The sequence below is a fragment of the Ammospiza nelsoni genome, chromosome 10 (genome assembly GCF_027579445.1).
Source record: "Ammospiza nelsoni isolate bAmmNel1 chromosome 10, bAmmNel1.pri, whole genome shotgun sequence".
NCBI lineage: Eukaryota > Metazoa > Chordata > Aves > Passeriformes > Passerellidae > Ammospiza > Ammospiza nelsoni.
The window spans coordinates 19,504,516-19,756,022 of NC_080642.1; the positions used below are offsets into that span (position 1 = coordinate 19,504,516).

Below are 251,507 nucleotides of genomic sequence, written 5' to 3' on the forward strand. Positions count from 1 at the left end.
TCCCAAAGGCAGGGGACATCTCACCAGGGACAGCTGGGTACTGCAAGAAGCTTGTGAGCCCTTGGAACCCAGGCCACTGCCAACACACACTCACCAACACAAGCTTCAGCAGCCAAGGCTGGCATTTTTCAACACCAAAAACAACTTACCTGAATAGAGGGAAAAACAAACCAATCAAACAATCCTCAACAGCCCCAGGACTTCACAATAAAAGCACAAGTAGGTTACATTTAATTTGTGGCAATTTCTTGTGTGGTGCAATAAGAAAGCAATCACTCTAGAGGAACAGACTGGGACTGGAGCAGCTGTAAGGATCAAACACATCAATCCCAAGCAGAAGGAATCTATTAAGATGTCAGTTTGTCCAGATGAAATAATACCAATCTGTGCATTAGAACAATAAATGGAAGAGCTATTGGAAATGCTGCTATAAAACCAAATAAATTTAACAAATATATTTGCCTTCACATGTATAAAGGCTACTAAAATGAAGTTCTTAGTACAAATTGCTTTTATTATATCTCATGCCTTGTAAAAGATCAGTTTTTTTTTTTCTTAAGGGACACAAATCTCTTATACTTTAGTAGCTACAACCTCACTGCTTCTCACAAATAAAGCAGTTATAAAGTACATTGATTTAAAAAATGGACTGTTGCTTCTACAGTGAAATTAAAACACCAAAATCAAGTCTGTAGATATCAATTATCCCAGTAAAACTTGTTGAATGCTTATAAAGACCATGATAACCTCAAAGATAATCCCCCAATCAAATACAAGAGATTTGCTTTGGTTTTGTCACTAACAAACCAGAGCAGCTGAGAACAGAACAGAACCAGACTGGCACAGTTTAATGAGCTCCTAAAGATCAACACCTACCTCAGCAAAATTTAGGATTAGTAATTAATTGACCTGTCAGGCCATTCTCTAAAAGAAAATGGCAAATTTCTTTTTTAAAAAGTGAGAAATGTATGTCAGGGACCAGCACAGTGATTTGTAAAATCAATCCAAAAGCACCTCCTCAAACAAACTTACACAGACACTGAAAAGCACAATGAGGGATGAAGAGAAAATAACCTTCAGACTCACAGATTAAAATCATCACACATGAAGAGCCACAAGACATATCACACACATGTGAGGAGCTGAAAGGAACTAATTCAGGCATCACTCCCATGCAGGAGAATGCAACAGCCTCTTGAGGGTTCCCTAGGGAAAGGCTGAGTTTCGAGTGCAACTGGAGCTTGGGTCAAAATGCTTTTACTCCACTGACATTCTCTGCCTTCCAGCCCTAGCAAGGCTCTCTGCTCAGTGTCCTGTGCTGTCTCTCTGGCTGTCTCTCAGCTCCTGGAAAAATTCCCTGATAAAAGTCCAGACAGTTGCCATTTTTCCCCTCTTGAAATGGCTCAAGTTCTTCCTGTATTATGTTGCCAACTCCACAATGAGCCCAAGACAAGTACATAACACACAAAGCTTTCTGCCTCCTTGTTGCCTGCCCACCTCTAACCCTTACGAGCAGAACTCATCCAACAGACACAGCTGACAGAACAGGGCAAGTTCTCCCCACTGCCACTCACTGTGCTGTTTCCTACCTCTCTTGCTTGTTCTAAGGGACTGGGCAGCCCACCTGAGCAGAGATTGCTTTTCCCAGCATTCTGCACACAGCCTGGACAACAGCCCTTTCAGAAAACAGAATTAAACCTAACAGCGAACACACACGTTGGAACACTTCCCATATTCACATAGAGAATGCAGAATTATCTGCCAAGATCCCAGATACAGAACACCCCTATCTCTGTGCCCATAAGCCAGAGAAGCCATGAAATGCAGTGGCCAGAGAGCCCAGAGCTCAGCCAGGCTGCCCTTACCTGGGATCATGGCACTCGCACACTGGAGCTGGGTCCCGGTTGCTCAGGGGTAAATAATTAAAGAACTCCCGGAGGTTCAGCAGAGCATCGATGTCATTCTCAAAGGCTCTGTGTGCAACTCCTGCACAGACACAGCACAGCAGGTATGGAAATCATTGTGCAAGCCTTCCTTTCCAAACAGATATCAATAAAGATAGAAACAAGCAACAGCAGGACTCTTTAAACTTGAGCTGTTAACAATCAGGAGTCTTAAGCCACCAAATCTGACCAGCTAAAAATATCTAGAAAACATGTGCTGTGTCAAACTTCCTCCAGAACAGGTCTGCATTGTTGACCTCATATGTCAAATAATGTGCAGTGGTTTATCAGCTGGCACAGCCCTACCTGGACTCCAGCCTTCTGGAACTCTGACTGGGTTACTGTGCTTGGGTTACACCCAAGTGTTGGACTACAAGTGCTTTTTATAAAAGGGCTGGATCTGGGCAGCATCTGTGTGTGTGGTTTTGGTTCAACATCAGCTCAGTTCACACAGAATTTGAGAACCTACAGTCATTTGAGCCTTGAGAAGATTCATGACCCACAGACGTTTTCACAGAGGGGAAAAGAGGGAAGAAGTGCTTCAGCTCACACTGCCACTTGGTTTGTAGTTAAGCAGTTCAATCAATCACATTAGTGAGCAAACAAGGGACTGCTGAGAATCTTTCAACCCATGCAAATGTCTGGACAACAAACAAAAAAATCCCCACCCCAGGCTGACTTCACTAAGCCCTACTCCCTGACAGTATTCCCACTTCTAGCATCTTTTGTGGGTTTGCTACTTTCTCTTCCAAACCCCAGAACTCTCCCTTCTTTGTGTTGTGTTACTAAACAGGAGCTGCAGGAAAGCAGATGCAGAGTCAGACCCTGTGCTTAGGCAGAGCTTTGTCCCTTAGACTCATCTGGATTGGCCCACAGGCTGTTTAGCCACAACTACTCTCATTTACTCTGAGCACAATTAGCATGTTCAGTAAAGCCCCCAGCTCTCACCAGACACTGCAGTGTGTGTCTTTGCACCCCCAAGCTGCTCCTGGGTGACATCTTCATTGGTGACAGACTTCACCACGTCAGGCCCAGTGATGAATAGGTAGGATGTGTCCTGGGGTAGGGGAAAAGCAGGAACAGTGAATGCCAGTGCCAAGCTGCAAAAGCACCCAAGGAACAGCCACAGCCTCTAGAGACGTCCCTTAAAATAAGAAGAGGGACAAATTTCTTTAAAAGGCTGCATTGCTTTTAAAATCCACTGAAAATGCAATTGTCCACAAGTTACCTGGGAAAGTTTTTCTCAACTTTTCATGCAAAATAAAAATCCAAAGCAGGAGATCATATTGGAAAATACCCATTCCCATATGGTCACTTAGTGTGTGATCAATGTCACCAGCAGCAGCTCAGGACAAACCCTTACCTTCACCATGAATGTGAAATCAGTTAAGGCAGGAGAATACACAGCTCCACCAGCACAAGGACCCATGATGAGGGAGATTTGGGGAACGACACCAGAACACAAAACATTTCTCTGAAAATGGGAAAAAAAACCCAGCTGGTTTTACCAAAGTGTATCTTTAAATCTGTGCCCAGATTCTGCAAGAATTCACCATCACAAACAGGACTGCTTTATCTACTGGCAGACAAATATCTGGAGAGAATCTCTTGATGCAAATTGAACCAAAATGAGTTTCTTATTTCTGTTCCCATACAGCTGATTCCCTTTGCCATGCAATGACTGCAAAGGAGATAGCATGAGCCACCTCAGCAGATGCTGCCAGGGAAAAACCTGCACTGAGCCTGCAGTGGGAAGGAGTGGATGTCCCTGATATTTGAATGTGTATGTACTGTGCTCAGAGGTAGAAGCAAGCTTACTGACCAGGTGAGGGAGGATTTTTTAAAATCAGGTTTCTGCACTGGCTTGAATTTTACACAAAGGTGAATGGCTGCCATCCAGCATGGACGGTGTGTTGTTCAAAAATCCACCTACACTGCTTGGTGCTCCAGTGGGTGACAACGACTTCTGTAACTGTTCCTCCCAGACTGCACCCCAAAACCTGGCAGCATCTGACTGACCTGACATCCCACCTGCTTTCCTACTGAAAGGACAGTGTTCTGTGCATGCAAATTCATGAAAAGTATTTCAGCAGCATATAAAAGAATGTCATTTCTGTGAAAAAATGAGCAGAAGTGCACCTTTGGGAAAAAGTCTAGGACACAAAACTTTCAGCAGAGCAATCAACACTGGACATCCCCATTCTCACAACACACTGGATCACAGAGCTTTACAGAGCTCAGCATGACCCTTGGGTACATTTGCCAAAAGCTAAGAAAAGAACCAAGGTCTGAGTCTTATTATCTTTTATCCTTTGGCTGTAACAGAACAATAACCTTAACATCTACTTACAAACACCCACTTGCATGTTGTGCCCACCTTTGAGGATGCCAAAGTGCCTGGCCATGCAGCAGCCTACTCACCAAAAATATGTCTGCATAGCCTGCCAAGGACTCCACTCCCTCCTGGATCCGGGCTCCTCCAGAGTCATTCAGCCCAATCACGGGGGCTCCAACCATGGCAGCTTGATCCATGATCTAGTGATAAACACAAACTCCTCAGTATTGACCCAGCTAAGCTGAACCCCAAAGAATATCTGCCTTCCCAGCTGGGCATCTCCACACTCAGCACTGGATCTGGATAATGCAGTGTGAGTGACATGGTCACAGGAGAGGGGCTGTGCAGCTGAGGGCTGCCCCTGTTCATAAGGGGCCTCAATTGCACCTCAACATCCCCTCAGTTGTGTCTCATCTGCTCCTCAAAGTTTGTTGCAGTAGTGGCTGTGGAATCTCTCTAAGCTGTATATTCTAATGCTTGATTACCCTTTTTAGAACTTCTTTGGGAGGACTGAATTACATCTTTCCTCCAGAAATTTAAACATTACATTGGTCTTGATACACAGCAGTGAGGGAGAGCAATTAGCTATTCTTGGCCTTTACTTTTGGGAACATTCAAGTACCTCAAATCTCTCTTCAGTCTTCATATTCCTCTTCATGTTTCCAGGCTAAGCACCATCAATTCAGTCCCACATCCTGTTTTCTAGGGCTCTGATCATTTTGGTTACTTGCCTCAAGATCATACACAATACTATAACAGAGCCTTGAGTAGGAGGACTGAATTCTTTACATTCCTTGCACAAAATATTCCTGATTATTGAATTCCAGTAAAATGTCTGCCATTTTCATAACACTACAGCACTGGCACATTATGTTAAGACCTGTTTTTAACATCAAGATCTGCTTTAGCTCCTAAATAATTGTTGTAAAACATCAGTTAATCCCCATTTTGAATTTTGAAGTTGCTTTTCCCTGTCCTTTCAATCATTGTAATAAAATTATTTCAGACAATCTTTAACTTAAGTGATTTACAAATCCAGTCCCATCTTTCAGAGTGCTTGTAGCATCAGCCTTGAATTTTATATTGCCTAGAAACAGAGAAAGTGTTGACACTTGGTGCCACTCAAGTCAGTGGGCAGGAGACCCAAAACTCCAACCCAAACAGGAGCTGGTGGTAACTATTTCTGTGCAGTCCTAGAATTCCCTGACATGTTCTGCTGTTTTCCAGGGACCTGGATATGGATTTTGTTTCCCAAGGCTCTTCCAAGTTCTTCCTAAAGCACTGACAAAGACTGACCCCCAAAGCAACTCATTCCCCTAGAGCCTTCCAGCTTTGGGGCTCACCAAGAACAGCACCAACCAGGAAGGCCCCACATTTTTTCTAGTTTTGTGATCAGACCCTGCTGCTTTAGAAAGAAGAGATCAAAGAAAACCCACCAGAAACCATCCCATCACTTCAGTGCCATTCCATCCCTCCCCAGTACGGACACCACAAAGCTCCAGTGTGAAAGGGTAATTCAAGTCCTTCCTAATATCAAGACCAGGTAAAACCAAATAGTTGTTATCTAGTTTTCTAATTTTATACCCACACACTCCTGAGGAGTCTATGGCAAAGAGTAGTTATTTCCACAGCATAAAAGGCATTGTGCCTTTCCACAGCAAAATCTTGTTTCTGATTCCACGGCAAGAAAATTCAGGAAGATTTCCCAGTACACAGCACTCAACACTCATCCATGAAAGAGTTCTTGTCTCCCTAGTCCTGGGATTCAAAAACCCTTCTCACAAGACAGACAGACAAACAGGAATAAATAGCCACAAGTGTTTGATAAGAGAAACTCTCAGGGTCAAGGTGACCTCAGAGTTGTAAAACTGATTATCTTCAGGCTGTTTACTTGTTACATTTGCTTTCTTTTTAAATATTACACACTTTCACAGCACACTGTTTAGAGGAAAAAGTTTCTCCGAATTCATTCCTCTTTTCTCCAGTGGACAATGAGTAGTTAATTGATATTTGTACTTGGCAAGTCTCTCACCCTTTGCAGTAAAGTAGAAGACATAACTTAATGTAACAAAGTGTGCATTACCTGGAAAAGCTCACCCACACTCAGAAAGTTTCCAGAGGCACCAGTCTCAGGCATGGCACATGTCAGAGCACACTAAAGTCAGTCACCAAACATTTTCTCCAAAGTCATTATCACAACAGACTGAAAAAAGAATGCTGACAAATTTTTTGGTTTTTTTCTGTGCCATATTACCTTGCAGATCTTCTGGGCATGAGCTCCAGACAAACTGCCTCCAAATACAGTAAAATCCTGAAAATAAAGCAAACTTTCAGATTAGGGAAAGAATAATTTCAGTAAAATGCTGTCAATTATTTCTAGTAAACAACATAATCCTACAGTGCTCTATATTTGCTATGCTGCTTCAAAACAACTGACTCCCTCAGTGCAACCTGCAGATGGTCCCAGCTCAATACAAGCATCCTTCACAAGGAGGAAATACAAACCTGCACACACGTGACCATTCCAGACCCATGAGTTATGTCCAAGGGGTGCTGTAGGGACTGTGTCAGCCAAAATGCCTAAGCAGAAAAATCTCTAACAGGCCCTGGGACTGATCCAGAAGAAAAAGAGGATATTGACACCTCCTGGCAGAAACAGAGCCCTTCTCTGTTGCATTCCACCAAGTCTCACTCCCAAAGAAGCCCCAAAAACTGTGTGGACAGAGACAGCATGGCCATGACTGACATTTGAACCAAAAAGGTTCAGCATCTCAGGAGGCAGCTCCATTTGGAGGGAAAAAAGGTCATTAGATATAAAAAGGGAGGGGTGTATCATGAAGGGGCACTCTTAAATTCTACTAATACAAAAACTGCCCCCTACTTGCGTTCTAAAATGAAGGTTTGTGTTTGGCTCCTCTCCACATGCTCAGGCCCATGTACCAGTGACTCTCCTTGGAAGGAGCACACATCCCAGACAAAACAGGCAGAGTCTCTGCCTTGCTCCAAGGTAACACAGCTACAGCCACTTTGGCCATGACAGCAAATGAACAAAGGCTACTTTGTGGCCCAGAACAGAGCAGCACTTACTAATGATGTCAAAGAAAGCCTTTCACAGTGAGTGACCAAGATAAGTCTCCACCTAAGATGTTTCCTCTGAAGTACTTTTATTTTAATATAAAAAATATATTTTAACATAAAAAGTATATTTTATCTATTTATATGCTATCACAAGCTTTTTTGCTTCTTGTCTGAGGGTGCCCTGCTTCCTCCCACAGGTACATTGCTACAAGGCCATGCTGAACTATTGTGAACTTGTCCTTTGAAGTAAGTTCCCACTACTTAAAAACAAGAAAAACCTTACCTGACTGAAAACATAAGCTAGTCTGCCATTAATCCTTCCACGGCCAGTCACCACACTGTCACCAGGGTACTGCATGAAAAACAGACAAATTCATTGAAAATGCAACAAATGATGTCTACTAAAACTTCCACAAACTCCTACTAAGACAAAGCAAAGACTGATTTCCTGGGAGGTCTCATCTTCCATGTCTGCAGTGGGGGCTCCACAAAGATTTTCCCCAGCTGTAAAAATGAAAACTAGAGGTAATATCACATTTTCATTATGTATTAAAGATCATGGAACTTAGCAGGTTCCCTTCAAATTTAGAATATCTGAAATTAAGACAAATCATGCCCTCAGAGACAGGACAGGATGTACCTTTTATCAGGACTAGCTGATGGTTTTGAAAGAATGGATATACTGCACAAACCTCTGAGGTGTTGATACAGGATGAAAAACAATCCTGGACAGATCCAAAAATATAATTACAGTCACCTCAAATACTTGAACTTGACCTGTCCCATTTTTCACACTGTAAATAAGGGAAGAAAGAACTGGCCAAGGAAATGGAGCCTGTGAGTCTTAAAATGTGCTTCATCTTTCTAATAAAAAAAATATATCGAAGTCTTCCAAGACAACAGTAGGAAAGGAACTTTGCTGGCTTGTCAGTAAAAAAGGGAATTTCAAGCACTGAAGTGCTTTTTGTTGTTTGGTATTAAAATTAAAAAAAAAAAAAAAAAAGAAGGAAAAAGGCAAGTGTGTGCTGCAGGGACACTCTAAGGAGCACTCATGCCCAGGTGATCTGCTGTCAGGAAGGTCACCCTTGCCTGGTGCCTTTTCTCAGGCTCACACACAGCACTGCTCTCAGCCCCTGGCACACAGAACAGCAGCACACACCTGGACTTCAGCCACTGCCACGTGAAGGTGACTCCCAAAATCCCCAGCAGCCCACAAGCAGCCTGGATGTGAGCACAAGTCCTACCCTACCCTCAGAAAGTTCCAGGGACTCTGAGAAATTCAATGCTAAACTAATATTCCAGCTCAGTGGCCACAGTTAAGTCATCTGTTGTGAAACTGTGCTCTGTAAACACAATCTGCAGCTCTCACTGAAGGGTGAATTCTGAAGCACAAGGAAAAAATTAACCCTCTTGTCACACCCAGGACTCTGCTGCCCCTCCTATTTTCAGAAATAGCAATTTGTTATCAACAGTGTGAGATGCAGCATGGAGTAACTCAATGAGAGGCAACTCTGGCAGTTGAGTTTGCTGGGGAACAAAGTAAAAACAACAGAGGAGAAAAGATGTTTGCTCTGCTATCCCCTGAGAGGGGAGGAGGTCTAACACAACATCCTTCCCAGCACCAAGTGTCATCAGCCTCCCGTGTGACCCAACAAACAAATCCTTCACCTTTGGCACTCCCAGCACCTCTGCTGGAACCCTGCTGTCCCCTCCCTCATCCACAGCTTGAAGGACTGAAACCCAAGGAAGTGGTTTAAGAGCTGCACAAACAGAAGTTGTAATTACTGTGTGCAGCACAGGGCACACACAGAGAGCTCCTCACCCTACACCAACAACCCACAGCAAGCAGCCTTTGGCTGCAGGAAGATTCCCAGTGAACAGGCACATCAGCACCAGGCACTGACACCCAGCAGCTCACTGGTGCCTTCTACCAGAGCACAGCAGAACACTTTTCCCAGGTAGAACATTATCAGGCATCAACATCATGAGAGACTTTGAGGGGCACAGATTTTCCCTGTGTGTGTGGAACTCCCTGTACCACGCTGGTTTAGGATACATGGCCACATAGCCAGAAAGTGCCTCAGCAAGCAGGGTGCAAATGGCTAACAGAGCACTACAAATGCTGGGACTCCCAAACTTTCAGATCAGATTGTAAAAGCCTCAAGGATTTTATGACTACTGTTTGGCAGGCATAAATATAGATCTGAGTTGTTTCAGCCAAGAACTCTAATCCTACCTGTAGGGAAACAGAAATATCTACCTTGATTTTCCCCTCATATCTGATCTGATTGACGAAATTGCACCAACAAAGCTCTGCAGCCTCCTCTACTGTTTAAAATGCAAATCGAAGACAATTCCCAGGAAGGTATTTGAACCAAACAAGTGACCTTATAAAAAAGGTATCAAGTTTAGACAACAGAACACTCTGTAAGGTATTAAATGGAAACTAAGAGTAATGAGAGCAAATTTACAAAACAAAATTATACATAAAGAGAAAACAAATAGTAAAAATCATACGTGAACAGAAGAGCCCATTTTCAACCAGTGGGCTGGCTGCACAGCAGAGGACACTGAAACAAGAGTTATATGAAATAAAACTACCTTATTCTTGCTAGAGTCCATCCCAAAGTCAGTACATCTGTGTTCCACAAACATGTCATATTCATCAAAACTGTCAGGGTCCAACAGCAGCAGAATTCGTTCCCTTGCTGTCAGCTTTCCCTGAAACAGAGCAAGCAACAATTAACAGCGCCACCAGGTGATTCTGGCTGTTGGCTGACCCCCAGCAGATGCATTTTCATCAGGCAAAACCTCACCTGATCTGTTACACAGGGTCCATTAAGCAACTGCAGGCCCCCAAAGCTGCAAATAGCCTGTGCAGTGATTATCCTCCTCAAAAACAAACCTAATGCAAGCCAGACTCTGAAAAGAAGGCTGACTGTTGGAGCAGCACTACCACAGGAGAAAGGAAACAATCTCAGAGACTTTCAACAGGCTATAAATGCATCACAGCTATTTTTGCCTACACATTTAAATGCTGCTATTGAGACCTTTTTTCTATTCTTAACCAGGGAACCCTTCCACAGCTAGACCAGTCCTCCCCAACAGCTCAGGGTTCAATTCATTGTGCTCAAATATTATTTGATTGCAGTAAATAAGAGGGAAGAGGAAGTGTGACAGCCTGCAGGGATCTTCTGACAAAATCCTTCTGGTTTTTTTCCAGCTGGACACTGTTACAGGCAAAAGTAATGGTGAAATGCCAAGAACAGAATCAATTGACCAGATATACATGTCCTTTGCTCACTGTTATGTAGTAAAAAATGACTGCAAAGTTCTTTATGTCTTAACCTACCAAACAAATCTGTTCTTTCCAACCATGGTCACCATCTGTCTGCAAAGGGCAGGGCACCTGGGTTGTCTCCTTTAGGGGATGACATGACCCTGCATCAACATGACACTGTAACACAACTCAGCTTTTACAAACCATCTGACCAGCAGGCCAAAAAGCTCATGAAAAGCAGGAAATGCAGGAAGGCCTAATGTAAGCCAAAGTATTAGTTTATATAAAACATAAGCTGCTTGAGGCCCTAGACATGCAGAAGCGCTTGTATATTTGTGTGTCAGTGTCTTGAATGTAACTCAGCAAGACTGAACTCTCTTCACATGTTGTATTACTGGAGAGGGACACTGCTGACAGGCAGAGTGATCGCTGAGGGAACCTTCATGGGAATCGCCATTCCCACCTCCTTGATGCCTACAAACCACCTTGCACCACGCTGAAAAGGTCTCCCAGCAAGAGGCGATAAGGAGAAACAGGAAATCTCTGCTGTCACTCCCATCAGCACTGCCCACATTCTGAACGACAGAGGCAGGAGACTAAAAACCCACCTGTTGTCATCCCTCACACCTGTCTTTTCATCCGCTTTATTTCCACTCTTCTAACTCTTTGCTGTCAGCTCAGAGATCAGATTAAATTTCCAACAGTGGTGTAAAGATGAAGCTGTTGCTCAGAAGTGTTAAGCAACCTAGAACTGACTTACCATTAACAGGCAGAAGTTGCAACTTCTGTCTACCCTATCTCTCATACATATTGCAGCCAACCAATAACCACTCTGAGGTAAAGGAATTAGTAAAGCAATTGTTCTTTTTTCTACCCAGAGTAACAGGCAATGCAGTCTTAAGCGCTGCTTGAGGAAACCTTCCCGCAAAGGGGTGTCTGCAGTACCACGCGAAGCCGCGAGTCCCCAGGGCGGAACGGAGTCCCGCCGTGCGCGGCCTGCCCTCCCCGGCCAGCGTGCGCCCGGCGGCTGCGGGACAGGGCTCTGTCCCCTGCGGCCACCTGTGCTGGGCTCACCCGCTTGTGCTGGGCGTCGATGCGGGCCTGGCCGCCGCCGAGCAGCGCGGCTCGGCGCTTCTCCTCGATGCGCTGGGGCACGGGGGGCGGCCGGTTCCCCGAGGCGGCGCGGCCCCGGCACAAGCCCAGCGCCCGCCGCAGCACCCGCACAGCCGCCATGTCCGCGCGTGCGCGCCCGGCCCGCCCCGGCCCCGGCCCCGCTCCCGCTCCGCCGCCCGGGTGTCCCAACTACGGCAGGGGCGGTGCGGGCACACGGCTTCGGGAAGCTCCGGGAGGCCCGGGCAGGGCCGCTGCAGCACCGGGCCCGGCGCAGGCCGCTGAACGAGCCCAGCCCTCCGCCGCTAGATTGTTCAGCGCTGTTGTCTGTGCGCAGAGACAGCGGGAAAATGCATCAGCTCTTCCCCCTTTCCTGCGTGGCGGAGAGATTTGTGGCGCTTCAGAAGCGGGGAAGGCAAGCAGGGGTGTCAGCTCGCAAGATTAGCTGTCCTCTCTTTGTTTCAAATGCCAGAAAGTATTTCTTAGGAAAACGGTCCCTGTGACACCCCGGCACCGATTCCGTGCCGCCTCCTATGAAGAGGCACTGGGCTCTTTTCCCGGCACGCTTTCGGACGGATGAGGCGAATCGAGACCCCTTAAGAAGGGAGTGGGCCGGGATGTGCGGGGAATACGCAGCGCACACAGCGAGTGCCCGAGCTGCAGTGTATCCGCAATCCAGAGATCTGATGTCATCGCCTCCCAGGCAGTTCTCCAGTGTGCAGGCGCAGCCATCTGTGCAGCAGATCATTTGTTACCCCCGTAGGCCACCTCCGACACCGACCACCAACAAACCCCCGGCAGTTCCAAGTAGGGCGAGGTGAGCATTGCCTCAGTGTGCACATACCACACATGAAATGCACGAGCGTGGCCCTGTAGATACCACAAGTCTGGGGAATCTCCAAGAATGGAAATTCTTGGATTACATAGCATGTACAAGCTGCTGTACGATAATTCATTTTGAAAGGGCTCTCAGGCTCCAGTCCAGCGTCCTACTCAGAACAGACTCAGCACTGAATTCATACCATTTTGTCAGCTGGATCTTAAAAGTCTGCAAGGACAGAGGCTGGCACACCTTTCTCAGTCTGAGTTCCAGTGCCTGACTGGCTCCATAGGGAACTGATTCCCCCCAGTCCACTCTACTCAGTAGCAACCTGCCTTTTTTCACTTTAGGACAGCTGTCTCTTGTCCCCTGCCTGTGCACTTCAGCCAGGAGGAGTTAGTGAGGTGACAGCCACAGGCTCTCCTGTACCAGAAAGCAGCTGCTAGGGATGTCCCCAGTGTCCACTCCAGGCTAACAAAGATAAAGCCCAGCTCCTCAGCCTCTCCTCCTGGGACAAGTGCTCCACCCTTACCATCATGCTGCCCCTGCTCACCATGATGTGCTAACCTAGACACAGCTGTACAGCAAGAGGTCCTGTCAGAAACCTCGCCCAGGGTCAGACACCTGACATCCACAGCTCTTCGCTCATCACAGAACCTCACTTTGTCACCAGAAGGCACTGGGGTTGGTGACATGATTTATTCCTGGTTAATCTATGCTGGCTATTCCCAATCACCTTCTCCATGTGACCACGAAAGGCAGCCAAGAACACTTGTGCCATGGCTTTCCCCCCAGCCCACAATGAAGGGGATCATCTGACAGTCGCAGGCTTTTTGCAGATGGGAGTAACCCCAGGCTTTCCCAGCCCTCAGGGATCCCCCTGATCTCCATGACCTTTCAAAGATAACGGTGGCATCACTGCAACATCTGCCAGCTCTCTCCACCCACTTGGGTCATCCTGTCTGGTTCCCCAGAATGTGTCAAACTGGCTCAAACACCCCCACTACTGGAGCCCCCTCCTTGAGCCCTGCCTGCAGGCACAAAGGCCTGGGGAGATCTTGGCAGTGAAGATCAGGACAAGAAAGGCACCAAGCAGCTCAGCCCACACACTGCTGAGCAGGAGGCTGTTTCAGCCCCCAGCCAGAGTAGTGGCAGGATGCCAGCTGCATTCCTGACCTATCTGTGAGATAGCTGCTCCTTGACTGCAGCCAAACAGGCATTGCACTCTCCCCACTCAGGAAGTTTCTCCTGGTCACAAAACAGCTCAGGCAGAAATCAGACCACAGATATTTGAAGCAAAAGTCTCCACTATCTCCCTCAGGTGGGTTCAGCATCACTCAGGCTGCCCGCAATAGCCTCCTAATTAAAAACACACTCAAAAGAGCAACTCTGCAACTTCAGAAATTAAAATAACTACTATTCAGAACATGGGTCACATGCAAAAGAGGTTGGGAATCTGCATTCTGGGAACAAAGGTTTCAAAAAGGCCCCATCCTGGAGGACAAGGGCATGGCAAGGGGAGACAGCAGAGGCAAAAAGGCATTCTTTGGGTAGTTGAAGTTCTGCCCAATAGAAGAGCAGAAGGGAAGACAGAATTGTCAAGAATTGCAGGTTACATGTTAAAAAACAGGGTGGAGAGGCAAAAAATCCTTTTAGGAGCAACTTGCTGGAAGTGTGAAAACTAGTAAATTCTTTTTCAAATGCCTGAGAAGAAGGAAGCACGCCAGAGATTCTGGCAGTAAAACAAGCCAAGATTAAAAAGATTGTTCAGACTATCCAACAGAAATAATAATAATTATTTTTGGTTTGTTTTATCTGAATCCAGTGCAAAGGAACTTGAGAAGATTTCTGAGCTAAAAAGCCTGGGTCTTTCCAGGGTTTTTACTTGAATGTTTACTGGGTACACTGAAGGTCCCGTTTCACCCCCAAAGAGTAGAAGATTAAGTTCTAGAACAAATCCTTCAGGATCAAACTGTTTTCACCTCAGTGTTACAAGGTTCTTCAGAGATAACTTGCTCAAATTTAAAGTTTCTTGCTAAAATCTCCTATGGCAGGTGGCTAGTGCAATGTCCGTTTTTAAGACAGGCACTAAGGGACCTAAGAAAACTTTAAACCTGTAAATCCAATATGAATTATGAAGCAAAATGCCAAAAAGTCCACCAACCCAATCCACAAAACCCAGTATTAGCAAATACATAACCAGGACATACTGGGGAGCAGTTGGCAGAGATTTTGTATAGAGATTCCTGCCTGCACATCTAGTGGCTTTATTTAGTGAAGTCAAACGTGTAAAATGCAGATCCTGTTCATATAAAAACTCAGATTTCCAGAGGCCTTTGAGAATGTCCCTGATTAGGAGCTCTTGAAACTAAGTTGTCATTAGATTAAAGGAATTTACCTCACAGAGATCAGAGACAAATGTAAATCAAGTGGATATTAAGATGCACTGGGGAAAACCAAACCCCAAGAATACATGTCTGATCACAAAAGGAACAAGTTCACAATACCCCTGCAAAAGCATCAGCTCCATTTTCAATAGTGGCCAAAGAGTCAAAAGGTCCTGGACACACGAATGGAGAAGAAATCTACCTGGGAATACAAAATGAAAGGAGCTGCTATCTCTCTGTAGGCCCCCAAGACACAAATTGCTGGAAGAGTGTGCTAGGAAAGTATCACTGTATGCTTACGGTATTATTACTGTTCCCTTCATATTTGTTACTGCCTGCTTTTGGAAGCAGGATACCAGACTAGTTCTGACAGTCATTTGTACAGTTCAATACTGTTAGAACTGTCAAGCTAGAGATTGTCACAAGGATGCATCAGAAACTGAAAATTCTCCAGGCACTTTCTCAGTAAGTCCCCACAATGAAAATCAGTGAAAGAGAAGCAAGAATTTTGAGGCCAAATCCAGTTACAAGAGGACTTTAAAGCATGAGAAAACAGTCTCCTGATATTCACATTTTCCATATTCAGTCAAATAGTAATTTGTGCTTGGTTTTGGTAAACAGTAGAGGGGAATAAAACCCACTTCCATTATCAATTTGTATTGCTGTAGGGAACCAGCCAAGGCCAAAGTCAGCTGATGTGTTTAAATCAGAGGGGTAACTCAGGTGTGTAAGAGGCACATTCTTGTATGTAGGGGAGGATAATCCCTAAACCCAAATTAAACTGGAGCACATGCAGAGTTGAACCAGTATTTATGCATTAGCAGTTTGGCTCAGAATCAGCTCAACTATTTAGTGCTAATCCCAGATCATCTCCATTTGCTCTGGGCTGTTCCAAAGTGAGAGTCCTGTTCTGACAAAACTCCTGCACTCCTGCAAGCACAGGTTTAGAGCAGACTCACAACCCACATCAGAGATGAGCTGGGCACTCAGCAAAGGAGCAGATCTCCAAAACTGGATTTATAGATACTAAGGCCAGAAGTGACTGTTGTGATTACATCAGACATGCTGTACCATGTGAGATTGTCTCAGCAAGATATCCTATGAATTACATATTTTAATCAACTATCAAGTACTTGTATCACATTGTTAAAAGGAGAACTTCATACTGTTTGTTTGATACAGTGAAATAATCAGTCTGTACTGGTTTCTCAAAAAAGTCAGAACACCTCAGAGTGAAGATGAAGTGTGTGTCAGGGGGTCACTACAAAGGACCTATTGAAAGATGTAGTTGTGGTCTTACACTTTCAGAAGAAGGAAATACACCACAGGAATTAAGCATCTCTCTGTCATCAGGCACAACACTTCTCACTACAGGACACCAGAAATGCTCTGCTCAAAAAAGAGGTGCACAGAGGACATATGGATCTAAGAAGTCACCTTTAGGAAGTCACAGTAACACTAATTTGTCCAGATTGGGAACAAGGCAGTTAAGGAAACAAGCAAAGCCAGTGTTTTCAGCAGCTCTTCTGTCCCACTTACAGGTAGGCCCCAAAAGAGAAGGGCCAGAATATCCCTGCTTAAGTCATAACAGTAAAACAAACCACTGAGCTAATTTGATTTGTTTTGTTTTTGAGAGAGGGGCTCCCTGGGTGAGTTTCTGTAGCACTTCCCAACCTCACAGCTCAGAGGGCAGCAGGGAAGAGCACGATGCTCCTGGAATTAAAAGTGAACAGCCAGCTCAATTATGCCAATTAATTTATGCAAATGCAGAACTTGCCCACGTGCCCCTCCCAAAGCTGAGCTGGCAAACAGGTGTAAGAGCCACAGCACGAGTAGAGTGGCACTGCACTGGACTGGCAGAGGGCACAGGATCCTCCTGGCACATGGAAACCAACAAGAACCCCCAGCCTAAACTAGCAACAGCTGCCTTTGGATTTACAACTCTGTATCCAGAGAAGAACTTTAATTTCTCTGTTTAGCAACATCAGAAAAACATGAACAGCTTCAGTGAGGAGGTGGACTGCTGTGAGCTCTATCAATGCCCTCCTTGTGTGCTTCTGACATCCATATTGGGAATGTGTGTTGTGACACTTTTGAGAGGTAAGCTAAACAGATTTTTTTTCATTAGCTGCAATATAAAGTTCACTCACATGGTTCATGTAAGTACAACTATAAGGCAAAAAGAACTGAAAAGGGGATTTGAGCTCACCTTCTGTGAACTTCAAAGTTGCACAGATGTATCTCTTAACTTCTGCTTATACAATTTAATAACAAGAGGAGGAATTTGATTACCAAAGATCTAATATGATATGCAAAATGCACATACTTGATGCTGATTCAAATAGAACAATTATTAGGCCAGACATGCTCACACAGCTGGAGAAAAGCTATTGCAGCTACACCCACTAGCCTGGTTCAAACTGGGGAAGGGCTGGGAGAACTGAAAGAGAAAGCTGTGCTGAACAATAAATGCTGGAGGAGATGCCCTACAAATTCATCCTATGAAAATTCCCTTCAAATATATGCCCCAAATGAAGTAAATGAATTGTGGGGGATTGGCTTGTGGAGAACAATAAGCAACCCCCTTAACAATAGTGACATAGTGGGTGGGGTTTGTACTGAGATCCCAAGGACCTTAAAATTGTTGGGGAATTTTCCTTCTCAGGGCCTTGGGAATCCAAACCACAAACAGATTCCTGATTATTTGCTGGGTGTTTCTGAAAGCAGTAGATAGTTTAAAAATATCAAAGAACACCAAACAAACAAAACCCCACACACAGTTACAAAGAACTGGTGGGTCTAACAGCACTGCTATAAAACTGTACAACATTGAAAATTCCAATGTCCAACAACAGATAAGAAATGTTCTGGCTTAGAACAAGGAATTCCTCCTACCAGTAAAGACACAAATTGTACTGCACTATTCCAGGTCTCAAGAATGATAATGGAGATGCCTTTTTTGTTTTGTTTCATTCCCTCAAAAAAAAAAAAAAAAAAAAAAAAAGCTGCTTGCAAAAAACAGACCCAAATAAAAAAGCAGAAATTGGCTTTATCATATGTGGAGGTGAACTTGAATGAAAGGGCCATTGCGACCACTCCTACAATCAATAAAAAAGGGGGTCCCTGGTGTTGTGGGTGTGAACCTCTCAAAACAAAACCAGCAATTCTCAGAGAGGGATGTTGGTAAGAGATTAGTAAGCAACTGGAATATGTTTCTGAAAAGTGTGGCCACTCTGGAATAACATAAAAGAATACTTCTGAACACTGAGGAGAAATTTGTTATAGTGGTGAAGTCTATGGTTTGTTCATGAATATAAAAGGGAGGCAAAACCAATGGAGTGGGAGTACCAGCATGCTCTGCTTTACCAGGATTCCAAAGGCATGGCATGGTTGGACACCCCCTGCAATATTTGGGAGTTACAAAACTAAAAGGGCAATCCTATAAGACAAATTCAAGGCAAATGAAAAAGGCACAAAGAAGGGAATTGGTGGAGCTTGTACTGCAGGAGCAGTCTCTGCAGCTGTGTTGGGATAGTAACAGGGGTGAGCAGGTAGCCAGGGGTCACTTTAGAAAGGGCCACAGGCTCTGCAGGGCTGTGACAGCCATCCCAAACTCCTCTGACTGCTTTCTGGCAAAAGTCAGTCTGTGTCTCTTAGAGGCTGTGGGGGGCATGCTTCATGTTCCTTTCTTCTGCAGTTACTGTGATTACCTGTTTGTTCTGTTAATTCATTAATAGCATCAGCCAGAAAACACTGTGTTGCTGGAACTGTTACAATCCCTGTGGTCCTAGCCTGCCTTTCCTCATGGTACTCCAAATGCAGTGACACAGAAGGAAGCCTACATCAAGTCAAACAAGCGAGCAATTAGAAACAAGCTTGCTATTGGCAGCCTGCTGAGGGAAAAACCAAACTCCCTAACAAAACTACAACCAAACTCCACCATTTTATTCACATCCACGTTTTCAGAGGCAGTGTATTTGCTGTATTTTTTTCCTACTCAGTTGATACCTTTCCCTTAAAGATGTAGGGCTGCAGTTATCAGACACTTTAGGATGCACCACTTCCACAGCAGAAGGAACTTAACACAGGGAGCTGCTTGAACACCTCATGTTCTCTATTAGGCATTTACAAAGGACTGCTCACTGAGATCTAAATGTTTATTCTGTTCAAGTAGGGAAGAAACAAAAGCTATCACCCAAGGACCTGGGCCATTAACACAGGTATCTGTGTCTGCAGAGTTAATAGGCACTATTCTAACCTAATTTCAACAAGGAGTCTCATTTTTCCCAAACACAGAGCATTGATAGGAACTGGAAAATGAAATAACATTCCTATTCCACCCTTGTTTTCCAGTGAAAGGAGATTTACTCAATGGTTTATTGAGAGTTTCAGTGCTTGTTCAAAGTTAAGCACCTACCAGTGGCCAGGGAGGGAGACTGGTCCCACAAGGCTGTTAGCATGAGGGATGGAGCAGCAAAGGTGGCCAGTGCAGGGAAAGGGGAGCCAGGGAGGTAAGAGCAAGGCAGGCAGGGCAGGGGAGCAGCTACAAGGAGGAGTGCCATGGTACCTGGGTGAGGAGAGCAGAGCAGGGCCAGCCCCTGAGGAGCAGCCATGTGCAGCAAGGAGCAGCTCCAAGGGCAAAGCAGGCAGCCAGCAGGGCAGACACAGAGTCAGGGAGCAGCAAAAGGGCAGCTCTCAGGCCGCAAAGGAGCTCCTAAGGCACAGCAGAGAAGGCTCAAGAGGAACTTTTCCCCACCTGGCTGTTTCTCAGCACCTGATGGGGTCACAGAGGTGCAGCACATCAGGGCTGAGCCAAGCCCTGGGGCAGGAGGCTGCAGAGCTGGGGGGGCACTCAGCCCCTCACAGTTACTGTCACCACCCCACTTGCCACAGTGGTCACAAACAGCTGAGGCCCCCACGCACCCTCCTGAGACAGCAGGACTCCTGCTGCAGGATGGTGATGCTGACAGACTGCAACAAATGACCAACAGAGGTAGGAAAAATGTATCTGCTGCTTGGGCTGCACTGTTAGAAATGAACTCAAGGGTCTGCATAGAAAAAAAGTGAAATTCAGCAGATCAGCCAGCAATGATGGGGCATAGAAAAGCACTATGGCCTTCCTCTGGTCTAAAAGTTATGACCTAGTCAGTTTTGCTACTCTTGCAGTTTCATATTCTATTATTACCATAATTTTCAAGAGTAATAATTCCTTGTAGTTCTAGAGAGTTTATATTCTCTGTCTTGCCAGAATTGCAATTGTTCTTAGGTAGAATCCAGAGCTACTCATTTAGCTCCATCAGTGAGAGACAGAATAGTGCAGGTTAATGCTGTGGATGGGGATGTTGAGGTTGGAACCCTACTGCTGAATCCCAGGCTGTGGATGATACCCAAAGGAGTGTATCCCAGAAATTAGACAAGACTGGTAAAACTCTGGGTGTTGGGTGGCAAGTTAAGTTCCTTGCCTAAGAGCCAGAGCAGCATGAGAGGGAGCTGGGAGGGGTTGGGAGTGCTCAGGACAAAGTGTGTTCAGAGTTTGGCAGAGGATGTGATTCAGGGAGGTGTGTATGAGGATGTGGACATGGTGGGAATTTTCTGGATGTTATTTCAGTCTGTTGGCTTGGTTCAGCACTGAAGGTGTTCCTGGCAGTAATCTGAAGAGGGAATTGGGCATTTTACAAGCAATGTAACAGCAGGCTGAGGGTGAGAATGAAGATGCTGTGCCTTGGAGTGGAGTCAGGTTGGGGATTCACTGTCTGCAAGGAGTTACAGTCCAGAGATGGCTACTGAGTGTTTGCTGGGCATTGCAATCTGTGTGGTAACATGGAGATGCACCCACACGGGCTGTACCTGGGCTGTGTGGGAACAGTGCCAAGTGGGGAATGAGCTGCTTGGTGAGGACCACAAGTGCTAAATGAGTATTTGGAGTCAAGACCCAAATTCCCGTATTTTGTGTGTACACTCATTTTGTGTTGGGCTGGAAAGAGTGGGGGGATTCATGAAGTAAACAAGGAACTAAAAGATAGAGGTGGAACTCCTTGATTAGTTTTACATGGGCAACTCTAAGCGAACACAGAGGGCACTGTGGGAAAAAGGAGAAGCTCTGTCAGGCAGTTCCCCAAAACACCAAACACAGAAGGAGGGAGAGGGCTGCCCGATGGTGCTGGCAGTGTAGCAACACAGGATCTGGAAGTCTGTGGAATGGCCTTGGTGTTTACGCACGAAAACAAAACAAGTTCCCTCCATAAAAGTCCGGCCTGTGCCTATATCTTGGTCATACCTGCCCTCAGCCTGTGCATCCACTGCTGTATTATACGTGGGGTCTCCAGCAGGAACGTTTGTGAATGACTTCTGCCCACAGAGCCGCGTGTGGGAGGCTGGCGATGTCCTGAGGGGTTTGTGCTCTCCGCAGCTCCCGCGCCACCTCTCCCCAGAGCTGCCAGGCCCCGCAGGTCCCGGCCTCGCTCCGTGCGGGCGGAGGGCCCGGTGCGTCAGCCGGGAGCCCGAGCTATTGACAGGCCTGGCCGCAGGTTCCAGCACGGCCTGAGGGCAGAGGCGGGGCCACTTCCTCGGCCCGAGCGGAGGCGCTCGCCATGACAGGGGCGGGACGCGGCGTCCGCGCCCGGCCGCCGTGAGGGGGAAACGGAGACACGGCGGGGCGGGGGCGCTGGCGCGTGAGGCGGCGCGCGCGGCCGGGGCTCCGTGCCGAGCCCCGAGAGCTCGCGGGGCCCATGGCGGGCGCTGAGGCGGCGCGCGCCCCTCCCGCCCTCCTGCGCGCGGCCCCCGCTGCCGGCTCGAGCGCCGCTAGAGGGCGCCGGCGCCCCCCCGCCCCGCTGCGGGCGCGCATGCGCGGCGCGGGCGGCGGCGATGGCCCCGCAGTGACGGCCGGATCTAACGGCGCCACCGCGGAGCGCGCGCGGCCCGCCCGGCCCTGCCCGCGCGCCCACCGGCCCCGCGCAGGAGGCGGCGCCGCCGCCGCGGTGATGCGGCCGCGGTGAACCCCGGGTGCCTCCGCCGCCCTCCCGCCGCATCGGGCAGCGCGGCCCCGCCGCCGCCCCGCGCCCGTTCGCGGATCCTGCCTGCGGCCGCCGCCATGCCGGGCCGCCGCTGAGGGAGGCGCCGACAGCAGCAGGGGCCCCGCGGCGGGGCGGGTATGGCCCGCAGGGACCTGCAGTAGCGCCGCCGCCGCTGCCGCCCGGGCCGAGCCGCCGCTCGGAGCGAGGCCTCCCCCGCGGGAGGCGGAGGAGGAGCCGGCGCGGCCCCCTCTGGCAGGGCCGCCGCGGCCTCCGCGCTGCCGCCGCCGCTGCCGCGCGGCTCCAGGTGGCCCCGGACCAAGGTGACACCCGGCCGGCCCCCGCCCCGGGGCCACCTGCCCCCGCGGCCCGCGCAGACCTTCTTCGCACCGCGCAGCCGGCGGCGAGCGAGCGGCGGCGATGAACCCGGTGAATGCCACTGCTCTCTACGTGTCCGCGAGCCGCCTGGTGCTCAACTACGACCCGGCGGACCCCCAGTCCTTTTCCGAGATTAACAAGCTCCTGCCCTACTTCAGGCAGTCCCTCTCCTGCTGCGTGTGCGGTGAGGATCTTTCTTTTGTTCCTGCACAATGAGCCTCCCCGGGGCTCCCGCACGGCCCTGGGCCCGCACCGGGGCTGCCTCGGCCTCGCCCGGCCCGCTCCGGGGCAGCTCCCGGCAAAGTTTGCCGGGCCCGGAGGGGCCGGTGCCGCGGCCGCCGGGGGGGCGGCTCGCAGCTCGGGAGCGGCGGAGTGGGAACTGGCCGGGCTGAACCCGCCCCCGGCGCGGGGCAGCCGCGGGCAGGGCCGGTCACAAGGGCAGGGAGGCGGCAGGGGCTGTGGCTCGGCGGCCGCGCACGCTGCCAAGGCGGTGGCGGCGCGCAGAGAGTGTTTGCCTCGAAATGCAGCGCTTTATTATGGTCACCGCTTCACCGAGGGTACGGCGGTTGTCAGTGGTTGTTGGAATACCCCGAGTAGTGGAGTTAATCGCTTTAAAAAAGCGATGACTAAGAGCGAGTGTGGTAAAAGATACCCCAAACGAAATGCAGACCGTAGAGGCAGGGGAAGAGGAACTTTGTAATTTTTCCCCCCACTCCTTGAAATGTAAACAATAAGTAATTCCGACTGAAAGCCAGGAAACAATAATTGATTTTGGATTTTTGTGCCTAGTAGATAAATGTTCTGTAACGATAATTACCATAAAAAACGAACAGGCTGGAAGTCTGCTGGGTTTTTCCCACTCCTGTCCCCCAGAAAAGAGCGTTCTGTGTGCCGTGGGCAAAGGCAGTGTCCGGAATTTCGGTGTTACAGGCTGGGGAATACTGGGAAGGAATTGCATTCTGCTGTGTTTACGGAGTGGGGGCATGTGTCCGTTCCTGGGAGGAAGCTCTGGAATAAACTGTTAGATTTCCTTGAACTTCCCTTTGAAGCCTTGGTCAGTGTCGGGAGGGGGCTCTGACCTGTTAGACCTCTTGGTTGTTAAATTTTTTGAAATCTCCTTTTTTTCCTCTGGTAGTTTTAAGTCCTGCCCTGTTTGTGTTTGTATTTTCCTGCCAGAGTGGTTTTATGTTCGCTGTGTTTGTCGATACCGATGTGTGTGTTACACTGGATTTGAATTGAATTACTGGGGTTTAGAAAGTTAAATATTTTATTTATTTTCAGATCAGGATTTAACTGTTGAGACGGCTAAAGTAGCGTTAGATGCTTCCTATCCTCTCGCTATTGGCTCCTCCCACTTAAAGTCTTTGAAAATAGAGATCTGTTTGCACTGGGAAGGAGGGAGCCCGTTCCCAGGATCTCTGCATCGTCATTTCCTGAAGTAATTTGTCTTAAGGATTTTTCCTCCTGGAATCCCGATGCTAGTGTTGATGCATCTCTGCTTTTTATTTCTTATCACCTTAGGCCCGATTGATTCCAACCCCATTTGTGCTTTCTTCCTATAAATTCCTCCTGCTTTTGGTCACTCACCAGACTGCTTTTGCCAAAAAATATGCAAATATCGTTCTGATTTTATTTACTAAGATATTTGCATTGCTGTGCTCTCTCCACTTTAAGCCTGGTCTTCTGAAATACGGTCTTTGTTCTCCTTGCCTTGCCTTCTTCCCTTCTTGGCCTTTTGCAATCTTAGTTTTACACTCTGTGCTGTTGAAATTGTCTATCTTTAATTTGTCCCTGCCCAAATTCCTGAGCTTTTTCCCCCCTTCTTCAGCTTTTTTTGCTTGGTTTTTCTGCCACTCTCAGTTTTGTAGAGCAAATCAGGCTTTTAGTTTGTTTTTTTCTATTTCCTTGTGCCTCCATGGATATTCCTATTTAAAAACTACCTCTTGATGGTTCTGCTTTCTCTCTTGACTCTTTATTTTCTTTGGATATTTGGGTTATTCCTTTGGTCTATATTTTTTTTCCTACTGTGGCTAGCTTTCAGATAACTGTAGCTGCTGTTTATTTGAAATGTTTTGCTTACAGCTGATTAACCAGTCTTATCTGTGCCTCCTGGACTCCTGTTTGTGGTGTGTCAGTATCCAGGGCCCTCAGTAAATTCCACACTCTCTGTGGAGCCATGCAGTAAAACAGAGTTACTCAGGTGTCTGTCTAGGGCCTGAGGTGGCCATGGGGGAGTGGGCCTGCCCCACACAGAACTGCTCACTCTGCTGTTCCCAGTGTCACCAATCTGCAGTTCAGACTGGTAAAGGCCAGTCCATCTTTTTCTCATTTGCTTTTGTGTTCCTTTTCTCTTAGTGCTAAGAGCTGTTGCACCTCTGATACCTGCTGAATATTTAAGGTCATGAAACCTTGTACAACTATCAGCCATTTAGCTTTGGTGTTTTAAAAGGTAAAAGTCTAATTACTGAAGTAAAGGCTACATTGAGAGATCCTGACAGTGAGCACTGTGACCACTCTGCCAGAATCCCAGAATATTCTGAGGTGGAAGGGACCCACAAGGGCCATGGCATGTTAGTGAATGGCCCATGGAGGGGCTGAGCACAGAACCTTGGTGTTCTCAGCACCCTGCTCTGACCAGCTGAGCTAACTGGGCACTGTGGGTTTGGGTTGGCTTTTTTGTGTTAATGCCTGAAAGCTTTTCTCATGCTCCCTTCTTGCTGCCCTGTTTGTCTGTTCAGACCATGAGACCCAAACACCTGGCTCTGGGTCCATGGACATGGAACTGGGAGTGTCTGGTACTTTGCTTGCACGGATCTTTGTAAAGTGCTGAGTGCTTTGTTGGAGAACTGCTGCAGGAAGTATCAGCAGTGGTGAAAGTCTCAAGTGCTGGACTTCTAGGAATTCCCTTGGGAAGTTACTCCACAAATTAGTGCTCCTTATGTCATCAGTTTTTTTCTCAGTGTGTAATCTCTCTTGAGTGCATTCTGTAATGCTTTGTTATGCTGTAGGTGTTAATTCCATGGTCCAGATTGTCCCTTTAATTTTAGGGAGCTGTTTTTAGGAGAAATGAGTGCTAGCTACATAAATCAGCTAACATTGCTGGGCTTCCACTGAGCTCCCAAAGCACGAGGCATAAGCCAGCTCATTTCCTTGTGATCCCATAGTCTTTTACACCAGGGGGTGGCAGAAGTTTTTGGACCCACATAATTATGAAGTTCTAATTAAAGCTCTGATTTCAGATTCAGATTGGCACACATGGAGTTGCAGCAGTAGAAAGCCAAAATGTAAATACAGTATGTCAGTGCAAGTCAGCTGAATCAGTTCTGGGTGGATTCAAGGTCTCCCTCTTGCCTCATGATGGGTGATAAGGGCTCAGTTCTATAGCTGGGACAGCTGTGTGTGCATTTCTAGGATTTCAGTGTGATCATGTGACAGTTTCCTGGACAGTGCTGTAGGTAATACATCACTCTTTTATAGGGATGTATAAGACAATATTTCCTAGAGCTTTTAAAACTTGAAAATAACTGCTCCCAAGTGTGCATTAGGCAGAAGGGCTGTGCCTTGTGTGTTTTGAGGATGTGAAATACAAGTTTCAACCTCTAGAATAAAATTATTATTATAAAATTGCATGATAACACACATTCAGTTTAAAAATAGTGTAGTAGAATTTATGCAACAAACTTCTATGTTTTAAAGGTGCTATCCATTGCATAAACACCTTAGCAGTGCCATTCTCTGGTTCAGATACCATTCAGGTAACTGCAAATCATTGGTCTTTTCAGCATTAAGAGCCCTCTCTGAAATGCTTGTAAGAGATAGGATTGCCAGTCAGATCAGCTTAGCTTATTATCCATAGCAAACTTCATTATGGAATCTCTGAAAGGTATTTCAAAGGTATGTGAAAGATGGGTATTGCTGTTTGAGAGAGCTCTTGGAAGCTGGCAGGGCTGCAGGACAACGTTTTATGCTTGGCCAGGACCCCATCTGGTGCTGGGAAATACAGGATGAGAATACAGTTCTTGTCTTAAACATCCTGTAATCCCAGTAAGGGGATGTGAGACAACATGTGGCTTTAGGGAGATTAGGGGGAGGAACAAAGAAACCCACGGCAGCACAGACTGGTACCTCACAGAGCCCATCCGGTGTTCTGGGGCAGCCCTTGATGATTTTAGCCAGGGGTTGAAGGCTCAGTGCTGCAGCAGCATTGTGGAAGCAACTCCCAAGCATGGGCAGTGGCATGAATTGCCTAAAAAGTAAAATAAAAACTGTTAACTTTTGTTTTTCTATATAAAGGTTAATGTAAGGATGTTATTTCCCTCCTGCTCTTGTGTAAAAGCAATAGCCTGTTTTGAGAGTTTTATACTGCCAAAGTTGAATGGAGTGTACAATATAAATACGTATTATAATCAATTATACTTGGCACTAGATCTGCAATGTCTCCATAGTCGGTGAGATACAGTTGTGTAAAATTTTCCACTTTGTGCCATTCTGTCCATGTGAAGGCTTCTCTTCCTCTCCTCTCTCTGAGGTGATTCTCCTTTGCTTCTGCAGTTCCTGTGTCCCCCAGTGCCCTTCCCTGGACAGCAGCTCTTGGGCTGTGGTTCCTGGTTCCAGGTCCCAGGCAGAGCTCTGGGCTGGGGGCTGCACTCTGTCCTGGGAAATGGTGGGAACTGGGCCTGGACACTTGCACTGAACTTCCCTCAAAGGGGAGATACTTGAGCGACACCTAAACAGATGGAAACTTCCTGGAAAATTCAGTTTCCTGTCACAGACATGAAATAAGGGAGATGAAACAAATTCCCATTCTAATAAATCTTAATTATATGGATGATACTGGAGTTTCCATTTGGGATGTGAGCCATGGCTAAGTTGAGCTTGGATAACAGAGTGTTAGAGTGAAAAAACCACGAGTTTTTAAAGTTTTGTGATGGAAAAGTTTAGCTTAGGACTTCTTCCTTGTCCATTCTTCCAAGGTTGAGGATAGTGAAGGCTGATTGATGATCTGTGCTACCAGATCAGAGCTGCCTTTTATGTTTGAAAATTGGTCTGTCTCTGTGGGGTTTTTTAGGTATTTTCTCCATTGACATTTTCTTCTTTCCTCTGTTTTCAGTTATGAGAAATACTGTAAACAAAAGTACTGGTAGTTTTTAAAAGTACACGATTTTCCCCTTAAAAATGGTCATGAATGGTTGCCAAAGCACTTCTGAATTTGTGGAGAAAACACCTTTTGCTGCAGGTATTCTGTTTGTGCTTGGTCTATAATTGTCTATAAAATGTCCAGTCACACATCTCTGTATACACCAGGTTTTACTCAAGAACGTGTTGGGTGATTTCCTCTTAAAATCTCCCTACTCAACTTCGTTTCCCTTTCCTGTTTTCAAACCCTGTGTGTGACTCCTGGGAGAACTGCTTTGTCAAGGATGTCTGCATTGTACTGCAGAAGTTTTGATAACAGAAAGTTCTGCCAGTAGAATTTAAATTGGTTTCTAAACTAAAAATACTCCTCTGCCTTAGAGGAAAATTGAGTAGGAAGAGAAGTGGCTGTGGTCCCCTCAGCTGGGTGACAGTGACTTCAAAGAGAGTTGCAGGCTGTCTTTGCTGGGATTGGAGAGGAGCTGGGAGGTGATGGATGGCTTTGGTGGTGCCTGAGGATATTGATTGAAGCGATTGTGTTCCCGAGTGTTTAGAGAGGAGTTAATGTGTTGCCAGGAGGCGTCTGTATTGGGATGGCTGAGCTCTGCCATCCCGGGCAGCAGCACTCCAGCACCTTCCTCTGCCTCTGTTTGCTTTGCTCCCCAAGATTTACAGTCATGCCTCTCAGTACGGACTGAGCATTCCTGGATGTTGTGTTGGAGCTTTAGTAAGGGCAGGAAACATTCCCTGGGGCTGGGCAGTGGCTTGGGAAGTGATGGCAGTACAGCCTGTGCTGAGCTCGGTGCCCTGCAGAGAGCACAGGTTTCCCACTCTCCTGGAGGCCCTGCAGTGATGAATTCGGTGTTGGGGTCCTCTGGAGGCCCTGCAGTGCTGGAATTCGGTGTTGGGGTCCTCTGGAGGCCCTGCAGTGCTGGAATTCGGTGTTGGGGTCTCCTGGAGGCCCTGCAGTGCTGGAATTCGGTGTTGGGGTCCTCTGGAGGCCCTGCAGTGATGGAATTCGGTGTTGGGGTCCTCTGGAGGCCCTGCAGTGCTGGAATTCAGTGTTGGGGTCCTCTGGAGGCCCTGCAGTGCTGGAATTCGGTGTTGGGGTCCTCTGGAGGCCCTGCAGTGCTGGAATTCGGTGTTGGGGTCCTCTGGAGGCCCTGCAGTGCTGGAATTCGGTGTTGGGGTCTGCTGAGCCTGCCCACGGCTCCCTCTGCACTGTGCCTTGCACAGCACTTCACTCCGAGATTCTCATGTTCCAGCATTTCTGCTTGGTGTAGAAAAATTGTTTACATTGCTTTTTGATTGCTTGGGGAATGTGATGAACTTGATCTATAACTTCCAAAGGAAGTTCTAACTCTTATGAGTGTTTCTGCAGCTTAGTAACATGTTATTATCTTATACCCATAGGAGAAATGGTAACTTTGCTATTTGAAACTTCTCAAAATACAGCAATCTTGACTTTTGGAAAACATCATTATGTGAAAATTTTACACTGTGTGGTGAAAAAGATGAATTTATCCATGTTCTTAAAGCCTCAAAGTTTGAGCTTTATCACCTAGTTTGCTAAAAATACATTTAGAATTTTTCCAGATATTTTGTAAACACAAGGACTTTCAAACAGAACTATAACTTTGACATAGGATTTAGTAAAAATGTTCTGTTGTGTCTTATGTGGGGGGTGAACTCAAAGAACAAGGCAGTCGGTCCCTTCTGCAGTTATAATGCAATTTGTTGGAGTTTTTTCCCTTGAACTTTAGCTAAATAGATTGACTGTATCTCCAGATAGGAAGAAAAATAGCCTGTCCTCTGATCATGGTTAATTTGGGCTCCCAGGGTGTTCAGGCAAAAACAGTGCAGTTTTTATTTTGTCAGAGAGTTATACAAACATTGATTCATTATTCACAACTGTCCTTATATGAGGGTAATAATGTCTTAACAATTTTTTCATAGTTGTGTGTTCATGGAGGATGTGCAGAAATACTCAGTAGCCAGCAAAATGTTTTCTCTGAAAAAATTTTGAAATAAGTATTTTTAGTTGACTGGGTGTGGGGGGGGGGGTCGGTTTAGTGGGTTTTTTTGTGTCCTCCACATTTCCATTACACCTAGCAAGGAATTTATAAGTGTTTGTGGATGTCTTGGTCAAATTCTGGTGGTGTGGTTGGGGTGATCTAAGGGCAAGGTGGTGTTTGCAGGAAGAAATCATTTCTCATAGTTCACAGGGAAACTCTCATTGTTTCTCAGAGTTCTGTGCTGGGAATCTTGGGGAACATTTTTGTTTCTACTTTTTGGCTGAGTTGTACAATTTCTTTGTACAGAACCTTGTGTCAAAGCCCATGAAAGGATCACACATCTGTAGTGCTGTTGTGAACTGCCCTTAGCTCTGTTCCATGTTCTGTAGCTGTGGGTTCAGAGCTGTGCCCCTGGAATATTGCAGAGATGTGGTTGTGTCTCAGAGCACGTTTTGGGAATTGCTTTGGGAATGCTGTGCAGGGGGTGGGACACTGGGGACAGGGCATCCCGCAGGTTTCACTGAGAGGAGCTGCCCAGTGTTTTACTGTCTGGGACAGCTGCTAGGGCAGGGGTGGGACAGACATCAGTCTGGGGACTCTGGCTCCTGACTTTGGTGCAGTTTTGGTGAAATGCATCAAATCCAACATGGTCCAGCCCGTCCTCAGTGTAGGTCTGGAAGTGAGACTTAGCCCTGTTAGGGCTGGGGATGTGTGAGACCTTTCTCTGCTGTCATGTCCATGCAGTAATCTCTGTGAGTCAGAATGTGTTCAGTTTTCTTGTTTTCTAGGAAGTACCCACATCTCCCACCCCTCTAAAACAGATCCCACACATTTGTTGTATTCCTCTGCAGATGGCTGACAGACCTTTTTGCTGCTCATCATATGCCTGCCTGTCTGTCGTCAGATAGTTTTGCAAATAGAGCTTTTAGGGGGTTTATCCAACTCGGGAAACGCTGCTTTTGTGAGGGGATTTTCTGTTGTGTTTTGCTTTAAAGCCTCGTTGAGCTGCTGCTCATTCTTCAGTGGGCTCCAGCTGATCGTTTCTTGGGTGAGAGGATGCTGTGTGCAGTGGCAGGGAGCAGTTCAGGCTTTTCCTTCCCATGGTGCTGCAGCTGCAGGAGAGGGGTGGCTGAGACAAACCCCTGAGCAGTGGTGTCACACTCTGAGATCCAGCTCCTGTCCTGCAGGAGCTCCTGAAGCTTGGACGAGTTGTTGGAGCTTTCTGGCTGTTAATTGTTTTAATAGAAACAATCAGATGATGTTTAATCCCAAAGTGAAGAGGCTGACAGTACAGCAGTGCAGCTGTCAGAGCTCCAGCTGTGGATTTGGGGTCCCTGGCATGCACAAGTCTGTGTGTGAAACCTCAGCTGGGAAGAGCTTCCCGTTCCTCAGAGCTTGGGAGAGGCTCAGCATTTCTGTTTCTGTGGCCGTGGTTTATAAACAAGGTGGTGCTGCCTGTGCTGTTTGATGGGCACAGGTTGGTGGGTGAGCTGCCCTCTCCTCCTGTGTGCCATGGCTGCCCAGTGCTGGCTGAGCACCAGAGCGCTTCTGGTGATCAACCCCAGGGATAAATTTGTATTTGTAAAAACAATTTGACTTAAGTTTTTCTATTTTACTTCATGAAATTAAGATTTAATAATTAAATAATTCTTAAGACTTTGGGTTGTTGGAAAAGCCAAGATAATTTTCAGTGATTAATGTTCCAGTAGCATTTCCAAGGACCCTAAATTAGATATTTGTGTTTAGCCCTTTCCTGCCTTTGCTGAGGGTAGGTGAGAATAGCCTTTCTTCCCAGTGAATTTCATCCATTAGGAGCATATTTGCTGGGTACAGACACCTAACAATTGTTTTGATTCCCAATTCTTCTCCTCCCTTTGGTCTCAGAGACACAATTTGCAGATGCTTCCCCTTGTCCCTGCAGCTGTGAAATGCTCATTAAGCACCGCAGCAGGAAGTATTCAGTGTGGTTCAAGTGACCTCCCTCCACCTCCCAGGACAGCCTTTCCAGATCAGCTGGGGTGTTTGGTAAATAATATATTAAAAGTTTTTCCTCTGTACATGCTCCTCATTAATTGTAAGTGCTGATCTTAAGGAATGTATGTAGTCAACCTTTCTGAAATCAGCATAGTTAAGAGCTGATGTGGAAGGAAAGTCTCGTTTTGGAGGCTTTATAAGAACACAATTTTGCTTTTGGTGTATTGATAAACCCCTTAGGACAGCACCAGGCTACACAGGGCTGTGGAACTGTAGGTCTGCAGTGAGTAATTGGGGGGGGGGGTCTAATGCAGGTGAGTGGCTGCACAATAAAATGAAAATCTACATTTAGCTTAGAGAAGTACCAAATTATAAGCATGAAAAAATATTAACTTCAGGGCCCTTCTCCTTATCATGGAGATACAAATTTTAAAATTTCTAGAGAAGGGCAGCACTGATGGCCACCAGGCAAAAGTGAGATCTTGGCCTTGCCAAACCTCGAGGTTCCAAAAAGGCTCAGCTGCTGTTTGTGGGACAGTGCTGCTGACTTAGTGCCCCTCCCTGAGTATTAAAAGTAATGAAACTTAATTTTATGGGAAATTAGCATCTCATGGTTGACATTTGTTTTTAAACTTGTCAGTATTAAGACTGAAGAGAGTGATAGTGCCACAGAATCCATACAAGAGAGAAACTTTGAAGAATGAATATTCAATGAGATAGTTGAAACAGAAAATATTCCCACAGCTCAGGCAATTCCTAATGTCTCTCCAGTGTAGGTTGCCTGGCATTTACTGGGAGTAGAACTTGCTCTGTTCTTCCTGGCAGTGAGAGCATGTGAAGTGTTTTGTCTTGTCAGTCCGTCTGGTTTTTCCCTCAGAGCCTCCAGAAATTTAAATTTTCCTATATCTTCTTTTAGCATTTGTACTTATTCAGGAGTTTCAGCCAAATTTATTTTGGGAGAAATAAAACACACTGTTGGTGATGCCTTTTTTGAAAATCTAATTAAAAGTTAAGGTGGTATCTTGTTATTTGGTGCCATCTCTGAAATATTTTAGTTCTGCAAAGCATAACTCAGCCTTATTGTCCTAAGGAGCCAAGAGAGGCTACTGGTGGATGAGGAGTGCACCCAGTTGCTTTGTGTCTTTAATTAATTGGGAATTAATTAATGCTGGTGGCTTTTGCCCTGGGAGCACTGTAGTTCTAAGACTCTGAAGTGTCTGCACTGGCCAGGGCACAGCTCCTGCTGTCCTGTTGGACTCAGGATCCAGGGGGGCTGGACCATTGTTGTGGAACTCTGCTGAAGGACAGAACCTCTTTGAGGAGCTGGTGGGATTTCAAGTTTTGGTTTTGTTCTCTTCAGGGAACTTTTCTCCTGAAATCAAGTTCCATCTTAGGAGCACAATGGCCACCTCTGCCTGTGTTGTTTATGTGTCATGTCAAGGGAACTTGGGAAAAAACCCAATAATTCCCCCTGCAGGTTGGACTGTGTGACTTCATGTTCCATCTGTTGGCTTTAAACCCTCCCAGCTTGATGTGATGAGTGTTTTGTCTTCTCCTGGTGGGGTCTTGTCACACTGTCACACAGGGCAGGGCTCATTCTGTGCCAGCTTGCTGAACAACTGGATTCCTCTCCATTTATTAAAAATCACTGTGCAATGCCAACCTGAGCACTGACTCTTGGGATTTGTTGCTCAAAACCCAGTTTACATCCAGCCACACCTACTGAATGATGGCTCAGGTGAAGGACTGGGAGCAGCCCCTTCCCAAAGGGGGATCAGGGAATGCAGGGAAAAGGGATCAGAGAAGTGAGCAATGAGAGAAAATATCTTTGATATTTTGGGGTTTTTATCCCAGTCTGATTTGATACATGCAGTTTGCTTCCTCTTCCCAAGTTGTTTAATTTTATTCACTTGTTGCAGCAGATTGTTTTCACTTTGGAAAAGCTGGGTGGGAATTCCCTGATGGCTGTAACTCATCCAGCAGAGGCTCCTTATGAGAGAAAGGTCTGATCAGAGCTGAGAATGTGCTGCTGGGAGGGGAGGGAGCCCTGTTGCTGGGGATGACTACAGTTACTCTGCAATTTAATTTAGGAGATGGAATATCTTTCTGGCCTAGAGCTGCCTGGAAATAGCAAAGCAACACTGTCACTTTCTGGATATAGGAGCCAGTTGGATTGTTTCTATACAGAATTTAGTTTCACTTGTTCTTTCATATTTTATCCTTAGGTAATATTTGAGTTGTTCTTAAGGAAAACCAAAACCATTCTTCCAGGTTTTTACAGTTTTGGGGATCTGCAGACAAAATCTTCCAGACTGTCAGTGCTGGGGGTCTGAAACTTTCTGGGCTGTCAGGGATGTGTGGGTTCCTTTAGTAGCTGATTTTTATTAGTTTTTTATTTTAAACAGTAAAATATGAAAAAAATAGTTTATTCTTATAGTTTCACTAAATGTTAAATGAAAAATAACACAAAGTCTGCGTGTCTTCTTCCCTTTAGGGGTGGATATTTCATAATTTTTACATTCCTTTCAGGGTTTTCCCTCTCTCTGCTCTGTTCCATTTGTTTTTACTAATTCCATTAAAATCTTTGCAGTAAGTTATCATGGGAGTTTATTATTTCACTTTTGGTAAATTTATAGAAATCTTGTATGTTCTGTAAATTTCTGTGGACAAAGCTGAAGGGGAGAAGGCAATCAGTAGTGTTGTAGTTGAGAATGTTTCTAAAGGCTGCAGCACACAACAAATTGTGGTGTGAAGGTTTTCTTCTAATTTTATCTAGTGTTTTAAAACCAGGTTGGCAGCCGTGAGAATTTGTACAGGCAGTTGTTTGGATGGGATGTTTTTCAACTTTTTGAGTAACTTTTTTGATAGTATAAAAAATTCATCCAATAATGTCTCAGAAACCTGCCTTAAGTCCATTGTAATCTTCCTTTTCCTTTTTCTCGCAGGAAATTTGCTACAAGACCCTATTGCTCCTACCAACTCCAATTGTCAGCATTATGTCTGCAAAACGTGTAAAGGCAAGAAGATGATGATGAAACCCTCGTGTAGCTGGTGCAAGGACTACGAGCAGTTTGAGGAGAACAAGCAGCTGAGCATCCTGGTGAACTGCTACAAGAAGCTGTGCGAGTACATCACGCAGACGCCGCTGGCCCGGGACATCATCCAGGCCGTGGATTGCTCTGCAGACCTGCTGGCTCTGCTCAAGGATGGGGCACCGCTCCACGAGGACGCCGAGAAGTCCTCGGACGCAGCCCTGGCTCTGTGTCTGACGCACTCCCCGGTCCCTTCCACCTCGGAGCTGGCGACGGACGCGCCCGGGGGGTTCACGGCGCTGCCCGAGAGCACCCCCGGCCTGGACCTGCGGGGCTCTGTCATCAACGGGCTGCCCCCCTGCAACGGGCTGGCCGTGGAGAAGCTGGGCGTGAGCATCCCCTCTCCCGAGCACGCCAGCGCCATCGACGTGTGCGGCACCGGCGATTACATCAAAACCGAGGACATCCCCGGCGGCCTGCAGCCCGTGTGTGACACCGTGGCCACCAGCGACCTGTGCCCCGCGGGCATCGACATCTGCGGCTTCAGCGAGGACATCAAGCCGGGCGGGTCGCTGCTGCTCAGCGTCGAGGAGGTGCTGCGCAGCCTGGAGACCGTGTCCAGCGGCGAGGTGTGCGACTCCAACCTGCAGCCCGCCTTGGAGGCCAACGTGGCCAACGGCCCCTTCCTGCAGCTCTCCCCCCCTCCCCTCAGCCATAACATTTTCATGGCCACGGATGCTTCTCCTCACGGGCTGTCCTGCACGGCAGCCACGCCCAAGGTGGTGAAGCTGAACAGGAAGCGCTCTCGCTCCGAAAGCGACAGCGAGAAGGTTCAGCCCCTGCCCATCTCCAGCATCATCTGCGGCCCGACGCTGGGAGCGTCGGCTCCCGTGACGGTCAAACAGGAAAATAAAATGTCTTTGCAGCCTATTGCGACTGTACCTAATGGAGGAACTACTCCCAAAATCAGTAAAACTGTGCTCCTGTCTAACAAAAGCGTGAAAAAGAACTTAGAACATGCCCCTAAGAAATCCCACCCGAAAGCCAAACCGGGGGTGCTGAAAACAAAAGACAAGGCAAAGGAGAAAGTTCCCAGCAGTAACGTTATGCCAGGAAGCCCAACGAAAACTGTGTATAAAAAGCCACAAGAAAAGAAAGGGTGTAAATGTGGTCGTGCCACCCAAAATCCAAGTGTTCTTACATGCCGTGGCCAACGCTGCCCTTGCTACTCTAACCGCAAAGCCTGCCTTGACTGCATATGCCGTGGCTGCCAAAACTCCTACATGGCTAACGGGGAGAAGAAGCTGGAGGCCTTTGCAGTGCCAGAAAAGGCCTTGGAGCAGACTCGGCTTACTTTGGGCATTAATGTGACAAGCATTGCCGTGCGCAATGCCAGCACAAGCACCAGTGTAATCAATGTGACAGGGTCACCAGTAACGACGTTTATAGCTGCCAGTACACACGATGAGAAAAGTTTGGATGAAGCTATAGACATGAGATATGACTGTTAAACCTTTCTTTCTTTTCCCTGCCATCCGTAGGGGAACTGCTACAGGTTTAAGGCAGCTATGGTTCTGTTTAACTTGCTGGAGCTCCTGCGTTTAGATCACTTGTATCAAGTGTTTTTCATTGCTATGTTCTGTGTATTAGTGTCTGGGAAATAGTTGCAGATAATGGAGGAGTTACCCTAAAACTGTTTTTAGTTCTTACAGCACCTCATAGTTTGAGATGGATTGCTGATGTAAATGATTTTATCACAAGATCTTTTGACAAGGAATATATTGACCTCATTGTACTTGCTCATGCTTTGTGCTCAGTCAAAGCTTCGGCTTCAATGTAGCATCTAGATAGTGCATCTCAACTGTGCTAGGTGATGGTGTAGAGAAATAATTATTTGATGGGTTACAGTCACCATGAGCAGGAAATGACCTGACATTCCTGTGGGAAAGGCAGCACGAGCTGGGGGATACACTCTGGAAAGGGTAGGTAGTGGTGATTGTGAGAATTGGTTGTGCCCTCCACTGAACAGCATACAGTTAAAATAGATTAATAAATATACTGAGCTGGCAGGCCAAAAGGCATCTCAGGCTGCAGGCAAGGCTCAGGAGGGTCACGTGGGTGCAAAGGTTGAGCTCCAGCCTGGATACCCTGTCCTAGTAATGGCATCATCATCCTTGGGGTTTGTCTTCCTGACACTTCACAGGTCACCTCCCTGCTCAGTTGCCCCTCTGTGCCAGCCCCCTGTGTGTGACAAGTCACTGAGGGGCTGGGCTGGGGCAGAACATCACTGGTAGCCTTCAAAGGCTCGAGTTCTGTTAGCACCATCCTCTCCCTTTCCCAAGTTCCTGCTGTTTTACTGCTGTTGCTTCTGGGGAAGAGAAGGGGTTTTGTGGGTTACAGGAAGTCCTTGGCTGATTTTCCCCCCTCTGGTGCTGATCAGTGCCAGGGCTCCAGGGAGATGCTGCAGCACTTTTCACCACTGGGGGGGTTGTTTGATCAGGTTTGTAACAGAGCCGGGACCCCTCCCACGGAGGGGAGTTCCCTGCTGACAGGCACCTCCCAGCCAGGGCACAGGATCGAGGGCTATCAAGGTCAAATTTTTGGGGTGTTTGCTAAACAGAATAAGCTATCTATAACTCACTCCACCCTGAACCTATCTCACTTTTTGCTAAAATGTTGAAAGCAGCTTTGGAAGGTCATTGCTTTTCAACCTGGGCCAAAAGGCTCGAAAATAGAAAAATAACACAAAGTTGTTGAGCTTATCTGGAAAAGTGTTACAGTGAAAGAATTCCTCTTAGGAATTCAGCTTTGTGCAAAAATGGTTGATTTCAGCTCAATCCCTAAATACAAGTGCAGGCACAAGATTCAGTTGTGCCTTCAGGGCTTCATTGGAAGCCTAAAATGTTGAGATTGCTTTGTGAAAGTAGAAATTCTCCTCTTGGAATGATAGAGCACAACCCAAACATGGGCTGACTTGAACACAAACATTACTGTCTGATACAAAGGCCATTCCTGTTTCAGCAGCATGTTAAATGATGTGTGGATTTTTTAGTTCCTTTCCTGCTTCCATCTCCCCTTTTCCTTAGGCACAGCCCCCGCGGTGCTTTCCGGCCCGGCGCTGGGTGTGCTTTGATTTGGCACAAAGCACGTACAATGACGGTTCCTCACCGAGAAATGAGCAAAACCCGTTGGACACAAATGGCACCTCCTTTTGTTTTGTAGTGTACCATGGTGTCATTTTCTGTGAATGTGGTCAGAGCTTTTTGTTGGTTTTGGTTTGTTTCTCCCCCCGTCTTTTTTGTGGGGTGGGCAGGGTGGGGGGTTAAAGCCATAGGAAGAAAAATGTGATGTACGTGTCCAGTCTGTACTTTTTTGTTTTTGTTTTGCAAGAAGAGTTGAAAAATATTTTTGATAATGAGTAAATGGTGGAAAATGCTTCTTAGTATTCTTGTCTTTATTTGCCAACCCAAGTACCTAAGATCTGTGTTTTTTAGCCCTCATGAGATTTAACGATGTCCTATTAAAATGTATTTAGTTAAACTTGTATGTGATTTTTGTGTTGACCCAGAGGGATCCTACCAGTCTCTAATTTGGTGGTTTGATCGTGACCTACTAATGTAAATCTGTTTATTAGTCCACTACATGTAAGCGAAGCAGCGACCCGGAGTCTGGGAGTGGCTGCACAGCACGGGTTGTGTCGGAATGCTTTTGCAGAGCTGTTCAGAGTTTTGCTGAGATTGTTGATGGTACATTTTTAGGACTTTCATGAAATTAAATACAAAGTACCTTTGCTCCAGAAATGTGGGAGTATTTGGAATCTTTACTATCTCACTGCTGCATTCAATGTGGGTACCAAAAGTTGGAGAACTTAGGTCAAGAGTGGTTCGGAGCGCCGACAGGAGAGCCCTGATGGTTAATGTAAAACTGCAAATGGTAGATTCAGGTTGTTTCTAAAAACATTTCCTTTTATGCTGCCACATTCTTGAAATGTATATTAAAATTCAAATTGATTTAATAAATGTTAGTTTTCTAATTCTATTTGGCAACTGCTGAAGGCATCAGTGTGGCATATGTTGAACTCACTGTCTAAATACTACTTAGTGCGCTGATGATTAATTCTCTAATTGTTTAAATTAGGGTTGGCTTGGTTTGGTTTCCTTGCCCTCCTGGCTAGTTGTTTGTGAGCTGAGCAGTGGAAAGGATTGTCTTGGTGCTGACAGGAATTCCAGCAGCTCCAGTTGGGAAAGCATTCCTTCCACAGCAGTTTGCTGGTTTGGGGCCTTCCTGCCTTGGCTTGGGCAGAGAGCAGGGTGAGAAGCAGGAGCCCAGGAGGGACTTGTCCCTGCTGCCCATCCCCAGGAGCTGCCCATCCCCAGGAGCTGGAGAGTCACTGGTGGGTGCAGCTCAGTGATTATTTGAGCTCCAGCCTGGCCCCAGCTGGGCTGCCCAGAATTCCTGGTGTTCCTCCTGCAAGGCTCTGGATCTGGGGAGCTGCTCTCAGCATTAGCACAGAGGGAGCTGCTTGGGCATTTCTATTAGAGGAAGTGTGTGATATTCCAGTTTTCTTCCCATCCCCTTGAAGGCAGGGATTAACTGCCAAACTTTATTAACACCCTGTAATTTGTGAAGCAGAGTCAAAAAGAAAAAGCAGGTTTTGGTCACGTGTAGTGGTACAAAATCCAGTGCTTCTGACCATCCAGATGTGAACATAGTTCTGAACAAGGAGGAGAAGCCCTCTGTGCTTCCCTGTGGAGGGGAAAGGCTCTTCCCAGGTATCACACATGTTTAAAAACATTCAGACACACGAGTCAATGTGGCCATTGGTGATAGGGCTTAGAGGGCAGGGTGGAGCTCTCAAAGGTTGGATTTGGTGATCATGGGGGTCTTTTCCAATCTAGCAATCCTACAATAAACCAGGGGCTGGGATTAAATCCCAGAGGAGGAGGGACAGAGACACAAAACATTACCCACTGGATGTGTTACCTTGTGGCTCTCCCAGCAGGAGCTGTTCTCCCTCCCTGCCTTGTCTGAGCACACTGCAGAGCCAGGGGCACTGGGGCACAGCAGCCTCTCCCTGCAGATGTTCTTCCCTTGCATGGGAGCTGAAGACATTCCCAGGGAACAGCTGCCCTTGGTGCCTTCAGCACAGCCTGGGACTGCCCCTGCCAGCCCCAGCATTTGGTGGTGTCAGAAGAACCTGTAGAGTTACAGAGAATAAACCTGAAAATCCTGTTTGCCAAGGCAGGTACTTCTGGCACAGCAGGGAGGTGCTCCCTCTGTGAAACTCCCAGAGCTCCAAGGAACAGATCCCACAGCTGTGGCACAGGGATGGTGCAGAGGTTCTGCTGTGACCCAGCACAGAAGCAACTTTTTACTGCATGCAAGAAGCACCCCCTCCCCAGACAATTCTTATTTAAATTCTATGCAAACCAGTTAGAAAAGGATTTTTGATTGCTAAATTGGAGAACTGAATGGATACAAACAAGCACCTTTGTAAGGATCATTCCAAGTGTGTGGCACAGCTGAAGAAATCCCCTCTGAAAGGTAGGTGATGCTTCCAGTACTACCAAGAATATCACAGGCAGATCTTTGGTCTTAACTATTTAAATTTGATATTGAAGTACTTTTGATACCCTAAAGAAACTCACCCAAAGGTGGCTGTTCTATAGACACATTTAGGCACCCCTTGGTGAAGCAATACAAGAGCAACACACTGCCCAAACTCTGCTTGAGCTTTTGCATATAGGTAAATTAGAAAAGGCATTATTAGTTTTCCCTTTCCTTATATTTCTTCTTCTATTTTTTTTCTTGTTCATTCCACTTGCAAGAGATCCAGGAGATATCTTTTTTTTTTTTTTTAGGACAGGTTGAAATGAGAGAATTGGATGTTTTGATAAGTCAGCACAGGGACAGTGCTCCACATTTAGGACACAGATGTGAGTGAGGTAAGTGGTTAGATTGCTTTATCCCAGTATTTTTGAGAAGAAAGCCTGGAATTTTGGCTTTGGAAAGCATTTGCTTGCAGGTACCTGGGTGGTGTGAACTCACCACAGCAGGGAAGGAGGGTTTGGCACAGCAGCTGGAGATGAAGTGAGCAGTTGCACTCTACCCCACCACCAAGACAGGTTTTCCTTTTTAAATTCAAAAGTCTTTTATTTGCCAAAAAAGAAGAAAATATAAAGTAAAAATACAAAGATCAAACCATGCCACCACAAAATGTATCCAAATCTACTTTTACAAAGTATGAGAACATTTATTATTATTAAATATTCAGTTTCTAACCCCCTCACCCAGTGATACAGTGAGAAGATGAGCACACAGGGGGAAGCTGTTTATGTTTTTCTTACAGTAGCTCGTGCTCGTCACTGAGGTTCAGTTTTGTTTGCATAGAGCTAAGATACTGCTCTAGAGACTCCAAATCCATACTGTTACAGTGACAGTTCAGTGAACTTAGCATTGGTCTTTCAGGACTATTTTGTTTTAGAAACTAAGCCCAGTACCTTGGTTAGAGTGTCTTGAGTCAGCTTCATTAAATCCTTGGTTCAGGAGAGCAGGAAGGCTTTGGAATCCCTCTTTTGCTGCCCATGTCTGTTCTGCAGCACTTGCCCCTCAGAGGCAGGAGGGGAGCTGGAGCAGTGCCCAGGGTTCACTGCCAAAAACTGGGATGCAGCAAGTACTACTGAGCAAAAATGCAACTGGTACCATTCCAGCAGTACTACTGAGCCATACTCCCATCAGTACTGCAGAGAGAAAATATTTATGGTACAATACAACACCAAACAGTTGTATTACTGTTTGTGATATAACAGTAAAAAACAAGGGATTTGTAAGAACACAGGGCTTCATTTTGCTAGACAAAAGCAGACTAGAGAGAACAAATAAGCACAATCATATTTTTATCATGCAAAGCTGAATTTTACTCACTTTTCTGACTACTTTTTCCATTAAAAGCCTTCAGTGTGAGCAGGATGTGCACTGAACAGTGCAGGATGAGTCCTTCCTAGGATGCAGCATCTGAAGTGGCACTGACATGGAGACAGAGCCAGAGCCAAGGGACTCCTGCAAATCTTTTGGGCAGGGACTCTGGGGCTGCTTCACTGCAGCTGAGCAGCTCTGCTGGCTGGACACAAGCACCCTTGACTATCTCAGAAAAAAGCAAAGAAGGACAGGAGTTCCCAAATTTACCTCACTTAAATCCTGCAGTGTTACAAACCTTCCATCCAGAGCAGCTGGGGACAGGGCTGTGTCACAGGTGGGGTGTAGAACACCTCCTCTGTTAATGCAGGTGTGCCTGTTGAATTGTGGTTATTTTCAAGTACTTTAGGGACAGAGAATGGATTTCCATTCCTGGAATATTACTGCAGATTTTGCACTGCCACCACAGTAGCAGTGGCTTCTGCAGCTTGTCTTTCTATTCACATAGAATGCAAAATATTTGCTGTAAATTGGGGTGTTTTTTTGGATTATCTTGTGTTGACCTCCCAGAAAGCATGGATTGGGTCTGGATTCACTGGATGTCTATCTGTAGGAGAGAGGGGCTGTGTTTGGGCTCAGCAGAGCAGCTCTCAGCTTCCTGTCTCCATTTACTGAACCAAACCTTGGGAAGGCAGCTGGTGAGTTTTACCAGACTCTGAGTTCTCACTTCTGCAAAGAAAGGCACCAGTTCAGGCTGGTGTGGTGTGAGGTGGGAGCCTGAATTCAGGGATGGGTTGAAATAAAGGCCCAGCAGTGGTGGGTGACTGAGGCTTTCCAGAACTGGCAAGAGAGCCATTGCAGTACTGCTGCTGCTGGAGCACCATGAGGGTTCCATTTCAGCCTAGAATGGGGTCAGGTTCTTCTTGTTCCTTCTGAGGAATCTTAGTCCTTGGAGACATGTAAAGGGACATCAAACTGAAAGGGCCCTCTGGAGCATGGCAGTAAGGAAAGGTTCTTCTCAGGAAAACATGGCTGGAGCTGGTTCCAAGCAGCAGCTGTGGGACCTCCATCCTGAGTCCATTCCTGCAGTCAGTTCCTTAGGGGTTCTGCATCTGGGCATTTGTGGAATCACCCCTGGGAAGGTTTTCCCTTCAAGGTTATGGCAGTGATGGAGATGGGATCCAGGCACGCTGTGTGCTTGCTGCATTCCAGGGGCTTGTCCTGGTTTGGGCAGGGTGCTCTCTCCTGCATCTGTAACTATGGGATGCAGGTCACCTGTTCAGGCAGGGCCTTTGCTAACAATGTGGGCATCCAGAAGTTTCCCAAATACCAATCCAGGATCCTGGGAGGTGTGTATGCATCTGCTCAGTTCAGCTGAAACCTTTCTCTCTTTGATAGTGGGAGAGTTCTGTCCCCGGGGAGGCAGCAGCAGCTCCCCCTGGGCAGGGGCAGCCAGGCCTGGGCTCCAGAGGCTCTTGGAAAAGCCCAGAGTGCGCTGGAGTGAGTGATCAGCCCGTTCCTCACATGGATGCTGACCCCTGCAGGTACCGCAGGGATGCACGAGTGGGGACACAGAGCCCTGCAGTGCCCGGGCTGCTCTGCCCCAGGAGGGCAGCAGGAGCCTGCTGGGAACAGGGGCAGGCAGCTCCCAGGAATGCTGGCAGGAGGCACAGGAGATACAGGGCACACCCAGCAACCCAGCATTGGAGACTGGGCACAGCTGGGAGGGCTCAGACCTGTCCCAGCTGAGAAGGTAAAGCCCAGAACTGCTTGTACATATATGAGGACTAAAATGAAGAATTTGTTCTAATCACCTCTGTTCTGAACCACAGTTCCTGCTGGCCAGGAGGGACAGCTGCAGCAGCAGAGATACCACTTGTGATTCTAAGGGGAAAGTTGGTTTAATTTTGCATTTAAAGCAAGAATTCATTAGTTACAGCATTTCCTCCCTGAGCCTGGGAGAAAAATTAATTTTGGCAATAATACAGACTAATTCCTTTACTAGTTAAAAGAAGGGGTTGTTTTCTTTCTTCATTATCTCAGCTAAGTCTCTTGGCTACATGTTGAAGAAGGCTACAGGAGAGGAGAGCACAGGAATGGACGGAACTGGTGCACACCAGGCACAGCAGCTGAACAGCAGAGAGCTGTATTTGCTGTAAATACGCTGCAGAACACTTCCACAAGTAGAAATCCACACAGACAAAGCTCTGGCCAGAGGCAGATCAGCACAGGAGGGGACACAGGGCTAGAACAGGTAACTCTGTCTCAAATTCCAGGAGAAGATGATGTGGTGCAGTGCTGAAACTGCTCACAGATCCACAGCAGTGAAACAGCCCAGGGGAAGAGCTGGGGACAAAGCACAAAGGGGCTTCACTCTCCCCATGTACAGGCACATTCCCTTTGCTTCCAGGACAGGAAGGAAAAAAAGAACTTCACAGTCACCTGTGTTTTCAAAGATTTCTAGACACACATTTAAGTTAATCTGGCAGCTCTTTTGTCACTCCTGTATAAAGCCAAGGGGACAGAGTGGCACAAGACAGAACTGTGAAACAACCACTGCAGATGTTGCATGCAGCTGTTACAGGCAGTCATTAGATGCTGGCATTTATTGCACATCTGGGGACAAAACAGAATTTATATAGAAATGAAACAAGGTGCAATCACCATTTTCAGGAGTGTGCACAATAACACATTGTAAAAAGCCTTTTCATAGAAATTACCTTATGCAATTACACAGGAAGACAAAAAGGGGTCTCAAGTTTCAGTGTACAAAATAAAGCACATTGTTCCAATGACAGATTTAAGGAAAACCCCCAAGTGCCTTGGGACTGAATGCTATCCAGTTTGAAAGACATGGGCTGTCTTCCACTTCTCTAAGCTCAGAGATCTGAGATAATTAGCTTGTCTGACTTTTCTCCAGTTTCAGGGGGTGGTAAGACTTCATCTGTGTCATAGTCATCTTCACATGATCTGCAAAGACAAAAGGTGTGTCTTTAAAAGCTGTATTTCGGTTTTCAGGGCTGTTATTTCAGTGGCTACTAAGTCAGCTGGCTAAAAGGCAGGGGCATGTGAGAGGTGAACCTTGAGGAGATTCCTGAGGCATGGGGAACAGGGTGGGAGTCACCAGTGCTGACAGCAGCCATGGATCTGTGCTCCCATCCAGCCTCATCTCACTGGTGCTCAGCACTAGAAAATCTGAATCCAGCTTCAGTAAGAACTATCAGGAACTCCCAGAGCCCCAATATTCAGTGTAGAAATAAATTCATCCAGCCACAGCTCCAGAGGAGCCTTGGCTCAGAAACACCTGGTTCAAAGCATCTTCTGCCTGAGGTGGGTTTTGACAGACACAGAACAATTGTGGCCACACTTTGATGTTCCTCTCTCCCTCAGCTGACAGTTTGATATCCAGGATTGAGCATTTATGGTCCAAGGAGGTTTGGTGGGAATTCCCAGCTCCAGCTGCACTATCCAGGCTGGCTGGATCCCGTGCCCTGCAGCACAGGCTCTGGCTCTGGGGCTCTCAGCCCATTCCTAATCCAAAGAAATGATGTTTTTAGGATGTTTCCCTTCAGTCACAGCATACTATAGGTTAGTTTTGCAGGGCTCCCAAGAAATGAAAGTTCTTCCTGTTGTTCTAAAGCAAAGTTGCTCACAAAGGAAGTGCTGGAGCAGGTGCTCCAATGGCCAGGACAGGAATGGCTCTCACTTTCAGTGGTAAACTGGGCTGCAAAAAGGTGAACTCCTTTGATAGCCCAGCATGGCTGTGCCAGGAAGGAACTGTCCACCCCTTCCTGTGGTGTTTTTCCCTTGGCTGACCCATGTGCAGGCACAGCAAACCCTGGGGAGGCTGTCAGGGTCTGTCCTGCTGTAGGCAGGATGCTCCCTGTGTGCAGGGAGACCAGGCCAGACCCTCCTGGAGAACACTGTCCTCTCTTCCATAAGGAAAGCACCTGCTCACTAATTCTGCCACCTTCTGGATTCCTGCACAAGTGGGAGAAGGGAAACAATGGTCTGGTGTGGATCCTGCACCAAACCTTCTGACCATGTGTGCAAGGTTGCCAAACTATGTGCAATTTGCACCCTTCATGCCTCAGTGGTGCCTGTGGGGGCTGTGTTGCCCTGCTTCTCCCATCAGGAATGGATTGGGAATGTTTGCAGGTGCCTCAGCTTCTCTAATCTCTCCTTGCTTTAAAGGCTGCAGCTGAGGAAAACTTTGTATTTCCATTTGAATGCTGTTGTCAGGATGTTCCTTTTGTATCTCCTTTTCCTCCAATTCTACCACCTTCTGTTAGCCTTGTCCTTTTCTCTCCTACAAATGGAACATGACTTCTTCCCTGCACTGCACAGGCACCAGGGGAATGTGCAGCTGGAGCTCCACTATAATATTTTTCTTCAGGTGTCTTTTGCTTCTGCACTAACCCTCTCATGTCTGCTTCCAAAGGGACTTCCCACTGTCCTTTATTCCTACACTTTTCCACTGCACTGGTTTGCTCCTTAAGGCTCAACAGTGCCTGCCTTTCCCATCCTGGAATAAATGCTTTCCACCTTTATTTTGAACAAGATTAGCACTAAAGGCAGTCAATCCTTGCTCTCCTCCCAGGCCAGTTTCAGAACTTCAGTTCCATAAACACAAATATGGCCTTGTGTAGGTTCAATACCCATTCCTTAAGACTCAACTGTGGCAACTCTAGGTTGTTCAGAGGAGGGAAATTACTCCAGGGAATGTTTTGCCCTTCCTTCTGGCAAATACACATTTTGGCTCTGGGTGGTTCCACAATGCCCTTGTTGCCCCTTTCCCTTCCTCACACTGCTGGGCTCTGGGAGTGGAGCAGCTGAGCCACCAGACACTGGAGAACACGTGTCTAAGCTGCCTAAACCAACATCCTCTGATCCTCTGCCTCTGTCCCTCCTCTCCACTCTGAGCAGGATGCTCTGCATTGTGCTCTGCCTCCCTGTAGCTCAGGGGACATTTTCCCACCACAGCTGATAAAAGATGCTCTCCCTCCTTCTTTTCCTTCCCTTGTAGAAAGGTCTCTTTCCCTGAAGGCAATGATGGTTTCCATGTCCATCAGCTGCCTGAGGCTGGCTTCTGGGACAAGAACCAAGCAGTGCTACCCTGCCCTGCAGGGAGGGCTTGGCTTGCTGCAAACCAAGGTTTGTGTCTGCATCAAAGGCTTGTGCTGGCCAGAGCCAGCTGTTGGTGCTGCCTCCAGAGAGCAGTGGGAGCATCCATTGCCCAGGGACAGCCTCTGTATGTGGAATCCCACACAGGTCAGAGAGCAGAGCCTGGCTCAGAAGAGCTCAGACCAGCTGAGGCTTCCAGTGAAACATGATGCTTTATTGCTGTCTTGAGCATGACAAGACCTTCCTCTTATTTTTGGTGACAGCAGCTCTCAATGGAGTCCAGTATCCTGGAAGTATCTGTGGATGCTGGGAGTATGCACTGCCTTGATGAGATTGCCACTCTGGTAGCAGGGCTCTCTCCTGGGCATGCCTCAGCCAGCTTTAGACTGACTGTTCCCTTCCAGAGGAGCAGGGACAGGGCTAATCACAGACGTGGGACACACATTAATGCATCTGTGATTGCTGAATGATGGTTGTTTTCAAATGTATTCATAAGACAAAGACCATAATTCATGTTCTGCTAGCTAGCTTAGCCAGAAATCTTCCAGTCTCTCCCAGAGCTCACCAGGAATTGTCTTGGTTCTCTCCCCACTCCCTGTTTCTGTCATCCTCAAAACACAGCAGAAATAATGTATGTGCAAAAACTCAATGGCTCTTTCTGGCAAATTTGTCTGGGCATCCAGCTCTTTGTTTTTCTTTTTCCTTTCTTTTTTCCTTCGTGGTCTGTTGCTATGCTCCACAAATGAGATCTAATCCTGCTGCCATGACTACAGAGCTTTTCAGGGGCTCTTAAAAGCTGGCAGCTAGGTTGCTGACATGCTCTTTGCAGGAAGACACAGAGCTGCTTCAGACCAATGTCAAAAATCTGACATCACCTGTCACTCTTCCCCTGGTTTTAGTGACTTTGGGAATTCATGGTCCTGCATGAAGCTTTAACAGCAGCCTCCTGTTTCTTTTCTGTGCTGAGGACACAGGTGCTGCAAAGCAGCTGCAGGGAATGCAGCAATTTCATCTTCCATCCTGCCCTACCTCATCTTCCATTGTGAAGGCCCACAGAAAGGCCAGGCAGCTCAGAGGGGCTGAGGAACAGCCTGTTGCTGTTTGGATGCACAGGCAAAGAGGGGAACAGCTCAATAGCTTTGCAAATCTCTGTGCCTAATTAGTAGGTGCTACTGTTATACCAAGCAATTTCCAGTGTGGGAAGTTCTGAAAATGAGGCAATCTTCTCAATACTCTACTGGCTCTATAAATGCTGCTTAAGACTGGATGCAATCCTGAATCATGCAGGATTTATACAGGGGAAGCATTCTTTGTCTGGTTGAAAAATGAAGATGTTAACACAGACACAAATCTAAAGAAAGATTAGACTGAGTCTCCATTTATCTGCAGGGAACCCTTGCCCACAGAGAAGTTCTGGAACAAATGCTCTCCCTAAATTCACTGGCTAAAGATAGCTGGTGTGTCTGTCCAGAATCTTACAGAAGGCTGAAAACTGAGTGTAGATATTGAAGAAACCAAATGCTTGAAATAAAAAAAGTCTCAACAAACTTAGTAAATGAATGAAAATATTGAAGAATAACTTACAAAGAGCACAGACTAATAGACAAAGTAGGACTAAAGAAAGTCTCTGCTAAGTATAATAAATGTAACAGAGCTCCAGCTTCTAATCTGTGACAGTGTGACATGGTCAATACATGGCCAAGACTAGCAAAAATCATTTGATCTCTATTTTTGAAAGGTGACCAAAAGAAATAGGCTTTGCCTTTTTCCCCCCTTCACGGCTGTGTGCAGCTGATCCAAGTGGCTGCCCCCCAACACCACTGCCCTGCTGCTGCAGGAGCAGCTGTCCTGGGCCCCATGAGCTCCAGAGTCCAGTCCCAATGTTCATCCCCGTGCTCCACTCCCCATGCCCCCAGCAGAGCCCAGCTGGAGGCAGCCCTGTGTGCCCAGGGCAGTGCCAGGCCCGTGCTCACCCCTCCTGGAGCTGCTCATTCCCAGACTCCTCGGCCACCAGGATCTCGTACTCCTCAGCCGCGTACCTGTCCCAGTCTGAGGGCTCGGGGCTGTCGCTGTCCATGTCCTAAAGAGAGCACACAGTCAGCATCTGGGCTAGGAAGGAGTGGATGGACGCAGCCAGGCAAAAATTGCCTTAACTGACAAAGTCACAACCATCTCGGAGTGTTTTAACATCTGCACATAAAGGACTATGAAAAAATACCTCTCTGGGTCTGTAAAGCTCAGCATGTGACCTGAGGTGCCAACAAACTGCATCTGCTCCACTTCAGAAATGCAGCCACCACATGCTTGCTGTGCTCTAGCTCAGTTTGTGCTCTCCATACAGGATGGAAGAACTCGGTGGTTCCAAATCTGTCCATCAAAGGTTCATTGTAACTGAGCTTTTGAGGGACTCTTGGCTAAGTTAGGGCAAGTTTTAGAGAAGATTACAGGATCACCTCTATAAATACCTGGTCCTCTGCCATTTACTACAGGATGGGGATAGCAAGTTATCTCCTGGTCCCACTTGATTGCTTTTATGACGATCCAGATTAAGCAAACAAACAAACAAAGTGGTTCTGTTTTGGATGTATTAAGCCTTGAATCATGGAACAACAAAGTTTCTATTGCAGATTATGTGGCAACAACTGTGAGGAAACCAAAGCTGGTTTTGGCCTCCCCTCCACTTTTCTGTGCTTTGAGCAGATAAGAGGCTTCTAGGAGACAATCGATGAGCTGTACTTGTGAAAAAATGTTCTTTTATTCAGTTGGATTTTCCCTACATCCAGGAGCACTCCAAAGATGAGTGTGAAATTTCCTTATTTAGAAATAAAGGTGATTTATACCTTTTGCACTGCAAAGGGATCCCTCTGTTCATTGTCCAGATATTTCTCTAAATTGAAGAAGGTGTTGAAGAACACATGAGCCATTCTGCACCTCTTCAGGTCTCGCAAGGTTACTCTTCCTACAGAAAAACCCCACATGGTTGTTACTGAGTTCTTACAAAGGTTTTAATTGTGACACCAGTAGGCTTCAAAAGCACAAAATTCCTTCCCAAGTCAGTCAAGGATTTTAACATTAATGAACACACCCATGTATTCAATAAGTTTAAATCTTACATACATATGGAGGCCTTTGACATCCATGTGAAATATGAAGGCATGTGAATGGGGATGGTTCAATTTTACAGTGCAGGCTGTCAGCACATCCCACAGCTGGAGCACACAAGAATTGTTGCTTCAGTCCCAGGCAGTTAATTCACAAGCTCTCTTGTTTTAGTGTTTCAGCCCTCCTGATGCACAACATCATGGCCCAATGTGCAGTAACTTCTGCCTGTAGATGGGTTTCACATTGGCTTTACCTTCTCAACCCCCCACAAATGAAAGGAGTGAAAGCTCTGCCTAAACAGGACTCACCTTCCCTCTCTGGCTTGACCAGGTCCAGCATCTGGCACAGCAGGTCCTGGAAGGGCAGAGGCTCTATGCCCATCACCTCCATGCGCTCACACTGCTCCTCATAGAAGAACTCCAGCTCGTACATGGACAGCACCCCGTCCCCATCCAGGTCCATGCAGCGGAACCAGTACTCGATGCTGGGGACACAGCAGGGACACTGCTCACTGCCCTGGGACACCCACACAGCACAGACTACTGCACATTCTCCCTACCCACCCCCAAGGCTCTGCTGCCACAGCCTGCCATAAACCCAGGGATGACAAGACCTGTTGGGAAAGGTCAGGGCCCAGGCCAGCACTCCAAGCACCTCCTGTTAGTCTCCCTGTGAGCAGCACAGCCACACTCATTACCTGCCTCACCTGTACCCAGTGTTCACTGTGCTGCAGCCCAAGGGGGGCTCAGGGAGTCCCTGTCTGACCCACCAGCAAGAGCTGGCAAATAGAGCCAGCTCTGAGCCCAGGACACTGCAGGGACCCTGCTGAGGGACAAGGCAGCTGTGGCATGCACTCATTTGCTCCTTTATACACAAGGCAGAGCTCTCAGACAGCTGCACTCTGTATCCCTCCTCCCCTCTGGAGGGTTCAAGCCTGCAGTTCTGGATTCTTCTTCTCTTGTTATGTGTAAGATCCCTTATGCTAACACTCACATGCACATCTGGATCACCCCTGCACAACAGTCTCCTCCTGGCTGTACAAACCAGGCCACAGGCAGCTTTTACAAAGTGCCACAGTGAAGTTTCCCCACAAACCCTACTTACACACCCACTCCACCTGTGAAGGGATGTGCCCAACTGCTGCCAGCACCTCAGGAGTGTGTGCTCAGAGCCAGTGCCTCATGGCATGAGGTGATCAAAGGCACTGATAACTACCAATACATTAAAAATTATGAGAAAACTCTGCTTTTACACAAGTTTTCCTCAAGAAAGGCAAATGATTTGACCAACCATCACTGGTAAGATCTTTTCTTCCTAACAACTTCCAGACCCCAAGCTGCTCTCTCTTTTAGAAAGTGGTAGGTCACAGAAGTTTCCTTATTTGCTCATCTCAATGATTTTACTAAGACACAGAAATCAGTCTCACCTTGTAGCACTCCTCTTGTCTTCCTCTGAAATCAGGAGCCACACAAAATCTGCATAACTCATGCGCCCTTCCTTTTGAACTTCAGTGCCTCTAGAAGACATAGCAGAAAAAGAATAATTAAAAATCACCATGCCCCTAAACACTCAAGATATCATCAAAGATATTTTTCAAATCACTAGTGAGAGAAAATGGGGCACTGTCACCTATTTAGCCTGTACTCCCTGCACCCTGCAGCACCAGGTACAGCATTTGCTGCCTTTTATCACAGCAGAGCTGGAGCTCATCTGCCACATCCCCTCCCACACCACATCCCTTTTCACAGACTTCAAAGCAGTGCTCTCCAGCTATCCCTGTGCCATGTCTTCCAGCTATGCCCAGTCATCCCATCCGATGGGATTTTTATTTTGTTTTCTTAAGTTACCCAGAAGTCTCTCACTCCATGTTCAGGTAGCTCCAGCTGGAGCGGGAGTGAAACCTGGAATGGTTTCTGTTGGAAACCATTCTGTATTTCTCAGACTGACAGAAACTGCCTTCCCTTCTTCCCCCAAGCAGTGTGCTACTCCTTACCTCACCACAGCACCACTGAATATCCTCTCAATGATCCTGTTTGACAAAGCTGGAAACAAGGAAAACATGAAGGAAATGAAGCTACAGCTCACAGCAATAACTACAATCAGTTGTTCATGCTGAATCCACACAAAGCCTCTTCCCATTGTTAAAAGGGGCTCCACCTTCACCCACCCAGCCCTGTGATCAACACTCCTGAGTCCTGTGACTGCCACACTCCCCCAGAATCCCCAAGGCCTCCCCATAAATGCCTGCACTTGGAACTCATGGGTCTTTTAGCCCTTTGTGGATTTGTATTCCATTAATTTATCTATGGCCCTTGAACCTCCAAAAACAAATATAACTTTGGGAAAGGAAGTTCTGTGCTGAACTGCAGAGATACTCTGCAGAGTCCATCTGCAACTGAGATCCCCCAAGCTTCACTGGACTCTGGATTCCTCTCATGCTTAAGTGGATTGCACTTCAATGATCTCTGAGGTTCACACGGGCTCATCCTTCTTGTCCCTACTTCCAAGTTCCTGCAAAGCTCTCAGTAAATAATAAACAAGTTTCAGGACATTATTTTAGCCTGTCCTCCTGGCAGTGACCCACACAGGAACAGAAGCTCCATCTGTAGCTACTCATGCAGAAAATTGTGTCCCCTGCAGTTCTCTGTGTCTAAGCTTGTACAACTCCTCTAAAGCAACATTTATTTAAAGAGATGGCCACATTAAAACTTTTTCTGAGGCACCAAATTGATCAAATTAAAGGCAGGCTTTAGTCTTCAGTAGGAACATTGTGTTTTCAGCAATGCCCTCATCACATCTGCAGGCAGCATACCTTGATCACTGTACCTAGCCAGGTCCTTCTGGCTGATGTAAAGGTCATGGTCAGTATCCAGCTCCCAGAATTTGCAGTATATGACATAAAAGTGCTCGTAGGAGAAGTAATCTGTGATCTGATTTATGTCATCCTCTTCTTCCAAGAGAGCAAGAGTCTGAAAGGGTACAAACAAACACAGTGGGAAGTTAAAGCTGGGTGAAGAGGCAGCTCAGCAGCTGAAGTGCTGCAGTTTCTCAGGAAGCTGGGTGAGCACAGCCCTGAGAGCTAACCCCAAGTGCAGCCTTTCCCCAAGAGATGTGGTTGCTGTATTCCTTAGCAGGCCCTTACAGAGCACCTGGCTGGCCATCCTGCTTAACACAACATCTCTGCCACTCCTGTCAACAACTTTTGCTCTTTTTCAGCCTAGTGAAGAGAAACAGGAACACAAACTGCTGTGTCAGCTGGGATCCATGGTCTGGGAGACAATCCTAACCTGCACCAGAGACTCTTAGAGCCACTTCCAGCAGCAAGTCCACAGTCTTCCACAGGACCTGAGGTATTCTTTACTCATCAGACATGCCTGTCTGCCTCCTGAAGGGCAAAATCAAGTCTTGTTCCAGACTCACACCTGCACTGGGACAGGAGGGATGGACCCCAAACTAATCCCACTGACTTCCCTGTGCTGTTGCAGGAATCATTCTGGTTTAACTGGGAGGCTCAGACAGATTTCCAACATAACATCTGTTGACATGTCTTACTAGAAAACATTTAGTGCTAACATCCATGCTTCATTCCCACTTTACACCTCCCTGTTCTTCCCAGAAACAAGAGGGCATTTGCACATTTCCCAGTGCCACCTCCCTACTTTTCTTCTTGGTGCTGAGGCCAGGAGACACCAGAAGCCTTCTTGTCTAATAAATCATGGCTCCAGTGAGCTCCTGCCCTCCAGCCTCTCCCAAGGGAACAGGCAAAACAGCCTGAGCTATCCCAGGGTGTGCTGGGGTGTCCCCAAGCAGGCAGGCCCAGTGGCCCTGCTACCCACAACCAGAAAAACAGATGCTGTGTTATGTGTTGGCACTGGTATTTCAACACCAACTTCCAGGCACCTCCACATCCAAGGAATCCAACTGGATCCAAACAAAACTCTCACATGCTGCTATCCACCAGGTTCAGTGTTCTGGCAGGGATAACAGGATGGCATTGCCAGACCTGCACTACTCTGACTGCTGACACCCAAGTCTGAACACCTTTGATCCATCACTCACTGGCCTCTCCAGACTGTGTCTGTCTGTCTCTCTCTCTTTGCAGATGACAATCACTGGGGAACTTTTGCCATAACCATTTTTTCTTCTGTAGATCACACCCAAAGATGCCATTTATACCTGCAGCAAGGAGTTGAACTTCCCTGCTGCAGGAGATGAAAGGCAGAGTAGATATGAAAGGAGAAAAATTGAGAGAATGTTTAAAGGGAGAAAAGGAGTGAATAAAGATGCAGGATAATCTGGGAAGATTATTTTTAACAGAGGTTGGGAAGGAACAGGGATCCTAGGGCCTGGACTGGCATGAGCCAATTCAAGAGAGTTCATTTTTCCATTAGCTGGTGGGGTCAACTAGGGGAGATGATGTCTGAAAGAAGAAAGAATGTGAATTCATACTTGAGGAGTTTGAGGAAGACAGCACACTACACCTGGAAGGGCAAACAGGACACAGGAGGGAAATCTCACTGGTTTAGCCAGTCCTTCACCTTCAGCTCAAGACTTTCTGGCTCTTCAGGCTGGGCTGGACATGAGAAGCCTGAGACAGTCTTAACCTGGTGCTCTTTGGGCAAAATACACAGAGGACAGAGAACCAAATCCTGACATAAGGACACACTGCAGGCACTGGAACAAGAACTAAGCTCCATTCATTATCCTGTGGAGATCAGCTCCTGAGGTGCCTCATCCTGCAATTGCAGAGATATTCCTGAGCAGCTGTCAGTGGGCTGAGGGCTGCCTAGGAGGCAGGAAATTGGCTCTCCTACCCTTGGCACTCCTGCAGCTCTTCTTGGCTGCTTGTGAGTCACTTCACATGGATGCAATGCCATGTCCTGCTTCCCCTCCTGCTGCCTGGACCAGGAGCCAGGCTGCTGCTCCATGTGGCCTCAGAGCAGGAAAACAGTCACACCCTGACCCTCTCTCAGCACCCTGGGGCCACTCCTGTCCCTGCTCGTCTCACCTCAACTCGGGCACAGCTCCTCCAGTATCCCCAGCAGACTCCTGGCCCTGAGCACCTGGCTCATCCCACTGCAGCCCAGGAGCAGCTCCCTCAGCACCCAGGCACAGAACAGGGGATGCTGCTGCAGCCTGGCTCCTGCTCTCACACACACCCACGTACCTGCAGGAAGTTGCTTTTCCTCAGCTCTGTCAGAGTGATCTTCCCCGACCAGGAGCGATTGACTGTGTAGAATATCCTCTGGATAACCTGCAACGAATGAACACTGCTCTTGAAATCAGCTCCTGAAACACAGCACTCTGGGAATTTAAATGCTTGGTTTATTCACTCATCTTAAGGAGACCTCTGTTTGAAAACTGTTGTGGGATCTTTTCTGTAGATACTACTATCCTTAAGTGACTACACAGTCTGAAAGTAACACTTGCTTCTTAAACAGTATTATCCCTTTTATCCCTTTCCAGTGTGGAAATATTTCCACTGCTCTAAATTCACCTCTTTGGGCATGCAGATGTATTATTAATGTCAGGAGAACAAAAAAAAAAAAAAAAAAAAAAAAAAAAGAGACTTCTGATTCTTCTGGTTCCTGCAGAGGAAACAAGACATGTAAATGAAAGAGAAGGTGAATGTTTGACCCATTGTAACTATAACAATATAATAATGCCTTATGTTCCAGTGCCTCTGCTGAAAGTAAGTACAAAAGGTTCTGTTTGCAATTATTTTGGGCAGGTGTTAAACTTGTTTGGCTCCTTTCCAGATCTGTCTCTGGTGAAAGTGAGCAAAAATCATGGGGAAGAGGCACAGAACTCTCAGAAGCCAAAAGCAAACAGCTCCCAGTGTGAGACTGAGCTCACTCCCAAGCTCCTCAAAAAAGCAAACAGCCCTTCCCAGTCTGCTCCGTGTCAGCTGTCAAGTAACATCACAGGGTGGGGAAACACAAAGGTTTATTCTTGTATGTGCTTGGTCACACATAACAGGGCAAACAACAACAAATAAATATTACTGGCATGAGAAAGGAGAATAGAATTAATTGGCCTATCAGCACTGAAATCTTGTTGACCAAACCTACTACAAACCTTTGAAGTGTCTAACATCTAAGCACATCACCCCAGAGTTTTGGTAACCTTCAGCGCACACTATTCCAACACAAAAATTAACTTTACACAACAATGTGGACATTAGAGGGATCAATGCAGCTAGCAGATTAAATGGGATGGATTTCTCTTTTAGCCAGAACTAATTTCAAGTGGGCAACCACTACTGAAGGGCCATCTTTGGACTCAGTCAAGTGCTAGTTCTTAGTCCAGAACAGATGCAGAACCAAGTATGAGACTGCTCCCAGCAGTCTGCTTTGGGGTGCACAGTGAGAGAGCAACTGATGATGGCACACACAACTCTGAGAGCACCAAGAATGATGTGAGGATTCAAATGTACCCTGAAGAGACAGAATTGATCAATTCAACTTAGCTGAACACAACACCTTTGGTAACACTGCAGGCTCTTCATTCCTCCAGGCTCAGAGGTGGATATCCTTTTAAAGTTGGGTGTCATTTTAACTAAAAACAGACCAAAAAACAGATCTATCCTAACTGTGGCAATCACTGAGCAATGTTCTGTGGCCTGTGTAGCACAATATGTCAGATTAGGTAATCACAGTGATCCTTTCTGGTCTTAAGCAAAATGTTTGTTTCTTCTTTCATGCCTCTGGTAGCCACTGCCATTCCAGTCTCCATTTCTCAACTTTGTTTGGCTTTTGCTTCCAGCTTCACAAGAGCTCAGAGACTGGAGTGGTGTCACCTCTCACATCACCCATTATCACACCTGACAAATTTGTAGCAACTCTTAAAAATACAGGGTGTTCACACCATTCCAAGGACTCCAAAATAGCAATCCTAAGAATCAGAAACAGGACCCCATACCAGTAATTCTTCTTTTCTTCTGCCTGCAGGGTAGTAAAAGACAACAAGCTATTCCCATTTGTGACACATAAAAACTGTTTGTCTACCAGACCACATTGATAAAGATGTTCCATCTGCTCCCTCCTCACCCATCTGTAAAAAAAAGCCATTCAGAGGCAAAATGGGATCTCTTTTCATGTCTCTTACCATGTCCAGTCACTCAGTGAAGGCTTTATTATTCAAATAATGGCCCAGTTTCCATGGACAGTACACAGTATATATCTCACTATAAAATCTCAGTATTTATCCTTTTCTTTTCCAGGTTGTAAACCCCAAGCTGTCAAAAAAAGCATTTGGGAAACATCCTAGATCATGACCCAGCCTGAGATGATGTGCAGCATGAAAACCACACTTGTCCCTTAGGCCATAACTGGCTTCATTTTTCTTAGCTCAGTACACAACCATAGATCCATAGAACATCTTGAGTTGGAAGAGGGCACAAGGATCATGGAGTCAAATTCTTAATTAGCCTTTGGAAAGAGGAGCCTCTTTCTACTGCCCCATTACCCTCATGTAATTAATAGACCTCCAGGCCAAAGCCATTCACAGATGAGTTCCAGACTCTTCCCCAGTCTTCCCACACAAGAACAAAAACAATTGTAGACAAAACAGGAACCTTTATTAATCCCTGTGGCCATTGTCCCCTTACACATTTGCACTGATGCTACTGTAAAAGCTGAAGCACTTTTCCACAAGCTTTAACCTTTAAACTGTTTTTAGGACACAGCTTTCCAAGGGCAGCATGCACTGCTAACTCTGAGCCTGGTTTGAATATTCAGGTAGAAGTCACACTAAAGCTTTACAACAAATCCCACAGGGTATTCTGTGATGCTCTGCATCATCTTCACCTTCAGGAGTTGTCTCTGTTGAAACAAACACAACTGCTTTAGTAATACAGTGGCCAATAAAACAGATATGATACAGATGAAATTCCAGCCCATTGTGTCCAAAAGGCCCTTTAAATGGTTCTGAGGTGGCAGTAAGAACTGAAATGTGCATTCACATCTTACCCATCCTAGACTGTGAGGTCACTCTCCAGGAGATCTCAGCCAGGTGATGCTGTACCCAGCAATGAACACAAAGCCATGTGTCCTCATGGCCCTGGTCTGTAACACAAACATGAACTGTGACTCTTGTGTGGCAGCAAACCCAGCACTCTGTCGGTGTAAGGAGGTATAAGGCACTCTACCTTGCAGCAATAAAAATGATCCAAGTGGTCTCAAAATCCAAGGACAAAGCTATTTCCTTCATTGCCTGCTGGTGGAAATTCTGGATTTTGTAGCACTAAAGAGGGATGTTCCAAACTGTCTGTGGAAGGAGAGGTGAGCAATAGGAACTGCTGCTACCAGGGAGCCACTGCTGCAGAGCCCTGAGTGCTGCCCCTCCAGATGGGCACAGCCTGCCCAGCAGCCTCCTGCCTCCCCAGGGCTGGCCCTGCTCCAGCCCAGGGAGATTCTGCTGTCAGCACAGACCCCCAGAGCAGCTGTCAGGTGTGCTGCTCCACAGCCCTCTCCTCAGCTCCAGGCACCACCAGTCCCTGCTGCCTTTGGAGCAAGCCTGGAATCCACCTGTGTCCCAGCACTGCTAGGAGGATGCCCAAAGGCTCTGAGTGCAGCAGGAAAGCACAGCACACATACAGGCAGGATCAAGAAGCACTCAGAAGCTTCATGTACTCATCAAAGTCTGGCTCTGTGACTGCTTTGGTGACACAGCACCAGACCCAGGCACCAGGGAAGTGCTGCAAAACGAGAGAGGAAGGAAAAGGTTCTGCCTTGAGCAGCAGCCTGCACTTCAGTTAACTGGAAGTGGAAGCTCAGCTTCACACAGCTGGTCCCAGCCACATTGTGCAGTGCCCTGGGTGAGTCCAGAAAGGGCAGCAAGGGTGATCATGTGAGGGATTACCCTACAAAGACATTTGTTTCTTGTCTGAAGAATACAGGAACAGTGTAGAGGAACCCATAAAGGCAGATGCAGAGAATTGCCTTTGTCAGCAGCCAGGGCAACCACACATGGCATTGACCCATGGATACTGCAGTCAGAAACCAACCCTAGGTGCGACCTTAAACCTTTCAGTCTCACCCTTAGGTGTGACCTTAAACCTTTCAGTCTCACCCTTAGGTGTGACCTTAAACCTTTCAGTCTCACCCTTCCATGCACTTGAAACACCAAATACCAGGGTGCATTGTGCCACAGGCACTTCCCACACTCACCCATTAACGTGCCTCCATAATTCCCTGGCCATTCCCGTACCTGTTCTGGCTTAATATTTATGTTGTCTTGCTCCACAGGGACTAAACATATTGATTATACCCTGCTGTTCACTGTCATGTTCAAGTGCATCTACAACATTTAGAATGGATTCTCATTACACATTTTCATTAGTGTGACAGTTCAGGGTTTGCCCTGAAGAAGTGTCTTTGTGCCATCTGCTCCTTACAGGAAAGGAACAAGCACGTGTGTGCCAGGAGCCTCCCAGCTGCCATGTGTGGTGCAGCCCCAAGCAGGCCCTGGCAAGCAAACAGGAGAAACTTGAAGCCCTGAGCCCTGTTGGATAGAGCTCCCACCAGGTCTGTCATTATTTGCATCTGTTACTGCTGCAGAGAGAAAACTTCCCAACATTTATACCTTTTATCCAGATTCACCAACACCAGTCAAGCTCAAGGCTTAAAAAAGGTACAAACATACTTAGGTAAAGTGCCAGTCTTAGTGCTGACTGCAGAGCTGGAACAAAGCTACTGAACAAACCCCAGCCACAAAAGCTTGGGGACAGAGAGCCTGCACAGGCATCCTGGCAAAAGAAAGGTTGGACAGCAGATCCCTGGAGGCAAATGGTGCTTTGCACTGAGGAACAGTCATGGATTCTCCAAGCCTCAGTGACAGAACCCTTCAAACAGGCAGCCTTCCATGTCTCAGCAGCCCAGCACTATTCAGGGTGACTTAGCAGCTCCCAAAGACCAAAGGACTTTTTTTCCCATTCATCAGGACAAAAAAGATGTTTTCATAGATTTGCTTAAGACCAGAAAGAACCATTATTAACCTTTAGAATAACCCTTGGCACACACAAGCAGATTATTTTTCTTTTGGAAGCAGTAGTTAAAGTACCTCATGGTGAGTAATATTAAAAACACCTATATTTTTAAATGACTGAAGGATTTGCTGGTAGGAAGAGTGACAGACCCCAAAGGGAGGCAGAGGCAGCCCAGGGGATCAGGGAAGCAGCCTACCGTGGTGATATACCGGGAATGGAACTCCGGAGCGTCCTTCAGGAACGTGAGGCCAGGATGAGTTTCTACCACATCCTGCAAGGTAAGAGAAAATGAAATGAAATAGATTTTCTTCTCCTTTAAATGCTTAGAAGTTACTGGGTTTACAAACCAATACTTTTGCTTACTCTCGAAACTATTTGCAGCATTAACAGTAAAACTGAAATCTTTTTATCTACCAAGAGAACCTTCTATTACAGTAATAGAATGCATTTGCTGGCAATACGCACCTGGTGGGCCAGTTTGATTTACTTAAGGACAGAAAAACAAAGGAAGAGAGTTAGTGAGTAGATGAAAACTCATTTTCATTGAATGAGACAATAATCAATTAGTTGACCACGCAACTATCTCCTCTCCAAGATTTTTGTTTTCCTCCATTCATTGAAGATATTAACATTTGTTAGAACTAGGTGTCAGAAATAAACATTCCTTGAGAAAGTCTCCTATGTCAAAATTAAGCTGCGTGAGCCTCAGAGTGCTTACAGATATGATCAGTATTTTTCCAAAATTCACTTGGACTACCTGTGGAGATGCCTCTTTCTCAAGACCAGCTTTTTGTAAGTCAAACACTGGCTCACAATGCCAAATCTGCATGATCAAATCCATGGAGAAACTGCTCAGATCCTGCATGAATCAGTTCAGATCCTGCATGAATCAATGCCTGTGTAATTTCTCCATGTCTGACTCCTCTACCCTTTAAAGGTGTTCCAAGTTCTGCTGTGCCTGTTCCATGGTGCCCTCAGGGATGTGATATACCCAGTTTTTGGGCAGTATAACAGGATGTCTCACATGGTGGCGTAAATCAGGGTAATTTTGCTGATGTCTGGCTGACTGACAGGACTGTGCATGCCTTGGATTGCACCAGGAGCTAAAGAGCAGAGCTGCAATCCACCAGGAAAGGCAGTGTGCCCAGTGGAGAAGAGATGAAGAGCAACATGAGAAAATGTACCCATTACAGCCCCAGTTCTGTCTGAGACAGAAACAGCCAGCACAGACACAAAATCTTTCCCCAGCAGCATCTCCACAGAGGTTTTACCCAGAGGGCAGCACTGTGTGAGAAATCTAGGGATGCGTGGAAAAGATCAGAAAAAGTGCAACTGCTGATCAGAGGAGCAGATAAATGTGATTTAGAGACACTATAGAGAAGCCCTATCCAGAGTCTGCATAAATGGTCACAAATAATTAAAACAACTATACTTTGTTAAAGTTAATTAAAGGGAAAGAAAGACATAAAATGAGGATGTGCAGATTTAGCCTGAATATGAGGGGAAAAAAAGCAGTGACATTTGTGCACTTGCAGGTTTAGAGGCATGTACAGAACAATTGGAACTGCAAAAATTTTTCCAAGATCTCCATGTGATACTGTATCTGGTAGTCTGGCTAGACAAATTTAATTACAACTGTCTTGCCAAGCAACTTTTACAAAACTTTTCCAATAAGCTTTTATGTTGTACTTGACTATCAACAGCAACAAGCATTTTTCCCAATATCCACATAGAGAAATGGGACAAATTCCAGCCTGGTTACAAGGCACTGATAAATATGAATCCTGACAAGAAACCAGTCCTCAATGCCTTCAGCAGCATCTGCAGCTGGTTTGGCACTTAAGCACTTCAAAAGCTCATTTCTATTTCACTCCAAGATGAACCCCACCCAGGTGCTGTTCAAACCAAGGGTCTGCTCGTCCCTGGTAAACATTTATTGCCATGGGAACAAAGAAGGTGCCAAGTGAACGCAGCAGAGCTGGGGCAGTACCTGCAGCAGCGGGATGAAATCCTCCTGTTGTAGGCAGTCACAGCCAGGCTTTGCCAGGAGGGAAGTGAACCTGGAGGCATCATCGTGGCAGCTCCGCAGGATTCTGTGGGAGAGGGGAGGAGTTACACGAGCCCTTCGCACCTCCCAGGAGCCCCGGGAGGGTCACAAGGGCCTTGGAGCACAATACACCTGTGCTGGAATCACTCAATGCTGACCTCACACTGCCAGCACTTCCTTCAAGGTCTTTCAGCTGCACCAGGGCACCCAGCAGGGATTTTTTCCCAGGTTAACACTGCTGTGGTAAAGCAGCTTTTTTACTAAGCACCCGTGGAATCAGAGTAACCTGACTCTTGCCAATGCTGCAGGCTCACTCCAAGTGAACAGCACCAGCCCAGTGGGATGCCACAGGATGTGCTCTCCAATGTAACCCTTCACTAAACTGCAGTATTTGGGGAGATTGCCAAACTACAGGGATTGAACATTCACCCAGAAAAATCACTTCTTAGAAGGAAAAAGGGCATCCCCTGTTAATTATGGCCCATCTGGAGCTGTGCACCAAAGCCACAGAGAACAGCCTAATGAAGGCATTAGTAGGACTGAGCATTTGGAGAAGGGTGTAAACTCAGTCCCCTCTGGCTGACAGTGTGCATCTGACACACCAGCTCTTGTCTCTGTCTTCTTCTCACACAAAATACTGCACTGGCCAAAGGTGTCACAGTTATGAGATTAACCCCAGAGAAACTCATAAAGAGATGAACTCCATGCCATTTACCAAACACTGGTAACAGAACACAACATTTGAATATATTAAACACTATGTCGTTCACATAGTATCAGGGAAACTCAGAAAACTACATTGTTTTCTTCATTAACTCTGAAAATATAAATGCACTGTAATTATTTACTGTGAGTGATTATTCACCACTCTCCTCTCCTGAAAGTGCATGAACATAGTACTGAAGTGGCTGTAGTTCTCCAGCAGAGATCAAACTAACTTGTTTTCTGCTAATTCTGGCCTCATCATTCTAGGAAAGGCAGACTTTACAAAAAAAGGGCTCCTTTAAATAAGCAAAAAAAGATTTAGCAATCCTTTTGGCTGCACATTCCTATCATGGAAACTGTCAATCAACAGATATATTCTAAATCAGCTGCAGAAAGAGTTGTTAATCACAGAATCACAGAAATTCTAGGTTGGAAGAGACCTTTAAGATCATCGAGTCCAACCCATGTTCTAACACCTCAACTAGATCATGGCACCAAGTGCCACATCCAGTCTTTTTTTAAACTCTTCGAGGGATGGTGACTCTACCACCTCCCTGGGTACATGATTCCAGTATTTGACCACTCTTTCTGTAAAATACTTCCTCCTTAATTCTAGCCTGTATCTCCCTTGGCACAGCTTGAGACTGTGTCCTCTTGCTCTGTCTGTTGTTGCCCGGAGAAAGAGACCGACCCCCAGCTCACCACAGCCACCCTTCAGGAAGCTGAAGAGAGTGATAAGGTCACCCCTGAGTCTCCTTTTCTCCAGGCTAAACAACCCCAGCTCCCTCAGTCATTCTTCATATGGCTTGTGCTCCAAGCCCCTCACCAGCCTCGTTGCTCTCCTTTGGACACGCTCAAGCATCTCAACGTCCCTCCTAAAGTGAGGGGCCCAGAACTGGACGCAATACTCCAGGTGAGGCCTCACCAGTGCTGAGTACAGGGGAAGAATGACCTCCCTGCTCCTGCTGGCCACACTGTTCCTGATACTGGCCAGGATGCCATTGGCCTTATGGCCACCTGGGCACACTGCTGGCTCATGTTCAGCCGACTGTCAGCCAGCACCCCCAGGTCCCTTTCCACCTGAGCACTGTCCAGCCACACCGTCCCCGGCTTATATCGGTGCAGGGGGTTATTGTGGCCAAAGTGCAGGACTCGGCACTTGGACTTACTGAACTTCATCAGCCTAAAAAAATCTGGCCCATAAAGATGAATCCAAAAGCCCTGTTTTAGCCACAAACAAAAAGATCTGACATTCAGAAGTGTTTTATATTGAGAAATTCCTATAGACTTGACAAGCAGTGAGCATGTGGCATCTTGAAAAGTCAGTCATATACTAAGAAAATTGAAAATAGGCTTCAGCAACTAAAGAGACATGGTTTAAAGTTACACCTGTGCTCACATGGCTGCAGTCAAACTTTACCAGAAATCCTACATTTATTCTGTTTTTCAGCTTTCCAGCAAAGATTTTATAACTGTCAGAGGGGAAGAGGAGGGGATAAAAAATAATCTTTCTAAAAGAGCAATTAAGTGAGAAAAGCATACAAAGCTTGGCTTGGAAATGGGAGAGTTAAGAAGATACAGAAGAGGGACATGACCACAGTCTGCAAATATCTGAAGGATGTGAAAATCAGAGAAGTGAAAATGTGGTATCATACATTAGGGATTAATTAGAAGTAATTGGAGGAACCTAAGGAAGGAAAATATATTGTCTGTGTCAAGACAAACTTAGAGACCATAGTCACCCCTAACATTTTTGTAATTTTGCCAGGGTAACTAGAAGCTGTTTTGACAACATCATCACAGGAAATACTTCGGGAATTCAGGGTTAAAGGCTACATCAAGAATCTGAAGAGCAACCATTAAGTAAAAAATTAGAATTCTCTCTGGAGAGGAGATGGAGATGCTGTTCAGGTGTTTCACAGAGCACACTAAAGCCTGAATTGCCCTGGAGGGAAAAAGATTAGGCAAGAAAACAAGTCTGCTCCATGTCAGAGCTGACTCCAAGCACAATGCATCCACCCAGAGCTCTCCATTTTCACAGTGTGGACTGTCAACCTCCACAGATGAATTCAATAGCTTGCTTGGGAAGGTAGTAACTATTAAAGCTCCCAGAGTACCCAGTTATATGATGATGCTTATTTCCACATTCCTCTCTCTGTCCTGTAACACTATCACATACCTCCTTCCCCAGTTCCCAAATGGCATTTGCTTAGTGCACCAGTCTACAGCAATAAGGCTGGGCACAAATATACCCCAAATGCACAACTACCAGCTACATCAGGATAGCTGACATTTCTGGGGAGCTTGTAAATATATTTTATACACTAACTAACTCAAAACATCTTACTATCTATAAAATTACTTCCAAGTTTGTGAATGTCACATGGAAACAAGTGTTCAGAGGGTCTGGTGTGGGGGGGAAATCTCAAGCTGATGGAGATTTTTAAGTCACTTAAAGAAGAGGAAAATTGTATGAAAAGTCTGGTAGAGAAGAAGGAAAAAAAATGTATTTGTATGGCAGGCAGATGTCTTCTTCCAGAAAGAGTTTTGCATTTGCTGTACTCACTTTCTCCACATGGACACAAAGGAGTGCACAGAGACACATCCTGTCCTCTCTCCCCCAGATGCATAGAACAGAGGTGCTTTCCAGTAGAGTGGGCAGCCACAGATCTGCAAGGAAAAACCAGGGCAAGGAGGAATACAAGAGCAGTCCCAAAAGGAACCTTTCACCAGATTCACCACTGAGACTTTACACAAGGGAAATAAAGTGGCAATGGCTTTCTGACTCACCTGTGTGCCATTTACTGTGTGCCAAGGTTGAGAATTCACACATCACTTTCTACTTGGTCATGTGCCCTTTCAAGTGGCTGAGAAACACTCCTCCCAGGCTAGGAAAAGGATCTGGACGACTCAAGCTCTGAACTGTTTAGCACAGTTCCTGGGGGTGGAATGGAGAGACCGGCACCTCCTTCCAGAAGGACACTAACAGCAGCTACATCCCCCACCCACCCTAAAACAGGAGGGTCTATTCTCCTACGGGATAACCTGTCACAGGCAGCAAGGGAACCTCAAGTCTAATTACAGACAATGAGTAAATGCCTAAAGGTGAAGTAAATCCCACCCTGCAATTCTCAGTGCAGTGCCTTCCACCCAGCACAGTCCATTATTTCCAACACTGCAAGATCTCAGCAGGGGAGCACAAAAATGAAAGCACACATGGGAAGGATTTATTCCAGCCAAAGGACTCCCTGAGGAGCACTTTTGAACCAGCCTCTGCAGAAGCTGCTGGCTCTCAATGGCAGCCCATGAAAGCTTGGAGAGAGCATCTTTGCTCTGTTTACAGTGCCAGAGACTCAGTCAGGGCAAGCTGATCATCCAGGATGTGTCTGATAAATGCTGGTTTTAGATCAGCAGCGCTGTGAACTGCAGCTGAGGGAGAGGGAAAGAGTGTGCTCCCACACAAGTGCTGTGTCCTGAAGGCAGAACTCAGCACCAGCTGCACCACTGGATGTGCACAGCTCAGGGGCTGGGGGCTCACTGGACATTTCCCCCTTCCACATCCAGGAGCTGGAAGTTGAAAGCTTCTTCCTCACACAACACTGCAATAGCACCTACAGCTCATGCTAGCTGAGCAGGACAGCTACAAAAAGCCACAAAACAGGCAGCTGATACCACCTGAAACCACAGAAGAAGACAAGTTACTGCCTCTGAGTTTCTCAATCTTCTGGGCACAAATATGAAGGAATAGAGAAACAAAAATGCAATTTGTAGTTGCTAAGAAATCTTAGAGAACTGCTTCATAAATGAAAGCAAGAACAAACATATCTGATGTGACAATCAGCAAACTGAGCTCATTTTTGTTTACTAGTATCTAAATCTAAACAAAAACTTCAGATCAAAAGGAAACTGGTTCTTTTTCCCCCTACAACAGCTGTGAGATAGACTGAAACTACAACAAAGTCTCTCTCCCAAAATTAAAAACCTAAAGAATAGATTCACTGAATCATTAGGGTTGGAAAAAACCTCCAAGACCATCAGTGGTTACCTTAGCAATTTTCCCCATTTCACAGATGTTTGCTTTCCCATCTTCAAACTCTGCAAAGGCCTCTTCAATCCTGGCAATGATTTCCTCATGGTTAGTGCAGACACTGGGGAGTCCTTTAGGGAAGTAGAAACGTGGAATGTTTATGGGCACAGGGGTACTGCTGCTGGCTTTATTCACAGGCAGAGGAGTGCAAGTGCTAACCACAGGCTGCAGGGGGGCTGGAGATGGAGTTCCTGCCTTCTTCTCTTGTTTACTTTGAACCTGAAAATACAGTGAATAACAAACACATTTTAACATCATGGTACACGGAGCAGGAAAAAACAGTTTGTGCTCCCAGTGATTAGGAGAAAATTCAAGCCCACCAACAATTAAATTATGGCACAGGGATAAAAATGCATCTTAAATAGACAATGACAATTTTCTGTATTATTAACCAGTGTGCATATAGGATGTCACACCTGCTTTTATGCTATTTCTGAGCATTTTACATATGTAGCTGTGGCTCATGATTTCCTATTGAGTCACTGTACAACTCAGTGATACCAGAAAGGACAAAGCTATTTCCTCTCATGCTGGACTTGGTCTTGTCATTCTGCCCCATGAACAACAAACTATCTGCTCTTCAGTATTTCCCCTCTGAACCAGAGCACCCACCCACACAAACAGCTTGCCTAAAGTATGAGCAAAGCTACATTCAAACAAGGACATTTTCTATCCATTGGGAGCATAATTAGCTTTGTCAAAGCACTCACTACATCAGAGATAAATTAAGAAAATATTTTCAAGGCTTCCTTCCCAACTTCAGCAAGCCTTTTATTTTGTGCCCAACTTAAACAGTCCCAGACCTGATTTTGTGAAAGGTACTAAGCACTGGTAAATCAATTTTTCCATCAGGAACTAGGAGCAGCCAGCAGAGTGCCATTAAGCATTCACATGATGTCTTTTCCTCACTCTTTTCCTATCTGTAACAAACATATGGCTGATATGGTGATCCCCACTGGATCCCCTCCCCAGTCAATCTCCAGTTCTAGCTCTACATCACAGGCAGCATTTGTATGTAAGTACACAATGAGACCCTAAAAATTCCCTAAACCAAGGAATTTTTCAGACATGGGAGGAAACATTTTTTAAACTCTGACAAGCAACTACAGTATAAGCTGCAAAATCAGTTGCTGGAATGTGGAAGGATGAGGAATTCCCTGCCCCCCCAGGGAGACACTCCTTCTTGGGAAAAGGCAACAGGCTTTCCCACTGCACAATGGTTCCAATACAAGAGTTTTATTAATATAACAACATATGTGATAAGGAGCAGAAAGCAACAGTCAAGTAAATACAGCTGTGACTTTCAGTTTGTTTATTCTAACTGTTTCAAAACAAAATGGTTTCAGGATAAAGCAGCCAAGCCTGAGTCCACTAAATGCAGAAGAATGTATACGATGAAGTGGCTTTACTTCATTATTTTCTTGAAACTTGGAGCTTTTTTCTTCACACAAACTGAATCTCCCAACTAGCCACATATTTGCTTGCAATGAGGTAAAGAAGTGAGAACTGTAAAAGCTTCTTTAAGCACTACTTTTACCTGCAGTTTATAATAATTTATAACCCATTCATCAGAGACCCATGGAAGAAGAGAGAGAAGGATTTTCCTCTTCTTCACTGCTCTGCTTCATGGCTCTTTCTTTAAATGGGAAACCTCTTTCTTCTCCCAAATGCTGCTCCATTTCAGGAGCAGGAACACTGGCACACACATCCCACCAGCCAGAATAAACTTTTGTCCTTAACTGCTCTGCATAGAACACATTAACCTGGAGCTTGGGGTTCTTCAGTTGTCCTCTACTCTGTCTTGCTACACAGGAAAAGCTGGAGATGATTTTCAGCCTTCAATATTTCTATTAACACCAGCATTCAGAGTTTGAACAACTCTTAACCTTTGGAGAGCCAGCCTGATCACCAGCCCCTGCTCTCCCTCCTGTCCTCCTCAGACAGTGCACATCTTTGTGTCTGCTCCTGAGCGATGCTGGAGCTCAGGGGGGCCAGGGAGTTCCTGGGGCTCATGAGGGCTGGGGATGGTGAGCATCAGCCCTGGCCACTCTGTCCCACAGCAGGACAATGCAGGGGATCTGAGGTGGTGGCAGAGGGGAAGCTGGGCAGAGCTGGACACTCACTTTGGGGGCACAGTTCACTCTTTAAATAAAACACAACTCCTCTCCCAGCTTCCTCCTGCCCTTTCCTCAGCAGAGCACCAAGAGCAAAGCCCAGACCCAGTGAATGTGTGTGGGGAGGGAGCACCAGGCCCCAGCTCAGGGGTCACACAAACCCCCACTTCTGCTTCTGCCATCTGCTCTCACCCTGCCCTGCCCGGGGTTCTCCAGCCAGGAGCCAGCTCTGCTCAGGAGTTTTCCCTTGCTGGATCCCAGCAGAGGGGAAGTCCCTGCCGGTCTCTCACAGCACCATATTCATACAAACAATGCAAAGCTGGAACAGACATAGAGGTGCCAACTGCAGCCACTTGACTTCTATAATAGGACTTCACATCAGTTTGCTGGAGGCCACTTCTCACAAACAGGTTTATTGCTCCCTAATCTCCTCAGGATATGCAGGCACTCCCGGCTGCCAGCACTGGGAGGACCAAGAGAAATGACTCAAACTTCATAAAAAGTTCCACAAACCAAGATGTTCTTTCAAAGGACGCTGACTCTTCACTGTAACAATGCATCTCCTTCCTTTATAGTACAAGGGAATGATAAAATTGTATTTTTGTTTTCTTGGAAGGTGAAGAGAAGTCCCCAAGTAGAGCACAAGAGCACTGGGCCATTTTCCTCCCCTTCTGCATTTCACACATCCCAACATGGCACACAGTCTGGGCTGCCCATGCTGGAACACAACTCACCCCCTCTGCCCTGGTTCCACCTCCCAAAAGCCCCAGCAACTCCTCTGCCAGGCACTCCCAGAGCCAGCAGTGCTTGGTACCAGCTCACACAGGTCAGGACCACAGAGGATGCATTGGTTTCCTGATCCACACCCACCACACAAGGCAGAAGGTCAGACTCCTATAGGGAAACCCGGGGAATTCGGCTGGCCTTGGAAGGAGGGAGCCAGTTCAGACCTTCCCTGTAACTCTGACTCACTCACTCCTGCTCAGCCCAAGCCAAACTAGGAGCAAGCACTGCTCAGGGAGAGCTGCTTTTCACATTCTGCCTTCGGAATAGAAATACAGTTTCTGAACTTTGTCTTCTTCCTTCTCATCTAAGAAATGAGCTGTTAATGACACAGAGAGAAAAAAACCAAGCAGCAACTAGTCCTTGAAGATTTTGTTCCCTAAAACAACCTTACAAATTAATACTCTGGCATGGGTATAACCAGATGCAAACCACTATGGGGACAAGAAGAAGTTAATTACAACTTTTTGTGAAAAAAATTTAAGAAAGTGGTATGATGGGAAATTCTGTGGAAATTCCTTGGAAATAAACAGTTTCTTATTACAAAAAATTAGCCTTAAATGCTGCTTGCCTAGCAGAACACACTTCAACAGGGATGTGCATTTTCAGAGAGGACAACTAAGAAAGGAAATGACAAACACTCTAATAAACCTTTTGGCTTTGTTACAATAATTAACAGATAAACTTTTTTTCTTTCTGTGCTCAAGAGAAAGGTGAGATTAAAGGCCATTTTTAAATACCACTCTGTAGCATTCTGTAATTTACCCTAACTAAAATCTGTCTATCCGCTGTATCACTTTTTGCCAGCCACACAATTTATTTACAGACAGACAAAAATAGTGACATCTGTGTTATAAATAAACCAGACAGAACTACAGCCTCATTGTAGCTACACAAACAAAGCACAGACTAAACCTCTACCATCCCAGCCTGTCTCCCAGGGATGTGCCAGTCCCAGCAGAAAACTCCATGGAAGGAAGCAGTATCACACCAAGTGCTCAAATTCTTTCTGCTCCTTCCTCCTTGTCCCAGGCTCCAACAGGGTCCTAGATAATATATTCACCAGTTTCTTGCTTTATTTCCAAATGGGATAGTGTAATCCTCTTTTCTAGGGTACAGTGACTCAGCCTGGCTTCTCGCAGTCCACAATGCTGACTTCATGTCTCCTTTCATTTTTCATAGTTCCTGCCTTCCTCAAGTCTGATGGTACCTGGACACAAGCCATCCTCAAAGCTCATCAGCTCTCCAGAACTGCTTTGCATCTCTTGCCCAAAACTTTCTCTTCCTTTCCCTCCCCAAAGCCCTTTCCCATCAAGGAACCTTCCTGCTGCCTCTTTCTTACCTATTTCCAAGGACAGCAAGAACGAAGGCTCCAAACATCACAGAGCTATGAGAAAATGTATTTCTGGAGAGAATATTTTCTTCTAGGAAACAAACTCACCAGCAGAAACAAAATCCAATCACAGCAAAACAAAAATTAAAACAAACTCTACCTAAGCAACTCAGAAACCCAAAAGGATTTAGGTGGGAGTAGACACAGTGCTAATTGTAAGGGTGGATCAAGTTCCTCATGGCCTTACCCAGTGGAACTTTGCAGAGGCATCACACACCTCCACTGCCCAGTGCGCCCAGAGATCTTGGACATGGCCCTCAGGAGCAGCTCAGGCTGAGAACCCCCTGGCTGAGCAAGAACAGGGCTGGTGGAGGGGACAGGGCTGAGCACGAGCTTGCAGCGAGGGCTGATTACAGATAAGGCCAGTGATGTCCTGGACTGCCCTAGGAGTAAGGCCAGAAAGTTTTTATCTCTGTCTGACACTAGCAAGGCTGCATCTGTGCTCCTGGGACTAGTTTTGGGCCTTCACTTCAAACAAGTGAGGTAAGAGACCAGCCAGAGATGTGAAGGAGGGAAATCAGAAAGCTGTGATCAGGATCAGGCAGCAGGAGACACTGAGGGTTGGCCTGGCTACCTGGGGAAGGGAAGCCAAGGGCTGGGCTAAACACAGCCTGCAGCTCTTGGAAATGAGTTACAGTGGCAATGGAACCCAACTGCAGCTTGGGGGGGTTAGGCTGCAGGACACTGAGGGAAGTACAGCCCGTGAGAGGTCACCAAGAGGGGCTGGGCAAATCCCTATCCTTGGGGAAAGCCAGTGCTGACGTGACCCAGGGTTAGAAATAGTATTCCTACAAGTGAGATGCTGGATTAGAGACCTCCCTTCCTCCCAACACTGCTATGGGAGGCTCTCTGATCCTTCCATAAATAGTTCTGCAAAGGATAAGCACAAGAACTGAAATTTCCAGCTCTTGAGATAGAAGTTAACCAGCACCCTTTCCCTCCTTCCTGGCCAACATCTGAGTGTCCCACAAAGCAAAGAGGTGTTCATTGACCTCTCTTGCTCCCTTATCACCACCTTATCACCTTTCCACCTGCCAGCACTTTTGTTTTCTTCCTCGACCCAATTACCTCTACTCTCAGCTCATCCCAAACCCCAGTATAGAGCCCCACAAGGCACAAAATTTAACTACACCTCACTGCTGCCACTTGGGAGAGCCCCCATCCCTGCCCTCCACCTCCAGAGCTCCACTGTCCCTCTGGGAACCCATCTCACCCATGTGGAAAGGCAGCAAACAGATCTGGCTTTGTGCGGGATGACACCAAACTGTGTTATTAATTAAGGCAGCTCACAGAGAGACCTGTGGGGCCCAGGACAAGAGGAGGGTGACACACGGTGGGGAGGCAGCAAGAAAAGAAGAAAAAGACCGTATTTTTTGAACACTGCAGCATTTCACTTGCCTCGAACCGGCAGCCCCAACGCATTCAGCACAGAAATTGTTCCTGTTTCTGACCGGGCAGAGGGCTCGTGGACCAAAGGCTCGTCCATTTTCCCAGCTGTTCTACCCGGAGCTCTCATCCCTCCCTGCAAACCCTACCCGGTTATATCCTCAGTGATCAGGCCATGGAGAGGGAATTGAGCTGCGCTGGGGTTCCTGACAGCCTCTCCCAAGCGCTCGGCCCCGCCCAAGCCATTACTGCACATTATTACCTCATGCAATTCTCCCCCGGGGAGTGAAAAACACACGTTCCACAGATTAACCTCCGAGATGTACTTTAACCTGTCAGCAGCGCGCATGAAAACATGTGCCACAATGTGTTTTGGAGCATTTTAATGCTGTTTCTTAGGAAACAGCTGCACTGCTCCCGATTTCAACTTTTTAACGTCCTCACTGGGTCACTCATTACTTAAATATAGATAAAGCTCAGGATGGGCCAATTTCAGCAAATTGTGAACCCTCTAAATCTGGAGTGACTACAGGTCCATTTGGTGTCCTAGCACATGCAATCTTTTGTCAGTTGTTCCAGGGAGCGAGTGCAGCAGCTGGGATTTACCAGAAACACAGCTGTGATACAGTTTCCACTTCCTTGGCTACACCTCTGTGATCTTCAGGGTTTTTTCCAGACTAAATGATTCTATTTTCTCCTTCAGCCACAGCCCAGGGAGGGTAGGAAACAGCACAAAGAAGCACCTTGGGATAGTAAAATCATAAAAACCAAAGCCAGGTAGGCTGGTCTGCAGAGATGTGCACAGTTACAGCAGATAGCAGAACCTCGTGGTTCTTCCAACATGCAAAAACAAACATTCAGAGCAACCACACAAAAAATCCCACAGAAATACTTAAGTCTTACAATACTTCTCTCCATTATTAAATCACTGCCCTTGCTGTTAATTTCCCCCCTTGTTTACAAAGACATTTTAACTCTGCAATCTAAGCCTGGAAGGTTTATTTTTAAACCTGCTGGTATCTAGCTGCAAATAACTTTCTGCAAATAGACACGCCTTGAGGGGACACAGATTGATTCTGTGATCCAATAAAAAAACACAAAAAAAAAAAAAAGATAAAGAAATGCCAAGTGTCCAAACCTGGGCCTGCTGGAAGGCCTTGAGGCGCCTCTTGAAGCGAGATGGAAGCACAAAGTCACAGCCCTTGGCAAGGAAAGCTAGCTCCCCTCCCAGATCTGGGTCCCTCCGCAGAGAACTCTCCTTGATCATCATCCTGGGCAGCTCCTAAGCAGATGTTGACCTTTCCAGCAGGGCCACGGGCACTCTGGAGGAGACCACGTCAAGAGCAGCACGTTGCTTTCTTGGGTTTGATTTTTTACAGGCAAGAAATGACAAATGGCTTCAACATATTATGTCTTCTCTCTCTTCACAAGGATAACATCTAGCAATTTTATCTCACTCCTGAAGCCAGAGTTGCCTACTTGAACCAATATTCAAAGTGTCTTTCAGTACCACCAAGATCTTCTGCCTTCTTGTAATACTTTAATTGAGAAACATGATCTACAAGTGAATCTATTTCCCTGCTGGCTACATGACAGACAATCTGTCCTTGGCTTGTAATAGGCCAGGGGTGACATGAGAAAGGAAGCACCCACCACCACTACCACGAGCTCTAAAATTAGATGCCCTGCAGAAGTGGCTAAATATACCCTCTTCCCCAACAGTTCTACTTGTGTGCTCCAGTGCTGAGACCTGAGGGGCACCTCTGGGTCAGTCAGGCTCAGCTAGAGTTAAAGCAGGCCAGCCAAGGGCCCTGCCTGTGGGATGGCAGTGGTTTGAGGTCTCTCCTGCTGAGGTGATGAAGCACAGGAGCAGCATTCGTTCCCATTCTCAACTGAAAGCTGTAATTTTCAAAAAACATCATTTTTTCCTTCTTGCTGGAAAAAGCAAATCATCTAGTTCCTTTATTGCCAAGCAAGCACACAAGGATGATCTTGGATAATAAGTTCAGTCATTCCCAAGCAGCCCTTAAGAAAACAGTTTCCTAAAGACATCAAAATGCATCATTCTTGTTATTCACTTTCCCCATAGCTCTCATGAGGCCAAGGCAAAGCAATTCTCAGAGGACAATAGTCTACTTTTTCTCTGCACAACCTGGAGCAAGAAGACTTCAAATCCTTGCTCTAACTTGGTCTAGGCTTGTTAGAAGTGTGTTCTCCTTCTCTTATCATAAGAAAGGTGCTGAACAAGGGCCTAAATCCAATTCTTCCCACACAAAAGAGTCCCATGGAGTGCTTCCCCCACCTGACTGTAAAACATGAGCTGCTCTGCCAGGACACTGTCTAAGTTCAGTAGCACAGAAAAACAGCCAATTTCAAGCTAGTAGGGCTTGCTCTCATCAAGGTATTGCATTTGAAATGCACAGATCTCAGTGAGGCTCACAACAGAAAGCTTTTATTGGACATGTGCCTCTGATGTCTTTTCCTGGGCTCCTGTAGTTAACATGAAGTCCAAATGAATACAAAGCCTAAGAGTGACACAGAGGATGGGGATGAAAAAATAACCTCCAGAAAGGAAAGGGCAGGCAGGAATATTTGAAGAGGAACTGCCACCAAATAAAGGATACACAGATCCATATGCAACACATTTGGAACAAATGTTAGTTTTTCTTACTCTGACAATTTTTTTCTAAAGATTAAGGCAACACCTAAAGAGCCCATGAGGCTGCACTGCACTGGGAGTGCTGCAGATCTCATGCAGCAGCATGTCAGGAGGTGATTTATTGTAAGTCATCTGTGGCAAGTGATGAATTAGCTCATGTTCTGCTTACAGCCTGCAGAGGAAATGAAGCCCAAGGAACCTCTGTGACCTCCAGCTGCATCCAGACCAGCCACAGAGACCTTTACAGATACATGCATTAAAGAGACACACTGATCTGCAGCCACTAGCTCCTCCTTTAAAAAACCAGCACAGACAAATACTTTTCATGCTCAAATTACCAAATCACAAAGGATCTCAGAAGTTTGGGAGGTTTTCACTGCTAACCTGAAAAAAAGCAAGGAATCCAGAGGCAAGGCTCATTGTGCCTGTATTTCAATGTTTTGGAATAGGTTTCTAACATGCTACTTCCTATCCTCAAAACACACAAGGTGGGTATAAATAAAGATATAAATATACAGTACTATGAGAAATCAACAGTAAGAGAATCTTAACAGCTTCAAAGTCAACTGGACAAAACCCACAGCAAAAAGTGTGGTCTCAACAGCCAGACCAAGTGCACAAACCCAGCAATCCCTCCTTGCTGTAGGTGACCCAGGTTAAAGGTGAGAGATGCCAGACTGCCTGCTAGCTGCCTTTCATTCTGAGATACTTTAGATTCACTTAGATTTGTTTTTATTTCAGTAACTGTTACCCACAGAAAAAAAAAGCCCATAGTTATTCACTGTTTGTGTTGAGAAGTAATGAATAATTGATGTTTGAAAGGAGTGCACAGTGTGTGTATAGCTTAAGTGACAGATATTATCAATATCTGACCAAAACAATTTTTAACATCTATAAGATGAAAGTTGATTTTGCAGAGAGTTTTACATTACATTTTAGGCACCCTTTGAGAATATAGAATTATTTCAGAACAAAGTTAAAGTTACTGTGACATTATAGAAGCCATTTTTTACAATTAATCACCCCATACAAGATCCTTGAAAAGAAAATCATTACATTTGCAAAACAAAGAAGGGCACAAAATTATGAAGGGGCAGAATTACAAGTTGCAAGGTCAACCTTGGCTTTCCACAATTCAGAAACAGTTAACTCCACTCAGAGCCTTCTTAGGGCCCCCTGATTTAAGCACACAACACAGACATTTTGATACAAAAAAGCCAAGTGTGTGGCCTTGAGATGGTGTTTCAGGGCACAGGGAGTTAAGAACCTTCTGAGAGTCCCAGAAACACCCACCCCCATCAGTCATCCAGGAGAGGCAGGATTAAACAGACACGACCTAGAGCCCACCCAGGGGAAATGTGGGAACAGCTCTGGACACTTCACTCAAGGCTCTACCACCTGAGATACAGCATGGTTATAAAGGTGGTCTCATCAACCCACAACCCCTCTGCTCCCAGATCCAAGTCCCTGGCCAGAAATGGTTGGATCACCCATGTGACATCAGCCTGAGCTATTCCACTCACTAAGATGGCAGAAAATAAGTTTTAACTTACATACAAGCACCAACGTCAGTAAAGAGAAGTTTTCAGAACAATACAACAGGAACTAGAGGCATGGAGGAGAGAGAAATGGGAAGCAGAACTGCTCTTTCTGGCTCACTACAACACAAGTAATCCTTTTGAGGAGATACACAACAGTGGAGGGACAAAAACCAAGAGTTTCTTTGTATCAAAGCCTGGCCTTGACCTCTGCTCCCAAAATTATTCATAAACTTTATTCAACAGCTCTTAAAATACAACACATGAGCAGAACATGCAGGAGAGCCCTGCACCACTCACTTGAGTCTGAAAACAGAAGGACCACGTTGCTGACAGACTTTTCTAGGGTTCTTTCACTAGAGCACCACCCCAAGCATTAGCTGAATTTACTTTGTCAAATCAGCCAACCTGTACAGGTGGCAGACCAAGGACAGAAGTTACAGTCAAAAACATCCACCACTGACTTCTCCAAGGACTTTGCCTATGACATCTTACTCAAAGGCAGCAGTCTTTACCTTCCAACACACCCCAACATTCAGCATTTCTGCAGGTCAGCCCAGAGCATCCCCACAGCCCCATCTCCACCTTCTTCATTGCCCACTGGTTCCAGTTCCCCCCAGTTCCCTCAAACCTGCTGGTCAATCCAGCCCTCCTCACTACAGACAAAAATACAGATAATACCAGGGGACTGACTGACCTCTAAAAGGCAACTGCACTGCTCTCACTGAACGACTTTTTTCAAAGCCAACATACTAAAAAATCAGCTTAAGAAAGGCACAGAGAACAGGAAATCCCAAAACAAATAGTTCAGAGGTTTAGAGATAAGCAATGGAAAACTGGATCTCAGAATGGGAAATGTTGGACAGTCTGAAAGTATGCAATGCTTCCTGGCCTGCCCAAAAGAAGCGTGATGCCCTTACTCTGTGCTCTGCAAAACTGATGCACTTCTTGAGTATTCATTTCCTAGCTTCTAAATATTTGGGTTTTGAAGATGAAGAGGCAAGTAATCCTTTTGTTCTCTGTGGAGGATCATAACTGGGTTTATGATAAAGAGGAAGTCTGTTGCTGATATAAATTAGCACAGATTTAACAGATAGGCCAGCTGAGCCAGGAACAGCCTGCACTGAAGGATTCTCCCTCTCCTTTTTCATTGCTTAGCATTTGAGGGATATTAAATCTGTCACAACCTTCACAAACAAAAGGTGTGCTGTGCTGTCATCAGTCTGAGAGCTCTGAGGTTTCTGCATGTGTGCCCAGCTATTTGATAACTGTTTTATGAGCCTTAAGAAAATACAACAAATGCTTTGCATAACTGAGGCACACATGCAATATCAAGTGAGAATCAACATGCAGCTTCAATTACATCCAGAGTGATCCAGGAATAGGGATGTGTTCCCCAGATGCTACACCTAGCAAGGGACACATCTGTGCCACAAATAACAGCAAACCTCATGGCAAGTGCAGAGCCAGCAGCCCAGTGCCTTGTGCCCACTGCTGAGGGGACCAGCTCTGCTCCCCAAAACACCTCTTCTCTCCCAGGGTCTGGTTCTGGGCACCTGCACAAGGCAGGAGCTGTGTGACTGCACAGAGGAGCCCATGTGCATAGAAGGCAGGCTGGGAGCAAACTAACACACAGCTAGGTGGGATCAGGGGAGCACAACCTGCCAAGGCACCATACTGAGGAGCCACTTGGCAGCATAAATGCATCCCATTGTCAAGCATTACATAAAATCTGCCACAAAGCCAGTGTCACACTTCATCAAACACATTTTTGTTTGAACTCATGAGTCAGAAAATTTTGTAAAATAATGTACAAGGCAAGATTACAAGGGATTACTTTAGAGATTTTGGAGCTGTTTAATTCTACACTCTCTGAGGAAAAAGATTCTTCCCCTTGCTGGAAATATCAGAATTCCATTATCTGTAAGCAAAGTTTCCCAGAGCAACAACAGAAACTCTTGGAGATTCTGGTCTAAAAGGATTTCAGTGCCATCATGTAGGGTAAGACACGACCCATGCACTCTTTTCCAGACCTGCAACAAATTTTGGGCTAAAGTGGCCAGTTCTGAAAACATGCACATTTAGCTCCAACTAAAGAAGAAGCTGTGAAAGTTCATTTACAACCTGGGCACTTTTTCAGTGCCATGTGGAAGGGGGAAATTGAAGTCCTCTCTAGAGTTACTGCCTACTTGGAAGTATGGCAACGAGTTTTCTTGAGATTTGGCAATTGTTACCAAACAAAAAGCATCGAGTGCTCACCAGACAGCCCTGGCTTCCCTCCAAAGCAGGCTCCCACCAAGACTCTTTTTTCTGGGAAAGCCTGCTCCTCACCTGAGATACAAGCAATGCAGACTCCACATGATTCCATGCACTGGGGACAGGGAAAGCAAAACTAAATCCTCTGAGATTCTGGCCTTTCTCCCATGGAGGACTGGTCTCTTTAGGAACCAGTGATGAGGAGGACAAGAAAGGCTGCTCAGAGATGGGAAAGGGTGAGGTGGAAGAATCAGTTCTCACTGAACTGCTGAGAGGCAGTCCAATACTTGGTCCCAGAAGTAAAGTAATTATTTATGCTTATTAAAGTAATTATTACTACACCCTATTAAAAGGGACCCATTTAAACCACAAGCAAACAGTCTACACAAGCACCTGCAGGAAAGGATCAAGCTCAAAGGTGAAACTCCAGGTCAGGACCTATTTTATTTTCTCATGGGTTTCAGTTTCCTTTTTTTGTTTGTGTTTAAATAAAGGCTACATTTCTGCCAGGTTGAACACATTATTCCACACTGCAGCATTCAAAGCAAATGCATCACTTAGATATAATTCCCCACACTCCCCCACATTTTCCCATGTTTGTTTTCCTCACTATGCCATCAAAAGTTTTGTTCTCTTACCTTTATTACTTCTGGGGCCTGCTGAATGGAAGCTGGAACAGAGTCTCTGGAGGCAGCCCCAGCATGGCTTTTTTGCCCTGAAAGCAGGGACTGTGAAGGAGTTGCTAAAGTTTCCTGGAGAATTTGCATCACTTCCCTCTCCTTAGACAAACTTCCCTTGCCAGTCTGGAATTCCACCAGCTCCTGGGCAAAGTCCTCAATGCTTCCCAGGATACGCAGTAGAAGGGCTTTGTCATCCTCTTCCATTTTATGACCATTGGTTTCCATGATTTTTGACAGAGAAGAAGGGGGATCAGCAGGTTTACTTTTGGGCTCCAGAGGCAGAGGTGGAGCCTGCCTACCCTGCCTGCCAGACACCTGCAGTGAGGCAGGCTTGCCCTCCTTCCGACAGGGTTCCCTCAGAGTATTCTGCATTTTCTGGGAAAAGTTCTCCAAGTCCAGCAGCAGTTTGTCTATCTCCTCCTTGTCCACCCTGCTGCATGTCTGGGCTCCTTTGGGGACAGCAGCTTGGGCACCACCCAGCACAGGCTCTGACACTGGTTTTAAAGGAGCAGTTTGCCCGGGAGCATCTCCCGCCCTGGCCCGCTGTGCTTCAGCATCAGCGGCAGGGTCTGAAGCAGCAGCTCGCTGGTAGCTGTGCTCCAGGCCCTGCCAGCCCCCCTTCTGCTCTGCCTTCCTCTGTGTCCCTGCTGTTCTGTCCCCATCACACTCCTCCTCGATGTACAGTGCCTCGGTGGCAGCTGTGCCATCGCAGGGGCTCGGGGCTGGTGGCTGAGGTAGAGCATCTTTCACAGCTCTGCTCTCTGCAGGGACAGCGGGCAGGGAGCTGGAGCTGAAGCTCACAGAACCTGTCTGCATGGACTGGGAGGTGCTTGTCACCTCACCCTGACCTGGCAGAGCGAGAGGAACTGCACTTGAGGATGGCAGCTGAATGATATCTTCATACCTGGGTGGCTGCTCATCACCAAACACTGGGGGAAAGGGAGTTTGCTGCAAGCCATGGAAACAGTTCATCAGCTCTGCCCAGTCACTGGCTTCCCTCTGCCCCGCTGTCCTCAGCTCAAAGGGCAGCTTCTTCAGGTAGGAGGAAAATCTTGTCATCAGATTCATGTATATCCTCTCTGAGTTAGCCAGGGGATCATTGCTGCTCCCTCCACCAACAACATCTGCAGATTTCTTCTTGATGCAGTGCTTGATTATGTCTGTGCACTTTTTCAGATCCTCTGAGCACTTGAGCAGGATGTCCAGGCACACCTTAATATCCCCACCAGAAGAACCATCTAGCTTGTGCTTTTCTAAAATCTGGGTAATGATGTTTTCTTCTGGGAAGGAATGAGGGCAGAAGGGAACCACAGGACTCATGGTGACTTCTGGAGCATCGCTGCTCTCCTGCCATTTCTCCACAGGTGAGGGGCTCTGCAAAAAGCCACATGGAGGGCAGTTCTCATCATTGTTGAAGTGCCCATAAATCAAGTCAAAATCAAAGGATCGTCTGCTGAAAGATTCTGACCGAACTTTCCTTCCCTTTCTGTAGGCCACATGACTGGAAGAGTTTTTGAGCTTTTCAAAGGAGAATTCCTTTATTTTACCACTGGCAAGGTTTATTGCCTCACCAGTAATGTCTTTTAAACTGCTGGAAGCTTGCACTGAAAAACCTTTCTTGATTCTTGGATTATTTGGGAGGATTTGGTGATAGTCCTCATTTCCAGCCAAGGCAAGACCATTTTCAGGAACAGGAATTTTATGGTCCAGGTTGGCATCCTGGACACTGAGCCCTGCAGAGACACTGTGGTGAGCTACCATGCAGGTGAGTCCCTGTCTGAGGAGCTGGCAGGAGCCTGTGCAGTAGTGCACAGTGTGCTGGGAGTGCTGCTCCACCAGCACACTGCTGTAGCAGTTTACTGAGGTCACCATCAGCCTGTAGCTCGCTGCCATAGCACACACCACGCTGGGAAGTGAGGCTGCAAAACTCACCATGAACTTCACAGGGAAAAGCTCACTTTTCACAGCCACACCAGATTGGATGAAAACATTCAAATGTCAATTGGAAACATACAAACTGTGGGAGGAGCTACTGCCTTGGAAAGCCCTGGAGAAGTCTGGAGTGGTTTCAGCAGTGTTACAACAACTAGTGCAACTTGCACATGGTTTAGCTTAAGGCACCTCGATGCTCACATTCCATGCTCAGCAGAGGTGCAGCACGAGCTGCTCCATTTCCAATGGTCCAGGGAGCTTCTCCAGCAGAGGCCATAAAATCCAGTCAGTTTTAAGGCAGAAGTGACAAGTCAGCAATTTCTGTTTGACCCTTTTTCTCTCTTTTTGGGTGGGTCAGTAAAAGGTCAATAATCCAGTAGCATGTGCAGAGAAAAAATCCACAGTGTACTTGGGAGATTCCTCTCTCACACTGGTGACACAGGTCCCTGCAACAGAAATAAAGGTGACGGTCATTATGATTGCCATGTACTGTGCAGCCTTGTCTACTACCAAACATCTGGCACCAGACAGAACAACCAGCACACAGGCCTGCACAGAACAGAGTAGGCTGATAGTCTTCTTTCACTCAGATCTACCATATAAGAGCAGTGCTGAGGAGCTGGCCTATATTTATACACAGGCTGTCTGTGTGCTGCCATTTTAACAGCTCTATTTTAGCCACTCATTAATTTTTTTCAGACTTGCTTTTTTTCCTCTCCAGACCAAGCAAAACATTACCTTTAATTCTAATGGAGCAAAACATTTTGATCCTATTGTGAATTTCTGCCTTTTGTTTTCCAAGGCTCTAAAGATAAGGCAAAGGGCAGTAGAGAAAAGCACTTCCAGGATTTCCAAGCTCTCTGGATTATAAAAAGCTGCAAAAAGCCTGCAGCAAAGTAGCTGAATGCCTCTAAGAATGCAGTTTTTAGTAAAGGCCACATTGGCTTCCATTAGCCTTTCATCAAGGTCTCTGGGACCCTAGCAATATATTTTAAGGAGGAATAACTGTTGCTCTTACAACCCATAAATAGCAGCATATTTCATGCAGTAAGTCCACTGCTGTAGACATTGAGGATAGTAACATTTGTATAAAGGTTAAGCCTGTGAAAACTAGGAATTGAGTGTTTTACACTTGTCACAGTCATTTCCAGCTGCATTTCCTATCATCATGGTCAGAAGTGCACCATAAAAAAGCTCAAAAGCTATTTAACTTTGTTATGAAAAAAAGCAAATCTCAGATTTGAGGGTCTTGAATTTTAGACATTGCCTCATCTTTCTTTAATACGTGAACAATCAAATGAAAACACCCCAGTGAAATTCTGAGCACCCTCTATTCCCGTACAAACAGAAATCTATTTAATAAAACATTATTATATCACCCAGCTAAATCACTCCACAGCACAGGTTTATTTTGGTTTCTTCAAAGGCAAATATCCAGCACTGCAAAAGGCCAGGCCTGCTCCTGATGAAAGCACTGCCCTCCCCACAGTTCCATCCCATAGCTTAGCTCAAAGCCTGGACAAACACAGCCCACACAAGCCAAGTCCCCTAAGAGTCTGCTGCTGTTGTAATTACCCACTGGGGAGAGCACAAGTCTAAATATTCACATTTTACACATTTTAAAGCCTTCATTTAAAATTGAGAAGCACCGATTCAGGAGTGTTCAATGGAATTTGTGATGTGCCACATCTGCTCACTGCAGTTATGTGGAATGGCACAGGTAAAGAACCCTTCCCACTTGGTTCTTTGGATTATATAAGGCATTGAAAACATTGCATTCAGGACAAAGAGCCGACTGCCATGCTGGGCTCTGTAACAGGCTGCCACCTGCCCATCCCAGCTGCAGGCCAAGCAGCTCCTCCTGTCCCAGCCTGCCCCCTCCACACCCACTGGCACCGCCCCAAAGCCCCTCAGGCACAGGAGGGCCCTCCCGAGGGATGGGCAGAGGTATGAGGTGTGCCCCTTGCCAGGGAACAGCAGTGGTACAAAGTGTGCCCCTTGCCAGGGAACAGCAGTGCTGCCAGCTGTGCCCCTTCCCCAGGGAACAGCAGTGCTGCCAGCTGTGCCCCTTCCCCAGGGAACAGCAGTGGTACCAGCTGTGCCCCTTCCCCAGGGAACAGCACTGGTACCAGCTGTGCCCCTTGCCAGGGATGAGCCACGGTACCAGGTGTGCCCAGGCACTGCAGTGAGTCAAGGTGCTGCTGCAGAAAGGACATGCACAGAACCCTTTTCACACCCTGAGGTGCTCACAGCATCACTCACAAAGCCAGGGCACAACACTTCACACCCTGCACTCCTGTCAGGCTTCACTGCCTCCTGTGCTGAACCCTGTGCTGAATCACAGCCACAGTTTAACAAGGGCTGTGGGCTCCCCAATGCCTTCATGGGCTCTGTCAGGAAACCCGTGCTAGGCCTCCAAAAAGTCCACTGATCCATGGACTCCCTTCAACACATCAGGGTAAGAGGTCTGCTGCTTTTCCTTTTCTCAGCCTCCCTCAACTTCAGACAAGCCTTGTGGCATTTCCTGAAATGACTGCTATATAATATTTTGAGAAAGGAGAGGCCTTCAGGACAGCAAGTTTGATGAAGAATTAATATTGCTTCTCAAAAAGCACAGGACATCCCAAGGGCTCCTTCCTCCCTCTGTGTCACACACAGCAAGGACAGACTGGTCTTTTAGCAGCAAAGAACAGTTTGGGTTTATACCTAATTTGGGCAATAATTACATCTTGATTAAGTTATTTCTTAATTAGAGTAATAATGGATTACTCACTGTCTCCTCCCCTGTCACTCCAGGGTAGTTTCCTCCCACCACTGACTAAGCTGGTTTCTCTAATTCTTTAAGCCACCTTCAAGCAATGAAGTTTTTATGTCTGTAAGGTTATTCCTCCAAGGAAAAGGTCTCCTAGATTACCAACATAAATGGACTCTTTTTTTTTTTTGCTCAACCTTGTATTGCCAGCTGTGCCCAATAACAATTTTAGGTGTTTATGCAAGGATTGCTGCAGTCTCTAATTCCTTTCCAGTTTGCCTGTATTCCTCTGGTACTATCACACACCAACACAATGCAAACATAAATCTGCCAGGCCAACACAAGGATTGCTGCCTCCTGCCTCTGCTGTCAGCACCTTTTACTGCTGCATCTGAGGAGGAAGTAATCAAACAATCAATACAAAACCCCAATATCCTCTTTCCTACCAAACTAACTAACGCAGTTTCAGTAATTATTTACTAATTGCTTTATTATCACTGTCTGCAGAAACATGCTCAGCTTATTCAAGGGCTGGAGCAGCACAAATCCTTACAGATAGAGAGCAGAAATTTCTCTCCTTCCCTACTGCCTTGCCCAAGGTAGGACATGCTCAGCTTGCAGCTTTACTTGAATGTGATCCCCTGAACATGATCCAGCATGCAAACCCAGGCAGGACAAAGCCTGAGAGAGGAGTATCCCTGTTCTCAGATCTGGGAACACAGCCTCAAGCTGAGCTTCAGTTGTGACTAAAACCTACTATTTATAAGCAGAATGAAAAGCCCAAAAGCATCAAGAAACTTTCCTACTTGGCTCTTTCCAGACTGCAACTTCATTCCAATTTGACTCTAGAGCAGCTCCCAGCTCAGAACCACTGCAGAAATTCTGTAACTAGGATTGCTGCCATGAAACCAGCCCAGCCCTGGGGACACAGGACTGGCTCCACAACACAAACTGTGAATGAATAGTGCTTCTTGTGTGACTGCAGAATAATGCTCTATGTCTGTCCTATCTCTGCAAGATGACATGAATTACTTTCCAAAGGAAAAAATTATTGCAGATACTAATTATATAAAAGGTTATTCCACAAGACACACAAGAAATTCTATTCATGCAAAGATTATGCAGAAGTTAAAGAATTCAACAATGACAAGCTGTTCAGATTGGGATTGTCAGCCTGCACTTGCAAACTGAAGTCTAGAAAGCTACAGGACAGGGCTCTAATGCCTCTCAAAGTCTCTAACTCACCAAAACCCTTATCTGCAGCACTGGCAACAGGAGCTAGAAGCCACCATAACACAGTATTGATTCAGCCAGCCTTCCTGCACCAGGACATGGACTGAGCATCACTGTGGAAATGCTTGTTTCCAGTGGAAGGTGTGGTAGGACCAACCCTCCAGTTTGGTATTCTTGCAAAAGAAAACAAAGACAGAACAACTGCTTTTTCATTTGGACAGTCACCAGTACAGCCTCAGGTATATCACCATGCCTGTGTAATCAGGTGTCAGGTCTTACCCCCTTAGAAGGGCTTGTACCAAAAAGCAGCATTTAACTGTATCCTCTTATTTAGAAATGATTGGGTTTTGTTTAGAACTTACTGAGCAAAGCAGATTTGGGAGCAAGCTATATGGACTATAGAAGAAAAAAAGCAGACAAACAACGAAGTAATGTTTCTTTCCAAGAAATTTTTGTAACAAATCCAGTTCTGATGAATTAAGTGGAAATTTTACAACCAGACACTTAATAAATTATTTTGGATCACAAAGGAACTGATTAACAACTCACCATCACTTGCATAACTTTTTGCTTCTCAAAAAAGAACAGGGAATTAAAATGAGTAACTTTGCTTGCTATGCTGAAGAAGTTCAGAAGAAAAAAAATGTGAGTTGTTCCTTTGTCCTGTATTTCTTATATATTTACTGTTTATAATATTTTGATGTGCTTAGTGGCAACAGAACTATTTTGTATGTAGGACTTGGGTGGGAAGCGCAGTTTTTCAGCCCTCAGGACCAGCAGAAATTTGATGCACATGCACACATTTCAGGGACAGGAAAAGAAACCACTCACCACTGCACCTGCACAGTTTGGGGATTACAGGGGCTTACACCACTGACACTGGCCCTGCAACCTGAACCTTTAGAATCTTTATTTCTGAAAGGTTTTAGCTCCAAGCTATTTCATGTTTTAGAAACTGCAACAAACTGTGATGGCTACAAATCCCAGCTTGCCTCATAACTCTGGTTAGAGGACCTGACCTACTCAAATAAGCACTTCTATTTGAACCAGAGGACCCTTCCTCACATTCTCACAAGTGCTTCAGTATTTAATTATACACATTCTAGAAAAAAGGTCATCATTTCCCATTGAAGTATGTTCAACATCAGGTTCCACAAACAGCTATCCCACTTTCTTACGCTAATTAAAAGAGCTTTCAGGAAGACAAATTTCCTTGCCTACAAGTACTAACACAGTACAATCAAATCACCTCTTAGCATTTTCCAGGAGTGCCAGAGAGTCTGAGAGATATCCTCAGTCATTGCTATAAATCTTTGTCTGAGTTCTGTCTGTAACTTGCCACTGTTCTCACCAAACCATGGCAGAGGTGGGATTCATCTCACCTACACAGCCATGAAGTGTTTGGTGCTGTCTGTCTGTATGCATTGCAGATAGGGAGGCACCTCAAAAACAAAGATCACCCCACTGAGTTTAACAATCTAGTTTTGAGATGAGTTGCATTAGATGAATCCCATCCTTCAGGATTACACAAGAACACAGGAAAAACTACTTCTGTCTCCAACAGAGGTTAAATGGCAATGCTCAAGGGGCAGTATTAGACATACTGTATTTCCTAGGAGTATTCTCCTGGCCTCCAACTCTCCCAGTTCATGAGAACTCTGAAGCTGGATGTGGTCTGTGTGTCCTTACTAACCTTTGAAGGATTTCTCTCCTATTTCTTCCATGAGCACCCCTGAATTCAACAAAAATTTTTTGCATCTTGAGCACCTTTTGACAAGACTTGCTACCATGCACCACCCCTTTCCACCCTGTCACTCACCAGCTTCAGTATGCCAAGATCTTTTACTGAGACACTGCACAAACACTACATCTCCAAGCACACTGTCCACAGCATTCCCAAATTTACAGAACTCCATGTCACCCCTCTGCCTTCTCTTTCCCTTCTCTCTGCTTACTCAGTTCTCCCAGTGCAGAAGCCACTTTGCACCTCTAAGCATTCCCACTGCCCCTCTCATGAGCTTTTCTGGTTCAGTTACACACTTTAGGACACAGGAACCCAGAGTGGACAGAGCATTCAGGAAAGATGAGAACCACAGGCAGAAATTAATTTCTGAGCTGCCTTTCAAAAAATCAGCATTATCCCTCTATAGTGTTTTCCCCTTTCCAGCCTCACTGCTTTCAGATAATGTATTCCCAAGTGTCTGCTCTCATAACCACCTGGGTTAGCTCACTGTCCTTCTTCCTACTTGTCTTCCAAGAGGAAATAAAGATACTATTGTCCTTTGTAAAATGCTCAGAGATCTACTGAGAGAACACTCTATTCAAGAGGAAGGTGCTCACTTTTAGAGATCAATATTTTCATGTAGCCTCAGAAAAAAAGGTTCAGAGATGGGCAGCAATAACGGCCCAGTGGTCTTGAACAGCTGTTCTGTGAGGAATGATGGAGCAGGACCAGGGACTTCAGGCTGGAAGAGAGGTGACTTCAGAGAAATAGAAATCTCCAAAGTCATGAATAGCATGGAAAGGGCAGAGAGGGTCTGACTGCTCACCCACTCCTCAGCACAAGAACCAGCTGGTCAGTGCCCCAGGGTAAAAGCAGGGTAAAACAAGCACACACATGCAGCAAACCTGGGAAATGTCTCCTCAAAGGATGCCACGGACCCAGAAAGGTTCTGGGGAGCCAAGGGCCAGGGTTTTATACCTCCTCTGTTAAAAGCCATCACCTTTTTCATGGGTGCCACTTGACACCCTTTAATTGTTGCTATGCTGAGGTGGTAAAATAAACAAGCATATAGCCATGGCTGCAGATTTCTGTCCTAATCCCTCCTCTTATCCTTCCTACTTCCAAACATGCATTTTTCAGGCTAAGTTCCAGTTTATTTGGTTACTCTTTTTACAAAAGCTCTTCAGTCATGTGTTTTTCTGTAATATTAACTACAACTCTTTGGAGAGGGGAGAATGTCTGTCCCTAACTTTGGGAGAGTATGTTATTCATTACACAAAAACACTATGGATTTACACCATGGCATGCTGGTTTGCTCCCTCTTCTTCTCCTAGAGATGTCATTTCTACTTGACTTTTTTTTTTGTTTTTGACTGCTGCTGAGCGAGTTTCACAGAGCCTTATCTGCATTACTTAAAAGATCTCTTTCTTGAATGGCACAGATTCTCATGAGCTCATCACTGCACAGGCACAAGGAGTTGTTTATCCCTTGTGCACATTAGTTTATATCTGCTGGTATCAAGTACCTCCAACCAAGTACTGTGAGAACCTTCTGCAGCTGCAGCCAGCTTTTGTTTCTGCTACCCCACTTCTGTGATTTTCAGCAGACACTGTCACTTCATTACTCAGCCTCTCTTCCAGGCCATTTATAACTTGGTTCAACAACACAAGCCTTACCATGGATCCCCCAGGAGTGAAGGGTGATCACTCTTCCCTAGAAAAGCTGACAGTCCCTCCTAGGCTTTAACCAGGTATTCATTACTGAGAAAGCCACACTGCTGCTCCATGGCAGTTCATTTCCTTTAAGGAGCATTAACAAAGTCCTTTGTTAATCTCCCTCTGAAACCCCAGACACAGCAGATTATTTGCTTGTTTGTCTCTCATGCCTTCTTGTCCAAGAGCTCCAGACCATCAAACTTTACCAGCTGTATGTGGACTCCAGCATTCCTGCACTGACCCATGGAGGTCACTGCAATGGGAACACTTATCAAGGCAGGCTTCCAAGCAGACATGTCCTTGAGCCTCACTGTCCGTGGCAGGACCATTAACACTGCTCTGCAGTCACTGTGCATTCTGAGAAGTCAGTTTTTACTCTGAGAAATCTGTTTTGCTAGATTTATCCTAAAGAAAAATAATCCCCCCACACTAAGTTAAATACAACCTCGCCACATTTACAGCAGCAATGTAAGGCAAGCCCACCACTCAAAAATACCTGAGCTAGTATCAATAATAATAGTATTTACTGATTTTTAAAAATATACCTGGCAGTAGACCATAATCTATTGTTTTAAAATACTGACTTGCAGTCAGTGAATGCAGTATTACTCAGTGTAACTCCTCCAGGTTAAGTGACAGGGTTATCTAATAGTCCAGGGCCTCCATCCCCTACACAAACAACAGCACAGAGTCCCTGAACACACCAGAAGCTGCAGGGGAGCCCCAGTGCACAGGCTGTGCACAGCTTGTGCTGGGGGTGTCAGCTGGGAAGGAGAGGAGTTAACAGCACCAGCAAAGATGTCACCCTTTTCAGCTTTTCTGAAATACCTTTCTTCAACTTTCCGTTTGCACGGTGTTGGAACTGAAAGTGACCAGACAGGAATTTGTGCCCCATGAGACTGGTTTCCAGTTAGATGAGACAGCAAGAGAGTAAAAGCTCACACGGTTTTTCCACGTAACGCCAGCCCGTTACACAGAAATACTCTGCCAACTAATTCTTGTTCCAGCCCCATGTCTGTGTAGAGCCACCAACTTAGCAGGACCCAAATGCACTAACAAACATGCTGAAGTTTAGCAAGGCACAAAAAAAAGAAAAATTAAAGCCTGAGCTCTGACACACTGACAGAAAATAAGGTGACCAACCAGTAACACACTGGAGGTGAACAAGCTTCAAAAGCACATAATTAGCAAGGCTCAGGGCAGAGGTCAGAAAGCCTGCTTGATTAAGTAATGTGTCTCCTGGTGCTTATAACCGTATATGGAAAGAGATAATTTCATATTAGCAAGATAAATTTACTGTCCCTGGAATGTTAATTCAGTATTAAGAGTATCTATTAACTTTACACAAATTGAAGTGATTTTATTTAAGTGTTAAAATAACAAAGGAAGATTCATGTCCAAGACAGCATTCCCTTGGTCATTAACTTCTGCTGACTCTGAGGTTACAATTTACAGATTCCCTGAAACCATTTTTGGAAACTTACTTGGAAGTTAAATTTCTCCTGTAGCAGAGTAGCCATCTGCTAATCGTCTGCAGAATAAATACACTTTTAATTTAATAACAAGTAAAACAAAACAATTGCTTTCATTTATTGCTCATCTATTCAGAGCTCATGCATTTCTCATTGCTTGACATATCCATCTTCTTCAGGTCTTACATATATCACATTGGAATCACTTCAACCCTCAGGCATTCAAAATTTTGGGTAAAATTCTCTTTGTCTGAGGTGATGGCCCATTTCTGCAGGGCAGCCTCAGTTCCCAGCTGGAGTACTGCTGTAGCTATTCCATGGGTCAGGAATAAGCACAGTGACACAGAAAAGCTGCAGCTCTGCTGCATTCCCCCCCTCTCCTGCGAGGCACAGCCCCAGGAGCTGCCATTCCCAGCAGCCATCCCTTGCACAAGCCCGTTCCTGCCGGCCTCCATCTCACACTGGGAACAGCAGCAGCTGTCGAAATGCAACAAATTACACCAAAAGGTGCAGCGTGTCCTGGCATTCAGCAAGTCTGGCACTGCTACAGATCCGTGTGCCTTCGATGAGCCACCCCAGAGGCACAGAGCACTGTGCTCAAAGCAATGCACAGTTTAAGGGATTATAACTTTTCTGTAGCCCATCCTGTACCAATGAAAACTAAAGGTGTTTTAGCCTGACATCCCAGTAAGAGTGAGGAAATAATTTCTCCTGTGTCTTTATTAACCCAGGGAGATTTACAAAACAACAATGAAGCAAAGAGAATTTCCATTAACTTCTCTCTTTGTCCTGTGTACTTAAATAGAAGCAGATTAAAAAGAAAAGCAATACAAACAGAAAAAAAAAAAAAACAAACTGAAAACCAGATAAATGCAAAGGTTACCTCACTTTAAGTGGACAGCCGTGTTCGCATTTGTGAAGCTGCATAATCATTAAAATGAAGTAATTTTTAACTAGCTTGTGTTTTATATGTATGACCTCAGGTACTGCCTCCTGCACCCTACCCACACACTATTCTGCAGTCAGAATTATTTATTTCTCCATCAGCAGAGTATTTGCATGCTAATCAAACAGTGATTAATTGTTAACATGGTTAATTACCAACATATTTTTCAATAATATTTTTCAGTATTATCCTCATTTTACTCTGCAAAGAGAATACATCTGTTTCTGGTGCTCAAGCCCTGATTTTCCAAAGTATGTGACATTGGGGAGCGTTTCACGTGGCCAAAGCAAAGCACCTGCTTAGTCACAACTGCCCTGGCAGTTCTAGCTCAGAAATCCCACTAACTAGACCCAGGGACATAAGCAGCAGAGGAAATACAGCAGTGAATTCTGCTGGAAGAATCTTGTTCCATAACACACATGAAAACAGGTCTCTATGACAGCACTCAGCAAGGTTAATTATGGATGAGAAAACTCCCCTCCTCCCATAGCTCTACTTTGCTGTCCCATTTCTGACAGAATTGGAGCACAGGATCTAAGCTCTAACTAAACCTTCAGGAGAAATCCTGGTCTTAGGGAAAGAAGAACATGCAGTCACTTAAATCAAATCAGTATTGGAAAACATTTACACAATGAGGGCAAAGCAGGCTGTGTCCTACACCAGGACATGCCAAGTTCCGAGTTACTTCAAGGCAGGTTTTCTGTGTAATTCAAGGGCAGAGAAGTCCTCTATGAGAACAGTCCTTGCTAAAAACAAAAAACCACCAGCCAACACTCACCCCACCCATCAAAAAAAGGGAAAACAAATTCCACCATGCAGCATCATATTTATGCCTCCAGGGCTGGCAGCAATGAGTGTCAGACTGCAGAGCTCCACCACAGAGTTTTGTGAACTGCCTGAGCCACATTATTCATCACCTGCTCCACAGGTTGCAGCTGAAGGAAATGAAATAGATGCTTTACCAGAAAATCTCTGCAGTGTTTGGCAGTCACATATCAGTCAGCTGTAATTTGAGGAGCTTTGCCCACAGCTACCTTTAACATTACACCTCTGTGTAAATTACAACTACAAAATAATATGATGCGACAGTGGTTGCAAAGGTCTAGGTAATGGAAACGGGCCGTGTGCCAGCAGGGAACTTTGACTTTCCTCCTTCATTTTCAGGCAAATATAAATCAGCTGCAACTGATACATAGTATTACCCCTTTCAGATATATAAATAGTGGGAAAAAACCCAAACAACCCACCACTGTCTCATGCTTCAGTTTTTCAGAATCCAGCAGACATTAAACACATAATTTTACATAACAAAGTCTAACAGTACTGACAATCTCCTCAAAGTTCTCACTAAAATAACCTCCCCCTACACAACCTGAGAGAGCAGACCTGCCAAGCTTGAGAGATTGACAAGAAAAAAAACAAGAGAGAAGGTGACTTAAAGAAATGGTTATTCAATTTTTGGAAGAGTTATTTCCTGAAGCAGGCATCACGTCATGAGCTAAAGCCATGAGACCACCACCAAGAAAAAAGTGCCCTGCCTTGCAGGCAGCACTTCAGCAGCAAACAGCCTGGGGGACCACCTGCCTCTGAATCCCTCCCCAGCACACATTTCTGCAAAGATGGGAGCATAAAGCAGCACACCTCCCAGGGTTTCCCTCTTCAGCAGGAAAAAGAGAGTTAATATAATTAGTCCCAGGCTTAAAAATATTTACATTACTTGAGACCAACGCAGTCTGATGACCAGCAGAGAGAACTACTCCGGCAGGAACACCTCCTTCATAAATCATTCCACTCGTTATTCAAACTCAGTTTCACAAGTTTATGCCCAACCTAATCTCGAATTCATCTGCCCGTGAACCAAGAAGTCTGGTAGCCAAAGCCGTTCCCTTTCTCGCTCATGAATAAATACATCGGGGAAAAAAAACCTGAATCCTCCTTTCACGACCACGTATTCATTCACAGCGGCAGTGAAGTTAATGGAAGGTCCAACTACCCAGGGTACCGGGGCAAGTGGTCACAGAAAAACAACAGCCTGAGGACTCCTCACCGGAGTTAACCTCCGGCTCTCAACAGCCAACACCTCCGGGCTGGGGACACGCTGTGCTCAGAAGCTGCTACGCCGAAGCCTCTGGGGACAACTCTCCGGGGACAGCGCACACCCCCGACCCGGGACACCACGGAGCCCCGGAGCTTCAATGCGTGAGGGGCGAGCATCGCCTCCCGCGAATGCCCGGCACTGCCGGCCCCCACCGCCCTCAGCACACCCCGCCCGACCCTCCGGGACCGAGCCAGCGCCCACCGCGGGACCCCCGCGCCGGCTCCTCATCCACAGACACAGCCCGGGCCCCCGCCGCCGGGCCCCGCGGGACCGACCCACTGCCCCAGACACGGCGAGCCCCAGCCCCGGGCCCCGCCGCCCTCCTGCCCGCACGTACCCGCCGGGGCAGCGCCCCGTCCCGTCCCATGGCCAGCGCCGCTCCCGCCGCCGGGCGCGCTCCGCCGCCCGCCCCGGCCGCCCCTTCCGCACGGCCGGGCCCGCCCAGCGCCGCGGGCCGGGGGGGCGGGGGGCGGAGGCGGGTCCCGCCTCAGAGAGCCCCCGGGCCGCCTCACGGCCCGTCCGCGCCTCGGCCCCGCCTGCCGCTCTCCAGTCACCGCGGACGGCGGGTTTTGTTTTTCCCTCAGGAACGCCACCAACGCCCTTATAGAATCACGGTATCGGCAAGGTTGGAAGAGATCTCCAAGATCATCCAGTCCGACCATGCACTGCCACTGTAACCCCTAAACCACATCAGCCAGCGCCACATCCAGACGCCTCTTGTACACCTCCACGGACCACGACTCCATCACCAACTGGCAACCTAGTCCAATGCCTGGCCGCTCAAACAGTGAAAATTCTCTTCTAGTAGCTAATCTGAATCTCCCTTGTCTTGCCTTAGGGCCATTTCCTCCTGTCGTCTCACGGCAGGCACGGCAGAGAGTGGCCCCACCTCACTCACTACAGCCTCCTGTCAGCGACTTGTGCAGAGCGATGAGTTCCCCCCTGAGCCTTCTCAAAGCTAAACAAACCCAGCTCCCTCAGGTGTTCCTCATGGGCCATGTTTTCTAGACCCTTCCCGAGCCATGTTGCCCTTCTCTGGATATGCTACAGCTCCCCAATATCCCTTTACAGGTGAAGGGCCCAGAACTGAATGCAGTGCAGCCTCACCAATGCTGAGTACAGGGGAGGAATGACTTCCCTGGTCCTACTGGCTACAGTGCTCTTGATACAGGTCAGGATGCCACCGGCCTTCTTGGCCACACTGCTGGCTCATATCCAGCCACCAAGAGTCCCTCCCTGCCAAGCAGCTCTCAAGCCACCCCTGTCCCAGCCTGGAGCTGCAGGAGGTTGCTGTGATGATCCCAAGTGCAGGATGTGGCACTTGACCTTACTGAACCTCATGCTGCTGTCCTCAGCCCTTTGATCTAGTCTGTCCAGGTCTCTCTGCAGAGCCTTTCTGCCCTTGAGCAACACTCTCAAGCAGACTGGTGTCATCTGCAAATTTACTGAGGGTTGCTTCGTCTCTTTCTCCAGGCAGTTTCCAGCCCTTATTGGCTGGAGACCATCAGTAGTGCCCTCCAGCAAAGCAGCATCCTCAGGCAAAAGGTACAAATTAGGAGGGAAAGAGCCCTGTTGGTGCAGCTGGAGCAGGGAGGCAGCTGTGTTGCTGCACTGCAGATCATGTTGCAATCACCAGACATGATCTAGGGAAGGAGATGCCCAAAGACAGCTGGGCACAGCTGCAGGTAAGCCATGTGATATTCAGGCCAGCCTTTTCCTAAGGGAGCTTTAGTCTTGTCTGGTTGCAGCAGCCCCTCCCTTCAGCTGCACACACACACCAATGTGCCACCGCACGTGCTCTCACTGCTTACAGCAGCAGCTCAAAATCTCAGCTGGAACACATCAGATTTGTCTTTTGCACTCCAGTGTATTTCCCCCTCTTTCACAAACACTGTCTCCCAGCACTTCTCCTTGTACCTCCCTTCTCAGCCATGCTGTCACTCCCCAAAAGTCAGACAGATACCTCCTTTTTGTTGTTCCTCTTCATTTTAGTAATATGGAAATCATGCTAGAAACCTGTTAGTATACTCTAAAAACACAAGGAAGCATTTGACAGAAAAGTCTTCAAAAGCTCTTCTCATTCCATTCTCAGAGATGAGGGAAGCAACTCTTGTCATCCACAGCCCCTTCAGATGCCTTTTATTCTTCATTTCTCTGCAGAGAAAAACTGCTTTCATGGTACTAAACTACCATAGCCAGCTCAGGAAAAAAACCCATTATTTATTGCTCAGTGCAGGCAGGCAAGACCCAAAAGGGCAACCCAAGCAATCTACTGACCTGAGCTTGCTTGTTGGGACTTTTCCCTCCTTGGCCCCACAGTTCCCTGGTCATTCATGCAGGACAGGATGTGCACTCAGTCCTCTGCTGCAGGACTGGACATTCAGGCATGAGACACATGCACAGGCTACTGGGGCAAGAGACTATGACTGCAAAACCCAATCCAAGGCCAAACATGGGTCATTCATGCACTGGAAGAGATCTGTGCTTCAGTCACATAGGTTTTGAAACAGTCTTGAAGGACTGAACAAAATTACAATAACATAGTTAAGCATTAACTTGCTGCCACTTACCCCGTAAACAGCGGCATGGCTCATTCCTTTTGTGCTCTGGAAAGGTCAGAGCAGCTTTGCTCAGTGAACACTGAGTTTAGTTACGGATATTGAGATGCATCATGAGTTGTGTACAAGTACTAAAATACTGTGACATAAAAGAAGCCAAACTTTATAGACTCTGTTGTGCACCAGTTCACTTGGGATAAGTGGCACATAGAGTATAAGAAATGAGTCTGAGCCAACAAATTCAAGAAATACAATTAGAGTATCAGCTCACCTTGCCTGTTGGGGATGAATTTGGGTGGGCAGGCATCTCAGGAATCCCCTTGAGATGGTGTACCCTGGGTAAGGTGGTGTCTTCCAGAGAGTCCTGGACCTTTCCTGTCTCTCACCCCCTTCCTTTCAGGAAGTCTGAGAGATGGCAGAGAGATTATTGCTCTCCCCCAGAGAGTTGGAAAGCTTTCCCAGGAGAGGTGCTGGACCAGTGAGCTCTTGCACTACTCCAGGTAGGTCTAAGCAAAGTTAGTGAAAGAGACAAGGTCACCCGAAGTGTGCTTCTCCCTTGGAGACTTGTGGGGTTTGGAAACCAGAGGAATTTTCCCCTTCACTTCAGCTGGGCTTGGACAAGCCCCAAAGTACACAGTGTAATGCAACACTGTGAAATTATGAAACGTAGGAGACAACACTCATATTTTCTTAGTATCAAAAGAGAGGCCATTATGTAATGGTTGCTACCATGGGGGAACAGGAATGTCTACTTGGTTCCATGATTACAGAGGAAGCAGTAGCAAGTTAATGCTTAACTATGTCCCTGCAATTTGGTTCAATCCCAAGACTTTAAAAACCTTCAAAGAAGTCTTGAAGTGGAAAGTCTGGAGCGGTTTTACTGCGTGACAATACAAGGCCACCCTACAATCCAATCCACTGCCCTTCCAAAGCAGGAAATGAGTGCTCTCCCCGGAGTCAGTCCGTGAGGAAAGGGGGAGATAGCCGATTTCTCAGCCTCCCTCATACACCCTTGCCCTGGTGATGTCCCTGTCTCTTCCTGTCCCGGTGTGCTACAAAGTTACAGAAGCCAGGGCTTTGGTTATGCTAAAACCACGCCTGCTTGAGGCTGAACTGGCCCGACTCGGTATTTTATCAGCTCAAACTCCAGGTGGAAGCGTGCACAGTCACTGCTGGTGCTGCTCCACCACCATTTAGTGGTCTGTGAGCCACGCGTGCGGAATAAGTACAGCTTGTGCTGCTCCCCACTGGGCTGGCCGAGGAGGTGCGGGCAGTGCTCGGCGGATGCTGTGGTGCCGGGGGAGACGCACAGCTCTCCTTGTGCAGCCCTCCCCGTGCAGCCCTCCTTGTGCAGCCCTCCTTGTGCAGCTCTCCCCGTGCAGCCCCTCCTGCGCAGCCCGGGTACCCCGCAGGGACTCCTGCCCCGCTGTACAGCCCACTCTGGGACTGTGACAATTCTTCCTGGTCATCACTGTGCCGTGGTGCTCATAGCTGTGCCAGTGTCACTGCCCAGTGAAGGTCCCACTGGCCAGCTCAGTCACTAAGGTTGGAAAAGACCTCCTGAGATGATGGAGTTCAAGCTGTGGCCGATCGCCGCCTTGACAAGCAGAGAGGGCACTGAGTGCCACGTGCAGTCTTTCCGTAAACACCTCCAGGGATGGGGACTTCACCGCCTGCCTGGGTAGCCCATTTTCCAGTGTCTAATCACCGTTTACATGAAGGAATTCCTCCTGATGTCCAACCTAAACCTCTCCTGGTGCAGCTAGAGGCCATGTACCCCTGTCCTGTCCCTTGTTCCCTGAGAGCAGAGCTCGATGTCCCCCCGGACGCATCCTCCTGTCACAGGGAGCTGTGGAGAGCAGGAAGGGCCCCCCTGAGCCTCCTTTTCTCCAGGCTGAGCCCCCCCAGCTCCTCCTCTCAGACAGGCGATCCTTTCCCAGCTCCGCTCCCTACTCTGAGAACACCTGCAGGGACAGTGACTCCACCACCTCCCCCGGCAGCGCCCATTCCAATGCCTGGCCACCCTTTCTGTGAAGAACGGGCAAGGCTGGAAGGCATCATCGGACGTCACCGGGTCCGATCTCCCTGCTCGGTGGGGCGGGAGGGGACCACCGGGTCCCGCAGAGCGGGGCTCTCAGCAGCCCGCGGGCAGCAGCCATTAAAGGGTCGGCCCAGCTCCCCCCGGCCCGTTGTGTCCCCGCGACCCCCGGGCTGCGCCCCACACACGGCGCAGGCGCGCAGTGACGCACAGGAGCGCGGGAGGTGACGCAAGGCGCGCGCGGCGGTGACGCAGAAGTCGCGCGCGGCGCCCGCTCAGTGCAGCGGTTGGCGATGAAGGTGGCGGTGGCCGGGTGCTGCCACGGCGCCCTGGACAAGATGTACGAGACGCTGGAGCTGCTGCAGCGGCGCCACAACGTGTGGCCAGACCTGCTGCTCTGCTGCGGCGACTTCCAGGCCGTGCGCAACGAGGCGGACCTGCGGTGCATGGCCGTGCCCGCCAAGTACCGGCACATGCAGACCTTCTACCGGTGAGCGCCGCCGGCCCGGCCCCGGCCCCGGCCCCCGACCCGCGCGGGCTTGGCCGAGTCCAGCAGCTGCCGTGTCTCCGCAGGTACTACTCGGGCGAGAAGAAAGCCCCGGTGCTCACCGTGTTCATCGGCGGCAACCACGAGGCTTCCAACCACCTGCAGGAGCTGCCCTACGGCGGGTGGGTCGCGCCCAACATCTACTACTTGGGTAAGGCCCCTCCGCTCCGGTCCCGCTCCCCGGTGGTTTCTCCCGCAGCCCCTGCCCTGCCCGGCCCGTCCGTGACCGCCCTCCTGTGTCCCGCAGGTTACGCGGGCGTGGTGCGGTTCCGCGGCGTGAGGATCGGCGGCATCTCGGGCATCTTCAAGTGTCACGACTACCGGAAAGGTACCAGGACAGAGGGGAGGGGAGAGCCGGGGCCGCGGCGTGGTGTGAGGGTCTGGCTGTGCTCAGCCCCGAAACGTCTCTTAGCCTGGAAACCGCCCTCGGTTCAATACACGGGTTTTTCTGGAGTTGGTAGATGAATTTTTAGCCGCCCGGTGACCACAGCGGGAAGCAAGGCACCTTTGGAGCGTTGTTGGAACAGTGTTGATTTTTCCATGGCAGCGTCCTTTCACTGTTTGATTTTCCTTGACTGAAACAGGCAGTTTATAACTGTGACATTATATAAGTGTATTGTCCTGCCCTGAGGTTTAGGGCCAGTACATCTGGTTCCTCCTAGCTATGTGGGTGGGTATTCAAGAGTTTTTCCTGGGAAGGGTGTCACAGATGATTCCCCATGGCAGTGAGTAGAAGATAGTTTATTCTTTCTGATCTCAGCACTTAAAAGAGTGGTCCTTGTGGTTACTCTACTGTGCTGTCTTTACTAGCAAACAGCTTCAGAGAAACTTTGCAGGTGGCTCTCAAGCTACAAAGCACTGAACCAGTTTTCTAGAACACTTGATTCTGTCTAATGCTTGCCAACACCAATTCAATTTGCGGTTATCAAGGGGGCACTTTATATGCCTGAATATTGCATGAGAGAGATGAGATGAGGCAATAACTGGAAGAGCAATTTTTCTGTTAATTCTGTAGGGTATGTAGGAGCTATGCTAGGCATTCATGTGTTCTGTCCCAAGGCAAAGTTGGACACTCATCCCTTATGACAGGGTAGATGTTGGTGCTTCCGGAGCCTGTGGTGCCTGTGGACAGTGACTGGGATGTTTAGGCTGCTGCTGAACCTGTTAAGCTGTAGTTTCGTGGTGGGTGGCAGCACTCTGAACAATCATGAATAATCACAGCCTTGTATTATTGGGTTACTCTAGGTGCCTGTGTGAACCCCAAAAGCTGCTATGTAGGAGGGAACTAGAGATTCAGGCAACTCTTCTTGTTTCCAACATTTCAGGCCACTTTGAGTGCCCACCATACAACCAGCAGACCATCAGAAGTGCTTACCATGTGAGGAATATTGAAGTCTTCAAACTCAAACAGGTCAGTGAAAAGCCTCTTTTTTTTAAAACAAGGGTAATTTTCATTAATTTGGAAGTAGAAAGTTAAAGGTACTCTGTTCATGTATGCTGAATATTGAACATGCTTTAACAGGTTGATCTGAGGGGTGTGTCCTTTGAGGAGGACTATTATGCTTAGCCATTATCCCTTTTAAATAAAGCTTTAAAAATTTCATGGGGAAGAACATGCCTTTGATTGTGGGCAGAGGACTTGCTCTCTATCTGTGATTTCCTCTGAGTGCCTGACTTATGGTGATGGTATGAACTCTTTTATAAGGCAGTATAAAGCACAGATGGCTGCCTCATGTAATCTAAACTCCTTTGTCAGTATGTTGTATTTCTGCCATGTGCTTTTTGGCCTGGCAGCTGAAGCGTCCCATCGATATATTCATGTCACATGACTGGCCAAGGAGCATCTATCACTATGGAAACAAGAAACAGCTCCTCAAAATGAAATCCTTCTTCCGGCAAGAAGTGGAGAGCAACACTTTGGGGAGCCCTGCTGCTTCAGAGCTTCTGCAGCACCTGAAACCCACCTACTGGTTCTCAGCACATCTCCACGTTAAATTTGCAGCTTTCATGCAACACGAGGTAAATAAAGGGGGACAGAAAATGAATATATGTGTCCCAAGCACATTTTAGAATTCTCATGCAGGTAATCATGTTCAGAAAAGCAGTTCAGTAGTTTTAGTTCTTAAAACTCAGTTAAAACCATGAAAGATTAAGTGATGTTGGGATTACTGTTTTATGTTAATTAAAAGGGTGTAAATTACTCTTAATCTCCCTTAAGAACGGCATGAAATAGCTCTTGTTCTTGAAACTTGTTAATTTAACTGTACAGAAAAGCACTCTCCTGCTCTGTAGGGGAAGCAGATAACTTCACAATAGGTGAGAAAAAGGAGCCATTTCAAAAAAGCTGGTAATGGAGTGATTGAAGAGAGAGGTTACCTGAGGGGTGGGGGATCCCTGTAGTACTGCTTTGCAGATCTGGTAGCCCAGGTTTAAGTCAAAAACCAGCCTGTAGTTGAAACAGCTATTACTGAAGTGCTGCCTGTGCTGTACCTATTTGCAAGTTATTTATCTGTAAAAATGTAACTCCAGACCTTGTAGGATCAACAAGTCTGTTTCCAATGAAGTTACAGTTTTTCTTTTTGTACCAAGGCTGAATGTGCTCGGCTGAAATTAGTGCTGAAATGTAGCTCTTGCTTTATCTTCCTATTATCTGCATCCTGCTTCCTGCTAGACTCCCAGTGAAATCTGTCATTCTCTTTGTCCCTGCTAATTTTCTATTTCAGAAAGTATTTTTCTGTAGAAATTATACCTTGAAACCTGTCTATACAACTTGTTTAGAATGGTCAAATTTCACATAAGTGCTAATGATTGTGTTAACACTGTTTGCTTCCTAGACAAATTCCAAAGAAGAGCTACCAAAAGCAACCAAGTTTCTGGCTCTGGATAAATGCTTGCCACACAGAGACTTCCTGCAGGTGATGAACGTTTGTAGAAGGATTTCACTTTATATTTCATTTGTTTGAACTGCAAGTGCTGTTCTTAGGTATAATATGAAGAATAGTGCTAATAAGTTCAGGAATTTAAAATAAACTAGGAATGCTGGGTGTATGGAATGGTCTTTGTAGGATTTTGTCCTGATCTAAGCAGACCATGTTGTGTAGGTGCAGTGTTTCCTTAACTCTACAATTTCCATCCAGCTTAGAACAAGTACCTGACTCCAGTGGATGAGTCTAAAATAGTTTGCTGTGAGAGTGAGCTGCTGACAGTGTGCTTTTCAAATGCACTCAAGTGCTTTACTAGTCTTAGAGTAGCTTTTTTTCCCTGTCCTTAGGATGTGTGATGGGATCCATTTGCCCTAGTAAATACCTTTGAAAGTGGAAGAGGGTATGAGGATGGGTTCTATCTGTGCAAAGGGACATGGATGCTAGTCCAGACTTCAAATCCTAGAACAAAACTGATCTGGATTAGTACTACCTCCAGCAGCATGGACGGTTTAACTACTTTGTGGAGTATTTAAAGTTAATATCTGACTAGAGCTTTGGTTAACCCACATGGTTTAATTTGGGTTAATGTCACTGAAGACAAAGTGATCGTAAAAAAGCTTAAAAATATTTCCTCTTAATTCATAGCTGTGCTAAGAGTGCTGTTCATACAGTAGCATGACTGTTCTTGTTTGTATCCACTTAGAAGTGTCTTGGTTTGAAAAAGAAATGTCCGCCAAAGGCGGGAATCTCCCTTGGAATAGAAAATATGGCTCTAAATTATTACAGCTTTTAAATTATGGGGCTTTCAGGCGAAGATACAAGAAAAGGAATAACAGTTCTTTACTGAAAAAAAAAAAAGATATATATATATATATAAATAAAAGGTGCTGCAGGCACTTTCCCTTCGGTGCAGTTCCAGTCGCAGCCAGCAGGGGCGCTGGTGGCTCCCGGCAGGGCAGGGGCGATGATTCCCCCACGCCTGCAGGGGGCGCTGTGGCGCGGGTCGGTGCCGCTCTGCCCGTGCGTGATGGCGGAGAGAGGGAAAAGGCACTGGGCTCCTGAAGGCAGCTGGAGATGCTCCCTCCGGAGAGGGGGAGGAGGTCAGGGCCCTGGGGTTTCCCTGAGGCACCTGAGTAGATGGTGAGGGTCCTTCCCAGGAGGTTGGATGTTAACAAGGTGCCAGTCCCACGGCAGCTCTGACAAGCAGAGGCTCACCCACAGTAAGGGTAAGGAGAGCCAGTGAAGGACAAAACTCTGCAGTGGCAGTGAATTCTCCCTGCAGCAGCAGTCTGACACCAAGATCACAACTTTCACCCCAACTCTCACCTCTGATCTCTGAGAGTGAATGAGGGCCAACCCCAGCCCCTTACGCCCCAAAATCTGGCAGCATCTCTGCCTTTCCCAAGAGGAAACCCCCCAGCTAAGAGATATAGCAAACTGCATCCTCTCAATTGTCCTAGTCCCATCTTTTTTCTCTGTTGTTCCAGTCTCTTAGGCAACAATGGGAGAAAAATTCCCTAAGAGAAACTAAATTTAAAAAAAGGGAAAAAATCCTATCCTCTAACAGAAGGCAGCATGAATTTAGAAACAGGCAAATTCTATTTCTAAGTTGCATCACTGTCCAGTTGCTGGCAGTAAGGGAGGGAGTGTGTTCTGCTTTTTAATTGCTGTAAGCTGAAATCTAGAAATGCTTTTTTTGCTGTTACTGATTGGCCTTTGTTAGCCCTTCATGGGGGGCTGGCTTGAGAGGACTTGTTTGGTTGAGACCACTAGCTCAGTATACTTTAAACTTCATTAAAACTCTGTACAATGAAAGTAACATTTGAAACTTTAATCAGATTTTGGTGTCAAGAGAAATAACTCACTACATCTGTTTTCTGTGTGTTTGTAAGTAGATAATAGATGTGGAGCATGATCCCAATGCAGGCGACTCACTGGAGTACGATGCAGAGTGGATTGCAATCCTCAAGGCCACCAACAGTCTTGTTAATGTGACCCAGAACTCCTGGAATATGCCTGAAAATAATGGCCTCCATGCCAAGTAAGTTGTCTGCAAAATAGAAATGTTAGTTTGTTTTTCTGGACTTCAAGTAAAGGTGTATTTGAGTTGTTCCTGTTCTGCAGCCTGTAATGCCTGTAGGACTTGCTAGATGCCTTGGAAAGAAAAGGGGATGTAAAAAGATGTAGTCTAAAGCATACAGCTTCTTTACTGTTCTACCTGGGCAGTTAGTTTTATTTTGCAAACTTAGATATCAGCATTTGAGGGATGGAAACTATACCATGAGGCTGAAAATCAGGCTGGGTTATGGGCATGGGTTGACATAGAAACCCTTCTCCCCACCAGGGATCAGTGTATTCAGTACTGACCAAAAGAAAATGAAAATGGTCCTGAAAAAGCACTTGGGAAATAAAGTGCCTGTTGTAAGATGTATTTATAATCCATCTGTGAAGGTTGCACTCTCTGGGGGTCACAGGCAGTACCTTTTGACTTGCTTCACTTATTTAAACTTTATGCACTTGTTTAGGTGGGATTACAGTGTGACAGAAGAAGCCATTAAAGAGGTGCTAGAAGAGCTGAACCATGACCTCAAAATTCCTTGCAACTTCACATTGACAGCTGCTTGTTATGATCCCAGCAAGCCCCAAAAGAACATGGAGCCAGTTCATACCATCAATCCACAGACCACTGAGTTCTGTGCCCAGTTTGGCCTCACTGACATCAATGACAGGATCCAGCAGGCTAAAGAAGAGAGCTCAGGACGAGGTGAATGTGAGGAAGAGGAGGAAGAGGAGATGGACAGTACTGGGTCAGCAGAGGAACCCAGTGAATACAATACAGATAATTCTGGCCTCTCATCCTTTAACCCAGATGAAATAATGCTGGATGAAGAAGGTGGTGATGAAGACTTGAGTACATGTTCTGTAGATCCCTCCCCTGACCACCCTCCTGAGTTCTCCACGAGCTTCTCTGACATCCGGGTCATGCCCGACTCCATGGCGGTGTCGTCCGACGATGCCACGGACTCCAACAACGAGGAGCTGGAGAGGTCTGGGGGGAGCAGGCAGGGGGAGGAAAGGAGCCCCACTGAGAGGGCCTTAAAGCGCATTGGTGCTGATGAGAACGGCAACAGCGGCGTTAAAAAAATCAAGAGAAGGAACCAAGCCATCTATGCTGCAGAGGATGAAGATAAAACTGATTAACGGGGTGTGTAACTAAGTTCTCTCCCAGCCTTTCTGTGGGAAGGTGGTGAGAGTTGTACTGGACTACATGTGCTTTTAATGTTACATGATCTCAGTCATGTTACTTTCCTCAGCTCAGAGGCTGGGTGTACTTCTCACAGGGAAGGTGACTTACACAGAATAGTCAAAGAAAGAAGCTGAGACTTTTCCAACAAAGTACTTTGTCAAAGGATGTAAAGTTTGTATATCCTTGATTTTGTTTCAGTTCTTGGTGTATGGTGTAGTCTGACTTACAAGACTGAATGATTTTATTTTACTGTTTTTATCTTGTTTTATACTGAACTATTAATACAAAGTAGCATACGCAATAACCCTGTGAACGAAATTGGAAATAGAATTCCCATGATAACAAAACAGCAACAGAAGAATGAAGATTTTTGTTTCTGGTGATAGTCATGCCACAGAAAAACTTTGTGGTCATAAACAAAACAATACGTATTGTCCAGGATTGGCTTTTAATTACAGTTCTGATAGCAAACCAAGTCTCTTGATTTGGAGGATGACGGTTTTATGGGGACCATGAAAGGGTGCATCTCTGTTCTTAAAAACTCTCTTTTGCTCTGTTTCCTAAAACTTGAGAACAATGTCTTAAAATGAAAGCACTTAGGAAGGACAGCTTCCAAAATGTGGACACCACGACTGCCTCAACTCTGACTAATGAGGGTTGTGGTTTGTGTTCATACAAGGTGGTGGGTGTGTAAGCTGTCTGGGACAGTAACAGCTCCCATTATCATTAGAGTCACTTCTCACTTGTCATTGCAGTAGCTGTAACTTGCTGAACTTTTAAAACTGGTTTTGGGAATCTTCCAAAGCACTTCTGTAATCTTCAGCTGAGGGAAGCAGGAGGTGCCAGAACAGTGACCCTCTTGGAAGTTTTCTTTTTAAATTTTTTTGCCCATAATTATTAGTAAATGGCACTCCTTTGGCCTAAGAGGCCACGAGGATAAAACTGAGTGAATTCATGAAAATGACAGTTTTCAAGCATATATCATTAGACACATCAGCCTTCCTGACAGATGGAATTCCTTATGGCTGTGCTGCCTGAGAGCAGAAGCAGCTCCTGTGATTTTCCCCCTCCAAGGCACAGGCGCTGAGAAGAAGGAATCATCCTGACAGGAACAGGGAACTGGACAGGGAGCAGTGAGTGAAATACATCTGTGAGTGTGAGTTGTATCAGGGTCGGGAATTAATCTGTCTTTAATCACTTCCATGGTCTGGAGTTCATCTTGCTTCCTCTCCTGTCAAGCAGTTCACTACAAAAACCAAACATGTTAAGTATTCAAGGACTAGAAAAGGGCGTAATTAATGCTCTCAGCAATTCAATTAACAGCTCATCTGTCAGAACAGCCACCAAAAAGCTGTGCTGAGGTATGAGGAGAAACTGGGAGTAACCCGGGTGTGACACTCAGGCTATGTTAAATGGCTGTGAACTGTCAGGTAAATTATTGAAGCAGATGAGTCTCTTTAAGGGTCCTGGGTCTGCAGTGGTAAAATCTTAATCATACCTCATGATATGAACACTATAATGGAAATAAAGTATTTTAAATATAAATTCTGTTATGAACTTGAAAAGCCTCCCAGGGAACCTAAGCATGGCATTGAGATCTCAGGGTGTCTGCACACAAATAGAAAATGTATCTTGCATGTAATTGACTTTTCAGTCTGATTCCTTTTGTTTTTAAAATAAACTTCTATGTTGTACCATGCCTCCCCCCTTCTGATGAATGTGTTTCTAGAAGGCAGGAAACTCCGACTCAATATAAAATACTGATTTTTGAATCTTTAAAGATTTTTTGTAAAGTATTTCAGTGTCCACTGAGCAGAGTGCAGCTGATAAATACAGTGAACATAAATGTTTTTGAGTGTGAATCATGTCTGACCTCTAGAGTTGCCGTGCCCTACCTTGCAGTTGTTCACACCCTCTGCAGTTTGCAGCGTCCTCTCCTACCTTGCTTTCATCCATTATGGATTTTCCCTGTCGGCAGGATTCTCTGCTGCAAGGATTCAGTAGAAGTGCTGAGCTTTTCTAGTAAAGGCCAGATACTTCAAAAAGGAAAACTCTAGGGAATGCTGATAAATTTAAATTGGCTTTTAAGACTCAGAGTCTCCAGTCCCCTTTAAAAAGATTTAGTCTCTCTGAAAACTTTTGAAATGTTGATGAGAAACCTCTGTAAAACCTTTCTCTGTACAGCCCTTGTATTGCAGTTTTTTTCAGTGAGTGTACTTAGTCTAAAACTGGTTTTGCTGTTATTAGTGCTTGAGAAAACTTCCATCCCAGGCCAGCACACAGGTTTTTTGACAGCATGTCATCAGTCTGCTCAGTGAAAAACAGCTAAGAGGTCTACCCTTGTTTTATAATGGAGTATTTTGAATTAAATCTATTAAGGTCACCTTGTGGCTGCATCTTAAGCTATGTTTATTGTACTCCTGTTATCCTGTGCAGTCTCTAGCAGCTGCCAAGCCTCTGTTTTCCTGCGAAGGAAATAGGTTGAGAGGTGTGAACCCGAGCTTTTTGTGGTTCTCCTATCCTCCTCCCGTTTAGTTCTGACTTCAGGGTGGGTACAGTCAGTGTCCCCATGCCTCAGGCTGTGTAATACAGTAGGGCTAATAAAAAAATAGCAGATTTATAGACCCAGTAGCACATCTTGGTGAAGTTCTGAGTTGTTTGCGGTGTTTTCTGTGAAGAACAAATTCAAAACCAAACAAATCAATGCTGGCAACAAAAGCAATGACAAACTAAAGGAACGCAAACCGAATCTGCGCAGCGAGGCTGAGGGGAAAGGGCGGGCTCGGGCTCGTGTTCGACTCGGGCTAGTTTCGGTTCGGGCTCGTGTTCGGCTCGGGCTCTTTCGGCTTAGGTTCGGATCTGCTCGTGCTGGGCTCGAGTCGGGCTGGGCTCGAGTCGGGCTCGTCTCCACGCGGTCTCCGGCTCGGCTCCGTTCGGCTCGGCTCGGGCCCGCGCTTGGCTCGGGCCGTCACTCTCCGCGGCCCGCGGTGGCCGCGCCCTGCCCCGCGCGTGCGCACAGCGGGCGCCGTCCTGCACGCGGGCGGCGTGCGGCGGCGCAGGCGCGGTGGGGCGGCAGCGGGGGTTCGGCGCCGGCCGGTTCGCTGGGCCCGCCCCGCTACCCCCGGCCCCCGCCCGCCGCGCGCCCGCCATGAGCCCGCGCCCGCCGGCCTGAGGCGCCGCCGGTGCCGGAGCGCTCCGCCAAGATGGCGTGTGTGCTGGAGGCGCCGCTCCGCATGAGCGTCCTCTCGGTGAGTGCCGCGGGTCGGGCCCTGCCTGACCTTGGCCCCCGCTGGGCCCCGCTGTCCGGCGGCGCCGGGAGCGGCCCTGGGGCTGCGCCGGGAGCGGGGGCGGTGCGAGCGGCGGGGCCGCGCTCCTTCCCTCTGCCCCCCGCGCCGCAACTTCTCCCGGCGCTGGTTTCCCCTCTACGAGGAGCCCGTTCCGTGGCCGCGGAGGCACCGGCGCTCTGGACGTGTCGTTCCCTGCTGACGGTTCGGGCTCGCCGGCCCCGGGCAGCTGCTGCTCGGCACGCGGGGGGCCCGGCGCTGTGGGGGCTGTGGGCGCTGTGGGTGCTGCCCTTCCTCAGAGCTGCGGGGCAGGGCAGGGGCTCCCGGGCGCGCTCGCAGCCCGCCCCGGCTCGGGGGCTGTGCCGCTGCCGGAACCGGGGCTCTCTCCTGCGGCAGGGAGGAGCCGCCGTGCTGGGAGCTGTGACAGCCGCCTTCCCTTCCCTTCCCTTCCCTTCCCTTCCCTTCCCTTCCCTTCCCTTCCCTTCCCTTCCCCTCCCGGGAGACGGCCCAGGGCGCACAGCGGTCCTGCTGTATCGCACCGGTGCTGCGAGTAGCGATGCAAAAGATGCAGCCCGAGTGCTGCCGCAGGAGCGGAGGGTTGGCGCTTTTCCTTCAGTTTCCTGAAAAATTCATGTTGGTTAAGAGTTCCGTGAAATTGATTATGTCGATAAGTTGGCTTTTTTTTTTTTTTTTTTTTTTTTTTTTTTTTTTTTTTTTTTTTTTTTTTTTTTTTTGAGCAGACTGCCTGCATACGAATACACTTCTACATATTGCAGACTTTTTAGCTAATGGGGTGGAAGCCAGGATATCAGGATATTTTAGAATCAAAAAGCTACGGGTTCTTTGAAGTCTAGAAGAGTTTTACGTGTAAATACATAGCTCAGGTAGCTAGAAGTCCATTGCTATTCTCAAAAATACTGTCTTTGGTTACACTGTTGAAGTGTATCTGTAGGACTTACGTGGCATAATTTAACAGTGATCCTGGAGACAAAGGAGCCTTGCTGCCTCTAGATGATTCTTCTCTGTGATGTGAGACCACAGGCAAGAAGCTGCCGATGCCTCTTGACATCAGCGTGGGGAAGCAGGAGTAGATTCAACCCCATAGCAGATATTTGTTAAAGTAAGGAAGAGTTTTCAACTCTTAGAGCTTCTCTCAAGGAAAACTCATAAGGAAAAAATGGGCAAAGCTTAATGAAAAGAGTTGGTGAAAAGGAAAAAAAAAAGAAGGTGAGATAATGGCAACATATCTTGGCAAGTGTTCCTGAGAACCTGGAGGGAAAATTCCCTTCCCCTTTCCCACCCTTGTATTTTGGAATGCCTGCCATCTCTGACTTTGGATCTTCTCAAAAGGAATAAGAAATCAGTGGTGCATAAGTGTGTAGCTTACAAGCACGGTCCTGTTGCTGAGAAGAGAATTCTCTTTGTGTTATACAGCACTATGAGAATGTTGTGGGGAATACTGTGCTGCTGTCCCGTTGAAGGTCTGTGGCACAGGCTCTGAAATGTAGCTATGTTGTGACAAAGTAAGTTACAGAAAAATGTCTTGTTATGAGCTTCCTTCTTTTGGAGAGCTTGTTTGTGGGTATGGTTCTTGAGCAACATTAACTGCTCTGAAACTTTTTCTTCCAGGAATTTATTCTATACAGTAATTAAACATAATAAAATTGTGATTCAAGGCAATGCTAATAACTGCAGTTCATAAATAGCTCTCTGTTAACTTGCTTTGACACTTACCATGTTGTTATCTGCATTAAGCACCTCATCTTCTCTAGATTACACTTGAACACAGGGTTATCTTTGTTGTTGCCCAGCAGTAACACACTGCACGTTTAAATACAATTCTGTGGGTTCCCTGCCTCTTGCCTGGGAAGTTTTGTGCACTTGCTGCTGCATTGTGTGGATTGATATAAACTATTGCAATTGTTTGCTCTCTCTCTGCAGGAGGTCACAGCCAGCAGCCGCCACTATGTCGATAGATTGTTTGACCTCGATCCCCAAAAAGTCCTGCAAGGTGTCATGTAAGTCATTGAAACACTCTTGGGCTCTTGGTTGTGCATAGGCCAGGTGTGCTTGATCCCATTAGAGTGATAGGTCAAGGGCAAGAAGCTCTTCTTATGTTTTTTTTTGAGAAATGTAGTTGGCAAATCTTAATACAAATATGTCAGTATTGATATAGAGATAGTATTTATCGATATAGACTCTCACTCTGTAGTGCATATGGTTCATAACACAGCCTCCCAGTTGCCAGAAATGAGGTTAAACATTCTGTGAGCACTGAAAATTCTTTTGGATGTATTTCTGCCTTTTGGCCCTGTTTTGCTGCTCTTCCAGGTCTGTTGAGACTCTTTTTTCTCATTGCACTGCCAAGTAAGTGTACCTGCCTCTTTCTCCTTCCCCTGCTGCCATGCCTGCCTGTTGGCTTTGACTTTTTTAGTGCTTGGCTTCTGTCTCCCCATGGGAACTGCAAGCTGCAAGAGAATGCTCCCACAGAACTGCATTTGGATGCAGGTTATATTTCAGTATTTCTGTTGCATGCCAGTGGTCAGGGTAGGGACTGAGAGTGAGTCAAGGAGCAGGAGTGAAACTGCTGCAAAGCTCTGGGTGTTCCCTTGCTGTCCTTAGGCCATGAGCTTTCCACTAGAATCACTTTTCCAGCAAAGTGGCAAATGAGACCTTGCCCAGGACTGACTTTGGTGGTGAAACCAGACCTTTCTGGGCTTACCAGTAGCTTGCTGGCTGTGGCTGTCTAGGAGAACACCAGGAGAAATCAGAGGAACAAATGGACCAAAAAACCAGGAATCTTGATTGTGCTGCTTGCCATGACCTGAGGTGTTCCCCAGTAGCAGATGAAAACACTTATTCCAAATGTCCAGGGCCAACATGTCTGTGTCCCTTTAAAATACATGAAGAACCCAGTCTGGGTAAAACTGTCCTGGAAGTTTCCTTGGTTGGGATACCCCCTTACCTGTGTAGGAACTTTAGGTACCCTGCTGGAACTGTGTGCAGGTTATTAACTCTGCTCAAGGGGAGCCTGGTTTTGCTTCCACCCCTTGCCTTTGTGGTCCCCTCCTCATCAGGGTGGTGGGGTGGTCCTGGGGAAGGATGTGTCTCATCCAGTGGCCCAGTGGGGTGACTTAGCCCCTCTTTTCTCCCTGGCAGATGCTCTGAGCCATGGCTGGTGCTCCTTCCCTGCTCTCCTTCCTTTTCAAAGGGCTGGAGCCCACAACCCTTGGTAATCCCTTCCCTATCTTTTGATATGTTATTCATCTTTTGCAGTATAACTGATCTCCCAGAAACAAGAGTTTTAGGCAGTGTCTTTGTCTTGGATAACATCTGAAATTCTTCATCTTATCTGTGGGTGTCATTGGATTCTATGCTGAGATCCTTTGCTTGTATTTGAAGACAAGAAAATAGCAATTTATTTCACAAAATCTCTCACAGGGCAGATTTGGATGGTAAAACTGTATTTGCGATGCTCTGGCTGAAATCTCAATTGTGAGAGTATCTTTACTGACTCTGAGCCAGTCCTTTGTGGCAGATATGTTATTTTGCAAATATTGGTGGGTGGGTGTGTGACAGTCCAATTTAGAAAAATTTATATAAAAGATAGAATAAGAGTATGAAAGAATAAAAAATGTATATAAAAGATGGAATTTAGAGTGGTGTATATATTAAAATTTTCTGTCAGCCCAGGATTCTTTTTGGGCAGAAAAATACTGCTTTGTCCTTCTTCCTTTGATTTCAGGGCATATGCAGAGATGTTGAAGTTAGAATGATCTAGTATTTGGGGTGGAGTAGGAAAGGATTAAAGTTTTTCCAGAAGTGCTTGTCAGAAGCTTTACCAGATATGCTGCATCCTTTGCAGAAAATCTTTGTTTCCTAAGATGTGCTGGTTTTTCCCTGCATCCTGGCTGGAAATACTGATGACCTAGATTTTTATTTTGATTGATGGAGCTGTATGAATATCAAGGATCAGAAAATGGGCTGTTGTAAGAGGCTTTGTTTCTGCCGATTGTCTTCAGTTATGATAGTCCTGTTTTTTGTATGCTTGAATGGATAACTTGGGCTTGGGGCTTTTTTTCATTGCATCCTTGTAATTTTAATGAAAACCAACTTCTGAATGAGCTTTGATAAAGGTAAAATGCACCTAAATGTTTCTTGAACTTGAAAATCATGCCGGTCCAGTTTTCATCTTGTAACTTGAGAAAGCTTTAATTACATATTCAGAAAGCATTTAAATTATTAAAATCTCCCTTTTTCCTTGCTTTCCCATGAATTTTCAGAGGTGGTGTTCAGAGTTTTCCTCATCCAGACAATAAAGCTTTACCTGGTTAAGACCTTTTTTATTTTCCTGCTACTGGGAAAGCAGAAACCATTTCCTTGTTGTCCATTACTGCTGCATGTGGATCTATTGATCTTATTTCAAAATGCCAAGTTTCCTGCAGAACTTCTGTTCACATAATTTCTGTCCTGCTCATGTGGCTGTGGATAGTGGACAGGAAGGGGAGAATTGTACCTGCCACTAAATCCCGAATCTCAGTTCAGGATTGGAGAAGTTGAGATGACTACTGGCTTTTGTACTGTACCTGGTGGTGCACTGAAGTGTTCAAGGCCCATCTCCATACCCACATCTGTGTTGGTGTGTGTGGATTTACCTTTTATTTACTGTCTTTGTAGTTGGGCAAGGTTAACATAGTAGTTGCCTTCTGTAAACATGGACTCTAAGTTGTGGCCATGCTTATGCTTGAGAGATATTTAAAGGTTTGCTTTGTCTCCTTAGGTGCTCCTGTGACCCTTTTCTCTTGCTGTTGTAGAGCTCAGGTTTTCTCCAGTGTGCTCAGAGTGCATTCTGCAAGGTCAGCACTGATGTCAGGTGTGCAGCTCGTGTTGGCAGTGCTTGCATTGCCTCACACACATACTGCAGTGCATTAAATGCTGTGGTCTCTCTGAGGTTCTCGTCAATGTTTTGCTGTTATTGGCAGAGGAACAGAACAGAAGTGCTTCTGTAAATTTCTGTGCTTTTATGAGAGCTTCATTTGTCCCAGGGTTGTTCCCACAGCATCATTTTGTGCTTTGCAGTATTTTTTTTTTAAAGCATATCTGGGTTGTGATCCTTAGACTGTCATTTGCTTTTCACCTGCTATTAAGCTCAGGACTACATTGTTCAGATGCAAGACTGATACCTGTTTTTATCCTCTAATTTTTTTGCTGGTCGGGGGCTTCTTTGAGAGACATTTTATTATGATTACATTTAGCCTGGTGCCTTCAAAGTGGCAATCTATCATTTTATGGAGAGCTGTGTAATCCCACCTCAAGGCTGGGTTTGAAAGGAGCATCTTTTCTGACAAGCCTGGCTTACTCAAGGTCCCAGCTGTTTCTCATCAGGCTATTCCTCAGCAGTCAAAGGGTGTCATGCTTTAAGACTTCTAAATTATCATCTTTGTGGTGCACTGAGAATTCCTGTGCTACTGCTGTTCCTGTCCTTTATGGCCAGCAGGAATTAGTAGACAAGCATTTTCCAACCTTGTGTGAGCATTTTATTTCTCAGCACAATGAAAGAAACATCCTATAGAAATGGCACATGGCCCTCACACTGTGTGTGTTTTGCATCCAACTATTTTTTATATTTTGTAGTTTGGGTCTGTGATAAGTGTTCCAGGCAGAGGTTTAGCTGGCTGTGTAATAGTGTGCTGTGTTCTCAGCTATGACTGTTGGAAGGATCATCAGTGCAGTGTTCACACTTGGCTACCACAAAAACTCTGTGAAATATGAGAGGCAACTTTATGAAGTGGGAAGAGAGGAAATTCCCACCTCAGTTTTAAGGGAGCAACAGTTACCCCCCTTTACACTGTTGTGAAGAGGCTTTTTGCTTCTGGTTCTTCTTATCTGTTCAACTTTCTGTTACACTAAGTGATGAGCAGCACTTGTCTCTACATTTTGCATCCCAAACAGCTGCATCAGATTTTCAGTCCCAGTGGGCACTTCTGAACCTCAGTTTTCTGCAGGAGCTTTTTTTTGGTTTTGTGCATATTCCCTTGGCCATGTGGCAACAGAGCAGTCCTTAGAGGGTTGTTCCTGTCATGGTTTGCCCTTGTACATTTGGGTCAATTCTGTTGTCTCCTAGGCAGTAAATGCATATCCTACATGAAACTTGGAGATGTTATTGGCTAAAAACAAGTGATGTAATTTTTTGGAGCATTGTTTTTGTGCAGAGTCATTCATGTGTGGAGGGAAGAGGCTCCTGAGTCCCTTGTTGGAGCTTTGTGAACTGCAGGATAGGCTCTTTGTGGCTTGGAGCTGGGAAGCTGCAGGATCTGACAGAAATTGGAGCAGGTTTAGGTGGTGCTGGCAGCACTGCTCTGCTCCTTGGTTTTTCCCTTTCAAGAGGTGAACTGTGAGAGAAGGCTTTTTGGAGGGAGAGGAGGAACTGAAAGGCTTAAACATCTGAGCATTAAGTAGTGCTCTGTGAAGAGGGGCTTTCAGGGCTGCAGTGGTTTTTTTAGTCAGGTGGAAGGATGGTGTACACAGAGGGAAGAGAGGGAGATGCATTTCAATGCAAATGTGTTCCTGCCAGAGAAAAGGTACTCTCACTTTTGCATTTTTTATAATGCAGGAAAAGGTGCATATGCAGAATAGCTTGTTTTTGGCAAGTAAGTTGTTCTGTATGCAGCTCCTGGTGTAATATTTGGAGGTGGGTTAAACTTCAGGTGTATCTGATATTTGGCCAACAATCTTCAGCTTCACAGGGTTGTTTAATATTTCAGGCTTTGCATTTACTGCTCTGAGCCCATGAGAGTGTGATGGTTATTGACTCCATTTCACTGCTACTTTTGAGATGGCTGTGAAGCCACTTTTCTCCAAAACCCCTGTGTTGATACAGCCCTCAGCATGGTGATACAGTTGCTGTGATGGCTTGAGGCTCAGAGTCAGAGGAGGGAGGAGGAACAGCCTCTGTCAGACTGTGATGGAGCTGGGGAGGATGGGCTCACAGGGGTGCTGAGGTGGGGCTCAGTAACAGAGCTCAGGCTGAGCACAGCTGAACATTACATGGCCATTCAGAGCTTACCTTCCCCTGATTAATCTGGTGCACAAAGGCAGTGGCTGCCTGCAAGGGAGGGTGCAAGCAGCAGACAGCTGGGGGAGAAATAATTCTGTTCTTTGGGGGTGTTGTAAAGACTGAACTTGGAGGTTGGGCCCAAGGGATATGTGCCAGAGAGCCAACAGTGCTGCTGAGGTTGTGATTCTTCATACTTAGTGTTGGAGTTTCTGGTTCTGAGCTGCCAGTTTGCACTGATTGGAATCAGTATTAAAAATTGGAATTTAGTAGCTTTCCAAAAGAAGCTCATTTTCCATTTGCAATATGGAACTTTTATGCTAACATAAAGGGATGATATTTCTAGTAACATGCAAGGGACAGAACCCTGTTTTCCAGTTAATTTATGTACCAGATGATTCAGCTGACTGTAGTATGTGTGCTGTGTTTGTGCTGTGCTCTGAACTGATAATGTCAACTCTTGAGATATTTTTCTTGGGGGATTATGGCAGGAAGGCTAGCTCATAGAATTACTTGCTAAAATATACTTCAAACAGGAATTATCTGAAATGTCCAGAAACTCCAGAATGAGAGAGTCTATGGGCATAGAGATATTAGAGGATTTCTGTTCTAATGAGAACTGAGTAACACCATTTGAAAAAGGGAATTTAGGCTTGACTAGGCCAGTGCATCATCTTAGCTCTGATAGCTATTAGGAGATAAAAATCAGAGGTTTTGCTTCATGACAGAGAGACTTCAGATTATGATAATCTAATGAGTAGTAGCTATGTTAAATTAATAGGGTTTGGTGGTCCTTCAGTGCTTGTTGGCCTAAGGTGCAGTGGACAGTGCCAAACAATATTCCAGGCTCTCATTTAGAGCAGCCAAACACATGCTGCAAGGCCACTTTAAGCTATTTTCCTGTCCTGAATGAAACTCAAATCTTCTCCATGTGAATCACTTGTGGTGGGCAATGTTCTGTAGATAGAGAGTGGTGGGTTTAAAATGGGACAGTGGGCAAAAGTAACTTTAAATAAAGGGACAGTGAATGGAGAATAATGCAGTAAAAATGTAGTGTTACAGATACCTCTCGTTTTAATGAATTTTCATTCAGTTTTTGCTTAAGCTGTGGGATGCACTGCTAAATGCTGAAGGCAGTCCTTCATACTGGGAAGTGAAATATCCTTGGGGGAAGATAGAGACATTAAAAAAAAGGTACCACAGTTACTTGTATTTGATATTTTGGGTTATTCATGTGAAGCAGCAGTGGTGGAGCTGCTCTTTTCACGTGGTTTGGCTGTTTTGGGACAGTTGTGAAAGAAGTGTTTTGCTGATCTGGCATCACAGAGCAGGGATTTTCTGAGTGAGGATTTGTGAGAGTTCTGCTGAGCTGCAGCTGTTTTGCCCACACCTCTGTTGGAATAATTCTTTTGGACCTAGTGTGGTTAAATAGCAGAGATTGATGCTGAAATTGAAATGCTGATAATGCAGAGCTCTCTCCAGTTATGGTTCTTGTGGTTTTGTTGGTTTGGTTTTTTAGCTTATACTGGTTACATAATAGAAGTTAGCTGAACTCCCATCTACCACTAACTTCAAACACTTTAAATTTGGGTTACATTGTTGTTAAGACTGAGTGAGGCAAAATGTTTCTCCATTACCGATCTCATGCAACTTGTAGCACCATATCCAGACTCAGTGCAAAGGATGAGGCAATAAAACCTGCTTGGGAGAGGAGGGAAAAGCACCCTCTCCCTTTTGTCAGTCCAGGCAGAGACTGGAAAGGAACTTGAGTTGAAACTGTAGCCAGAGGCATGGAGAGCTGACCTTGTTAAGCTTGATCAGAAGGGCAGCAGGTGAATTGAATGATGTAAATTCCTATGTGGAAGTGAAGGTTTGGTATGGGAGGTTTCTTCAGTCTGTCACACACAGCAAGAGGAGCACTGGAAAGCAGGATAAATTCAGGGTAGGAGTAAGCTATCAAGATCTCTAACTACAGGTATGGGCCACTCAAACACTTCTCTTTCTGTTTGGTAAACTTTCTTTGTCAGGAAACTCCTGACACAGTAATTTGCCTCTGCAGAGAGGATACTTGAGATAAGAGCTCAAGCATTTTCAATGGCTTCGAGATATGGGGGAGTTGGAGTAAATGATCACTTTTAGCTTTATGTGTGTTAAATTCTACAGTTCTGCAGTGCTGTAATTATAGCCAGGTGCTATTTTTCTACAGCATTTTGATTTTATGCACTGAGAGTACAGAATTAATATTGAGAACAACCATGGATTGAGGGGATTTTGTCTAAACGTTGTTTGTTTAGTTTGCACTGTATGTTGATGGTGTCACAGTTTCTAAGTGTTAAAATTCAAAGGAGTTGAGTAACACTGTCTTGCTCTGCTGCTTTGCTATTTCCTGTAAAATCATCTTTATTGTTTTATCAACTGCTATTTTTGAATGGGATTAGAAATCTTGAAACTTTGCTTCCTGACTTGATGGTTAACCTTAAAAATAAGTTGATTTAGGACTTCTGGGGTTTGCTTGAATTGACAGGAGTTTGTCAAATTTTATTCACTTGGTTGGACCAGCAGTCATGTTGGTCTCTACTTACTAAAGGAATAGAAAACAGCTTCAAGCCAAAGTAATATCCATTTTAAAAATGAATTCTGTGACAAATAGTGATGGGTGTATTTTAACACTCAAAAACTGGTCATTAAATCTTGATGTTGCTTTCCATCCATCTGTAAAAATGGGAGAGTGGAGAAAAGGGAGGAGGAGGAGGAGACAAAAGCTGTAGGAAGCATAATTATCCAAACTTAGCTTGTCCACAGTGAGCTTGTGGCTGTAGTCCAGCCAGCACAGGTGCCATTTGCTCATATGATCCTGAAACTGAGAAACTCTCCTGCACTTGGGGCAGCTGGTTTTTCTCTGAGCTGTGTCCCTGTATCAGCTGCAGTACCTCAGCTTTTTAAAAAGTTGCATTTTGAGTTTTTGAGGCCTTTGGGAATGCTGCTTTGTGTCACTCTGTTGTTGTGACTTTGGACAGCCCCTGCTAGATGAAACTCCAGCCCTGACAGTGCTTTGTGTTGGGAGCTTTGTCTGGCTGCATAACTGGCTCAGAATCTCTTGGAACTATTTTATAGTAAAAGTGAAAGCATTGGCTGGAGGTGCCAAGGGCTGCTTTTCCTTCTGTGATTGTTCAGCTCGTGTTTGATACCCTCCTCTGTCAGGAAGCCCTGAGATGTGGCTCTCTGCTGTTTTCAAAAGCCATAAGATGAGGAAATGTCATGCAGGCTGTTTATTTCCTCTTCTTCTGAGGAGTTCCTGTGGCTGCTTCCTCCAGTCACTCTGGCTCGTTTCAAGATCTTTTGTGTTGCTTTGATGGAAGGTGATGTAGGAAAGCTCCAGGGCTTCCTAACAGAATTTTATAATTTATTCTGTTTGTACTTGATTTACTATAGTTTAAAAAAGGAGGTAGAGCCAAATTGTCACCATGTCCTTGTATCCAGGCTGCTTTCTCAGGATTTCTTTTGCAGGAGAGATGCAGGTATGGGGGCTCACTGGGGGTGCTGTGAAAGTCTCTTCTTTCTCAGTTGGGACCTGAGCTCACTGTTGTCTTTCACTGGGGTTTTATTCTGTGGAAGGAGTCCCAAACTTAGAACTGACTTCATTGAGATGTTGAACTTCAGTAACTTCTGTGTAGGGTAAAGGTCAGCTCCTCAGCTTCCTTCTGCAATAGTAATTTTCATTGACTGCTCATTTTCTCAGGATGTAGACATTTAATAATATTGGTTAGGAATCATTGAAACTGAAAGACCATATTTTACTTGCAGACTGTTATATTTAATGTCACTTCTTGCTTGTCTGAAGTGGCTATATCTGGTGCCTTTAAACAATTACACATTAAATATCAAAATAAAACCAGAACTTCATGCACAGTTGGCAAATTAGTTCTTCTTGTAAATCTTGTCAAGCTGTATTTAGATGGAAATTAGATTTTTTTTTTTAGTTTAATGTACTCCTAAAATATTTTTAAACACTCATGCTGTGTTCGTATACTAGCATACACTGCATTTTATTTATAGCTAATTAATAACTGATTGCTTTTGGGTTGCAATGTTCTGAAACATTGTTATAGCTGATAAACATCACCCAACTGATTTTCTGAAGTTGTAGGAAGAAAATCAGTCTTGCTGCTTTTCCAGTCTCTAGGTTGTTTCATAACTTAAAGCTGAATGATTACAGGTTCAACTGATGAAACGATATTTTTATTTCTTTAAGAAGCAATAATAGATTGAAAAAGCTGGTTTAGCACTTCAGGATGCAATATTCCCAAGCACTTAGCTAGGAGCTCTGCAGTATTTTATTGTTGGCAGCCTGTGTTATTCCTTCTTGCAGGTTTTTTTCCATGTAAATTACTTTATTGCACTATAATACATGTCAGCATAAATATCAGATTTTAAGTCTATGCATTAAATTGATTGTAATGAAGGTCATTTTGTTAAATGATTTGGAATTTAGTTTGAATCTAAACTAAGATTTAATATACAGGATAGATAAAAGCCCAAATCAAAAACCTAGCCAACATCAAATGCATCTTAAGGGCTCTGCTTTATGGAGCTCCAGGTTTGTCTTTGGACTCTCCACAGAGTGGCTGTTCTAGCTGAGACACTCACTGGTGCTGAGGTGTTGTGGGTGCAGGTGTCAGCTCTGAGTTTTTCTTGGGAGGCTGCTGGCAGCTGGCTCATACCCTGAGCTGGGAGTTGGAAAGGCTGGATCTCCCTCTGGATCATGGTCCTGTCACAGGTCAGGCCTGGAGTCGCCAGGGCTGTTTTGTACTTCTGGAGTTCTCATCTCCCTGTAACTGCGCTGTTACTGCTGTTCCCTTTTCCCTCCTGCACAGAGGAAATGGGAACAGGGTGCCTGACATTTGGAAATAAACTGGGGGTTAGTTTTGGACTCAGTTTCTGAGGTTTCTTTGTTGCCTCCTTTTTTGTACAAGATAGTGATCTTTGCTGCCTTTTTTCCTTGGATGTATCTCATGATGTCTTGGATCTGAAATCAGGCAAGCTTGAACTTGTTGGAGGTAATGTTCTCAAATGAGGGAGTTGCCCTCAGTTTTTCCAAGGTTTGTGATTCACCAAGGACCTGGTAGTCCAGGACAGCATATGGTAGTTCCTTGCTTCTTAGGGAACCAGCTTCCTGATCAGGAAAATCTCTATAAAATATCATATGCAATTACATAATTATTTTTCATAGTACTCAAAAAAGTCTACTACTATGCAGCATTTGAATGTGGCATTTTAAGGGTGTTCTGCTTTCCATATCCACAGCTTCCTATGTATTGAATAGGTCACTTCTGTAGGGGGCACTTGGAAGAGAGAAGTGTGGCAGGAGCTTGGGAGTGCACCCAGACATGGGGACCTTTGAGCACTGTCTGACAGGTTCTGGTCATGTTTTCAGTCTCAGGGTTTTTGACTTGCCTGCAAGTTGAAGTTGGTCAAATGTACATGTGTTGGATCTGTCAGAAATCTCAAGTTTGTGCCATTTCTTACCTGTCTGACATAGGTTTTCTGAGGAACTTTATGAAAGTAGGATGGAGAAATTAATCTGAATAATTTACAGATCAGGACTGTGCCCTCTCTTACCCTCTCCACTTGAGTGTTGTGGAACTTGGCCATGCTCCTGCCACTTGTGAAAGGGTCTCTGAATGAAATTCTAATAGGAAATACTATTTAAATGATTATAAGGTTAACAAACCATTCTGTTGGGGGTTGGAGCAGGGGTCACAAAAGTTCGTTAGTGTTGTTTTCAGTTTTGTTTGTTATTTTGGATTTTTTTACACAAAATACAATGTAAAATCACAAGCACAGAGTATTAAAGCATCACCAAAATCTGTTTGGTAATTTCCAGAGTGCTTGGTTGGTGCCTCCCCTTTAGCTGCCTGAGATGCCTTTGCAGGTTGTGGGTAGGGTGCAGTTTTTGATGGCTCTGGTGCCTCAGGGCAGCAGGGAGAGGCAGCTTCTTCTGAAGTCTTGGGGTGGCCTGAGCACTTTGGTGCCTGAACTTGACACATCTGTTGGTGCAGTTTCCATTATTCCTCTGAGACATCTGACCCTTGCTTCTGCCACTGTTTGGACTGACTCTTGCATTTCACAAACTTTTAAAAATTATCTTTAATGTGAAGGGTTCAGCATAGAAACCACTGAAGTACTGATTCTGATTTTAGTGACAACTTCAACTCCATTTGTGGAATTTTCAGGGGTTTCCAGCTTAGCCTGTCTCCTGACCTTGCTCTTTCTCCTCTCCCTCCTGCCTGATGGTGTGAAGTTACCCACCTTAGGGGGACACAACGGGAAGGTGCAGCATTTCCTCTGATGCTGGGCTGGGAGTTGCTGTTCAGTGCTGGCTCCTTGCAGGGGGTTCCTGACTCTGCTGGGTTCAGGTGTGCACAGAGCTGCAGCTGAGCTGCTTTTAGTGACGATCCCATGCAGGAGCTCTGAGATCGCAGCTAGACTTGGAGCTAGCCTGGAATTCCTCAAGTACTCTTGTGCATGCATGTGGAGAAATTCAGGCAGAACAGGCAATTACCTTCTGCTAATTGAGCTTTATGGAGGTCCTGTTTGTGCCAGTAAGGAGTTGCCTGCCTTGGCTAAGAAGTCTTTGACAACTGTAGTGGAGGGAGTTGTTAAACTTGGGGCTCTTGGGACTGCTGCTTGTGAAATCTGATTTTTCAGTGCACACCAAAGGAATGAATATTGTTCCTGCTGGCCAGGGCAGATCTCACAGGACAGGGCTGCTCTATGTTCCTTAAAAATTGCAGATAGCAGCTGGGAGAGATAGAAAGGCAAGAAAATGTGCTCACTTCAAGCAACTACTAACACTCCCAAATTGTTTGAATAAATTATATGTGTAGTGATTAGCTTATCAGTTTTGGTTTGGTTTTTTGGTGGTAAAGAATTACCTGAAGTTGATCTCTCTTTATTCTGTGCTCTTAAAGGCCCCAACAGCTAGAAAGCTTCCTAGAATTGAATCATCTTGATTTTCAGAAACCAGTTCTAAGCTGCAAGCTTGCTTTCAGATTCTCTGGATGTTCATGTATGCTCAATGTGCTCATTTGAAGAGAAGGAAGAGCAGGTGTTGGTGGTTTTTAGGATGCAGTAGCAATTTTCTGAACAAGATTACAAATCACATGTTTTCATAGGAATTCTTAGTGTGTGCAACCAGTGTCCACTTCCCAAAGTGCTTCCCATGTTCTGGTACCTCTCTGGTATGAATGCCTGTCATGTGTATAACCTTGCAGTGACTCTCAGGTGGGAAAATACTCTGGTTTCCATTTAATCCCTGAGATTTTGATGCACAGATGTTTAGGTGTCCTGCTGAAATACATGAAAGGAAGCCTGGGGTGAAGAGAGTAAAGCCTGGTCTCTGGAGACTGCTGATGGATCCTTGTTCCTTTTTCATAGCTTGCCTTTCCCTGCACCCAGTAGACTATTCAGTTAATACTTTCCCAATTCCCAATATTCCCAATATTTGACTTCCCAACCAGTAGTGGGGTTTTGAAATTGTTTTAGAAGTCTAGTGACAATGTGGGCACAAAGAACCAGTATATCTAGTTTTTGTCAGTAATAAGACTTCTTGGTGTATGGTGTGCATGTGAGATAGTTTGGGTTTTTGCTTACTTGCAGGAGTTGGGATGTAGTGGAATCTCAGAGCTCTGGGGTATTTTCCTGTGGGCTGAGGGAACTGTGCCCTGAAGCACTGCCCAGTCTGTAGCTGCAGCATGGACATGTGGAAAACTGCTTGATAAGCCTCATGGAAATAGTAAATTCTATAGATAAGCCCTCAGTACCTCAGCATAATTTACCAGGGTTTGTTTTTCTTTCTGGATTTACAGAGATATGAAAAATGCTGTAATTGGAAACAACAAACAAAAAGCCAACTTGATTGTTTTGGGAGCAGTTCCAAGGTATGTCCTTTGCTACTCTCCTTTTCACTGATTCACAACAGGTCTGGAATAATGATCCTTCGATCACAGGCACTTTTTTGTTTTAACTTTGATTGTAGTTGACTGAATACTTTCTTTAATGTAACTGAGAGAGACTTGAAATATCTGTTAAACTCATGTATTACAGAACAGGCTGTTGAGTAATGCTTTTCATTTAGAATTTCATAGAATTCTCTAAAGTAGTCTTGGTGTTTTTATTGAACTTTATCAGCTCAGGAATAAAATCTATTTTTTTGACATTGATATTAATGATGGATGAAAGTGGTTGTATCTTAATCCTGTTCTTCAGCCAACTGCCTGTGAGTTCATAACTGAAAATGTGTAAGGTTATGTTTAAGATTTAATTTAAAATATTGAAAAACATCTGAGATAATTTGCTTGTCTGCTCCACTTGCTGCAGAGAATTAAAACCCTTTGATCATACTTTATTGTACCTTGCTGCTTCAGCTGATGTTAACATTTTCTGGACCCTGATTCCACTAGTACAAATTGAACAGGTGACTTTAGCTCCTAGACTGCTCACTACAGCTTTCATTTCATCCCTCTTCTCCTCCAGCTTTCTTCCAGCCTCAGTTTGCAGCAGTGGAGAATGAAAACCTTGAGCACTGCAGTCCTTGTGCTGGCAGTGTGGCACCCACCTGTATCTTTTTGCTTAAATGGCAGCCAGGTCCAAAACTATTCTGCCTGAGCTGCTATTGCCTTGTCAGAAATGCTTTTTATTTGCAGAGAGTATCTTCTCACTGACACTGAGTTTGTGCCAAGGCTGGCCCTTGAAATTCTCTAGGGATTAGCAGAGGGGCCACCCCTGTACCAAACCTGCTGGATTATCTTCCCTTTTGACCACATACAAACAGGTGAAGAGAAGACTTCACAGGAGGTGAGAAGATGAAAATGGGCATTTGTTGAAGATTATGAGAAATTTAAGGAATTTCTATCAGCAACAGGTCTTGAGGAGTTTTTGCAAGTCCTGCTGATTCACTTTCCCAATCTAGAATCTTCCTGTTCTTACATTTTGTAGGACTTCTATTCCCTCAGTTGTCCTGCATTTTGTTGCTGCTTTTGTGCCCAGTAAGGAAAATTGAAAAGTGCTTTTTTTCTTGATTGTTGTTAATGCCTTCTGGCTTCCCAGGTAAATTATACAGTTAATCTACAACTGCAGAGAAATGACTGGCCCTGGGGAATGTTAAAAAGTGAGCTATCACACTTGTCCTCTCTTCAGGACAAGTTATTCTCAAATGACTGGAAGTTCCTTCAGTGATCCTCAGAAAAGGCTCTTCAGACTGGAGGACTAGCTGAAATACACTGAGAGTGATCCTCCCTGGCTGTAACCTGACATCATCTACCCCCAAGTGCCTTTCTGACGGCTTTACAATTTCCTCAAGGTGTTGCAGACAGACTTGAGTAGATTATAGACTGTTTGGATTAGAGAACTCCTCTGGTGTTCTCTGTCAAGGAGGTGGGAATCCTTTGGCTCTTTTGATGTGGTTTCTAATCAGTGAAGCTGGTGGAGTGCAGGGGGCTGGGGAATTCCAGTCTGCAAAGCTAAGCCTCTCCCTCAGTGAGGAGAGGAATAACCAACATGACATTCTTTGGTTTAAGTCTTTAGGAACAATTTTCTTTTCACAGAGTTCAGTTTCAGGCTCCCACAGGAAGTTGATTCTCTTCTCTAATGGGAATTGTTAGAATTCTACTGCAGCTTTGTCCTGTCATTCAGCTTGTTTTTTACTCATTTCTTGCTTCTCTCTCCTTACCCAAATATTCCTCTCTCAGGCTTTCAGAAAATACTCTTTAGACCCAAGGAACCCCTTCAGACCTGTCACTCAGTGGAAAAGAATACAGTATCTTCAAATATTAGAACAGACTCATATGGGGTTTGGAAACAAGTCTAGAAGTATCTTTTGTTTGAAATCAGGCCAAATACTACTGGAATATATGAAATAACCCTATTATTTTAAAATACTGCAAAGAAATGCAAAGTCCTGTGAGGATCTTCCTACAAAGGAAGCAATTGCTGTGGAAGAATGGTGGATCCATGTCATTTCTGGGCCAGTGACCTCCAGAGTCTGTGAGCTGGCTCTTCAGTGGTGTCATCTTTGGAAAGGGACATGTATCAATACCTTAAATGAATTTTTTTGGGGCCCTTTAAAGTTCAGTCTGATCTGTGGTCATCTCTGCACTGCTTATTCTGAAGAGGGTGCTAGAGAAAACAAAGTTGATTAAAGAAAGCTTGCAGAGTTGCCATGTCTGGAATTTAAAACTTGGAGGTGTTAAAACTGTCCAGATGTGTGCACAGACTTGGCCCTGGATGTTCAGAATGGAAATAGCCAGCTTGTGTGTGGATTTTGTTTCCCAAGAAGTGATTTTCTGTATCTCTTCCCAGAATCATAGAATTTCCATTCTCATGGAATGCTGGCCTTGGGCCCCTGACAATGCTGCAGAAATGTTACTTTTTGAAATTCTTGCATTTTAGTAGTATTCCTAGAAAATAGAATTTTTAAAGTTTAGAGGGCAAAAGTTATTTTAAGGCCAAGTTCTTTAAGTGGCAGAGCAACTTAAAGCTAAGACACAACAGCATTGGCAAAAACAGTTTCCTACTTGTCCGGTCCTTCAGCTTTTTTTTCTTTCTGCCCCACATTATTGCTAGCAGAGACCAAGAAATCCACAGTAATTGTTGGTATGCCCCTTTACTGAGCAGTTTTATAAGAACAAATCCTGCAGTTTGTGTGTCTATCACCACATCAGAGTCCTCCCTGGAGTCCAAGTTTAATATTTAATGCTTTCTATCAGTTCCTCTTACAGCCTAAATCTCAGGGAAATGATGGAATCATCAGTTCAAATATAAATTGTTCTTTTCTAAGTCATCTTAACAGGGCTTCTGAGCTAAGTGCTGTTCATGCAGTAGCAGTCTGTAGTGCTGCTGGCTCCCGACCCTCTGAACTGTAAATGGCTCACAGAGGTGGAATTGGAAAAGGAGACCCTTGAGTGAAATGAGCAGGAGGAATTCCTGATCAGTCAGTGTTCCAGGTCTGAGGAGCAGCTCTTTGTACCCAGAGGGATGCAGCATTGCTGGTTTGTCATTGAAAGGACCAGCAGGGCCTTTCAGTCCTGGGATCATTCCCTTCCTTCTTTCCTGTGGGGATGGCAGAGCATAGGGAAAGCAATGTTAAATTCCAGTGAGCAGATCAGAGCTCTGTCTTCCTGTTTGTTGTAGTTAGCTGTTGAAGTTCTTCTGTGTGTGATTTTGACAAAAACCCATACCTGAATGAAGTTACTGCTGATCTAATTATTGCTGAGAGTTCAGCATTTAAAGTCCAATCCACTTCATTAAGAGCTTCAGTTATTCCTTTGCTCCAAAATTAATACAGTTTTTAAATCAAATCTTAGTTCCAACCACCCAGGGCCTTTAACAGAATCACTAAATCATTCTTGTCACTTACTGAAAATGATTTTCTAACTTCCAGCTGATTGTTCCCCTATCACATAAAGTCAATTATTTGGCATTGTAAGGTGGTAGTGCACTTCTTCCCAAAGCTTTCTCTAGGTAGGTGCCCTCAAAGAATTTTGTGTAGCTAATTTTAATCTTTCCCTGGCATTTATCAATGATTCTGTTTAACTGTTGAGTTTTTAAATTTTTAAAATTTCTTTGGAGTACATTTTAAAGGCCATGTAGAACAGCTGAAGGACTCTTCCATTCCATCACTTGAATTTTGAGTTTTGCACAGCAGACTGTTAGGTTGCCTATGGAAGTGAAAATTAGTAAGAATTTATTGGGATTTTAAATTGTTTCTAGGCCTGTAAACACACCAAGATGACAGTTTATTTTTCAATTTATTGTTAAACATAATCAAATTCCTTCAGGCAGTGTTCTTTTAGAGTTTGCCAAAAGAATAAAAGATTGCTGCTTTGGTAACTGTGTAACCTGGTAAAAAAGATGAGAAAGGAAATCTTTAGGTGGCTCTGGCCCTGGCAGTGCAGGTGAAGTGCCAGGTTGGTGTAACAGAGCTCCTCTCACAGAACCACCCTTGGTGCTTCTGACCATGTCCTGCCTCCACTTCTTGTGTTGTGTTTGCACTGAGACCTGCCTCAGCTCAATCATCACACAAAACTGGCTCACAAAAAGCAGGTCTTGTTCTGTGGAGTTAAAAACAAGACAGATGAGCAGAGAATGGAGAGAGCAGGACTTGCCCTACAGCAGTGGAGAAATGTGCCTTGCAATGCTGAGGGGCTGCTGGGGTGGCAGTGCTGTGGATCTCCATCATGGGAGCTAGAAAATTGACCAGGACAGCCACTTCATATGGTTCCATGTTTGATCCTGCCTCAGAGCAAGGCCTGAGGATGTGTCAGAGCTCCTCCTGCCTCCAGTGTTCCTCTGTGCCCAGCTGGTTGCCCTGGGGCCTGCAGGAGCTGAGGGCTGGCCTGTGCTGGGCTGTCAGTAATGTGCTGCTATCAGGTCTGAACATCCTCTCGGACCTTCCTTGTCCCTGGCCTGTTCCCAGCCTGCTTCCAGGAACTCCCTGCACTTGGACTCAGTACTGTGAGGTCTGTCATGCACATTAGGGAGTGTTTAGTCCAAATTTCTTGGATGTCCTTAAGAGGTCAGGACACAATTGTTTCCTGATGCCTTGTTTTGGTTTTTGTGGAGTTTGCATTGGGATTTTCTGCCATGCACCCCTCAGGGCAGGGATCTGACCAGGTGTGGTTTGCTGCCTTAGGGGAAGGAGCTTCACCTGCCTTGCTTTGCTCCAGGGTGGTGAAAGAGTGGGGAGCAGATGCTCTCCTGTGCTTGTTCTTTGCTTTTCTTCAAATCAAGTCAGGAGTCAGGACCTGATTGCATTATTACATGTCTCTTAATGAGGAATAACTCTCTCCACAAGGATGATGTGTATAACTGGAGCAAGGTATTCTTCTAACACAGCTGTGGAGTACAGGTGAGTCAAGGCAAACATTCGCAGTCAGCAGAATTGTGTGAGAGCTGTTGTTTAGAAGCTATAGAGCCCCATATCTCTGAAGTGCCTGTTCTGATAGCAAAAAGAAGGATGTTAATACAAGATGTATTTCCAATGCCACCTTTTCTTTTGTGTGTTTTCATTAGAATTTTAAGTTTCAAGTTTAAAAATATCATGTGGAAGGTAGCTTTGTGATACCTCGTGTTACTTCTTCTTAAGGAGCTGGAAGAGTCAAATCTGTACAAAATCACTCAAAAATTGGTTCTTGGTGTTCTCTTTCATGTGCTGATGCAGGATATTGGCTGGTGATACCAAACTCAGTGAGACTGTAGTGTAATCTTTTTATATGCAATGGAGAATTTCAAACTGCAGGTGAATGGGAAGTAAAACCAGCTTGATTTTTGGTATAAGGTCACTTGATATCCTCAGACAAAAACATTTTACACTTAGTTTGTCTTAATGAACAGTAATTGTTCACATGGTGGTCATAAGCTGGCTGATATTGTAAATCAGACAGGAATTTCTGGAAGATTTAGAATGAAGTTTGAATGTGTTTTGTCAAAGTCAATGGAATGAACAGTCCAATGGTGAACATAGGAATAAGGCATCAGTCTTGAGCAAAGTGATAAGATGGTTGAAGCAAGACCAGGTGAAGATGTTGGTTTGTGTGATGCCTCTTAACACACTTTTTGTGGAACAAAAGGCTTTTATAGTCTCAAAAACAGTCTTAAACTGAACCAGTGTAATTCACTGTGGAAGTTAAAAAGTGAGTGCTGTTGGTGTGAATTTATCTCTGTTTGCTTCCAGGGGCTGTGTGTTCCTATTCTGGTATAAATGGCTGCAAAGAAAGGATGTGTTTCTTTTGCTGAGTGGGTCATGGAATGGGCTTAGAGGGAAACACTGGAATAAGTTCAGCTCAGACTGGAGGTCTGACAGTGGTGGTGCACTGGGATGGAGGGTTTGGATCTGGTAACCAAGAGGAGAGGCTGTGCTGCAGCCACCTCAGTGGCCTTCACTTGGAAGGGAGGGGATGTGTGAACACCTTGAGGGAGCTGAGACACCAGGGTAGGAACCAGGACAGGAACCCATGGAATGCTGGGGGACTATTCCTGCTGTAAACAGGGCTCCAGGGGAGGAGCCAGGGCTGTTTCCAAGTGAAGCATCATTAAAGAGGAAGGGGAGGGAGAATTTGATTGGAGTCATGAAAAATGTGGAGTTTGCAAATCCATACCTCTTGCAGCTCAGTAGATATTGGAACTCTCCAAAGTTGGATTTAGTTACATGAAGGGTCAGACTGGCTGCAGGTTTTGTGGTGTATATAGAACAGCTCATGGAATATTAATGTTAGTGAGGATGTCTGAGCATTAGGATAAATTACTAGAGCTGCAAGCTGAGACTCTTTTACTCCCAAGGGAAAAGCTCTCTGTGCAGCCAGCTTCCCTACTTATACACTGCATACTGCTCAACTTGGCTCTTTTAAAAAACTGTGCTCTGTGGGAAATATTTCAGAAAGAGTTATCTTTGCTTTGTAGGGCTTTTTAGGGAGTAGAGTTAGCCCAGGTCTCTTGGATCCAGCCTCTGGAGATTTGGAATTGCCATTGGTTCCAGAGGAGAAACTGGCATTCACTCCAGGATAAATTTCTGTGACAAGCAGTCATAAAAATCACTCATTTTTGAGTGTATTTGTGCAAGAATCTAAAGCTATTTAGTTTGTCACTTTAGATATTATACAGAAATTATTCTGAAGGATTTTAAAATTATGCTTGTTCTGTCTTTGGGAAGTTCTGTGGAAAGGGATTGCTTCTTGTTATGTCTGAAAAGTAGTGCTTTTTAGCACTAAAAAGAAGAGATTGAAAAAAAAGTTGGTGTTCCTGCCTTGTTTGAGCTATTTTCAATCCATTAATTCCATTCACTATTTGGAGCTGACTCTCACTGGGACTTGCAGCATGTTCAGAGGTCACCTCTATGCATGCAGTGACTTTTTATTCCATGTTCTGTCAGGCAGCAGGGGTAACTCACCTCAGCAGTGCTTTCATCTGTGTGTTCATCACAGGCTTTTCCAGGGGAGAGCTTTTGGGCCTTCTTGCAATGGACTGGAGTACAAGCATCTCCCAAGGTAGAATAAGATACAGTAATCCCACAAATAGTGTATTCATCTCCTTTGCAAGAGGCTGGTGATGAATGTTCAGCTAAGCATGACTCAATTAAAGCTCTTAGTTATTAATATACTTTGATAAAAGATGTCTTAGGCTTCATAGCACTCACTGTTATCCTGGGCTCTTCCTCCACGTGCCTGCCTGTGGGGTTTGAGGAAGTGCTGAGTCTCATCTCCTTGCCAGGTGTTTCAGGAACTTGAGACATTTTTGTGACAACTTGTGAGTGGGCTGCAATGTGAAAAAGGGCATTTCTGTTCTTTGTAACTGTGAGGTTGGTGCTCAGACTGGATTGGGAGGTTTAAACCATGCACATGTGTGTTATGGTGTGGAACTCTGGTGCATCACACCCAATGTCATCATCAAGGGAAAGAGGAAGCTGAGCCGAGTCTCTTCCTTGCTAAGCCACTGGAGTTCTCTTTTGTTCAGCAGCTGCTTCCTTTGCAAGTTTTCTACTTTAAAATAATCCATGGTTTTCCCAGGTGTGATCATGCCTCAGCTGACCCCATTTCTGTTTCTTGGCATGGTTGTTCATGGAGTCCATTGGAGTGTCCCTCTGGATGGATTTCCTGTCCTTCCTCATTTCCTGGATATCATTCCTGACACCTGAGGAAAAAAGCTTTAATCATTTAATTGCCCTTAGAAGGGCAGAAGTTGTATTTTATATAAATGTAAGTGGAAATTTTCTGAAGAAGCCTTATAGAAGTTTGAAAAAAATACTAATCTAAATCGAAATATCTAATCTAAAAATACTAATCTAAATGTAAATACTGCATTTTAAACCAGTGGAAAATGCTTGTGAAGATGTTGTAAGATCCTTTCATCAGGTTTATTTATTTAATTTCCTGTTTGTTGTAATGAGCTTTACTGCAGGACCACAGGCTGAAGAGTGCCAACAAGAAGATTAGTACCTTTAGAGAACCTTTTCTGTGTATTTGTGCTTTTGTTTTCCCCTGAAGCACACAAAAGTGTGTTGTGGTGGTTCTAGCACAGCCTTGTTCCAGTCTTTCTGCTGCTTTGGAATCCAGAGGCTGGCTGATAAGGGACAAGGCTGCAGAGCAGGGATCCAGGTTATGCAGGGACACTGTGTTCTTAGGACTTGTGAACTATGAAAAAATACCTTAATCTTGTTTTACAGTTTCCAAAATCCAAATTATAATCTTCCCTTCTGTCCCCTGCATATAAATGCCATTTTTCTTCTTTTTTATCCTGATGATGTTTATGTATAGGAGGAATGCATTACATCTTTGCTGAATTTGTCTTGGCTAGAGCCTGGAAACAACAAACCAGTCCAGGATGTTCCCCTGGACAACAGAAGGATGTGAATCTTTGTCTTTAATGCTTGACAGTACTTTATTAATGAATTTCTATCTTTAGTGACTATATGGATTCTCCTCACTTTAAACTTTTGGTAATTTTATAGTTTGTCATGGGAGTACCTAATTTTCGGTGTTACTTGGTGTCAGTTCTGTCTTTTAAAGACAGAAATAGAAAATATTACAATATACGTGTCTAGCTCTGTGGAACACCTGATCTGAACCTCAGACTTATTTTAAAGATGTAGAAAAGGATATTATTAGTATTTCAGAAACTTATTGTATGCAAAATGGGAACTTAAATTTTGATCTTCACTAATTATAAACTTTAGGTAAGGCTTTCTATTTTAAGCATGTTAGACTTGAGATTGTAGTTGATGTGCTTAATTTTTGCTCTTTAAGAGAAGCAGAACTGTAACATTTGTCCCACTTGTGGGGTGTTAATGGGAAAGAAAATAGCAATTACTTTCCTTGGAAGAGAAAAGCCTTCAGAATTTAATGTGCTTTTGAATTTTTTAAAAATCCTTTTAGGGAAAAAAGTCTTTTTAGGACATGATATTGAGGGGTTGGAGCATGTCCAGGGAAGGGAATGGAGCTGGGGAAGGGGCTGGAGCACCAGAGAGGCTGAGGGAGCTGGGAAGGGGCTCAGCCTGGAGCAAAGGAGGCTCAGGGGGGACCTTGTGGCTCTGCACAACTCCTGACAGGAGGGGACAGCTGGGGGTGCTCCCAGGGAACAGGGACAGGAGGAGAGGGAACAGCCTCGAGCTGTGCCAGGAAGGTTCAGGTTGGGAAAATTCCTCCTGGAAGAGCTTGCCCGGCCCTGGCACAGCTGCCTGGGGCACTGGTGGTGGAGTCCCCATCCCTTCAGGGATTTAAAAGTTGTGTGGATGTGGCATCTGGGGACATGGGGCAGTGGTGGCCTTGGCAGTGCTGGGTTAATGGTTGGACTTGATGATCTGAGAGGACTTTTCCAGCTTGAATGATTCTGTGGTTCTGTGACTGAACATTTCTGCATACAAACAACAGGTTATTTGTTCAAGACCTTGATAATGAGAGAAGGCCATTGGTGTGGTCTGTACAGGGAAGACACAGAGCAAGTCTGCATGACTTTCTAGTGAAAATGGAAGGAAATACTCTTGCATTGCTGAATTTCTAAATTGGCCTCTAGGTTATTGAAAGTTATTTTAAAAAAGGTTATTGCTACTGTCATGTTTTAATTAGTAATTAGATCAATATTTACCAACACATACAGCAGAGGAGTCAGCCAGGGTTAGAACAGTAGATGAGATTGTGCTTTCCACACAGGAGCTCAATATTCTCTTCTTTTCCAGGATGAATTTTAGCCAGGATCTCTCAGTGTGTTTGTACATCACCACAGAAGCTTTTGTTTCTTGTCATTACCTGGTCTAGAGGACAGAGAAAAAAAAATCATGTGTCTGTAAAGAAGTAATAGTAGTGCAAAGTTATCTGATTCCACTGGATTGAGGGAGTGCTGTTTTTCCTTAGTGATGATTTTGCATACCACTGATGATGTATTTTGCTTCTTGATACTGTAGAAAGAATCCAGATTGATTGGGACCCAAATGACACTATTGGCAAGATGTGCTTTAGGCTTGCAGTGATCCTGTTTAGCTCCAATACAGCTGCCTTTCTGCACATACAACTTTCCTGGGCTTGCTTTGTTTATGTCATCATTTCTCAGTGTTCTAAACTCAGATTACTCTCAGCCCACCCCATGCTTGTGCTTGGTGATGGAGTTACTTTGCAGTTGTGACCCAGAAGAAATCACTGCCACAGATAACCATCCCCACAATGGTGTTAAGGTTCTCTTTCCCATCAGCCTCAAACTGCAAACTCATTTCCTTTAACTGAAATTTGGGATCTCCCTGTTATCCTGAAAGGCCCATCCTGGATGTCAGTACTGTGACATACCTTTTTAAGAAAGAGATTGTAGCAATTGATTTTTTACTTGGTTTTTTTTACACCAAGCAAAAGTTGTGTAGGAACACACAGTGTGAGAAGGTTGTGAATGAAGTGTTACTCTACTCTTTTACTCAGTCTTCATCTTTCTATTAAGGTTTTCATCCTCTTTACATAGCAAGATTCAGATTATTTTCTTTTAGACTGAAATTTTCTCTTCCATATGAATTTTCCTCTAAAAATGCTTGTGTTTGCAGGTTGCTGTATTTACTCCAGCAAGAGGCCTCAAGCACGGAGCTGAGAACAGAATGTGCAGTGGTCCTGGGCAGCCTTGCCATGGGGACAGAGAACAATGTCAAATCCCTCCTAGACTGCCATATTATCCCAGCCTTATTGCAAGGTACTCCTCCCATAATGGATCTGTGTCAGTAAATGTTGCTAAAGTACTGAAATGAACAAAGATACTGACACTGAATGCTTGATGTGCCCATATTTACAGGATTGCTCTCGCCAGATTTGAAGTTTATTGAAGCTTGCCTGCGATGTCTCCGCACCATTTTCATCAGCCCTGTAACTCCAGAGGATCTGCTGTACACAGTAAGTTGTAAGCAGATTATTATGTCTTTTTAAAGGCTATGGAGAGGGTGGGAGTGAAAAATCTTGTTGTCTGGAGTAGTAATAAGGCCTTGATTGAGCCAACAGCATTAGCACTTCTCACCTGCCTTTAAGGCATTTGGCATCTCTAACATTTATGGCTGGTTCGATATCAGCTGGTCACCAGGGTAGCCCACTGATGAAGAGAATACCTACATGTCCAGACTTGGGTGCAATCTTAAGGAGGAAAAACTGTCTCTAAATGGTATTTAGAGGACCTGTTATCAGAGCTAAACTGGCAACAGTTACTTTCTGAAAGTTAGTTTTATCCAGCACTGTCCTCCCTCTCCAGTTGGAGAGGGCTTGCTCTGAGTTTGTACTTCCAGTGGAAGAGCTTCACCTTTAAAATGTTCCTGCTCTTAGTTGGCATATGTGTGAATTGCATTTAAGTGACAGGAGGATAAGAAAATGTGCCTCTCCACTTGCTGTAGTCCTGAGTTTGTCCTGGAGATGTGCCAGCAGGGCTGTTGGTGACTGGGCAGAGCCCTCTCTGAAGGCACCGCTGTCTCTGGGGTTTGCCCAAACCCAGGCACTGCCTCTTATTGGGAAGGAGGGGCAAGGAGAGTTCAGCAGCTTCCCTTGTCCTGGTGTAAGGTGAGCCATGGAATGAAAGCTGTAGTGGTCCAGCAGTCTCTTCCTGCTTGGAAAATGGAGCATTGCCTCAGTCTGGGGGAGGTCACAGGGCAGCTCCAGCTTCTCAGGGTAACTGGGCACCCACAATGAGAACCACTCTGGTCCCACTCACTGGGAGCTGTTGCTTGCTGAGGAAGTCTTGATGCTTACAGAGAAGGGCACAGCTGGCCTCTCATGTCTTACTTTCTCTACAGTTTGACTGTTAATAGTCAACAGATTTTCTTCATTATCTTTTGTCTCTTTGTTATGCACTGCTGCAATAACTGTTTTGTTCTCTATTCATTTTTCCAATGAATTTTTACATTTTCATTCCAGACACAGGTAGGGAACTTGTTATTTTCTATGGACTCAATCTTACCATACACCTGTTCTGAATTTCATCTGCCAGTTAGTCCATCTCAGCAAGTCAGCTTGCATTTAGTGTGTATAGACAATCAGCCAGCTTTGTCCTCCACTGTTCACTGCCTTTTTTCCAGGTGTTTGGTGATTGTTTAGCATGGAAAATCTCAATGCATATTGTATGTGTGAACACCAAAGGCACCTCTCCAGAGTGATCCAAGGGCTTCTTCCTCTTTGTGTCTTTCTTTGACTTCACTCCATGCTCCCAGATTCCCCCAAATCAGCCTCTAAGAGTTGATAAGTGCAGAGGCATCTGCTTCCTGCCCTCAGCATCCAGAGAGGAGTTTAAGATGACTCCATTAACAATCCATATCTCTTCCTGGGCATCAGTGCTCAATAGGGACTTTTAATTGCTTCCTGTTTGGAGGGTTTGATGTGTTGAAGGGAGAGGAAGGGGTAGAAAAATGGACAGAAATGGGAAGGAACCAGCATTAGCATGGAAATAACCACTGCCATGGGAACAATATGCCTGAGGCCTGGATTTGGTGTTTCATGCTTTGCTTTCTCAGCTGCACTGCAATGACATCAACTGTTCCCCCAGTCCTTCTTCAGGCAAATGGGATGTCCTGGAATTAACCATAACTACAGGAAATGATCATTTAGTGAGGGGTTCTTGCTCCTTAGTTCACCTGTAAAACCCATTTTCCCATTTCCCATTCCAGTTAGACACCTCAAAGTTAAGTATTTTATGATTATACTTAAAGTCCTATTTCTGCAAATCCTTTTTTTCCCTTCTCTTGTGGGAATACCCAAAGCCATGCTTTGAAAAGAGCTGAATACAGATCCTTTGATAAGATGCTTTTCTGATCTCTTGGAAGGTACAACCCAGCCCACACTGCTGCAAGCTGTGTTTCACAAGGCAGCAATTGAGACATTGGCTTTGCAATTAAAGGAGTAATTATGGGCCTAATGAACACTTCATGGTAGACATTCCAACAGTGAGAACAAGAAGAAGAATTCCAAGTTCCCATTTAGCCACCCTGCTCCCTCTTTGTTTCTAGTCCCAGCAGCTCCAGGAGACTGTCACCATCTCTGTGCAGCTGCAGCACTTGAAGGTCTCTCAAGTTCTGCCCTTTTCAGGTCCTGTTTTGAAAGGTAGGAGACCAAGTTTGTCAATGGCTTTTCATTCCAGGCCAGCAGTTCTGGAGAAAGCTTCTGGAAAGTTGGATCTTGAGTTGTGTGTAACATGGAAACTTTCCCAGAATTTTTCATGATTTGACTGCAGAGAGGATGCTCTCTCTAACCTTAGGCAGGACTGTTTCCAAGACAAGGTGTTGGGAGTTAGCTTAACATCTGCAAGAGTGTTGCAGTTATTCTAGAGGTTTCAGAAGACCTCTCTGTTAAAATCCAGGATATACAAGTGCTTTAAAGAGTGCAGCTTAAAACATTCCTTTCTGTTTGTAACAGGTGCACATCACCCACAGTAATGGGAATATTTCTCCCAGCAGGAGTGCTGGGTGTCAGAACTGCACCTTTCCTCTTGAGCCTTTTCTTATGGACAGAAGCCTGAAGGATAAACTGCTGCCAGTTTTGTGTGATTAATTCTGTTCAGTTCCAAGGATAAAATAGTTCTTCAGAGTTGGAAACATTTGGGCAGTTTCCTGTAGAAACTTTGGGTTTATACTGAGAAAATGTGCAGATCCATCCATTGAGCTGGATGAACACTGAGCTCTCAGAAAGAGCAGGTTTTTAGGGTCTGATGCTGAGCTGTGACACCAAATTATAGCCAGACCTGCTGTGCCAGAGGAATCCTTGTTAATGGAGGCTTCCTGCACAGGCAGCATGCAGGCTTTGGTGCTGAGACCCATGTAGTGACTGTGCTGCACTTGGAAATGAGGAATGACATGGAGTTCAGGGGGAGAGATCTGTTGAGGTGCAGACATATGTTCAGACTTCTTTAAATTCCATGATTATTGTGCATGCAAACCAGCCAGTTCACCATAGCTGGGTGTGTTTTGGCTTGCTGAGTAGATGGAAGCACTAAAGCAAATCCAGTTTGACCAAGTTCCTGTTACTTCAACTCCTGATACCTTATTGATAACAAAGGAATGGCAGAAGTGTTTCCAGCCCCTGAAAGCATTCTGCATATTTCCTGACAGATGTTCTCAGTTGTGATTCTATTTTCCATCCTCAGTGGGACCCAGATACAATTCCAGTGGGAGCTTGTTGTCTGTGGCTGCAGTGCTGGCCTTGCAGGAGGAGGTGCATTCCCTGCTGGGAGTCCTGTCCTTACAGGAGTTTGGAGAGTGAAGGCACTGCAGCAGGATGAGACTGTCCTGTAGAGAGAGTGAGGAATCAGTTTGAGAAGTCTCAGTCTTTAAGAATGATGAGTGAAAGGCATTCCTGCTTCCTGGGCAGGTTTGGGATGAAAAACCTGACATCACCTGGTATTGGCCAGGCTTGGTAAAGGGAGGAGGCACACCTGAGAGGATCAGGATATCTTAGAGTGATTAATAACCAGGTGTTTAATGAGCAATGAGCCTGCACTGCCAAGTGTGCACGTGCTCCACCACAGCTCAGTGATCCACAGTTCCTAAGGCAGGAATCTGGGTCAGCCTCTCATGCCTTATTCCTTCTTTCCTTCTGGCTGTTTGTGGTGGCTGAGCCAGGAGCAAGGCTGAATGTTCTCCAGTCCAAAATGCTTCCTAAAAATGAGAGTTGTAAAAGAAGCAATTCTAGCTTATAGAGCTTGAATTCAAGTTATTTGGGTGGATAGAAGCATTTCAATGCTCTGACTTGGGGAATAGCATAGCAACCCTCAATTAAAAATAAGTGTTTTAAGAATAGGTCTTTACAAATTTTGTGTTAAAAAGGAATATGAAGAAATTAAGTATTTGAATCCAAGCAGGGAGGTATAACTGTTAATTCTTTCTGAATTCTGTTTGTATGGACAATAACTTTGTTACAATATATATGATATAGAGGTATTTGTCCTAAATTGCCTGGAGCTACTTTGTTAGCAGACAACATTTTAATGCATTTGTTAATCTCATTGTTTTAACTGTAGCTAATGAGTGTAGACTCAATCTCACTAGGGTTGCTAGAAAGAGCCTTTGTTACTTAGATACCAGTACTGACTAAAAGTGAAATTATGTAGCCTCACATTTGACACCTAATCACGTTTGCATTTAGTTGGAAGTCACTTATGTCCACACATCCCTTAGCTCTTTCTAGGTTCTTCTCTGATCAACATGCCAAAATTATTTTACAAGTTGGATATTTTAGCAAAATTGTAGAGTAGAATGAACAATTTTCTTAAAAACACATTAATGAAGCCCTCTTGGAACTTTCCAAGAGTTCTTTAATCTTTTCATACTCACAACACTTCAGATTTGATGGAACATAATGAGAAAGTGTATAAAAAATGTCTATAAAGAATTGCTTCTTAAATGTATAGTCCAAAATACCTAATAATACACATTTTTGTGTATTGGCAGAATTTCAGGGGACTGTCACTGTGTTGTTTACAAGGATTCATTAACTCTTATATCATATGTACAGTGACATTGTTGGGGTGACAGTGGCACCACAAGTACCCTGCCACATTGTTTGGTGGCAGAACAGCCCTGTCTTATAAATGCTAAATGAAAATGGTTTTCATCATCCAATAGGAAAGCCTTCCCATCCAAGAATTCACTGCTGAGTCATGGTGCCACACTGGTCAGTAAAACACAAAACGCCATGTGCCATTTCATTCCCATTTCTGTAGCTCTATTGTAGAGCTTCCCAACAGTTTGAGGTTCAATTTCTGTCCACTTAGATCTTTACCAAAAATCTCCAGTCTATAAACTGCAGCTGGAATACTCCTGTGATCAATACTCCTGTGATCAATACTCCTGTGATCAATACTCCTGTGATCAATGCTGTTGGACCTTTTAGGTGAAATGGACCATTGTACAAGGATGTCACTGGTGAGGATCCAGTGAAATAAGTGTTTGTTGGTTCCTTCCCTGGTGTTAGATACAGATGGAGAGATGTTACACATTCATCTGTGTGGATTAAAAGAGTTTACTGAATAATTATTTTATTCAAAGATGTGCTGCTTTAATAGTTGCAGTTTGTATCCTTTGAAATAATTCATGTTTCATAGCCAGGGATTTCCCTGCAGGAGATTGCAGGTCTTGCATCTTACAGTTTGAAGCTCCTTTCTAAAAACATTTCTGCTTGTGAATCCTGGTGTGTCTTTCTTCTGTCTCCCTTTCCTCCTGGCTTCTCGATGGTTGTGTCTCAGGGGAACTTTGTAACTGAGCAGCCTCTTAGCACTGAATGTTGTGTTGAACCTGATGGGGCTTGATGCCTTCAGCTGCTGAAGATCTGCAGAAAAGGACAAGAATCTGTTTTAATGGGTCAAATGCAGTAAGAGACAGAGGAATCCTGGATGTGTTCTCAGTTGGTGTTGCTTTTACTCAGGGAGGTTGGGAACAGGCAGCCCAGAGAGGGTGAGGGGTCTCCATCACTATAGGTATTCCAGCCTGGAGTGCTGTGCCCTGTGCTCTGGGATGGCCCTGCTGGAGCAGGGAGGTGGGACCAGGTGGCTCTTGGGCTTTTCCATCCTGACCCATTCTGGGATTCAATGTCCCCTATTGCACTGCAAGCAAACCAGTCCCTTGCTGGCCTTTGGGTTCTGAAGTTTGCCTCTGGGCTCTTTGTAAAGGCAGATCAGATGGAGCTGCTGTTGGCCAAACCCTGAAAATGTTGCTTGAAATAGGTAGTCCCTTGGTCTTCCTATGCACATAAACATGAAATGACCATGGATATATGGCTGGTGTAACTGGGAGAAAGTAATTTGTAAGTAACTTTCTCGCTGTAGAATGCTGAGATGCCAAATGAGGCTGTTGCATGTTGATCCTTTCCAGTTGGTGAGAAACAAGCAGTAGAAACAAGCTGAGTTTATGCTCAGTGTGTTTCTTGGCTCTCTTGTCCTATTGTTTTCTGTAGAGAATAGGAGGGCTGGATTGTCAGCAGCAGAACTTCCTAAAATAAATATGATAATTGTGTATATACATAAGTAAAAGATATTAAATAAATACTGCAAAGCTTTGTATAATCTTAAACATTTTTGCAAATAGGGGAGACTGGCACATGTTTATTTTGACAATATTAAAAAGTGGTAGGAAATTTCCCAGGTAGTTGGAAAGTAAAACTTCTCATAACCAGGGTGTCTGTGTGAAGATACAGTCACTGAACAGTCAGGCTGGTGCTGCTTTCAGTGCTCTCACTGGAGCTGAGGTGCAGGAAAGTTTTGCTCTAATTTCAGTTCACCTCTCTCAAATCAGAGGGTTCTAATTCATCATCGTGCAGGTAAAACAGAGTCTGATTTAGATTTTTTGGGCCAATATAGCACATGTGTTTTGGAAAGGAAGGCTCATTCAATCTTTCCCTTTGCTCAGCTCAGCTCCCTTTATCTCATGGAAGTAATTTAGTTTATCCCTTTCCAAACTAAAATACCCATTGTTTCTTTTAATATCACCATAGTTCCTGCCACTAAAATGTGCTGGCAAAAGTAACTGAAAGCTTTTGAACATGATGGTTTTGGACCTTACCACAGAGATAAATAACTGGATGTCTTTGAAGAAGAGAACTTGCCACAGAATCATGGAAAAGTTTGGGTTGCAAGGGACTTTAAAGATCTTCTCGTTGCAACCCCCTGCCTTGGCTTAGGGAACCTCCCACTGAAGTGTAAAGGTTTTCTTTTGCTGATTTATTTGGGATTCTCTGTCACCAGTGTCACACACACTGGCAGTGTCTATAGTGTGTGTTTGACTGCCAGACAAAGGACATGATGAGTCAGTTCCAGGGGACTGTGCCCTGTCCAGGATGGGCACATTTTAGTGTTCCCTCCCTGCTCCCTTGGACTCAGCTGGGACAAGAGCTGGGTCAGCCACACTGGTGGGAAGACAGCACTAAGGCAGCTCCTGGACTAATCCCTGTCAGTGGCCATGTTTGATTTTGGTATGTTCCCCCCACCATTCTTTTATTGGTTTTGTCCCAAATATTGTGGAGGCAAATTGCAGAAGTCTTATTCCTGTTATTCCTATTTTTTCCCAATTGCACTGACCTTTGATTTATTTTCCTTGGGGATTTGGCTCAGAACTGTCACTCGTGCCTTCAGCTTTTAATGAACTGCTTTTAATGATCTTGTGCTGTATCCATAAAAGTTTTGGTGGAAGGAAGAAGACTGAGTGCAGAATCAGGAGTGCTCCTTTAAGCAACAAACTGCAAAGAAGCTGTGCTGAAATCCAGTGTTAACACTCTCTTCTTTTCTCCTTGTTTGCAGGATGCTACAGTTATCTCCCACCTCATGGCACTGCTCAGTAGGTCTCGATACACACAAGAATACATATGTCAGATCTTCTCCCACTGCTGCAAAGTAAGAAAGACAATTCATGTTCTCCATGCAACTTGTGTTTCTGGCCTGCAAGAACTGTGTGTGTGCTGCCTTTTGTGGCAGGAATTTTGAGGCAGTCATGACTGAGCTAGTACTGCTCTGCATTTGGTACAGATTTATTTGGGTTGATATATGCTGCTCTGCAGTACAAGAAAAGATGCAGTTATGGGGGGTTTATAGGCTTTGGCTGCTAAACAAAGCCAGCAGTCTGGGCAAGCATCAGTCTTCACTTTAAACACTATAAATCTTGGAACACTTCTGGTTTTCCTCTGCAGGTCTGAGGATAGTGTGAGCATCTCTTTGCAGAGGTTGTGCAGCTGCTTTCACCTGTTTTAAACACAGGGACTGTTCTCTAAGAGGTGCTATTGGTTGAGAGGAAAAGAAATGCTGTTCTCAGCTGAGCTGTATCACCTACAGGTTCATCTAGATACATGTTCATTCCTGCTATGTAATGCAATTCTGTTGATATGAGAAAACTGATTTAAAACCAGCTGCAACCCCACCCCAAACATAGTTTTGTCTTTCCCTTCCCCCATTCAAAGTTTCCCCACAGCACTTATTTTTATTGTTGCAGTTTTTTGGGAGTTACTGTACCAGTGAGTTATACAATAACTGTATCAAAATAATTCAGGGTAGGAAATGAGCTTTTTACAGCATCTTCCCCTTTTAGTAACAGTTTAAAGAATCACAGATTGTGTACTAACAAATGAGAAAGTTCCTAAGTTTATGAGTTTATAAGTATTTACCTTGAAAAATATCTTTCTACCTTATCACTTACAATGAGTCCTCTGGAACTGTGAATTGTTCCTTTGTTAAGTATCTGTGTTCTTCTGCCTTGACTGTTACTTATGTACACTCATCCCTTTGCATTCCCTCTGCTATGTGAAACTGAGAATTGAAAATTATCCATTTAGTGGTATATAAAGACATAACTCTGCTAATATTTAGGGAACTCATTAAAGAAAACATGAGGACAAAACCCTACACTGGACCATGGAAGTTCACATATATACCTAATAGTGGAAAAAAATTTGGTATTTAAGGAATGAAAATGGAGCAGTGGGGCACCTCCTGTTTAAGTGTCCCTTGAAAATCTCCTTAACAGGCTGAGGAGTTTGAACAGGTGAAAAATGAGGCCATGAGCACAAGAAAAATAACCCAGGGCTAATTATGGGATGGTAAAAGAGTTGGTTTATACAATCAGGGGTTGGCTCTGGGAATATAAACTGTTGGCTTGGAGAGAACAGAAAACAATTATTGTCATCTTTTCCAAAGGAGTTATTTCCTTGCAGCTCCAGCAATTCCTGGTGGCTTGCATTTTTGATATGTTGTTTACAGTGCAAATGCACAGTCACTTCACAAGTGAGGAAGGTCTTCTGAACTCACCATTCCATTTTGAGTGCCTCCTCCAACCCCTAATCTCTCTCAAATTTTAGAGTGAATGTCTGGAAAAAATCAGGTTTTTGGAAATAAGTTATTGGCTGTGTAAACAGAGAGAAACCAGGCTGCACAAGAAAGACAGGGTAATGGGTAGGAGTGTGAGGAAATTGTTGCATTTGCAGAATAAACAGCTGCATAACAAAGAAAAATATTTGAGGTTGAGTAAACAGATCATCACAAATGTTAAATTGATCAAGAACTCATTCTCTTGCCCAAGCAAATGCAGCTGTTCGGCAAAAATCTGAAATGTCCCCTTCCTTCTGTTTTGTTTAGTTTTGGGGTTTCAGGTTTATAATGTCAGTTGATTGTATTTTCAGACAGAGCAAAATGCACCTAATACAATGAAGACACATTTGCAGGGGATTTTCTCACTTCAATGAAGAGGCAAAGTACATTCTTATAATAAAAAAAAAATATATACTGAATATATATATATATATATATATATATACCTTTCTTACTTTTTCCCCTGAAGCAATAAGTTACTATAAATAAACCTTTGTATGTAGGTAAGGCTTAGCATATGTTCTAAGAAGCACTGATGCTTTTACTTCTCTTTTTCCTCATCGTAGTAGATGTATTAATTGAACTAACAGTGACTTATCACAGCTCCTGCCCTCCCTGTCCCTGCACTGTTCTCAACTCACATCTGTAGCCATTTCTTTCTCTGCCTTTCCAGCATTTTTGTTGGTTTCTCAGGTTTCTGCCTTGTCCTCTTCCCTTTCCCTGGAAAAGCTCAGACCAGTTCTCTAGAGCTAGGAAATCCATCATTTGGGTTCCTAGCATATTGCTGCTGCTTTCTGCTTTTGCTGCTTCTCCCTGCACATTCAGAGTTAAAATCAATGGGGGGGAGCCTTGCCCTGGAGAAGAGCCATCCTGAGCAAGGGAAGTGTTGATTTACAGGGGAGCAGATGCAGTTCTTAACATACAGAGCCAGGATTCTATCAACATAGAAGCAAATGAGTAAACTGAAATCAGGCTGATGTACCTGGGATGTGAAAATGGAAGTCAAAATTAACTTTTTAAGAGTCTCTCTGTCTCAGTTCATTTGTTTTTAGAGCAAGTGGTGTGAGCAGGTAGAATTTATTGTTTTAGGAAGGGTCCAGGATAAAGCCTGTAATCAAGGCAGCTTCCTCCAGGCCTTCTTTTGTTGGGTGACCTTAGGCTGCTGCTGGATCCCTGCTCAAGGGACAAAGGCACTTAGGTACCTGCTTGTCATTGTGGAATGAGTTGTTACATTGTGTTACCCTAATGTTTCCTTGAAAATTGGCATTTCATGATGGACAATTGTGCAAGAAGTGATGTTTATTCCTGAAATATGTCAGTCATTTGTATTTGGAGAACAAGGTCGCTGTCAGAGGAGTGGAACTCTGTCACTGTACCCAAGGTGGAACAAAACCAGGCAGCCTTGCTGTTAAACTGGGGCCTGAACTGCTTGGAAATGCTTCATCATATTCTCAAGTTTTCACCTTTATATTTGCAGCTGTCCCTCTTTATGGATTAGTGCTTCCCTGGTTGTGCTGGTTGGTGCAAACACAATGTGTACAGACAAAATATTTCCACTTGTGCAGCTCAGATACACCCAGGTGTCACCTCTGTACAGGCAACTGTCCTGCTTGCACAGAATCTGCCACCTGCATCCCATGGAGAAGTCACTAATACTTGGGAATTACTAAATCTAGGGCAGTATGATTTCTTCTATTTTAAACTCACTCATTTTTTTCACATATTTCAATATCTGTTCTTCAGCTCCACCACTGGCATAGCTGCGGCTTTAACTCATTGCCTCAGCCACTTCTGTGTGCCAATGTAAGTGGTTTTCCTCCTTCAACCATGCTGTTTTAATTGCATTTTTTGGTAGAAAGCTCTTGGTGGCAGTAGCAGCTGAAGCATCTCTTAAAGCACCAGATATGTTACATCTGAAAGTAATTTTATGCTTTTTTCTTAGAGGTAAGAGATACTCTAAAAATGTTCTTTTGACTGTGAGAGGAATCTGATTTCAGCTGTATCTCAGATTTGAAGATAATGTGTCATTGATGCCTGCCAGGGTGTAAGAGGTGCCATTAACTCAGCCAGGTTTGAACTAGAGATTAAGGAGTGAAGAGACTTTCTTCACTTGCAGATTAGTCAAGGAAATGCATGGAGGGATGATAAATGCTGTGGCATCCTGTAAGCTGAATTTAAATGTGCATAGCCTGTGCTTAATGCAGAGATGACCAGAGCTATGAACCTACTTTTAAACAGAGGTTTGCAAGTCACAGATCAGCTTTGGCAAGAGACTGCTGAGGGCTGCAAGTGTTGAGATTTCATGTTGTTTTTTCAATTTTATCAAGCTTTGTCATGCTACAGAAGTTCTTAGACCTTTCTCCTGCAAAATTTATTATTTGTGTTTAATTCCAAAGGTTGTTTTGGAAACAATACTGACATGTCAGCCATTACCAACTTAGATCTTGAAGTCAGTAATAGGTGATGGCTGGCCAAATTTATGGCCAAACATGCTTGAAACTAAAATAATAAATAATAAAAAATTGGAGGAAAATGTGAATTTCTCCTCAAAGGACTGTCACTCTGTCTGGAACCAGTTTTAGAAGAAACCTCTTCCCTTTTGCAGTTAGAATTGTTGAAAATGCTTAATATTAACAATGAGGAAGACATTAGTGACTGCTGATCTTTTATGTGATTTGTAGAGAAAATCAGGAGCTTTCAGTTGCTTCCAGTAGGAAGAGTAGAAACAGAAGTTTTCTATTCATGTTTCTTCATTTGTGAGAACTCATGTCATTGCCTATTGAAGGACAGAGTGGAAATGATTACCATAAAAGAACAAATGCTATAAAGATATAAGTTGAAGTTGTTTATATATATAAAAAAATAAAATTGTTATGCCAGCTGATTACAAAGTAAATGTTAGGAAATGTATGTTAAATATTTAACAATAAATTGCAGACAGTGGAAATCTCTTGCATGTTGTCTTAAGAAACCCTGTGTTATGTTTCCTTTGAAGGGTCCAGATCACCAGACAATCTTATTTAACCATGGAGCTGTTCAGAACATTGCACATCTGCTGGTCTCCACCTCCTACAAAGTAAGGCATTTCATCTACTCTGTTTAACATATGTTTATGAAAAGAATTCAAATGGAGATGATAAAAACCATGTCTGTGCTGTGAACCAAAGCTATAAACAGGTATGATGTGTATTTGTAGAATAACAGTTGCTTTTACTTGCCATATTCTGTCAAAACCAGAGCTATTGTACTGTGAAGTTAAAGCAGCAGTAATGAAAACAGGGCTGCCTAGCATTGCTCCAGAGAGGAGAAGGCACTTGGCAACCCAAGTGGTCAATTTGTTGAACAATAAATGAGAATAAGAAGTTAAGCTGAAGAGATGCAAGTGTGGCCTGTCCTGAAAAGGAAGTCCTACCTGTAAAAATAGATGGGTGTGGAATGTGTGGGGGCCACCAGCTGCCTGTGTGTTGTGCTCCCTGAATTCCTGAGTCTCTGCTCCCTTCTCTGTTGTGTTTTGGAAGTCTATCCTGGACCATCACCTCAGAGACATCACACTTTACCTGTAACTTGGTGGCCAGGAGGGTCAGCTCCTTCTCAGTCCTTCCACTTGTGAAGACAAGAACACAGTTTAAACATGTGCAGCTGTATAAGGGCAAGTCAAAGATTAATGCCTGAACTGTTCTGGGTTCTGTGCTCTGGGAAGGTGATAATGGTTATCTTCCCTGTGGCAAAAATGAAGTTATAAAGATTTCAGGAACTAGGCAGCCATGAAACATTGATTAAATCAAAACTTTGGACTGAAGAAGGAGGAGCCAAGATGAAGAAATTTGTCCATACTTTTCATCCAGGTGATACCTGAGGCTGTGTAATGGCAGTAAAACTTGGAATGTACATTTGTTCTAAGATTAGTTTGGAATCACTGCAGTTGGATGGCTCTCTTTAGACATTTCAGTAAGCCCACCTTTGAAGGATTTGAAATAGAAATCTCAAGGGTACATATTTCTGGGTCTCTAATGTACTTATGAGTCCTGAAAAGTAAAAGTATCATTGTTATATAGTATTCTTCTATTCTTCTGTTGTTTTTAACACATTTGTGAGGCATTACAAATAAGACCAGTATTTTCTGTTTAGTTCCTAAGTTTTAACCTTGCTGGTTTTCTTCAGAGTTTACAACATACCCTACAGAAGGATAGTTCCAACAGGGAGATGACAGAAATCAGGGTTTGAGTTAGATGTTTCCATCTGCCATGATTCTTTATCTCAATTTCTTGTTGATTATATGACATTGTTTTCTACAAGCCTATCCAGCTGTGTAGCCCAGTTTTGCTTTGAAGTCAGAGTTGATATTTCATATCATGTTTTTACACAGGTCCGAATGCAGGCATTGAAATGCTTCTCAGTTCTTGCCTTTGAGAACCCCCAGGTATCCATGACTCTGGTCAATGGTGAGTGCAATGCTGCTGCTCCTGCTGGTTTGACATTCACTTTTTGCCTGGCTGAATGAGAATGACTTGGAGCTCTCTCTCTTTGCAGTGTCTGTTGATGGAGAATTGTTACCACAGATTTTTGTGAAGATGTTACAAAGGGACAAGCCCATTGAAATGCAGCTCACGTCAGCCAAATGGTAATTGTCTTCAGGAACTGGGGAAATAGCAGAGAGTTTAATCCTTACTGTTCAACTGCTCCCTTCTTCCTTGTTTCAAAGTAATATGGGATGTAAAATCTTAGGAATAATTAAAGATATTGTTTGCATTATCTGAATCCTTGAACAAGTGGGTCTCACCCCATTTTATAATGTAACTTTCCCTCTTTGCTACATAAGCAGGGAAAAATATTGCTGGGCAGCAGTTTTGTGAGGAATGTGTGTTCAGCCATATGGGTTTTCACACATATCTTAGATTTGATAAGTTTTGCTTTGAACAGGCAGAGCACAGTCCTGAACTATCATCCTTGGTGGCTGTGCTGTGTTGGAAACTACATCAAGATAATGGGAGAGCAGAGTTAGTCCCTCTACCCAACTGTTTTAAATAAAACAGATTGTTCTTCAGGCTTCATGAGCTCATACAGCAGAATTAATGTTATTAATTAATTTTGTACTTCAGCTTTCCCTGCTGGTGTGGGCACATTTGTGTGCAGATCCATAATGACTTCCTACCCAGTGATGAGATGTGACCCAGTTCTGTAATAGCAGCACCCTGGTTATGCTCATTCCATAAGCTGGGATTGACACCCTTTAGGACCATTTTCCTTTTCTTGTGTTGATAGCAATGAAACGAATCACTCCAGGGGGTTCAAGAGATAAAATCACTCATTGGTATGAACCACTAAAATTAAGTTTAACTCAGGAGTTTGGTCACTGATGTGTTGCTTGATGATTATTTTAGTTTTTGATGGCTTTTTTTGACAAGGAGCAATGAGTTCTCAGAGTTCACCAAACAATTTCACAGCCACTTGTGTCAGTACAAGTCTCTTGATTCTGGATGAGGAACAGGTGGGGTAGGAAGGATCTGTGACTCTTCTCATGCTGCCAGGTCGTGATGCCCCAACTCATGCATGAAAGCAGTTTCAGTGATGTGCATGTCTATGAGGGGGGTTCTTGGGTAATCCCACTCCATGTAGGTGGTATGTCTTGGGACTTCCCAGCCTCAATTCCAACCACAATTGGCCCAAGCAGTCTGGTTTTACTGGTTTTGTTAGGCAATTTTTAGTGAAGAAGGCAAGTTAAATTAATTGCACTGTAGCAGTCTCAGTTCTGATTGATTTAGGTGTTTCTTTGAGAAGTCAGAAAATACATAGAGAATGACATACTTAAAAGCAATTTTTTTACTAATCTTGAGATATAAAGCAGTTGACAAGTCTTAAAGACAGGCTGGAGTTGGAATTGTTCTGAGATGGACATTCCCAGGTCTGCTGATGTTCTTTGCTGATTGAAGGAAATGGGGACCATCTTCTGCTGTTGCTTTGCAGTACTTTGGCTCATCTTTGAAGCATGAAAGAAAGTGATGTGGTGAAAAGCAGCAAAAGAAAATTGCAGGGAAATGGCAGACAAACCAGTCTTCAATTTCAGATTGGGTTTCTCCCAATTAGTCCACAGGCACTCATCCTTCTTAGGGCTCTCAATTTTACAGCAGTCCGAGTTTGCAAAGCCCTGCTGCTTTTTCTTCTGTGGGTCCATCTCCTACCCGATTGCCTCCAAGTTAGACTCTCTCTTCCATTTTCTTAATGAGAGTAGTAGGTTTAAATTGTCATAGATTTTTTTCTGCTTGTAAATTAGATTTCACCCCTACCTTGCCAGTTTCAGTCAGTTAATCTGCAGTTCTTCTGATTTGTCATTACACTCTTTGGAATGCAGATCTAGGAGGGTTTTTTCCTCTTGAATGTTCTCTATAATTTCTATTGAATATGAACTGGCATACAAGACTACTTTAAGAAGTTCCCTTTCTTTTCCCTCAGCAATTGAAGTAGACTTGGAAGACTCAAGGTAATACCTCTTGATTGAAATGGAGCAAAGATCCTTCCCTTGAGCAGCAGTGTTGGGACAGAGGGAAGATCAGGATGCCCCTTGGGAAAGTGCTCTACAGCTATAAATGGAGCAGTAACCTTTCCTGCTAAAATCACCAGAATTGCTTCCAGTTAAGCCAAGCCTATGTTACCTGAAGTCAAAAATTACTTTCTTTCATTGCTGAAATAAAGCTACTTTGCCTGGCAAATAGGTTGTCACCAGACTAAATGGCAGCTGCAGGATGAGTGCTTTCCTCCTGAGTGCAGGTGTGAAAAAGAGTTTCCTGCTGTCAGCTGCAAGGCTTGGGCAGTAAAAGTTTAGCACATGATCTCTGTGCTAATATTCAAGTCTTATCTCTTACTTTCTGAGAAATAATATATTAAGAGAGTTCTGATTGTGAATGTACTCAGAACGAGGATCAGTTGCTGCCTCTGAGGTGAAAGAACTCACTCTGGGTCCTTGGAAGGAGCTCAGGGATGTGGTGAAACACACCATGGTTATATGAGCACATTGCTGTTCCTTAGCTGAGCAGTTCTGATTGACAACTTCAGCCTGCCTAACTGAGGGTCTAGGCATGTTAGTTTTAAGTTACCTTTATGAAATACAGTTACATTTTTTAACCTCCACTGTGACATGATAAAACCCAGCTCCAGTGGTTAGTTCAGAAGCTAAAAGAAGAGAAAGTGGTGCACAGCAGTTCCCCTCCAGCTCCATTCCACTGTCTTGTAGCAGAGCAGGTAAAAACAAAACCACTTCAAAGTAAAACACTTTCTTTGATGGGTGAACTGTTTTGCATTTCTGGTAGTTTGAGGCACTTTACAAGTACATTAACAAAGAACTTGGAATGTGTCTGATGCTGTGTGAGACCTTGTGGTTGTCATATCCACTGTGAGCTGTTGTCTAATAAGGACCAAATGCTGGCTTGGTGCAGTGTCAGAGCCTTGGCTGGGTTCATTGTGAGTGAGGGCGTGCTGGTCCCTGCACAGTGGACAGGCAGCAGAGCAATTCCACCTCTCCTGGGCTGGGGCAGGGCCTGGATGTCTGTGCCTGAGCTGTCAGGCTGTGTTCCTGTGCTCATGGCTGCACTCCCAGGGGCAGGTACTTAGAGGAAGGTCTGGGTGTGTTGCACCTTTGCTTAGTGCAGGCTATTCCTTTTGGGTGTATGTAGGGGGATAGAATATAAGAAAGATAGTGTAGAAAGTAATCTTACCCCGAAGGAGTTGCAGCTGGGCCAGTTATCAAAGATTAGGAGCAGGCCTGGCTTTAACAGGCCACAGCTGTGACCAATGAGAAGAAGATGCTATAAAAGAGTGGGGTGGCTGGGTGAGAAGGGAGCTGGAGTTGCTTTGTGAAGAAGAAAGAGTCAGTGCTCTGAGGAGATGTCCATGAGAAACTCCAAGAAGGTATGGAACCTTTGTGATGGGAGACAGCAGTATGGAACCCCTGCCATAAGATGACAACAGGTGTGGGGCTCAGGCAGGGTGGTGGTGTGCCCTTCGTGGCAGTGTGTGCTGTGTGTATTGATCAGTGATCCTGCCAGGGTTCCTGCGCTGCAAACTGACAGAAAGTGCACCTGGAGGAGTTTGTGTGCCCAGGCCTAGTAAGCTGTGATGTATTTAAATCAAACACAGGAGGATGATTCATTGGGAAAGATGATGTGCAGCAGCTGGAGTGCACCCAAGCCCTGGTAGGTGACAGTGTCTTGTTGTGTTGTTGCAGCCTTACTTCCATGTGCAGAGCCGGAGCAATACGGACAGACGATCCCTGCATCGTTCTGAAGGTGAGCTGTGTCCTGCTTCAACCACCTTTTAAATACAGAATAATTCTTTTTGAGCTAACCATGACAGATCCTCAAACAGTTCTCTGTTCAAAAGGTTTTCTCATGTAGGTTTATCCTGGTTTTATTTTCTCATATAAAAGGTAGCACAAAACCTGTTACACCAAAGATTGCAAAGCACCAAGTTCTCCTGAGGTTTTTTTTTTTAAATTAAAACAAAATAGCCCCCTGATTTCCTTTATTTCCCCAAGTAATGATAGATAAAAAATCTACATGTTGGCTGAGACAAAGGCCTGCCCCTCCTGTCTTTTTGTGCAAGAAAGTGCAATGTACTGTTCATTCCAGTGTGCATATTGGCATCTGTTCTGCACTGGCACCTGGTACTGCACAGCTGAGGAAGCCAAGCTGCATCATTCTCCCTCACCCTCTTCCTTAGCTTTGGTCCAAATTGACACTCCAATTCTCTGCCCTCCTTTCTCCCTACAACCCCTGAAAACTGGGGCAACAGTTCTGTTCTCCCAACCCCTCTCTCCTGCAAACCTCTTTCTTCTTTGGAAATGCCTTCCCTTCATGAATCCCCCATGTTGGGCTGTGCCCTGGTCAGGACGTGTATGTTCCAGAGCTGCTCTGCCCTGGGACAGGGAGCAGGGCCTGCTGCCAATGGCAGGTCACTGTTGGGAGCTGGACCCTGCCCTGTGGAGCTGCACATGTTCCACATGGGCCCTGTTCAAAACCACCATCCTTTGAAACCTTTGCAAAGGGATGTGCTTGGGCCAGCTCACAGCAAAAGCAGCATTTTTTCCTTGTGGAAGCTATTTCAGCACAAATCCATGTTTGAGGCTGTGGAATTAAATGTGTTGTAGTACTTGAGAGTAGACAAAAAAAACTGAGGGGAGAAGGAAGGCACAGAACCTTTGCCTTGTTCAAAGCATCCCAGTGATTCCTCCTCCAGAAGCTCATACTTGCAAGATAACAGTGTCCCTGTGCTTAATCCAGCCCCAAATCCTTCAACATCTGCTGAGCTGAAGTGATGGCCCCTTTAGCATTCAGGAATTATTGACCCTTTGCTATCAAAATTTCTGCATTTGGGGACCAGTCAAGAATGTGTATTTCCAAAATGGTTTTAATTTACTTTCATTGCTCAGTTTGGGTAGTGGGTTGGCCTGCAACATGGGAAAAAATAAAATCCCTTGAGAAGGGCAGGGAAGGCTGATAAATAATGGATTTGATGGGAAGGGAAATGATTTCTCTGGAATCCTAATAATGAAACTGTCCAGATAACCCAGATACATCCCAGCCATACCATGAAAATTAGATATTCCATCTTTACAGTCCATTTCCAGACTTTTATCTGCTGGCCAGGTGTGCATTGTGGCTTTCCACCTTACACCCCTACACAGCCCCCTACAGTGCATTAATTGCACTGTACTGACCTGTAGGTCCAATGGAACAGTTAAAATGTGTCTGTCAGAATTCTTGCCTCTGTTTTTGAGCAGATGGAATTGCTTAGTGTTGAAAAACATGAGATCTGTGTTTCTTGGTGCATGCAGCCAGTGACTTAACAATGCCCAACCCTTGAGTTCTAAGAAATAGCTCATTTCATTTCAGGCCATTTGACCTTGGAAAGAATTAAGAAATACATTGTCTTTGTGATTTAGACATGGAATTCTTTATTTCTTTCTTTCTCACTCCACATGGATGTAATTTTTGAGAGCCTGTGTACAATCTTCCCTGCTGCCTCAAGGCCAGGTCTGCAGAAGGGAGTGCTTTGGCTCACTGGATTAGCTGCAAGATTCACCACCTCAGTGACAGTCTTTGAGGTGGCATCTAGCTTTCTAAAATATGCAGGCAAGTCCTGTTTCCTGTGCAATGGAGATCGGGTATTTATCTATTTAATTTGAACAGTCAATGGGTAGATGTTATTTCAGGTCCCCACAACATACCTCTGAGCCACATTTACCAGAGTTATTCTGTTGAACTTGGTGGCATTGCACAAGCACAAACCTTGGTGTTATTCCTTGTCCATTTTCATATTTGGAAGGCTTGAGGGAGCAGAGTCCCAGCTCTTGGAGAATTGGCCTGTCCAGAGTTAAGTACTTTTCCTTGGGCTTCTGGTAAAGAAAGACTTGATTGGTTTTTCTGTTTCAGTAGAGAAGGTGGAGCAAAACTGTTGTGTGGGTGTAACCAAGGTAGAGGGGATGTCAGGGAAGGCAGAATGGACCTGGATTCCAGGTTAGCTTTTCTGGTTGATCAAATATGCTGCTTGCTGAGGAGTATTCCTCCCTTACCCTCTGCTCCAGGCAGCCAGTGTGTGGGAAAGGAACCCTGAGATTATTTCTGACTGCATTGTCCTTAGTTAATCCTGGATCATAGAAGGGCAGGGGGGGTCAAGTGCTTGAGGGCAGCTTGGGTACTTTTGGTTCTGGTATGTAGCAAGAACAGGCCTGTGAAAATATCAACTTCTGAGGGGATTTATAAAAATTTTTACAAGGCTTTGTCAAACTTTGTTTATGTTTACTTCCAAACATTGCATGATTTTGGTTGTGTGAGAGGTTGTGTGAAAGTAGGACATTGTACACTCAGCAATGCCTGAACAATTCTTCTGTGTGTGGAGTCTCTGAACCTACTGAAATGTGTGTGTGAAAGTTCTTATCTAAAGAACACTGCAGAGCATTGCTGTAGGACAGTTGTTTCATTTCTTTGGAGTTTCTTTATCAATGCAGCTACACTAGAAACTCCTTTTATTTCATCTCTGCAGACTCTGCCATGCTTGGTTCGAATGTGCAGTAAGGACAGACTGCTGGAGGAGAGGGTGGAGGGGGCAGAGACTCTGGCCTACCTGATAGAGACAGACGTGGAGCTGCAGAGGATGGCCAGCATCACCGACCACCTCATCGTCATGCTGGCCGACTACTTCAAGTACCCCAGCTCCGTCAGCGCCATCACCGACATCAAGAGGGTGAGCTCCCTGACCTGCTCTGGGCCTTGAGGAAAGGGCAAAACCAAAAAGAAACCAGCTCAGGATGGGCCTTTTTAAACCTGGTTAAACCTGGTGTGGTAGGGCCCCCAGTCTGGTACCACATAGCATTGATTTCATGATCCATAAAGACACTTTATTGTTAGAAATCTACAGTTCTTATGTCACTGTTAGGCTGGATGTGACATACACACATGATCAGGGTCTAAGAAGAAAAAGTTTTTTATTCTGCATGTTCTCCAGCTTATATACTCTTAAAGAAGCGTGATCTTAAGTCATTAACTACATCACAATAACTTATTATATTCATTGGTGCAAAGCAATTAATGTCAATATAATTGGCAAAAGTTTGACAGAAATTTCATAAGGCACGTAGACACATCTACTTATGCATGTAGTCTAGCTTACAAAAATGTTCATGTATCTTTTCTAATCTGTTTCTGTGCTGACAGCCTTGTCTTCTTCCTTGCTATAGATACACTCAAAAATCATCAATTGGTATTTCTTCTATTAACTCAGCTTTGCTTGCAAGCCAGCTCTCAAGCCCCTCCATATTCTTATAAGACCTAAGACTTGGATTGGTCTCAAAGTGAAAACTCCTCACACACTATTGGTGGTTATCAACCAATATAACACACTCTAGAGAACCATATCTATAAACAATGGTTACAGAAAGAGAGATAATAATTGTTTGAATTCTTTTCCTCTAAGTTCCCTACAGCTTCTCAAGATTTTTCTAAAAAAGTCTGTGCCCGCCCTCTGTGGCCTGAGAGCTGCTGCCACAACCTGGTGCCTGAGGTCCTCAATTGAAAGGTGACCAGAGGTGCAGCAGGACTTGATTTTTGATGTTGGTACTCTCCAAGGCTCAGTCACTGCTCTTTGGAGACTTCATTAACCACACAAAAGTGTGCATATCTGGTCTTCCCATCCTCCCAAGTTTAAACATCTTGCCTTCAGGAACCAGCACATGTCAGCTTCATAAGAGATGAATAGTCCATGTGAAGAGAGATTTGTTTTCAATTCTTAGGTCAGATCTGTGGAAAATCTGAAATTCAGAGGTGGTTCTGTTGTGTTTAAGCACAAAAGCATGTGGATGTCGTGCACTGTTTCATATTAGCAGTTATCTGCACTTGCAAGACGTTGGATAAACAGAGACCAGATGTACCTTGGAGTCTTGCTGAAACTGATTATTAGAAAGAGCCCAAAAAATACATTACAGAGCTTTGCTTTTTTTCTAAAACTGGCCCAAGGGGCAGGGTAATTTCTGTGACCCTGATAGAATGGGGTTAATTCTGCATAGAGAGCCTCTTGAATGCTCTGTAAAAATGCAAATGAAACATTAAAAAAAATTAGTTACAGTATAAAAAACTGAGCAAAAAGAAGTTTAGCAGCTTATTGAGGAGTAATGGATGTTGGCTGTAGCATCAAAAATATGATCAGGTTCCAAAAGTGAGTGGGGCAATTCTAAATATTATGACAGTGCTCTGAGTGTGCAGTAACTCTGTAGAGGCAGCCAGCTGGGAATCCAGGGTACTGACTTTGAACAGAGTGCTTGGAACTGCACCTGTAAGGTAAAACTACGTGAGGAGTGAGTGAGGAATCTGCCAAACAGAGAACTTGTCTGCTTAAAATATTTATAACATAATATTAAAATATTTATAAAATAATATTTTAATACTTCTGCTCCAATATAGCTGCACTGGAGAGAATTACTCATAGAGCTTTATTTTTGACATTTCTTTTATTTCAGCACTTTTCTACTTTATACTGTCATTTTCCTGGCATTTTGTGTAGACTTTGAAGATTGCATTGTTTGGTAGAACATTTTGGAACTGAGTTTTGAGGATAGTCAGTCACAGAATTATTCTCAGCGGAGAACATGAGGAGATCTGAGAGCCCAAATTTGCTGTTCCAAGCAAGGTCAATCTCAAACACCACTATTTTATGATGCCTTTAGTGCTCCCATTAATTATCATAAAATAGTAGAATATGCTGAGCTGGAAGAGACGCCAGGGATCATCGAGTCCAGCTGCTGGCCCTGCACAGACACCCCAACAGTCCCACCCTGGGCATCCCTGAGAGCATTGTCCAAACTCTCCTGGAGCTCTGGCAGCCCTGGGGCTGTGCCCATTCCCTGGGGAGGCTGTTCAGTGCCCCATCACCCTCTGGGGGAAAAACCTTTTCCTGGTATCCAACCTCACCCTCCTTAACATGGCATGAGATTTAGAGACCAACTTTGGCTCCTGGTTTTGCTTCAGTTCTCTTGATAAGACTTGTCTTGATTCTCTCTCAGTATTTTCACTCCTTCTGGCTAGTTCCTGTAAGTCTCTGTTGAGAGATAAGAATAACTTTTACCTGAATATGGTCTTGATAGAGTCCTAACCTTGTTTTGGCCTCAAATTGAAGACAAAGTTGTCCTCTCTATTACTCAGTAGAGAAATGAGCCATAGTCTTAATTCTGGTTATTGCATGATGAGCTCAGGGGGCAGCTCCTTGTGCTTCTGGCTGCCCCTGGGGTGGCAGACCAAGACAGTGGGTAAGCAGCAGTGTAGAACAAAGCAGAATATGACACTGCAGCTGCTCTGGGGGCTGAGCCTGTGCTGTGTTCCCAGCTGGACCATGACCTGAAGCACGCTCATGAGCTGCGCCAGGCTGCCTTCAAGCTCTACGCCTCGCTGGGGGCCAACGACGAGGACATCCGCAAAAAGGTGAGCCCAGGGAGCCTGCTGGGGTCTGCTCAGCCACAGGGAAAGCAGCAATTCCCACCCTCCCAGGGGCCTCCCCGTTATGATGCTAATACGTTGAAATGAGGCCTCTCTCCTCCATTAATAGGAATTTTCATATTTTGTGGAATTGGAGGAAAAATTAATGTCCTGCTATCAGAGTATAACAAAAGTTTAGTTGTGTGAGCATCTTCACAGTGATGAACTAGACTTGCGCAAGGAGTTTTCCTTCAGCATTTTTGGTACTTGGCTACTCATAAGGAATATTGTTGTGGCATATGAGAAATTTCTGAAACTTGTGTTCTGAGACAGACAATACACCTCTGTTCTCATTTATTCCATTATATGACAAATGTTTAAAAAACCTCTGGAAAGTCTGCTCATAAACAAAGTCAGAATTTGTTTCCTGATTCTCAAGTGACCAAGGCCTTGCACTGTCATAACAAAGCAGTTGGTGATTCAAAGATTACAGCAAAGAGATTGGTTGCTTGGGTCACTCACATAGTTAAAAATTAATGTGTGGAAAGTGGGGGGAACTTAATAAATGAATAATTAGAAGGAGCATTTTTTAAAATTATTCATGGATTTGCAGTGTCATATAGCAAGTGCAGAAGACAGGAATGTTTTCTGAGTTTGTTTGCTGGTTAAAAGGGAAGGGCAGAAGGAAGAGGCAGGTAAACAGAGGTTGAAAAGATAACATCAGGAGGATTTATCAGTGGGGAACCATTCAAATCTCCAGAATTCAACACCATAAACTCCTGTTTTGTTGCTTTTGTTAATAGTGAAGGTTCTCCTTTTACACAGCTTTTAATAAGCAGTGGCTGTGTACATGCCAAAGTTGATTTATTATGCAAAATCCATCATTCATCTGGGTATTAACTGCCTTTTGTACTGGTCTTAAGTGTTTGTGCTGGCCTTGTCTAAGTATGGCAGGTGAGCTACTAGATATTTTTTATCTAGAGCTCACAGCTCTACAACCTATCTCTGATCTGTAGATTTTATATGTTGTGTGCACTCACACATGCTCAGTTTTGTTTTAATATGACATTAAGGGTAATTTATGTGTTTATATAAAGAGATGGATACTTATATATAAAAATCACCCTCTTGTTGCTTGATTAAAAGCCATAGTGGAACATCAGATTTTTTATTTCCTAATTGTCTGTAGATACACAAAATTTCCACTTAATCTGGCAAGAGAGTGTGGCATGCTGGTTTTAGCTGCAGTTTTTATATGTAACACTGAAGATGCTGCAGCCAAACCCCAGCAAGCCATGGATGCTGTGAGCTGTGCACTGACCTGAGTTCTTTGGTGCAGATCATTGAGACTGAGAACATGATGGACCGCATCGTTAACGGCCTGTCCGAGTCCAGCATCAAGGTGCGCTTGGCTGCAGTCAGGTGAGCCTGTCCTTGTCCCTGCAGAGCCTGGGCTGCACTGGGAGAACTCCTGTCACTGCCTGAGAACCACTCTGATCTCACTTCTGCTCTTGGGAGCCCTCCTGGGGGAGAGGGGCAGTAATCCTGGGCAGGTGCAGGGTTTTCTCCTGGCTGTTCCCAGGTTTCTCCTTGCCTCCCTCCCAGCTCAGGAATCTTTGTGGGGCAGCAGGGTGTGTACAGCAGTGCCCATGGGGGTGTGCATGTCTCACAGGGAGGATTTCTCTTCCATTCCAGATGTTTGCACAGTTTGTCCCGTTCTGTCCAGCAGCTCAGGACAAGTTTTCAGGATCATGCTGTATGGAAGCCTTTAATGAAGGTAAGTGAGGAGCAGTCGGGTCTCAGTGCCTGGAGTGTTCTGGTCCATTCAAGGAACACAGGGTGTCTGTTCAGTTGGCATGCCTTGCTGTAGAATGATGATACAAATTACCTAGAAATCAAAATCCTGGGGCCTTCTCCTAAGAGAGTCATAAGTCAACAAAAAGCAACAGCAGCAAGCGTGCTTGATTTTGGTTGGTTTTTTGTTTCCTTTTTTTCATTATTGTTTTTGGGCGATTTTTTGTCATCAGTGAGGGAAACTCAATTATTCTCAATGGTCACACAGGACACTACAAGCACTACATGTCCCTTAATGTCAGACTCAGGCTGGATGGCACGGTTCAGACTTGGTCTGTGAGCTCTGTAAGAGAATTTACATCTGTGTTTTCTCCTGTGATTCTCTACCTCTTACATCTCATTGCAGATTCTATAGTTGAAATCAAAGAGCTCAGAAAGACCTTTAAAAAGACACATTGTCATATAGAGTAATTTTCCACAAGATTGAGATTCAAGTGTGTAAGATATATGTCATCTCTCAGCCTGTAATGTCACTATCATAAACACACATAATAAACCAGTTTCTCAGTTTCAACATCTTGGAGACCTTGAAAATGCAGAACAGACTGCTTGCATACCTGAAGGCTTGGGCAGTATTGACACCCATAGGAATCTCCTGAAGTCACCTTGACTTGTCTGTTCAGAAGTGAAATGACTGGAGCACAGAAGATGTTGTTGGCAGTAGGGAACAAGTGAGGAACATGTTTGGTTCAGGAGTTGGTGTTTTGGTGCTGCTGGAGATCCAGGCAGACATAAGGGACCAAAATTTGACTCAGGCTGTGCTCCTCTGAGAGGATGCTCCTTAGAGAATTTGCTGTGTTGTGCTTAGCACGAGGTACAAAGGGGTTGAAGAGGCTCCTGGAGCTTCCTCTGCATATGTGTCCTTTGCAGAGCAGGGCTTGTCCCCACTGATTTCTACTAAATTGGACTGAAAGCTCTCAAGTGTGATTTCTGTGAAATAATGAATTGCTCCAACTTGTCCTGTGATGTGTATCAGACTGGGTTTGCATTGCTAGCATGGAAGCACCTCCTGAAGTCTGGAATATCCAGCTACAGCATAATTCCAGGTATTCCATTTTAGTGATCTCTTCATTATCCTGCTAACAGAATTCCTCTCTCTCCCTTCTGCCTGCAGGTTTTACAGAATGCTCCAAATGAAATTCTTGTAGTAGCATCTTCCACGCTATGCAATCTTCTTCTGGAATTCTCTCCAAGCAAGGAGGTGAGTACTTGGCCAGCAGCAGGGAGAGGGGATGGACTGAAGTGAGATTACACCATGGTTCAGTTAGCATAAAGGCATGTTAATTGGCAGTCATTGCTTGTGACATGTTATGGAGCTGTGATGTTACAGAGCTGTGCAACTGATGGCTTGAGAACAAAAAAAAATCATCTGCTTACAGTGCTGTGACAGTTAATTTGGTCTCTAAAGAAAAGAAGCAGACATGAAGTTTTGTCATTTCCTTTTTACTTTTAAAACATTGCTATCTAAAAAGATCATAAACAAGAAGAAACCACACTGATAATTTGCAATGTGATCCATTGTCTTAGAGAATTACTGCTACTGTAATGCTGAAAATGCTGGCTTTGCTGAGTCTTGTGTTTTTATTGTTCTCTGATGAGCAGTACAGGATATCTGGTTCTGCAGAGTCTGTGTTTCATACAGATCAGACACACAAATCAACACTCCACAGCAGTGCAACAATTCCCCAAGTCTAAAATAGTTCTTAATTACAGAAAATATTTTCAAGATTGTGCTGTGTGTGGGATCCTGCAGGGCTCTATGGATTACCAAATTATCAGTTGGTCTTGGTGGCTTCAGTCATATCTGTGAGACAGCAAATTAACTGAAATAATGCCAAGCACAGTTCACTGGCCATGAGGTCACCCATGGGGCTTTTTTTAGCAGACTGCAGGTCAAGTGTTTGTGGGGTGTGAGCAGCAGTGTGAGGTGATGTATATACAAATGTGTGTGCATCCATGTCTCCACAAACACAGACATAGGAGAAAGCCGCTGCCTTGATCTGACTTTTTTTCATAACACCTACTTTGAAATGGTCATGGATATGGGGTGTGGCATGGCCAGTTCATGTGGGCACTGGACATGTTGTAAGCTCAAGAATAAAATACAAGGAGTATATTTTTAGTATTTTCATACATGCAGTTAGTCTAAGTAGTGTTGTAAAGATCTGTTTTTCCCTCCTTCTTTCAGCCTATTTTAGAATCAGGAGCCATAGAACTTCTATGTAGTTTAACCCAGAGTGAAAATCTTGCCTTGCGAGTGAACGGCATTTGGGCTTTAATGGTGAGTAGGACACCCAGTGAAATAGCACTTGTGACTGTGTGCCTTAAAAAGCTTGGGAATGTATCTTGTAGAACTTGTCAGTTGTTATTAACAGTGACATAATTGAAATCTGCCTTGTTGTTCCGCCAAACTGCAGAAGAAAAACAGCATCAGCCTGGAGCACTTCACCCATTAATCCATAAAGTAAAGCAAATTCTTCAGTTCTAGTACTAATTTTGTTGCCAAGATCATTCAAGGAAGCGGTACTGTCAGTAGTAGCATGCCAGGGGGAAAATAAAAGCAGGTAATAACCAGGTCAGGTGTAAGACAATGTGAAAATTGAATTCACTGTGTAGCAGTTACTCATAAATTACAGCCTTTTTGCAAGATTAATTTAGGAAGGATATATTCTTGTAGGGAATAGTCTACTAAAAGAATGAAAGCCCAGGTAAAAAAATCCATTAAAAGGTGTGTCTGTTTCAGAACATGGCATTTCAAGCAGAACAGAAGATCAAGTCAGACATCCTGCGGGGTCTGAGCACAGAGCAGTTGTTTCAGTTGCTTTCTGATTCCGATGTAAATGTTCTGATGAAAACCTTGGGACTGCTCAGGAATCTTCTCTCCACTCGCCCAGTAAGTAGAGCTGCACACAGACCTTCTGAAAGCTGATCAAACAAGCAGCCAATCCAGTGCTTCTGTGCAGGACATTTTCCTGTTTTAACACCACTTGGATTTATTTGAATATCTGTAAGCAAATGTGCAAATCAGTGTGAGAAGGTATTTGAACGAATCCTCTGCATCCATGGAAACACTGTAATGCTAGACATTTTCATTTAATGCTCAATTCCATTGCATTTAGCTCTTTGCAACATTATTTTCATAGCAGTTTCTCTGTGAAACTTGTCCAAAACAACACTGAGGGTTGCACCATTGAGTCAGTGTACAGGAAGGTCCAGATCTCAAAGATACCTGTCTTTCTTCTTCCTTGGCACTTGAAATGCATCTTTTCTTATCCATCTACATAGGTAGTACTGGCTTTGTGAATTTGGTGTAAGACTGTGCACTCACAAAATGCAGACGTTCATTTTACACCCTGAAATAAAGTGGTTAGAAAATTTAAGTCCAGGAGTTGTTTTTGATAAGGAGAAAGAGATAGTCATGGAGGAAAAGAAAGGTGTAATCCCCTGTGAAGAACAGAGGGAAAATATGCAGCAAGAATTTGGCAAGCCAACATTTTTGAGGGGAAACCCCATGAGGCCTCTCTGTGCATTTATCACATACTGTGTTTCTACCAGAAAAAGGTCACTGTAAAAAATCTTTTGATATTCTCACTCATTGAGTCTCAATAACTTTTATAGAAAATTAGCTCTGTCTTAATGTGACAGAGCTTAATAGCCTGTCATTCATTGAATTCACCCTGAGAACTGTCGCTGTCACTTAAGGTGTTCTCCATCTGGAGCTATGTGCCAGCTTCACTGCTTCCTATGGCAGGTTTTAGAGCCAGAACCAGCCATTTTCAGCCTTTACCCAAAATTCACTCCAGAATAACTCATCCAGCAGCTTTCCAATGAAATCCCATTATTAGCAAATTTAATAAGTTCTACAATAATCCCTGGGGTCTTAAAAGAATTGTAGTGTGCTGTGTGCTGGTCATCTCTGGTTCTGTTTGCTGCCACTCCTGAGGTGTTTGGCATCAACTAATCCAGTAGATCTTGTTTAATCTTTTCTCTGTTATTCTAGTGTAGGTGTTCATAGTCTGTCATCAGGTGACTTTTGAGCTGTGACCCTGTGAACTTAGGGCAGTTTCTCAGACAATAACCAATGCATCTGGCTTATTTCTCTGCCCTGTAAGGCTTTGGAAATGTGGTTGTTGGATCTGGGCACAGTGTCCCTGCAAGAGTAGCAAATACCAGAGAAGAAACATCAGTTTTCTCACTCCTCTCTGATATTACCCCTGGTTATCAGAAGGGAAGTGGTTGTTTCCAACTGCAGATCACACATTTAGAGCATGGGTCAGCAGGGTTCAGGCCTCAGCCTGGCAGCTGGGACAGCAGTGTCACCTCTCCAGGTGACAGGGAAGGCATCACCAAGGCTCATGTGATGCTCTCTCAGACAAAAGCAGGCTCTACATGAAGAAGAATTTTCTGAAGTGTTTGTGCTGTGATTAATTCTTGGTTTGGGAGCAGTGCTCTGTGTGCAGTGTTGCTACTCCTCACTTGGAGTGATTCAAGCAGGAATGTCCCTTCCTTATCTGGGGAGTTACACTAAATGTATTTCATCCTTGCTTTGGCAGCACATAGACCACATAATGAGTACTCATGGGAAGCAAATCATGCAAGCAGTGACCCTCATTCTGGAAGGGGAGCACAATATAGAAGTCAAAGAGCAGGTACCTTTTGTGTTTTGTGTTGTCTTGGCAGAATAAAATATAAGAGCAAAGAATGCTTACTCTTCACAACATGTCATTTTTGTTTGGGATTATAATGTGCTGTGAATATTTTACTGAGATCTGTCAGATGAATAACTTGAGTACCTACAAGAATGTTTTTCTTTCTAATGGATTTTTACAAAATTGTTTGAACTGAATTCAGATTGGTTTTGCAAATGTAGGTTTGGCAAAGAGAAGAGGGATGTGAGAGCAGAAGAATTAAATTGGGGCTGTTGCATGGCTGGAAGGGATCAGTAGGAATAGAAGAGAAGCACTAGGAGGGGAAGGAGCATCCTGGTGGAGCCCAGGAAAAAGTGGGGAGGGACCTGGCCTGCCAAATTAAAAGTTAAAAAAAACCCCAATCTGCAAGGGGAAAGGTAGAGGGAAAGAGGAGATGGCCAGCAGGGAATGGCATCCTGGAGCCAATATACAAGGACAGCTGCTGTGGGGGTGTAAAGCAGCAACTAGAGGATAGCTGGGCAGGATTTGGCTGGATAACTCTTGTGCCAGGCAAGACAGGTAGTGGGAGAACTGTGTTCCTTCCTCATATGGGGTGTGTGGAAGGATGGGGGCAGCAAGGAGCTGTGGGAGATGCTAGAGGATTGCTTTGGCTTAGGTTGGATATGGGTAGCAAACAGAAGGGGAAATGAGTGTAGGAGTAGAGCTGGTCTAAATCCCTGCTCAGGGAAGAGCAAGCTGAAGGGCAACAGGCATTCTTTGGCAATTTAAGTGCAAAATTAGCAAAAAAAAATCTCCAAAGACTCTTGCTAGCAAGTTTAGTGACACAATGGTTTTGAAACAGCTGAGAATTAACCCCATGTGTCTAGATAGGTCTTCCTGCTAAAGCTGTGGTGACAGGAATGGCCTTTATTGCTGTAGGTTATTCACTTAGCCACACCTATCTGAATTATTTCACAGGAGAACCAGGACACTTGGGAAAGGGCTGGGGCTGAATATGGGCTTTGGAGTTTGGGGCCTATATCCACTGAGCATTTCCTTGGTCCCTGTGGTGCAGCTGGCTCTTATTTCAAGATCCAGTAGTACCTATCTGCACACCAGAACCCCTGCTTGCAGCAGGACAGTGATTGTGTCTGTCACTGCCAGCCTCATCAGGATGTAATTAGCAGCTTGGAAGTAATTAGTCTCTGCAGCTGCTGACACAGTGCAGTGCAGCTTAGACACAAGCACATACAAGTGCTGATCCTGCTCCAGTGTCCTCCCAGCATGTCCAGAAAAGATGGTCAAGTTCTTTGGGAAGGAGCTTGTGGAGCATCTCCTGGTGACCCTGAGAGCCAGGGAAGGGGCTGTGCCAGTCAAAGCTCTGTGCAGGTAGTGCCAGTGTGGGCCAGGGTGCTTCAAGGGCATCCTGTGGGATGGCTTCTGTAATTTTAAAGAAATTAAACAGCTGCAGAAGTAGCTGGAGTTAGCTCTGCAGGTGACAGCTGTGATTAGACTTGCTGAAAACAAATGACTGCTCTGCCAGATCAGCAGGAATGCCTCTGTCTCACCTTTTCCTGGCCTTAAGAATGAGGTGGAAATGGTTGGGCTTTGTTGTTTTTCCTTTCCCCCCAGCCACTGCTACAGAACAGACTGCTTTATATTCTGGGGAATGTTTTCTTTCCTATATGTTGCAGATTTCCATAAGAGACTTAAAATGTTCTTCCTGGCAATGAATTGATGAGTGCTGCTCTTCATTTTAAAATGGTGATCAATGTTTTTGGCCAGGGCTGCTCCCCACAGCTGGTGACTCCTTGGCATTGGCCCTAGATGTGAGCAAGCTGGAAACTCCAGATTAAAGATATTAAAACTAATTGAAGGAGTTGTTTGTCCCAAGTTCAGAGCTGTCAGAGAAGCTGTCATGGGATGTGATCTGGGGCCAAATAACTTCCCAGTTTTTCTCCCTTTCAGACATTGTGTATCCTTGCCAATATAGCAGATGGCACAACAGCAAAAGAACTGATTATGACCAATGATGACATCCTGCAGAAAATCAAATACTACATGGTAAGGGGGATTTCTCTTAAAGGATTTGTGTTGGTCTTTTGCAGGACTGAAAAGAGGAAAGTGCTTTAGGATTTTTATGTGAATTATTCACTATCATGCATTTAATTTCCATATAACCAGTGGGGTGTAAGTGCAGTTCTGGATGGCAGAGGTGTACAGAGGAACTGACTAAAACGAAAATCCAAGGGTTATTTCCTATAAAAACATTACAGTGACTTCATCTACATAGAAACATTTAATGAACTTGGAAAAGGCATATATTGAAGATGTCAGTAAACATTTGGAAGGAAGTGATTGACCACTACTCAAGTGCCTTATATTATGACCCTATGTTTGAGAGAAGTTATAGATAAGAATTAATCCCAGCTTTTCTATCTTATTTATTACATAATGAATGCCAAAATACAAGTATTGTGAATTTCTGAATTTCTTCTTCTAAACTTGAGTTCTCTTTTTCTATATTTAGAGTCATTCAAATGCTAAACTACAGCTTGCTGCCATGTTCTGTATATCTAATCTCATATGGAATGAAGAGGAAGGTAAGAAACCCTCCTTATTAATGCATAGACAAGTTACTATCCTGATCAAAAAGCTTTTGTTGAATAGCAATATTTGCAGTGCACAGTGCATTGGGATCCAAAGTGTAATGGGAAACATCATTATAGGTGTAGTATGGAATGTGGGAGTGGTCAGGAGGCACTGAGGAGGATGCAGAGAGCTCTCTGGGGGAGGCACAAGGACACAGTGACAATAAACAGGAGCTGGAGAGACACAGGGGAGGTTTTCACCTGTAGCATTTCTCTCAAGTCTCTAAACTACTGGAGCAAAAGAGAATTATTGTAGGAGCTTCCAGATCTTAAAGGGGCTGTGGAAACTCATTCTTGGAGGGAACAAGTTCACTGGAGAGAATAAATGGATTAGAAGGGGATTTCTGGCAAAGAAATTTTCCTCAGTATAGTTGGTTTGAGTGGCTTGAGCCAAAACCGGTTAAAGGACTTGTGGGTGGAACTGGGAGCAATGGATAAGGCATTTGGTGAGAAGTCATGGCCTGGCAGAGTGGGAGGTTACCAGGAGGGGGCTGAGGGATGGTGCTGCTCAGGTGCATATGGTGAGAGGAGGAGAGGGCAAAAGTGAGGCTCAGAAACACCTCCAGGGGAATGTTCTCTGCATCCAAATCCTGTGAGATCAGAGATGAGAATGAAACAGCTGAAGTCAGGATACCTTAGGATAAAGATTTTTGCCTTCAAGATGTTCTTGATTCCAAACACAGAGCACAGCAAAAGAAGCTGGAGCTCCCTGGGGAGTTTGAGGGTGTGTTTCCATGGCTGTGCTGTGGGTGGACATTGCTCCTCACCCCTCCTTTAGCTGGTTCCTGCTCCCTGCAGCCCCTGGGGCTGGTGCCACTCCCAGCACTGGGGTTGTTGTTGTTGTTGTTGCAGGTTCACAGGAGCGCCAGGACAAACTCCGAGACATGGGAGTGGTGGATATTCTACACAAACTGAGTCAGTCCTCAGATCCCAATCTGTGTGACAAGTGAGTATGAAGATAACACAAGATCACCACAGCTGTTAAATTATTTTTAACTAATTAAGCCCAACAGTAACTTTGCACACACCTGTGCTGTTACCTGTGTTAGTATCCACACAGATCATCTGGCTGCTTCCCAAACATGTGTAAAACCAAAACAGTTACTGACAATTTCTGGGGTTTTATGTTAACCTTTTGCAATTATCCCACCTACAGTTAGCAACAGCCCATAAAGGAGGAAATCTGATCTTTGGAAGATGTCACATACAGACAACACAACTCAAAACAGTGCAGTTGTTTTTGAAATGCATTAAATTTGGTATTCTTGGTTTTATGAAAGATGTTCTAGTGTTCTTAGACATCTTTGAAGTAAAGTTAGGGCTTCTCATCTTAAAAACTATGCCAGAGTATTAGCACTGAAAATGATAATCAGGAACATTTTGATATCCCACTGCTGCCACACCAGCCCCCCATGAGCTATTATGGCTTGTGATCACAGCAGGAAGCTGGGAAGAAACAAATAAATAATCTATAAATAATCTTCTTCTGTGTTCATGAGTTGTATCAGGTCCTGGAAAAGTGTGTTAAGGTCATGGTAGCAGGCTGGGAGCTGTGGGGGACAAAGGAAGAGCAAAGTGTCTCACTTCAGATGGGAGGAAACTCAGAATTAGCCCATGTGATGATGGAATTGCAACTCCAGACTGGTGGGAGGTGTTTTTGTTTTAACAAAAATGTTGTGCAATATTAGATTACATCAATTGCATTATTAGACTGGCTCCTTCCTCCCACTTACCTCACTGTATGCTTTTGGTGGGACCAGGATTCCTACAGGATTCCTGACAGGACTAATGTGCCTTTAGTATATTCTGAGTTGACACTCCTTGATTTCTCAGCTCAAAGACCTCCTTTTCATGGTACACCTGCATTACAGAAAGCAATTGCTCTTCAGTGCCTGCTCCTGTGGGATTTTGGAGGGTGTGTATAACACACCTCCCAAGCCCCCCATGCTGGGGGTGCCTCAGTTTGTGCTGGGATCCAGTGCCCTTGGCTGGATCAGGTTATCCTTGGATGCCAGGGGGATTCTTTAACAGTTACAACCCCCACAGAGCGTTTCTGCACCGCGGGCCAGATCCTTCCGAAGTGAGGGAGCCTTTTCCTCAGCCATCCTCCCTCCCTCTCTGCTGGCCCACTCTGAGCCTGCCCATGAAGCTGCTGCTGCTGCTGAAGCCAGATTCCTGTAATTAATGGGTTGTTCTTTCTTGCAGGGCGAAGACAGCACTCCAGCAGTACCTTGCATGATCAAAGACTAATTGAATCTATGGACACCCCTCATGTCTACTTAAGGAATAGCAGGAGATACTCCTGACTCCTTATATTTGCACAAGTCACCTTGGGCTGCATTTTTCTCAGGTGCAGGGAGCTGCTTTGCAGAAACAGTTTGAATGATCAGGTCTCCAGTGCACTTGAGAATTTTCTTGAGGTAGTTTCTTTACTCAGAGGACTCGGGGTGGGGGGGCTGTTTTGGTTTTTTGGGTTTTTTTTTCCTGAGCTACCTGGACTCTCAGATAGAACAATCAGTCATCGTTTTCCTTTTGGGCCTCCAATTCTCTGCTTTTGCTGCAGCCTTGTGTGGGTGCGTGGGTGCTCGAGTGCGTGTGTGTGCTGGGCTGAGTGTGTGGGTGTGAGACCTCACTTTTGGTTTTCCTTTTTTTTTGTGTGAAAATCTTTTTCTACAGGTTTTCAAGGGTTAACCATTGTTTGCTGTACGAATACTTCAATGAATTATATACCGTTTGAATGAAATGTTATTTAAAAAAAAACCAAACTGTTGTATCCCATAAAGTTTATTTTGAATTTTGAAGAGATGAATGTTTTTAAGTAAAATATATGCATTTCTGAACTTCAGCTTAACTTACATTATACTTTGTTTTTAAAGAGAAAAATAGAGGGAGACAATAGACTCCAAATTCCAAGCAGCACATTCTGTACTGACAAGGTCCAAGAGTTCTTTGCCACAATACAATGTCACCTGGTATCCATGACATGCTCAAATCCATGGAATGGGCCAGCTGGACTGGGTTTGGGTTTCTTTGCAATTTTAGAAAACAAGCTCATACTTCAGGGTTAGCATGACTGATGCTTTTCAGAAAGGAGCAGGTGGCTGCAAGATCAGCAGGAATAAGCTCTTGCTTTGCCAGCCAGGAACTTGCTCAGCTAATTGCTGAAGGATTGGCTTATTCATGGTCAGAAGGATTTGCTGATCACTGGTATCAGTGGAGCAAACAGTGTGTCACAGAAGTTACACCTTCCAGAGACTAGAAAGAGCTTGCTAGCAGGATTAAGGGATTGCTTTTGTTTTGCATCCTTTATCTTCACAAATAGTTAAGTGACTTCCAAATTGTTTCCACAAATGATCAACTGGGTGCATTAAGTTGGGGAAGGGATGGAAAAACTGAGGGTTCTGTCTTGTTTTATACTCAGTAATGTTGCTCCAGATTTTCTGTATATATGCAGCTATACACACATGCATGGATTTAGATTGCTGGATAATTGGTGGGGTGTGACTGCATCCAGAAGCCTGGACTGTCCAGATGTTCCTGAAATGGTGCCTGCAAGTGAGCGGGGGAAACACGAGTGCAAGTGAAGGGGACTGTGTGAGGTCAGGCTGGAATGGCAGAGCCCTCAGGCAGTTCAGGGCTCTGACTCTGCCCAGGTCTCCTTTCTGGTTTCAGTTTAGACCACAGTTCATAGTCAGACTCTCCAGACACTGAATTTACATAGCACTAACAGGCACTAGAGTTTGCAGCCAATGTCTTAAACCAAATCCTTCTTCTCTTACATTGAGCTTCAGGAAGGCTGCAGCAAGAAGAGAAGTCTGTAACTTTGCTAACCAATTTTGATAATTATCTAAATCTTTTATTTCTAATCAGAAGGTCAAATTGTGATGACAGCCTTACTTTTTTTCCAAGGTAACTCTTTGTGTCAGAAAACGTGACCACAGTTTGGCCTGGAATTTGAATGTGCTGTATATCAGATAACTGTTATCACTTGGTTGCAAAGGAGAATATCTTCATTTCATGTAACTTCTTCCACTTCAAAGACAAATAAAAATGAGCACCTGACACTTTCCCCCCAGGCATTGCAGTAAGTGACTGGCAGTTTTTAATGTCCTTCTGCACATGTTTCATGATGGACTTTGGGGGTTGAACAAAAGGGAAAGTAAAGATATGTGAGAAGTTGTTGAATCTCAGTACCTCAGAAGCAAATTCTTGTTTATAAAATTTAATCAAATATATTTTTGCTTGAACTGAGACAAAAGTTGAGGCAGTTATTGTAAATGCAAAACTGTCCAGTGGGCACCTCCCTGCTCCATTTGCACTCCTGTCTGTGTTTAGGAGCTCGAGTTCTTATGTATCTCTTCTCATCCTTCCTCTACTCACTTTTCTAAAAGCAAATGTGAGTTTGCTTCTATAGAACTTTGGTGCCTACAGGTGTTCAGAAAAAAGGTGAGTAAAAGTATCTCTGTACAATTTTTGAGGTGGTTTCCTAAAATTCTGCCAGAAAAACTAAAAATCAATGCTCAGACAATCTTGTTGCTGCATGAGAACAGCTGACGTTTTCCACAGGTATAGAGAGGACAAACTGTTGGATGAGAACATTTTTACATTCAGTTAAACTTTGTGAATAATTTTTGATGTTGCTATAGGTATGTACAAAAAGAAGAATACTGTAAATAAAAAGAACTTTACCAGAACATCTAGATTTTTCTCAGCTTCCTGAAGAAATAAGAGCTTTCTATGTCAGCTTCTCTACAGCCCGAGAGTCACAGTGGGACAGAATTTCCTGGTCACCCAGAGCTTTCCCAGCTTAATGAGGTAGCAGCAGCTTGTGAATTCCAGGATTGCTTACAAAACCAAAGCAAAGTTTGTCCGGACATCATATGAATCACCAGGATTTCTGCTGTTCTTGGGCCATTTCTCTGCTGAAAAGCCATTCTGATGGATGTTGAGAAGTATGTCCTCTCTTTATACATGGGTCTAGTGATGGGAGTCCTCCTTTCAGAGGTTACACATTGCTACAGAGTGAAGTTGAGCAGGGTATTTGGGACACCAGCTGTCAGACAATGGTACCCTTGGCTCTCCCACCACTTTCATTCCACGTTTGGACTGTCTTTCCCACACAAGAAATCAAATAAAACATCTTGTGGCTGTTGTTGCAGTCACAGCTTTGCATTGTGGCAGTGAAAGAAGCCAAGTAACCTGTGTAAAGCAGCTTGTGCCAGGATATTCTAAACGCAAACATCTCATACTTTTTAAAATTTACAGACTTTACCTATTGCTGTGGATGTTGTGCCTCCACAAAACTGCTGAAGCAGTGACACAGCAGGCAGAGGAGTAATTGAGGTGCCTGAGATATTAGGTTCTTGAGGCGTAAAAAATGGCTTTAAAAGGGCTTTTTTTGGTAATCCTGAAATGTGAGCACAAGAGCCGTCAGTTTGGAAGTGGTGGTCAAAATCATCAGGGCTTTTCTGCAGGCTGATTGCCACAAAAAGAGACATTCTGAGGGCCTTGATGCACCAAAACCTGAATCCTCAGCCAGGAGGATGGTGAGCAGCTGGAGGACCAGGCCAGCAGGCATTGTGTGCTGTGTGACAAGAAGCAGCTCCAAGGTGTGCCCCTGCAGCCCAGTGTGCCCAGGTGTGGGAAGGGATGGGGTAAAAGCATAAAGAGCTGCCTAAACAGCATCACCAGGAGTGCTGGGCACTGGCACTGCTCTCACTGCAGAGAAGAACAAAAACCACAAACCTCCACAACCTGAGCTTCTCCTGAGGGGGACACCCTTGCTCAGTGCTGCGAGGTGACAGCTGGATCCATGCCTTGCTTTGAGCCCCCAGTTTAGGAGAGAGGTGTGGGATGACTGGAGTGGAGGGTGAGTGTTGGGCTGGGGGTGCTGGGCAGGTGAGGCAGGCACAGGAGGCAGAAAGGCTCCACCTGCAGCTGCTGCTCCAGGAGTCCCAGGGGAGATGGAGTTGAAGGCAGCACTGGGGGAGGGAGGGAGCTGGGCTGGGCTGACACTGCCCTGGTGATGCCAGCGCTGCCATGGCAGCCTTGGGATCCTGCCAGCTGCTGCACAAGGCCTGGAAGGGAGCTGCAGTTCAGGCCCCACAGCAGCACCTCAGCTCTTGGAGGAGGTGTGAGCAAAGGTGAGTCCAGGTTTGGGGCACTGCAGCTCTGCTGTGGGGGCTGTGCCCAGGCTGGAGCAGCAGAGCCAGGTACAAAGCTCTCTCTGTGGTGCAGGTTGGCCAGCACTCGGATCCAGGTGATTAGAAGCCATCTGTAGCACTTTGTGCTTGGGGCAGCTGCTCAAAGGACCCTGTTCCTGCAGAAGGATGGCTGCAAAGAAAAAGGAGGTAGTGCTGCAGGTCAGTAGTAGCCAGGCCTTTAGCAGACCTGGTAAACTCTCAGTAAGTGCAAATGATGGAGTTCAGTCTTAGAGTGTCTCAGATTCTGCTGGCAAAGCCCCACTGTGAGGTCCTTGTGGGGCAGAGGCATCCCTGGAGGCAGGTGGGATGCATGGGAGGACCTGGCAGGTCTCACGTGTCCCCAGGGCTGTGGGGGCCAGAGGGAGCTGCTGCAGGGCTGCAGGTTGTGTTTGGGGCTGTTGGGGCCTCGCACAGGTTTGGCTGCTGTCAGAGACCAAAATACCTCTGTTTTGTGAGATGATAGCTCAGAGGACATTCAGGAGTAGAGAACTGAGGTTGGCACATGTCCTGGATGGCAAGAATTTCTGGACATTTCTGACCAGGTCACGTATTCAAACAGATTGCTGTAAAGGTAGAAAAACCAGAAGGTACAAGAAGGACTCAAAGGCTGAACAATCTATTTTCACAGTGATGTATAAAGGAATTTTTCCTGTTTACACTGCACAGGTGACCTAGCGATGCTTTATAACTACTGCATGGGGAGAAGGGGGTTCTAAGAGCAGTTCAAAACTCACAACAAAAATATTGAAAAGCAAAAATGGGTTCTGCAGGTCTGCTTCAAATCTTGAGAGCAGTTCAGTCTTCACAAGAGAGAAATAATGAAAGATATTGTGGGCTCTGTGATCTTGTTTCTTCACTGTTTAAACAGGGAAATGTGAACATGTGTAACAAGGAAAGGGGCACTTTAGGAAGGTAGGAATAGTTTCTGTTGCTGCTTGTCCAGCTGTGTTCCTGTGGGATGGGGAACTTGACATCAACTAGATTGTGCCCCATTGGCAGTGAAGGGAAATCTGAGTCTACATCTGCACATCTGGGATTTTTTACATCTGCAGATGAAAGCTGAAACTGTGTAGGACATGAGGGGATGTCCTGGAAGGGATCTGCTTTTTTAGAGAAAAGCCAAGTCCAAGCAGCCTCAGGACATCCAAATTAGCAAAGCACCTTGAAGAGTGCCAGCATTTGAACTTATGGCCAAATTCATTATCACAAAATACTGTCATAAATCATTTAGACTCGTTAGCATTCTATGGAACAGTCTGAGGGTGGTCCCAGCATTAGGATTAAATAATTAAATGTTGTAGTTCTGCAGGTGTTCTCTGAGAAAATGAAGCTTGGGGTCATGTTTTGAACAGTAAACAGAGGTGTCTGAACAGCTCCCTGTTCCCTGAGTGAGACAAGGCCCTGGAGAAACTGCCCTCTGTGACCCCCAGTGACACAGCTCTGAACACCTGGGAGAGGGCATTTCATCTGCACTGGAGTTTCCACTCTTGCAATTCTTGGTGGTGAGATTTTAGCAGCCCTTTAATGCCTATTTGTGTTAATTATTGTGAAATAGCTGGCCTTGATGCAAGTTACTGTCTTCCACTGCAGTCTCAATGTAGCTGGGGTTGATGATACCCACTGAGGAAGGAGTCAGGAATCTTCATTGTTCAGGATGAACAAAACCAGATCTTGCATTTCTCCAGAAGCCTTTTTTATTGTAATTTCCTGTGTTTTTCTCAGTGCATCCTGAAGGGCAAGTCCTGTAAAATGGGGGAAATGTTAAGGTTTATATCCTTTCTAATAACAGTATTGGGAGTGTGGGATAATAGAGCGGGTGGTGCTGTGTGTGGAATGGTCTAGGGTATCCTTGACAGGGTCAATCCCTGAGCAAGCTGATCTAATGCTGAGTTTTGTGCAGGAGATTAGATGAAGGACTCCACAGGCCCCTCCCAGCCTAAAACTTTGTGTTCTCTGCTCACTGTGCTTTGCAAGTCTTTAGTAACAGCAGGGAATTCAGGTAAGGACATGCTGGGTTCAGACCACCCTCTAATGCCCACACACCGTGGAAATTGTGTATTTGCTAGTTTAGTTTATCAAGGCTGAAACATCTCAAATAGTGAAGTTTGTGTGCAGGCAAGGTGAGAAACTTCTGCTAGAGAATCAGGTAGTTCATAAAGCCTGTGAGGACTGGGCCTGAATGAGGTGTGGTTAACTGGAACCCTGGGCAGGCAGATGGAGACCCTGACAGGGGGCTGTGGGTCTGGGATCCCAGTTTGGAGCCCCAGCCAACCCCCAGAAAAACCCTCTGCAAACTGAGTCTGGGACCCCCAGGCAGCCCCCTCTCCAGTAGTGCCACTAAAAACTAAACAGGGGAGGACTTGCCCTTGGCTGGATGCTGCTGCCCTTTCCCTCTGCCTTTCCTTGGACCTTGGGAGACATCCTGAACAGCTGGTCAGAGGTGAGAGAACCACAGCCAGAGGAGTTTCCTGAGTGCTCAGGTAATGCCTCTTGAGGCAGGTGTGTCCCTCTGGAGTGGTTTGTCAATATGTTTGCAGCACCTGGGAGTACCTGATGAGTTACTGTGGCTTTTACTGTGTTTTTCAATTTTCCACACAGATTAACATTACTAGCCAGGAGCTTTGGGAAGAAGTGCTGTGTCTCAAAGGACTCATTGGTAAGGGGTTTGGTCAGCACACTGAATTGTTCTTGTTCTGTGGTGAAAGGATGCCAGGACTGTTAGGAATTACTGGTGTTAAGGGTGTTTATTTAGTCAGTCTCTCCATTCCCCTTACCCTGAATGGAAGAAAAAAAATATTCTAACCAAGTTGAGACCAGCAGGAGGTTGTGGGACATTCATTTATGTGGGACAGTCATCCTGCAATCCAAGCAGTGCTGGTCCAGTCTCCACTGCTTGGAACAGGACTGTCCCCAGCACAAGGAACAGCCCTGGCTCCCAAGGTTCTTGGAAAAACCTCATGTGCTCTACCTCTGCAGCAGTTTTCCCTGGGAAGTCTGCTATCTCCAAAGTCACAGCCTTGTCCATGTTTCTACTTAAGACTCCTCCACATCATTCTCAGCTTGTTATTTTGTAATGTAATTCTGTTCTCTGATGCAGCATTTCAAACCTTGCAAGGGTTTCCAGTTCAGAGCTCAATCCAGCCCTTCTAGCACGTGGTGTATTGGTCTGTGTCTAACCTGACCCATTTGTGTCTCCTTCTGACCCATTTTCCTGCTTGCAGTCGTTGATGTGTATCAAGCCTGGTGTGGCCCATGCAAACCAGTAGTGAATCTGTTCCAAAAAATCAAGAATGAAGTTTGCAGTGATCTCCTGTATTTTGCTGTGGTAAGATCTCACTTGGCACTGCTTGAAATACCCAGTCCTCTGAAATCAGCTGAGGTCCAAGGGCTGAAATCACTTCCCTTTCCAATATTTAGCCCAAACCATAGCAGTGCAGGAGTTGCAGCTGCTGGGAGTGAACTTGCCACATACAGGGCCTTGGGTATATCTACAAGAATTCATATAATTAAGGATTTTCAGGATTCAACTGCTCTATGCTTTCTAGGATTCTACTTAAGCAAGTTACATTAGACAGAGGCATTAACACATTGCCTCTGATGTACAGGGAGAGGCTAAAGGAGCTGGATTTGGTCACCCTGGAGAGGAAAAGGGACAGATATCCAGTGGGGGGAGGATGGAGAAGGCAGAGACTGATGTCTGTCAGGGAAACACAGCAACATGAGATAATGGGATAAGCTGCAGCAGGGAAAGGTCCAAATAAATAGAAAAGTTTCAGGTGGGAGTGTAGGACACTGGGACAAGTTCTCAGAGTGCTGTGCAAAGCTGATTCTTGGAAAAGCTCAAAACTGACACAACCTCCTGTAGCACTGAGAGCAGCCCTGCCCTGGGCAGGGTCTGGGACTGGAACCCCTCACAAGTCCCTCCCTGCCTCAGCCATGGTGACTCTGTGTTCTGGTGCCTCTCCTGGCTGGTGGTAGCTCTGGACTGGGGACAGAGCTGGGGGCAGTGAGGTTTCTCATGGCTCAGCTCCTGTCTCTGCTGCCACTGCAGCTCCTCCTCGCACTTCTCAGCCTCATGGGCAGGAGCCCTGAATTCACTGTTCAGGCTTTTCCTCTGGGACTCACCCAGGCAAGCTGCTGGGAATAGATATCCCTGTCCCACAGGAGTGCTGCTCCTGCAGATGACATCTGCCTGCTGCTCAGGCTCTGAAGTGAGCTGTGAGCTGGCTGTGCCCCTGCTTCTGACCAGTGTCATTTTGTCCCCTAAGTCTGGGGCCCAGAGGTATTTTCTTGTGTGGGAGGGGTGAGCACCAGCCAGGTGAGGGTGTCTGAGTCCAGGCACTCATGTGTGCAGCCCTCTGGAGCAGAAATGCTCTTCTAGAAACACCTATTTTATTTTACATTCCTTTTAGGCTGAAGTTGATTCCATTGATGCTCTGGAAAAATACAGAGGACAATGTGAGCCTGTCTTTCTCTTTTATACAGTGAGTGAAAATATTTTCCCAGTGGTTGCATAGCAATAAATGTGACCTGCTGGTGGGAACAATGGTCCTTTGGGGAGGATGTTTTATTTCTTTAACATGTTATGGAACAATTTTATTTGCTCTGTATCTATTGGTAATCAAATGCTGTGCAGATAAGAATATACAGCCAGTGTGCTGCCCTGTGGAGCCTTCAGGTTAAGCCTGCTGCTTCTGCAGGAGCTCACTCCTCTCACAATCTGCATTGCTTCGTCCTGAGATTGATGAGGAGGCACAAAGCAGGCTGTTCCAAGGTTTCCCTCTTGCTGTGGAGCAGAGCAGCTCTGAGGGGAGGAGGATACATATAGTGTGGGTGATGTGCTGCTGTGGGGAATTCCAGAGCCCAGAGAACACAACCTGAGCACTTGCTGACTGATTTGCTTTCCACACCTTCCAGGGAGGAGAATTAGTGGCTGTTGTAAGAGGAGCAGATGCACCCTTGCTGCAGAAGACCATCCGGAAACAGCTGGCAGGGGAGAGGAAGGGATTCCATGGAGGAGAGCCTGTGGTGGTAATGGGTCACTGAAGCTTCAACACCTGTAGATGTGCACTGGCTTTGTGTGTGTGGTCTAAAGTAATGACATTTCTCAGGAGCAAAACTCTCACCTCTGTGTGAGCTGCTGTTCCTAAGGCATCTCTAAAGCCTGCAGCTCTCTGCTGGCCTGCTCCTGGGAATGCTTTTCCCCCAGCTCTTGCTGTGCACTGACTGAGAGCTCAGCAGGTGACCCTGGACAGGCAGATCCTCTGCTGTCCCTGGGAGCTGGCCTGGCCCGGGACAGCAGGAGGGCTGGGCTGCTCCTGCTCAGGGGCAGCTGGGACATGGGGCCCTGCCTGGCACAGGTTCACCTGGAGGGGAGGTGTGGGGTGCTCCTGTCCCATCCATGTGCTCTTGCTGCCAGGTGCCAGACAGAGCCTTCTCCAGAGAGCAGGAGGAACAACGGGGAGGACTAACAGGTAAGGCAAGGCACAGGTGTAGCTGCTGGGACACCAGAGGGGCCATTCCTCCACCTGGGCACACGGGGAGAGTCACCTTGAAATATACCCATAGTTTGGGTGTCTGGTATTGTGAAACTGGGAGTATTTATCTTTCCAATGTGTTTTATCTTACATTTGCCCCCACCCTGCCCTTGGAGGGCCCTTGGAGACCCCACATGGCTTTCTGTTTTCAGGTGCTTTTTAAAAGAAAGCACAAAAGCTTGGGCTCCAAATCTGCTTACACCAGCTCCTGCCTTATCTAAAATTGGCCACGAATTCCCAAAGGCTTTTGCATCTTCTCCTAAAAGGGAAATTCTTTTCTTGGCTTTGCTAGGACAGTGCTGCATCCTGGCCCTGTCCACACCAAATTTTAGGCGCCAGAATATCGGAAATCGAAGCAAAACGCTCCTGGCTTTGGCTGAAGCACCATGGGATGAAGGGGCGTGGGGGATATTGGTCTCTGCCTCTCCTTTCTGCGCCTATTGTAAATTTCCTTCATTTTCTTCCCTCGGAGGCTGACGCACCCATCGGGTCCGGGATGGCAACCACAGCCATGGAGCAGATCCGTGCTTTTTGAATAAATACAAGGTTTTCCTGCGGCAGCAGCACTAGTTCTGTGTCCTTGGCGTCCCTCAGCGGCCCCCGGTCCCCGCCTGCGGCGCGCGGCCCCTTTAAGGCTGGGCGGGGGCGGCCCCGCCGCGCTGCGGCTGCGTGGGGAGGAGGCTCGGGCCGCGGGTTCGAGTCCCGCCGGAGCCGGCCCGGCCATGGCCGCGGCCCTGGAGCCAGCTGAGGCCGAGCCGTGCCCGGAGCCGCCCGCGCACCGGCTGAGCGTGGCGGAGCTCGACCGTGAGCTGGACTCTCGCAGCGAGCTGGTGCGTCCCGAAGCGCCGCGGAGGCGGCACGGCCGGGCCGCGGGGGCTGTGCCTGCCCGGGCGCTCCCCGCAGGGCCGAGGGTGGGTCCCTGAGGAGGGTCCCTGAGGCACCGCGGGGACGGCCGGAGCCCTCACTCGGCCCGGGAGGGAGGGAGCGCCGGCGGCTCCCCTCACACTCTGCGAGGGAGGGCCGGGCCTTTCAGGAACCCGGGAGGGAGGGAGGCTCGGCGGGGCCGTCCCAGGCTCATCTGTGCCCGGTTCCTATATGGTGACACTGTTATTTACGTAAATTTCGCGTGTTTCGCCGTATAGAGGGAAAAAACAACTACCCCCACAGTTCTGTATGGCGGGTGCCTTATGTAGCAGGTACGGAGTCAATAATTTAATTTCACTCTTGCTTCAAAACCCTTTATAATGCAATAGCGTGTTTATTTTCAGAATAGCAGAAGTATTCTATGACTGTTTCTGGAAATAAGTCTCACACAGCCTCCAAGAGGGAAATATCCTCACTCAGTCAGGTGAAGCTGTGTGTGAGCCTGCCCTCGGAGCTCTCTGCTCCTTTCCGGCAGAGGCGTGTGTGCTCAGCTGCCTTTTATGTGGCTTTAGTTACGGTTTGGAAGGCGGAGTAGGCAGCCCAAACTCAGGCTGTGGTTTCTGATGTACAGATTGACGACAAAGAATTCGACATTCCTCAAGTTGATACCCCTCCAACGCTGGAGAGCATCCTAAATGAGGTGAGTGAACCATTGGGCAGGGGAGTCGGGTGAGGCAGCACATGCTCCTTTTCCTCCACGCTTACTGTGTTTTTCCTGGAAAACAAAATTGTACAGCTTCATGGTTTCCTGATGCTGATAGCTAGCAGGTGCATACTCAGTGGAGTAATTGCTCTACAGTGTGTGATATGTTTTTTTTTTTTTTTTAATTTAAATATCTACAGCTGCAGCATAAAATGTTTTCATCAAGTCCAAGCACATTCATCTGGAGAGTCATCTGAAGTCTAGACAGCCTATTAAAGGTCAGGGTCACCAAACAGCTGTTTTTAGTTAAAAGTAATTGCAGAGTATTCAGAGTAGTTCTGGAGTTGTGGGAGGAGATAAGAGCTAGAGTCTTCACAGCTTCGTTTGTGTTGTTCCTTTCATACATAAGGTGTCCCAAACAGAGGCAGGCTAGAAACAAGAGGAGAAGTAGGGGTAGCTATGTCCTTTTTCCATTGGTGCCTTGAGTAGTGGAAGTTTAGTAAATTTGTGTTATCTCAAACTGTGAGGACATGCAGTGACACCCATGTCAGAGGAGTAGATTCCAAGTCTTAAACTTGAGAGGTAATAATGAAGAAAATACATACCAGTGCAGACAGTCTTACTACAGTATGTCAGTAAATGTAGGATGAGAATGACTGGCAAAACATTTTCTGAAATGGATTTTAGCAGAGGACAATCTGAGCCAAAAAGACAAACAGCTGCAGTTCAGAAAGAGCTGCTTAATGAGCACAGGGCTGCCAGGTGTAAGTGAAATGAGGGGCAGCTGCTCTGCTCCCTGCTTGTTTGGAATAGCTGGGGGGTTGTGTTTGCTCCCTCTGGCTTTGTGCTGAGAGACCAATAGGAGCTGCACTGCTTTTAGAACACATCAGGGAGAAAGGCTTTTTGAAAAACCATAATAAAAAATTCCAGGCTAAGACTGAAAGGAGAGAGAGATTGCAAACAGAAGAGCTGAGAAAAGAGCAAAATCAACTCTTGTGGCAGCTGGAGGGACTTCTGGGCTCTTAGTGCCACTTGGTGAAGTGCTGGAGTAGATGATGATCATTCTAAGCCTTCTCTTGGCAATTTGGAAACTTGGAAGCAGTTCTATTACAGGTCAGTTAAAGTTTTGATGGAGTACAAAATATTTGCGTAAAAGGTTAGCTGAGTTGTTCTTCAGCCCACTTTGGTGATTTTTGTGAATTCTGGAATTCTTCCACAGAATCAGCCCAGTAAAGTAATAAATAGTTCTGGTTTTAAATCTGAGGCTTTCTTGTGCACTCCTTCTCCATTTCCCTGCTGAACTGATGCTGTTTGCTGGTGTTTCCGTTATGCTGTTGTGCATTTTGAACATTTACCAAGCTGTGATTCTCGCCCTCCAGACTGATGATGAAGAAGAGTCTTTCATTTTGGAGGATCCCTTTCTCTTGAACCTTGATAACACAGATACACACTCCTATGACACCTCTTCTGTGGCCAGCTCTGACAGTGGGGACAGGACACACCTGAAAAGGTACTGCAGCCTCGTGCCCTGGGAGGTCACACCATTTGTGAAGGGGTTTTGCTTACATCTGTTGGAAACAAATCCACCTTTTTTCACAAAACTTATTCCTCCAAGATCACATAGGCAAAGATGGGATTTGTAATTGCACTGAGGGCTGACCTGTTTGAGCAATAATGGCATTTCAGGGAGATGGATTAGTTTAATTTCTCCAAATTTTAGTGGAGTCTTTAAAGCACTGAATCATGATGACTCAAAAGAAAATGTTTCAAAGGGGTGTTTCACCTAGTCTGCAGGCAGCTGGTGGGTATTTGTAAAAGGCAACTGCTGTCCCTTCTGTGAGTGGACTGCTAATATTGACATCCAATATGTGATAATTAACTCTGATATTGCTGATGTGTGTTGTTAATTACTCAAATGATGGCCTGAGCCACTGCCATGGCTGCCCTGTGTGCCATGAGCAGTTGCACAGCATAGAAACACTCTCAAGTCTGATGGTTTATGTTGGTGTAGGGTGGTGTACAGACTCTGTCCCTTCTTTTTTAAGTAAGATTGTTTGTACTGAGAGAAATGTTACCTGAAGTGTCTTAAACTTCTTCCAGTAGAGAGTATGAGGCAGAAAAACCTGGAGGTGTTCTGTCACCTTTGGGTAAGGCTGGTTGCCATGGTTAGGGGTCCTTAGCCATAATACCAGCTACTAACAACATGTTTGATGAACCTCTGTGGGAGCTGCTTGGTTGTGCACCTCTGGAGAGAGAAGAACCCAATGTTTCCCTGGTAGTTTTGGGAATTTGGCTCTCTGGTGTTGTGAGCTTTGCAACAAAATTGCAGCTTTACTGGGGAATTTCCCTATCCTGCCTGCTAGAGTTTACCAGAGCTGTTTTGAAATAACTGATCCTGCACTAGTTAGTTTTTAAAGACATTTTCTCCATAAACAGAAGCACTTAGGCTTTCATATCAGGTGAGCTGTGTATTTATTGAAGGCTGTTCTTTATCATACACCCAGTTTTCCTATGGGTCTGTATTCTGCTAATGAGCCTTTTCCAGTTGTGCATTTTTCCATAGTTACTCACCTTTATAGGCTTAAACTTTCTCACTGAAAGAGCTGAAGTGCTGCTTTCAGGGTGTATTAGTGAATTCTAAGGCTTGAAGATATGTGCTTGAAAATGACCATTTGTTTGGGGAAGTCAGGTTTTTTTGCTCCAGGAGATGAGTTAACACCAAACTGTGTGCAGGCACAGCAGGGCAGAGCAGGCTTTGCTGATTATCTCATGTCTTACCTCATTCTGTGGCCCCCAGAAGAAGAATGGAAATTGCATGAGTTACAGGTGTATGCAGAATTTACCTGCTGGCTTGGCTGTGGGTTAGGCAAAGTTCCAAGCTTTTATTCTGCTCTAATATTTTTTGGTTTGTTCCTTAATTCTTTAGGAAGAAAAAGCTCCCAGATTCTCTCTCACTCCATGGATCAGTGATCCGACTCTCACTCCTGAAAGGGATTTCTGCCCAAATAGTGTCTGCAGCAGTAAGTGTCATCCTCTGGGCACCTCCACTAAGAAAAATCTGAAACTCTTTTGGGGTGTGTGTGAGATCTCCTGTCTGGCCCTACTATTAGTTCTGTGTAACACCATGTTAGGGGCAGCCACTACTCACCTGTAGTCTCTAGGCAGCAGTGAATCAGGGCTTTGCTGACTTGCTGCAGCAGTGATGTGCTGGGTCACTTTTAGCACTGATTCGTGTTGCTGGATGTCATGAAACTTGGTGGGAAATGTTCATATGACATGAAAATGTGCTTGAAGGTGCTGGAACTGGGTTTGCTCAATGCCTCCAACAGGCACATGGCTCTTTGAGAGGAGCACAGTAACTTTCACATGGAATTACAGGATGTTCTGCTTCCTCTCTATTCCTGGGTGTTTCTAGTCAGTGGTTCCCTCAGCTCTGTCTGCCCTGGTGGGGCCAATAAAGTGCAGCTGGTGTTGATTTTTTGTGTATTGTAGTTCTTATTATTAGATGTGCATGATCTGGGAGTTGTCTCTCACTCATGTGTTCTCCTGTTTCCCCAGGACAAAGTGGATGCTGGCTTGCCCACTGCAATTGTAAGTACTCTCACAATTTTCAAGGATTGTATATTTAGTTTTCATGCCAGTTTGTTAAAGCAGTATTTAAGACAGCTGATAAATGCATCTTCCTTGACTTATCAAATGTGAGGAGTAGGAGGAGCAGCCTGAAAGCTCCCTGGGGGCAGAGTCCAGCCTTCCTTCACTGCCCAGCTGCCCCTCTGCTGATCAAACCCCCCCTCCCTTTTTTATACCTTCACCAGGGCTTCTTAGCTGAGCACCTGACCTGTCTCCATCTGTTGAACACACTGAATTTCCCTAATTGTTTCTTCTTTGCCAGTTATTGCTTTGAAAATTTTTTATAGAAACTTTAACTAGAGTGCTCCAAATGATGGACTCAAAATCTCTGTCTCACTGTCTGAAGTATTAACTAAAAGGCTGTCTGAAGGATACTCCTGCTTAGCAATTTGCATCAAAATTCTTGAAGTCAAGCATGAAGTCAAGCATCATAGCTAAATATGTCAGAAGTGAAACTGCCTGTAGTAGAATGAGAAGAGAAGCATTTTAATGAGGTGAAATGCAGTCAATATTTATTATGCCCTTGTGAAGTGAGTTTTAATGTTTTACAAAGGAACTAAAGGTGTGCTCAGTCCCTTTGACTATAGTAACAGGAGCCCAAAAAATATATTTTTGTTTAAAAAGAAAAGGAAAAAGTTGTCACTTCTAAGGCAAAAGACTGCAGAGTAAAGCTAGAAACAAGTTGCAACTGATATGTACATAGAATAAAAACCTGTACTTACACATCCAGACATTAAGGCCTTTGAATTTTTTTCATCTGACTTAGACTTGTTAGGAAATAAAACAAGATGAATACATCTACAGCATTATGTGATTTCTAGTAAGTTTTATTTCATTGAGTACAAGTTGGCAAGTGCAGTAGGATCTTTGAGGATATGTTTAATAGGATTTGTTTAATTCACCATGGAAAGAAGTTGGAGTCTCTGGCTTCAGGAGACCAGCACTGGCCAGGGTTTTAGAAGAGTTCAGATGTGGAAGTGGCAGCTGATTTAGGATAAAATCCCAAGTATTTATACTCAGCAACTACACCAGAAGAATGAGACTGACTTTAAAAGATGAAATTTTGCTGTGGGTACCACTCTGAGTGTTTGAATTTCAAACAGCAGAGGCAAAAGCAGCCCTCTGATCTTTAGATAATCTGTGTGATGGCTGTTCAGGTGTAGTACCTATCTGTCTTCATGCAGGAATTGTGCTTGTCAGTTATAAGTTGATAAAGTTATAACCTTTGAAATCTTCCCCTTTTCCAAACTTTGCTTGATAAGTGATGGATTTGTGAAAGATGTTTCTTCTGCTTTCAATCTTCCTGTATGACTCTTTCAGGCAGCATCAAATCTGATAGCAGTGGGGACATCCCATGGGTTAGCACTGATATTTGGTAAGTTAAAAATAAAGTTTGGAGTTTTTTTACATTTTAGTGATCTTAAAAAAAAATGCAAACACAAGCTAAAAACTGCCAGCCTGATTTATAACTGCAGGCTGGGTTTCTTCTAGGATGTTGTTTGTGCTAAATGTGTTTTTCTTTCAGTAAAGAAAGGAAGCAGAAGTAGTATTTGTCATCTCATTCATGTTTCTTATGCGTTGTTGGTACTTGGAGAAATTTAACCACATGGGAATTGTCTAAAGAGCTTTTTCTATGCCATTATCACTAATGACCTTCTGCCCCGTGTCTGAATAGGTGTCAGCTTTGTGGGAGTTGTGTTCCCTGGGAAGTGGGGCTTCTGGCCCTGGCTGCCTGCAGACCTGTGCCCTGGGTGTTTCCTTCCCTGCCCTTCCCCTGCACCAGGCAGGCCCCTCTGCTCCCTTGATTGTCATTCTGCTCTTCCCCTTATCACCAAACTCTCTTACAAGGTTTTCTGAGCTTGTGCCTCTGTTTACCCAGCTGGGCCAGAACAGCTATGGAACTGTTCCCAGTCACATTCAGGTTTTGTGCTCTTTGTGCAGCACCCAGTTCTTATCCAGCTTAGAAATGTCAATGTATTTATTGATGCTGATTGAAATTCTTGGAGACCAGAAGTTAAGGGGACAGGTACCAGGGAGATGGGAAACACTGTGGCAATGCAGACTCACCTTCCTGGGTATTTAGGCATTAAACTATTTTATGCCATTTGCTTAATCCAGTATTGAAACAATTCTGCTCCCTGAAGGAAAGGTGGATGGCAGAGAGCCTCAGAGCCCTCCCAGAGGTCCATGGTGCTGGGTAGGAGGCACTGGACCTGCACTGAGGGGAGCTCTGATAAAAATTTTCATCCTCAGGGGGTTGAAGCATGAGATAAGAGTTGAGACAGGTTGTGCAGTCTCTTTGCATGGGGATATTCAAAATTCAAGGCTCTGACTGGCTGCTTTCTTTGACCTTGCTTGGAGCAGCAGGGCTGGGCCAGAGACCTCCATGCACAGCTCCCTTACAGCTGAAGTCACTCTGTGAGTCTGTGCTGTGATTTAAAAGTGATGAGGAATGGAAGTGCAGTGTCCAGTTTTGTTTCAGGATGCTTCCTGGACACTTATTCTCTGCAGAATTCCTTCAGTTCTGTAACTGAAACTTGGGCATTGATCCCAGTGCTCTCAGATGTATCTAAAGAGAGAGAAAACCTGGCAGTATAGGGCTCTAGGAGGCTTTGCTGTGGGCAAAGAGGGAATTGGAGATCTGGCCTGGGTTTATTCTGAAATTTAAACCAAGACTGAATTTCTGTAGACCAGTCAATATTTCTACTTTTTTTTTTTTACTAGATGTGTGAATTAGGGTCAGACTTACTCCCTGAAGGTTTCTAAGGTGTGTGCAGGGTTTATACTGTACAATGGGAATATAACATCTTTTTTGCATGCAAAATTGTAGATCCGTTTCCTGGTTGAACAAATTTCTCTGATTGTCACTAATACATTTTTAAACTTTATTTTTTCTTTCATATATTTGATTTCAGCTAATTTGTCTCTTCTCCCAAGTCCACCTGTACTCATGGTTTGTCTGCTCTGTTGTTATTATAGAAGACTTGAGAGACTTTCATTCTGCTTTTTGAATGCTTCTGTTGACTCCTGAAACATTATCACAGGGCAGTTCTCAGGCTGCACATGTAATATTGAAAAGCAGTTTCCTTCTGGGTTAGTGTTGGATTAGATGCCAAGTCTGACATCCTGGAAGTGTTGCAGAAGAGAGGGTAGGAAGGGATGTCTGCAGGCCTGGAGACACTGCTCTGGGTGAAAATAGTTTTACCAGTTATGTTACAGTGAACTTCCAGTTTTATTTCCTCTCACATTTCTATTTTTTGGTCTTCAATGCAATGAAGTTCAAATTTATAAACTCACTTTTTAAACTGCCTGGTTGTAGAACACTAACCATCACAGCATCATTTCTTGAATAAATCAGAAGGGGGAATATTACCCAGAGGAGACACTCAGCAAAATCTGAAGTTTGTGTCTTTGGAGATTGTCACATATGTGCTGTTCATTGCTTCACCCCTTCCTCTTACATTGATTTCTGGCTTTTTTTCTCCTCTTTTGGCCCTTTCTGTGTGGACTGAAAGGCAAAGGTACAGTACCACTGCTGTGTGCATGTCCCTGCATGCCCAGGTTGCATGTTGTCTGTGCCAGGATTTCAGGGGCAGCTCAGAGTGCAGCAACCTCTCAGTGGATGATGTTGCTCAGTGGGTGCACGTGCACCGCACACTCCCAGATTCTCCAGGCAGGGACAGTAGAGGAGCAGGTAAATATGATTTTTGTCATGTCCTACGCAGCAGGTCCATAGCTGTTAGTAAAGGTGTTGTTTCAGGGCAGGACAAGGCTCTTCCATGAGATCAGCACCCACCCAGAGCATTTCCTGGCACTGTGCCTAATAAAATTAGTAGTGTGTCAGTAATTCTGCAGAAAACCAAGCAAGCCTTTCAAACTCAGGAAAATCAGGGCATAAGGAGAAGGTCTTGATGAAAATCTGGTGATCTGAGCAGTATCAGCTTCTGCAGTGCTATACTGGTTTCTTTGGTTTGGAAAATTACTTCTGTCATATCCACAAACTTGTCTTTTTTCTGTATGTGCAGAATTGTATTTAAACTCCATCTCATTTTGACTTCAGACTCTGAGAGCAGCACAGTTACTGCTGGAAAATTTTCAGTTGAAGAATTGCCTTATGTAAATGGAAAAATTAAAATTTTTTGACAGTTGATAGCCACCTTTGTTTCAAGCATTTGGCAAAAGCTTTTTATATTTAATCCTTAATGTGCCTTACTTGCAAGCTGATAATGCAAGTCTGGAAAATCATCAGATCAGCTTTTATAACCTTTTGCTTTTGTCTATTTTTATTACTTTGCCAGACTATTAGTAGAAGCTCATTGATTTTCTGATCTTGATTTGCCTTGGAAGCAATTTCATCCATATTATAGTTGAGTAATTTTTTTAAATCTTGTCTAATGGTTCTTATTGTGTGTCATCCTTTGTCTGCAAACAAGAACAAGTACTGGATTGGTCATACAAATCACTTAATTTAGGCATACAATAGAGGCCTTGTTTGTTTTGAATTGACATTGCAGGTGAGGGAAAAAGAAGATGGCTTTTGAAAGTTCCTGTGGAGATACGTATAAAGAAATACAACCTTTTCAGAGAAAGCTGTGGGGGATTCTCCTTTTTCATGCCTGAGAGGAAACGGGTTATTCATTGAGTCACTGACAGGCTTAGGATGAAGTGGAAAGTAGTTCAGGAATGAAGTCATTCACCTTTAATATAAGGAGCTGCATGATTCCCCTATTTTCAAACAAATTGTTATGGTTAGCAGGTTGTATTTTTGTAAATGAACTGCATTTCCAGGGAACAGTTGTTATTTCTTTGGATCTTGACACCATTTGGAGAATATCTCTCTGTGAAACTTGTTTTCCAGTTGTAGCTCTGTTTTCTCCGAATTTCCATGGAAATCTTTCATGATTCATCTTCTTTTTCCTTGACCTGTTCTGATCCATGCTGTGAACACCCTTGTCACAGTGATATCAAGGTGTGTCCTGGTAGCGTGGCCAAAAATGTTTTCTCCTCACTCTGAGCAGTGCTTTAGAGTGATCCAGGAGTTGAGCTGTTCTTGCTGGTGTTTATTTCTGAACTCCACTCCTGCCTCTTCATACAGATGGGATTTGAAAGGTGACTCCCACTCTCAGCTGTCTGAACAGACTGATAAATGCCTTACTTTGGGCAGGTAATGTAGGATACATCCATGCTCTGTTTCACAGCCAGCATGTTCCCACCCATGCTGCAGCTTGGAGAACCATGTCCCATGCCCTGGGCACATCTTCCAGGGTGTTTCTGGTGCTCAGCTCTGTTTCCTGGATCCAGTCCTTTCCCTTCCTTGCTCGAGGTGAATCCTGCACAGTGTTATTGTGGTGCTTCTGATATAGTTCATATCCCTGTAGTCTCCATTCCAATAGTTCTTACAAAGCATCTTTTCTCACTCCCTTGCTCAAAAGCAGAGACGGATGGAAAAAGCAGCTCCAGGACATTTTTCTTAGCTTTTAAGAGCAGTGCACCAAAGACAGGCAGAGGATTCTCATGCAAACTCATGAAGAGCAGCATCTTGTAAAGCACTTGTGATTCTCTCATGGTTTGGGAGCCTCCAAGAACTTGGCACAGACAGAGGTGCCTGTGGTTTGTGGTGTGCAGGAGTGGACAGGCATGGCCCTGCAGCAGTGCAGTCCCTGTGGAGGCTCTGCAGGCAGTGGCACCTCCTTTGCAGCAGCCTGTGGCTCAGGGAGAGAGTTCCTTTATAGAGTAAGAGCTGTGTGCACCAGGACTCATTGGGTGTTTTAACTGTGCAGCTTGGAGACAAAACTGCCTTTTCCTTCCTGCCTTTGGCCTTTAGCAACAAAACCAAGGAGTAAAATTTCATAATAAGAATAAAATTGACATAAAATTGCACTCACCAAAAGCCTCTGTTGGGGTTTTGTAGTTGATGTTCAAAGGCAGAAATACAAGGCTCAGAAGGTAGAATTAATTTTGTCATCTTCCTTGCTAGACCTTAACCACTGTTGTAGAATAGTGAAAGAAAAGCTAGATTCTGATTTGATTTTTCTAGTAGTTTCTTTTTCAGTATGTAATACCTCTGCATTTCCATATTTCCTGTCCCTGATTTGTACTTCTAAAAATAATTTTTGTACTTCCCTGCAAGACAGTGTCCCACTCTTTTTGTTCTAACATGAGCTCTCATCTTGTAAACTCCTTTTTAAAAGAACTTAACTGTAAGTCTGTGAATTGTTAATGTACCCCAGGTGAATTTTATGTGTGAATTATTTCATGATGTTAATTTTAACCATTGCTCTTCCTTTAACTTTATACCAATTGTTCTGCTCCAGATCAGAACCAGGCTCTCCGGCTGTGTCTGGGCAGCACCGCGGTTGGGGCCCAGTACGGGGCCATCTCTGCTCTCAGCATCAACAATGACTGCTCCAGGCTGCTCTGTGGCTTTGCAAAAGGACAGGTAATTCCCAAAGGATGAGCTGCTGCAGTGCTCTGTCCTGAGAGCTTACCTGGAGGTGCCAACAGCTCCAAGCCAAGCCCCTCAGTCTGTAGCTGTGTGTTGGCTGGTTGGGTGCTCAGAAGCTGCACATACAGCGTGATGTGTCCAGAGCTTTTTGGGACAGCCAATTCCTGCTGAATCAGGTTTCTGTGCAGGAAGTGAGTAATGCAGAATATAGCAAAGGGCTCATTTAATTGCGACACAATTCCTGTTAAACTAAAATGTGCCGTGGCTCACTGGGACAAGCAATTTAGTCATTCTAGGTCACTCTCTGAGGTCTGTACATGGTAATTAAAGCTGTTTTTCACTGTCGTGATGACTTCAAATTCTTGAAACTCATATGCAACCCCAAAATGAATTTTTGCTGATACCTTACTTGTGTGACATAAGTAGCATAGCTTTTGAAGGGAAAAGGGATTGAGCCTGTTGTGGTTTTATGCCCTATCTCAGAACCAAAGGAGAGAAAGCAATTCCTGAACAAAAGTAACAAGACTAAACCAAAATAGGTAGACATCACCTTGGTAACATTTAGAGAAGTACAAAGAAGGCTGCTTTTTCTTTTTGCATTTATTTCCCTTTGCTTTCACCTTCATAGTAGATAAAACACACCCCTGTGCCTGTGGTAGGACTCAATGACAGCTTGCTGCAGGCCATGTGGAAATACTTAATCAGTGCAGGACAGCAGCCAGTTTTAAATGATGCTCAGATAAAACATTTTGGAACAACAGCTATGGAACATATGGTCTAGAAGCATTGATAGATGATTTATAGGATCACATAAAGTACTGTTTCCCTTAAAAAAGTTTTATTCAGATTGTAATCTCAACTCTTCCAGGCAGTTGTGCGGTGAGCAGTTTGGGACTTCCTGCTTCTTAGCTGAGAAAATGCTTGAATTAATATTAAGTACAAGCCAAGGTCTATTCTCCTACCTGCCTTGTCATGCTGAGCAAGCTCAGGAGGAGAGGAGGGACAAGGTTCATGTTAGCCATGGAGATGCTTGAGTTTTGCTCAGGGGTGTCAGCAGAGATTTTTCACCTGTTCACTGGTTCTGAGACAGGGAAATGCATTTGACTTGTTGGGTGGTAACAAAGTTATCTTACACTCTTTAATGTTCTTATCAGGCAGATAGCTGTGAGCTGAGGGAGATTGGGCAGGTGGGGAGAGCTGGCCAAAAGGAGATGATTCAGAGTTGAGATAACACATGGTGTCAGCTCTAAGCAGACAAGTGAAATGCTTGGAGAAGCAGGACAGGAACAGATTTCAGGTCACTTCTCTTTGATATGAAACCCCTACTAACCCAGGGTGATAATGTCAGTGTAGGAATTTGTTGCTGTACTGTAATGCACAAGGTGATGGAGAGAGCCCCTTGACAGTGAGTGTGTACTGAGCACAGTGTGCTTGCAGATCACCATGTGGGATCTGGCCAGTGGGAAGCTGCTGCGGTCAATAACAGATGCCCACCCTCCAGGAACAGCCATTTTGCACATCAAGGTAATAAACACTCAATTACTACTTTTATCCCAGTTTTGTTCAGTCAGATGTGGTGACTTTCCTTGTGTAGTACTTTTAGATTTAACATGATTTAGATTTAACACTGCCTATGGCAGTGGTATCCAGGGATGAGAAAAATGAGCAGAAATTCTGTTCTAAAATGAAACTGTGTATACTGACATAATAGTTTTGGCTGTGAGTTGTACTGTAGCAAACAGTTGTTGTCTGTTATAACTCCTCTCTCCAGTGCCAAAATGTATGAAGAATTAGTTGTTAGAACACATTTCTGTAAAACGTGCAATATTTTGACCTGAATACGTGACTTGCCAACTTTCAACTTAAAAAGAATCTGAACTCAGAAAGTAGCTTCTGTAAGCAGTTTTTCATATAGCTTTTTGGGACTGTTTTGGGTTGAAAGAGAAATAATCTATTGCTTCTTGTTCAGCACAGTGTTATTGTCATACACAGAAATCATATCTGAGTTTGTGCCTGGCTTTGTTTCTCATAGCCTCAGATTTTGTGGGCTTACAGATTCTGGATATAAACATTTCCAGAAGTGTCCCCAGTGGAGACTGTGATCCTCTAAATTACTTGGTATCTTCAGAAGTTCTGGATGTTTCTGATTTGGGTCTGTCTATAGCTGCAGCCCATCCACCAGCTCTGGCCCCAACCCATGGGTTTGAGGCTGAGAGCCCTTCTAGAGGCAGCTCAGGCTTTGATGTGCTGCAGTTCTGAGCTGCAGCATAAAGTAGTGGGGTTTTGGTACCAGAATCTGGCAACAGGGCTTGCTGGGGAAATGAAGGTGAAACACAAATCTTGCTTTTTTTTTTTTTGCACATAATAAAAAAACCCCCAGTGATTGTCTGAACTTGGTATGTTTAAGGTGTCTTTCTGTAGGTGCACTGCTTGTACTCTGTGTGGTGTTAGTACTGCCATAGCATGTGTTTTTATATCCATTTGTTGTAGTTTATTTCTTAGGGCCGTTTTAATCTTGTTTTCTGCTCAGTTTACAGATGATCCGACACTCGCAATTTGCAATGACAGCGGAGGCTCTGTGTTTGAACTGTCATTTAAGTAAGACAATAACTCTCTCCAGAGAAAGTACAAGAAACCAATTCTGGGTCATGGTTTCTAAAACCTAGGGAGAAAAAAACCCATTGAAACCAATAAAGTTACTGCCTGACTGTTGAAGGTGTAATTTAGGGCTGCAATGTAATTTCTCAGCTGAGGCAAGATGCTGTGTGGCAGTGCAATAAGCAAAGGATAGCCTTAATTGTTAAGGTGTCGCTGTATTGTCCAGAACTTGACCTTCCTGGTGGGCTCTTGGTTGCTGGCATGAAAGTGCTGCCTCTCATTGTATCTTGGCTCATTAGTGAGTGCTGTCCTGCAGTAGCTGCTCCTTTTACTCTTGGCCTCTTCAGGAGGAGGCAGGATTGACAGTTAATTTGACAAAGTCCAGGAATTGCCCAAATCTTATTCTCAGATAAGATCTTGAATTCTTGTCTGTATCTGAGCAGCTGTATGGGATTGCCTCCAGTTTCATGTCAGAAGTGGTCTCTGGAGCTCTGCAAGGGACTTTTTAGAAGGAGTGGTTATGAAGGATCACTCCTGAGATTGTTGGGCTGCCACCAAGCTGATCTGTGCTCTTTGCAGGAGGGTTATGGGAGTGAGGACGTGCGAGTCTCGGTGTCTCTTCAGTGGCTCCAAGGGGGAAGTTTGCTGTATTGAGCCATTACATGCAAAGGTTGATTTGAGAGACCATCCTATCACCCAGTATTCACTGCTGGCCATGGCCTCCCTCACCAAGGTAACTTGCTGCTTGTGGGAGGCTTGATGTGAGAGATCACAAAGGAGAAGCTCTCTGCTGCATACTCAGATATTTTATTTTTCTTTTTTTTTCCTTGAAGATCCTGGTTATTGGCCTGAAGCCATCTCTGAAAGTGTGGATGACCTTTCCCTATGGCCGTGTGAGTAATAAAGCCAACAGGTGCTTTTTGGGTTATGTACAAACATTTTCTTGGAGGAAAGGATTGAGATCAGGAGCAGGTGTTTGGTACCACTGCTTTCCACAACACTGTGAAATAGCATTCATAATCTTTGGGTCTAATGTGTGGAGGTTGTTGCAGAGAGGAGGTGAAAAAGCTGCTTCCAGCTGTACCTCTGTGAAGATGCTGATTTTCTCAAATAAGCAGGAGGGAGTCCCTCAGCTTCTTCTCTTTCCTGCTGCAGTGTGTATGCATCCACAGATGAAATGTTACCTGATTATGGCTACAATCACCTTGGACTGGGGCCACTGTTTTCTATTAGAACCATAAAACAGGCCCCTTAATTACAGGGACAGGAACCAAGAGGAATTTGACCATTAAACAGTTAGTTTTCTAAACTCTTGAATATTCACTTTCACTGGTGAATGGCCTAATTCCTCTTGTAAAAGCAGCTGGGGGCAGATGTGGGATGGGTTATGTTAGGAAAATGGAGACAAGGGGGATATCAAGCTGCAGCTTGTTGTAGTTCATGTATCCATGTGGGATTGGATCTACCCTGAGTAGCTCAGACACCAGTGGAGTTCTGTGTGGGTGTCCACTTTGCCAAGAGCTCCAAGAGTGTGACTGGACCAAAGAGGAGTTTGCTTTGCAGCCCCTGTGTGTACCAAACACAGGCAGAAGTGAGAAGCAGCTGATGAGCCACGTCCTGGAGCTGAGGGTGTGCCTTAACCAGTGGCTGTGCTTTGTGTGTGACAGATGGACCCTTCAAGTGTCCCCCTGCTGGCGTGGCACTTTGTGGCTGTGCAGAACTCGGTGAACCCCATGCTTGCCTTCTGTCGAGGAGATGTCGTGTACTTCCTTCTGGTGAGCCTTGGCTGTTCTCTGCTGCTTTCAGGTGGTCACAGTCAGGGATTGAGCCTCTAGCTCAGTGACAGTGTGATAGCTGAGCATGCTGGAACAACTGCAGCTTCCCACTGGCCTGGGAAAACCAGCCTGGTGGTCACTGCTCTTCAGCTGCAGTGGTGCCTTGCCTGGAGGCATGGGATTTACCTGTTCCAGAAGTACTGACTTGCAGTGTGCTTCTACTGGAGATATAAGTGTGTGGATTGTTTTCTGGGGCATGTGAATTTGAGACCATCTTAGTTTTTGCTTTAAAACATGGGTCTGGAAAAAACCTGTGTAAAACACTAAGAAAAGATCTTTCAGTCCTGTTGATGTCTAACTTGTGGGCATGGTGCTCATGCTGTTTAGATCTGCAGCAGTTACACATGCAGATACGATTGTTTGGAGACAATTTTATGCTGATTTCAGTATGAGAGCAAGGCTTCTGAAAATCTGGCATTTTGGCTTTGGAGTGCTAAGTTTGTTCTCCAACTCTGCTATCATGTTGGACCTTGAGCTTTGTTTAAGCACCCAGACATCTGGTTGTCTGGATTGAATCCTCTTTCTCATCTCTCTTGGTAAAACTGGGGAGAAAGAAAAGGATGCATGGCTTAAACTTTGCTTGCTGAGATGCTTGTATGGGGGAGCTCAAGATTCCTGGAGTCACTGTGGTGCCCTGTGGGAACTGAGAGGCTGAGCTCAAGGAAGTCTGAGTCTAAGTCAGCCTTGTTTGTTTTCTCTTTCAGGTCAAGAGAGATGATAGTGGTGCAATACATGTCACAAAGCAGAGGCAGCTTCATCTGCACTATGATCTCATCAACTTTACTGTAAGTCTCAGGACTGCAGAAGGGTTAAATTTTTTTGCACTAGTTTTCTTGTAAATGTATCTCAGTAGCCCTTAGTTCTGTGCTCTTGGCTGTGTTTTTCTGGTGATAGCTAACTGAAAATGTCCTTACACTTGGGACTGTGGAAAACCAGCACAGTGTGGTAACCACCTGTGAACAGTGGTGGAGTTGTCTTGGCTTTGACACCTCTGCATAGAAAGTGTGCTGTAGCATAAACTGTGTGCCAAGGGGACAAGGGCTCTGGTGGATTGCCATCTGTCTACAGCTGTTTTCTTTGAGGATTCCATGTAATTTCTGTGCAGAAGGACCCTCATTATCTCTGCCTTTGAAGTCATGCATGTATGCAGTTGTGAAGTGGCCATGTTGTGGTGGTGTTCACAGGGTCCCAGGATGAAGGAAGGGATGAGAAACTTGACTCCATGTTTCAGAAGGCTGATTTATTATTTTATGATATATATTATATTAAAACTATAGTAAAAGAATAGAAGAAAGGATTTCATCAGAAGGCTAGCAAGGAAAGGAACGAATGGAATGATAATAAAATCTTGTAACTGACCAGAGAGTCTGAGATAGCTGGACTGTGATTGGCTATTAATTAAAAACAACCACATGAGACTAATCAAAGATGCACCTGTTGCATTCCACAGCAGCAGATAATTATTGTTTACATTTTGTTCCTGAGGCCTCTCAGCTTCTCAGGAGAAAAAATCCTAACAAAAGGATTTTTCATAAAATGTGTCCGTGACAGCCATGTGTAGTAGATAAGCTACTGGCTGTCCCAGAATTCCCAGTAGGGGTGCTCAGGGATATGGCCAGAGCCTGTTTCCTTGGCTGTAATGGAGAATGCATTGCTGAGATGTGGAATTTGGTGCTTTTGCAGTGGATCAACTCACGGACAGCGGTGCTGCTGGACAGTGTGGAGAAGCTGCACGTCATAGACCGTCAGACCCAGGAGGAGCTGGAGACCATCGAGATCTCAGAGGTTCAGCTGGTCTACAACAGCAGCCACTTCAAGTCCCTGGCCACAGGGGGCAATGTCAGCGAGGCCTTGGTAGGCACTGGTGGCCTCCTTGTGTTTGCAGCTGTGTTTGATGTAGGGCCCAAGTGGAAGCCTGGAGGGAAAAAGCCTTTTGGGAGCATCTCAGAAGTCAGACATGGTGGTGATGTGGGCAGCTAACAGACAGCTCTTGTTTCCTTTGGTGCATTGAAGGTTGTAGGAACTGCTCCTCCTTTACCAGGCTTTGGAATACTCTGTCTAGGACAAAAGCTGATGTGCTTTATTCTTTAAGAGGATTTTCAACTTAATACACCACAGACTGGAGCACTGGTTACTGGCAGTCAAACTGCTGTTGTAGCAACTCTCACTTGAACAGTTGTCTTCCCATCTGTGTGCCCTACACATTTGCTCTTGAGGAAGATATGTGAAGAAGCAGGTGGCAAGGAAAGGGCCCCCCATTACCTTTTTGGCACCTGAGGGTAGAGTCAGAGCCCTACTTCATCATTTTTGGGTAGCTAGAGCTCAGCAGGACTTGAAGCTGAGTTCACAAGCAGGAGGGAGTGACAGCAGAGCTCTTTGACTTGCTACTGCCCAGAAATTTTTGGTGTTCTTTCTCCACCCTTATTTTGATTTCTGCATTGCAAAGGATCTTGGAAGTCTGTTTATGTTGTTTGGGAAATCTTAAAAAAACCCAAAATGCAGTTTCACTTGCGTGTGTCTTTTCTCCCTGTAGGCACTGGTTGGAGAGAAAGCTTGTTACCAGTCCATCAGCAGCTGTGGTGGTCAGGTCTTTTACCTTGGAACTAAGGTAAGTGGGGGGAATTTTTCAGTAAAAATACAGGGCATTCACTGTTGATGGTAGCTCTTCTAGAAAAGGGCAATTTGTCTTCTGTGGAGATGTGCTTTGGGAAAAGGTTCTTTGTGCACTTATGTTGGAGGGTGAAGGAAATGTGCAGTAATTTGTTTTTAGCCAGGGTATGGGCTGAGTGAGACATTGTCATAGTTTCACAATATCCTGATTCAGTCTGCTCCAGGGTAAACTTAGCCTTACTTTACTGAGATGGCCTCTGCCCTCAGCTGCTCTGTCTCTGTTATAAATGTGCTAGGGAATAAGCAGAAAAAAATAAGACAGCAACTAAAACTGGGCTCCAATTTGTACTGCTTGAGGGATGCTTTTTTTAGTCATCTGTACTGGTGTGCTGTGGTGAGTCTCTGGGGTACTACAGGCTGCATGAGCAACTGCCAGTAAATAACTTTCAATTTCTCTTTTTCGTTCCTAGTCTGTTCATGTCATGACATTGAGAAGCTGGAGAGAGGTATGTTGAGAGGGACACTCTTCAACTTAGGCTTGAATTGCTTAAATCTAGCTCAAAGGAGGGAGGGAGCATTTGTGGAGCATTTTCTGGGCACTGTGTTCAGGACTCCTGATTGCTGCACAAAGCCAGTGCTGTGGATACACTGATTTTCATGGGGACACTGGAAAATTGCTTGCCTGAATTTCCAGGCTGAATGAGACCATGTTCTCCCAAACAAGGCATCATGCCTTGCTGTATGTCAGCTTCTGTTAGTGCAGTGCTTGACTCACCTGAGTGTGTGATGAAGTCTTCCACAAGCTGTGTGCAAGCTCGTGTCTGCCGCACAAACATCCAGGAGTGAAAGAGAATCTGCTTCACTGGGGTTTGTCTCCAGCTACTGCAGGAGCTGCATCATAAAATCCATGAAAGACTACCTAGAAATCCATAGGATTTTAGGTCCTTGTTGGTTGAAGATTTTTTTTTTGACATCATTTCCCTGACAGCTGAAACCCCATCAATGCCCACACTAAAGTTCTTAGTGATCTATTTCGATCTGTTCCTGTGTTGTACTTTTCCCTTGACTCAAACAGCTGTTTTCCTTTCTGCATCACCACTTTGCAGTATGTTTATTCAGTGTGTGCATGTTTTCTCCCAGGCTTTGTTTTGCAAGGCTAAGCAGAGCTCTTTCAGCTCTCTCTTGAGATTACTTTCCATTCCTTTCTTTATTTGTAGTCCCTGTTTGCTGTGTGTCCTGTGTGCTCAGTTTCTTGGGCATGGGCAAACAGTTTGCCACATATTGCTCTGGGTAAGGTCTTACAAGTGCAATGTACAGTGTCACCCCTTCTTCACAGTCTCTGCTAGATGTGTCATTTCTCATGCATCCTTGGATCTCATTTTTCTGTTCTTTTGGCTATGGGATGTCAGTGACTTGGGCACTCTGGAGATTCACTGGTGCCCTGTAGCCAAACTGATTTCTGCTGGAAGTTGCTTATATTGTTGAGTAGCATAATTCTTCTGTTTCCAGCTTCAGGGGCATCTCTCTCGTGTCTTTCTGTTCTTCTGTCTCACCTCACACGCTCCCAATTGGTCATCAGCAAACTTCAGTAGTAAATTCAGCTTATGCCTCTATGTAGAAGGCTTCAGTGAATCAAGAATCAGCTTCTAGGCTGATTCCCAAGGAGATCTGGTAGCCATTGCTTGGCAGTCTCATATTTCTCCTTTAAGCAGTGACCTTCACCATTTTTCCTCTTGCTTAGGTTGCTTTAGGGCCGTTGTCCTCATCTGTGATTACAAACTCCTTCACATGACATTGTATCAGGGCCTTTTATAGGATATGAACAGTTGAGCTCTGTTGAGATTTTAGTTACTATGGCTGCTTCTCTCTGCTAGTTTTGTCTCCTGCCATTCACCACTGAATTTGGTTTAGTGAGCTGTAATGAAGAGTCTTGTTCTCATCCATGATTTCAGGTACAGATTTTCCTGGAACTCCAAAGTCAAACACAGTTTGTGCTCTGAGACAGTCCCTTTCTAAATTACTATGTGGTTTCTACTGTGTTGCAGTTGTGCCTGTATCACAGGGGACTTAACTGAGAGTTTGAATTGAGTGTGTGGTGGTTAGGGTGAAACTGAGAGTTCTTGCTGCAGGACAGAATGCTGGGCTGAGACCTGCAATCTTTCTTCTCTCCAACAGTTCTTTGACACTCACCTATCATACCAAGGCCAGTAGTGCTTGGCCTTAGGTGTTAATGGTTCCTTAAAGCAGAAAATACTTGTGATCTACTTCAGTCCTTGCTGACTGTGAGCTCAGGAGAAAATAGGGGGTAGGATGAGTACCTGCTTTGCTGAAAGCATGGCAGAGTTTTTCACTCCAGGCTGTTGTGCTCCAAGTGGTTAGGCAAAGATGGGGAGTGGAAAATTTTTATCCTTTGTTTATCAGGCAGTCAGTAATGCTGGGGGTCTTCATCCATCAAGCATTTGACTTAAAATGTCCCCCCAGAGGGACTTGATGTGTGGGGCCTGACATTTCCTAGTCCAGCAGAAAATGTCCATTTGAGAGAATCTCTTTGAGATCCTGTCCTTCACTGCAGTGTGGTGAGAGCTTCTGAGGTGTTGTGTTGCCTTGCTGTCAGGAGCCATGACCCACTACTGGGAAATGCCAGTCTTAAAGGGGAGGGAATCATCTTTTCTGTGGCTCTGAGGTCCAGTATTCCTTGTTGTTTTAGAGAGTTGACCACCTTCTGAAACAAGAACGTCTCACAGATGCCCTGGCTCTTGCTTGGTCCTTCTATGAAGGTAAAGCAAAGGCTGTTGTAGGTAAGTTTGGACTTGTTTGCTTCTAACTGAAACCTCTGGGGGTGGTTTTAAATATCTGCACATCCAGGAATCACTTTTTTAGGGGAAGAAAACAGTTTTGAATTGAATTAAGAAGAGAAAATAGGATGTGTTGCTTTGAGTTTGGCAGAAGCAACCTTTATATGGAATAGTTTGATTTTTTTATTTTTTAAGCTATAGTCCTTTTACCAACTCAAATGAAAGTCAGGCTTGATCTGGGTGTGACTCCACGCTTTTGTCACTTTGCCTTGAAGGAGGTAGACCGAGATATTGAATATCCAACCTGCTAAAATATTCCTGAAGGCCATGCATGACCCACAGGTATCTTCCAGTGTGATTCTCTGTCAGCTCTGCCAAGCAGGTGCTTTGATCCAGGTCTCTCCCCTGACTGTACAAGGAACTGAAAGAATCATGCTGGCTTTTGGCACCACATTTCCTACAGAGGAGGTTGCTTGAGAAATATGTTAATTATGCCAGATACTGCCACTTGTGTGGTCAGATTTGTACTGGACACGTTGATTTTACAGCAAGTAACTTCTGATGGCTTTGACAGTGGGATGCAGGTTCCCAGGACAGGATCCTGCTGTGAAATTGCTGGTATATGAAGATGTGTTTTGTTTTAGTGCATGGATATAGCACAATAAAGCAGATTGTAATGCTTTGAATAATGAAAAACTGTCTTTTTGATTTGGCATTTATATTTTCCCCTTTTAGTGCACTTTATTCAGCTTATTTGCATCAAGACCTCCTCCAGCAATTACCCTCATGTGCAGTCTTTGACAGCTCTCCATTAATTGTTCTCTCAGTTTTAAACAGCACTCAGAACTGTTCTTGCCATTCCTGTGCTGGAACAGTCTTTAAGTGAGGAGAACAAACCTTTTAGAAGAAGAGGGGGCTAAAAGTAGAACACAAAACTGTGTATTTACATATCCTGACCTCTACATCTCCTGGGTAGTTGTGTTAGCATCTGAACTGTGGAGTTTTTTTTATTTCTGCTGGTAGCTTAGACGAGAAAAGCTTTGGTTTTCACCTCATTGCCTCATTCTTTGTAGGCTTGACTGGGGACACGAGCAAGAGGAAAGCAGTCATTGCTGACAGAGTGAGTCCCTGAGCTCTTCCCAACTGGATTTTCATGTGTGCTGTGATACTGTGTTCCTGAAAGGAGCAGTTTCTGTCCTCTCTGAGTTAATCCAACTAACTCTAGAACATGTACATGTTCCTCTCTTGCTGAAATTGGGAGCAGAATTTTAGAAAAAACTTGGAAATACCATTTGGGTAGAGGTGAGGGTAAAATCTGCAGCATTAGCAATCCAAAAGGAGACATTCTCCTCCAGGCCTGGAGATCTCTGGTCCCCTCACAGTGAAGAGAAACCTTTTGTGTAGGTAACTCTGGAGTTGCCTGACCTTTGTTTGGCACATGTCCATCAGTATGTGACTTGCTGACGCAGAGGATGGAAGCTGCTCTGTGTTTCTGTGCACATGGAATAACTCTTCAACTGATCCAGTTCAGCTTTTACAGGAACTTGCTTCTGGGAGGGGTGTGTTTAAAGTACACACTTACTGCAATAATTATTTAGCTGTGCTGTGTTCTTGTTATTACATTTGCAGGTATCTATGTTTTGCTGTGTAATATACTTTAACTTAAGCTTTGGGTAAAGTTATGGCCCAGATGAGCCTTGTGCTTCAGGTGTGTTCACCAGCCTTAGAACTGGCTCTTGGGCTGGCTGCCCAGCTCTGTGGTCAGTTAAAGTTGGTGTGGGCTTTCAGTATCCCTCTGGGCACTTCTGTGCCATTGTCACACCACCATCTCTTGCAGCCCTCTTCTTCCTGTCCACAGCACTTCATACCCAAAATGGGACAGCAGAGCTTACAGTGCTGCCAAGCCCCAAGCCAGTCTGAAATGTGCTACCAAGCAATCCTATCCTCAGTAGAGGATTTGAATGACTTTTCTTATTTGTTGTAACTCAGATGGTAGAAATCCTTCTCCATTACACCGATCGGACTCTGAAGAAATGTCCTGACCAAGGAAAAATCCAGGTTATGGAGCAGCACTTTCAGGTATGGTGGTTCAGAGGACTCTTGTAGAAATCCTTTGGCTTTTTTAATTAACTTTGTTTTGCTACAAACATTACTTGTGTATTTTTGAAAAAACCTTGCTGTGATTCAGCTCAGCTCTCACCTGTTGTATGCCCTCACAAAATCAGACTTGGGTATCGTGGGTGGCAGAGCAGAACCCGTGTGCTCTCTGTGCTCTGCAGGAGTGTCAGCAGAGCTTTTTTTCCATATGCATCAGCATATGGAAAACCTGTAACTGTGCCAGCCACCAGCTGAGTCAGATACCTCATTGTTTCTGCTCTGTGTTGGCCAGGCTGCCTTTCATGCTTTGCAGGATGTGCTGCTTGGCAGGATTTTTGCCAGTCAGTCCCTACAACGTTGTTGTGTTTGCTCCCCAGGATGTGGTGCCTGTCATCGTGGATTACTGTCTCCTGCTGCAGCGCATGTAAGTCTGGCCATGCTGGCCTGTCCCCAGGGCACACCCCAGGTAGCCCCCAGTGCTGTGTCCTGTGACACCACATGGTGTAGAGGAATTGTATCACATCATGCCATGGCACATGTCACATCACAGTTCAGAGGAGTGCCTAAAAACCAATACTGAAGTCAGGAACTCACTGCTCACCCAAAACCGTCTCTTAAATTTGCAGTGATGTGTTGAGGAAGAAAAGTTGCTTTGAACCAAGAACCTGCCTTGAGAGATTTTTCTGTCATTCTCATTGCTTCCCTTCTAGCAGCACTTTTTTTGCTGCAACATCCATAGCTAATTTATGCCCCACTACAGGAGCTGAACAGGGCATTCAGTTCCTGAGCCTGGGAAATACAGAGAAAATGGAGTTTAATTTGGAGCCCTAGGAAAATAGATAAGCAAGGAGATTTTAATAAAATTATTTGATAACTAAATTTCTTCCTCCTAGGGATCTGTTATTTAACCAGATATATGACAAGATGAGTGAGAACTCTGTAGCCAAAGGCATCTTTCTGGAGTGCTTGGAGCCATATATCTTGAGTGATAAGCTGATGGGAATCACAGCTCAAGTGATGAAAGACTTGCTGCTTCACTTCCAAGACAAGAATAGGCTGGAAAACTTGGAAGCCTGCATTGTGCATATGGATATCACCAGTTTAGACATCCAGCAGGTGAGTGGTTGTGTTGCATATTGAGCTCCTCTGAATAAATCAGCAGTTACAGCATCTTGTGCTTCTAAGTGTAGCATGGTATGTGGGGTTTCCCTGTGTCCCTGGGATCAAATTCAGGGAGTTGGGAATTGTACACTGTGGCTGTGTTTTGTTCCCCCACTTTTTGTCCCTGGCATAGGTTAATGCATCAGCAGCTGAATATGTTGGAAAATCCTTCAGGGTTATCCCAGTCACTCTTTCCCATTCTGAGTACCTTACCTGGCATCAAAGGCTGCAGGAGCTCAGAAGACTGGACTTGTGTTTGTCAGCTTGGGTACTTGATTCTGCACAGCAGTTAGTGGAGCAGGGAGGCGTTCCTGCTCAGCAGTCCTGTTTCTGATGCCATGGCTTTCCATTTCAAGGGTGAAGTGCTTGGAAACTTGATGTTATGATTCACTAACCCAACCAAACTACTGCAAGCAAGGTTTTTGAATAACTTGATTTTTAAAATTTATTCTTTAACCTCATATGAATGTTAGACTCTAGACAGTGAGATTCCATGCTTGCTAAGTTGAACACTCCTTTGGGGAGTTTGGGGTTTTCAGAGAGAGTGGTTCTGAAAGTGAACATTCTCATTCTGCTTTAAGTTGTACTCTTGGATGATGGAAGTGCAAGGACAGGGCCTGGGCAGTGGGAAAGCTGGGAGCAGCTGTGTAGCTGCTCTGTGCTTTGGTGCCTCGCAGGTGGTTCTGCTGTGCTGGGAGAACCGCCTGTACGATGCCATGATCTACGTCTACAACAGCGGCATGAACGACTTCATCAGCCCCATGGAGGTAGGAGAGCTGCTCCTGCATCTGCTGGGATGTTCTGCACACATTCTTCCTGAGAAACAGCATTTCAAACCCAAAGCCTTATTTTATTCTCTGTGTTCTGCCTTCTTGCTCATTTCCATTTCAAGGGGGGAATCGTGTGATATGTGCAGTTTATTTCACTGGATGCAGTATGGGAGAGAAGTGATTTGTAATTACTGTGCTTAGAACACCAAATTCCCTGCTGAGGCACAAATCCTCTGCAGAATTAGGGCAGGAAATACAGTTATGTTAATAAAATAAAAAGGAAAAGCAGCAGAAGATAATAACATGCTTATTTAAGGAGTCTGCATGTGCACAATTCATACAAAAGGCCAGAAACAGCCCTTGCTTGAGGCAGGCCTTGTTCTGAGCACTTGGAACCTTCAGCAGGAAGCACAGGACTCGCTGCAAGGCTCTCTGAAGGCCCTGTTGGTTCTGCTAGTTATTCTGGGGATGTGCCAATGGCTCTATAACCCCAATGTGTTTCACCATGGAAGCACTGCTGGTGCTTTTCTCAGTAGCGCTGAAGCAGAGAACTGGGACCATTAGAATGGGAAAATCTTCACCTGCCTAAGTTTTAGCAGCTGTAATCTCATTTGCTTTTTCTAAGGAAGGAGGCTCTTTAGGTGGTCATAATTTTGAAAAGGACTATGAAAACTGAGTAGTAGCTCTGTGAGTATAAATAACTTCGCTTTCTGGAGGCAAGTGTTTAGACAAATCCTCATTCTACATGCCCAAACTAGGCTCTGGGGACCCTGCTGAGTGGTGGAAGTGTTTGTTCCAGGATATACAGGAACAGGATGTGGAGCTGTTGGGTTATGCTCTGACTGACCTCTGGGACTGCTGAACATTGCTTTGCTTTAGTGTGGCCTGTGCTTAGAGTTAGAGATAATGGAATGAAAGCTGTTTTTTCATAACATTAGCTGTAAAAAGCATCTTTTGCAGTGTCTTGGAGTCCTCTCTGCCTGTTAATTAGAAGACATGGTGATAAAGAGTTTCTGTGGGAAGACACCCCACTGATCTCTGCTTTGAAACCACACAGGTTCTTTGCTTTGAGCTTTTCCAGCTGCTTGAGCACTGCCTTTTTTCTTGTTACAGAAGCTGTTCAAAGTCATTGCTCCTCCACTGAATGCTGGAAAGTCTCTCACAGGTACAGAATGCTTTCCCTTTTAAGGTTTCCACTTTTGATACTTGGTGTTTTGAATATCCCTAGTCACTTCCAACGAAGAGATGCAAAAGGGAATGCATACCCAATATAAGGGGCTTGGAGAACAGAGGAGTGTTCTAGTACTGTTTGTAAAGCTGCTCTACTTTGTGTGATAAACTCTGTTTTTGTGGGAGAAGAACTGCATCTCTGCCTCTTGTCTGGTGAAGAAAGGGTGATGAATAATTTTTGTTTTGTAGATGAGCAGGTGGTGATGGGCAACAAACTGCTTGTGTACATCAGGTAAGGTCCTTCAGAAAGTGTGAGGTGTTGTCTAGTGGTGGCACCAGATTTTAAACTTGCTGTAGTTGCAGAACCTTATTGGGAGCTTCAGGTTCTGAGAGATTGTGTAAAATAGCAGTGGTACCTACTACAGCTCACTTAAATTTAAAATCCCTTCCTGTTGCATGTGGTGTGCATGAGTAGGAGGGATCAAGTTGGAGGCTTAGAGCTCAAGTTACTGCTGATGCAGGTTTTTAATTTCACTATTTGGTTTTGTTTTGTGTGAGACACAGAGCTTCTTGACCAAGGGCTCAGTAGCCTTGTGTTTTGTAGCAGGCCATGTTCTGCCCTGCCTTTTGGTATAGCTCAGCTCTTCCTTGCTGGCTTCCCTGTCATTTGCAGGAGCTTGCACAGGAGGGATTCATTAGTGAATCCCCTTTCTGGAGTCTGTGCAAGATTGTGAAGTTACCTTCTGCATTACTCCAGGCTCCTAAAATCGAAAATTTTGGGCGAGACACTGAGCTTTCCCATTATTTTCCTGCTGTGGAATGACTGCAGATTCATACAGTGCATTGGCCCAGCAGGGCTGCCTGGGATGCTTCTTGCTTTCATGAGTTACAAAATAAATTAGTTTGCCTTGTGTTAAGGGTATCATGAAAATTAAGTCAAAAAATGAACACTTCTCAATGTCTGTAATGTCAGCTGTACTAAAATGCCTTTCCCCTCTTTTCTGTAGCTGCTGCTTGGCAGGCCGTGCATACCCATTGGGTGATATTCCTGAGGATCTGGTACCTCTGGTGAAAAATCAGGTGAGAAACCTCTTGGAAGGCAACTTTCCTGCATGAGGTTTTTAGAAAAAGCTGCATATATCTTATTCCATGGGTTTCCATGGGAAAATTATTGTCAGTCTGATAACTGTATCTTTGTGATATGTGTATCCTGCTGTAATTACAAAATTAGTTTTTAACTGATTAAATCAAGCAGTTGTTGCAATCTGAACATTTAAATGTAATATTTTTCTTTCAGTTTTAAATTGAGGGATGGGAACAGAGAGTTCTCAGTGATTGGGGTTTTTTGCCTTGCTCTTTACCACAGAGTTACCAGAAATCTGTAGCTGTTTCTTCTCTGTAAACTTCATGTGTCAAATATGGAAGGGTCTTCCCTGTTTTAAATGCAACTAACACTGGATTGACTCTGGGGAGAAATGTCTCTAAGTAGCTCTTGGTTGTGGGTTTCTTGAAGGCTTTTGACTCCTTTGGACTAATCTGACAATTTCTTGAAACAGGATGTTACTTATCATTGCTTTTTGTGCTCACAAAACTTCCTAAGTTTCTGGCTAGCATTACAATAAATATTTTTTGGTGTTTTAGCATTTCATTTCAGTTTCAGGGTTCCAGTGAGAAGGAAGTGCTTTTTATTTTGCACTTCCTCTTTACAGTACAATGGAACAGCCGGTTTTTGAATGTGGAGTGGGTTTTTGTTTGTGATTTTTTCTGTGTATGGATTTTGTTTCCTAGTCCAGAACTTGTAGCTCTATGTACGTGGTAGCTCTGGGTTCCTGCAGCCTCTTTCCTCAGCAGCTGTGCTCACCAGCCCTCTCCACTTTGCTGGGCCAAGCACTGGCTGTTGCCCTCTCCCAGGGTTGTTGCCTCCTGCTCAGGCTCTGAGGGGAAGCAGGAGCCCAGTCAGCAGCAGCAGCCCCAGGAAGAGCCTTCAGCCTCTCCTTTCTGTGGTTCCTGGTGGTGTTCCTGAGAGCTGGGTTTAAGTAACACCTTTGTGTCTGGTGGGTTTGTTTTATTTTCTTAAGCATTCCCAGCTGCCAGAGGTCAGCAGGGGAGGTGTGGATCTGACAGGCAAGCTGCTAAATCCTGCTGGATTCACTGCCACTGTGCTGCCAGAAATGAGCTCAGAGCAGGAGTAAATGGGGGAACATGACACTTACAGAGGGTGGCTGGGAGAGCACATGGCCTGTCAGTTTTCCATGGGATCCCAGTGTGTACCAGACACATATTCCTGTGTGCTGCTCCAGCCTGGAGCCACCTGCTCCCTTGCTGCTGGCAGCCAGCTCTGCTGTGAGCCTGGCTCAGACTCCTGCAGCTGGCCCTGCCCTCTGGGTTCCCTGGGACAGTCTAAACAGGGGCTCACTAAAAGGAGTTTATTTTGGAAGATGCCCTCAAATTTCATGAACTGCAAAGTCAGTGGAAGAGATAAGAGTTGAAAAGCACCTCAGTCAGTCTTTGCAGTGCCAAAAGCTTTGTGCCTCACAGTGAGGGGGCAGATTGACTGGCTGTTCCCAAGTGAGCTGCTGACAAGGAGAGGAGCTGTGCCCTGGATAAGGAGGAGTTGCACAGCTTCCCAGGAAAGCTGCCAGGAAGGGGGAGAGGGAGTTTTCTAATTTCACACACTTCTATCTGCAAGTATAAATAAGCCTTTATTTTTGTTTGATCTTAAGTTTTGATTGATCTTAAATTGGTTGGTGAGTCTTAGGAGGGGATGACAAGCAACAGAAAACACCACTCAAATAAGAACCGATGGACTCCTAAGGGGCTTTAAAGCTCAAGTACAAAGCAGATAACAGTGCTGCTTTCCCACACACTTGTGCTCCTATTTATCTGAAATCCATAGGAAACCTGCTGTCCTTGCTTGCCTTGTCCTGTCAGGTGTTTGAGTTCCTGATCAGGCTGCACTCAGCTGAGGGCTCAGTGGATGAGGAGGTGTATCCCTACGTTCGCACCCTGCTGCACTTCGACACACGGGAGTTCCTCAACGTGCTGGCTCTGGTAAGAGACCCTGGCTTTCTGAGAGGAAAATGCTCTGCCAGTTCTCCCATCATCACTGAGGTTCCTGTCAATAAATCTGTGCTTTAGCTAAACCAGGAGTTCCTGGCTCGGGGAAGGAACAGTTCTGGTGCTTTTTCTGTAAGATATCAGAGGGAATCACAGTAGTCCTTTGTGGCATTAAATACAGAGTGATGAACATGACATTACACAGTGCAAGTTCTGGCAATGGAGGCTGTCTTTAAAACAGAGGAAAAACAAGAACAATATATTTGTAAAGAGTGTTCTAGTGCCTGTCTCCATCTCCTGCATGGACGTCTGTCTTTCTTACTTTCCAAATCTCTAGAACTTCTTATGTCTATTTGGACCCATTAATTCTACCTGAATGTGTAAAAATCATTTTGGTAGTTACAAAAGAGCAAATTATGTCTTGGAACCTGCTGTTTAGGGATATGCGGAGAAAGGACTTAAACCAACACTGGCTGCTTTGTGATGTGGCTGCTGCTTTGTGTTTGCTGTTATTATGAGACAGTCTGCTCAAGGTGTCAGTGCTTTGCCTCTTGCAGACTTTTGAAGACTTCAAGAATGACAAGCAAGCTGTGGAGTATCAACAGAGAATTGTGGACATTCTTCTGAAAGTGAGTGTGCCTAAGAATGAGCTGTTTGTATCTGACTGATGGCATGCAGTGCTCTGCAGTTCAGCCTGCAATCTGGAGGAGGTGTTTCCAGTCCTGCCCTGGCTGACACAGGTGCTGGACAGGAGCATGGATGCACCTCAGCCAAAGCTGTAGGCTGGGTACTCAGAAGTGATGATTCGTGCAATTTAAATGTGCTGACAGAGAGGTCTCCTTTCCTGTGATTTCACCTGGATGGTGCTTTGTCAATTTTCTCATCTCTGCACTGTTAAGCTTATTTTGATCTGCTTCTCATTGAATCTCCTCCCTGATTGCTTCTGAGCATGAAAAAGGTCCCAGGTAAGCTGTGCTTGGCAGGGTGCCACTGCTTTTCTGCTGAATCCCTGCTCCCTGTGCCTGCCAATGCTATGTTTGGGATGCAGCATTTCCAGGATGACAGGCCTATCTTTAGTTTAGGAGAGAAGAGGAATGTCACTTATCAGCCTGGTTCTCTGGAAATCACTTGTCACCCCCAGCCCCTGTTCCCAACAAGGGATGTTCCCATTAAAAGCTCTCACTGCCAAGCACTGTTTGCTTTCCCCTCCAAGCTGTCACCATTAATCATGAGTGACTCCACTTGGAAGCTGTTTATGTATAAACATACCATAAGTAGCATTTCCCTGTCATCACTGATAGATGAGACAAGGGCACAGTGAGTGACTTGGGTGGCAGTGCTGCTGCAGTGGGCTGAGACAATGCCACTGGGAGGGGTTTTGTGAGCAGCTCTGAGGGTGTTTTAGCCCTGTGCTGGCTCAGCCCTTCGGCTTTGTGTCCTGAGCTGCTGTTAGCAGGAGGTGGCACACTGCAGCCATGTTCCACAGCTGCTGGGGATGTGTTCCTGTCATGGCAGGAGGGCAGCTTGAGAAGGGCTGCAGCATTGCATCTTCAGGCAAACAATGTGGTGTTAAGAAAACTGTCAGTCCTTTGGTCTGGAATCTGCTGTCCTTTTATCTAAAAGTTTAAAACTCTTGAAGCTTTCGATTTACATTTGTCATAAGCAATAAAGAAAACTCCTAGGAAGTAGCTCTGCTTTTGAAATAGTTTGGTGAACACAGACATTCTGCTAATGCAGATCAAAACTTTGGCAAATTAATCATCTATGTGGCTGGTCTGCAGCCTCTGGGAAGTTGCTCTATTCCAGGGATGCAGTATGTTTATCTTCACATAGCCTGGAAAGGACCCAGTTTGTCAAAAACAAAGCTAAAATTAATAAAACACTCCAGATATTTCAGTGGATAATATTTAATGGTGTTAGGTAGTGTTGTTCTGACTAGGCTCCTGTAAGAAATAGCCTTTTCTGACAGAAAATGAAAACTGAAAAAGAATGATTGCATTAGCTGGTGTCTCAAGCAGAGCTCTGCTTGATTCTCTAATGTGTCTGCCCTGCCTGCCTCTCTTGTGTCACAAAAGCATTAGCATCTCTTGGGGTCTGGAACTCTGGGTCACTTGAGGAAATCCGTTGACTCCCCCCAGCTCCGAGTGAGTGAGATGCTAAACTGTGAGCTGTTCCATGGGCTTTGCTGCAGCAGTTCTTAGGTCTTAGCTGACAGAAATGTCCAGGTGATGGATTTCCTCCCAGCTTAAACACACTGCTCTTAGAGGGGACTCTCCAAACAGGGGCATTTCACTTTCACTTTCACTTGGGATTTAGGATTTTTTGAAGCAGGAGACACCAAGTCAGGACACATCAGGCTCATGGTTTTTACACCAGACAGGTCAAAAGCACTTGTTGGATTTCTAATCCCTTCTGTAGTGACTCTTAGATATTCCTTTTTTCTGTAATTTCAGGTCAGCACAGTCACAAGTTTCTCTAAATATTGTTAGACTAATGCTAACATAATATGAGAAAAACCTTTTCCCAAACCTGCAGTTGTTTCTTAGCTATTAGAGTAGTTCTTTGCATGCCACAGTTAAGTGGTGAAATGGGGCTTGAAATGAGGTGTTTGGGGTTGTTTGCTCCTATAATAATTGTACTGTAACCATGTGACAGCATTTCTCTGCTCAGAAGCTGTTCCATGTCCCATGAGCAACACAGGTTACAGAGGCAGAGATAAATGTGGGTTTGGAGCCTCTTCACACCTGAAAAACAGAGACATGCAAGAATTCTTCCCTTGAGTAGAGGGAAGAGAGGTGGAGCCTCTTCAGCTTTGGGACAGAAGTGCTTTAGCAAGGACACATCCACTGCCTGTGTCTTCAGGTGACACAGCTGAATGCTGGGGAAGGGGACTTGGATTTGACCTTCAGGATGGACTGACACCAGGAGGTGTCTGGGGTAGGAGGACACACAATGGCTCACAGGGATTTCTTTTTGTCCCAGTTACTCTCTCAAAGGCAGCTGCAGAATCAACTCCTTGAGGGTTTATTTTTCCCTTTTGTCTCCAACATTTCTCAGGTCATGGTGGAGAATTCTGACTTCACCCCATCACAGGTTGGCTGTCTCTTTACCTTCCTTGCCCGGCAGCTCGCCAAGCCCAACAACACCTTGTTTGTCAACAGGACACTGTTTGACCAGGCAAGTATTCCTGATGTGTGTGTGACATTCCAGGCAGGATGCACCTCTGCAGAAAGCGTGCTCAGTGCTGTAGGCTGGAGCAGGTCTGGAGGAACTGGTGCCTTGTAACCAGGTGGCCTCTTGCTGGACTGTTGCTGTGGTTTCCCAGGAGCAGAGTAGGACAGACCATGGAAGCACAGTACACAGTGTTTCAGCTTGGCTGGAGCTGTGGGACAAACAGCATTGCATCCTAGGAAGTGTTCAAGGCCAGGCTGGATGATGCTCTGGGCAATCTGGTCTAGTGGAAGGTGTCCCTGCCCATGGCAGAGAGGTGGAGCTGGATGAGCTTTAAGGTCCCTTCCAACCCAAGCTGGCATAAGGGGTATCAACTAAAATTACATTAGTGAGCTTACAGAGCACATAAGTGTAGTTGATAATTTTTAGTTCAGCTGGCCACTACCTTCTCTGCTGTTTGAAAAAGGAATTTACCCCAATTTATGCCCAAAGCTTGCATGAGTTAACTTTGTATCCCAGCTTAAGTCACAGAAATTCCTGGGAGTGAGGAGGATGCTTCACTGACTGATGATAATAGGGATGTATGAGCACTAATAACAATGAATTAGAATATATTGTGTCCTTGGTCCTAATTAAGAAGAACTCTGTGGTAGCTAAACAGATTTGGATTAAACACTTTTATTCCACATATATGAAATGTTATGAATTACATAATTTCCTGTTTTCCTGATGAGATGGCACAGTCCAGGAGAGTGGGTCGGTGTAGTGATGCCAGCTGTTTGGTGTGTAGTCTGAAGCAGAAACTTGGGGTTCCCCAAGTTCCCTAAAGTTTGGTTCTAGATCCCGGTGCAGAGTCCTGTGTTTCCCTCTCAGCAGTCTCTCAGCAGCTCTCTGCCATTCCAGTATTCCCAGTTTGGTTCCAGGTGCATTCAGATGGCCCTGTTGTGTGGTGGTTTGCTGTGCTGGTGCTCAGGGTGCTGGGGAGTTTGTGCTCCCAGCCAGGCCTGGCTCACCCCCCCTCTCCCTGGCAGGTGCTGGAGTTCCTGTGCAGCCCGGATGACGACTCCCGGCATTCCGAGAGGCAGCAGGTGAGAGCCTTCCAGGGATGCTCCTTGGAGCACCAGGCAAGGCCAGGCTGTGGAGCAGAACTTGGCCTTGGGAGTGAGAATGGGCATGGGAATATTGGGCCGTGCTGGGCACAGCAGGAGGGAAGGGTCCCACGCCAGCACTGCCTGCAGGAACAAGAACAGAGGCTGGAAAGTTCTCATAACCCATGTCCTTCATAGTTAAAGGACAGTCAATTAACAAATCAGTAAAGTCAGCCCTGTGTTCTTACCATGTTTTATGGAGCAGGAGCAGTGGACTTGTAGTGGCACTGGGTGTTCAACTACTGTTCAATCCCTGCAGGTCCTTTTGGAGCTGCTCCAGGCAGGAGGGATCGTGCAGTTTGAGGAGAGCCGCCTTATCCAAATGGCAGAGAAGGCTGAGTTGTGAGTTACTGGACACAATATATAAAAACTGCCTTTAAATCTCTTCCACACATCTTTCCTGGCTCCAGTTTCCTTGTTTCTACTTTGTAACTGTTCTCGTGGTTATTTTTCCTGTGCATTCACATCATGCTTCATTTAAGATGTTCACATTTAGTCCCACACTTTCTTTCCTGGGTGTTCTCAGAGAAAGCATTGTTCAGAAAAGAAGGGTAGAGCTGTGGAAACCCTTCAGGAGAAACTCTGTGGGAATGATGAGTTTTAACATTCCCTATCCTAGAGGCCAGGCTGTGTTCAGAGGTACATTTGTCTATTGGAGTGCTCTACCCCTGGCAGATGGAGATGCCTGGTTGGGGTGAGACCCACAGGTGGATTTAAAAGCATGAAGGGGTCTGGAGCCATCCCCATGGTACTTGTAGGAGATACAAAAACAGTGTCTGGAAAGGCTGAAAATTTCCAGCATCTCTTTTAGATGCTTTATGATTCCAGAAGGAGTCTGTCAAGTCAGAGCAAAACCAGCCAGAGAGGGAATCTTCATCCAGGTCATGAGTTTGGGTGTTACATGAATGAATCCACCATGCTACAAAGGACCAGAGGGAGAGCAGTGGGGGGTGTGCCATGCCTGTTCTTCTGTGTGGCCTAAAAGGAGTAACTCAATCAAATTTTTCAGAGTCAATAAACAGATTTTTTCTCCTTGCTTCAGAGAATTTGACAGCCAGGCCCCCCAGCTCAGCCACTTCCATCAGAGCTGAAAGAGCTATAGAGTAATATTAATTGTCAGACTCTTGATTTGGTTTGACTCAGTTACATCTGATTTTATGTAAAGTCTCAAAATATTGAAGATGTTTATTAAAATGTGAAGGTAGGAAGCTGTGTCATAACACATTGTTGAGTCATGTTTAGTGAATTTCTTCAATCAAGTGTAGTGGATTGACCTAACTTAGAGCAGAGTGTTGTGGAAACAGAGATCATCTCTGACAGCAGAACCTGTGAGACCTGATTTCATTAAGAGTTGTTATCCTCTGTCCCTTACCTCTCCCCTTAGTAACTCCACTTTTCTCTCTGCTGTGTGATAATTTCTCAGAAGAGGGAGCTTGATGGACAACCCTGATGGGTTGAGGTTGGCCCGAGGCTGGTACAAATGGCACTCCAGCACTCTGGAGCCACCCAGCCTGTGTGCTGAAAACCCCAATGTGAGACACTTCCAAGTGCTGCCTGTCTGTGGTGCTGGCTCAGTTAAGTGCTTTTCCTGACCTGGGAAGTTTCCTCTCCTTTCAGCTATCAGATCTGTGAGTTCATGTACGAGCGGCAGCTTCGCTATGACAAAATCATCGGCTGTTACCTGCGGGATCCCCTGAGGAAGGTGAGCAACTCTGGTGCTCCTGCCTTTCTGCTTCCTGGCCATGCAGCCTGTGCTGCTGGCCACAGTGACTGGGCACAGCTGCCTTGCTCTTCTAGCATAATCACCTTAAAAATGCCCTCAACAGTTCAGGTTTCTTAGTTGTAGTCAGAGCTGTTTGTTTGTCTGTCTAGTGGAGAGGAGATGATTTTTTTTTTTTATGTTTCAGAGTTTTCCTTTATTTTTAAATCTAGTGCTGATACATCAAATCTGAGTGCAAGGTGGGATTTACTGCAGATGTGGCTAACTGCAGTGCTTTTTTGTTTCTGCCATTGGTCCCCACCTTTCTTCCCCTGGACACAGGCTCTCTGACCTTACAATCTCTCTGCCATTACCTTCAGCATGCACACCTGCCACAGTTTTTGAGGTGTTCCCTTCCCTACCACCAACAGAAGTTGGGATGAGAGTCTGGCAAATGTGACCTCTCCAGGTCCTTATAAACCCACAATACTGAACATTGTGTGGGTGAAGGAGTCAGAAGAGGAGGTTGTGATAGTGAAGTGGCCAAAAACCATGACACAGGAGAGCACCTGAGCTGGTAACAGTGCAGGAGAGCCTGGGGGAGAGGCCATTGTCAGGGAGGAGCTCAGGAATGTGCTGGGAAAACTGAGCTACCCCCTGGCAGAGTGTTCTCTCTCCCTGGGCTCCTAGCTCAAGTGATGTCCTGTCCTTTTTCCCTGTGGGTAAGAGGGAGACATTTCTGATAGGGGAAGAACAATTCTCTTTGACCTCAGTGTTTAACACATTAGCGTCAGGTTCCCCCTGGCTCTCTTTTCCTTCAGGAACTTTTTAGGGACATAGAGCCTCCCTGCAGATAACTCATCCTGACTACTTGGAGAGGACTAGCCCTGAGGTCATGCCAAGGCAGCTGGAAGCACCCTGGTTTCCAAAAGCCAGTGCTGTCAGTGGTGCTGCAGAGCACACTGCAGCATTTATGGGTTTGTGCCTTACAGGAAGAAGTTTTCAACTACATCCACAACATCCTGTCCATGCCTGGCTACAGTGCAGAGGAGAAGCAGCTGGTGTGGCAGAAAGCTTTGGACCATATAGAGGTAGGTAGGGTATATCCTGCACCCACAGTCCCTCAGCTCCTGCTGATGGCTCTTGGATGTGCTGGCTGCTTTTCCAAAGCACAAGTGTCCAGTGCTGAGTCACAGCTGTTGAGATAGCTCTGATGTCAGCTCAGAGCTCTCCCACATCAGTGTAAGTGCCTCTCAGAGTCAGGCTGCCTTCCTGGCCTTCCTGGTTTCAAGTGCTGCTCTTTGGGTAATGGTGCCTGCTCAGGGGGTCATGGGCAGTCAGGAGAGGGATCCATTAGCCAGTGTTCCATCTCCTGAGCATGCAGCAGCAGCAAGGGAGGGTATGGACATCACTGACCTCACAGGCTCTGGGATCCAGCTCCTCACACTGATGAGTGCATTCAGCCCTGGTGCCCTGGCACTGCTAACCTGGGGAATGATGGGATCATGACTTTTCTGTAAGACACAGGCTGCTGCTGGACTCCTCCAACTAATAATTTTTCCCATGTTTTCAGTCTCTGTCAGCTTCAGGGGATGAAGATGTCTGAAATGATTGTCCAGTCAGTAGATGTGGGGAATCTGTAATATTTCTAGTTCCTATAAGGTACTGTCAGTTCCCACCAGGGTGATCTGGAGATGAGCCAGGAAAATAATTCTGTCTGTAAAACAAGCCTTACAGACAGCACTCCTTAGCAGAAAATGACCGCAGAATCTGTATCCTGTGAGGCAGACAAAAAGCTAATGGGCACATCCAGAGTACTTTAGTTTCTACCAGCATCTGCAAGTAGTGCATGACTAATGAGAAAATGGACCAGGAGGGAGAGTGATTCAAAAGGTAATGCACAAAGAAACCCTGGGAATGCTGCTGCCTGGCATGTGGCTCCCTGAGCTCACAGCCCCTCTCCAGAGGCACTGGCAGAGCTGTGGGACTGGTGGGGATGGTTGTGCTGGCTCTGAGCAGGCCTGACTCATTGCACCCTCATCAGAGCAGCTGGGGCTCCAGGGTGGGTAGGCTGCAGCTGGTGTGCTGCTTCTTGTGTCTGCTTCCTTCCCCTGCTGCATCCCTGGTCCCCCAGAGGCTGCTGGGCAGGTGATGGGCTCTGTGGGTCACCTTTTTTTAGGTACTGTCACTGAGACCAGCTCTCTGATTCATTTTGGTATCTTCAGGACTGGTAAAGCAGGAGGTTTAGCAGCCTAATGGCTGCTGTGGGCTTTTGTCCTTTTCCATTGTGTTAATCCTGCTCTCAGACATTCAAAAGACTTGGAACAGTAAATAATACTTTACTTTACTGGAGTGAAGCTGTAATTTCAGCTCTTAGGACAGCTGTCATTTGCTGAGCTATGAATGCAGCAGATCAGCCTCTTCAGGCAAAACCAGCAATGTCTGGAGAGGATTTCCTGGTGATTCTATGGCAGAAAGTGGAGTTTGTCATCAGTGCCACTTTAAATTTTTCCCATCATCTCACAGCAATTGTTCATTGATGTTTATCTTTAAAAAATAAACTCTGTTCTCTTCAGGCACACAAGGGTTCTTTTCTGCCCTCATAACCACATGCCTTGTGGCAGTTCTGTCTCCTCAAGGGCTGTCTGAGCAGCACCATGTTTGCAGGTTGTTCACACCTGGGAGGGGATACAAACCCAAGCACCAAAGGTTTTGCTGGGGAGTGGACTCTGAAGGGTGCACTGATTCCAGACAGGGGGATAGGACCAGCTCCCTCCAGCCTGGCAGTCCTGCCTTCAGCAGTCCTGGACACTCCCAGGAGGGAGAAGACAGAGAAGTGGATTAAGGCAGTCCCACTGCATCCTTTCTGTGTCCCTCTGCACTGCTGTGCTTAGAGACCTCCTGGGTGCTTTGGACTGCCTGAGTTTGTGGGGTGAAAGTTGTGGGGATGCAGTGAGGGGCTGAGCTTGTGCAGTAAAGCTGTGGGGTCAGACACTGCAGAGCTGCTTCTGGAGCAGGCAGGTTTCCTCTGGAAACCTCACCAAAGGCATCAGCTGTGACAGCTCTTCCTAAAGAGCTCATGGATAGTCAGGCTCTTCCCTGCTTCCCTTTGCCCCAGTCTGTTGCTGCCATTGGCTGTATTCAGTGGCTGCAGTGTCTGTCTGGAGGCCAAGCTACTGCTAAGGGATTTTCCCCAGATGAACATTTCTGATAATTTTCTTTCTTTACTGCTGTAACAGTTGGTTTGGTTCAGGAAAGAAATGTTTTTTCGTTTTTAGGTTCAGCAAGGGCTTTTGGGACAGGTTACCAGGTGCACAGTGTTGTTTTGCAGCAGTTGCTTCTCATTTATTTGGAAGGGTTAGAAGCAAAAAGCTCACATTGCAGGTTGTGTAAACTTGTAAGATATGAAGCCTTTTAGCTCAAGCTTGACAGAAGGCAGACCCACAGGCATCTAGATGATTTTTGTTTCCTTGTATTACAATAAAGAAATTGCTTTTTCATGTCTGGACAGGTATCAATTATGGTGAACAGTTACAGGAAACTTGCTTTAAACCTCTGGTTTGGTTCAGTTCAAGCCAATTCAACACTGTTTCCATTGGACTGAGAAATTCCCAAGAGTTGATTGTTTCCCCTTTCCTGCTGCCTCACAGTTGGCACTGGGAATGTCTTGTTGGCAGGGGGTAAAGGCAGTTGTCAGAAAATTTGATGAATAACTTCCTCTCCTTAGGACTGAGGTGGGTTCTTGGTGTGAGGTGTTTTGTATTCTTCAAGGCCTTATGTATAGCAAAAACATCAACTTTCAAAAGTTCTTTTTTACCAACTACCCTTCTATTTTTTCTATACCTCTCTTTGTGCAGTGGTGTTTATTGCTTTACACTTGCATCTCAGCAAAGGTGCAGTTACAGTATGGATGGGCTCGGTGATGCTGCATAATTATATTGCCTGTGAAATCAAAATTAATTAATTTGGTTATGTTTCCCCCCCCTCAAGGAGCTGCTGGTGCTGAGCCCAGGTAAAGCAGCTGACCTGGCAGCCATTCACTTCAGTGAGCAGCTCGAGAGCATCATCTCCAACCTGCAGGTGAGGTGTCAAACTCCATTAGTGTGGGGCTTCTGTGCAGTAGGGATGTCATTTCTGAGGAATTGATTGCAAAGAGTCATGGTGAGATATTTCTGTGTCAGAAACAGAAGAAAAATAGGCCATAGCTACTCACTGATAGGAATTGCTACATCTCAATTATTTGGCCTGTTTGTAGAGTTCTGGCCATAAAAATGTATAAGCTCAGAGCTGCTGGTTGCAGCTTTTAGTTGGGTTTTAGTGTGGCTTGGAGTCCCAGAGCTGAGCTGTTATCAGCCAAACACATCCTCAGAATATTTGTGCAAGATATGCCTAGAGCAGCTCCTGCAGCAGGCAGCAGCTGGGAACTGTTTCCTTCAGTGGATATAGTTCAAGGATCACTGTTTCACAGCACATAATTGAAAATAACAATACTGTGTCTCCTCCTGTTGTACAGGACCAGTTCTTGCTCTTTCAGTTCCTGAGGAGTCTCCTTGATCCAAGGTATGTAGAAAATTGGACTGTTTATAAACTGCAGTGTGCAAACGTGGATTCAAATCAATTCTTTGAACCAGTGCATCAATAGCCAGTTTCAGAACTGCTGCCATATTTCACTGCAGGCTCCTCTTTTTAACTACTTACTTGCTCCTTCTGTGCCTGTTCTTTCAGTGCTTCAGCTCTGTGTTCTCTTTCTGTTAAATCAGTATCAAATGCCACAAGACATTTATATATGCACAGCTCCAGTTGTTTCAAACAATTGTTAATGCAACTGAGGGAGAGATCTTGGTTTGTCAATTAATCACAAATTAATTGTGATTAATGAAGAGGAGGAGTAGGAAAAGGCAATATTATCTAAATCCTAGTGCCAGTGTTTCAGTTTTTGTTGAAGTGGAATAAAAAGCATGCTTTGGAAGCCAGAACCTGGAATTAATCAATCACCTCTTGGATTTTAATGTAAATTAAGGAAAAATACCCAACCAACCCAAACCAATGCCAAAACCCCAGGCATACATTTTGTTGTTTCCTGAGTTTTAAAGACATGTTTGTGTGGAAGGTGTTCATTTCCACACCTCCTATTTTCTCTCGGGTCAAAACAAAATCAAAAATGATCTTGGTTGGATTTTATAGGAAAGAAATAAAATTATTTAGTTAATCATTGATTAATTGAAAAAAAAAAGTAGTTAAGCAGAAATGAAACCCAGCTGGATGTTAAGTAGAACTTTGTTTATGCTGTGATATCACTTACACCTAGTGAAGGTAGTAATTAACCTGGATTCTAATCTTATGCACAGAGTGCCTCCCATAATCTCTGAGTAATAAACATCTCTAATTTCACTCTGCCATAATTAGAGCTAAATAGACTCATTTCTCCTGTAGTTACCTTCTGATCACAGGCAACACGTGATGTGTTCAAACCAGCAATGGGATACAAGGTTGTGCAGCTGATCTCCCCACAGCTCTCTACCTTTCCCCCAAGGATGCTGTTCCACGTGCTGCACTGGGCCACATGGCTTCTTCTTAATAACACTCAGGTCCTGAGGTCTGTTCTCAGTGCTGGCAAGTTGTTTTCTCCTAAAACCTATTGAAAGGAGCTGAACTGTGCCCTGGGAGAGGCAGGGAGGGAGGTGAAATCTTGCTCTGCAGATCTCCCTGCAGAGGCACCTACACTTTGTAGTATATTTATACCTAAAATAGTGGTTAGGCTCTTCTGCAACATCTGTCTCTTTTCATGTAATCTAAATGTTTATATTCTTTTTTGAAGCAAAATTTTTGTCAAAGTAAAGATTCTTAGAGCAGTAAATGAGCTTTTTAAGGTCTCAGATACAAATGATTGCTTGATCATATGGGGACAAGACTCATCATGCTGGTCTAACTATCCGAGTTGGTGGAATTGCATTAGGGATTAATTTGGCCCATTTAATTTAGCTAGAGATTTATTTTTAAGGATGTGTAAGGGGGAAGGGAGGAAACAGGGTTAACAGGAATTGCCTGGGGAAATTAAAACCAAATGTCTGAATGTTTGTAGCATAAAGTAGCCCCAGGAAACAGAGAATGTAGTAGGGATTGCTCAGCTCATTAATCACAGTCTTTGCTACATTTCCATTTTAAACTCTAGATTTTTTTTCTCTAAAAAGCCCCAGCACAGTGAAGCATTGTCTGTTGGTATTTGTGGTTATGTATTATACCAACAATATTAACTTGTTTAGCAACACTGTTCTGGCTTTATAAATGTAGTAATAGACTAAACCATGAGGGTTTGTCCCAAGGGCTCTCCTCTGTGCCCAGCTCCCTGTGACACTTGCAGGGTTCCCTTGTGCCAGGTTTCATGAGAAACCAGTGCTTCTCTCTTGCTTTTTGGAAAGACAGTGGCAAGGGAGACATTGGATATGGTTATATTGGAGAGGAAATGATCCCATGTAGCTGAAGAGGACCTGCAAGTCTCAGGATTGACAATTAGTTAAGAAATTACCAAAATCCAGCTTTCTTTCCATTGTCTCTTCTCTGTTTTTTATGAAATAAATGACTGAGGGAAGAGTGAGCTTGCTCATGAAATCATGAATGCTTGGTGCCAGAGTTATTTCCAGACTTGAAGTTTGTTCTCATGCTATAGGTGCATGACTTGCCATTTTTCCTGCCTTGGCAGACAAGATCATTTTAGATAGTGAGTGCTTTATTTTAGTCTACCCATAGAAAGAGGAGAGCACTCACCCCCTTGCAGGCACTGGGGGAGTTTACAGGGTGTTTGTTGTGGGAGGAGTGGATGGTGAATGCAGAGTTCAGGGTTCTTGTTTGGTCCTTCAAGGTCCACCCTTTGCTGTCAGAACACAGCAGTTTGGGCACAGTTTTGGTGGAGTTGTGCTCATACTTTGCACACTATGATCAGTACATGGGTGAGGCTTTTGTTTCTGGGCATGTTGCATTTATAATCATTGTAATCACAGGAAGCTGCTCTCCTGGCTTCCTCAAGCCACAGCATTGTCCTGGCCTTTTTGGAATGGTAATATGCCTTTTGTAACTCCCAGGAAATAGAGGATATCAGATATCAGACCTTTTCCATCCCATGGCTGTAGGATTTGCACACTAACAGATCTTCTCCTGCTTAGGAATTTGTGTTCAGAAAGGTAATAAAACTCAATATATACGCCCTGATGCATTTCCTTTCCTAGCAGGAGCTTCAGCAGAAGCCCCTGTTTTGTAGGCAGGATAAACTTCCACTGTTTCTCTGTGCAATGCACCAGTCCTAGAACTGCCATGGGAAGTGTAATGTGCAGTGGCAGAGAGCTGCTGTTCATTTAAAGGTTGCAGGTGCTGTATCTGGCTCCAGGGAAGCCTCATCCTTTCCCTCCTCACTCTGAAGTCTCCTCCTTCACGTTGCTCTTTTTAAAACCAAGATCAGTAGGAAACTGTCAGGACAAAGGGACATGGGCACTGCTCACAGTTCTGTTCTCTCTTCTGTTTCTGCACATGAGGAGTTTGCTTAATAATGAGCCCAGGGATTGAAAATGGGGATGTTTCTCTAAAAGAAGTATGAGTTCCTTTCTCAGTGAGGTAGATCAAAGGGATGAAACATTAAAATGTGTAAAGGAAGTCAAAGAAGAATTTCAGGAACAATAAGCAAAAAGTAGCACATGCAGAGCAGGTCTGTAGGACAGAGACAATCAGGATCTGAACAGAGCACTCAGACCATAAAGTTTCATTGAGGAAATGAGGCTAATTCTTTGTGCCTCTTTGCCATGGAGTTGCTGGAGATGGGTCTGTGCTGGTCTCTTTCTTCACAGGGGTCTTTGAGAGTTTAATTTGTACTGAGGCATCAGGAGGATATGTTGTGGAACAAATGAAATGGCTGCTGAGAGGCCTCCAGCACCAGTAACTAGTAGAAGTAGCATCATTTTCCTCTTGAAACCAGATTTTTTAACTTCACCATTAAGGATAAAAGACAACGCTCAGTTGAATAAGAAACTCTTCTTCCCAGCCAGATTTCTGGGCTATGATTTGGTTCTAGTCTCTTGTGCCTGTTTTATTCCAGAGAAGGCATTAACCAAGACCTGCTACACCTCCCACCCTGTGTCACTGAGCAGTTCATCGAGCTGCTCTGTCAGTACAGCCCAGACCAGGTTTTGGAGACACTCAAAGTTCTGGAATGCTGCAGACTGGAGGAAACCATCCAGGTAGGAAAAAGATGAATGATGACAGGGGCCATGGGATGCATTCAAATCAGCTCCTACCCCTTTACACTGCTGTAAAGATACTTTACTTTAGGCATGGATTAGTTCCTGGATGCTCTTCCAATCTGTTTCTAGCACTCTCTGTCTCTCTGAGCTGCTAAACTGCTCTTCTGCAGCACAGGTGGATATATTTAATAGACTAACAATGAGCTGGGTCTCAGGGCTAATAAGAAAGGGCTGTTAGTGCTCTGGAGCTGCTGAGAAACTGCAGAGTGGAGGGTGTCTGTGTTGCTGCTAATTAATCATGTTGGGGGTATATGAAATCACAGGCCTGGGGTTTTTGCAAAGCAACGCTGCCAAAATCTGCCTTGTGCTGGGAGAGCAACTGTTCCTTCTCTGTATGGAAATTGTACCAGTCATTTTTGAGTGCTGGTGGTGGCAATAGTGCAAGCTGAGAAATAAAAGGAGATGGAGGAGAGCTGCTCAGCCTGGGTAAAGCACTCCCAGCCCTGGCCATCTGCTTGGCATTGTCTTGTGGATAAACAAACACTGGCAGCTTTCTTCAGACAGACATTTACCTTTTTTTTCCTTTCAACTCAGATAACTCAAAAACATCAGCTCCATGAGGCTTCCTCGTACTTACTAGAGAAGAAGGGAGATATCCATGGTGCCTTTTTGGTTATGCTTGAGGTACAGTACTCCCAAATCCTGAATGTGGCATTGTTGCCATGCTATCAGTATGGTGGCCTGTGCTCAGTTTGGATGTTGTCATTGTTCCTCAATTTGTTTCCCACTAGAATCCTTGGAAGGATTGGTCAAATACCAATAAATGGAGGTGTCTGCATACTCAGAACATCAATATATTTTTCTGACAAATCTTCAAACATGTAGAAGATACTAGATGCTGAAATTTGTTTTTCATAGCCAAAAATAATCTTTCAGCTCCTGCTTTTCTTTCCATACTTGAAAAGCTGTTTGCCATGTTAATTGTGCTGGGGAGGAAAATGGGGGCAAGCCTGTGTAACCACACCTTTGAGAAACATTTCTATCAGGATTCTTGGGATTAAACTCCCAAGTTGACTGTTCTGTGTCCTCTTTTTTGTTTCAGCGATTGCAGAGTAAGTTGCTGGTGCTTACTCAAGATGATGAAAGTAAGACTGAGTTAAATTCCATTTTCTATTAAAAACAGACAGATAAACACAAAATGTGAAGTACTTGTGTCTGACACCTGGTATAATGAGATTGTTTGTTTCAGGTTTCTAGGCATTTGTTTCAGGTTTCTAGGCATTATAGTGACACTGTTGACATGGTAGCTATTTGGATGACACTCCCTCACTGTGGTATTCTGATCTTGGTAGAGACCTTGATCACTGTGAGGGATGGTTTGTGTGTCTGTCTGTGGTGTCAGGTGCCCTGTCAGCTTTTCCCATTGGGACTGGTCCTTTCACTGGCTTACCAAACACATTTCCCATCTCAGAATCCATTCAAACTCATTACTCAGCTTCAGCTGGCATTATATGGGAACAGTGATGGGAGACAGTTGGGAGCTTTTTTGAAAGCAAACTTCTCAGATATATAAATAAGAATGTTCTGCCTACAGAAAATGAATGTATGCACAGATGTGCTGTTCACTAGCCCAAGGACTCATGGGCACCTAATTAAATGCAGTGCCCATAGTTGTTACTTAATTGTATCCTAAACCACAGTTAAGATCTTCCTTATTTGATTAAATGAAATGTTTTACCTGCCCAATTTATTGTACTAGTCAGAAAAGTGCCAAAAAATCAGAACTTGTCGTTATAATGTAGTTGCTGACAGTACTGAGCAGACTTGAGATGAGCAGCATGATTTTATTTTGCAGAAGGATTGATAGTTATCTAATGGGAGTTAACTTGTCTGACAGTTCTCATGATGGTAATTTGCTTTTCCTCCCCCTGACACTTAGGCTCAGCTGAACCCTCCTTGCTAGAAAATATTGAAGATACTTTAATGAAAACAATTGCTCTTTGCCAGAGGAATTCACACAGTTTAGACCAGCAACAGCGAGAGGTAAGGCAGTCAAAAATGTGTCACCAGAATCAGCCAAGGCCTCTGGGTCTCCTGAGGCTTTGCCTCACATGGCTCTTGCTCTGCACATCCACTGGTACTGGTGTGTCCAGGCAGTCACTGTTTGCCTCTCCTTGTGGTCTCCCTGTGGTGCTTCAGGGTTTGGAGCCTAAGAGTGAAATCCTCACTCGTTAGAGTGAAGCACAAAGTTCAGGTCAGAGGGAGGAGGGGATGGGGCCACGGCCTTTCCCCCTTTGCAGCTCCTGATGGAAGCTGGGCACAGATGTCAGTCAGACACTACAGAGGCACCCTGAGCTCTGAGCCAGCTTCCTGGTGGCACAAAGCTGCTGCTGCTGTCACTGTGGCTGCAGAGCTGTTCACAGCCCCTGAACTGAGTGCCAGCTCTGAGGGGGGAGGCAATGCAGCTGCCTGCAGCTCTTGCACAGGGAGCTAGCTTTGCCCATCCCCTCAGACTGAGGTTGTGTTTCCATTTTGCCCATGTCAGTCACACAAAGCCATCTTTAGTCGTAAGGTTCTGCATAATTTATGTAATTTCTGAACTCAGAGAATGCTGTTCCCATGCCTGAGGAGGTGGCATGGCTGGAAGTCAAGAACTCTAATTTCTTCACAAGCACTGCCCAGTGTGAGAGGTGACCTGCTCCATTTCTTCCCTGCAATGGTGTCATTCTACAACAGATAGGGAGAGAATTTAGATGTCTCTTCCCATTTGGGATCCATTTGCTGTGCTACCCACTCTGTGAGCTGTCTGTGTCCTGGAGAGTTTGTCTCTCACATGGGGAAGTAGTTGTGGATTAAATAAAGCAAACACAGATTGTTGTCACAATTCCAGTGAAGTGCTTTGCTCTGTGAGGGTACTTTGCCATGTTTCAGCTCTGTCCCACAGCAGTTATCAGAAATGCAGTTCTGTTCTCAGAATGTGGAACTGAGTTTTGGCCAATGGCCTCTGGCATTGCTCACAGCTTGTTTTTAGTACTGCCCTGTTCTTACTGGTTCTCTCCTCACATTCCATGATTCCAGGCCCTCTGGTTTCCCCTCCTTGAGGCCATGATGTCCCCACAGAAATCCTCTGGTTCATCACAGTGTCCACACTCTGAATGTGAGTACTTTGGCATTTGTGACCCCAAATAGTAAAAGCTGTGTGCTGTCTCTCCTCTGATGAATGAATAGAAATTGTTTTGTTACACAGTTCCTAAATATTCTGCTCCCTGACTGGCAGGAGCTGGGGTTGGGTGTTAGGTAGGCTGCAGCTGTCAAGTGGATAGGGATTTTCTCATTTACTTTATTTTGTCCTGTGTGGAAGAAGCCTACCACAGGCTGTGCTAATAATTTGGTTGCATTGAGGGTGGTTCCTGAAGGAGCCAAGGTGCCCAATGTGCACAAAGGCTCTGTAGGTTGTGGGGAGCTCTTGGGGAGCTCCTGAGGTAATAGAATACACTGTCATTGTGCATGCCCAGCCCTTTGTGCTCCTCTGCCTGCACCTGGCTGCCATCGATAAAATCAGTGGGACTTGAGTACACCAGCCAAATTCTCTACTCCACTTCTGAGTCAGCAGCACCCCTGAACAGCAGCCTCCCTTTGTGGGAGAGATAAGAGAAGCTAAAAAGGGGCTTAGATGCTTTGATCTTGGCAGTCCCCAGCAGGGAAGGACATGGAGCTGCTGGAGCGAGCCCAGAGGAGGCACCAAGGTGACCAGAGGGATGGAACAGCTCTGCTGGGAGGAAAGGCTGAGGGAGTTGGGTTAGATGGGATTTTGGGAAGAAATTGTTCCCTGTGAGGGTGGTGAGGACCTGGCACAGGGTGCCCAGAGCAGCTGTAGCTGCCCCATCCCTGGAAATGTCCAAGGCCAGGTTGGATGGGGCTTAGAGCAGCCTGAGGTAGTGGAAGGTGTCCCTGCCTGTGGCAGGGGATGGGACTGGATGAGCTTTAATGTCCTTTCCAACCCAAACTACTCTGGGATTCTCTGAATAATGTATTTTGCTCCATCCCAGACCCATGCTGAGGATCTAGCCACAAGTTTCATGCAAAGATCAGTGCTGGGACTTTTAGAGTCTGTGGGCCATAACACAGACAAGGATCCAAACTGGGATTTGGTAGCAATAGGAAAAGTGAATGGTGGTGTTACCAAGTAAGTGAAAATAGGGGTGTTTACTGCAGGGGGTGTGGAAGGGAATACAGAGGTATTGTGGGATCAAAAACAGCCTTTATGCTGTAAAAAAACTGTGTGCTTAGTGTAGTACATGCAGGAGAGAAAACATAAAAGCTATTTTCAAACCAAAACCATGACCTGAAATAAAACTCTCTCTATCTGTAAGACTGATCTCTCTTTACTCCTGGAATCCTAATGAACTGTTGTGGCTGTTATGTTTGACATTCCAGCTTTGAAGAGTTTGACAATGCAAGTGCTGAACAACATGGCTGCATTTATTGCTCTGCCCTCAATCCTGCAGAGGATTCTCCAGGTGAGTTCTGAAGGGAAGGAGCTTTCACCAAGCTGTGCCACTGGCTTATTGGGAAAAGGTATTCCCAGGTTGTTGGACATCAGATCAGCTGTTGTCTGTTCAGTGTTTCAGTAAAAGTTCTGTTGGTGAAACATAAGGTGCTGGAGAGACATGTGGGAACACACAGACCTGTGAGAAGGTAATTGAAGTAGTTCCTGCAAACCAAATAAAACAGTACCTATTTTATAAAATAGTACCTATTTTACAATAAAAAAGGTTGCAGTTACTTGGAACTGAAACTTGGCAGGTTCAAGGGCAAAGCCACAAGGAATTTCCTAAAACTTGGCACTAAATTTGTTGAAAACCTTTTAGTGAAGGCTCTGGGATGGACAGCTGTGAAGACACTACAGCAAAGTGTATAGGCTTTGCAGAAAGATCATGATTGGGCCCAAAATATTGTTGGTGGTGCAATATTATTTTAGAGATGCAGTTAGTGAGTAGCAAACTTGCAGAAGAGCTGGTTTTAACCAGGACCTTGGGTTGAGTGATCACAGGCAACTATAAATTGTTAATCTCAGATGAAAGCTGATGTTGGGATTTAATAACAAACCTTGAGAAATGCAGAAAAGGAATTAGAAGAATTGTCTGTGTTGTGGAGTGGAATGATTGAAGGGTTGGGACAGTGTTGAAACACTGTTCAGGGTTTTTGTTCCAGGTGAGAGAGGAAAAGGCCTTACAGCTTCACAGGGTGCACACACGCCTCCAGCAACCTCTTGGTTTGATCTTAATATTACTCACAGTCTTGGACTTTGAACAAACTCGTAAGATAGCAAAGCAAGTTGCAAGAGTGTGGATAAAAAGTGTATTCAAATGAAATGTGGTTTTATCAAAGGAAGTGTTAAGGAAACCTAATGGCTCTTCAATAACTTATTTAGTCTACTTTGAGCTGAGGTTTTGGTATAATTTCCTGTTGGGCTTTGTTTGATGTTTAATGTAGGCAGGAAAGGATGGAGAAGCTGTGAGTGAATGGGAGGCTGCCAGGGAAGGGAGGCTTTCCTGCTTGTGCTGAGGACTGCCAGGATGGGGTGGGAGTCAGAGCAGTGACCACACTGATAACACAGCTGGGAGGTGTGACAGTGTGGAGGAAGATCCTCTTTCCTTTGAGATAAAGGGAGAGCCTTGCTGATGGCAATCTTCACATATTTCGTTCTGTTTCTGTTCTGATGGACTCTTGTAGCAGCAATAGAAAATCCTTCTCCAGGGGCTGGTGCTCATGTCCTGGAGGCAGCAGGGGAGGGAGATGTTTTGTCTGTTGTAGAGGGGTTGGTGTGGTGGCTCTGCTGGGGAGGCTGAGGGGATGCTGCATCAGGTGAGGTGCTTTACTGAGGACAGGAATGGGTCAGGCATCACTGAGAGCAGCATGTGCAGCTCTGGTCTCTGGGTTTGGAGCAGGGGGAACTGCTCCTGCTCGTTCCACCTCCCTGGACAGCCTGACAAATTCAGTCTGACTAAAGAGAGCTTTGGAAAGGCAGAGTTTTTGAACAACTAGAGCAAAAAACGGTGACTTCTTAAAATGCAGAGAAAAGGACTGAATTCCAGGTAAAGAGCATTGGTATCAGAAGTTCATAAAATGGGGCAGTAGTTGGTACCTTGTAGCTGAAAAACAGGTGTAGGAAAAATAACATCATAAAGATCAAGAAAAGATCCTAGGGAAGAGGAGGTGGTGTTGGTATAAAGGATTTCTAAGTTGACTTTGCCTCTTAACACTTACTCTTCTGTAAATTTCACTCACACTCCTGCATTTGCAAGCCCCTGAGGTGTGTGGAGTGATGTGACCTGGATTGTTTATGGGCAGCAGAGAGAGTGTGAGCCCCTGCTGCATCCTGGGGATCCTCTGACAGATACCAGCAGCTCAGCTGTGTCCTTCAGAAATTGCTGGCTGGTTTCACCTCGGAAGATTTTCACCTCTGAAGCTCACTTAAACCTCTCCTAACTTCTTATCTTCCTCATCAGGAGATGGGCTCTTCTGAGAGCTTGCCTGTGCTGAGTCTCACCAGTCTGCTGCCTTCAGTGCTTGGCACCTCCTGTGGGGACAGTGTCCTTTGTTACAGGACAAACCCTTCATTGTGCTCTTGTCCTTAACCCCCACATTTCCACTCACTCTGCCTTACCAGCAGCCCTTGTTCCTGGGTTCCTGCACTGCCCTGCTCCAGCTCACTGCTGCCTGTGGGTTTGTGGCTGTGTTTTGTTAAACTCGTGCTCAAGGGCTGGCGAGGGTGCCTGTGGTAGGTTTCTGTCAAGTTTATTTGGATGCACAGCTTGGCCCTGGGAAGAGCTTGCTTTGAGTCCAGCTGGGAAGCTGGTGTCAGGCTGGTGATGAGCAGGTCTTATTCTGTGGCCTTGTCATGAGTGCCCAGCTCAAATGTTCAGGCATTCTGACCCCTGGCCCTGCTGGGGATCAGGAAGAAAATTCCCTTGGAGCCAGGCAGCAGAGAGCACTGGAGTTTTTGCCTTGCAGTCATCTGCTTCCTTGGGTTATCTGGGAATGCCATTTAAGTGCCCTGCAGGGAAGAATCACAACATGGTGCTTTCCCAGACAGGAGGATCCCTGTGTTGTTAGCCCTGGCTGGGTGTTCCTTTGTGGAGCTGTGTAGTTTCTCTTTGAAGCCATGCAAAATTCTGAACCCTGGTGTCAAACCCTCTGTCTTGGTTCTGAGCTCTGTGGAGGACACTTAGATGTGTTACTGATGTGCCACCTTAACTGTGACCACAAGAAAATACTGAAACCAGCCTTTCTGGGCTCTGGGGTGCACACAGCCTCCAAATTTTTGGTGAAATGCAGAATTACAAGTGGTGCTTGTCTGACAGGGCCCTCAAATGCTGTTTCAGCAGAGCTCAAGGTTTGTGACAGGGCACATACGTGCTGGAGCTGCAGGCTGGGAGGTGGCACAGCTGCCCAGGAATTCACTGGGGGCTTTGTGGGAAGGTGGATAACATCAGTAAACTGAGGTAGATTATCTTGCCTTCTCTGAAGAGGAATTAGAGTATTCCAATTTTAGCAGACTGTTTTTCTTCCTCTTCTGGGCTTAACTGCTTACAGATTATACCTTATGCAAATGTTAACTTTGCAACCAAAGTCTTTGGCCAAAGGGCACCTTGCAGGGGCTGGGGCCAGAGCTGCAGCTTCCCAGAGAGGACTCAGGCCTCTGGCACCTGCCTGTCCCAGCACTGGGCTCACTGTTATCTAACTGAAGTCATGTGAAATAACAATTGATGGATTTGCTCCTGCTCATCCTTATAGTGATAGGGAGTGACTTATTAACTGAGAAGTCTGAACCAATTGCATTAGGAGAGATACCAGAGGAATCCTCTTGAGCATTAAGAAAAATTCCATGTTATTAAGGATGTGAGTGCTCTCTGAAGAGGGCTGAGAGGTTGAGTGTTAATTCCCTTACAAAGCTGTAATCCTTCATGAATGTTTTGTAAGCAGATGCAGCTGATGTCTCCTACAAAATGGAGAACTGGAGAAGCCAGAAATGTAAAAACTACCAGTAGGGACCCCAAAGAGGGGAGGGAATGATTCTCTAAAAGCTGTTCCAGAGTGGAAGCAGACAGATTCAGAAAGCTTCTCATTATATTTTTTCCACTCCTGCTTAGGGCTTTGGCTGTTGTTTCTTCCTAGTTTGGGAGATCAGGACTGGGATTAGATGTGTGCGGTGTGGTTGCTCTGGCCCCTTGCAGAGGGGAGAAGCTGAAGTGAATGTGTTTGCAGAGGGCATTTATTAGCACTGGTAGCAAAGCAAGTGCTATTTCCTGGACCCAGGAAGAAATGGGAAGTGGAAGAGACAGAAGTGGCATGAGCACCTCTGGGTTGGGTGTGGAGCCCTGCCAGCTCTTCCCATCTGTTTGGTGGTGGCAGCCCAGCACAGCCAGTGTGGCTCTGGCTCCTTGTGCTGATGCCGTGCAGGCTGCTGGGATCTGTTCCTGGTTGGTGCAGTGCCTGTTCCACTGCATGGGGTGCCACATCCATGTCTGGAGTATGCCTGAATTCCAACTTAAGATCAGTTTTATAAGGTGGAGTTAATGAAAGCTGTTCCTCCATAAAACTAATTGATCCCATGAGGCTTTTGTGGCTGGAGTTCTGTGGGGTCTGAAGCTGCAATTTAGCAGCATTACAACTGTCTGGAGAGGTGACCTGGGAGCTGTGGGTGTGATGCTGGATGGCTCCAGTAGGGAGTGGCCACGGGCCCAGTGCTGGCACTGGGCTGCCAGGCTCAGGGTGAGGCTTGGCCAGACCCTGGGCCTCCTCTGGAAAGAAGAGAGTCCATTTTCTCCCCAGCTGCCTTTATTTTTAAAGATCATCAAGCATGACTTGAGGAAAAGACAGCAACTGAAAGTCCTCAGACTTGTGTTCTCCCTCTGCAAAGCTCCAGCTGGATCTTTATTCTTCCCTCTTCTTCACATCTTCTTCTGCTCTGTGTCCAGACAGGAAAGCAGTGACTTTGAAAATCTCCACTTGTAGCTTAGGAAGTTTGAGGTGCTGTATGGAAATTGTGGGACTGGGACAGTTTGTGAGTGACCTGTTGGCCATGTACTTGAGGGCTTTAGAGGAGGAGCTGCTGGCTGCCTGCCCAACTGCTCTGTGCTCTGGGTCACATTCCTGCTCTCTGGAAATCCCACTGCCCCCATGATCCCTGCAGTGCAATGCTCTTCCTGTGCTGTTCACCCAGCAGAAAAGGAGCCTGTGCAGCACTTGCAGCTCTTCATGCTTCCTCCACATGCTCCAAACCCACAGCTGCTTTGGACTCAGTGCTGTTACTGAGGGCTGCTTGTATTTAGGTGTTTCTGCCTGTCACACTCCCCTTGAGGGCTGTTGTTCAAGAGTTCCTTGACTTGCTTGCTGATCTGTCTTGCAGTGTAGCTTCCATGCTGCTTTAGTCATCTTTGTCACCTGGCTTAATCACTCTCAATTCCTCTTGCCCAGTCCCAGCATGGAATCAGCCTTGCTCCTACCTACTCCTTCTCTCATTCATCTTATCCAGAGTTTGTTTATCCCACTGCTGTTCCTGTTTCCATTGTGTCCCCACCATTTTTCTCCTCTCTGGGTTAGCTTCCTTTTCACATTTTGCTGTTCTGTTTTTGCCAGTGTCCTGCCCCTCCAGCAGACAGCTTCTCTCAGCTTCCTGCACAAAGTGATGCTTCAGGGGGTGCCAGGGGGGGTGTGCAGGGCAGTTTGGGCTGCAGGAAGGGGGACATGCACAGGCTGATGATCTGTACCACAGCCCTGTGCTTGTGTGCTGGGATGTGGCAATGAAGCTGTTCAGGGCATGTGAAAATCAGCCCTGCAGCACCAGGAGAGCCCCAGGGCCTGTTCCCCTGCTAGCTGGGCTGTGGGCTCAGCACTGACTGGGGTCTGCTCTTCCAGCCTGCACATCAGGGGGCTGGGGTGAGCCTGGGCATGGGGCACCCCTGCCTGGGCAAGAGCACGGGGCAGTGGGGGGTGGGAGCTGCCTGGCCATGCTGTTCCCTTCAGTATCCCTTACATGTACTCTCCAGTCAGCTCCTGAATGGAATTTCCAGTTTTGACCCAGGCACACCAATTCACAGTGATGTTTTTATCTACTGAGTTTTGCTAATTACTGATTTTTCCCATCAGTGTGTGGGATCATTCTGCTGTCCCTGTGTATGTGCAGTATATTTAACTCTGCAGTCATAGCTTCCATTTGCAGCTCCAATCCAGAGGAAAAAAAGACCTAAAAAGAATCAGAATGGTCATATCCTGTGATTCAACTGCAGCTTTGCATTTCTTCTTACAGGATCCAGTTTATGGAAAAGGGAAACTTGGAGAAATTCAAGGGCTTGTCCTGGGAATGCTGGACACTTTTAACTATGAACAAGTAAGTTGCCTGTGTTCTGTTCTCTCTACCAGTGCATGCAGCATCATTTTAGCTGCCTGGCCTACTGCTCTCTCTCTCTCTTATTTATCATTTCTGTCTGCAGGGCAAAGTCAATGGGCATGTGAGTGATTTCTGTGTGACTGGGGGATGGGGAAGGAGTTTGGTTTGCTCACAGATTGCAAGTGAAGGGACTGACAGGTACATGGTGAACACCTCTGCAGCTCAGTTCTGTGTTAAATGTACCAGAAGGATAAACATCTGCTTTTTCTCCAGCTCATCCTGCAGTTAGGGATTCAAAGGCACAAAGCTGATATGTTTTGTCTCTTTGCAGTTTTAAATAACAGCTTTTTAAATTAGGCTGTTTTTACACTTCCAAGTGATAATGCTGCACTTCCTTTGTGTCCTGGTGAGATTTCCTTTTAATCTCCGTCCTGCTTTCTCAGCCCAGTCCCAAATCCCAGGCAGTCTCCACACTTGAGGATGCAGTGTTCCTTCAAGCCCCTCTCCCCCATCGTGTGGCAGAGCTGTTCCAACTCTGCTCAGGGCCCCCAGGTACCAGCAGCCAGTGCAGAAACACAGATGGAAATTGCTTTGCTGTGCAGGCTGAACACCAGGAGCCTTTATCTGGGTTTGGATTCTTGCAGAGGGCCTGGGCAGCCCCTGTCCCTGTCCCTGCCTGGCAGCTCTGGGACAGGCTGTGTGCCCAGCTGGGATCCTGTGGTGCTGCTTTTGCAGCTGCTGCTGTGGAGCTGGGATGAATCAGGGAGCAGAGCCTCTGTGCTGAGAGAAACTTGGTGCTGGAAACTCAGGGTGGTTCTTTGGGCTCTTGGAAAATGAGCATCCATTGGGAAGGACAAGCAGATGAGCAGTTCAAGGGTTTTTTTCAAGACTTTAATTGCCATAGTGCATTTGAGCTTTGATTTTTATTAGCACATTTCTCCTAAAATGGGGATATAAGCAATAGCTTGCCAGGTAGAAGGGGGGAAAAAAGGGGGTTTTGATCTGGAAGATGACAAAATGAGCCTGCCATCTCTCTGTTAATGCTCTTGGCCAAAAGTCAATACAGGACTTGTCTATTTGAGAGTGCAGAGGAATTGCTCCATTAACGTGTGATGAAAGGATAAGTGTTTTGAGGTCAGGGGAGAGAAAACATAGGAGAAGTGATTTTATTGGGTTGTTTCTGCTCTTAGTGGGCTGCTAAGTGGCTTGTTCTGAAGAACTGCCTGGCAGGGAGTTTCTGCAGTCTGGAGGTGACAGACTGACCTGCTCTCTGTGTTGTCTTCCACACAGACCCTGCTAGAGACAACCACCAGCCTTTTAAACCACGATCTCCACTGGTCCCTGTGTAACCTGAGAGCCTCTGTCACCAGAGGCCTGACCCCAAAGCAGGATTACTGCTGCATCTGTCTCCAGCAGTACAAAAGGAGGCAAGAAACTGCTGATGAAATCATTGTTTTCAGGTAAAGTTAAGGGCTGGGGTTGCAGCTGTGATCCTGTTAATAGTTTTAAAAGGGGAAACAAATTCTTACTGGTTGGCTTGCCTGGGTAATGATCTGTATTCCTGGGAGCACACCTCCCTCCCTGCTGCCTTGCCCTGTGAGGGGCTGGCTGATCACACCCATCAGAGGCTGCTTTGCATGCAGCCAGCTCTGCCAGGCCCAGGAGCTGGCTGTCAGTCTTCTGTCCCCTCTCCCAGCAGTGTGCTTTGGGCACTGCAGCACCCTGGGCTCATTTGTGTGTTTGCACATCTGGGACCTGCCACAGCCCTGGCCTCTCCCATGTGCTGTCTGTGCCCAGTGTCTGTAAAATAAGATGAAATCATTGTTACCTTGGTGTTACAGTCTGAGCTGTGTCAGCAAATGGGCATCCAGTGTTGGCTCTGTGAGTCTGGGAATCAGCAGGAGGGTGAGGATACACTGCTGGTTCCCAGATCCAGCCTTTGCCCACTGGGCAGCCCCTTGCCCTCCACCCTGCAGGGCTCAGAGGTGCTGCCCTGCTGCCCAGCCCTGACTTGCTCTCTTCCAGCTGTGGCCACTTGTACCACTCGCTGTGCCTGCTGAGTAAGGAGTGTGGGGTGGTCACCAAGGGCCTCATGAGGTGGATGTGCTACAAATGCAGCTCCAGCAACAAGGGAGGGAAGCTGAGTGAGAACTTCTCAGAGCTGAAGAAAGGGGCTGCAGCCTCCCTGGCACAGGTAAGTTTTGTGACGTGGTTTCTTGTCAGGTAAACTTTCATTATCACTTTGTTCTCTGTCTGTCTGTGCTTCCAAGCAAGACTCTGATCAGTAGCTAAGACACTCTCAGCAGCTAATTGGTCACTTTTCTGAATCCCAGTTTATTTTGGTGGGGGTAAAACTCTAGAAGTCAAGGAAGTTTGTTCATCCAGAATGTCTAGGAGCTGGTGTGAGGGGCAGCTGGATGCTGGACAATTCCTGTCAAATTATTTTTAGGTGTGTTTTATATAAATCTCAAATTGAAAGCAGGCACATTCCTTGTGGCTGGATTGTGGAGCCCCTGTTCCACCTTCCCAGCAGATAATCTGGCTCTGGATAAAAGGTCTGGGATTGATTTGACTCACTAAGTGCTTGCACAGTATTTTAAGAAGCTTGAGTGTAACCAAGATTGATGCAGCTGGATTTGGGTGAGAGAACAGAGAATTAATTTGTATTTATTGTCAGTATTTGTGCACTGAAAGTTTCATCATCCCTAATTCAAACTGAGGTACAGCCTCAAATATGCATGGAGCTGTTTTTTTCCTGGGCTGGTGCTGTGGGTGGTAAGCCCCCGTGGCAGGTGGTTTGTTGCATGTGGGCAGCTGAGCTCTGCTGCTCCACATTCCAGTGGCCCCTGGGTGAGGGTTTGTTCCCAAGTGCCTCAGGGTGCTTTGTGCATTTGTCACTCTATGGATATGCACAGAGCAGCGTTTTCACTCCTGGGACCAAAATAATTCAATCTTGGAGTATGTTTTTATAGTAGTACTTTGGTTTTGTTGGAGCAGATGATTTCGATTCCTGCCAAACCCATCCTGATCAAAAGCTGGCTGAGGGCCTGAGTCAGCTGCTGCACTCACAGGAGAGCCTTCCTGCTTGGGGAGACGTGGGGAAAGGAATCTTGCAGGCCTGTTGGAGCACCAGGCAGTCTCTGCAGTCAGGCTGTGTTAGTCTTTGCTTTGGTGACAGCAGCAGAGCTTTCCCAGGAGCTTGGAAATGGAGTGTGGTCCAAGCAGGCTGAACAGTGTGTGTGCCCTGTCCTGTCCTGCCACAGTGGGATCAGGGCACTGCATCTAAGGCTGGCAAAGTTCAGCAGCCCCACATCTCACCCTCTGCACTCCTGCCCCAAAGGAGTGAGCATCAATGGGGGTGACAGGCTGGGGTGTAGTTTAAAAACTAAAGGCAGAATTTACTACTAAAACTGCATTCACATTCAAGTGCCTGACACTTGATTCCAGGGCTTTATAATTGGGTTATCCCTAGGGCAGTCAGTCAGGGAGCCCCTGTGGCTCCCCTTTGACATCAGTCTGACTGACCCTGTAGAGAAAGAAGGGGAAATGCTCCACATGCCATGGCAGGGACTGGGATAAGGAGGAGATGTTTCCTTTTATTTAACTGATGAAAGTGAAGGGCTGGCTGGGACTCAGGGCCTGAAGGGAGATGTGGAGAGACTGGATGGGGAAGAGGACTTACAGCATGGATCATGCAGTGCTAGCTGGAAATGTCCATCCCAGGCCATCCCTGTGCAGGATGGTGCCCTGCTGCTTCCCTGCTGCTGTCACGTGCTCTTGGCAGGGAAGTCCTGGCTTCCCTCTGCACACACACAGCACAGCAGAGCTCCAGCACTGCTCAGGCCCCCAGCTCCCCCTCCCTGTGTCCCACATCCTCTCCAAGTCTGGGATGTTCTTCACATATCCAAGTTACAATATTTAACTGTTGTACTTGCATGTGATCAGACTGTTGTGCAGTCACATCTTAAAAACTGAGTGTATTTAGACTTGGCAATGGAGTGGAGAATCTCCAGCTCCTGCAGGAAATCTGTTTGCTGAACAATCACTGCTCAGCAGCATTAATTAACCCTGGGAGGTAAGGATTCCTCTGACCTGGCCTGGGCTGAGTTACAGAGTAGAGTTTCTGTGCTGGGGCAATGCTGAGAATGCAGACTGGGGGAGATGGGGCTTCTCTGTGTCCTCTCTTGACTCTGCTGGCCCCAGTCAAATCCAGAGCTACAGACTGGACAAGCTGCTCTGGCTCCACAGCTGGTGTTTGTGAGCAGGAAATCCTGAGTGAGGTCCTGCTAACAGCATTGTGTGCAGCAGCCCTGCCCTCCTGAGAGTCAGATCTGGGGCTCCCAGGCCCTTCTGCACAGAGATCTGTGGGGAGGGTGTTTCCCTGTAGCCCCTTTGAAAACCCTGTAAGCTTAGTTCCTCTCTTGGCAAAATCTAATATGGTGATCTTCAGTTGAGGTATTTATTTTCTTAGTACGCCTTGAATTAGGAGTAGAGTCATACTGAGAAATGCCAGTGAGCATCTGGAGTGCATTTCACAGCACTAATTCTGCCCTGCCCAGGCAAAGGCTGTCACTTTGAATCGTGCAGTGTGGCTGAGAAGTGTATGTGAAACGACAGCCCAACAGCCAGGGCTTCCTCTGCCCTGTGCTCTCTGTGGTGCTGGGGCCAGTCCCTGAAACTGGGGAGGTGGAGAGGTGCCACAAGCCAGCACTGACCCATTGTGGGTCAGTGACAGTGTGGATTTCAGTGGAACCTGGCTGGGATGAGGGCTTGGCACGCTCTGCCCCAGCCAAGGGGAGCAGAAAAAAAGGTACAGGGGATTTTCTTTTCCTCTGGTTCTACTACCAAAAGTTTGTGATTTCTGTTACCCCTGAGCCTCACTGCTTTCCCAAGGGTAATCCTCTGGGGCTGGAAGATCATCTATCCTGCTCTCCCTACCTTGGAGCATCCCCTAAATGAGAGTTAAAAGAAATGGGAGCTTGTTTTTATGGTGGGTCCCTAATCCTTGCAGAGCTGTGTGTTTGTTGTGGGTCCCTAATCCACTTGCAGAGCAGTGTTTGTTGTGGTGTGTGGGGGATGAGGGCTCAGCAGCTGGGCCACTGCCTGAATACCTGCAGGAAAGGCTCTGGATGTCTCAGCCTCTGATTCCCAAAACTCATTTGCCTCACTTCAGTGAGCAAATGCTCTCCATTTATTCTGCCAGCTTATGCACTGGGGATCAGGGAGAGCAAGAGCCTTGGCTCCTGGGCCATGAGCCCTGCCATGAACCCCTGGGCTGCCATGCTCTGGTTATTCTGTGTCCAAGCAGTTCTGAGCATGCTGCTGTTGGAGCTGTCCAGATGGCAGATATGTTTTATTCAGGAGTTTAATCCTGTCAAGTCACGCCAGGATGGACAATGGACTTGATCCACAGTTAATCCAGTTTGTCAGGCTCTACCTTTGGGCTCTGTCCTGCAGTTTTCCCATGTCCCTCCCTGTGACAGCCTTCTGGAGCCTCTGAATGATTCCCACATGGGAGGGGCTGATACCACATCCCTCATGTGACCTCAAAGGTCCCTCTTTTGGGCAGTAGTGAAGGTTTAGGTTGGGTTTTTTCACCAAAATTTACTTTAGAGTTGACAGATGTTACATGACCTGCATCCTCAGGAGACAGAGCTGGTGTTACTGTTTTCAGGGCAACAGTTATTAACCGGTAATAACTTGTAATCAGTTATTAACTTGTCTCCAGGAATACAAAATACTTCCAAGGGGTCTGTAACTTTGAAAATATCCAGATGCGATCCCCCCAATAACACCATAGAGATAATTTGTGTTTTACACAGTTACAGGAAAGGACATTCTCTCCTCTGTGGAGAATGTTCCCATGTACAAATTACCTGAGCAGATATCCAGTCCTTCGGCTTTGGAGGTGGATTCCTTCACTTCAGCAGGGAACAGGAAATCCATGTGAGGAAGGAGCTGGAGACAGAACATCTCTGATTGCTTGTAATGGAAACAAAATGATCTAGTAAGAAGAATACTGAGTGCAGGTGTCTTCATGAGCGGGTAGAGGAGGACTGGCACCAAAGCTAAAACTGCAAACAATACAAATTGAAAAAGACTGATTTGAAAACCAGAATTATCCTGTAACAGCTTTTAAATCAAAATTTACTTTTTTCTTGAGCTTCTCATGCTGGGGAGTTGGGTGCGTTTAGTTGTTTTGTGGGGTTTTTTTGAGAAATATCAGAATGAATTGTAATTGTGTCCCCAACCTTGCTTCAGAGCAATCTGCAGCCTGGCAGGATGCTCCTTGCACTGCCCACAATCCAAAGTCTGGCCCTGTGGGATCTGTTCAAGAGCCTCTTGGCTCTTCTCTAGAAAAAATTCTGTGCTTGGGGCCTCTGAATTCTCAGACGCAGGTGCTGAGCTCAGCTCAAGCACAGGCCTGTTGGGTGCCACCTTTCACATGTAATCTGTGTGCTGCCATGCTCCCCTCAGAGCCTGCTGGAGGAGAAATGAACACCCTGTCTGCTGGGCCCTGGTGTCCAGGGAGGATGGGTGGGGGTTGTGTTTGTCTCATTGACTCTGGGCAGTGTTTTTGCTCCTTTGGCTGAAGGCATCAGTGCAAGTCCAAGGGAGTACCCCAGCAGCACCTGCTGAAGACAGGAGCAGCTACCCAGAGCCTGAGTGGGAGCACAGGGATGTGCCTGTGTGCTCCCTGTCAAACACAGACAGTGCCCTCCCCTCCTGTCCCTGCAGCCTCACGTGGCTGCAGCTGTGACTGAGAGAGCACAAACAGACCTGTGCTCTCCCAGGCCCTGAGTGGGAGGTTTGCTCCACAAGCTCAGCTGGAAACAACAGACATCTGCCTTTCCCCTGGTGCTGCCAGGGCTGTGTGACAGCCTGCCTGTGCTGGGGAGGCTGCTCTGCCCTGGGCACCTGGGGCTGCTGGCTGCCAGGCACTGGCCCTGTGTGCTAGCACAGGTGGGTTCTGGAGGCTCTGGGACAGTCCCAGGGACACTCCAGCCTGTTCCCTGTGCAGCTGTGGGCTGGAGTCTCTGCCTGTCCCAGTGTCCCTGGGCAGGGGCTCTGCAGAGCTCAGCAGCAGAACCCTGCTGTTCTCAGAGGGGTGTCCTGAGGTTTCCCTGAAGCTCCTGAACAGCTCTGTAATGTCACTGTCATTGCAGTGACTTTGGGTCACAGCCTGCCTTGCTCTCTCTTTGGTTGGTCATTCTGGGTTCCTGGGAGTACCCTAAAAGCAGCAGGGCCTTACCTGACAGAAGAGAGGCAGATTTACTGAGTTTAACATTAATTGGCTGGGTTTTCATTAGAGCCCTGAATTTGGGTACCTGTTTATAAGGCTGATGAGCCATGATGAGGCAGGGGAGGAAGGCCAAGGGTGGGCCTGGTGTCCATTGCCTGTGGGCTCAGCTCTGTAAATGCAATGTGGGAGGGTTGCCTTTGTTCCTCAGAATTCCAAAACCCTCCCCAGGACTTCTGACTGCATCTCTCTGTGTTAGGGAGCAGCCCCTGGGGCAGTGGGTGCTCTGAAGCTCTGACTAATGCAGCAATACCTTGTGTGGAAGGAATGGCTGAGGGGCAGCTCTGGCATGGGTCTCTTGGTGTGACTATGGACAGTGCCTCTGCTCAAACTGTTGGAATCTGCTTTGCTTAAGCACTGGCTGATGATGGAATTTGTAGCTGTTAAATTAAAGATAATTGCAAGCTTGGGAGGGCTGTGTGGTGACTACCAAAGGGGGTGGAATACGTGCAAGAGAAACATGCAACAGAGATTAGCATTAGGGGTGGGATCTGGGAGAGCTGGGAAATGAAAAAAGCCTTTTCCCTTCCTCCTGGCCGAGATCCTCAGGAGATGAATTGCCTCTCTGGGGTTCTGTATCTTGTCTGAGGCTTTCCCAGGGGGTGTGGGGATCTGGCTGGAAATGGGTTGGAGGTGCTGAAGGGTCCATCTCAGGTGGCCAGCCCTGGAGACAGAGGCTATGCTGTGGGGTGAGCCCAGCACCTTCCACTGACACCCGAGTGCTGCTGCTGGACCCCGGGAGCCTCCCGTGGCTCCTGAAGGGAAACTGCCTTTAGTGACACGGTTAGAAAGGAAAAGGCCTGACAGCACTTGTTTCCATGACAACAGAAAGAATTGCCTGCAATATTTCAGCTCATCAGCCTGGGAACAGCCTGATTGATAGTTACGTACGTGTGGTAGGGAGAGAGCAGGAGAGGGGTGAGGCCAATTATATTGCACTTTGCTTGTCCTTGAATGCTTGTGGCCACAGCAACTGTGGAGGGCAGTTTTTCCTTGCTTTTTGTGTTTTCCAAGTGAGGATGACCTGTGTGTCCCTGGGAAGCACCGGTACAACCTGCTGGCTGTGAGTCCCTGACCTCCCTGTCCCAGGCTCAAAGCCTTTGCCAGGTGTGCAGGGAATGGGGACATCTGGCTCCCTGACTGGCAAATAGTTATTTACACCACAGAGAATGTCCTGGAGGAGAAGGAGAGAACTTGGCAAATGTTTCCAGCATAAGCAATCTGCACTTGGGACACTCCTCTCTTCCCAGACTAATGACCAGAGGCAAGACATGTGTGGGTTTGGGATGGTCTCAGAACTGTCCAGGCTTCAGGAAACACACGGGGGGCTCAGTGCATCTCCCATTGCCAAAGGGCTTAAAATCACTGCAGCTTCAGTTGGTACCCACTGGCAGGATTGTAGCATTTTTTGTTAGTAGCCCCTGGAAGATGTATTTTGGAGAAGATATTTGAATGTTCCCTTAAAAATAGATCCCCAGAGACAACAGATGCCAGCCTGCTGCTCATGAGGGAGGCTGTTCTCCTGGCTCCTCTTGGGGTTTCTTGATGATGCTTTTGCTTTGCAATATGAGCAGAAACATTCAAAATAGAAACATTGTGGTGTGATAAATGGAACAAACCTACAAGAATCTGATGCTTTGTCATCTCTCCCTGGGACACGTAAATGGTGCCATTTACAGCAGTTTGAGTGTGTGCCACCCTCTCTGCCTTAGTGCTCTTGGTGCAGCTCTGGGCCCCCTCTTTGCCCTCGCCTGCAGCTGCCCCTCGCTGCTGGGGGACACTTGGCCTTGTACCCCACAGCTGGGCAGGGCCATGGGATGTGGCTGCCACTGCCCTGTGACTCACTTGTCCCTCATTTCCCAGCTTTCAGTCTGTAACACCCCACCAGAGGACAAGAGATGGGACCTCATTATACCATTGTAGGATGCCAGAAGTTGTTAGCAGTCATTGGCAGTCTCGGGGCAGCAGGCACACACAGCCCGTGCCCCTCCATTGTGGGGCAGCAGGCACACACAGCCCGTGCCCCTCCGGCGTTCCTGTGTGCAGTGTCGGGCTGGGCGGGGCCGGGACACAGGAAAGGCCTGGGGGAAGCTGCTCCTGCGGCCTGGGAAGGAGCCTGGAGAGGCTGCTTGGCCCCAGAGACCCATTGCTTCTCTTCCCAGCTGGCTGTGAGTTTTCCCAGGTTTTTCTTCCTTCCTCAGAGGTATCCCAGTACTGTCAGTCTACGCCATCAGGGACAGAGCCCAGAAATAACTCACTGTGGATGCAGGGGTGTAACTGTCCTTTGGACAAGAACAGGACTAATCTTTTTCCCCCCAGCCTGGGGTGCACATAGTGGCTTCATGCCAAGGCAAAGATGGCTAAAAGACCTCTCAGACAGGTTGTGGACTGACTGCTCCTGGCCCAGGAATTAATTTCTTTGGGTAGGAACTTGACAGCCTGCTCTGCATGGTTTCTGTAACTTTCTTAGTCTTTTTCAGATGAGTTCAGAGTCTGTGTTGGATCCTCAGCAAATCCAAGCTTTTGACCAGCTCTGCCGGCTCAACCGAGGCACCTCCCGAGTACGTACTCCTGTTTTCCTTCTGCTGTCAGACTGTGATGGGCATTTTTCATGTGGCCAAGCCACACACTAGCACTGGCAAGCGAGGGCTCTGGCTTTTCTCTGGGGTTTGGTCTCGTGCTGGCACTTGGCTGTGGCACACTGCAAGGCAGCCATGCTGGTGAAGCCACTGGCAGGGAAGCTGTGGGAATGGCTCTGGCTTTGTGGCTGGGCCTGACACGTGTCCCTGGGGTGATCCTTTGTGCATTAGTAACTAAGCTTCCCTCTAGATACTGTAGCTCCTGCAGTAGCTCCTGCTGGGAACACTCCTTCCTCCTATGCCCCTGCTGTCCCAAGGAGAGCACAGCTCCCTCTGTCTCTGGCATTTTCCTTGTGTCTCCTGCCTGTTTTGGCTGTGGATCTTGGCACTTTCAGTTCTTTCTGGGTTTGTTTTTCAATTATGTGACTTCAAAGCAGCCTAAAGACCCCTGGATAGTTGTTCAGTTGAGGACTGGTGACCTGCTTGGAGCTCTGCAGGGTCCCTCCATGCCATCCATACCCTTGGCTTTATGTGGGTTAAGGTTTCCCTCGCTGCAGCAGGGACACAGTGACACCCTGGGCTCTGTGTCCCTGCAGGAGTGTTCCTGGGGTGACAAGGGGTGTTTTCCTTGCAGCTGGCTCTCCTGACGGAGCTGGCACGTGGTGACAAGCACGGGCTGCTCAGTGTTTCCCACGGGGACCCGGCCACCAGCAGCGTGTTCCAGAACGAGAACTTCCAGCTGCACCTGACGCCCCCTCCGCTGGCTGAGGAGTAGCTCCTGCCCTGGCTGCTCCCAGGACCTGGGGCTGGGGAGCCTTCCCACCACAGCACGGGATCTTCCCCCACACCACCTGCCCAGACCCCGCTGTGCTCACTCTCACTGGGCACTGGTGGGTCCTAGCTGGGTGATGCCTCAGCTCTGCTTTGGCAGTGGTGGGGCAGCTGGGCTCGAAGCTGGAACTCTGGGACAAATCCCAGCATGCTGGGGCACAGGGAGGGCTGCCTGTGCTGACCCAGGGGCTTGTGGCAGCTGCAGGGACTTTTCCAAGTAACCAGATCAGCTCTGCCCTGCTGGAGGAGCCTGTCCTGTGCCCAGAGGCCCTGTGTCCCTGTGCTGGTTCTGTGGCTGGGGGCCACACCTGAGTTCTGTGTTCTGCTATAAGTAGCTGTTCTGGCAAGGCCTGGCCCTGCTGTCTCATAGCAACAGCCAAGGGGTCTGAGGGCACAGAATGGGCAGATCTGGAGAAGGTTGAAGAATGCAGGAAATGACACTTGTGTGAGCAAACTGACCTGCACATGCTGTGTTCTACCAACCCATTAAAGAGGCCCTTGGTTGAACTTCCTGTGACTTCTGCACTTCTGTGAGTGGGCTGCTGGTAAGAAAAAGATATATCTTGTGGGTAAAGCTCAAACCTCCCCTCTCACCTCATACCTGTGTTGGGGTGGGAGGAGTGTGTGTGTAAAAGGTGCCTCGTGCCCTTGGGGGCTGCAAGGAGTAGAGGGTGGATGTGATGGGTACTGATGGTCACAGAACTTTTAGCACTTTGCTCTCAGCAGTGTAGCCCACTGTTGAAGGGGTTTCTGTGTTGTCACACGCACTCCTCTTCCCCCTGCTCACTTTAGCACCAACACTTGGGTGTTTTGGGGTACCCTTGGGGTCCCAGCTGCTCCAAAAGCACAGCACCACGTGGGTGTTGCTCTCCCTGCACACAGAACTCCTGTGGCTGATCTGTGCAGAGCTCATAGGGAATGGCAGGATTATGGAGCAGCACAGCTGCCTCCAAGGAACACTGAAGCACCATGTGTTGTGCAGAGCTCACCTGGGTAGGAGCAGTGCCAGTGCCCTGAGGTGCCTTGTGCTCACCTCCTCCCCATGAGCAGAACTTCCATGGGATGTGTCCAGCCTGCAGCCACACCTGGGCACAGGTAAGTCAGGGAGCTGAATTTAGTCATATATCAGATGAGTCAGAACTGGGCCATGAGCTGCCCACCAGCCCCAGCACTTACCAGGGCCTGGTGTGCTCCCCCTGGTTATTCCCTTTGTCTGCCTGGCTCTGGGGCTGTGTCAGGGGCTGCCATCTGAAGCTGTGAGCAGCCCTTCCCGTGCTGGAAGTCCCGCAGTGCTTCTCTCTAGCATGGAAAGCACACAGGCAGTTAGGACAAGCAGAAGGCCAGTTGTTCAGTATTTTATTCAAGAGGAAATATACACACACCTCTCCCTGGCAGGGGGAGCAGCCAGCCCAGGGCATGTTTGTGCAAAGGAAGGAGCCCGGTGTTCCCTGGGAGCGCTGGAGCCGGGTGTGTGATGGAGCAGGAGATCCCCGCGGCTGGGCCCTGCCCGAGCGCTCTCCAGCAGCCCCGGCACTCCCCAGAGCGCCGCTGACATTTCCAGGAACAACAGAAGGAAGAGGCAGCTTATTGTGCTTAAGACATCTGAACAAATCCTGGGTAGGAGACACTCACAGCTTGTGGGTATTGCTAATTACTTACAGTTAAGAAAGAATGGATCCTGACGGGGACAGGACCCTGTGGGCCCTGTAAAGTCTCTGCCACCAGCACCCCCCGAGGTCACCGTGCTCCCAGCCTGTGCCTGGGCAGGGCTGCAGCTCCTGCTTGCCTGCAAACAAGGTGAGCTGTGCTGGGCAGGGGTGTCCTGCTCACGTTCTCTGCCCTTGGTGCCCCAGGGAGAACTGGTGAGGAGCTCCCTGCCCTTGGGAAAGGCCATGCTGCGCCAGCCCACCCTTCCTGCCTGGGAAGGACAAGCCATTCCCAGGGGAGGAAGAGCTTTCCTCTTTCTGGGGGGAAAGCTCAGAGGCCAGGAATGAGAGTGAGCTCGTTCAGCTCTCCACTCAGGTTACAATTGAAAGGTTAAATATGAATAAATGCTGTAGGTTTATATATAATGTTTCCTTCTACTTATGGAACGTGTCTGAATGGTCCAAAGACACCAAAAATGTTGTTAGAAACTGTAGTTAGCCAAGAAAGACAGCCCCACCCTTAAAAACAAAATAAATCCTATTTAGTTTTACTACAGCCTTTGTTAAATGCCCTCAGAAAAACAGAGTATTTTCAGGTGCCTTGTGAGAATGTATCTGTTCATGCAATGGCCCAAGTTCCTCATTTCACAAGCATTGCACATTTTTATGTAAGTCATCAAAACTATAAAACCTATTATTTTTGTCTGAAAGTCTTAGTCTAAAAAGTACAGCATTACTTTATATCCACCCATGGAAACTCCTAGACGCGCATGTGCACAGACACACACTGTTGCCTAAATGTCTTCTAAAGATACTGATTACAAAGTGTATAAAATTGGGAATACATTGTCAGGATACAGTGAGAGATGAGCCACCCTCTACCACAGACTATAATCTATGATCAGTCACTAACTGTACACGTTTTTACAGCCTTGGATTCACCAGGGACTTCTGAAACGCAAACAGCAACTACACAAAGAACGGCAGTACCGCTGCAGGAACACAGGAGTTACTGGCTCCAGCTCCATGGAGCTGGCTGGAATCTGAGTGACATTTCTGTTTCCTTCAAGCAGGGCTGAAACTCAACCTCCTGTGAGACAGCTCCACTACCAGCTGGGTGAGGGACCCCTGCTCTGAACCTGCTCCTGGACTGGGAGTGATGAGCAGGAGCCAAAGCCTCCTCTCTCCACTAGGATGACCTTAGGCTCTATTTTAACAAGCTCACATGCCACTGAGACCATGGGCCACCTCCCAGGGGCATCTCCACACTGTCCCCAAGCTCTGCCGACACAGTGGTGTGGCTGGTAAAATTCTTTTTGTTTAAACTTTGTTATTCTTCAGGCAAATGCAGGCCCTGAGGCCGTTTGGTCCTGAGTGTCCGGCACCAAAGAGCCCAGGAGGAGGCAGAGGAAGAGCCAGGGGCGGCTGTTCGGAGGTAGTCGCTTCCTTTGCCTGTCCTGGTACTCCCCAGTCCAGTGTGGTATTGGTTAGATGGCCATGCCCCACCTCTGCCTGCTCCCCCTCCTGCCCACCTGCAAAAGCCAGACCCCCTTCCTAAGATCCAGGCAGAGAAAAGGGACCAGGTGGATTCCGGCAACTCATCCCCCTCCAGAGCAAGACCTGCCTTCTCAGGAGATGTCAGAGCCTGGCCTACCTCAGCAGCTGCTCGGTGCATAGCCTGGAGAAAAGTTGGAGGCACTTTGTGCATTCTCTAGCTTGCCATTCCAACCTGCTGGAAGCTTGGTGCCCACAGCCTTGGAGAAGGTCGCACCAGCACTAGGGAAGGGGCTGGACAAGGCGCCAGGACAGACAGAGACGGGAGGAGCCTCGTGAAGCTGTTTGAGAAAGACTAAGGGCACCTCGGTTTGCTGCTCCAGGCGTGCACCCCCCATGCTCTGAGGGACCCCTGCCAACAACCTGGCAGGTGGAAACATCTCAAGTGGCACGTCCTCGTGTGAGAAGTTGTGTGTGGGGTAACCCAGACCAACAAAAGGGCCTATTTCTGCTAGAAAAGTCTTAAGATTTGTCACTACCTTACGTGCAGATGTGGGAGAGCTGATCAGGCTGAGAACGTGTTAAAATTGCTCAGGCTGCTGCTAGTTCACCATGTGTAAGTCCTGTGACCACACTCCCATGACAGGAATCTGAAATATCAAGTGCACTGGAAAAAAGGGATTGTCAGAAAAAACAGAAAATAGAAATACTACAAAAGCAACATTACTGAGAAGGAAGCGGACTGAGCAGATGCCAACTTGTGTGGTCACACAGTGGTTTCTATAGTCTCAATCACTTCCATCTCGCACTGCGAGGGCGACAGGAGCGGGCATTCGTCCGGCTCCCAGCTGCTATCCGGGCTGTAATCTTCCTCTGAGCTCAGCTCGGCCACCCCCTCCGTGTCCTCGTCACACGACTCCATGTAGTGAACCCCCACGGCGTTGATGCCGGAGTCCTCAGAGCTGGACGGGGACGAGCAGTGCTCTGGTTTTGGTGTATTGCTCTCCTTTGTGATTAAGGCGTTGCGGACGGAGCCCTCATCGGGCTTTGCCCTGTGCGGGGCGGGCGGCTGGCGCTGCACGTAGCACATCTTGCCGTTGATGCACTTGACGCGGTAGTTGTCGATGAAGAGGTCGGCGATGGTGCAGAACTGCGGCGCCTCGGGCGGCAGCGGCGGCTGGAAGGCGGGAGCGAACTTGAGGAAGTGCTCGGTGAGCGACACCGAGATCTGGATGGTGTTGGGGGACTCCCGGGGCCGGACGGGGATCTCGGTGCTGGGGAGCTGCTCCACGGGGGTCATGGGCTGGTAGACGTATTTACCTGTGGGGACACACAGGAGCGGCGGTTAAAGGTCTTTGAGTTGAAACAGAAGCGATGACATTGACACCCTTGGACACCACCAGCAGTTCCCTGCTGGCAGCAGCTGCTGCTTCTCTCGTGGCCTCTCCAGGTATGGATCCTCTGACACCTAATGCTGCAGGTAATCACAACCTCCTGTACCCCAGTGCTGCTCCCCTCCCTGACCCTGCCTCAAGGTCTGCTGTAGGACATGACTAACTCTGGAGAATTAACTCCAGGGCACAACTCCATAGCCATGAAGTGGGAAAGATGCCAAGTCTGCCCACCCTGCCTTCTAGAAGAAAGAAAACAGACATGATTCTCAGAGGCTTTTTTCCCCCCACTGAACATAACATGTAAGTTCTACCTTACAACTTGGCTACGATGATCAAAATTTTATTATATTACTTATTCCAGTGAGTCTCCTTGTCCATGACTCCACATTCTTTGTTTTTGGGGACTAAATCGTGTTTTTCCATATTATAAACCAGAAGCTCATACATAACTACAATTAGAATTTTAAGGCAGAAAATAAGGGAATTTCAAAGCTTTTGGCATCTTGATTATCTGGTTAAGTAGTAAGAAAATAGGATTATGTTGGTTATATTGAGCAGAACAAAGTGTGAACTGAACATCTTCACTAACAGAAATAAATAAGAGAGCAGAAAATTGGGACTATGTCAGGAAAAACTGAGAAACCCGAGGCTATGCCTAAGACTGTAAAATGCTGCATTTTATTTGCATGAAGCTTCTGAAAGATTCATGTCTCCCCAGGGGCTCATCCACTGGGAAAGCACAAATTTCCAGAAGCCTTGTGAGTAGTGGGGCTGTCGGTAGAGTTTTACTGCACGAGCCACAGATCCTGCTTTGCAAATGCACCAAAGCAGCAAATGCACCAAAGCACGGGGGGGCTGTGTGGGTGCCTGGAGCTCTCCAGGTGAGGGGCGGAAGGCTCCTGCAGTAAGGAAGGCAGAGTGCCGGTGTGTTTTTAGCTCACAGGTAGATGCAGCCTTTCCCCCTGAGTTACCCATTCCTTTGGAACATCGCAGAATGGCTGGCCTTGGGAAAGACCTTAAAGACCACGGAGTTCCCATCCCCGTGCCGTGGGCAGGGACACCTCCTGCTAGGCCAGGTTGCTGTAAGCCGCAGGGCAGGGCTCGCTCTCCCTGCCAAGCCTCTCGGCAGCAGAATCCCCCTGGGGCCGGGAAACCCCCCCAGCCCCGGAGGAGCTCTGCCGGCTCTCGGCAGCCGCGGGTGCTGCCGGCGCTCCGGGCCCACGCACAGCCTGTGCTCTGCCAGCTCCGGGATGTCACCGGGAGCCTCGGGAAGGCCCTTCCCACCCCGCAGTGCCGCTGCAAGGGAAACGGGTCATGTGAGAATCGGCTGGGATTTCCAATCCCTGTAACCCAAGGACAGGGAGTGCAGCAGAAAGGCCACGGAACCGAAGGAAGGGCTCTGGAGCGTGGGAGAAGCTCCAGGCACGGTGAGGGAAAAGCCCACCCGTGTGCCATGGGAGGAGAGAGCAGGCAGAGCTGGCAGCAGAGGGAAGGAAGTGTGTGAACAGCTTTGACCTGCTCCCCTCGAATACCTCATCCAGTGTTTTCTCCCCACGATCTGTGCAATGGTAACTGCTGACAGGGCCACGGGGAAAGCTCAGTGACAAGAAATGAAGCTTTTCCCCTGTCTGCTTATGGCTGGATGACAGAAAACACAAAGCCATCCTCTCCAATTGCCATCTCTGTACCATGGTGTAACTCCTAAACCAGCTGTGACTCAGAGGAATGAGTGTTGGCATCCAGCAGCTGCATGCTCCAGCCACAGGCAGAGCACAGTTCCCACTCCTCAGCACATATCCTTGGTTCTGGTGTCTCTGAGCAATGGAGTCCCCTCAGAGGTTTCTCAGATCTTGTGGACAGAACTTCCCTGGGAAGCTCCTCACCCTCACAGCCACAGCAGCAGCCCACGGCTTCCTGCCATCTGCTGCTTCCCAGAAATCCTTCTGTGAAATTAGTGAACATTAAATATGCACTGCCTTGCAAAGCCCCACAGCTGATGATTACTGTGCTGCAGGCTGGGATAGTGTCTGATAAATTCAGCTCATGGAAACTGAAGTGCAGCCTGCCCTTGCCTGAAACCACAATGCTCTATTTATCCATAGATTTGTAGGGCTTCTGTGTGGGCTCCTTTGACAACCAATGATAAAGTACAACTAGATACTGGTGAAAAACATTTCTTCAACTCAATTCTGTGCTGCCTCTATTTGAAGAGTCCAAGGAAGGGTCCAGTGAAGATTTTACCAGGATGAAGAAAAAAGGTCTCTGTACAACAGGACTGTTTTTCCACTTAAAACAGTCACCACGTGCTGGCAGAAGGCTGAGGATGTTTGGAATAGAAAGTAATGTATTTAAGCCAAGGAAGCTTACAGCATGGGCATGGAATGGTAAAGCAAAGACTCCTCAGTTTGACTTTTTTGGTGTTTGTTTTTCCCCTTTTGGGAAAAGAAGAAGAGAGGTGGCCAGGTCAGCCAAGGACTTGCTGGGAGCTCAGCTGGTTGTTTCTCTACTGCAGCCACACACAGCAGCTCCCTGCATGTCTCAGGACTGCCCTGCTGGCACTAATTCCAGAGCAGGAGCAAAGAGCACAGGATTTCAGAGCCTGTCCATGCAGCCTCACGGGGGCTGAAACGTTCCTCACGTTCCAAGGACAAGCTCTGCCAGGGTAAAGCAGGAACCAGCCAACACACAGCAAAGAGAATTTTCTACCTTAACTGATTTCTACATTTCTTTAGAATTCTGGTACAAGTTTGTCAAGTCTTAGCTGGTTTTAGAGGCAATTTTAAACAGATTATACTTGTTTCAAAACATGACCGGGTGCTCAGAACTGGGACTGTCAGACGGGATCATGGACAATGCTGAGCTTACAGCCTCAGCATTGTTACCAACCCTCACCCTACAAAATGCATGGAAACTCATCAGCCAGGATGCAGCCTATGAAAAATAAACACAGAAATTAGAAATAAGATTGCCCCCCACCCCTGCAGCTTACAGGATTGCCAGGCTTTTTCACTAGAAATGCTCCTAGAAGCACAAGTCCCCAGGTTCTCTTACAATCCATCTCAATCTGATCAAATACCCATGGAAATCAACAGCAATATTTTTGCTGACTCTGAACAGCTGGCAACAGTCTGTGATAAAACAGTACTTTGAGCACCTATTCTGCTTCATCCCATCTAATACACTAGCTCAGAACTTATTGCCTATTTTTTCCAAGTCAGCTGAAGAACTCTTTGACTGCACTGTGCTGATGAACACTCCTGTAAATGACAGTGTTCTGCACAAATTCAGATGTCACACAAGACGCCACATCCGAAATTGTTTCCTGGGTCATTTCCCCACCAGTGCCTATATGGAAGGCGGTGAAGGAAAAATACTGCACGTGTCAAACACATGTCTAAAAATCAAACTCCAGAGCCTGTGAAAAGCAATTTGCTGCATTTGCAGAAGTTTGGGAAGTTCTTGTGCACTTTAAGAGCTGCTGTGAAGAGGTGTCACAGTTCTGGCTCTGCACTTCCACCACCGTGGCAAAAGGGCTCAGGGGAAACAAGAGCCTGCTCCCCTCCTGGAAACAGTGTGAAATCAGGCTCTGCCAGAATGACTGCCATGGGAAGTCTTGCATGTCCATGACAGCCACTAGCTGACAGGTGAGATGATGAAACGAGAGACCCCAGAAATAGGTCTATAGGCTACACTTAACCATTTCTCCCCTGAGCCTTATCCCCCACCAACACTGCTCCTCTGTCTGACCCCTCAAAGTGACAACAGCCTGTGCACAACAAGAAAGGGACAATTGTTTCTCCATTTCTTCAGCTGGCCCTTGTGCCAGCACACAAACCAAATCCTCAGGGACCTGGCACATGCTACAGCCAACACTCAACTGCAGAGCAACTATTCAACTATGTCCAAGGAAGTGAGTGCTGGGCAGTGCTCATCTCCCTGTTGCTCTGTGCACACAAATAAGATTTCTATTGCCAAATCGGATGGATGCTGTTCCCAAAGCCTTGGCTCACTCCATGGCTCCAGTGAGACTGCCAGCAGGCTAAGGCAGGATCCAGCACAGCAGGGAGCTCTATCATCACCTGCACATCTCCAGCAAACTCAGGCAACTTAGAAAATTTTTTATGTTTGTGGCACTAACAAGTAGAACTATGAGGCTGATGGACTGGAAGCTGTATTATAGAGCCTCCTGCTTCCATAACCCCAAATCAAGCTTTGAGAAACAAGCCATGAGGTCGTTTCTCTCTGATTTTTTGCTAATTGGGCAATCTTCATCCATTTTCACCAAACAGACACAAAATAGCAGCAATTTCTGTGGCAAATATGAAATAACTTAACCATGAAATAAGCAGAGGTGTGGCGGAAATTTTTCTTTTCCACTTCCCTCCATACCAGCATTCTGGTTTACCTCTAACTCTCAGTAATGTGCTTG

The 251,507-nt window shown here is 45.7% G+C and overlaps 7 protein-coding genes across 16 annotated transcripts in view; 4 read left to right on the forward strand and 3 right to left on the reverse strand.

The window, feature by feature from the left end:
- Positions 1–21,339, reverse strand: part of PCCB (propionyl-CoA carboxylase subunit beta) — a 31,133-nt gene extending 9,794 nt beyond the window's left edge. The window contains exons 1-8 of one of the 2 annotated variants that reach the window (XM_059479028.1): positions 21,231–21,339; positions 9,958–10,077; positions 7,640–7,708; positions 6,533–6,589; positions 4,365–4,478; positions 3,307–3,417; positions 2,892–3,000; positions 1,866–1,986 (exon numbers count right to left, since the gene is read on the reverse strand). In XM_059479028.1, coding sequence (XP_059335011.1) covers positions 1,866–1,986; positions 2,892–3,000; positions 3,307–3,417; positions 4,365–4,478; positions 6,533–6,589; positions 7,640–7,708; positions 9,958–10,011 — 635 coding nt within the window. In that variant the 5' untranslated portion in view covers positions 10,012–10,077; positions 21,231–21,339. Of the gene's footprint in view, positions 1–1,865; positions 1,987–2,891; positions 3,001–3,306; positions 3,418–4,364; positions 4,479–6,532; positions 6,590–7,639; positions 7,709–9,957; positions 10,078–11,710; positions 11,940–21,230 lie in introns of those variants that run through there. The other variant, XM_059479027.1, reaches the window with a different exon arrangement.
- MSL2 (MSL complex subunit 2) lies at positions 16,838–38,514 on the forward strand. 2 transcript variants are annotated; one of them, XM_059479026.1, is made up of 2 exons: positions 16,838–17,053; positions 34,409–38,514. In XM_059479026.1, exons 1-2 carry the CDS (start codon positions 16,948–16,950, stop codon positions 36,004–36,006), a joined length of 1,704 nt encoding a protein of 567 aa, XP_059335009.1. In that variant the 5' UTR covers positions 16,838–16,947; the 3' UTR covers positions 36,007–38,514. The 2 variants fall into 2 exon arrangements, with proteins under 2 accessions (XP_059335009.1, XP_059335008.1); XM_059479025.1 differs by lacking the exon at positions 16,838–17,053 and adding an exon at positions 22,180–22,525.
- Positions 38,515–40,621: 2,107 nt separating this feature from the next.
- Positions 40,622–93,669, reverse strand: PPP2R3A (protein phosphatase 2 regulatory subunit B''alpha). Its single transcript, XM_059479389.1, has 14 exons — positions 93,481–93,669; positions 79,231–81,650; positions 66,422–66,682; positions 64,943–65,046; positions 61,615–61,717; positions 59,821–59,895; positions 54,804–54,890; positions 52,449–52,605; positions 51,630–51,678; positions 51,063–51,152; positions 49,945–50,120; positions 49,375–49,493; positions 48,508–48,614; positions 40,622–44,380 (listed from the first exon to the last, which is right to left on the reverse strand). The coding sequence occupies exons 2-14, from the start codon at positions 81,205–81,207 to the stop codon at positions 44,290–44,292; spliced, it is 3,396 nt and encodes a 1,131-aa protein (XP_059335372.1). The 5' UTR covers positions 81,208–81,650; positions 93,481–93,669; the 3' UTR covers positions 40,622–44,289.
- A 4,363-nt stretch (positions 93,670–98,032) lies between these two features.
- DBR1 (debranching RNA lariats 1) lies at positions 98,033–106,156 on the forward strand. Its single transcript, XM_059479576.1, has 8 exons — positions 98,033–98,229; positions 98,313–98,437; positions 98,534–98,614; positions 99,612–99,697; positions 100,081–100,305; positions 101,121–101,201; positions 103,106–103,251; positions 103,736–106,156. Exons 1-8 carry the CDS (start codon positions 98,033–98,035, stop codon positions 104,409–104,411), a joined length of 1,617 nt encoding a protein of 538 aa, XP_059335559.1. The 3' UTR covers positions 104,412–106,156.
- A 1,367-nt stretch (positions 106,157–107,523) lies between these two features.
- Positions 107,524–168,568, forward strand: ARMC8 (armadillo repeat containing 8). 7 transcript variants are annotated; one of them, XM_059478949.1, is made up of 24 exons: positions 108,579–108,625; positions 108,718–108,861; positions 109,683–109,759; positions 122,664–122,735; positions 133,367–133,509; positions 133,609–133,706; positions 141,073–141,165; positions 144,373–144,432; positions 145,625–145,705; positions 146,996–147,071; positions 147,160–147,250; positions 150,848–150,908; positions 153,664–153,864; positions 156,495–156,590; positions 157,924–158,006; positions 158,280–158,361; positions 159,553–159,639; positions 160,627–160,719; positions 161,182–161,331; positions 162,992–163,087; positions 165,035–165,130; positions 165,597–165,669; positions 166,570–166,663; positions 167,923–168,568. In XM_059478949.1, the coding sequence occupies exons 4-24, from the start codon at positions 122,668–122,670 to the stop codon at positions 167,954–167,956; spliced, it is 1,956 nt and encodes a 651-aa protein (XP_059334932.1). In that variant the 5' UTR covers positions 108,579–108,625; positions 108,718–108,861; positions 109,683–109,759; positions 122,664–122,667; the 3' UTR covers positions 167,957–168,568. The 7 variants fall into 7 exon arrangements, with proteins under 7 accessions (XP_059334926.1, XP_059334929.1, XP_059334930.1 ...); XM_059478943.1 differs by lacking the exons at positions 108,579–108,625; positions 108,718–108,861 and adding an exon at positions 107,524–107,705; XM_059478945.1 differs by lacking the exon at positions 108,579–108,625 and having other exon boundaries at positions 108,804–108,968.
- A 9,568-nt stretch (positions 168,569–178,136) lies between these two features.
- VPS8 (VPS8 subunit of CORVET complex) lies at positions 178,137–243,051 on the forward strand. Of its 2 annotated transcripts, none has more exons than XM_059479024.1 (45): positions 178,137–178,287; positions 178,953–179,021; positions 180,404–180,534; positions 181,951–182,044; positions 182,583–182,615; positions 183,975–184,029; positions 188,969–189,093; positions 190,537–190,623; positions 191,630–191,697; positions 192,277–192,430; positions 192,531–192,590; positions 193,365–193,472; positions 194,237–194,317; positions 195,216–195,386; positions 196,066–196,140; positions 196,613–196,648; positions 198,850–198,940; positions 200,011–200,057; positions 200,927–201,016; positions 201,412–201,458; positions 201,928–202,150; positions 202,873–202,962; positions 204,079–204,130; positions 204,385–204,427; positions 205,143–205,215; positions 207,067–207,186; positions 207,750–207,821; positions 210,250–210,369; positions 211,395–211,451; positions 211,771–211,853; positions 213,129–213,213; positions 214,203–214,301; positions 217,201–217,290; positions 217,724–217,770; positions 221,294–221,435; positions 222,033–222,122; positions 222,541–222,583; positions 223,378–223,481; positions 224,517–224,595; positions 225,876–225,958; positions 231,754–231,834; positions 233,125–233,294; positions 233,860–234,028; positions 241,605–241,695; positions 242,348–243,051. In XM_059479024.1, the coding sequence occupies exons 1-44, from the start codon at positions 178,180–178,182 to the stop codon at positions 241,659–241,661; spliced, it is 4,002 nt and encodes a 1,333-aa protein (XP_059335007.1). In that variant the 5' UTR covers positions 178,137–178,179; the 3' UTR covers positions 241,662–241,695; positions 242,348–243,051. The 2 variants fall into 2 exon arrangements, with proteins under 2 accessions (XP_059335007.1, XP_059335006.1); XM_059479023.1 differs by having other exon boundaries at positions 241,615–241,695.
- A 1,671-nt stretch (positions 243,052–244,722) lies between these two features.
- C10H3orf70 (chromosome 10 C3orf70 homolog) overlaps positions 244,723–251,507 on the reverse strand; it is a 19,498-nt gene continuing 12,713 nt past the window's right edge. Inside the window, exon 2 of the mRNA XM_059479298.1 lies at positions 244,723–247,004. Coding sequence (XP_059335281.1) covers positions 246,451–247,004 — 554 coding nt within the window. The 3' untranslated portion in view covers positions 244,723–246,450. The remainder of the gene's footprint in view (positions 247,005–251,507) is intronic.

What these genes read in the sequence shown, in the direction of transcription:
- MSL2 (XM_059479025.1), top strand. Translation starts at nt 22,384, where the DNA reads ATGAACCCGGTGAATGCCACTGCTCTCTACGTGTCCGCGAGCCGCCTG. An exon ending in CCTCTCCTGCTGCGTGTGCG is followed by an intron (nt 22,526 to 34,408) that starts GTGAGGATCTTT and finishes TTTTTCTCGCAG; the next exon opens with GAAATTTGCTACAAGACCCT.
- PPP2R3A (XM_059479389.1), bottom strand. Translation starts at nt 81,207, where the DNA reads ATGGTGAGTTTTGCAGCCTCACTTCCCAGCGTGGTGTGTGCTATGGCA. An exon ending in ATTTCATCCCGCTGCTGCAG is followed by an intron (nt 59,896 to 61,614) that starts GTACTGCCCCAG and finishes CTTACCTTGCAG; the next exon opens with GATGTGGTAGAAACTCATCC. An exon ending in GACAAGAGGAGTGCTACAAG is followed by an intron (nt 50,121 to 51,062) that starts GTGAGACTGATT and finishes CTGTGTCCCCAG; the next exon opens with CATCGAGTACTGGTTCCGCT.
- DBR1 (XM_059479576.1), top strand. Translation starts at nt 98,033, where the DNA reads ATGAAGGTGGCGGTGGCCGGGTGCTGCCACGGCGCCCTGGACAAGATG. An exon ending in AAGTCTTCAAACTCAAACAG is followed by an intron (nt 99,698 to 100,080) that starts GTCAGTGAAAAG and finishes TTGGCCTGGCAG; the next exon opens with CTGAAGCGTCCCATCGATAT. An exon ending in AATAATGGCCTCCATGCCAA is followed by an intron (nt 103,252 to 103,735) that starts GTAAGTTGTCTG and finishes GCACTTGTTTAG; the next exon opens with GTGGGATTACAGTGTGACAG.
- ARMC8 (XM_059478943.1), top strand. Translation starts at nt 107,661, where the DNA reads ATGGCGTGTGTGCTGGAGGCGCCGCTCCGCATGAGCGTCCTCTCG. An exon ending in ACGAGGACATCCGCAAAAAG is followed by an intron (nt 156,591 to 157,923) that starts GTGAGCCCAGGG and finishes TCTTTGGTGCAG; the next exon opens with ATCATTGAGACTGAGAACAT. An exon ending in GATCCCAATCTGTGTGACAA is followed by an intron (nt 166,664 to 167,922) that starts GTGAGTATGAAG and finishes TCTTTCTTGCAG; the next exon opens with GGCGAAGACAGCACTCCAGC.
- VPS8 (XM_059479023.1), top strand. Translation starts at nt 178,180, where the DNA reads ATGGCCGCGGCCCTGGAGCCAGCTGAGGCCGAGCCGTGCCCGGAGCCG. An exon ending in ACTTCATCAGCCCCATGGAG is followed by an intron (nt 202,963 to 204,078) that starts GTAGGAGAGCTG and finishes TTCTTGTTACAG; the next exon opens with AAGCTGTTCAAAGTCATTGC. An exon ending in AAACTGCTTGTGTACATCAG is followed by an intron (nt 204,428 to 205,142) that starts GTAAGGTCCTTC and finishes TCTTTTCTGTAG; the next exon opens with CTGCTGCTTGGCAGGCCGTG.